Here is a 288,358-nt window from a genome sequence, read left to right as displayed (position 1 = left end):
TCAGTTCTGTGAAATTCATATTTTCATTTTTATTTAATAACTCTACCAGAACCATGAATACCAGTTAGAGTGTTCTAAAGAAACTGCATGTTGTGCAGAGTCTCCTATGGCTTGAATTTATTAATAAAAGAAAAGATCAAATGTATTTCAGGCCTTCCACTCAGCCATGATAATCCCTTGGATTATCACACAACTTTGGTCCTGTGTTCCTTTAGATTAAGTGTTGACTCTGTTCCCCACAGCATCCTAGGTTCCTTTCTTAGCATGACTGATACATATGAACAAACTTCTTGCAGTCTCATAGAGAAAAATTTTACAAATCAAAGTTGTAAAACCATCTTGTCTTTGGTGTTCTTCAGAGAGTGGTGGTGGCAAGAAGGGAGGAAAGAAGAAAGGTTCTTCTTTCCAGACTGTATCAGCTCTTTTCAGAGTAAGTACAGAAGTAATTATCTCTTTTTTTTTTTCTCTTTTTGTTTCATTGAAGATTGTGAAACCTCACACTAACTCCAAGGCCATTTCACTGCACTTGTTAACATTTTTCTGCATCAAGAAGATCTCTTTGCTTATTGATAAATGAGCTGACTGCAAGTCAGCTGAGGCCAGCTGAGGAAGATACATCTTGATCTAGCCTTTCTTTGAATGTTGGAAAAAGTACTTAGGCCAGGCTACAGTTTCATTTACTCACAAGTAGGCTGGTTGGTAGGATCAAGCCCTTCCCCCTCTCTGCCTGGGGAGGACAATGGTGGTTCTGGCTACCTGCCTCAGGGAACCTCAGGTCTGGACTGGCACATACAAATGTACGTGCATTTGCACATGATAATACATAACACATAATATACAACACACAATTTTTTGCACATGATTATACATATGAAGACAAGGCAATAGGGAAATGTCAATTTCCACCAATGGACAGAGCTTAAGGCAGATGGAAACACTCTTGTTTCAGCACCTGTGGCATCTAGCTACTATCTGGCATTCTGAACAGTTTTTCACACTGTGAAAGAGGTATTTGTCTGAGCAGCTTTGCCCCTGATCCAAACCAGGGCTAAACCGAGAACTGTTAGGACCTAGCTAGTAAAAGTGATTGCTAAAATCAGAGATGTGTTTGCTTTTAAAAACACTTCTAAAAAGGGGTGCTATAGGACCCACCACTCATGCCTTTTCTCTACGACTTGTGACCCCCATTCTCACTGAACAGGGAGTCTTTCTTGTCTTACCCCTGCTCTACCATCGTCGAATATATCTTCACAAGTAGCACCTAATGCCATTAAGCTTCCCTTTCTCATTCTTCTCTGCAAACTTGGTCCTTGCCTCTTTTGCCTTTTGTCGTATTTTTGGTTTTGTTTCTGTTCCCACCAATAGGAAGTTTCTTCCACAGAGTGAGAACTTGATGATTACAAAGAATCATCTTTCACTCAATATTATGCCTTTTCCATGAACTTCTGGTCACCATTCTCCATAGGTGTCCTGTCTGAGTGGATGTATCCCTCAGTCTCATGAAAGCACATTACACATTTTTGTGACTTTCTCTCATGCTCAAGACTGAAAGGCAGAAGAAAACTCAAATTAGCATGGCAATAATCGGGAATAATAAATCCATTATTGCTTTCCAACACTTTTCTCACATCTGACAGTATAACTGCAGAGGTACAATTTTTTAATGAAAAATCTTTGCTCATGAACCCACAGGAGAACCTAAACAAGCTGATGACCAATCTACGGAGCACTCACCCCCATTTTGTGCGCTGTATCATCCCCAATGAAACAAAAACACCTGGTAAGAAGCTCAAGTAGAGGGAAATCGTAGTGTGATGCAACCATTATTCTCTATGCTTTATCATGAAGTATCAAATAATTGTCTTATTTGCTTAGGTGCCATGGAGCATGAGCTCGTGCTACACCAGCTGCGCTGTAACGGTGTGCTGGAAGGGATCAGAATTTGTAGGAAGGGATTCCCCAGCAGAATCCTCTATGCAGACTTCAAACAGAGGTCAGTCTCCTTTCTGCTCTCCATTCTGTCTTTACTGAGTAAGTTGTACATCTTAACTATTTTAACATTCGTGTTTTTTTTTTAATGCCAACTCTATCTGATTATAACTGAAAGAAGGAGAAGATGCTGGAATGTATAACCAAAGGCAATATGTATGGCTAGCAAAAGAGAAATTGTTGAGAAATGAAGAGTTAAGTCAGGTGTCCCCACTGATCGCTGTTATCAAACAGCTGAACTTTGTCAGGGTCTCTGAATATGGAAGCACAATAGAGCTACATAAGCCCATGACTACAATATTAAAAAATGCAGCTTGGGATGTGGCTACAACACGACCTCAGACAAAAATTGCAAACTCAGATAGAGTGCTTTGGCCATTGTATCAGCTGCACGTTTCAGGGCAAGATGCTTTCTTCCTATACACATAGTGGCAATGTTCCTCTCTAGCAATTTTCTACAGCATAGTTCAAGTGAAAAAGATATTGGGCTGAAATGGCTGGAGACCAGTGTCCTCTTTTCATCTATGACTGATCACCTAAAGACAGTAGAAGTTTCCTTAATTTTGTTATCAGATTAGGACTTGATTATAACTGTATCTCTAAACAAGGGATGGAATGCCAACTTCCTCAGCCTCATTCTGCTACAAAGACTGCTGTTATTTTCAATAAACAGTATAACTTTATGACTTGAGATTGCCTTCATTCATATTTCTTCTCATTCCACAGATACAAGGTGCTTAATGCCAGTGCTATCCCAGAGGGACAGTTCATTGATAGCAAGAAGGCTTCTGAGAAGCTTCTTGGGTCAATTGATGTGGACCACACCCAGTACAAATTTGGCCACACCAAGGTACAAACCCTCCTTGGCTCACTCGCTGCAGGTCTGCACTTTGCTCTACCTGACAGTGATGTGCTGCAACATTCCCTTTCTCAAGGTGTTCTTCAAAGCTGGGCTGCTGGGACTCCTGGAGGAGATGAGGGATGAGAAGCTGGCACAGCTCATCACCCGCACACAGGCCAGGTGCAGGGGCTTCCTGATGAGAGTGGAATACCAGAGAATGGTGGAGAGGAGGTAGGCATTCCTCATCTTCAGTTAAAGTCACTGGACTTGGGGGAAAGTGTTGGCACTCATCACACTGAACATATTCCATGTACATTTTAATTATGCTTCAGGGAGTCCATCTTCTGCATCCAGTACAATGTTCGGTCCTTCATGAATGTCAAGCACTGGCCTTGGATGAAGCTGTTCTTCAAGATCAAGCCCTTGCTGAAGAGCGCAGAATCTGAGAAGGAGATGGCCAACATGAAGGAAGAGTTTGAGAAAACCAAGGAAGAGCTTGCAAAGTCTGAGGCAAAGAGGAAGGAGCTGGAGGAGAAAATGGTTTCTTTGCTGCAGGAAAAGAATGATCTGCAGCTCCAAGTGCAGGCTGTGAGTGTTATTAGTATATTTCTTCCAGTGGAAAATATGTAAGGTCTAAATCCTCTCTCATAGTACGGAGCTGTTACACTGCACACTAAATTGCCTTGGAAGACATTTTAATCTGAATCACTAAAAGTAAAATTCAGACCACTCAGTGTCAATATTATAACAGGAGATTCTAACTTGAGAATGACTTTTGAAGTCTCTATGACTACAAGTATATTTTTCCATGCAAGCTCACAATATAATGTCCAACTGTAGTCACTAGAGATTTAGTATATACAGTTAACAGAGTCTGGAGAGCAATTCAGTTGACTACTTACTCTGGTTTTAATCGGTTGCCTAAATAAAAGAGCCTTATGTCTTTTCTTACAATACATGGTATCTCACCTGTCGTCCTGCGGCTACTATTCCAGGAAGACACAAATACCCTCTACATCCTAACTGTCAGCCCTATGTATGTCTCGAATGCCCTTTGGAAGAACAAAATATTTAGCAATATTTACACAATGCTTATGTGTTTTAAGTGTCTACTTCATAGCTTCAAAATATAGTCAGGTTCAAATCGAAGCCATCAATTGTATCTACATTATGTACAAATTTATATGAAACAAAGAAGAGGAATTCTAAGTCAGTCTTGCCAGGAAAAGTTTACAGAGATGAAACAAAATGATCTGTGCACAATTCTATTCAGTTATTAACTTTCAGGGAAAATAATCAAAATCCTTAGTAAAAAAAGTATTTTTATATATTCAGACATGTTATCTGGAAATACAGAAAGAGAGAATACTTGATGAGAGTAAAACAATTAAATAGAATAAAAACCTTCTCTGATTTAAAAGAGGCTGTGAAGAATTATTTCCGAAATGATAATAAAAAATAATAGTTACATATTTCTTCTTTTTAGCAGGAAATATCCTTTTCTGTTTAGCTTTTGCTAAAACTTGAGATTAGCAAATAAAACTATGCTTCTCTAACAGGAAGCTGATGCTTTAGCTGATGCTGAGGAAAGATGTGACCAGCTCATCAAAACCAAAATTCAGCTGGAAGCCAAAGTTAAAGAGGTGACCGAAAGGGCTGAAGATGAGGAGGAAATTAATGCTGAGCTAACAGCCAAGAAGAGAAAACTGGAGGATGAATGTTCAGAGCTGAAGAAAGATATTGATGATCTTGAGTTAACACTGGCCAAGGTTGAGAAAGAAAAACATGCCACTGAAAACAAGGTATAAGGCAGAACCTGTCACTCACACTCCAGAAAAGAGCACTGTGCTATTACAGGACTTCTGTATCTACTTCCTTTATTTACACTTGCTCCCTTCTTCTCAAAGGTGAAAAACCTCACAGAGGAGATGGCAGCCCTGGATGAGACCATTGCCAAGCTGACAAAAGAGAAGAAAGCCCTCCAAGAGGCCCATCAGCAGACACTGGATGACCTGCAGGCGGAAGAGGACAAAGTCAATACTCTGACCAAAGCTAAAACCAAGCTGGAGCAGCAAGTGGACGATGTAAGTACAGATACATATGAGAAGATTAAAGCTGTTATGCGGTTAGACACTACCAGCAGAGCACTGATGGTCTTCTATTTAGCTGGAAGGATCCCTGGAGCAAGAGAAGAAACTGCGCATGGACCTTGAAAGAGCTAAGAGGAAACTCGAAGGAGACCTGAAACTGGCCCATGACAGCATAATGGATTTGGAAAATGATAAGCAGCAGCTGGATGAGAAACTGAAGAAGTAAGAGTGGCTGTGGGGCACCTGCGTGCTGGGCTGGTGCACTTGTCTGTTTTCTTTGAGCTCTAACACGGTTTGTTTGTGCAAAGGAAAGACTTTGAAATCAGCCAGATCCAGAGCAAAATCGAGGATGAGCAAGCCCTGGGCATCCAGTTACAGAAGAAGATCAAGGAGCTGCAGGCAAGTCTTTGTTCCTACCCCTCTCTCACCCAGACACAGGTCAGGTAGGAGGAGGGCATGGGTGTGAAGGGTCCCTAATGTTCTCCAGGCTCGTATTGAGGAACTGGAGGAGGAAATTGAGGCAGAGCGAACCTCTCGGGCAAAAGCAGAGAAGCATCGGGCTGACCTCTCGAGGGAGCTAGAGGAGATCAGCGAGCGCCTGGAAGAAGCAGGAGGGGCTACTGCATCTCAGATTGAGATGAACAAGAAGCGTGAGGCAGAATTTCAGAAGATGCGTCGCGACCTCGAAGAGGCCACGCTGCAGCACGAAGCCACAGCTGCCACCCTGCGGAAGAAGCACGCGGACAGCACGGCTGAGCTTGGGGAGCAGATCGACAACCTGCAACGAGTGAAGCAGAAGCTGGAGAAGGAGAAGAGTGAGCTGAAGATGGAGATTGATGACTTGGCCAGTAACATGGAGTCTGTCTCCAAAGCCAAGGTACTGAAATACCTTACAGGTATTTCTACCCCAATGGAATTCTATACAATGCAACTTCTTCCACTTGCTATTAAGAGTGTGAATGGTTAACCCCTCCCCTTCTGTATGTTGACACACAGGCAAACTTGGAGAAGATGTGTCGCACTCTTGAAGACCAGCTAAGTGAGATTAAGACTAAAGAAGAAGAGCATCAGCGCATGATCAATGACCTCAATGCTCAAAGAGCTCGTCTGCAGACAGAATCGGGTAAGACATACACATCTCTGATGTGCAAACAAATAATGTCAGAGAGTTAATGCAGAAATGATCCTTCTGGGCACATGGTCTGTCCAAAATGCTTTGTCTCCCCTGTAACGAGAAATGCATGAAATGGGATCATAAGCTTCTGCAAGGTCTTCTAATTGTCTGGTTTTACAGTCCTAAATACCCACAATAATACCCATCAATGGCAATAAAACGCTTGTGTATCTGCAAACTTTTCCAGGTGAATATTCACGCCAGGTGGAGGAAAAGGATGCTTTGGTTTCTCAGCTGTCAAGAGGCAAGCAAGCATTCACCCAACAGATTGAGGAACTCAAGAGGCACCTAGAGGAAGAGATAAAGGTGAGCAGGCTTCATCATAAATGTATGAAACCACAGAATCAACAAGATGAGAGGGGGAAAAATAACCACTTAGGTAATGCAGTGCAAGTCTTCCCACATTGGCTTTGCTCCCCCTTCCCAACTGTCTATCCATTAATGCTTTTCAAATTCCCAGCTCTTCCTTTCTCATTCAGTAGCTTGCCATCAATCACAGCAGAAAAATCCAGTGTCCATCAACATTTCAGTCAGGAGATTTCCCAGGATAATTCCATTCATTGCCACGTAACTATTCTTCCCCAGGCCAAGAACGCCCTGGCCCACGCCTTGCAGTCTGCTCGCCACGACTGTGACTTGCTCCGGGAACAATATGAGGAGGAGCAGGAAGCCAAGGGGGAGCTGCAGCGTGCCCTGTCCAAGGCCAACAGCGAAGTGGCCCAGTGGAGAACCAAATACGAGACGGATGCTATTCAGCGCACGGAGGAGCTGGAGGAGGCCAAGTATGTGAGGAATGTGAGGAAGGCTGGCAGAGACTAAGAATGAAAATTTGAGGAGACCGCTGTGATATTGTCGGGAAGAAGTCAATGTTCTGCTTGGGGGTGGGATGCCAAGAAGAGAGAAAATAGAACCAAGAGCAGCTATGCATTGCAGAAAAGCAGAAGCAGCAAAGCTCTTCAGACACAGAATAGCAGAGAGATGCTAGCGTGAATAGCAGAGTGAATAGCAGAGAGTGAACTGCTGCAGCCCAGGGTTCAGACATAGAAATACAGTGGCTGGCTGGGAGAGGTCCTACACCTCTGTGTAAATGGGGATCACGCACTGCCAAGTAGCTAAGTGTGCTCTTGTGAAAAACTTACTGACTTCACACCACAGGCTCCCATTTGCTTCCTCACCTGGACCTGTGCTTACCACCTTCCAGGAAGAAGCTGGCACAACGCTTGCAGGATGCAGAGGAACACGTTGAAGCCGTCAATGCCAAATGTGCTTCCTTGGAAAAAACAAAGCAGAGGCTGCAGAATGAAGTGGAGGACCTGATGATTGACGTGGAGCGATCGAATGCTGCCTGCACAGCTCTGGATAAGAAGCAGAAGAACTTTGACAAGGTCTTTTGGGCTCCAGCCCCAGGGGTTCCTGGGCAGAGCATCCCCTCCTGATTGACACATCCATACTGACACCCCGCTTCTCTTCAGATCCTGGCAGAATGGAAGCAGAAGTATGAGGAAACGCAGGCTGAGCTGGAAGCCTCCCAGAAGGAGTCTCGCTCTCTCAGCACGGAGCTGTTTAAGATGAAGAACGCCTATGAGGAGTCCTTGGACCACCTGGAAACGCTGAAGCGTGAGAACAAGAACTTGCAGCGTAAGTCTCTGGCCCTCTGCTCCTGGCAGGACTTTCTCACTATCCACCCCGACCCACCACTCCACATGGGTCTGTGCCTGCAGGTCAGCAAAGATGTCTGTCAGCTTGGTGTGTGTGACTATGCCGTTGGTCTTTGTTCCCACAGAGGAGATTTCTGACCTCTCGGAGCAGATTGCTGAGGGAGGAAAGGCGATTCATGAGCTGGAGAAAGTCAAGAAGCAGGTTGAGCAAGAGAAAACTGAACTCCAGGCCTCACTGGAGGAAGCTGAGGTACAGCCTTCTGTTCTTAATTGCTTACTTATGACAGAGTTTAGCAACCTCAGACACCATTTATGAAATTATATGCATTGAGAATAAACTCCAGGCAGAAGCAGCAGGGGATTTTGGACACCATTAAAGTCTTTGGATACAAAGGAATACTTTTTTTTCCTTTCCTGCAGTCTCAGACCTCATGCTCTACATTATTCTTCAAGAGAATAGTTCATGTAAATTTACTGACATTGTTATTTATATAATTTACTGATATTTATATTTTTTTAGGCTTCCCTTGAACATGAAGAGGGGAAGATCCTGCGCCTGCAGCTTGAGCTCAGCCAGGTGAAGTCTGAGATTGACAGGAAGATAGCAGAGAAAGATGAGGAGATAGACCAGATGAAGAGAAACCACCTCAGGATTGTGGAGTCCATGCAGAGCACCCTAGACGCTGAGATCAGGAGCAGGAATGAAGCCCTGCGGCTGAAGAAGAAGATGGAAGGAGACCTGAATGAAATGGAGATCCAGCTGAGCCATGCCAACCGTGTGGCCGCAGAGGCACAAAAGAACCTGAGAAACACACAGGCAGTGCTCAAGGTATGGCACCACTAAAATGTGCTGACTGGTTTCTGACACGGCTTAAAACTTTCCTGTGCTACACTTCTATCAGTTCTATACTGATGTGAAAATAGGAAATAGGAAATATATACTCACAATCTGTTTTGTCTCTCTTACCAGGATACCCAGATACAGTTGGATGATGCTCTCAGGGCACAAGAGGACCTGAAGGAGCAGGTGGCCATGGTGGAGCGCAGAGCAAACCTGTTGCAGGCTGAAGTTGAGGAGCTACGGGTGGCCCTGGAGCAGACGGAGCGATCGAGGAAAGTGGCTGAGCAGGAACTGATGGATGCAAGTGAGCGTGTGCAGCTCCTCCATACCCAGGTCAGCGTGCAAATATATGTAGTATTTATACTTTTGCTCCATACATATAAAATAACTGAAGACTGGCTGAACTGTAACAATATTTTGTAAAATGCATTGTAATGTTCACAATATGGATAACAAATATTAAAAACTGACTTTTCAGCTGCACATATAACATGAATTTCACTAGACTACAGTGCAGATACCTTAAAAGTAACAAATTCAGAGACGTGAGGTTCTTACTCTACGACTTGAGTTCAACAGCTTTCACATTTACATTTGAGACTGTAAAGTCAAACATAAGTTGATCATAACAAAACAGGAATACACTTATACTGTCATAAACATAATTTAACAACGTCATTATAAGTATTCTGTGGTGCCATTTAAAATTTTTACTGCCACTAGATTGAAAATGGTAAGGAAAGATTATGTCTTTTTTCTTTATAAGTCTAAATTCCTTCTCTGTTGACTGATAAACTGCGAGGAAAGACTTTATGGACGATGTTCTTGAAATACTGTTCATCATAGCTGAGAAACTAACAGCTACCACAGCAGCTCCTTTAGAACAGAATCCCATGTGACCTGATGGCACAATTTATATTCAAAAACAACATTTATGCAATGTTCTTCATATGATATTTCAAGCTAACAAAAACAATGTTGTGATGTTGATTCTTTTCAACAGAACACGAGCTTGATCAACACCAAGAAGAAGCTGGAAACAGACATTGCCCAAATTCAAGGTGAAATGGAGGAGACACTCCAAGAAGCCCGCAATGCTGAAGAGAAGGCCAAGAAGGCCATCACAGATGTGAGCTGGGGACTCGTTTCACTGCTGATGGTGGATGTATTCTCCCAGAAAATGTCTCCAGTCCTAAAATGGCTTTGATCTTTTCCTCTCCTCAGGCAGCCATGATGGCAGAAGAGCTGAAGAAGGAGCAGGACACCAGCGCCCACCTGGAGAGGATGAAGAAGAACCTGGACCAGACAGTGAAGGACCTGCAGCACCGTCTGGATGAAGCCGAGCAGTTGGCACTGAAGGGAGGCAAGAAGCAAATCCAGAAGCTGGAGGCCAGAGTGCGTAGGGCTGGTATTTGTGCACCTGCAAACATGTCACGTAAGCAGCCAACAGGGAAGCTCCAAAGATGGGCTTCTCATTGCAGGTGCGGGAGCTGGAAGGGGAGGTTGATGCTGAGCAGAAGCGCAGCGCTGAAGCTGTGAAAGGTGTGCGCAAGTACGAGAGGAGGGTGAAGGAGCTGACCTACCAGGTAACACAGGAGGCTTCTTTTTGTTGACACACTCTTTTTCCAGGTAGTCAAAATGTTGGCACATTGCCTGCTAGAGAGATTTCTTTCTATACCTGATTCAGTGACACAGTTAATAGGATTTTGACCTCTGTCCTGGACAGCAATGCTCCATAAGGAATGTTACTCCCTCTGTTTCACATTTCTGAAATTTAGAGAAAGTGGCAAACAAGGGTTTCTCTTACTTGTCATTCTCTGTAGTCTGAGGAAGACCGGAAGAATGTTCTCAGGCTGCAAGATCTAGTGGACAAGCTGCAAATGAAAGTAAAGTCTTACAAGAGGCAAGCAGAGGAGGCTGTAAGTACCACTCTGACCAAGGCCAGACTTCCTTCTGGTGGAGGTGGAATTGCGTGTTGGTGTTTTCTTCTGTCCAGCTTTTTGCAGCCTTGAGTATTTTGATGCATTTGCTGCTACAAGACAATGGGGAATGTAAGAGTAAGAATTGCTGGTTTTGGGAAGAACTATATTTCCCCAGCTCTATTTGTTTTGCTCTAAGCCTCACCTCCCACCTCTGTTTATTCCTTCCTACCCTAACCTGGGTGTCAGAAGCAGCTGCTAGTCTGTCTGTTCAGGGGTCTGTCGTGAACTCTGCCTAGACTGTGCTGTGTGTAATGTGACCACGGCATTTTTGACACTCCGATGTTCTTTTCTTTTCTGGCAGACTTAACACCCTGAGCAGCTTCTTACCTTTGTTTTGAATCTGTCCTGCTTGCCCTGCTATGGCCTTTAAATTTTTGTTTGCCCAGTTTTCAGATATTAAATGTCTACACACTCCCTGTTCTTTTCACAACTCCCTCTTCCCACGTAGGAGGAGCTGTCCAATGTCAACCTCTCCAAATTCCGCAAGATCCAGCACGAGCTGGAGGAAGCTGAGGAGCGGGCTGACATTGCAGAGTCACAGGTCAACAAGCTCCGAGTGAAGAGCCGTGAGTTTCGTAAGACAGAAGAGGAATGAGGACCCCAAGGCTAAAAAGTGACCTGAGGCATGCATAAAATGTAAATCTCTGTGTTGCTTTATTCTATAATTATCATTTATGTCTAGGTAATAAAGATAGTAGAGACCTTTGCATATGAACACTGATTATCATGCTTTATTTATTTATTCTATCTTTCGTTACTTTTGGAGCACATGTATACAGTTCATGTTCACATTTAAAAGTATATTAAACAGCAATACATTTTTTACATTTACATTTTTAAAAATGAATGAGAGATAATAACAATTATATGGATTCACTATTCATCTGAGAAGTATGCATTTCTTTGATAGACTAAGACTACATTTTTTCAAGTTATTTTGATGAATTCTTAGAAAAAAAAAAGAAAAGGAAAAGAGATTTCTGTAGCTTTTTTTTTTAAATTATATATTATTTTTATTAATTGAAAAATGTTGCTTATTTGATTAGGCTTAAGGGTATGAGAAACTCAATTTTCTACTGATTCAGGAGACTGAAGTTCACTCCAAGCATTGACAAACAGTCAAACCAACATGGTGAGAGAGTGGCATGAAGAGATATCCTCACTCTTTTTCTCTGAAGCTATTTTGTTTCATACATAGCACAAAATGATAGCCAGTTCACAGATGGGGTGAGTGACAAGAACCCACAGTTAAAAGACTACAGAAGAAAGAATAGGTAAGGCTGCAGATTCTTGGGCATAGGTAAAATCAAATATTTTATGAACAACTGAAAGATAATTGAACATATATTAAGACAGATAAATGTGATGGAGTGTTTTCTTTTTTTCATTATAGATACAATATAATGTAAAGAAGTAATGTCATAGATAAAAAGAACACGTTTAAGTGAAAAAAAAATTTCAAGAATAACAGTTTCTACTGAGGTATTAGTATGGTATCAGGAAAGTCTGCTACACTTACCAGAGATTGGATTTTAATACGGACAGTCATTTCTATAACATAAAAAAGAGAAATAATTCTGGAAATTGTGTTCTCATGTTGAGTTCCCTCATTCAGACTCAGATCAAACACAATTGTGGAGTTTTGTATTTCTCCAGCAAGCTGGAGACATCAGAGGACATCACAATCCACCATTGATTTTGCTAAGTAGCAGTATTAGAAGCAAATATTTAAGTGCAAGATAATAATCTCATAAGTGATACTGGGTTGATTTAGTTTAAAAGAAAGGAGACACAGAATTTACTTAAATCACTTTTTTAGACAGTAAGGAAATTTTTTAACACTGATAGACATAAAAGTTTGGAATGTAACAGGTGCAGCAACTATGAACAGTGGATGGAGATCTTTTACTTCTGTTGATGTACTCAAAAACTGCCTTCTATAGAAATCGATCATTGTTTCATAATGAAACACATGTTCTGGATGAGATTTACCTGTTATATTCTGATGCAGAGTAGACACCTATCAAAGCTTATCTCATCTCACTGCTTCATTTCACTATTCCCTGCATGTATGCTTGCTGTAGGGAGACCTGCAAAAGAGTTCCTGTGAAAATCAAACACAGTCTTCAGGTTTTTCTATATTCTCTGCATTCTGACATGCACAGACAATGTCTGTGTTGGACATCAAGAGGGATGAAAGAGTATCTCTCTCTCCTGGAGGAGCCGGACCAAGAGAAGTAAGTCCTGTATTAGAAGAAGGAGTCCCTGAAGAAAGATGCCCTGTGGAAATGAGAGAAGTTAGAACAGGTCTTCCCTGACAGGTCAAGCCCAGTCAGCCAGTGTTGCATGCACAGCCCTGGGAGAAGATGGACTATTAGGTACAGAATACTGCTTTCCTCATCTGGCAGTAAAGGAGAGAGATCAGTCATGCACCCACACTAATCTTTACAGGTCTAAATCTTGGGAAGCGCCTTATGGTCAAGACCACTACAAGAGATACCCCTCAACAATATCCCCAAATACATTGGACAATCCCCAAATACAGTGACATAAGGAAATGGAATGAAGCTGCGTCAGGGGAAGTTCAGATTGGACACAGGAAAGTGTTCTTCACTGAGGGGATGGTCGGTCACTGGAATAGGCTCCCCAGGGAAGTGGCCATGGAACCAAGCCTGTCAGAGTTCAAGGAGTACCTGGATGACACTCTTAGTCATATGGTTTAGGTTTAGGTAATTCTGCAAGGAGCAGGGATTTGGACTCTATGATCCTAATGGGTCCCTTCCAACTTGAGATATTCTGTGAATCTATGATTGACAATGTTGTGCACCTCATAGCTGAGGAATTGCACTGATCATCTTCAGAAATCTCACTGACCCCAAATCTGATGGTAAAGACATGGCAAAGATAGCCCAGTTGGGATACTGAAGAATATGATAAGGGAGAAGTAAGCTGGAAGACAACCAAAGCCAACACTGGCAGATTTCTGCATCACAGCAGAAAATTTCTAAGGTGGCAAAAAAATCTCTGTCCTCCCAGCTAAGAACACGTCCTTACCCCTCTTTCTCTATGCGCATGCCCTCCTGCTCCATGACCAGTTCTCAACATAGGCCAAGTTCTGGCCAACTCCACATATACTCCTAAGCAATTCTAGCCAAAGTTCAAGGAATCTCATGCAAAGGTCTAAGAAAAACAATCTTTTCTTCAAGATATTACATCACAGTAATGTCCTGTAATGTTGAACAGTAAAGTTAGACAGAAGCACAGCTGGATGGTCAGCTTACTGGGGCAACTGAGTGAGGACTATCAAATATACACAGTACATATCTCACATGTAGTAGTGTACCTGTACCACCAAAGCAGGGAAAAGGTGCTCAGTGGAAAACTGTCTTGTGCTGTTCAATTGTGAGAGGCAATGACCATGGCTCGTCATCCAAAAATCATAAAGTAAATCAGACAATCATCAGGGTGATAAGTTTTGGCAGCGAGCAATGATGTCTTAGAAAAATGTGTCAGAGGAAGAAAGTACCAAGGGGAAATCCTGGGAGCACATCTGTTCTCTGAATTGTTTCTACAAGCAGAATAGTCACTTTAAGGATATCCCTGCTCAGGTCAGTCTCCTAAAAGTCTCCTCTCACAAACCAATGTCTTTGCTCTGAAATATCCTATGTTGTCCAGAATTTAGGGGACCAGCAGAGCCTGGATTCTCTGAAGGAGAATATAAGGGACACTGTGACCATGGCTGGAGGCTTTTTTCTGCCATGCACTCTGTGGGAACACAGCAGAGCCAGGCTGGATAAAGAAGTGATACTTGCCACAGCCTCCGAGTTCAGAGCCCTTTCACCACAAGAAGGACTCACTGTGTAAATAAGGGGCAGAAACCACAGGGTGATTTTCCTCAAGCCCCTCATTTGTTTTTCACACTGCATTTCTATATATTTCACAAGCTCCTTAGAGGACTGAAGGGTGTCCTAGAATTGGTGGGTGTTCGGGTTAGCCATCAAAGTATATTTAATCTATTCATAATTTGAGTGAAGCCCTCCCCTCCATTTCTAGGAGTCTTTACTCTCTCTCTCTCTCTCCAGGGAAAGTCTGTTGCAGAGCCATCCAAAAACGGGCCTAGGAAACGGTGGTTTTACCAGTGTCCAGATCCACAGCAAAGGTATAGCTGCCTCCTCATAGAAGAGGAGTGACATGGCAGTGATGGTTGCTGTTGATCATTCACTTCTAGATGAATATGCCAGCCAAGCAAGCCGGTCCTCTCTGTCAGATGTCAGAAGATATTGTCTTATCACACAGGTCCACCACTATCTTCCTGCCTATACAACAAGCACCAGGGCAGGAAAGCCTCCAGTCTGGGTAGTTGCTTATAAAATTTAGTTCTTCTCCCTGAATGATTAAGGCAAAACCTTGACACCAGATGGAAGGAGTCTATGCTCATTACCACAACTTGACAGCTAAGGCTAGCACTGTGGCCAGACATGTCATGCTGTAAGAAATGTTAGGCTTCCAGCCCTCCACAAGAAATCATGTGGTGAGAAGAGGGTGATGCATTCATTACCCTCATAGAAGGTAGAGAAGGCTTCTGCACTATGCCAATATCCTCTATGAGCAAAATGAGCTGACCCTTTACTCAGCCCGTGGGCCTGCTTCAAGCCTTGGGACTAGTGGCTTTGCCTGTCCTACTCACGTCCACCAACTCTCCTGCCTTCTCTCTCCCCTCCTCTCCTCACCCTTTCTGCTTGCCTTTCTCTGTCCACAGGCTAACTCTCTTGCCTGTTTATTGTCATTCTTAACATACTGGGCCTCTTCGTTTTCCTAAGAACAGTTTGTTGTTTATTTAAAGCAAGCGCTAACCACCTTTGGCCATCCTGCTATAATTGTCAATCCCTAGCTCCTCTTCATGTGTCCTTTCTGGATATTTTTTCTAATCCTGTGGCACTGCTGCATGGCAGCCTGGACGCTGGTCACACTGCTGGAGCCCCACAGACCGCCCACACTGCAGCCCCTGCCACTGGGGTCTTCTGCTTAGATGTGGTGCCTGTCCAGGTTGGCTGTATCTTCTGATTCGGGGCAGTAGGATGAGGGAGGGGAGCATGGAGTGACCCCGTCAGAGGCAGGGGATGAAGAAAAATGTATTGTGGCATGACGCTTAGTTAGTCCTTTCTTCTACCAGCCAGAAATTGCGTTGCCTATGTAGTACTGGTGATAGGAAAGTATCAGTGACATCAATAGAGACCCAGACAACTTCTGGAGTATGCCTAAAATGGGAAATAATTTATTTTGTCCTCTATATGCATTTATCCTTTTATCTATTATCCATTTTTTCTGGATTATATCATATATAAGCTAGTCTTTATGAGCTTTCAGTTTGCAGTAATTTGTTCAGTGAACGTTCAACAGCGATCAGTTGCAATTGCTCTCTGGCTGACATTTATCAGGGATTACAATTTATCATTGTTGACTTCTTGGAAAGCTGCATTGTTAGCCCAAACTGAACATTGTATAAAGTTAAAGCATGATCTAGTTATAATACAAAGGAGAAATTTTTATTGGCATAGTTTTGCCATTATGTTCAATAAGCAGAACTTGTCTTTTATAAGTGCCTCAAACATTTTCCTTTTGAAGAAGCCATCACCTTTCAACAGGTTTGAGAGCTGGCTGAAGAGGCTGCTCAGGGTTCCCATTTCACTGCAGCCTCTCTAGAAGGATTTATAGGTTTCTCTGTGCTCAGACAACTGCTCCTTCCCCTTTCCCAAGCAGCAGTGTAGTAATTTTATCTTCAGTAACTGTTGCCAGCATGGACACCCTCAAAATGAATAAAGGGGCAAAATGAGCAAGAAATAGTCACAAGGGGAGAGCAATTTCAGTGATGGATAGATGTTCAGTACTAGGTTTGGATTTGTTACATGTGTGGGTGCAATTCAATTCCAAACTCAAATATCTACATTTAGTCATCCTCATGCCTGAATGTAGGTGAGTGAGCTGAGTGTCTAAACTCCCATTGTAGACACTACTATTAGAGTCAAGCAAATGTTTTGGTTCACCTTAGGTAGGCAACTAGATTAGGACAAGTGAATCATTCTCCAAACTCCATTAGCTCAAGCTCCATCAATGATAACGGAATCTCAGACACCTAGTTCACAGATATGAGAGCATGTCTGCATATAGTTTGTTGTGAAGGGTTGTTGTTGATGGAAGACTTGAGCAAATGGGGAGTGCATATATACTGTAGGAGGGCTATACTTGGGCAGGTAGTGGGGAGGGAATTGCAGTGGATTTGGTAAAGAAGGGGAAGCCCTGAGAGAATCTTATTGCTGGCAAAAAAATACTAAAATGCTTTTTGTGAAAGGCTGTGAAAACTTGTGGTTGTATTTGTTCTGCTTGATTGAAAAAAAAAAAACTGTTGTAGTAAAGCAAAAGTTTTCCTGACATTTCAGAGGAGGAAAAACCTGTATTTTTTATGAGCTGCCACAATTGATTTTTTTTAATTTTGACTTTTTCTTTTACTGTCAAATGTAGCAAAATAAATTATGTACAAGGCATTCTCCAGATGCACATACACATACATGCACACACACAAACACATTTTTTTCTTGAGCTACAGCTTTTACTTGTCTGTATTTTTTCCAAGTTTTTCCAATTCAGAAAGTCACAGTTTCAGTTTTTCTTTGCAGTTACAGAGTTTTTCCAAATTAAGAAAACTTTCCTCTTAAAATTAGGAGAAGGAAAAAGCAAAAGCAAGAATACATATAGATAGAAAATGAATACTCACATTGTATTCTGTTATACTGATTAGCAACATAAATGCAAACAAGAGCAAGGGAAAAAATGTAAGTGAAAACAGACCAAGCAAAATGCTACAGGTTGTGGAAATTTTCAATTTCAATGTAATTTTGAAAAATACTTTGAAAAATTATTTCTTATAAGTCCTTTTGAGTCTTCAAAAATTTATGGATTATTCTTTTTCTGTTTGAAAAAAATCTTACAAATAAAAGCTTTTAGCCAGTTGACAGATTTATGCCAGTATTACATATGACTGTGGGAAAACCATGAGTTTTTATCTTTTTTTGTAGCCAATTTTAATCCAGGTCAAAACTGCATGTATCAGCAAAATGAGACAACACACAGAATCATCGAAATACCTGAAGTTCAAAGCGAATCCCAGTTCTCAGACAATATAATTCCATTAAAGACATGAAAGAAATGCTAGTTTATACTCAGGTGAGGATCTAGCTGTTAGGGTTAAGCTGTAGGCCCCGGTCTTATTCTTCAGTGTGAATTTACTGCAAATGTGAAGCTGACCTCTGCCAATTTCCTCCCCACCCCCAGGATTACAGTGCCATCACAGAGACACAGTCAGCTGAGAGAAGAGGAGGAAGGAATTTCCTCCCTTTCTTATCCAGACCTCTGAGTAGGTGATGCTAAGAGGGAGTAGAGCACAACAGGTGCTGTAAATGGGGAAGCAGTATGCTATGAGAACAGGTGAAGCTCCTGAGATGTGATTCAGTTCAGATTGCCTTGTTTGTCATAGGAACTGTAATTTGGAAAGTGCAGATCAAAACATGAAAAAAAAAATAATAGATCTGTTGCATGGGGATGAAATTGTTTCTCAATAAAGTGAAGGTTCCACTGCCCTCTTCAATACACCCCTCCTTGTGCTGTAACCTCCTCCTTAATCTAAGTGGGGAACATCCCAGGGATCAGCACAGTAGATTGGCTTTTTTCACATACTAGCATGCGGTTCAGCTCCTTCTAATAACTGTCTCTCTTCCAGACTAGCGTAGGACATGAATGTTTCTCTTCTAGAGAATGTAAATTTATTAATCCTTCCATCTAGCACACTTATCCTGAAAAAGTAGTGCTGGACAACTCTCCAATGTTGAGGCAGCACCTATTTCTCCGGCTTCCAGTGGGCTACATGTCAGATTCGGTACAATGGTTCCATAGTCTTGTTATATGATCTTTGAAACCCTTCAGCCCCAGAAACAAGAGCTGGATTTCTATGCCTTTCCTCTGGGATCTGACTCAGTGACTTCAGTCTTAGAGGTTTCTATCTTCAACTCTAGACTTAACTTGTTTTGCCCTTTTATTGGTCCTTGCGTCCATGATGACTTGCTATTATCCACTTGGAATCACACCACTATTTACTTCCTCTTCCTTAATCATATATCCTTCCTTATCACTACCTTCAGACTCATCCTTCCCCCTTCTCTTGCTTTGCCTTTGGTCCATTTTAAGACTTGATCATTCGTATCATCCCTTAACTCTCACTCCTGCATCTTCTGTTCCTATTCAGATGCTTCTTCCTGCACTGGGATTTCCTTCCTCTAACAATGACCCTGCATCTCAGTAGGACACCTCATGCTTTTCCACATTATAGACTCAGAGCATTTGCAGCATGCAGGAGCCTGTGCCTTTACCTCTTCATTCCTACATGTTTCCTGCTACAACCACTGGCTCTTACCCTTCACTTTCTCTGCTCGAGTCAGCATCCAATGGATTACAGTACCAATGTAGCCCCTTTCATCTCCTTTAGCACACCCTCCTGCTTCCCCCCCTTCTCAGGCTCTCTTGTCAAATTATTTATAGGAGGTTGATTCACAGACTTGTTATGTCTAATTATATCCATTCACTTCTAATATGAATGGCAATTCTGCTCGGAATTAAGATTGCCAAAAATGTTTTGACCTAAGAAAGAGGAGGTGGTGGCTGCGTATGCAGATCAGACTCTATAAAAGTACCCTGGGATCAGTGTGTCTTGTCCTTCCTCAGAAATCTCTACGGTAAGAGGCTTTGGACTGGGGAGGTGGGGAGTGAAGGGAAACTGGCCCTGCATTCCACAGGCACCAGTGCATTCCTACAGACACTCACATTCACTCAATGGGGGACTGCTAGTGTCAGCTGGGATTTTCAGTCTGCTTTCAAGACATTTCTGTCTATAAATTTTCTCCGGAATTCTGTGCAGCAGTAAGAAGGAAGTTGCTAATTCTGTTTTACAGCACTGACCAGCTTCCAGTCTGCACGCCATTCATCTTGTCTCACAAAAAAAAAAAAAAAAAAGGTAAGATCTTGATTTATTCACTCTTTAGGGACAGATAGAGATGCTCTAAGGCAGGACTTCTATGCAGATGTGCTGGCAATCCCTGTATTCCTTATATTTATGTCCATTGTATAAATACAGTATGAGAAGTGGACTGGATTGCTGATATCTTTGCCAAAAGATCCTTGAAGACAGTGGTCTTAGAAGTACTGATTACTGCTGCATTGCTTACATTCTCCTCAGGATTCTTCTATAGAAAGCATTTTCCTACGTTAACTGACATCAGGTCCTAAGCTTAGGAGAAAATGTCCTAAGAAGAAAAACCCCATCAGGAAGTAGTTTCCAATTGCTTGTCCATAAATTAAATATGTTCTTGAAGAAAATAATTATCTTTTTCTTTTTTTTTTTTTTGCATTTACCTCAAACATCAAGAGTGACTGGCACTAGTTGTGAAGCAACAGGAAAAGACATACGTATTTAAATAATGTTAATATTTTCTTTTCTCGCAGGGAAGCTTGGGGAATGGGGTTAGAATGTGGTGTATCAAAACATCAAAGTGCTAAAAGAAAGCATTTCAGTCTGAGGTTCCCTATAAGCTTCTTTGTGCCCATGAAAATATAGCTCAGCTGTGACATAATTATATAAGCAAACATTATTAATCACCGGGAAATGGAGAAAAGATGATACCTACTTGGATAACTAGAAAAAGAGAACTGGAACAGCAAATAAATTAAAAGCTTTAAATATTTGCACCCAGGAAGACTAACTGTTCATATTTACTTTTTACATTAATTTTGTCAAATATTGTCACTGGAATATATCCCTGAAAATTATAAAATGTTAACAAGCTATCATCACGTGTAAAGACTATAACTAGCATGCTTTGAATGAGTGGAGGAGAGTTAGCATATCATTGATTTCAGGAAAAATCATATAAAACAGTAAAAAAAATTGTCAAGTACTTTAAAAAGGCAATCTACTGACATTATATGTATATTATATGCTAACATAATGTATACTAACCTACTATATATACTATATATTGTAATAATACCATAAAGATCGATTGTAATAATATCATACAATATATATATAAAATACAATATACAATATATATATGCAATATACATATGCAATATACATAATATGCATTAATATACTATAATATGTACTAACATAATATATAATAACATATACAATATGCTAGTATTATTCCTGTTAGGAATCTTATAATAAAATGTGAGATATTGTAGACAATGATAAAACTGATGGTGAAAGACTGGGTCCATTTTACAACCTTATGTATTTATTTTGTGAAATGGTCTCATTTGATTAATAACGCTTTAATGAAGTGGAAAATCATGCAGATTAGAAACAAAACCATCAGTGAGGAGATTGTACCCACACATTTGAATTGATAACACTAAGTTGTGTCATGAAGTCTGTCTTTTCTGGCTAAGAATGCAAAGCAAAGTTTTTCACATGTAAGCAGTGGAATGCTGAGTGGAATGAGTTTTATAATGTACAAAAATTCTGTGATCTTTATTAAAATATTATGTCTGTTAAGCTGGCCATACTGCAATAATAAGGTTGCTAAATGGTAAAGGGTTCAGAAAAGAGTTTAAAAAAATATTCTCTGTTCAGAATATCTTTCCTGCAATCAAAGGGAAACTGTTTCTCAAGGAAAAGTTAATTATTTGATTTTCACCTAGAGGTCTGCCATAGGTAAAAGTATTGATAGAGAAAAGAGCTGCTTAATTTATTCAGAAAAGCTATTCAAAATCCAAATTGTAGGTGATGAACCTAGATAAAACTAGGCTAAAAAAATGGATAAATTTGGAACAGTATTAATTTTGGAAGAAAATACCTAAATTCCAGCTTCACAATCAAATGAAACTTTTCAGTCAGGACAATTGTTTGGCAATAATAAACAAGGTTACTAACAATTTTTTTTAAAATAGTAGTGAATGAATGCAAGATTACTTAGTTTCTGTTACAGAAAAGATCAAAGCAGAGAATATCAGCTTTGTTAGCAGATGAATCTGTGAAATAATTGAAATATTTGACAACTTGGGCTACTTTATCCCGAGGGAATGTCTTTAATGAGAAGTGCTAATAGTATTAGCTCTCTGCATATGCAGTATACTGTGCCTCTTCCAGTGCTTTATTGTAAACAAATCTCATAGTCTGAAAGGTGCTAAACAAAAAAAAGACATGAGAGGGCTTTCACAATTCCAAAATTGGGAATATCTAGTGAGTACAGCATTTGGAACCTTGGAAAGGATCTATTTATCCTGTTAATATAACAAATAATGATGAAAAACACAACACAGAAACATTCCTCTGTAAATTCAGTCATCCAGTAGGCCTAGAGATCTGACTACATAAAACAGAAATAAAAGAAAATTATAGAACTGAGCTCTGAATTAGCAGAAAAATGAAAGAGCTCATTCAATCAGTAGATACATAGAGCAGAGCACCGTCTAATCCACTATGCTGTAGAAATGTTTATTCCATCATGCACTATTGTAATGTATTTTCTACCCTCACAGATACTTGCTGCATTACCCCTAGTAAACAGCAGCCATGTCGTCAGACGCTGAGATGGCAGTCTTTGGGGAGGCAGCTCCTTACCTCCGAAAGTCAGAGAAGGAGAGAATCGAGGCCCAGAACAAGCCTTTTGATGCCAAGACTTCAGTCTTTGTGGTACATGCAAAGGAATCCTATGTGAAAAGCACAGTCCAGAGCAGAGAAGCAGGAAAGGTCACAGTCAAGACTGAAGGTGGAGAAGTGAGTAAAAAAAAAATTCAAGGCTTGAGAATACCATTTAATCCTGCTGTGGACTTTTAGATGGCAAATATGTATCTTTCCTTTCTTTGGCAGACCCTGACCGTGAAGGAAGATCAAATCTTCTCCATGAACCCTCCCAAGTACGATAAAATTGAGGACATGGCCATGATGACCCACCTCCATGAACCTGCTGTGCTGTATAACCTCAAAGAGCGTTATGCAGCCTGGATGATCTACGTAAGTACCAGCAGGAGGCGATTCCTGTTTTTGAGGAGTTGAAGACACCTTTCAATCTCTCTGAAGAGCTTCCAGACTTCTTGCCTTCTTCTTTCCTCATTTTTCTATTTCTTCTTTCTTGCATGTGATTTCCCCTCGCTGTCTACATCTTCTCCCTCTTCTTCCTTCACGCTTTTACTTTTCCTTGTCCTATGCTATATCTCACCCGTTCTCTGACAAGTCATTCCTCCACTTTATTTTCTTTCACTGCCCTGGTCTCCCAGAATATCATTCACCTCTGCCTTTTCTGCAAATTTCTCCAAAAATCACCATCCTGTCCACCTTCCTTACAGACATACTCGGGCCTCTTCTGTGTCACTGTCAACCCCTACAAGTGGCTGCCAGTGTACAACCCGGAGGTGGTGTTGGCCTACCGAGGCAAGAAGCGCCAGGAGGCCCCTCCACACATCTTCTCCATCTCTGACAATGCCTATCAGTTCATGCTGACTGGTGAGTGCTTGAACTCCCTCACAGCAATCTAAACCAAAAAGCCCCACTGATCTCACTGGAGCATGTGACAAGTCAGCTAAAACCACCACGGAGCTGTATGACTGAGAACTTGATCGAGTTATTCAGGAATTAATTTCAAGTGAAATTGACCCAGAAGCATGCCCTGGTGAGGCCGCATCTGGAATATTGTGTCCAGTTCTGGGCCCCTCAGTTCAAGAAGGACAGGGAACTGCTAGAGAGAGTCCAGCACAGAGCCACGAAGATGATTAAGGGAGTGGAACATCTTCCTTATGAGGAGAGGCTGAGGGAGCTGGGTCTCTTTAGCTTAGAGAAGAGGAGACTGAGGGGTGACCTCATTAATGCTTATAAATATGTAAAGGGCAAGTGTCATGAGGATGGAGCCAGGCTCTTCTCAGTGACATCTATTGACAGGACAAGGGGCAATGGGTGCAAGCTGGAACACAGGAGGTTCCACATAAATATGAGGAAAAACTTCTTTACGGTGAGGGTGACCCAACACTGGCACAGGCTGCCCAGAGAGGTTGTGGAGTCTCTTTCTCTGGAGACATTCAAAACCCTCCTGGATACGTTCCTGTGTGGTATGATCTAGGTAATCCTGCTCCAGCAGGGGGATTGGACTAGATGATCTTTCGAGGTCCTTTCCATTCCCTAACATTCTGTGACTCAGCACCATGTATTATTTGCACTTTATTGTACAAAATTCTACGCTCTCCTACTGCAGAAATACTACTTGACTTTGCTGCTTTTTTCCACTGATGGGACAGAAAGAATCATTATTCCATATAATCCTCTATTTTGAATACAGATAGGCAGCTTGACTAGAGTTCTTGATGATCACTGTGTGAAAGGCAAGTGGGTACACAGCTTGTGTGAGGACCACATGCCTCTGACAGCTCCATGCAGCCATTTCGGTTTTACTTTCTACTGTTGGGACCTGGAAGGGAATTGGGTAGACTCGAACTGCTTGGACTACTACTCTTGGGCTTGGGAGAAGTCTCAACTTCCATTTACAGCTTTACTTCTCATTCAGTTTGGTGTTACTCAGGACAACTGCTAACACTATCTTTCACTCTGCCTCTTTCACAGATCGCGAGAACCAGTCGATCCTGATCACGTATGTACACTCCCTGCTTGGGTCCCTGCGGGGATGCCCAGTGCCAAGGGACCTCCTGCCTGACCACACGCTCTCTGCTTCTCTCTTTGGGTTGACAGCGGAGAATCCGGTGCAGGGAAGACTGTGAACACAAAGCGTGTCATCCAGTACTTTGCAACAATTGCAGCGAGTGGGGATAAGAAGAAGGAAGAGCAGCAGCCAGCAGGCAAAATGCAGGTGAGGTCCTATGGGTAGGAACCTGCAACTATCAAGTTTATTTATGAGCTACATCATGACAATAAGATTTCTATTTTAGGGGACGCTTGAGGATCAAATCATCAGTGCCAACCCACTGCTGGAGGCTTTTGGTAATGCCAAGACAGTGAGGAACGACAACTCCTCACGCTTTGTAAGTCATTGCCTGGGACAAAATTACGTTTTTCTTATCAGCACACTGACTTGAATATTCTTGCAGTCAGGATTGGTAAAACAGAGCTCGATTGACTTTTGTGCTTCTTTCAGGGTAAATTCATCAGAATCCATTTTGGTGCCACGGGGAAACTGGCTTCTGCTGACATTGAAACATGTAAGTGACCCTCCTGGCCTGATCCCTTTCCTTCCAGCCTTCCTCAGTTCTTCTGCTAACTCTGTCCTACCGTCCTTGCCAGATCTGCTGGAGAAGTCCAGAGTCACTTTCCAGCTCAAGGCAGAAAGAAGCTACCACATATTTTATCAGATCATGTCCAACAAGAAGCCGGAGCTAATTGGTAGGAAAGATCACTAACTTCTCCAGACAGAGGTCATGGCAAAACATTTAATTCCTTTATGTGACAATTGTATTTGATCTGTATGTGTTTTGTCCTTCTTTTCAGAGATGTTACTGATCACCACCAACCCCTATGACTATCAGTACGTGAGTCAAGGTGAGATCACGGTTCCCAGCATTAACGACCAGGAAGAGCTGATGGCCACGGATGTAAGTAATGCACAGAATTTTTCTTAGGTGGACTCTGACCTTTAACAGGCATGGTACTTACTCTAATAATTCTTCCGTTAGAGTGCCATTGACATCCTAGGCTTCACTCCTGATGAGAAGACAGCCATTTACAAGCTGACGGGGGCTGTCATGCACTATGGCAACCTGAAGTTTAAGCAGAAGCAGCGTGAGGAGCAGGCAGAGCCAGACGGCACAGAAGGTACTGGCACAATATATACAGGAGCACAGTATATACCAGAACATATGCTAATACAGGCAGTAATTCAGGGTCAGAATCACTGACTCAGCCTGTGCATTTGGCCAGATGCTAGCGTTGTAGAATATAAGCGTGTCCTAACCAGAGGACTTTGCTGGAAGAACACAGCTCAGGGGAAGATGCAGATGATTTTGAACAATGTAAAGTATAAGGTCCAGTGAATCCTAACGAACGCTTCCATTGGCGGACATAGTAGGAGTCAGGCAGAAGAGAAGCAAGCGTTGCTGTTACTCTGAATGTCAGCTTCCCAGACCTGGCACAGAACCAGAAGCCACTCTGCTCACTGGCTTAAGTTTATGTATCCAGGTAGCTACTATCATTGACCATCAGCTGTAGCCACCTCCTAATTGTATTGTTTCCAGGTGACAAGAAGCCAGAATCCTGAAGCTACTCTCCTTCAAAGCCCGTATTCTGGAGACAACTCACAATGCCTGAACGGAGAGCATTGTACTACTTGATTTTACATGGGGGGTTAAAAAGGAACATCAGTCAGTACTACAGCTGTGGCTCATATATTCTGCATTTTCTGTAGATTCTCAACATGTCTCGAGGACTTTGTTCAAAAAATAGACATCTAAGATACATCTATCATGTTTGCTTTGCCTAGAATTGTTCAAACATGCATTCTCTTAAAAGTTCATGGAAGTATTTCCATGAAACCAGAGTTATTTGTATATATCATAAACATGTACTATTAAGGTTCTTCTTTTTTTTCTTGAGTTGTTTTTTAGAGTGTGTGTTTTGGCTTTTTTCTAGAAAAGTTAAGACATAAATGAAAATGACTGCAAGGAATAAAACAGCACTGAATCTGATAATGATGAAGAATAATAGTGGAACACGCTACAGATAATAGCTGTAACTTTATTTAAGTGGTGGTATTTTGCTGACCAAATCTTGGAAACATTTGGAGCAGTGTACGTAACCCTGATTCCATTGAAATCGGTTCTGCTGCACAGGCACTGTAATCCTCTCCTGAGGATTACTCTGGACCTGTGGACAAATTTCTTAGTGTGGCAAAGTCATCTTTTATTTTGCTAACTTTATTTGCTAATAAAGCTGGGAGAGGACTGTGGCAGCTCATCTTCTCCACCTGCTGCAGATGCCATTGACTGGGCAATCTTGCTTCCTTTATCTGCTATTGAAAACATTGAGGAAAACATACAATCTATTCCAGTACTTCACTATCCTTACTCATTGGAAAATTTTCCCCAGTTTCCAGCCTAAATATCTCTTGACACAATTTCCGACTGTTAGATCATGTCCAATATTCATGCAGCAATCTCCTATACTTTTTTATCATGATTTTGTATGAATTATATAAGCAACAAATCATTTTACATACTGTGCCTGCTGGCAGAGTTTGAATTCAATAGTAAAAGCAATAGCAGAAGGTAAAATGACAACCTTTTTGTTTGAGGATGCACTTCTAAAAATTACCCTCCATCTCATACATTTAGCTGTAGATTCGTAAGGGCATAATTGACACTTGTGCATTGTGCTCTCTTGAGTATTATGTCTTTAAAGTTACTGCACCACAAGTCACTGAAACAAATTGCACTGTATTTGCTTCCGAGAGGAACTGTGATTATCTGCAACCTGGTCATCATCCCAGGCTTATCTTTCCTTTTTCTTTTTCAGCATTTATTATTGAGAAGTCTGTCTACCTAAATGTCTCTAAACAGATTTTTCATTCAAAATTCACAATAAGCTAAGAATAGGTGAGGAAAAAATAGCCAGCATAAATGGTCTATAATTACTGAGGAATGTTGTTAATGATGAACTACAAATACATTAGCTCTTTGTCTTACCTAATCTTTTTATCTTTACTAGAATTGCCTTTTAGTACTTGTTTTCAAGGAACACTAATGTCTTCTGGTACCTTAACAACTGACTTTTTTGGTCTTCAGTTGCTGACAAGGCTGCCTACCTGATGGGTCTGAACTCAGCAGATCTGCTCAAAGCCCTCTGCTACCCCCGAGTCAAGGTTGGGAATGAATATGTGACCAAGGGTCAAACTGTGCAGCAGGTAAGAAACAAGAGGTGATAGAAAACAAATGACATGAATTAAAAACTTTGAACTTCCTCTTTTGCCCTGGATGGTAACTTTTCTTTTACTTTTCTTTTACTTTTCTTTAGGTATACAATTCAGTAGGTGCCTTGGCAAAGGCTGTCTTTGAGAAGATGTTCTTGTGGATGGTTGTTCGCATCAACCAACAGCTGGATACCAAGCAACCAAGACAGTACTTCATTGGTGTCCTGGACATTGCTGGCTTTGAGATCTTTGATGTAAGAGGATGATCTTCATAGAAGTTTCCTAGAAGGGGCATTAAGAAACTAGAATAGCTTTGGGGTTGTCTTTTTTTTTAATTATGTATCGTTTTATTTATTGGATAATTCTGACATTCTGGTTCTAATAGTATGTATTATCCCACAAGGGCTGTAGGTTTTTATAGATGTCTGTTTTTTCATGTAGAAGTGAAAATTGCATTGTAAACTGATATGAAAATGTTGAGCAACTGATAGGTAATAGCAGAGAGAGATTTTGAGGAAGTTAATATATGCCGTCTTAAAGGAAGATTTTGTTAATGCTGAAGCCAGATTCCCTCTGAATACTTGGGAATAGAGTGGCAGTGTAGTCAAATTCAAGCAGATGAAAAGCTGGACTTGGACTAAGCTCTGCATCTTTTTTCAGAGGTCAGAAATACGTTGAGATAGTGCCAGGGCCTGAAAGGGTAGATATATTAGAGGATGGAATATGGCAGTCCCATGACTAGAAAATCAGGATCCCAATCATGGAGACCTTAATGGGTTGACAAGAAAACGTACTGGAAGATGGAAAGTGTTCCTGGAACTGAACTTCGCAAGAAAGTAAATCTTTTTCATTCTGCAGTTCAACAGCCTGGAACAGCTGTGCATCAACTTCACCAATGAGAAACTGCAACAGTTCTTCAACCACCACATGTTCGTGCTGGAGCAGGAGGAGTACAAGAAAGAAGGAATTGAATGGGAGTTCATTGACTTTGGGATGGACCTGGCTGCCTGCATTGAGCTCATTGAGAAGGTTCTTGGGCCCTACACACTAAATATTTTTCCAGATGTAAAATGTAAAAGGAATCTTCTATGCTCAAATTATACCACTCTAATGTGTGGCACTCACACTTAATGCAGCACACAACGTGATTTTTTCTGGGCTCCAGGCACTTCATATACATTTTCATTTCTCTGTTCATTGTCTGTGGGATTCTGTTGCATAGTAGATACAATTTACATGGGGCAAAAATTTCAGTCCTAGTCACTGTTCCTGGAGTTCATACTCAAATGTGTGTATTTTTTTAATGCATGCTGAGTGAGTAAATACACTGAGCAACCTCTATTTTGATATGTTTAAAGAAATTTTTTTTATCTGGTTTCCAAGAAAAAGCATTTAGGAAGTGTAAACTCTTCCTTATATCTGAATGCTAATAATTCCATTCATTTTGCTTTCCATCTTCAACTAGCATGCACTTAGTGAATTTCTACATGCTAGATCTTTATTACATCACAACCCTGAAACTTAAGAGTGGGCTTGTTTTCATATAACTGATGGCATATCCACTAACAAAATGGCCTTTCTGGAAAAAGATAAGATTACACATTCTGAAGAGGGTTTTTTGTATAATTTTTATCTTCCATTACTCTCTCGTATACATTCTCTCTGCTTCTTGCTTCCCTCATTTAGTTTCTTCATGTGTTGCTATTTCTTCCAGCCCATGGGCATCTTCTCCATCCTGGAAGAGGAGTGCATGTTCCCCAAGGCAACTGACACCTCTTTCAAGAACAAGCTCTATGACCAACATATGGGCAAGTCCAACAACTTCCAGAAGCCCAAGCCTGCCAAAGGCAAGGCTGAGGCCCACTTCTCCCTGGTGCACTATGCTGGCACGGTAGACTACAACATCTCTGGCTGGCTTGAGAAGAATAAGGATCCCTTGAATGAAACTGTTGTGGGGCTGTACCAGAAATCATCCATGAAGACACTGGCCTTACTCTTTGCCTCTGTTGGTGGGGCGGAAGCAGGTGATTTCTTTGAAATCAGTTCTATTATAATTTACAGGAAAAAAATCTTGCAATAATATTTTGCAATAATATTTACATTTCAAAAATTGAAAACCCAAAACTTCATCTACTTTTTGGAACTCAATCACTTAGACTAATAAAGGACATTTTATTAGTCTAAGTGATTAAACATTTCTCTAAAGATCTTAATATATCTGTAGGTTTTAAAACCAGACAGCTGTACCACAGCATTAACACAGGCTAGCTGGCAAACCAGATTTCTGCAATATGAGGCATTCCCAAATACTTCAGGGAACACAATCAAATGTATCAACATGCTGCTAAAGTTATGCATACCCTTAGATGTAAAGATACATAAAGACTGCATTTGGTGTATTCACCAGTGATTTATTTAATACCTTAAATATTTTATTATGCAAAACATTGCATTTTATTTCATTCTGCTATCATCTGAAAAAATCATATTTCTGTGACTTTAAACACTGTATGCATTTGCAAATTTTGATCATGTTATTACATTTTCTTTTTTTTAAGACGAACACACAAAGTTCTTCAGATTCTAACTGTGTGCTTTTGTTCATTTATTTTTTAAAAAAATATTATTGTTTAGAGAGTGGTGGCGGTGGCAAGAAAGGCGGCAAGAAGAAGGGTTCTTCTTTCCAGACTGTCTCAGCTCTTTTCCGGGTACTGTAGAATAATCATTATAAACTTTACTGCATTGTGAAAAAATATAGAAAATTCAGTTCAGAAAAGCTTGAGATTGATCTAATATACAAAATCTTTATGTTCAGAAAGAATAAAGGCACGTGCTTCTTAATAAAGAAGGATTCTCATTGAATCTTTGGAAGTATTCTTTCAGAACTGCCCAAAAGTTCTGTAAAGAAAAAATACTGATCATGGGTTTGTTGCAGTGTTTTTACTCCATCTAAGATTGAGATTGTGTAAGTGACATTTTTAAACCCAAGTCTTTGCTCTTGTTCTTAAGGAAAATTTAAACAAGCTGATGAGCAATCTGCGAAGCACACATCCCCATTTTGTGCGATGCCTTATTCCTAATGAAACAAAAACACCTGGTAAGTTGTTAAAGTTCAAAGAAGTGATAAATCTGTTCTTTTCTGTGCGGTACAATGAAATACCAATTCACTATGCCATTTATTAGGTGCCATGGAACATGAGTTGGTGCTGCATCAGCTGCGGTGTAACGGCGTACTGGAAGGGATTAGAATTTGCAGGAAAGGATTCCCCAGCAGAATACTCTATGCAGATTTTAAACAGAGGTCAGATTCCATATCATTCACCCTCTGCCATATCCACCAATGCTGAATAATTTGCATTTCCTAATTGTTTTAACTACTGTAGAAGTTATGGGAGGGGCTCATTGTACCTACCTTTAGGCATACAAAAGTAAATTGTCTAAGTTAGTCATCCAGTTTCTTTCTATAGCTAACTAGAAGAACAGGCGTTCTCAAAGGGCAATTATTTGTTCCTATCCTTTATTCATATTCTGGTATGGGTTAAAGCATTTTTTAATTAACTATGCAGAAATGAAGTTGACTAGCTTAGACTTAGTTAACTTCTGGTTAGCAAAGTAAGATGGCTTGCAGCCATCAGCACAGAAATGTGAACAAAGAAACTATAAGATACTCTAGACTAACTTGTTGGAAAAACAAATAAAATAAAGAGATCTTGCTGCTTGTTCTATATTAGCTAGAAAATACTCTGATAGTACCTACTGCCACTATTTTGGATGAAGAATTGTTTCTGCTCTCCACATATTTTGTTCTTTCATATAAAGTTCTCATTTGGAGACAAGACATTAGATAATATGGTATGTAAAATATGTCAGCAGTTAACCACGGAAATCAGTACCCGTTCTGTGTCAAGAATTTCTGGGCTAAGGAAAATGCAAGGTTTTTCTTAAAAACATATTTACCCATGAAAATGTGATTTCTAAACAATGGAACAAAGTTCAGGCTTATTCACCTCTTTTCCACTCTTGATCCCCTTTCAGAGAATCTTAACAATGGCATCAGTTGCTACAGGTGCTTTCAGGGATCTGACTTTCTTCATATTCTACTTCCTTCCACAGGTACAAGGTGCTTAATGCAAGTGCCATCCCAGAGGGACAGTTCATTGATAGCAAGAAGGCTTCTGAGAAGCTCCTTGGATCCATCGATGTGGACCACACCCAGTACAAATTTGGCCACACCAAGGTATAAATGCTGCTTGACTGATGTACTGTTCTTGCAATACCTGACAATTATGTACTGCAACATTCTCTTTCTCAAGGTGTTCTTCAAAGCTGGGCTGCTGGGACTCCTGGAGGAGATGAGAGATGACAAGCTGGCACAGCTCATCACCCGCACACAAGCCATGTGCAGGGGTTACCTGATGAGAGTGGAGTTCAAGAAAATGATGGAGAGGAGGTAGATACTTATACTTACTTGGCCTACTGGGCCAATCCTCATCAGATACCACCAATAACATGAACAAATCTGAAAATAAGCTGATTCTCACCAACTCTCATTCATTTCTCAGTTTATCAATATGGATATATTTGGGAGTATGCCCTGACAGTAGATAAAGCAATACAAAATCCTGATTAAGGAAAAAAATTACTGGGTTTTTTTTCCTAAATTCAGTAAATGGCTTCATTATATGTATATAATATTATATGGATAACATTCATGAAAGGGACCAAGTCAACTTCTGGAGGTGTTCCTTTTCTTTGGCCATGAAAGTGAGCCAAACATCTGAACTTCAAAAATGTCCATACAGGTTGACAATCTACATCAGACTAGGGAGTTTTCTTCAGACATATATATTTATATATATATTAAATATACTAAATATTATTAATAAATATATATTTAATAATATAGAATAAATATTTGTATACACACAGATATATAGAGTTATAATTATAAAGTATTCTATGTAGAACTTCATGTTATACACATCAATATATACAATTAGATATGTATTATAAATTTTAAAATATGCAACATTATATTTTTTATTACCTTTCAGGGAGTCCATCTTCTGTATCCAGTACAATGTTCGTGCATTCATGAATGTCAAGCACTGGCCTTGGATGAAGCTGTTCTTCAAGATCAAGCCCTTGCTGAAGAGTGCAGAATCTGAGAAAGAGATGGCCAACATGAAGGAAGAGTTTGAGAAAACCAAGGAAGAGCTTGCAAAGTCTGAAGCAAAGAGGAAAGAGCTGGAAGAAAAAATGGTTTCTTTGCTGCAGGAGAAAAATGACCTGCAGCTCCAAGTGCAGGCTGTGAGTATTGCTAATGTTTTTGGCTTGTAATGTCCTGTGTAAAATGATCCCAAATGTCTCAGTAACAGATACATTATCCCAAAACAGTATTTATTTTAAAAACACGTGGATATTTTATAAAACAGGAAGGAAAACCACATAGAAATGCTAAGCTGAAATCTACAAATACTAATAAATTTGCAATAAATTATTGCAGCTGGTTCCTTACACTTTTAAATCAAGAGCGAAGTAATACATTTCCAGTTAGTAAATACTACAGTTTAGAGTATGACATTTTAAAACATACATGGCAACTTTTAGCAGCAATTATCATGTCTTTATAAAACTTCATAATTTTGATATGTTATCATCTGATCAACGAAGGTAGTCTGGAGATCCAATTAACACCTTTTATTTGGAGAATCACAAGTGGATTCAGGTGGATGGAGTAGGAGGGGCTGAGAGTGTCAGGCATTTGTCTAGCATTTATGGTCCCTGTCTCCTCAGGAAAAACAGTGATGAAAGTGGAATCCTCCCCTTTCTCCCTGGAAATAAAAAGGTAGCGACAATAATCCCTTTAAAACTGTCTTTACCAGCAAGGATTAGGATTCATCTGGCCCCATTTTGATGTCTAGAGTCTCAAAGTCTACATCTGAGATAGTAGCCTCAGGTTCTCTTCATCTTCAGCAATGAGAAACTCATCCTTTTAGAGCATGATACAATTCGTCCAAAAAATGTAAATTTTTTTTTGTTGAATGAACTGCATCTTGATATCATGGCAGATATCTAAATCTACAGGAGACAAACCCCAACCTAGCTATCTTGCTGAGCTATAAAAAATCTTCTGCCTGGATGGTATCTTTGCTCTTCACTAGAACAAACGGGAAAAGAACAAGCTGTATGTAGAAAATAAAGATTACTTCTTAGTAACTTGTATCTTAGAATGCATGTAAATTAGGGTAATTGTTACCATTCGGGTAAACACAAGTCTTCCTTCCAAGCTGTTCTTCTTGACCACAAGAGCTAGAAACATGCCTGATTCAGCTACTGCCTTTGAAAGAGTGACCGTAACACAAAATTTTGCCAAATCTAAAAATTAAATTCATGCTCAGTAAATCTTTTTGGGAGAGTTGTAATAAGATTTTCTCAGCTGAATGTTGGATCTTTTAGCACTCAGGTTTTAAACAGTGTATGCTAAAAAATCTGCCTACATGATTCTCTTCAGTAGAACTCTAAGCCAGGTTCGAGTCCAGTCAAATGCAACATAAGTAAAATGATTAAAAGATACAAGGGAGATACTGCCATATCTGATTTCAGGCTCTGTCTTCAAATTAATGTTGGAGTTGCATGAGCAGTTAAAGAGTTTAAAAAAAATGCTCAGAGCCTATATTTATAGTGTGATAATACATTCCTTTATTTTCTGGGCAGGAGGCAGTTCAAAACAAATAGATAATCTTACAGTAATGAGTTTTAACTACAAAGGACATTGTAAAGCTTATTTGAAAATAATAGTTCCTTGTTTGAAAATCAGTGTGAAAAAATAATTATTTGAAAACTATTTTAATTAAATGAATCATATGTAGGAAGCTGATGGTTTGGCTGATGCTGAGGAAAGATGTGATCAGCTCATCAAAACCAAAATCCAGCTGGAAGCAAAAATTAAGGAGCTGACAGAGAGAGCAGAAGATGAAGAAGAGATGAATGCTGAGCTGACAGCTAAGAAAAGGAAACTGGAGGATGAATGTTCAGAGCTGAAGAAAGATATTGACGATCTTGAGTTAACACTGGCCAAGGTTGAGAAAGAAAAACATGCCACTGAAAACAAGGTATGAGGCAGAATCTGTCACTCACGCTCCAGAAAAGAGCACTGTGCTGTTACAGGACTTCTGTATCTACTTCCTACTTGCTCCCTTCTTCTCAAAGGTGAAAAACCTCACAGAGGAGATGGCAGCCCTGGACGAGACCATTGCCAAGCTGACAAAAGAGAAGAAAGCCCTCCAAGAGGCCCATCAGCAGACACTGGATGACCTGCAGGTAGAAGAGGACAAAGTCAATACGCTGACCAAAGCTAAAACCAAACTGGAGCAGCAAGTGGATGATGTAAGCACAGTTGTCCAGAATAACAGGGCAGATATGGAGTTAGACCTTACTGGTGGAGCACTGATGGTCTTGTTCTTTTAGCTGGAAGGGTCCCTGGAGCAAGAGAAGAAACTGCGCATGGACCTTGAAAGAGCTAAGAGGAAACTCGAAGGAGACCTGAAGCTGAACCAGGAATCCATAATGGATTTGGAAAATGATAAGCAGCAGCTGGATGAGAAACTGAAGAAGTAAGTGTGTCTGTGGGGCACTCGAGTGCTGGGCTGGTGCACTTGTCTGTTTTCTTTGAGCTCTAACACGGTTTGTTTGTGCAAAGGAAAGACTTTGAAATCAGCCAGATCCAGAGCAAAATCGAGGATGAGCAAGCCCTGGGCATCCAGTTACAGAAGAAGATCAAGGAGCTGCAGGCAAGTTTCTTTTCCTTCTCTTCTGCCTTTCCGAAAGACATCAGGTAGGAAGAGGGCATGGGTGTGAAGGGTCCCTAATGTTCTCCAGGCTCGTATTGAGGAACTGGAGGAGGAAATTGAGGCAGAGCGAACCTCTCGGGCAAAAGCAGAGAAGCATCGGGCTGACCTCTCAAGGGAGCTAGAGGAGATCAGCGAGCGCCTGGAAGAAGCAGGAGGGGCTACCGCAGCTCAGATTGAGATGAACAAGAAGCGTGAGGCAGAATTTCAGAAGATGCGTCGCGACCTCGAAGAGGCCACGCTGCAGCACGAAGCCACAGCTGCCGCCCTGCGGAAGAAGCACGCGGACAGCACGGCTGAGCTTGGGGAGCAGATCGACAACCTGCAACGAGTGAAGCAGAAGCTGGAGAAGGAGAAGAGTGAGCTGAAGATGGAGATTGATGACTTGGCCAGTAACATGGAGTCTGTCTCCAAAGCCAAGGTACTGAAATATTTCTTTGTGGGAATTCAATCATTATCAAGTATTTCTATTTTAACATAGAAATTTAATTTAGTCATACTTTAAAATTAAAAGCTACACTTTGCAACTTGAATTTGAGATTATATGTTTCAAAATTACTATAATAATATATTGTATCCTTTGGCTGAGAGCTAAAAAACTTCACCTGAAGCACCTAACCTAAGGATCTATAAGGTCTCGTTGCCTGGTTCAGAATATTATGATAGTGAATTGAAAGACACTGACCATATCAGTCTTTTTGTTTCTTCTAAAATAGAAATTAGTCCTACCTTACCCTTTCGTTTTGATTCCTATTTTTCTTTTCCTCCCTTAAAAGAGAAGGCTCCAGGGAGACCTTATAGCAGCCTTCTAATACCTGAAGGGAGCCTACAGAAAAGCAGTAGAGGGACTTTTTTACAAGGGTATGGATTGATAGGATGAGGGGTGACGGTTTTAAACTGAAAAAGGGTATATTTAGATTAGGTATCAGGAAGAAATTCTTTTCTCTGAAGGTGGTGAGTCACTGGCACAGGTTGCCCAGAGAAGATGTGGTTGCCCCCCCCCGGCAGTGTTCAAGGCCAGGCTGGATGGAGCTTTGAGCAAGCTGGTCTAGTGGAAAGGTGTCCCTGCTCATGGCAGGGGGTTGGAACTAGATGATCTTTAAGGTCCCTTCCAACACAAACCATTCTATGATTCTATGATTCTATGAAATACTTCAATGACATAATCACTAAGAGCCAAACAGAAATTTAAAATAATTTCTCATGTTACAGTGTCCCATCATCCTTTTTATCTATTGAAAAAATGGAGTACACATTAATAAATTACACAAATGTTGGAATTAGGGATTCAAACTTCATAGAAAGATGTATCAGTTAACTGAGACATTTTGACTTCTAAATCATTGGCTTCTTTTTTGCACTTGTAAGGCTTCAGATTCTCAGTAATTATGTGTTGAACCACCAATCATCTTTCATTCTGTTCTTCATGCAAACAGGCAAACCTGGAGAAGATGTGTCGCTCCCTAGAAGATCAGCTCAGTGAGATTAAGACAAAGGAGGAGGAACAACAGCGCACAATTAATGACATTAGTGCTCAGAGAGCTCGGCTACAAACAGAATCCGGTAAGAAAGACATTTGTGTCTTTTAAGAGAACATAGTATATAACCTTGGGCTTTAAAAATAAGGCTAAAAAAGACCTGAAGGCCTTGGTGGAAACCAAGCTGAACATGAGCCAGAAATGTGTTCTTGTGGCAAAGGCGGCCAACAGAATCCTGAGCTGCATTAGGAGAAGTGTTGCCAGCAGGTTAACAGAGGGTGATCCTTCCCCCTACTTAGCACAGGTGAGGCCACACCTGGAGTACTGTGTCCAGTGCTAGGCTCCCTAGTACCAGAGAGATACAGACATCCTGGAGCAGGTCCAATAACATGTTCAAATGACTGGAACAACCAATCACTGAAACATCCTCCCTAGGGGTGCGGTAGAGTCCCCATTACTGGAGGTTTTCAAAACATGACTGAACAGGTTGCTAGATAATCTCATCTACACTCCCTTTCCCATGAAAGTTTTGATGGGATGACTCTTCAAGGTCCCTTCCAACCTGAACTGTTCTATGATTCTATGACTGGAGTTTCAGAGAAGAATTCATCTATCTCATAACCTAGACTTCATCCTTCTTCTCAGGAGACATTCAGGAGAGGATAGTGATATATCTGAGCACATACACCATATAATACTCATTCTGTAAGCTCGACGCTTGAAGTGACCACTGGACATAGTGCAAACATACAGTAAGACTAGTCTGATGTTGGACAAGGGGGCACAATGTCTCTGATTTCTTGCCTCTGAAACAAACACTTTGGCATACTCAGAGATAGAGATAGGTATCAGTGATTAAGATTCCATGAAAGAAATAAAATTTTGTTTAACTCAAAATATTTTTAATGTGCATTTTATTATCAAGGTTAACACTTTTAAGTAAGTCATTAAAAGGTTCTTTTATTCATCTGAATGGTCCCAGGTGAATATTCACGCCAGGTGGAGGAGAAAGATGCTCTGATTTCTCAGCTGTCAAGAGGCAAGCAAGCATTCACCCAACAGATTGAGGAACTCAAGAGGCACCTAGAGGAAGAGATAAAGGTGAGAAGGCTTTCCAAATTCTGTGTTATACCTTGGATTCCTCCTGTCTAGGAGGACCTTCAGATACATATGAAATCATAGAATCAACAAGATGAGAGGGGGAAAAATAACCACTTAGGTAATGCAGGGCAAGTCTTCCCACATTGGCTTTGCTCCCCCTTCCCAACTGTCTATCCATTAATGCTTTTCAAATTCCCAGCTCTTCCTTTCTCATTCAGTAGCTTGCCATCAATCACAGCAGAAAAATCCAGTGTCCATCAACATTTCAGTCAGGAGATTTCCCAGGATAATTCCATTCATTGCCACGTAACTATTCTTCCCCAGGCCAAGAACGCCCTGGCCCACGCCTTGCAATCTGCTCGCCACGACTGTGACTTGCTCCGGGAACAATATGAGGAGGAGCAGGAAGCCAAGGGGGAGCTGCAGCGTGCCCTGTCCAAGGCCAACAGCGAAGTGGCCCAGTGGAGAACCAAATACGAGACGGATGCTATTCAGCGCACGGAGGAGCTGGAGGAGGCCAAGTATGTGAGGAATGTGAGGAAGGCTGGCAGAGACTAAGAATGAAAATTTGAGGAGACCGCTGTGATATTGTCGGGAAGAAGTCAATGTTCTGCTTGGGGGTGGGATGCCAAGAAGAGAGAAAATAGAACCAAGAGCAGCTATGCATTGCAGAAAAGCAGAAGCAGCAAAGCTCTTCAGACACAGAATAGCAGAGAGATGCTAGCGTGAATAGCAGAGTGAATAGCAGAGAGTGAACTGCTGCAGCCCAGGGTTCAGACATAGAAATACAGTGGCTGGCTGGGAGAGGTCCTACACCTCTGTGTAAATGGGGATCACGCACTGCCAAGTAGCTAAGTGTGCTCTTGTGAAAAACTTACTGACTTCACACCACAGGCTCCCATTTGCTTCCTCACCTGGACCTGTGCTTACCACCTTCCAGGAAGAAGCTGGCACAGCGCCTGCAGGATGCAGAGGAACATGTTGAAGCCGTGAATGCCAAATGTGCTTCCCTGGAAAAGACAAAGCAGAGGCTGCAGAATGAAGTGGAGGACTTGATGATTGACGTGGAGCGATCGAATGCTGCCTGTGCAGCTCTGGATAAGAAGCAGAAGAACTTTGACAAGGTCTTTTGGGCTCCAGCCCTGGGGTTCCTGGGCAGAGCATTCCCTCCTGATTGACACATCCATACTGAGGTCCTGTTTCTCTTCAGATCCTGATAGAATGGAAGCAGAAGTATGAGGAAACACAGACTGAGCTGGAAGCCTCCCAGAAGGAGTCTCGCTCTCTCAGCACGGAGCTGTTTAAGATGAAGAACGCCTATGAGGAGTCCTTGGACCACCTGGAAACGCTGAAGCGTGAGAACAAGAACTTGCAGCGTAAGTCTCTGGCCCTCTGCTCCTGGTAGGGCTTTCTCACTATCCACCCCGACCCACCACTCCACATGGATCTGTGCCTGAAGGTCAGCAAAGATGTCTGTCACCTTGGTGTGGCAGAATCCTTCCCATTCGTCTCTGTCCCTGACCATTGTGTTGGTCTTTGTTCCCACAGAGGAGATTTCTGACCTCACGGAGCAGATTGCTGAGGGAGGAAAGGCGATTCATGAGCTGGAGAAAGTCAAGAAGCAGATTGAGCAGGAGAAATCTGAACTCCAAGCCTCTCTTGAGGAAGCTGAGGTACACAGCATTATTTATTCCTCTCTTACACATCTTGGATGTCCGTCTCATTGAAAATGCTATGAAGTCATTCCGAGACACAAGAGAAAAATTGTGTTTGTATAAAACTGTAGAGATAATATCTAAAGCCGACACTCATTTTTACTCAGAGCTTCAGGTTCAACATTTGTCACATAAAAAGTATTCTAATTTATACTCTTGTTCAGGCCTCCCTGGAACATGAAGAAGGGAAGATCCTGCGCCTCCATCTTGAGCTCAACCAGGTAAAGTCTGAGATTGACAGGAAGATAGCAGAGAAAGATGAGGAGATCGACCAGCTGAAGAGAAACCACCTCCGAGTTGTGGAGTCCATGCAGAGCACCCTGGACGCTGAGGTCAGGAGCAGGAATGAAGCTTTGCGGCTGAAGAAGAAGATGGAAGGAGACCTGAATGAAATAGAGATCCAGCTGAGCCATGCCAACCGCCAGGCTGCAGAGGCACAAAAGAACCTGAGAAACACACAAGGAGTGCTCAAGGTCCACTGAACAAACATCGCCTACAGAGAAATGTCTTAGCTGATCTGTTTGTTGCCAAACAGCTTTGAATCTGCTTTTAATTTCTTTCAATGACTCTACAGGATACCCAGATACATTTGGACGATGCTCTCAGGACACAGGAGGACCTGAAGGAGCAGGTGGCCATGGTAGAGCGCAGAGCAAACCTGTTGCAGGCTGAAATTGAGGAGCTACGGGCAGCCCTTGAGCAGACAGAGAGGTGTAGAAAGGTGGCTGAGCAGGAACTGATGGATGCAAGTGAGCGTGTGCAGCTCCTCCATACCCAGGTGAGGTCACTTGGTGAGAAATAGCACTTTTGGTAAGTAAGAGAACACTTGTATGTTCCATTCCAGTCACCAATGGAGGCTCAACTTCAAAGAGGGGAGTTATCTTTTCTGAAGTAATCATTATGATACTAAAAGAGATCTTCACTGAAAAAGTGTGTACCCTGGCTGTGTTCCCAGGTTGCATTCAATGAAACACATGCTTCTACCTTTTTTGCATCCTGACTTAATCTCCAGAGGAAAGACACTTAGTCACAGGGACCAGGTTTTTTAGTCACACATGCCAAATGGTCTGCCATCTGAGCAGTCAGGGACTGAAACTCAGACTAAAACAAAATTATTTCCTTGCTCAGTTGAAATGTAGCACTAGGGAATCCTCATATTCCTTAAAAAATATGCTTGTCCACTCTAGCAAGGAAGTGGGGATGAAGTCCTGGCTCTGATGTAGCCCATGTCAAGCAGACTTTGACGTGAGCTATATGTCGTAGCAGTCATCCAGCAGTCAAGCGCTGAAATCGATGGAAAGTATCTGCTTTCAAATGCTGAAAAGATTCTGTAAGGAATTCATCCTATCTACATTGCAAATTTTTCTCTTTTCAGTTGATGAGAGTGGATTACTCTTCCGTAATTTTGTTGAAGAGAAGGCATTTCGCTGACTTCTCTCACTCTATATTATTATTACTTTCTTGTGCCAACCTTGGTGGTTGAGATGTGTCACAGATTATATTCCCAAATACTGATTTTCAAATTAGTAATAGTAATTGTTGGAGAAAAAAAAAAAAAAAAAGCATTGTTCCACAGTGATAAGAAATTTTACAGAAAAATCTGTGATATCAGCTTTTCACATAATTATGTCTGAAATGATTCAAAATCCTGTAATGTTCTTGATTTGAAATAATGAGCTAACGAAAACAAACCTCTGATGCTACTCAACAGAACACCAGCTTGATCAACACCAAGAAGAAGCTGGAAACAGACATTGCCCAAATTCAGGGTGAAGTGGAAGAAACAGTCCAGGAAGCCCGCAATGCTGAAGAGAAGGCCAAGAAGGCCATCACAGATGTGAGTTGGGGACTCGTTTCACTGCTGATGGTGGGTATATTCTCCAGCCCTAAAATGGCTTTGATCCTTTGCTCTCCTCAGGCAGCCATGATGGCAGAAGAGCTGAAGAAGGAGCAGGACACCAGCGCCCACCTGGAGAGGATGAAGAAGAACCTGGACCAGACAGTGAAGGACCTGCAGCACCGTCTGGATGAAGCCGAGCAGTTGGCACTGAAGGGAGGCAAGAAGCAAATCCAGAAGCTGGAGGCCAGAGTGCGTAGGGTTGATATTTCTACAGGAGTGAACATGCCCCTTGGAGAGATACCAGGGAAGCTCCAAAGATGGGCTTCTCATTGCAGGTGCGGGAGCTGGAAGGGGAGGTTGATGCTGAGCAGAAGCGCAGCGCTGAAGCCGTGAAGGGTGTGCGCAAGTATGAGAGGAGGGTGAAGGAGCTGACCTACCAGGTAAGGCAGGACACTTCCTTGGGCTCACACACCCTTCTTGCATGAAGCCAAAATATAGCCCTTAGGGATTTCTTTCTGTCCTGACTCACACAGTTAAAAAGAAGACTGAGAACATAAAAAGAAATTATCTTTCTGATCATGTTAGGAAGATCCAGTTTATCACCTCTGTCTTACTGGACAGCAATGGTCTATAAGGGATGTTGCTCTCTGTTTCATGTAGAGGGCTTTTAAAGAGGAGGGGCAAAGACGTGCTTCTGTTTCTTGTCCTTGTCTTTAGTCTGAAGAAGACAGGAAGAATGTTCTCAGGCTCCAGGATCTGGTGGACAAGCTTCAAATGAAAGTGAAATCCTACAAGAGACAAGCTGAGGAGGCTGTAAGTATTGTTGTGTGCAGAGTCAGTCTCCATCCAGGTGGAGGTGAAATACTGTGCTGGTGTTTTCCCCTGCATAGCTCTGTTCGAACCCTTAACTTTTTTGTCTTTTTCTCGCTGTGCACTCAGGAATAAACAGCTGAACAGCTGTTCTGGCTGAACAGCTCAGGGGTCTAGAGGGATGTAGAATACATTTTCTGTGAGCATCACTGCTTCAGTGGGAAGAGCAGTGAAGGCTCAGGTCAATTTTGTGGGAGGAGGTCTCTGCTTGTTTTCTCTTTATTTCATATTTCTGCCTAGCAGAGAAAAAAAATTACCTACAGAAGTTGTAATGCATACTCTTCTAACAGTAAGTAAATGGAAATTTATTTAATGGAAATAACTAATTATATATAATTATTCAAAAATTCCAAATGCATTAGGACCTCATATCCTGAGAGGGATTCCTGTTCTATCTTCTTCATCTAAACATTTAGCATTTAAGCTATGTCTTTGGATTCTCCCCAGAAGTATTAGAGAGAATTACATACTAGCTCACAGCCTTTTTTTTTTTCATTATATAAAGGCAAAATACCACAGCATGTCCAGTGCAGTGTTACAGCAGGAACATTATTAAACATTTTAAAACCTATTTTATTTCTCTTCCTATCCCCAGGAGGAGCTGTCCAATGTCAATCTCACAAAGTTTCGCAAGATCCAGCATGAGCTGGAGGAAGCTGAGGAGCGGGCTGACATTGCAGAGTCGCAGGTCAACAAGCTCCGAGCAAAAAGCCGTGAAATTGGCAAGAAGGCAGAAAGCGAAGAGTAAATGCCTCCAGTGGTGTGAAGGGAAAGAGAATTGCACAAAATGTGAAATTCTGTCACTTTGAATTTGTAATCACTGCTTAGTCCGTCATCAATCCCTAGATAATTAATGCCTAGATAATAAAAATTGTAGAGATTTTCCCATGGAAATAATGAGAAGTTCACTGTTGTATTTTAATAATTATTCTGAATTCTTGTAAGGTTTACCTTTTTCCTTACTTATTTAAATTCATTCAATTAAAAGTCTTGCTTCAGGTATTTTCAAAGTGTTTCAGCCACTGTTAAAGTGGTCTAATCACACATCTTGCTTCATTCTCACCATGGAATTTCATCTAAGATTTCCTTAAGGGAGAAAATAATTATTACTTTGCAACAGAATGTAATTATCCCTTATAACTTCTGCTTTAGGAATGCAATAGATTGTAACTCAAAGGTTCTGTCCAAAGAATAAGAATTTATTTCATCTTCCAGTAATCCAGTCTTAATCATTGATTATTCATTAAATCATGTGTCTTATTTGCAAGAAGATCTTTTTTCAGGTTAAAACTTTTCAATCCTTCAAGCCACTTTGAAACACAGTTTAGAGGACCTTCAAATCTAAAATGAGATCTACTTTTAACTTTCACTCATTCCTCATATAGTTGTTCATTCTCTATATTCTGTTCCCAAAAGTCCCCTGAATCTTCTAAGCTGGTCAGGCAGCCATTTAGCTCCTATGTAGTCTCCAGGGTAATCTAGACAGATAACTTTGCCTAGGTTGGCCTCACTCAAAATATGGGTTTTCATCCTTTGTAGATATCAGCATACATCATAGAATCCATGGTCACCTCTTTGAAGACAAAGAGAAATACATGTCACTTTCTCCATCATAATCTAATACTTACTTAAAGCACTTGTCCTTCCACAGTCTGAAGGGATTTGAACCACTGAGACCTTCTGAGTATTTTGTCAGATTCCACAGAGAAATAAGATAACTGGAGAAGCCAAATCAACCATTCCTGTTGAAGATGCACTGTTATGCCTTCAGGAAAAAAAAAATAATTATCTACAATTAAACATGTCAAAACAGTCCCTGTAGGATAATAAGAGAAAATACTAATCTGGGAAAAGAATGACTCCATTTGATAGACCCACCAGTGCTACTGAATGGCTGGCAATTCCCTAGTGTTACATGGGCCTGTCCAATTCCTTTTTTGATTGGTATGATGAACCTGATGACTTGTCAGAGTTTCCAAGCACCAAGGCTATGTTAAACAACACAGTGTAGTTGCTTTCCTCACAGTAGACTTGTGTGTGTAGTTTCTTCATTTGGCTTCTTCTGAGAGGAGTGATCTAGCCCACAATGAATCTGCCACGTGGCTTTGACATGCCACTGTCTCAGATCAATCTTACAGCCATTGTACTTCTTGGTGAACACAGGTTAGACTAAACAGTATTGCAGGTGTCAGAACTGATCATCATGCTAAATGGTTTGCCAGTCTTTCACAACCCTCCCATTTCCTCTCAAAAAAAAAAAAATGTTATTAAGCTTCCTAACCATGGAGTGGTTAGGAAAAGACAGAATTATAACCGGTGTTGTCTACCACAGTCACTTCTGATTATGTATTAGGTTATATAACCTTTAGTTTTTTTCCACAGGTCTGATTTGTAATTTAAGACACACAAAACACAGCATTCAGTGACTGAGAGTTATTCAGTACATTTTCCCCTTTGTTTTCTGTTTAATGAGTATTATTCAATCCATGCTTGAAGATGGAAATACTAAATTCCTCATAGGCTTTCCAAGGTTATAAGATACATGTGTGAAACATTGCATATTAATGTATTTAGTTTATGCATTTTATGCATACATATATATCTATGTGTGTATATATACACACATATACATATATACATGTATATATATATACCTACATACACATGCACATATATACAACGTTTCCTAAGCTATTTTTTCAGCAGCAATCCAGTAACATGAAGATGTATGTTACTGTTTCATCACTGATATGTAATCAAGGTCAAAAGCAGTCACTATATTTAGCATTAAATTTCAAGGCTTTGATAAGCATTTTACAGCTTTAAAGGACAGGTTCCCCCAACTGCAGTCCTAGTTGAGTGCCACCATATCTCCAAACTCGTTCTGAGAGTCACGTGTCAGACACCTGAGAAATTAAGTCTGTGGGATTGATTGCCACCTGTGAAAAGCATTGCTACCAGGCTCCTTTTGGAGGGAGAAAAAAGATGACAAAGCAGCATGCGGCCTTTATACTATGTAGATAGCCCTGTTTTCATGTATGCCACAGAAACAAAAGCAGTAGAAAGCCTCCTTGCTCAGAAACCCCCTTACCTGCCACAGAACTGTTCAGGCTTTTGGATGCCCCGCTTCCTACTTTCGTGATGTTTTTTTCCTGCCTCTGACTCAAGCAGATTATCTTTTTCTTTCAAGGAGTGTGTGTACTTCCAACTAGATTGTAGTCCAAACCATTACTGTCCACAGATACAAACTTTATAGATAGCAGCTACGTTGTTTGCAAATAGCTTTGCTTGCATTCCAGTGTAAAGACAGGGTTTTGCTTTTACACAGGCTCTTTCCTATCTGCTTTGCAGTGCATGCACAGGATGAAACCCTGGATTACAAAACGTGGTCTGCAAAAGCCCTCCAAACTCTGGGACCTATATCAGTTCAACACAGAAACCAAAGCTGACAAGTCCATTTGATCAATCTAACAGGGCAGCTCAGCCATGAGGGGGAGTTTTTAAGCCCACTGGCAGGAGCAGATAATATTATTCCTGTGGGACAGACACCACCTCATCATCCACAGACATCTGCTGGTGTGGTCAAAGGGCTGTGCAATGCTGTGGCAAGTACAGCAAACCTCCTCTGACTGTGGAGTGCTCCAGGTCATACGTACACCTCAGCTTTGTCTAACAGGCTGACTGTGAGCAGTCAAACCCTGAAGAAGAGGCTGGGCAACAGCTTCTCCCTCTGTTAGCCTGCCACACCTTGCAGACACTGTGCGAAGACACTGGTGAGCTATGCCAACCAGAATGGTTGCAACAGATCTGGTCTCTTCAGGTTCTGTACAGTATCGGGCCATTCAAGTGACACCACTGGCACCAGAAGAAAATGTGAAAGCTCTCACCTAGGCTATCTGGCATCACAACATTCACAAATGGCACAATACTCTGATGAGGCCTCAGACATTATGCTAACACCAGTAAAAACACCAAGTTTGACACTTTCTGCTTCTCCTCCAAATGCATCTGCAACTTACCCCACCCCTGTCTGCCCCAAATCCATGTGATCACACCATAGCTGTGTGTTACCAGCCCTGCCCTCATCCCTTTTTCCATGCTTGCTCACACTCCGTGTTCACAGAGCAGTGCTATCAAGCCTCTACACCCCTATCAGCCTGGTTCTGCCTTCTGTGCATCAGAGGTAGTCTGATAGGGGGATACTGTCTAATATCCCCTGAAGAGACTACTGCAATATCATACTATGCCCATTACAAAGCAGTGCCTTGCTGCAGCTGAGTCTTAAAACACAACAGCAATAAGGAAAAACATCTCTGGTCTGGGCAAACTTTTCCAACAACATTAAATAGCTAAAACTGTTCACTCACAACCATCATGCCTCAGCTAAGTCTGAAGGAAAGCAAAAGCAGTAAGTGGAAAAGGCTCAGTTCTATGCATGCTTTTACAGAAAGAAGAAAACAAGGCTTCAGTCTGGTTCAGCCATGACATTGTCTCTGCCTGGCTGACTTCTGCTGATGCTCTTCAGACATGAGGCTTCAGCTAGGGTTCTTCCCTGCCAGAATGGTATGATGCAGAGGCTGAGATTGACTGAGGAGCTGATCCCACCCCTAGAATAGCTGACACCAGCAGCTTCTTGGAGCACGGCAGTCACAGGAATGAATCCCAAAACATCATGAAAGACCTGTGTGTGCCTCTTAAGGTCCCTCTTCCACCTCCAATTGCAAAGGCCACGTCGTTCCCACAGAGTAGTTGCTAGTGTGCAGGTAACATCTGAGTGGCCTGTGTTAGGTTATGTGAGAAAAACTTGTCTGCACACCCACAAAACAGCACAGAGAGACAATGGCAGGAGGGGGGAGCCCAAATAACACAGTGCCCAGCTACTCCCAGGTCCATCACAGGAGCCATCAGTCCATCAAAGGCAATCCTCCTCCAGCCCAGAGGAGCACAGGGTGCAGTGGGGACCCCCGAGGAACAGGTACCTTTGCGGGGACCCTCCCAGGGCTGTCCTGATGCAACACAAGGCTCAGGATCCAAGTGTGAAACCCACCACCATGAGCCACAGGGAGCAGCCCTCACACAAATTGAGGAGGGTTGCTGCCGGCTGGTGTGGGGCACCTTGTGGGATGCAGGGGAAGAGCAGTCGTGAATGCACAAGCCTGGTGATGGGATGTTTAAAGGAGGAACAAAAGGTGTGGAAGAGAAGGGGGTTAGGTGATCTGGGCAGGAACAAACGTAGGAAAATAGAGGGGTAAGGAGATAAAAAGGGCCAATGGCATGTAAATAGTGACTTGTCAGTAAGCTTGTCTGGCCATGCCTGTGTCTGATCATTGCAGTCTGTCCTGTCATTAAACTCCTTTCTAGCTCTCTCCTGGATGAAGGCTCCTTACTCAAGTGTGTATGGGGTGTGAGTGCAGCACCTGAAATCAGACCATGAGCTGGAGGGCCTGCGCGTCCATGTTGCAACAACTGGACTGAGTGCGAGTGTGCAAGTGTGTGCATTTGCTAGTGAATATTAAGCCAGACCAGCAGGTGAGCAGGTGAGATGGCCTGGGAGCAAGTGGTGAGTGGGTCTCCAAGGGCCAGCCCTGGCTGTGAGAGTGCTTGTTTGTGTTGAGGGGCAAGATCTGTCAGATCCAGCATGGTGCATTTTCCTTCAACATCTGCCATAGCTGTCAGGATCCATTTGGGCTGTGAGTATTCCCAAAATAGCAGATTCAATATTCCCAAAATGGGGAGAGAACTTATCCTTTTGCAAATGTGTTCTATCTGTTAGAATTATTTACCAAACCTTTGGAATATTGTGAGGGAAACTCCTGGACTGATCAGGGTGATGGACTGAGAAATGCATACACAATATCGTGTATGTGAAGACTGGTGTTTAAATTGGCTTTGTGAGTAGAGTTGGTTTCTTTTGAAAAACTGTTAGCCACAATAAACTGAGTACTAACTATATTGACCATGACTGGAAAGCTAAGGTCAGGTTGTCTGCAAACCTCTTGTTGGAAGTTGAGTTATGAAGAGGTATTGACAGTTGCAAATGAGTGTCCTCAACTTACAGAAGAGTTTCTAATTTTATGAAGTCTGGTAATAGGGCTCCAGTTCATGCAGGAACATTATGGGCCTTTGAGAGGGATGAAAGGTGCAAATTTCAGCCTCACCTTCCTATTAAGAATTTTTGTGCTTTTTGCCCTTTTCCTACCTCCTTTGTCTTTACACCCCACCTTTTTAATTCTTTCTTTGAAATTAAACTTGTAGCTGTTAAGTATTGGAAATATGGGGATAGTGCATATGTGAACACTGTCAATACCGTGCAGAGTGTAGATGTGCAATTCCCCCATGGGGGTGTATACATGTGCTCTGTGTGCATGTGCCTGCTGGGAATACATCTGCAGCCTCGGTACTGGTTGGACCTGAGGGCATGGAGATGTGGCAGTCTTGCTGCTCTCAGGCTGTTGGATCCAGCATGTTACATTTTCCTCTCAAAGCCTGGACGTGCTGAATTGCTGTCACAAGAATATCCAGGAGTTCCTTCAAATGGCTTCAGCTGGGAAGAAGGGGAAGGGGGCTAAAAAGAGTTGGTGCAGAGTCTTCCCTGTTAAATATGGAAGAAATGGACAATACAGAGTTTTGTTTGTCTGTTTTCAAAACTAGAGAATTGCAGCACATTTCACAAATGCCACTGTTTCCTATATCCATCCTCACAGACATTTTCATAGCACAGAGTAGCAGTGCCTGAGGGAGATAGATTCAGCTTGGATCCAGGAAGATGCCTTGGAGAGCAGCTTTGGACTGGATGACTGGCTAGGTAGTGCTGAGTGGCCACCAGAAAAGCAGAGCCCTGGAGTCAGCCCAGTGACCTGTACAGCCCTGAAGCTGACGCTGTCAAGACTACAGGAGGAAGGTGAGGCAGGTATGGGCAACAGGAAGGCAATAGAGAAAAGCGATCTTGACTGTGTCAGAAGGTCACTACTCCACTCTGTCTTTACTGCCTACTTTGAATAGGAAACAGCTCAAGCAAGGCACATTGTTGATATCCCAGATGTAGAACATATTTTACAAAAAGCAGTGGAGTCCTTAGCACTAGGCAAGATCCTTCTGACACCCTGGTAATCATTACTCAGTATGTTAATGACTTAAAATAATTATAGCTGTTTCATAACCTCCTAGCAGGCTCTACAGAGAAGGATAGCAAGGGTATAGGGGACATTACTTAGGAGGGGTGTGAGGTTACATAAGGAGTGTGAGGACACAAGGCCCGTTGAGGCAGTACTGGAGGGTTGTGCTGGGCTCTAATGCAATTTATATATAAATAGAGCTGCTGGAGTGAGCTTTCCCCCAAGATGCTCCTGGGATTTGCTTTAGTTCAAGACACTTTGGACACTCAGAGACCATCCCCAGGGACACTCATATGTCTGCAGCAATGATTATCGGCCTGTCCTTGTCCAGGATCACTTCTCAGAACTCTCTCATATAACAACACAGACTCACACTTAGCTTCTGTAAGGAAGGTGATATACCTTCTCACATGGCTTTTAGATATTCATTAAGGCAATACCAGCTGGTTCTCCCACCTATCCAGCTATTTTTGATTCTCCACTAGGTTTGTGGAATATGACTTCCCTTTACAAACTCTTTTCTCAGTATTTTATATTTACCATTGTGTCCTCAAGTTCTACTCATTATTAGCTTCTACTCTTTTCCAAATACAGGCACCAGGTTTTCTGGGCCACAGTTCCTGAAACACTTTTTTAAAATTAGCATTCTACCAGACAACTTCCAGATCTCCAAAAGCAAGGCAGTTTTAGTAAGAGCTCACACACCACAGCCAATAGTGCAGCTGTTCCATCCCTGCTCCTTTTTGGAAGTCTTGTGTAAATCCCATCTGATCTTGGCCACTCGTTACTATTCATTTTGTCTATTTGTCAACAGGCAGAATGTACAATCATCATCATTTTATCAGCTGAACAATTCTGGCATGGAAGTTAAGCCGCTTTTTTCCCAACACCATTTTTTTTCTCTGCTGCTACTAGATAATATCCCAAATAAGCAATATAATTTGCTGTTGTACAAGGAGACAGTACAGGTATGAGACCAGCTTGAAGTGGGAGCAAACAATCTGTATTATTGCAATTGCTTCCGGCCTCTACTTCTGCTTTTGCTGCCAGAATTGCCTGGGAAGAAAGTGGTTTGTTGCTTTCACAATGCCAAGGTACAAATGATTGCCTGGTAATGAATTGCTTTCTAGTTTGGTTTCCTCAGGAAGGGCAGAAGGAAGTAGAAGACCTGTCATTTAAGGTTAAATAGCCCCACAGTCCACAGGGTAATAAATAGTTCCAGTCAGTAACTTAGACAGAATATGAATTGCTGCCAACATTACAACTGCTGAATCAACCTGAAGATATGATCATATCACTGCTTTATGCTGGGAAAAAAAAAAGATAGAACAATAAATTTAGGATAGAGATCACCTTTCCCACAAAATACACTATATCATTGACCATTTTGCAGTGATCAGTAGTTAGCTGAAAGACATCTTCAATGCCCATGTTCCAGTATTACAGCAGCAGCTCTTCTAGACTGGGGGTAGTTGACAGCTGTGAAAAAAGCTTGCAAAAATATTTTTAGAAAGGAATCCCTCAAAGATATCATTAATTCTATTTGGCCTTGGTGCAGTGTCAAACTCATGCTCAGTGATGCAGAAAATCAGCATGCAGTACCATACACTTTTGACAAGTTTAGGTTAACTTTTCCCTTTACATAAATTATCTTTCAACTTTCATTAGAAAAGACTGTCATTTAAAGTCAGGCTGAGAAGATGAACTTTTAGTACATATTTTCAAAGCTCAATGCATTTCTTTCTACTAAATGCAGGAACCCTTGCTGAGTTCAAAAACATATTTGAAGATATATCTTTCCATGAATATGCATTTATTCTGTCATCACTGATCATTTGAGCCTAAAAATTGTTCTGCCTAATCTGAGAAGAGCTATGGAGGAATTCTGGTTCTTCTGCCCATGGAATAGGAGACTGCATGCCAAAAAGCTTTCAATAAACAGAATGTTATCAAATGAAACTGTGGGGTTACCATGGCATTAAATTGCAGTGAGTCATGTCACAGTTCTGCGTCTTGTGGATGGTGTTTCTTTTCCTCGTTTTCTCCAGAACCAGTCCCACACAACTTTGCAAACACATAATTTAAAGCACAGGGAAGAGGTTTATCCCATAATGAATACTAATATGATAGAGATATGATAGAGTATCTCTGTGGCTTTCAGACGCCTGTGTGAACAGTTAAGAAAGTATAGAATTACTAGTACAGATTAATGATCTTAAAGACCAGGCAACTTTGCATCACTGAAGATGTAATGGAAGAATCCTACATAAAGGCTAAAGCCACAAAAAAAGTATAATTTCAAATGCTGTTTAAATTGATGGGGGACAACAAGAAGTTAGTTGCCTCTCTTCCCCTTTCATTCTTCCTGGTGTACTGCAATAACAACAATACAATAACCTGTTAAGATGCAGTGATAAAAAGCCTGAAAGGTGGACGGTATAAGGAACAAATCACGTATCCTAGGCCTAGGAAAAGGGGGTTGGGTATGAAACATGAGAATAGCTACACTAGTTCAGACCAAAATGTCCATCTGTCCCAACAGTGTCAGACAGTTGCAGACACAGCAACTTATCAGTCCGTGGTTTGGGGACTTAGTATAGGCAAGCTCACTTCACTGGCCACTTGTACTAGGAAAAATATCTCTTTACGAGCATCCAATGGAAAAGATAATGGGTAACTGTAACGGAGTCAAAGCTATTTAGTGCTATGAACAGGTGTGGTGTTGCACCCTGCACCAAATGCAAGGAACTGAAGAGTCCTGCCAGAAGCACAAGAACAGAGAAAACAAACGATCTTTTATCCACAAAGATCAAAGAATTTATAAGATTGTCAAATGCACAAATTTTGCAGGTTGTGCTTCGCATGGTATCTAACCTTTCAGTTACTAAGACAGGCTTACATTTACATTTTATGTAGTTTGACAATGCCAGAACTATGAGCACTCATGAAGATGCAGTTTGCGTGATGATGCCTTGATTGATCAACCCATGTAAACAGCAGAATTTACAGAATTCTGTGAATATCAGAATTTACAGAAACCATGCAGATGAAATCAGCTGGTACAACATGTGTTTAGAAACTGACACAATAAATGTGTGGCACTTTTCTTGACAGATAAATTGCTGTAAAAGACTCCAGCCATAATTATACTTTCAATAAATTCACATCTGTGTATATCATGTGAAAATAAGTGACACATCAGTCAAGATGGACAATAGATTCATCACATCGATATCATATCTATATCTGCATAGATATATACAGTATTTCTAGAACTTACCTAGTATATTTACCTGAATTGACTTAAATGTACTTTCAACAAATCTTCCTGGCACATGATGTTTTCTGAGTCTTCACATGCAACCCATTTGCTTGATTGTTTTTTCAACTTAAATAAACTTTGAAGGTTCAGTTTATCTAACTAGAAGTGGAAATTTTTACTTGGCCACAAGAGAAGGTGTGTTTTATATTTCATTTACCCAAAGGAGAGACCATTCCCTGACTCATACATTGGGAAGTAAGGTAGACATTGAGACCCCTGAGTCATTTAGCTCTTCAGTGCCTTACTGGGATGCCCAAGAAAGTCAGCATGCTCAAGGACACACATACAACCTTTCCTTGTCTTTGTATACTCTTGTTCTTTCAATGTAATGGCCCTGCAGTCGCAAGAAAGCAGGCCTATTGGATGGTTATCAACAGGGGACACTGTCCTTTGCGAATAACACTGATGTCCTCATATATCCAGGAAGTTGAGACCCCTCTTAAAGGACAACCATACGCTCTGGAAAACAAAAAGAGGCAGCAATTGTGGATCTGTCTGTCTTATCTACAAGATAATGTTCCTCCTCAGACTGCTCCTGAATTTTTTATTGCTTCGTAATGTCCTGTGTAAGGTGACTGCCCCTAAAACATACATTCCCTTCCCACATCCTCTCAAAATCACCAGATTAGAGTTCCTGCAGGACCTGAACAACTCTAACCTTGGGTCACAAGAGATATTGAGAAATGCTGGGAAACCCTGCTTATGCTCTGCAAATCAGTCCCATCCCAAGGTTCCTCGCAAGAAGAGTCACAAGAACAATGAGGCTGCCAGACATTTTCTGGGGCCACAACAGAGTGTACACTCCATGCTATTCTGTTGATGAACTTTGCAGTGCTACTCTTCAGCCTCTGTAGCCTACAATGCCTTCAGATCACAACTTACCCTCTTGTGGCCATTTTGGACACATGGCTCTGTGCTCTGCCTTCTTCTCTTTCTCCTTGAGGGACTATTCTGGTTTCCCTGCTCTTCATGCAGGTTTTCAGACAAGACTGTGCCCAAGACAAAGATAGAGAAGACACTATGTGCCCTGAAGATGGTATGGACCTGTCTCCACCATTCTAGTTTAGTGGAAGCAATGATATATTTTCAGTATTCCAGAGGCATAACAAATGGTGTACAGAGGTACAGGGCTGCTTTACTGATATTTGGGGTTTCCTGAGGGAGGTGGTGTCAGACATCATTACCTGTGAAGAAAACAGAATGAATTTTTGTCAAAATAAAAGAGAGGTTCTGGTTAGAAGTTCTTTGTTTCTGCTGGCAGCAATCACGAATCTGGGACTGTCATCACCTATAAGGGTAGTTCCTTTTGGCTGGTGGAGATATGCACAGTCTGGAGACAGTTTGCTAGCATTCCTGAAACTCATCATCTTTACCACCTGCAGTCTCTTGTTTCTCATGAGCCCAGGTCCTCCCCTAATAGCTTGTGAATTCCCAGCCATGCTGGAACATTATCCTTATTGCTTCTCCTTCATTCTAGAGGTCCTCCTTTGGGGTAGTCATTCTCATTGACCCTTGCAGTCAGATGTCCTGCATAGGTGCCATCCATTATGCCTTCTGGCAACAAATTACATCTTTTTTCATCTGTTTTGAACCACTGTCCTGCTATTTTCATTTGCTGTTGCATAGTTCTTACATAAGAGAGACATTGAATATGTCTATGACACTCAGGATTTTTTAGATAATATAGATATATTACCTTCTTCACTGAATCTTTTTCAAGCTGGAGAACCGAAGTCTACTTAGTCATTCCTCAGGTGGAGCATATTCCATACCAGTCATATTCTCCTTTCCTTCTACATGCCTCTTCTGCAGTAACTTGTTCTGACAATCTGGCAAGAAGACACAGTATTTCAAAAGCATCATTAATACCGATTCTCAATAAATCTTGAAATATTGGGGAACTCCCAAAAGGCAGGTTAGTAATTTAAAATTCTATAAAAATTATAAATGTTTGTAACACTTATAAAAGTGGTATAAATAACGGACCAGTCATATTGGTATCGATTTGAGGCAAACACTGGAATACTTGATATGCCAAACTAAATACAGTAATTTGTACTGTCTTTTTAAAGTAGCTTAAACTGTGTTGATATTTAGGAGTTTATATACTTTCTTGTTAAAAGTAATAATACTAATAGCACATAAATCTGTTACTGGTTTTCATTTGTATGCATTTTGGTAAGCTAGAACACCACAAAACCAGAGCAGTACACACTACACAGATTAAAAATTACTTAATTGACAGGTGTCAAAATGATTCTGTATGTGTACGGTCATCAGTGGGTAAGTGTGCCTTTGGAAAGGATTGGTTCTTCAACATATGCTGTTTTAATTAAGAAATTACCCATTAGAAAATGCAAAGTGATTTTTATTACAAAAAAATTAGATGAGTCAGATATAAAAGGCAAGATAGTCTCCGACAAAGAATAATCATGGTTCTGTTACCCCTATGGTTAAGCTAAAGATGCACATAATTAAAACATAAATGTAAGTGCATATAGCAAATAATGAAGAATGCAGCCTGTAATACAGATGGGGGGGGTGGTACCAAAACCAGGTCTTGAGACTGCTAAAATGTAAAAAGTGCATGTAAGTTCAGTTCTGCAACCAACACAGTTAATTTGAATCTTTGTTACATAGGAATTGGTCAAAGAAAAATACAGTAATAATATTAACTCCATATCTGAGTGGTTATCATTGGCATTCCATGTAGCGTCTGCGCTCACACTTCAGGCCAGCCTGTGACAGACTGGCAACGACTCTAATTTAAAAAAAAAAAACCAAACAATAGTGTAATAAAAGCATTGAAAAACATACTAAAAAAGACTCAAGAAGCAAAAGCAAAAGTCAAAATACGACATGCAACACTGCATGTTGCAATGCCAGACATGAAGGAGTCAATTTTCTCTAACAGAATCCAATATACTCTCTTAGATGCCTTTACTTCCTATACAGTGTACCTAAATAGCAGGCATCATGAACATAATCCAAAACAAACAGTCAGTGAGAACTGAATACACCAAGGACACTCCCTAGATTGAGCCAATATGAAGTGATGACAACAATGCATCTGAAAATCCATCTCTTTCCAGACAGGGACCTGGGTCAATTCTATAAAGAGGTGATAAGATTTCATGGCCTCTAAAGTTTAAATGATTTTCTGACAAATGTTTCTTCTGCCTTTAAGATAAAGATGAGGTAACGATGACAAATCTACTTTGTCACCTCATCTCCTATACAAAATAATCTAACGGTAAAAGCATCTACCCAAGCTGTGAGAGACCTGAAATCAACTCTTACTGTCGCTTGAGGAATTCAGATCCCAAGCTCTCATTCCTGTAGCTATATGGCTTTTAGCAAGCTCACAGCATGTGCATTGGCCCATGTGGGAATGGATTGACATTCTTAACATTCCTTCTGAAGTGCTGCTCTCCAAGAGAAAAAAGAAGAAGAAAAAAAATAGTCTACAGGAGTGCTGGGGACACAGGCAGAAAAGTGGGGATGACTTCCTAACCTACTGGTTAGGAAATCTATCTGTTTAGCTCTATATGTTAAACCTTATTCACATGTCTTTATGTATATTTTATAGCAAGCAACCACTGATTAAACAGCATAAATGGATACCTCCTTGCTGGTGATCCTACAGAGCTGTGGTTATCTCTGGTTCTCTCATGTTTTTTCTAACTCAAAACACTTTGAATTTTTTCTTCATATCAGAGCAGCTTCAAGAGAAAGGATGGAGAGTTTCATTCCTTGCTTTCCTCATTGTAACTATCTTGTAATTGACTGATAAAGCTGCAGATTAAATTAATAATAATAAATGTTAAATGATGGCCAGGAGAAAAAATTAATCCCATTTTTACACACAGAAATGGGTTCTAAAATTGGTTGCTCTTCATACATGTGTATGTCCCACCTACTTTGGTGTGTAAGGCAGTTTTGTGCTTTCTCTGATGAATAGCCCACACACTGAGACAAAGTAATAGAGAACAGAGATATGAGATACAATTCATATGATTAAACATAGCCAACTGACACCATTTTAGACAGCCCTGTATTCGACAACAATTACTCTCAACTACATCCCTCCCATCCCACAGTCAAAGCTCTTAGAAAATGCTGATCTTCATCCCTATGTGTCAACATTTATGGTCCAACATAACACCAGTTAGACATCTACACTTAGAAGACACTGTTACTTCTACTCACTACCACTTTCATAACTAATATCCAGTAGCTACCACCATTGCTAGTCCTGCTGGGTCAAATATGAGGCCAACGAGCACTGCCAGCAAGAGATCTTGAGAGAGTGATTAGGCTGTGCAGAAATGTCAAGCTCACACAGACTTGGGAGTTGATAGTTTAAGCAAAGAGAATAGGAGATAAAAAGCAAGCAAACTTTATGGTTGATTCCTAGGCTAATCTAGGGCAACAAACAGGCTAGATTAAGTAGGGACTACAGAATGGAAACTACATAGTGCTCAGCACTAAGAACCTGAGGAACATTAGGGGCAGCACATAGACATTGATGGTTTGGGTTAGAGATAGGTCAGGGTCAAGGACACAAAGACATTTAAGAACAGACTTGGGCTAGGGAGCATGGAAGGTCTGCAGGTGAACATGGGGAGGGATGTGAAATAGGAATCAGGCTGGAGATAGTTATGTGTAGCAAAATCCCAACATGTTTGGAGAAGGGTACACCCATGACTAGAGATGATAAAAAGAGGAGTGGAGAAGAACACTATCCTACCATAATGTGCTATCCCCACACAGCTTCTTCAAACAAATCAGTGTTGCGTTCATGATCAGGTACTGCCATGTAATACCTCTTCCCCTGTGACAGGCTCAGTTCATAGTATGCTGCCAGTGTTGCCATTTCCCTCAAATATGAGTTAGCTGTGCTGTCATGACATGGGTAACCACTTGTTTACCACATGGCTTACTAATGGCTGCCATAAACAGGGAGTTCAAAGGTGGACTGGCTTTAGAAGATGTGGTACGGATAGCTAGTCTGTGCAAAAGATGAAAAAGGGCTTTTATTCAATATATGAAACAAAACTTCAGAGACAACATATAAAACCAAACATTCATATGTTCATCTTCTATCTCAGTGAGACATTGTCACTGAGGGAGATGGCAGTGGTGATAACACTTGTCCAATGATGTGTGCTGCAGCGAAAAATGGTCATAGTGGTTCAAGAGGTCAAGGATGCAGTAGAAGCATACCACCACTCTCACTGGTGGTACCTTACTGGTACAGGTGGTGAAATGGGAAGTTCCCCCAGCAATGACAAAGTGTCAGTTGTGGACAGCCACCTCTGAGGGGCACGTAGTGCTTTTATGGGGACATTCCTCCATTCCTGACAGTGGAATTTCCTCCTCTACACTCATGACTTGGCAGGCAGTATATCCTCAACTCAAAAGCTGCCACCATGTCCAACTAGAGGTTTTTTTTGTGAATGAGGTCTCCACCTACACATTCCTAACACAGGGAGCTGGTATCCAGCAGGGCTCCAGTAAATGCTTGTGAAAAATTTAAGTCTCACACACCTCCTCACAAAACTATTTCTCCTCTGTGATAGAGCATGTTAAGTTACAACGCATGGCCACCTCCTCCAGCCACTCCAGCCCAGTATTCCTGCCTGGCCACTGGAGCCCAGCTTGGTGCCCAGGGACCCGGGTGTCTCTGCCCAGGCTGAGGGACACAGCTGTCGGTTTCCTATTTGGGGACTCAACTAGTAGCAAAGCTGAGTACATGTCCCAGAGACACACACAGACACAAAGAGAGACACACACTCAGAGGATACTGATACAGGTGGTCACAGAGACTGACACAGCCAAGGTGCTGCCATCAACAGCACCCATACAAGGCGCCATCAACAGGACCCACATCACACAAGCACAGACAGACACATCCCCTTCTCCTCTGGGACTGGCAGAGACAGGAGGTTGCTACTGCAGGCACACACACACACACACACACTCACCAGGTTCACAAGCACATGCACATTTGCAGCTCCCTTGAGTCCAGCACAGTCCCTCTGTCAGCACAGCACACCTGCTCAGACCCTGGCCCTCTGACCCACCCCACAGTTACCTACTTGCTGTCTGGTCCATCTTGATGCTCACAAATGTGCAGCACTCACACACTCATCCCTCAGGCACCCCACATTCACAAGTCCCTCTGGGCATACGAGCACAGACCCCTGCCTGCCTGATACCCCAGCCTGGACCCAAGGCCCCCGACTGACTGGCTGATCCAGCTTAAATTTTGCTGATGAATGTACACACATACCCCACACGCATCAAGACTGAGGAAGACACAGATGCTCATCTGCCCTCAGCAGCCAGCACCAGACACATGGATTGTTAGTTCTAGTCCCAGTCCAGCCATTGGCACTGAGCCCCTCACTCACCCCAGTGTCTGCCAGTAGCTGGTTTTGGGAACATGCACCATTCCCACCCAAGTGGCTGGAAGCTAAAGACCCCCACGCTCTCCAGTAGCTGATGCTGAGACCCCACTGGCTCCAGCAGCTGACATTGCAGGCCAGGGGTGCCCCCAGGCTGTATCCAGTAGCTGGCACCAATTTTTACTCACACACACACAAAGGCCTCACCAGTAGCCGGCACTTCGTCCGTGCATGCACAGGCATACACGGGATAGAGAGTGAGCTTACACAAAGAGATAGTCAAGAAAAGATTTAACAAGAAGATGTAAGAAGACAGGACAGACTGCGGTGATCAGGTGCAGGGCTCAGTCAAACAAGCACACTGACTGGCCCTGTTTTACATGCGACCGGCCCCTTATGCCCTTTCCTGTTTACCCCCTCTTTGTTCCTCCTTGCTCCCCCTTCCCCTGCACGTCTCTCATGGGTTTGTACAGCTCTGTCAGTCCCTCCACCCACCCCAACACTGTCTGGGATCTCCCCTGGTTCACAGTCTTATCAGTTGTGAAGTCCAGGTTGATCATCCTAGAAATGGTGCCTGTAGTTTCTTGGTAGCCAATCAATTAGTGTGACGGGCGAGGTTTGTTTCTTCTCAGTCTCCATGTTTGTTTTGTCAGGTCTGTGTCTCTGTATATGTTGTTTCTGGTTCACCCTTTTACCCTAGTTTCCCAACTGACAAGGTCCCTGATCTGGTAACCTTGCTGGAATAAACATTTTCACACTCTCACATGCCTTCATCAAGTAATGTGACTGACCTGGTTTGGTTACCATCACCTCCTCCCTTACCATTTGTCAGTCAGGTTCGTGTCCTGGTATGTTCTTGTTTATGGCTTCCTCCCTTTCTTACTGTCCCTTGTGGTGTCAAAAAGGGTCCTTAATCAGCTACTCTTAAAGGAGCAGACACTCTCCTTCCACATACCCTTGCAGAGCAAGTCAGTTATTCTGGTTCAATGTTCAGCCTGCTGCATGACATCCTCTGCAGGATAATGGAATGGCACAGATGCCAGGCTCCTTCCTGCAGGCTGAGACCTTCGGTATGCCTGCAGGCCTCAGGTACTGTAAACCTACAGGCCAGGACTGCAAATCTGCCTTGTGGTCCATAAGCTGGCAGTTGTCTTACTCTGTCCCAAGCTTGAGGCTGGTTTCAGGCTTGCCAGCACCCCATATAGTGGTATAAAGAAATTTAATGAGAGAAAAATTCTGCCTCACTAAGTCTTCCTCCTTCTCTACCAGCATGTGTAGGTAGACAGAGCAGATAGGATGGGATCCATTAAAATCATAGTCCGTAAAGAAATAATTGCACACAATTAGAAAAACACTCATCTTGTTGGTTTAGCAAGCTCTTGAAGTCAGGAGCCAAGTGTTGCCTTATTTGGCATTATCAGCGCTGTCTTTGGGTTCGTCCATCCTCCATCCCGGCACAGAGAAATGTGAAAAGAACAGGTCAGTGCAGCTGACTCCATACAACCTTAAACCAATCCTGTCTCTGAGTAATTAGCAGACAGATCAGAGCTTCAACACGTTTGCAACTAAAGAGTAAATTATTATTGACCAAAAATAGAGCACTTGAATGCTGTGTGGGCAGGAGGTTACATATAAAGAGCCACAGCTGAAGGCAACCTTATTCTTTGTTACCTCAGCATCTCAAGGTAAGTCCCATCTGCTTGCTTCATACTCTGACCATGGCATCTTCACAGCTCTGCAAAGAGGTGGAATTTGTAGGAGCATTTTCCTCTCATTCCCCACTTCTAATATTCCAGATCATGCTTTACATGCAATGTCAAGGTTATATGACCCAAACGACTTCATTGTGGTGGCACAACCAGAAGAGCCATGCCATGCCATTTCTTGAAAGGGCCTTCTACAAACTTTGCTATCTCAAAGCCTTATGAAAGACACAGGAAAACTAACTCTGAAGGCAGATGAAATCAATTGTGAAAATATATGTAATGTAGCTGATCTTTTCCTAGACATTAGATTTGTTTCCTGCAGATCATGGTACTGTGGGGAGGAACACAAGATTTTCTGTGGGATTTGTCTCTAGCTCAAGAGTTGTAAGGCTCTGTGCACAGTTAAACTGTTGGGAGAAACTACACAAGGTGTATAAATGTTTGATAGAGCATACGCTCAAGACAATAGACTGGTTTTGATTTAACTCTCTCTGTCCTTTCTTCAACCATTCCACACAGATACTGAAAGCAGATTTCCTCCTGGGCTCTCTGAAGGTAAGGATTTAACAAATAACATGTACTTTTGCTAATTGATCCTGAGCAATGAGTGAAGCTTACCCAGACAATGGCAAGAGCTGGTGGTAAAAGACTGTGTTGGAGAACCAGGTTCACTGAAAAGGATATATGCTACTTTAATCAATATGAGCATATTCACAGTTCTTGGTAGGAAATACTCCATTTGTCAGGAAAGAAAAGTCACAGATACTCAAGCTTAGCCAAGAGAACATGAGAGACAGCGACAGTAATGTCTTTTTGCGGTGTAACCTGGGATTCTAAGATTTATAGATGATTAAAATTCACCCCCTGCCATCTGCACAACTGCTGGAAGCCTGAAACTGAGGTCCAACTCAAGAAGGGTCTAAGCTTTAAGTTAGTTTCCTCTCCGCTAAGGTCTAGAACATTATATGCTGACTTTGGCTTATCACACAGGTCCTGAAACCAGAACAAAGCTCAGGACAATCTTGTCTCCTGTCTGGTAGACAGATCTGTTTATGTACAAAGAGTCACCTTCACAGAGAACTTAATATGTACCGTTCCCTTCTAGGTTTTCTGGGGAAGGTTAGTGATTGAGTGACTGGGAGAGTTCACCAGAGCAACAGAAGGAACCCTCCACACATGTGCCTTCCATCCTAATACCAAAAAAATGCTCACTGAAATTGGAGCTGAAAGGGATGGAAGTACAGGTTATTCTCCCAGAGAATGCCTTCTTCTCTGTTCATGAATGCATAAAAATCTAAATTTTACACTATTTCCTATCAAAGACATTCAGTAGTTCAACTGACTGTGCCCCTCAAGAAATTTTCTGATAACCTATCGGCGTTATCTGATGCTCTGCTTAACCTTTTCACTGACACTGTGAAATAATTTCTCTCTCTCTTTCATATTGCTTCCCTTGAGCCACTCAGAGGCAGGATCACATAAGCAAAATCCAGGGCTCTATATACATAGAATAATACTTTCAAAGTAAGTTAAGAGCTCTGGATTCTGTGCTTCGAAGTTCCTGGGTATTAAAGGCTCTTGAGAGATGCAGTCCCTCAAAGTCCTACAAGGTGCATACCTTATAGCAGAAAGGTTTTGCTGAGAGAGATCAGCACTCCTACAGCAATGTGTCCAAAAGCAGCTTTACAAATGTTTCAGACTCCTTTCATAATTTTCTTGCACGTAAAATCACTCCATGTTGATTGTTTCAGTACTGTGATACCTTGGAAGTATACTTCTGAGTTGTTCAATTCTGTACCTTTACCTTTTTTAGTACTACAGTGCATCAGACAGCCCATGAAGTAGTAGGAGTTCAGAATACTCTTTTTTTTTTTTTTTTGCTAGCCTCTATATTAGCTTGCCTGGGGAAGAGCATTCTGTTTATGCTCGTTCCTGCCCGCATTATTTCTGCCTGTGTTATTTCCAGATGCTTTTGAATTATCCACATCAGTCCTTCTGGCTGCAGCAACCAATAGAATCTATTTGTGTTGAAGAACTTTTGCTAGATATTGCTAAAAATGTAAAATAAAACTGAGCATAAAGCAGTTTTCTGAAATATTTCTACTACACAAATCCCTAACTGAATGACTGGTACATATTGGTACACATTAATTGTCTTTTAATGATTCATAACCAATATTACTATGTATAACATGTTAAAGCTAAAAGGTACTTTGTAATTTAAATTCTTTGAAATGTTATATTGAGTGCTTATTTACCTAGGTAATACTATGCTATTATTACCTTCAATATACATTACATTCCTTTACTAGCTAATTTTGCCACAGAAGTAAAAAGATATTTCATATTTGGTTAATAAGATAAACAGGTTTGGCTTTAGATAGGTGATGACTGACCCTCACAATTTGTTCCAGTGCTTGGTACAAACAGAAACTAGTTGAGCTTTCCCTGCTTGCTATTAAAACATAGAAAACAGAAGGGTGCCAAGAATACCTCTACTTAAAAATTATATGTGAAAGCCAATCTGCTTGACTTAAGGATCTTACTTGCATCTAAATTTTTAGATGTCTAATGAAACAATTTATCTAAGTGGCTATGTGTATGTGGCTTTGAGAAGTATGTGGCTTTGAGATGTATGTGGCTGTGCAGCTGCATTAATAGCAGGTGAAGATACAGCAGGAGAGGCTTTTGAAGCTTGATATGCTTGATATGCTCTCTGCCCTCACTTGGGCACACAGGCATCCCTTTTGAAGGGGATGTCTTCAAAGACAATACACCTCTTTCTACAAAAGGAACATTCTTTATTACGATTTCTTCAGTGGATACTTAAAATTGAGGCAGAAATTAAGTGTCTGAGATTGATTAGTCCTCTTCTTCCTTTTAGCCATTGTGTATGACCACTTTCTGTATAAACATAAATTGCAAACACACAGGCTCTCTGAAACTTTTCTGAATCCCTCCAGAGCAACTGCAGCCATGAGTTCAGATGCAGAGATGGCAATCTTTGGCGAAGCTGCTCCCTATTTACGGAAGCCTGAGAAGGAGAGAATTGAAGCCCAAAATCGCCCATTTGATGCTAAGGCAGCTTGTTTTGTAGTGGATGAAAAGCAAATGTATGTGAAAGGTACCATACAGAGTAGAGAAGGTGGTAAAGTCACAGTAAAAAAATATGATGATACAGTAAGTGATACCAACCGTTACTCATACATAATCATCCAGTTCAGGCAGTCCCCTGGCTTAGATCTCATCTCCTGTTGTTCCCTTCTGGTTTTGTCAGACTGTGACTGTAAAGGATGATGAAGTCTTTCCCATGAATCCTCCGAAGTATGATAAAATCGAGGATATGGCCATGATGACCCACCTCCACGAACCCGCTGTGCTGTACAACCTCAAAGAGCGTTATGCAGCCTGGATGATCTACGTAAGTACCAGCAGCAGTCTTCTTTTGGGGAGCTAGGAGGAACTGCTCTCCCAGGCTAAGAGGAAGCCAACGTGCTGTCTCCCTTCCTCACAGACCTACTCGGGTCTCTTCTGCGTCACTGTCAACCCCTACAAGTGGCTGCCAGTGTACAACCCGGAGGTTGTGGCTGGCTATCGAGGCAAGAAGCGCCAGGAGGCCCCTCCACACATCTTCTCCATCTCTGACAATGCCTATCAGTCCATGCTGACTGGTGAGTCATGTGGCAAGAATGGGAAACTCTAATATACACAGGACTGGCTGCTTGGTCAAGGAACACTTGACAGTTGAGGCATCTTAGGTGCTGTTCTACTCAGTGCCTGATGGCAACAGCTCCCATAGTCCTATGGCACAACTCAAGATTAGACTGCCTGAGGCATCTTAATGACCTCTGTGCTGCCAGATAATGAGGGAAAGGCAGTAGCTAGCTATATGGCTTTGTGCCCACTCTCCTAGTAAGGAATTTAAAGAAACAGTAAGGAAGGAACACAGCAGAGAATCTGATTCTGATTAAACAATATTTAAGCTAAGGTCTGTATATGAAAGAAAACCAACAGTAAGTTGGAAGCCTTATAAAGAACCACTGCTTGGAATTACATTTTGCGCTGCTCCATCCCTCTGTTCACAAAAAAATCCACACGCAGACTAATGCAGAATTTACTTTATCTGGTCACAAAGCGATAAATACAGGTACAATATAGCTCTTTCCCTTGAAGTCTGCTAGTTATGTCTGAGGAACAGAAGCCCTCCACATCTCATTTAAACATTGCTCTTTCTGTGACTTTGTTTTCAGATCGTAACAATCAGTCAATCCTCATCACGTGAGTATATTTTGGTATGTGTGACAAAGCTGAGAGAGAAGTAAAAATGTTTCCTGTCACAATTAATATTTTCATTTCAACAGTGGAGAATCCGGTGCAGGGAAGACTGTGAACACAAAGCGTGTCATCCAGTACTTTGCAACAATTGCAGTTACCGGTGAGAAGAAGAAAGAGCAACAGCCCAGCAAAATGCAGGTATATCATTGGCTCCCCCTTCTAGTGTTTGCCCAAGACCGTGCTTGCAGAGCAGAAACTACCAATGCATATTTTTGGGTTGCAGGACTATCAAAAGGCAGAAAGTGTAAAGCAACAGAGGGGACAGTCAGGATGCACAGTCTGAGCATACCTATGCTCATTTACCGCTGCTACTCGGCCTCTGCCCCTCTGAACACTAGTAGAACTCTACTTAAAGAAATATTTTCTTAATGTAGAAAAGGCCCAAGACTCAGTTTCTCTCCAGTCTCCATTTACAGGAGGGAAGTCTTCACCAGAGAGAGGAAGATAATGTAAGACAGCAGTTTTCCCTGAGCTGACTGTCTGTCTATGTATCTATCCATTGCTATTCTATGAGATCGGCCACATCCACAGCACCCGAGTGGCTGCAAGTGTAAAGAGAGCAGTCAGTTCCCACTGGCACGTGATTGTGCCATTCCCATTCCTTGTTTCATTCCTGTTGACAGGGGAAGTGCAGGAACTCTGAACTCCAGAGTGGCTGTGCTGAAGTTAAGAGTCATTTCAATTGCATCAAGTAGTAGTTTCCACTGGGTTGTTCTCCTGCCTGTGGTCAATGTAACAGCCCTGAGGGGCAGCATAAGAAAAGGGACACATTTGGGACAGCTGGGACCACTTGCTTGCCTGACAGTTAGCAAGTAACCTCAGAAGGGATCCTTCCAGGGAAAAAAGCACATGCTCTGATGCCCCTTTCTGCTGAGCAGCCCAGCTGCTGCAATCTGAGCCCACTGGTGCAGTTGCAAGGCGTGGGCTTCATTCCCTGGCACAGAGCAAGTAATAAACAACCTCGTGGCACAAGTGTTTGTCACCACAGTCTGCGAGATGGTATGTGCATCAAAGCAGGTGACACGTGTCAGCGTGTTATTTGAGTACCCACAGGCACAGCAGAACCTAAGGAGATTCCAAGGCTAAATATCCTTTTTGCACCCAGAGGCAGGTGTCTGTGATTGATGGGTTGTTATGGCCAAGGCAAGTTCATCACAAGCGCTCTTTCCATCAGCACCATTTCAGAACCTCCTGGGCTCAGCTTTCACCAGCTGCTCACTATGCCAGGACTGATACCAGAAAAGCTTTGAGACATCTCAGAAATGTACTGACCATATTTGATACAAGGAAAATCACCTGGCTCTCAGATCGACAGCAACCTGTTCTGCCCTCTTCTGAGTTTATTCACAGAATACTCTAATTTTTTAGTATTCGCAATCTCTGTAACAGTAGTATGTGCATTTTCATAAGAACATTAAATAAAACACTCAGGTAATAGTTCTGTCTAGCCCAGGATCCTATCTCATATGCAAGCTGAAATCAGATGCCAGGAAAGAGTATATGAATATGGGAAGCATGTAACAGCGTTTCCCCAGAATACTATCTCAGCCTCCAGCACTTTGTCACCCAGGCTGTAGACAGGACTCCAGAATGAACCTGTGTAAAGAATTGCCATGTCTTCTTCCGTGCTGTTCTCCATGCACCATGCTCCCTTGTGAGTTCCCTGGTCACAGCTGTGCACTAAAAAGAGGACTGGTGTTGGTGTAGTCAGCTGCACTGACACACACATCTCTTCTCTTAAACGAGGAAGTTCACTTAGAAAGCTGAAAGACACATGTGAGAGGGCATTACTCTAGGGATTTGGGATTTTTTATTAAAAAAATTATATAGATCTTCATATGCTACTGTGCTGCCTTAATTTTATAGGGTCCACCTTCACGGTGGACTAATAAAAACTAATTTAAGCCTGTTGTGCCATCTGCAGACAGTGTTGGGAATGGCACTCCCTCTCCACACTGAACACCACATTCAAAGATGCAGCAACTTGAGATGTGCTGCTATTCTTTCATCTGGATAAAAACTGATTTTTTTTTCCCTCTTTCTTTGTTTTCCATCTCTGTCTTGCATATTATCCCTGGCAACACTTTCATACCCTGACTATGTAGGGATCAGTCATGACTTTGCTGGAAGCCTTGAGAAAAGCTTTGCTCTATCATTCCAAAAAAGCACACGTTGACTCTGCTTCCTGGACCATATTGCACAGAAAAGGAGAGACATAATGTTACAGAAGCTTCTTTCCTCCCATATTTTTGCAGTTAACAAGAGTGACACAATACAATATCAAAACTTTATATGATGATCATTCCTTCTGCACTCATGCAGAAAGACCTCAAAGAGCTTCTCTTCTCTGCTTTTTTAAGTTTGGTATTTGAGTCTCAGGCTTTGCCCATGTCCCACTCTACTTTTTGAAGAATCTCTGGAGATGTATTTCTGCATTCTGAAAGGCTGCTGGTTGTTTGGATGCAATTGCAAGACTTTACATTCTTCCTTGCTAGGTGCTTCCTATTAAAGGCTGTACCTCTCTCTGTGTGTCCTGGGCTTGAGTAACCTCCCCAGAAAATCCCAGAATTTTCACATTTTCTTTAGCTGTCATGGCCTTTGTGAATGGGAATGTGGAAGCACATCTCTCATACAGATTTCAAACTCCCTGAGCTCCACTGTAGTGATTCTGTATATGATACCCAATATATGATAGCAGATACAAGAAGGGAAAAAAAAACAGATCTGTCTTTCAGCACTCTTCCCTTTGGAACCAAAGGCAATATTCGTGAGTAATGGCTGATGAGTGCTTAAAAACTGTGCTAAATTTTAGGTTAAAATCACATATGAAGTGTAAAAATGATCTGTTTGTAATATCCCCTTTGCAATATTTGTTATTAATCAGTAGCAAAGTTTGATAAGAAGCTTTTTCTCCTGTAACTAGGGAACTCTGGAGGATCAGATCATCCAGGCCAACCCACTGTTGGAGGCCTTTGGCAATGCCAAGACTGTGAGGAACGACAACTCCTCACGCTTTGTGAGTTCATTTCAGATTTGTTGGAATGCAGGCATCTAATACATGTCTCATTCATCGATCGCTATAACCAATGGCTTTATCTGTACTGCTTGATAGGGAAAATTCATCCGGATTCACTTTGGAACAACTGGCAAGCTCGCCTCTGCAGATATTGAAACCTGTGAGTTGGAACAAGTCAGTACATGCAGAATTTGTGCATTTATGACCTCAAGTTTACCAGGAGACTAACAGCATCTCTCTTTTGGTTAGATCTTCTGGAGAAATCCAGAGTGACTTTCCAGCTAGCCAGTGAAAGGAGCTATCATATTTTTTACCAGATAATGTCCAACAAGAAGCCGGAGCTCATTGGTGAGTGTCAGCAGCGCTGATCTTGGCTCAGTGAGTGCTTTCTCTTTCTGCTGTGACCTGCTCTGGTTCCACCAAAGGTGCCCTGTATACCTGCAGATCTCCTCCTTATCTCCACCAACCCCTACGACTTCCCCTACGTGAGCCAAGGAGAAGTCACTGTTGCCAGCATCGACGACAGCGAGGAGCTGCTGGCGACGGACGTGAGTACAGCGGAGCACCAGCGGGGTGGCCCCGCAGTCGGACCGGCTGCAGCCAGGGAGGCCCAGCTGGCCCATGGCAGCCAAGTGCCGGGCTCTGCCACCCCACATTGGCCGCGGGGCCGGGCCGGTGCTGCACATGCTCGGTACGGGCAGGGAGACAGGGAGGCAGACAGAGAAACCCCACCTTCCCACAGCAGCACACGTGCCTCTTGACAGCACCTTGTGCTTCAGCCCTTGTGCTTCTCTGACCTTCCCCGACTTGCCTGTTGCCTCTGCAGAGCGCAGTGGACATCCTGGGCTTCAGCCCTGATGAGAAGGTGGGGATATACAAGCTGACGGGGGCCGTCATGCACTATGGGAACATGAAGTTCAAGCAGAAGCAGCGGGAGGAGCAGGCGGAGCCGGACAGCACAGAAGGTAGTGTTGGCTGCAGAGTTTGCTTGTGAACTGCACCAGGAGACAAGGTAGCAACCCCGTCCCATAAAGTTCCCAACACTTTGAGAATGATTTCCCTTCCAGAAACTAAATATTTTTAAGTTCATTGCAAGTTCCACAAAGTCAATGATTTAATTTATCCTCCGCACTGAAACAGAGAAATACAAAGATGAATCATTGCTGCAGCCCTCCAGGCATGGAACAGGAGTGTGCTGCAGCTGAGACATGGCCTATGTTAGGGGGAAAACATTCTCCATGGGACTGGAGAGGAGCTTCCTTTGACAATAGGTGCATTTGAGTAGTCCCAAAGTAGGCTCCTTGTAACAGAAACATCCTAGAGGACCAGGACACCTTTCTTTGTCTCTTTTGAACTCGTTTGCTGTCTCTGATCCTAGTGGCTGACAAAGCTGGATACCTAATGGGTCTGAATTCTGCTGATTTGCTCAAGGCTTTATGCTATCCCAGGGTGAAAGTCGGGAATGAATATGTAACTAAAGGACAAAATGTCCAACAGGTACCTAGACAGCTGATCAGCTTTTCATTTTGTTCAGACAGTTCTTTCAACTTTAAAGCTAACTCAACTTTGATTACTGCCATGGCTGTGTTTCTTACAGGTATACAATTCAGTGGGTGCATTGGCTAAATCAGTGTATGAGAAGATGTTCCTATGGATGGTTACTCGAATCAACCAACAGCTGGATACAAAGCAGCCCAGACAGCATTTCATCGGTGTCCTGGACATTGCTGGCTTTGAAATTTTTGATGTGAGTTACAGTAGGTATGCTTGCCCATTGATGACTTTTCCATACAACTGGCATTTTTTTTGTATTTTGAATTTACAGTTCAACAGCCTGGAACAGCTGTGCATCAACTTCACCAATGAGAAACTGCAACAGTTTTTCAACCACCACATGTTCGTGCTGGAGCAGGAGGAGTACAAGAAGGAAGGAATTGAATGGGAGTTCATTGACTTTGGGATGGACCTGGCTGCCTGCATTGAGCTCATTGAGAAGGTAGAGGAAATCTTTTCACTTTAGGAGAGCACATTTCTTTCATGGTCATTTATTTTAGTTGAGTCATTTTCAATATATTGACACATTACTGTTGAATTACCCTCTCACATAAGAAGTGGCAGTTTATAAAACCAAAGCTTTTGGAATGACAGGCTGCCTCTGCACAAACAATGATTTCCTGAACAATATGGCTGTGGTGGAAGGGAGGGGGGTACACGATGTTAATTCGGTGCCTTTAACAAGACTGCCTTTAACAGTAAAGTAAACCTCAAGTCTTACTCCTTGCAGTAACGGATAGAATTAAGTTCTTCATTCTAGTAACACAACTCCTTCTTGGCCCCTCTGTCGCTGCCCAGTGCTACTGTATTGGGGATCTTAGTGGGAAGTAACGCCTCACTGCTACGTTACTAACCAGTGTCCAGTGGTTGTGCACAGCACTTACACATCATGTGCAAATCCAATATGCACATACCCAAACATCTTCCTTCTCAGGAGCATACATGTATCTGCTCCCAGTACTATCATTCATGCCCAGTGCCCAGTGACTCATTCAGCCATCCCACATGGATGTTCACTGCTTAATATTCATATTCATATCCTTTGCACACGAGCCTCACATTTCTTGCTAACCTCCCACACTTCCCACCACATAGCAGCATCTACAGCCAGCGCTACCATTCACAGCTAGTACCTGTTGCCTATTGCTATATTTAACACCCAAAGTCCACACTTACTGTTCAGTGTCCACACATTTTGTGTCCCATATCTATGCAATACAGAGTATTAGAGCCAGAGGAACCAGAACACCTATGCTGATCTAACACTGTAGTCTTTTCTGTAATGACAGGAAAGAAGTAGACACTTCTAGGATGAAAATCATCTCCTTATAAAGTATGTTCTATTAGTGATTCTGTGAAATGTCTTTATAATGCTTCCATTATAGAAGAGCAATCTGGACAGCTAACTCAGATCTAGATTCTGTTTTATAGACGCCTACATTTAGGCAAGATGAATGCTAACCCTCACACAGCAGCCACACCTAGAGGGCAAAATATTCATTCAAAACATGGCATTCCTGCCCAACATCCACCTCCTGTGGTTGCTGCTGCTCTGGAGGATCCCTGATTCTAGCTCTGGCAGCTATCTAGCTGAAATCAGATGTAAGCATCTAATGGCATCCTATCAAAATTAAAAAAAAAAAAAAGGTTCATACAAAGGAGGAACTCCTAGAATTCTCTCTAGGCAAGTGCTTATCTGCACTATCAGAAGATACCTAATGTAGCTCAGATGAAAGCTCTGATGTCGCTGAGAATGTGCCTACATCTCTGTATTGAAATACTTCTGATTTTACATAAAATTATGTGACAAATTAAAAGTCTATGGGTATTATAATGTGCCAGATTATTGCCATTTACACTGCATGTAAGGTGAGGAAAATCTGATCCATCATGCACATTCACTTGAGACAGAACAGGAGTTCTTAGATATTAGTTATCTATGCGCATTCCTGAGAAGCCATAAAATTAAATTCATGTTGACAATTGCAACCTGATGGCTTGTAACAGAGATACACAACAGCATCTGTCCCGCAAACAGGATGCTGAAACCTATTTCCTAATTACGTAAGGTAAAGATGAATAAAACGATTATAATATGTATAGTTACCCTTTCATTCAAAGATGTATGTAAACAAGTATTGTCGAGTTGCCATATTCATGGGTAGTAGCTTCAGCAACACAGACTAATTATAGTTTCCCTGGTTATTATAGTAACTAGTGATGTATTAAGAACTTGTACAATACAAATTACGATCACTGAAACAAGCCACAAATATGCCTTGTCATATGCAAGGTGACATTTTATTTACTTTTTCTCTCCCCACCACTTACTTTCTTCATGTATTCATATTTCTTCCAGCCAATGGGCATCTTCTCCATCCTGGAAGAGGAGTGCATGTTCCCCAAGGCAACTGACACCTCTTTCAAGAACAAGCTCTATGACCAACATCTGGGCAAGTCCAACAACTTCCAGAAGCCCAAGCCTGTCAAAGGCAAGGCTGAGGCACACTTTTCACTGATGCACTATGCTGGCACAGTGGACTACAACATCACTGGCTGGCTTGACAAGAACAAGGATCCTTTGAATGAAACTGTTGTGGGGCTGTACCAGAAATCATCCTTGAAGCTGCTGTCCTTCCTTTTCTCTAACTATGCTGGTGCAGAAACAAGTAAGTGTTTTTTCACTGATGATCAATAAGGCAAGAATCAACTAAAGTCTGCTTCTGTTTCTCCTGTCTCTGGTATACCCTAGACTCTCTATCATCCTCTAATGTGACCCTGCACTTGTGTGCACCCAGATGTGCCAAATCTAAGGTACCAACACGCATAACTGCTGAAAACACCATATTCATGCGGTGCAGAGAAGTAAAACTCAGCAAGTGCAAAATAAAGTGACAGGAGGTGTATGTATTCTGACTTACTGTGTTGTGAATCATGTGCATGCTTACTCATCCTCTAGACAGGTGCCAAATATACATGCAAAGTGCAAGCACTTTATAGTCTTTCAGGACAGAGTTTTATTTCTTGAGGTGAACTGGAAGAACAAAAAAGGAGACCATGGAACTATTTCATACCCAGCTGAGCAGCCTTGGTGTTGCAAGGGAAAATGAGGGAGACAGAGAATATAATTTAGAAGGCCTCCATGGGTATCAGAGACCAGTCCAATCTTTTGCCCTTTTTTGTGGCTGAAGACCGTCAAGTCAGACAGTCAATAGGTCTGCCTTACCAAAAATGGCCACACAGATTTCTACCAAAAAAAAACCCATATTCTGGTAGCCTGGATGCTGGACAAAAAGAAGAAGCAGTATAGATCAGTAGTCAACTCAGCCACCAGGTATATGGACAGCAAGGTCTGAGGCTCAAGAGAGTAGTGCATGGGGACTTTCCTGCAGTTCAGTTTGGCTGACATAACTATGTCTGAGCAAGCTCCTCAGAAATACTGGGGATGAGTCAGCTGTGGTCCTTGCAGGTATCATCAATATAAGGAAAGCAAGCAGAAAAGGTCTTGGGGATAAAATTTTGGATAAGGTGTGAAGTTTGGAGCACAAAGACTCCGTTAAAGTCTCAATTTAATTGGCTTCAACAGTGCAGCAAATATGAAAAGTCACTGAGCTGCTTGGACTTGTATTCCTGAGACTATAATTTGCTTCCTGCCCTGGGGCTGCCATAACTCAGAACAGATCCCTATCCTTCACCTGGAAAGTCAGATTAGGAGATTTTTCTAAAGAAGACTTCACTGCACTGATAAACTAATGTCCATTGCTGAGACACATTCTGGTGGCATTTCACCTAATTAAAAAAAAAATAAAAAATGGGGCTACATCTATAAGTAAAAGCAATGTGACTAGTAGCATAAAGTACACTGTTATGAAACTTATGTCAGGCTATAGTGTTCCATACCACCAAGGCCATACACCTTATGATGCAACCTAAATCATGCACCTGAGACCAAATATACCATACACTGATCAACAACCAGGTAGCAGCAGTTCACTACAACTCTCATGCAGCAGTGGGTCAGTATTTAAAATTAAAAACTAATTATTTTGTTGGCCCATGACCAAAAAAAAGAAGACAAGGCATACAAAACATACTGCTTACTCTAACCATTCACCTCCTATCTACTTCTTCCAAGGTGAAAGTGGTGGTGGCAAGAAAGGTGCTAAGAAGAAGGGGGGCTCTTTCCAGACTGTGTCTGCTGTGTTCAGGGTATGTGAATTTCCTTTTAAATGAGCCATGCTTTCAGAAAAATGATCCAATGGCTGGAACATCTCCCCTATGAAGAAACACTGAGAGAATTGGGGTTGTTCAGCCTGGGAAAGAGAAATCTCCAGAGACACCTTATTGCAGCCTTTCAGTATATAAAAGGGGCTTATCAGAAGACTTTTTACCAGCGCCTGTAGTGACAGGACAAGGGGCAACGGTTTTAAACTGAAAGAGGGTAGGTTTAGATTGGTCATAAGGAAGAAATTTTTTTACGATGAGGGTGGTCAGACACTGGAACAAGTTGCCCAGAGAAGTTGTGGATGTCCCATCATTGGAAGTGTTCAAGGTCAGATTGGATGGGAATTGGAGCAACCTGATCTAGTGAAAGATGTCCTTGCCCATGGCAAGGGTGTTGGACTCAATGATCTTCAAAGGCCCCTCCCAATCTAAACCATTCTGTGATTCTCTAACTCCTTGACATTTGAATAAAAATGCAAAAGATTTGTAGCTCAAAGCTCAAACCCATGTTTTGTTCTATCACAGGAAAATTTAAACAAGTTGATGACTAACCTGAGAAGTACCCACCCTCACTTTGTGCGTTGCCTGATTCCTAATGAGACCAAGACACCTGGTAAGTCTGTCATTATACTCTGAAGACATGGCACTGATGGGAATTGGCCTGCTTATCTTCCACATCAACTTCTTCCAGAACAGCTCCCTTTGCATGTTCAGTTCTCGCAGGAGTTGACCTGCAGGACAGTGCCCAAGTAAACCTTCCTGTATTGTTCATCATGACTGTAAAATTTTGAGCGTTACATGGTCCGTAACACTTGCCTAACTTTGCTTAATGTGTGTACAGAGCTGAAGATGATAAAGAAGGGGTTGATTACAGCTGATGAAATTGTCTGTTGTGGATAACAGAATTAGCAAATTCCTAACAAATGCCTAGTTTTAAGGACCACAATGTCATTCAGAACTGTTGGGTTCAGCCCGAGACCACTTACCAATTTCTAAATATTCAGTGTTAGGATCTGATTCACTGGGCTGGAGGACTGTCAAAGAAATCATGTATCGTTTGTAGAATTCCACGTACAAGCTGCTGGGTGCTGCTAGCACTTGGAAAGCATTTTGATATAAAGTTACTTTTTTCCTTAATTAATTATTAAACTCTCACAAAGAGTTTAGTCTCCGAGAGCAGTTAAGTTTGGGAGTATTTTCATGTGGCCATTAAATCAAGTCTCTACCTGGGTAGAGACTTGCATGTGTGGATTTTAGGAGTCTAATCATTATGAGGTCTGATACCGGTAGAATCATATGGTAGCTACTGGTAGAATGTAGTGGATGCAACAGGATTACTAGGAAACGGGAGCTTAACATCTGTTTAGTCTGCTCAGGACACAAAAGACCAATTTCAGAATATTTCTTACCTTACTTGTTTATGCCTCACTGAGTAACTGAAGACCACAAGCAGGATTTAAGCAACACACGTATGTATGACATTCACATTTCAGCTATTCATATAAACTCCTTTTATATTCAGTGGAGAGAAGCTGGCATTTTAAGGTATGAATCATCTGGTCCCTTTTATACATCTGTCTTAGGATGAGATGAATCACATTCTTGAAGAAACGGTTTCTCTCCACTGACTATAAATGAAGCCCAAATGGAAATGTCCACACTTCATATCCTAAAGTGAAGAAAGAGGAATCCCACTGGGGTCTTGACAGTCAAGAAAGTGTAAGGGGATTAAGGAAACCTACTAAAATAGAAAAGCATATCTGAATGAATGATTTTGCCAGATATGGTTGTCATTTTAATGTTCAATTAGCTGTTTTGACAGAGGTGACTCAGAGGGAATCTTGACTTTTGCCTTTCAAGAAAAAGAAAAGTAGTACCGTGTGAGCGAAATTAAGGATGGTGAAGTGAAGGAAAAGAAACTGGACATTTTCTGATTTTTAGGTGGTTTTAGGCTGCTTATGCTTGACTTTTCTAACAATTCCTTTGGGTACACCTTTATGGATTACACTGAAAAGATAAAGTTAAGGGTATGGACCATTCTGCACTAATTAATGTCTCTAGCAGCTGATGGAAATTTCTGCATGACAAAGTGATTCCAAGAGGGTTTTATTTTGCCAGTTGTACTTTGTAATACTTAGGAATGAGACTCAGTAATACAGTTGATTATCATATCCAATAGATATTTTAGGAGGAGAAAGATAATTCTTCCAATTTTAACCAACTGTCCTCTACAGGCAGATCAAGAGCTTTAAGCAACCTGCTTATCCACTCCTGTGTTGGAATCTACCTAGCTATCAAATCTAATCATGTTTAAGTATAGTCAATACTTGCATGGCAGATCCAAGGTAAAATCTTACATAACATCAAGAGCTGATTGTCTAGATGGTACTACACTCTACATTATGCCATCTCTACCTACATCCAATGAGGATTCTGATGCTGTTGAATATTTTTCAACTGATCTCCTAAAGCACTCTCCTACCATTTTTGAGTAATATGTGGCCTTATGCCTTGTGGCCATTGGTGATTCACAGGCACTGCCAGCCCTAGCATTCTTGGTAAAGCTCAGCTCACTGAAGCAGCTGTCTGCAACTTCTACACATCGAAGGCATGTTCTGTCTTCACTTCCTGCCTCTTTAATCAAGAACTGGTTGAATTTTATCAAAAAAACAGGGAGGTCATTCTGAAATACTAATACATATGGAGATTCTTTGGAAGAAAAGGAGAGTCATGATGAATGTATTTTGTTTAAGGTGAAATGGACCATTACTTGGTGATGCATCAGCTGCGGTGCAATGGGGTTCTAGAAGGCATCCGAATTTGCAGGAAGGGGTTTCCAAGCAGAATCCTTTATGCAGACTTTAAGCAACGGTAGGTCTTCAGTTATTACTGTCTGTTAAGGTAAGGCCTCAGTAAACCCACAATTCAGGTGACAAGTCTGGTGACATCATGGAGACACACCCTCTGAACCATTAGATTAGATTAGTGGCATTTGAGGGAACTAAGTCATTAACACTGTCTTAGGTCACTCCAGTCTTTTTCCTCTTTGATCAGACCAGAGATTTCTTAATTCATCAGAACCAGTATAATTTCTAAACTGTAGTCAATGCCCGATGATTCAAAGAGATGCAAAATGCTTGTAGTGTAATGAATTAAGTGGCATTATACACTGTTTTTTTAAGTCTCCCAGAGTATAGATAGAAAAACAATACATGTCAGCGCAGCCTTGGTACAGTGCACTGACTAAGCATTCCAAAATCCAAGGCTTGGCAGGTGCTCTGTCACTGGCCTGCAACCTGTGCCTTGTTTTCCTCGTCTTTAAAATGAAGACAATTAAACTGGTTCATGTGAGTTCAGTATAAAGTGCTGAATCAGAACTTGCTGCTGTTACAATTAAATGTAACAACAGAAGCATCTTCCATGCTGAACTGGTGTGAAAAGGACCCAAAACCTCTCTGAAAATGCCCTGCAACCCAATGTTCAGTAAGGCATTAGCTGGTCTCAATTGTCAAATCATAATTTATTGTGACAGGTGAAGGAATCTATCCATAATGGCCATGGTCCAGAACCAAAAAGTGCTTTATAGTTCAAAGGAAATGTGCTGAAGTTCAGGAGGAACTACAATGGAAGGAAGCCTAAAATAGAGAATAAATTCACTACACTATTGTCACTATCTTCATTTTACATGCTCTCTTTCAAGGTAGACTTGAGAATAAGAAGTGCTCCAGCTTACAGTCACACATCTTCATTGATGTTTCTGAAGAAACCCCTTCAGAAGGATTAGGTGGTCCTGTCCATGACACAGGATTACCTTTATTATTAAGTGACCTTGCAAAATGCTGGCTGCTGTTAGCATTTACAGCATAATACCATGCCATTTTTAGTCCAAATTCAAGGATTTGGTGGTACAACTTGTAGAGACTGTAAGCTGTGCAAGATCTGTATTCCCTTTGGAATATAGCCGATTTTTGTTAGTAGTTTTAATTAAACTACAACTTTAATTTCAGCAGCATTCCTCTGAGCAATGAAACAAGATGAGAATGTGTTGACATGTTCTCACTATGTTCTTCATAATTCCTGGACCTGCAGACACTCTTAAGTACGCACATTAATTTTGTATGTAACAATATACTGTGTTGTTACACAGCCAACAAATTCCTCTGAAGAGTAGACGTGTCCCCTTGTCATCAAGTTCTGTTCAGCCAAGACTGTCTAGATTTCAGGCGGCATATTCAGCTGCTTTCAGATAGCTCAGCTTCTGTATATTTTATGGTATACAATGGATCCTATTTTCCTCACCGTTTGAAACCAGTTCTTGCAACCTGTCTTACCACAGGTACAAGATTCTTAATGTCTCAGCCATTCCAGAAGGCCAATTCATTGACAGCAAAAAGGCTTCAGAAAAGCTTCTTTCCTCCATTGATGTTGACCACAACCAATACAGATTTGGCCACACCAAGGTAAAATCCTTGTGGAAGAGTGGGTATAATTAATGGCAAAAAATATTGTTCATTAAAAGTATTTCTTGCACATGAAATCAGCCTTCACGATGATTAGAAATAAAGTACACCACTAGCAAGGAGTACAGAAAACTTTTCTGGTTCTGGGGGTATGTGTTAGGGGTGCACTGTCAGCCTTGGGAAAACCACACTACCAGAATGATCCAGCATGACTCCAAGTAGAACTAGTACTGTCCCTGTCTCCTGCCAGTTGAACTCATTTATATTAGTGTATGTTGGGCAGGCTCAGACAAGTTTGGACAGTCAGACTTTTCAGGGGATTTAGGCACACACACAAGTCTATCTTCCATATCCAAAGCAGTGTTAGGCAGGGCACTGATTCTCTGATCAGCACAACCAAGGCAGTACCATCTCTGGACAAAAACCCAATCGCCTACACTACTGAACGGACATCACCATGTATGCTTCTCAAGCCATCTCTAAGTCAGTTTACAGAGCAAATCTCGAGCCTGACATAGAAGGGTAGGGTACAGCGAAGAGACAGAGTAGGATCTAGTTCTAAGTTGAAAGTTAACTCTTTGTTTTAATAACTACTGATGAGCTAGATCTTCCACAACCTACTCTGGAGCAGGCATCAAGTAACACGGCAATAACATGATTAGATCATACATAGAGTGACATGTCATGAATCACAGGAACACTGAGGATATGCATACTGACGCAAAATTTCTCTGTCTGTTAAACCTTTACTCTGCAGGCATTTTTCCAAAACTACATTGTACTACCCTGCATCAGCTGCCAATGGTTGTGTATCTGCCTAAGCCTCAAACTATTTGACCCTCTTTTATGTTCTAGGTGTTCTTCAAGGCAGGTCTCCTGGGACTTCTAGAAGAGATGAGAGATGAGAAGCTTGTGAGCCTCATCACTCATACACAAGCTATGTGCAGAGCATACCTCATGAGAATGGAATTCAAAAAGATGAATGAAAGAAGGTAATATAAGAAAATACTAACAATCATACTGTGTCAGACCAAAAGTCCAGCGATGCAGTATACTGTCTCAGACAAAAAAAACTGTCCTCAGGAAAGACCCTTAGAAAGACTAGGGGAAACAGAGCAAGCACAAGCTAATAGTTTCCTTGTTATAGCCTCCCAAATTCTGGTAACTGCTATTTAGCAATTGGGCCATGCAGCTGGACCATGATGTTTAGTATTTAACAGTGAACCTTTTCTCCAGGAATGCACTTACCATTTTCAGTCTTTAAAGAGCCCTGTGATGAAGATAGCCAACTGAATGAGTGCTAAGGTTTGTCTGTTTTGAACATCTTGTCTGATAATTTCATTGGATCACATTGGTTTTGTAAGGATTGGCGTATAATTACTCTCTGCTGCCCTTCTCTTTAATTTTCTTTTATGGCTCCATCATCTAAGATGAAAAATTCTAGCTTATACAGAGCAGGTACTCCATACTTTTGACATCCTCTTCCTATTTCAGCTCTCTCCCCTTGAGATGGGATGAATCATGCAAAATTTAGAGTGTAGGAGCAGCAGCACTGGGCGAGCCAAGCAAACTTTTTCAAATGTTGTTGACAAGTGAAAACTTTAGGGGGAGCAAGGATAGCATAAATGTATGAGATGATCTGCCATCCAGCTGCTTTTATTTGTAATACTCTGCAGTATATATTTAGCTCACGGGCTTCCTGAGCCAGGGATAGTTTCTAAGAATTCAGTAACTCTCACTGGATTTCTCTACAAGGAACTGTCTAACCTTCCCTTGAACTATGGGCATCAACAATATCCTTTTGCATCCAACACCATAAAAATATTTCATTTTTATTTTCAGTTTCTGTCTTAATTTCTCATATGGTATTTTCTATTTTGAGTGACCCAAAAAGCATCAAGCTGCTGTTTCCACAGTTGACAGTAGTAACTCCCAGATTTGTAATCTCAGCAGCAGTACAAGGATGTCTGTTTTCACTCTGGTATTCACCTGAGCACTTGCACTTTCTTTGAGACTGAGGAAAGAAATGCCAGATAAGTTTGTCTGTTTTGGAGTATGCCACCCTCTTATATCCAGTCATAGTTATTGTTCATGCTACTGAACCAGCCATACTGCAGTCAATGGCCTAGAAATGACTCTTTAATAAAAGCAAGGGAGGTAAGGAAAAAAGTCTCATGCAGAAGTTCCTTGAGGAAAATGCTGATGTCGTATGGCAAATAATCAGAGTCGGTTTTCAAACCAAGTCTCATCAGCCTCATAAACTGTGTTTTCATGTATTTTCAGAGAATCCATTTATATCATCCAATACAATGTTAGAGCATTCATGAACGTCAAGCACTGGCCCTGGATGAAGCTGTACTTCAAGATGAAGCCCTTGCTGAAGAGTGCAGAGTCGGAGAAGGAGATGGCCAACATGAAGGAGGAGTTTGAGAAAACTAAGGAAGAGCTTGCAAAGTCTGAAGCAAAAAGGAAAGACCTGGAGGAGAAAATGGTGACGCTGTTGCAAGAGAAAAATGACTTGCAGCTTCAGGTTCAATCTGTGAGTAATCTCCATTTTCAGATTCACCCCACTTCCTCTTATGCTGCTGCTCTTTCACTTCTCTTTTCCATTGTCCTTCATAAACAGACTTGTAGCAGGGCCAGATTCTCCCCTGCTTGTATCTGATCTTGTCATTTATTTACACCCAAGCAAAGTGAGTACAAAGCACATATAAAACATTACCACCAGTATGAATACAGGAAATTCTGACTGAGCTCACATGTAAACCCACTTCACTATTAAGCAATCACCAGTGGAAGAATCAGATGTTCCACAGTATACACAGTGTGCTCCTAACAATGGTATCTGATTCTGGATGAAATAGAGGCTGTTTCCACATCTGCTGACAGTTACAATATGGAGCCAGGGCAGGGATGCTTTTCTGTCAGAGACAGGACTGAGACTGTGGAACAAAGACTGATGATCTTCTCTGGAGTACTGCTGAGCAAAGACTGAAATTGCACAAGACAGCAATATTGTCAGGTATTAAAAGGTGATAAGATATTACGTGGCCAAGGGCAGTCTGGTGCAAGTGGACCTGTCACTTGTTTCCATGTGCTTTCAAACCAGTTGGGTTTGGACAAGAGGACTGTATTGTTTCAAGCACCAAGGCTGTAACTGTGCACGCTGAAGGTCAGATTCATTACCTGAATCCTTCTGCAGAATTTCAACTTAACCTCACCCAGTTTTCTGAGTTTCTTTGTACCCTTCTGGGTACTTAATGCTCTGTTCTCTAGAACCCACCTAGTTTACAAGCATTCAGGACTTTACTTTAACTGCTTCATGGATGGTAAGCCAAAAAAAAACCCAAGAAGCCCAGGTTTAACTAGGTTAACTAAATTCCAGGTTAAGATGCCTTTCAAAGTACTCAGATTTCAGACTTTAGAACATAAAAGAACTCCTAAGGTATGATCATTGCCCTCAACTGTGTTGTATGACTCTTTCAATTCCCAGTTTCTCACTGTTTCAGTACTGGAAGAGTCCTTCCTGTCTTCTCACAAAGTCCCATTTTCCTGAGGGAATTTCTATCAACCGTACTTGAAAGATTCTTCAAGCACCATCTTCTCCAAGTTTGTCCTAAAAGATGCACACTCACTAGCCATGATTTTCAGTGTGTTACAGGTTTCAGTCAGAATCTGAGAGAGAAACATATCATCTTCTGTTACTGCAGTGAAGGCTTTCAGCCATAACTCTACTAGGAGGAAACAGATACCTTTTCCGGCATTCTGCCTAGAATACATCATAGTAGCATTAATTTAGATAAAATTTTATCTGTTAATCATGTGTCTCAAAATGTTAGTTATAGTAAAACTTGCAGGCTAAAATTTAGGCCGAGCGTGACCCTGTCTTGGCTGAGAGAGAGGCTAGAGAATGATGGGAGCAAGGTTAGCCTCATGTGAATGATGTGGGAAAAGAACACAGTCTGACCTGTGTCATTAGATTTGGAGGAGCTTATTGAAGATAGAATTATCCAACGCTCTATGAAAGATGACTTTGAAATGCTGTATGTTCTTCAAATCCACATCTAAGCTTATGCTTCCATGAAATCCAGTTTGCTACCCACCTATTTATGTCTCTGATTTCTTGCAGGCTTCTTGTTATGACTAAACCCTGTGAGTCTATTGCATGGTACTGTAGTTAAACCATCTGACCAGCTGGAGGGAAGTGTCTCCACCATGGGATTATGGCCCACTTTCCTAAGCCATGACTGAGCAGGACAATTTCCTCATGATCGAATTGTGTGCATTACTGTGATTTGCACAGGAAATTCTGCCCTGAATTGTGCAATCGGTTTCCTGGAGATGGCGCTTGAACAACATATGTTGCTTTTTGTAATTTTTATGATAAATATAACATGCCTTTAATATGTTTTGACAGGAGAGTGAAAATCTAGCTGATGCTGAAGAGAGATGTGAAGGACTCATCAAAAGTAAAATCCAGCTGGAAGCTAGAATTAAAGAACTAAGCGAAAGAGTGGAGGATGAAGAGGAGACGAATGCTGAACTGACAGCAAAGAAGAGGAAACTTGAAGATGAGTGCTCTGAGCTGAAGAAAGATATTGATGATTTTGAACTGACTCTGGCCAAAGTGGAAAAGGAGAAACATGCAACAGAGAATAAGGTGACAGAGGAATCAGGCGATTATTCTTCCCCAGACAATTTTCCAGACAGTTTTCATTTTTGTGGAAAGTTGAAGTAATTCCTAAGTGCTCTGAATGGGAGTGATATGTGCTCAAGGCACAGGAGAGAGGTATTGCCACTTAATCACAGAATCACAGAATGTCAGGGATTGGAAGGGACCTCAAAAGACCTGTGACAGAAAATTTTTTGTTAAAATTATAACTTCCTCTTAGGAAAAATATTTTTTCTGTGACAGTTCAAAAAGTGTTAAGAGGTTGTTATGGTGCTTGACAGAGAATTTCCCTATTTGGCTATTTGCAGTCATAAGGAACCAGTATATTTGTGTCTCCTGTGGATAATGGAGGACTAGTATGCTTGTGAGTAGCTCAGCACAGAATGGCTATGCTGTCCTTTCTCACATGCATTGAGGACAACAGATTTTGCAGATGTCAAATGTTTTCTTATAATTTTCTTATATTTAAGAAGCCCAGGTCTCAGCTAGGATGGACATCCTTTCCTTCCATTGACTTGATGATATGATGAGAGTTCTTCCTGACTTCTAGGGTTCAGACTGTCAATGTAGCAAAGAGAGTCCATATCAGGTGGTGATTAACTGATTTATCTCCCAGTAAAAGCACAAGTCTCTTCACATACACCTCAACAACCAACGTGAAGAGATAGAATTGAGATATATATGTTAGAATTCAAAAGCCCACATCTGTGGTGACAGTGTTCAGTCCTGCTTTGGAAACAATACTAGCAGAGGTGTAATTACAGCCCTGAGGTTCCCTTCACTGCCATCACTGAGAACAATACTGGATCCTAAGTTTGCAATTACAGATATGTTGGACATTTCTATATTAATGCTTACAGGAAATCTATCTGGTGCTGGATATTAGGATTAGAGAGTGTCTTATCAGATATCAGGGCCATATAGCTAAAGCACTTAGCAGAGCAGACTTTCCCTATCCCTACTGTCAGGTTTTCCCGTCTGAATGAGACAAATGGGACGCAAGGGTCAGGCAGGCTAATGCACAGCGCCTGATGTGTTTGAGATAAAGTTGCTGGTGTGCAATGCTTCATTGAAGTACAAGGAATAAGTTTCAAGATAAAGCTAGCTGAGCTGGTATGTCCAGCAGACCAGTTAGAAGCTCCTGCCCTAAATTCGTGACCACCTGTTCGAAGGGCATAAGGTTCTTTGTCATGTTATTGTGTTTCTTTCATTTTTATGGAAAAATTAACCTATCTTTGGCTATGCTTGACACTTGATAATATCTTTTTAAAGAACCTCACTTGCTGAGAATTTATAGCTGTCTGCCTAGCAAATATATCACATACAGGAAAAACATTTTTTGAGCAAGAACAACTCAGAGGCCTTTTGTAGATCCCAGCAGGAAAAGCTTGCAGAGGCAAGTGAAAATCTAGCACATGTTCCACTATAGAATTCAGCAGCATAGGGCTGGTAGACAAAAACAACTAAAGCAAGAATTCCTACTGTTGCAGGACCAGAGAGGTGTGACTGCCAGGCATGACACTTGTTGCTACCCTCGTCATGAACGATATAGACCTTCTGTGGAGAGCATTTTGACTGCATCCATGCAAGATTTTGCAAGGGTGCACTCACTGTGCTCTCAATCTGTCATTTCTCAAGGCACCCCCTCATAGTATGTATGCTGGCTGTCTTACAGGTTAAGAATCTTACTGAAGAAATGGCAGCTCTGGATGAAAATATTTCTAAACTCGCTAAGGAGAAAAAGACCCTCCAGGAAGCCCACCAGCAGACACTGGATGACTTGCAAGTTGAGGAAGACAAAGTCAGCACGCTCACCAAAACCAAGACCAAACTGGAGCAGCAAGTAGATGATGTAAGGAAAAGTTTTGGTGTTATGTAGATGGATGCTCTGATGGGTTAAAAAGGACTAGAAATCTGTAGTTGGGAGTATAAGCAACACCTAAAGCAGACAAGCCAGCTCTGATAATTTCAGCTAATAAATCATTGCCAGTTGACAGGGTATTGTGGAATCTTTCATCTTTCCCTGCCCATTTAAACTACATTCACCACAGGGTATTTCAGCATTGTAGACTTGTGTGCCCCGCTTTAACCAATTAGCTGGAACAGTATATCTGTGGCAGTTTGAAGTTTGCTGCAGAGTTCATTTGTGGTCTCTTACTGTGCAGTGTGGATATACTCCAGGAAGTTATGAACATGGGGAATTTGTCAATATTTAACATTCTATATGCTCGGAACTGCAGCCATTGGAAAATTTTAATTCCTGTATTTTTAAAAAACTTGCATTTCAACTGTGCACAGCCAAGTTGTGGACAGCATAATATCTGAAACCAAATCATAATGGCAGCTCTGATCTTGCAGGGAGAGTGCAGCACAGGTGGAGATGAAAAGTATATATAGGATCTGATTGTTTTCTTCATTCACCAATTTCTAACTCTAGTTAGATTCTTAAATCAAGAATAGTTACTTTCAAAGTACAATTTATGTGTTTCAAAGTATGTTTTATGTGTTTTAGCTTGAAGGATCTCTGGAACAAGAGAAGAAACTGCGAATGGACCTTGAGAGAGCTAAAAGAAAACTAGAGGGAGATCTGAAAATGTCTCAGGAATCCATCATGGATCTGGAAAATTATAAGCAACAGATGGATGACAAGCTAAAAAAGTATTTCACTGACTTTTTATGCTCTGAATTCCAAAAATCATATTTTATCTTAACAGTGTTGAATTTGCATTCTTGTTCTTTAACAGAAAGGATTTTGAAATTAGCCAGTTGCAAAGTAAAATTGAAGATGAGCAGGCTCAAAGTTCTCAGCTGCAAAAGAAAATCAAGGAGGTTCAGGTAAAGTCTAAGAGTTATTGATATTTTTAGTAGCCAAGCATAAGTTCCTTAGAATTAATTGATATTTATTCTTAGACTGCTCTACAAAAATACTTTCCTACAGATGAATAAAACAATTAACATGGACTCTGGGTGCTGTTCCCATCTCAGAGCACTTCTACAGAACCTCTGGCCTCTAATCATGCATAACGATGTAAGAAATTTCTTAAGTGAAGCTTGTAGCAGGCTTTGAAAATGATCAGATACTGAGTTATAACAGTAGTGAAGCCACTGAGAATTACTCTTCTAAGAAAACAATAGAATGTGACATGATCTGTCATGATCAGGACAGAGGTCACCTCCTAAATGCAGAACCAGCAAGACAGTTCTCTTCAGTGCTGTTATCCCGTGGTTTCTCATCTCCAGGTTTCTTCCATCTTGTTTGCTGTTCGAGAGAGGACACTGCTTTGTTTTGGCCTGACCTTTGGGAAATTTCTAAGAAACTTTACATTTTCCAGTGACACATCCCCTATTTCCCCAGAAAAGTGTAATACTAGATCCTTAATGACATAATAAATCCATTCTGAGCTCTAATATGAAATGAAATATCAGAATTTACATTCACTCTTGTTCCAAAACAGAATATTGCATGTCCTAGGACACAATTCAGTGAAATTTCTAGTGGTGCTTCACTTTCTGTGCTGATACAAAGGAACGTGAATGTTTGCTCTTTATTCCTTAATGATAATTTCAGATCTGTCTATTCAGAAGTCCTCATTTAACCAATTAACTTTCACAGGCTCGAATAGAAGAATTGCAGGAAGAAATTGAGGCTGAACGTGCAATCCGTGCAAAGGCTGAAAAGCAGCGAGTTGAACTCTCCAGGGAGCTACAGGAGATCAGCGAGCACCTGGAAGAAGCAGGAGGGGCTACCGCAGCTCAGATTGAGATGAACAAGAAGCGTGAGGAAGAATTTCAGAAGATGCGTCGCGACCTCGAAGAGGCCACGCTGCAGCACGAAGCCACAGCTGCCTCCCTGCGGAAGAAGCACGCGGACAGCACAGCTGAGCTTGGGGAGCAGATCGACAACCTGCAACGAGTGAAGCAGAAGCTGGAGAAGGAGAAGAGTGAGCTGAAGATGGAGATTGACGACTTGGCCAGTAACATGGAGTCTGTCTCCAAAGCTAAGGTTGCTGTACAGGAAGAAATATTTCTCATCACTACCATTGTTCTTCTGAACAATTACATGAGCTGAAGGATATGCTTTCTGTCTTTTAACAGAGCAATCTGGAAAAGATGTGCCGAGCTCTTGAAGACCAGTTCAGTGAAGTCAGAACCAAAGATGATGAACATATGCGACTAATTAACGATTTGAATACACAGAAAACACGTCTACAGACTGAGAATGGTGTGTCCCTAGATCAAATGTAATTGCCCTGTGCCAAGTACTTAAATATGCTGTCTGACTTCCTGTGTATTTTGTAATATATTCATCACTGGATGATCTGAACAAAACTCAGACTGTAGAATTTCCTCCTGGTGACAGTCATGGCAACTTCACCCAAGGAAACATAAAACCAAACCAAAAGAAGCACTGTCAATCAAAATGAATGTATGGGTTTGTGGTCAGTTCATCTCCTTCCCTTTGATACCGGCACAACATTTATCTTTGATAGCTTTCTCCTACTGGTGGGAATGAAATTGCTACTCTCCCTTCCTTTTACCACATTATATCTTGTAGTCTCTTTCCATATGGCTAGCTCTTCTCATTTGTATGTTTTGTGTCTTATACCTCTGTCTAAAAAAATAAACATTTCCTTGTTAGGTGAACTTACTCGGCAACTGGAGGAGAAGGAGTCCTTGATTTCTCAGTTGACTCGAAGCAAATATGCCTTCACTCAGCAGACTGAAGAGCTGAAGAGGCAACTAGAGGAAGAAAATAAGGTGACTTGTTTTAATCTGGAACAACAAATTGTAAAATAAATCAATGACCTAAAACAACAAATGAGATTTCTCCTCAGAGAAAGGTGGAGATATCAGAACAGTGAAACTTTTGAACTTTGCCTTGGAGCATAACACACAGAAGAAACATTAGAAATTAAATAAGGAAGGCAGTTTAGACCCTTCTTATCATGCTTTCTGAAGTTCAAAATCATGAGATAAGTGAATGGAAATAGCTCTGTGTGCATACCTTACTGCTATGGGAAATCCCCGAGGCAAAGAATACAGCAGCAGCCAAAAAAAAAAAAAAAAAGAGAGCACGAGTGTAGGCATACCCAGGGTTAGATATGACAACACAGTTCAAAGTTTCTTGCACCTTCAGATAAACATGAAATTCTACCTGAAAAACTTACGGGGAAACTTCTTGAGAGACAATTACCACCTTGACTGTTGCTGGATTTCTTGTGTCTTTGCCTGAAGCACTTGGTGCAGATGTGTTTGAGAGGCAGCATCCCAGACAAGATGGACAAGTGCCTGATCTTGTTTAACAACGTCAATTCTGAATCACGAAGTCCCTAACGTTATTCACTTTGCTCCTTCTATTATTCTAGCAACTGTTGCACATGGGCAGTGAGATGTGGAGTTTTAATCAAAATACAGTAAAAAATCCAGTCATGAATTGTTAATGTTTTGACAATTTGTATAATTTTAACTACCTAGGCCAAGAACGCATTGGCACACGCCTTGCAGTCTGCTCGCCACGACTGTGACTTGCTCCGGGAACAATACGAGGAGGAACAGGAAGCCAAAGGGGAGCTGCAACGTGCCCTGTCCAAGGCCAACAGTGAAGTGGCCCAGTGGAGAACCAAATACGAGACGGATGCTATTCAGCGCACAGAGGAGCTGGAGGAGGCCAAGTACGTGGACTGATAATCTGGAGCAAGTAGAAGGATATCTAAGTATAAATGTGAGAAGGAACTGGACGAAACCAGAATACGCTTGTAGTGGGAGTATGCAGAGCAGTCTGATTTGTAATATGTTAAGAGTAAAAAGGGGAGTGTGTAGAGGTTTAAATGAGAAGGAGTAGAGGCTTGGGAGTGTCTGCAGAAAGGAGAATTGCAGTGCATTAACTATGGAGTTAGTCATAGTAGTTGAGAAATCACATTCTTCACACTGTCAATATTGAAAGAGTGTTTCTGGTTCCTCTCCACGTTGGTATAGTCTACCCCTTGGGTAAGTATTTCCCCAGCCTATACACCACTCCAGCATGCTGTGTCATCCCAAGCTCCTACTGATGCTCTCTGTTAACACCATCACAGCTTTCTACGTTGCTCTCTCTGCCCGTCTGTCCCATGCCAAACTCCTTTCCTGTCCATTTTCTGAGTACGTCAGAATGTTCCTTCTCTCAGTGCTGATTGTCTCACCCTGCAGAAAGAAGCTTGCTCAGCGCCTGCAGGAGTCAGAGGAGCAGATTGAGGCTCTCAACTCAAAGTGTGCTTCACTGGAGAAGACGAAGCAGAGGTTGCAGGGGGAAGTGGATGACCTCATGATTGACGTGGAGAGGTCAAATGCAGCCTGTGCAGCATTTGATAAAAAGCAGAAGAATTTTGACAAGGTTCATTCAAAGAGCCTGCCAGATCTGAATGTCATTAGACATTTGATAGGCCAGGCCAAATTCTGAAATTATGAAAGTTCTGCACTCACAGTAAGATAAATTACATTTTATCCAATGCAAAGCTAAGGTAAGGAACACATAACGGGACATACAGTAATGTCACAGTGCGAAGTAACTCCAGATGACCACAGCAAACAATAAAGTAGCTTTCTGATAGTTATAAAAACCATTAAGTCTTCACACGGGAGATTGGGAGGACACATATCTAGTTTTTGATCAAGCAGACTGACTTTTGCCTGCTGCTAGTCTGCCAGCCTTGTATTCAGGTTAGGCAGAGCCTCAGACTCCATTAGGCAGTTCCAGCCTTCACTGCCTTTAATAGCATTTAAAAGAATGAACACTGTTTGCCCAAGTGATGTTGCACAGCCCTGTACCTTGGCCCAGCCTTGTGTGAGCAAATTGGGTGAATGTGCTAAAAAAGATGTCCTACAGTGCTGTGGTATCAAACTTGGGAGACAAGCGGTAGAACATGATCTTTCTTGGTGGGCTAAGTGCAAGACCCCTGGCTCCTAGAATAATAAAAAGGCTCACACAGCCTCTTTCAGACTAACCACATTGTGTCCAGGCTGGTGTCAAACCAAACTCCTGCCTGAGAGCTTGGTGTATGCACTAGTGCTGGCTGAAGAGGATAATTTAAGTAGCTTCCACCAAAACAATCAGAGTATGTATCACAGTGAATTGATTGTCACAGGCAGAGAACAGTCCAAAGTAAAAGATTGTAGGACAGGTCATGACTCTTGGGTTCTTGTCCTGTAAACATGCAGAGACAGGAGTGGTGCAGAATGGATCATTCTTATGCTCTGATAGCTCCTGTCACTCCAGGTCCTGGCTGAATGGAAGCAGAAATACCAGGAGAGTCAGGCTGAGTTGGAAGCTGCCCAGAAGGAGTCTCGCTCTCTTAGCACCGAGATCTTCCGGATGAAGAATGCCTATGAAGAAATGCTTGACCAGGCTGAGACTGTCAGACGGGAGAACAAGAACCTCCAGCGTAAGTTCAGATCTCTATCAGCTCCACCATGATCTACCATGAGCTCCATCAGGATCCACCATGAGTCCTAAAATGCTTCCAGGTTTCTGGGCTACCAGAGCTCTGCCTTTTCCCAGGGTTTTGTTCTTTATGATTTTCCCACGAAGCTCAGTTTAGGTGACTTTTTTTCCTCTTCAGCTGATCACAAAGTCACCTGTAAGCACATGCCTACAGCTCATTACAGCATTATACTTCCTCATGGTATTCCCCTTCTTTCACACCATGATAATCCCATTATGATAGGGACTGAGTTAACTGAATGGACAGAAATGATGATGAAACCAGATACTCATTTTTTTCAGATTACTTCAGTCACGGCCATTAGAAAAAAATCTGGAGGGCTGTTGTCTATCTCCTGATTATTGGAGGACCATGCAGCTGTGGCATAATGGATTGGCATTTAATAAGCAAACTAACTGTATAAACGAAACACAAGTCAGTGCCTTTTTGTGAGCTGAATGATCCCTGGGGAGTATCTAAAGAGAGCAATCAAACAGGACCGTCTCTGGAGATGTAATTTCACTATCCAGAGGAAGTTGACATTATTCTCTGAGCTCACTCCAGTTGATCCCTCTCATTTTCACATTGCACACTGAACTGGAAATATGAGGTAATCAGAAATAAAGATTGCAGATGAGACAAGACCTAATATTTCTCTTCAGTGCTGCATCACATTACATCATTATCTCTTCCATCATTCCCATTGCCAAACAGTAATTGCAGGGGTCATTGACAACATCATCTAAGATGAGTTGAGTGTGTGTTTTCTGTGTTGCAGAGGAAATATCTGATCTTACTGAACAGATTGCTGAATCTGGAAAAGCTAATCGTGGACTGGAGAAAGCAAAGAAGCAAACTGAGCAAGAAAAGTGTGACCTTCAAGCAGCATTAGAAGAAGCAGAGGCAAGTGTCGTCAATAAGGGGGCTTTTTAGAAAGACTATGAAAGGAGAAAATTTGGAGATTATATATGCCTGTTTATCCTGATACTGTCACAAAGGTGCAGTATGAAAGCACAAGCAAACCAAATAGCATAGGGACTGCTCCTCTCCCATACCAGTATGGCATTCCTTGCTGTGTTATCATGCACAAAAAAAAACAGTCCCAGACTAAAACTGAGCTCATTTTGCACGACCTGAAAGGATCTCTGGAGGTCTTTAGTCCAACCTCCTGCTCAAAGCAGGGCTAACTTCAAAGTTACATTAGGTTCTCAAAGCCTTGTCTAATTGTTCCTTCTAATTTCCAAGGATGGAGATTTCATAGTATTGCTGGACAACTTTTTCCAGTGCAGCATCATTCTCATGGGAAAACATTTTTATCCTTATATGCAGTCAGGATTTGCCTTGTATCAACTTTTGACTGTTGCCTTTTGTCTTTTTGCTGTCCACCATCAAGAAGAGCCTCACCTTATTTTCTCTGTAACTCCCCTTAGGTAGAAAAATAAGTAAAAAACAACTGACATCATATCTCTAATCTGTAGATCTCACTAGATGGACAGGTAGTAGGAGCAAGAGTTATAGTGGCCATGCAAATCCATTTGCTCTAATTTATGCATCTAAATGTCATCAGTCTAATCCTGAATTAGTCACCAGACTCATTCTAGACTCAAAAAGGAAAAACAGGCATCTCTGGAGCATCTATTCTTAAAAGGGATGCCAAGGCTACAATAACTGTTTCATTCTCCGGACATGCTTATTTCTACCTGCTGGTTGTAAAGATCCAGCCTCAGGCTTCTTACTCCTAGACATCTGAAGCTAGATGATACGAGGTATCAGAGGGAAAAGGCTGTATGGAAGGGGAACATGCCCACATAGTCACTGGGGTGGGACTAAGTGCAGAGCCCCTAAGCAGAATTCAACATAGAGATGCAAGAGAAGGCAAGCTGCTTCTGAGCATGAGGCTTGGCTGTCCTATTTTATGTTTCCACATGTTTTGTTATCTCTGCAGTGTCAACATAGCCCTCAGTGCCCAGACCTTGTGGTATTGGAGGCATTTTCCTAAGCAGTCTTACTCCTAAATTAGTGATTAATACCCAGCTGAGGTATAACGACTCTTGTGTATGTGAATAGCAGTCAGCTTTTGCAATGCTAGGCCTTTTCTGAAGGTCCACAGCAAGGCAAATATATCTGCATTACTGGCTGCAAAGTGTCAAAATTCTGCATGGGCATTTCCCAGTAATGGACATTACAGGGACAAATATTATTTCAACCCTGCCAGGGCTCTTTAGAACATGAAGAGGGAAAAATCTTTCGTGTTCAGCTGGAGCTGAACCAGGTGAAGTCAGATGTTGATAGAAGGAATGCAGAGAAAGATGAGGAAATTCAACAGCTGAAGAGGAATCACCAGAGGGTATTAGAGTCTATGCAGACCACGCTGGATGCCGAGATCAGAAGCAGAAATGATGCTTTGAGGCTGAAAAAGAAGATGGAGGGAGATCTGAATGACATGGAAATACAGCTAAGCCGTGCCAACTGTCAGGTAGCAGAGACACAGAAGCACCTCAAAGCCGTGCAAGGGCGACTCAAGGTAGGGAACACAAAGGCCACTGTCCTACAGGTCTTTGCCACTCACTCTGCTTGCCTCTGAGACTCATAGTGCATTCACCTTCAAAGGATTCACAGCTCCATTTGGATGATGCTTTGAGAGAGAATCACGACCTGAAGGAGCAGCTTGCTATGGTAGAGCGTAGGAACAATCTGATGACAACAGAAATGGAGGAGATGCGAGCTGCTATGGAGCAGACAGAGCGAGCCCAGAAAGCTTCTGAGCAGGAGCTGACGGATGCCACTGAGCGAGTGCAGCTTCTCCACTCGCAGGTATTTTGTATCTCCTTTACAATAGGCATGTGGGAGTGGCATGAAATGGGGTGGGAATGACCTGTCTTCGGACTGTCCCAACAGAACACAAGCCTTCTCAACACCAAGAAGAGACTGGAAGTGGACATTACTCATTTACAGAATGAAGTTGAAGACAGCATTCAGGAAGCCAGAAATGCAGAGGAGAAAGCAAAGAAAGCGATCACAGATGTGAGTCCTCTTGCTTGTCTCTCTTCCATTTTATAATACTGCAGTCACTTTTACACTTTAGAAAAGCAGCAATCAGGTGGAGGAGAACCAATTCTTCAACATAGGAACAGAAAATATCGGTGACACACAATCCCTTCAACATGGGCCTCACACAGCCTCTGCTCTACTGCTTGCCACAGACCCCTTCAGTCTAGGTCTTCCACTCATGCTCTACTAGCCATCTGTGGTGAAGAGGCATCCTGTCTCCCCTTCCCCATACCCACATTCACTTTTGTTTCCAGGATAAATGTAATAGACAGGATAGAACAGATGGTGGCAAAACTGTAGTAGGAAAAGAGTAGTCTGAACCAAGTCCTGTTTAGACACAGCACAGAAAAGCAGAAATTAAGACTAAAATCATACATACTTCTATACAAATGCTAGACACGTAAGAAATAAAAAGAGAGAATAGAAATGTTTCATTGAAACAAGTCTATAGTTCCACAGCATCAGAAGAAACAAATCTTAGGACTGTCTAGGAAAGGTGTATGAAAATGAAACAGAAAATGGTCACGCTAGTGCATCAAGTCATGGTGCACCTGGGCCTGATGTGCTGTGCCTCGTTCTGGGTGCCTGCCAGCGGCAGTGCTGCAGGGTCCCCTCTGCCCTCTCTGCCCTGTCACATTGGTGACAGCTATCCATCCCGGGTTCTGAAGATCTCAGCAGGCACGAGCTTTACATTGTAGTTGGAGATACTCGGGGTCATTTCATTGGCAAAAACTGCTTAGGAGTCTGACTCTTCGGCAAATTTAGGCACCAAATGGCCAGATACACAAAATCATTTGGGAGCCCAGAAATGCAGAGTGCTAGCTGGTGATATTCAAGATGCTCCTAAATTCCACTGACTCTTAAAAAAATGACACTTTGGTACTGTGTCATTTGCATGCCTTAATTATTTTTTTTCTTGTCATCAACCCTCCTTGTTCTCCAAGGCAGAGTAGTTTTAGAAATACAGATACTGAGCAATGGTGATCCTCTTTATATGACAGATCCCTAGCACAGCCATGGGCACTGACTGAGAATGCAGAGCGCCATACACCAATGTGAAGCTGGGCATTGCTGCTAGGGAGAGTGCAGAACGGCCAGGGACAGGGAGGCATATTCGTAACATAACTGTGCACTACAACCAGGCAGCCATGATGGCAGAAGAGCTGAAGAAGGAGCAGGACACCAGCGCCCACCTGGAGAGGATGAAGAGGAATCTGGAACAGACGGTGAAGGACCTGCAGCTCCGTCTGGATGAAGCTGAGCAGCTGGCACTGAAGGGAGGAAAGAAGCAACTCCAGAAACTAGAGGCGAGGGTATGGTGAAGACTAGGGTCGGCTACGGTCAAGTTCCTGAGTGGGCCCTTGGTTGCTAGAACCTCTTGGGAAGGTTACAACAGGGACAACCCCAGGTATCTCCAGCAGGTTTGATGAGACCTACATTGAGTAGTTGAACGTTGCACTGTAGGCGAGGAACTTGAGAATGACCTCACAAAAACTGAGTGGACAAAAATGGTGGCCGATTAACATCAGAGTAGACATATATGGTAACTTATCTAGGGAAAAATAATTTAAAACACACTTACTTGGGGATGAATTTAGAACTGCCAATTACAGCTCAGCCAGGAGATCTCAGTCTCATCCATGTCAGGACTCAGAAACTGTTTGTTCAATGTGCAGTAGAAGCAAACACCCAAAAGAAAAAAATTTGAGCTTCATTAGAAAAGGCACTGAGAACAAGACAGAGAGCATCACTTGCCACTATATTAAATGCACCACGTGCAGTTCCAGTCTCTGCAACTCAAGAAGGACTTGACAGTTAGAGAAGCGCCCAGGGAACGACAGCTCAGTGGGTGGAGCCTTATGAGGAGAGACAAACAAGGCTAGGACTCTTCGTTTGGAGAGGAGAGAGCCGAGAGTGATGTGATCAGACTGTGCAGAATCATGACTGCAGTGACCAAGATGTATTCTGAATGGTAATTCATTAAAATGCACAATATGAGAAGTCAGGACACATGATGCAGATCAGGACATCTCCACCTGGAGATCAGTTTAAAAGAAATAAAAGGAAATACTTTACAGAGTGGGCAGTGAAATTCTCAAACCTGCTGCCACAGGAGGCTGTAGAGGCAGCTGGTAGAAGGTTCAAAAAGGGATTAGAAATCAGCAAGTTTACGGACATACGTACGGGAACAGGTGCAGATAAGCCATCTTACACCTCTAATCTAATTGCTGGACAAGTGTGAGGGCAGTAGGTAGCAGCCAGGTTTCCATGCTGTCCCTAAATAGTATATGCTGCGCCACTCCCAGAGGCAGAGCATTGGGCTAGATGGACCATTTGCCTGACCCACTTACTGCACTCCTCAGCTGTTGCTGTTCCAAAATGCAACTGACTGGCAATTAGGTGCTCTGGGCTTTGAAAGGAAATATCCACACAGAAATAAAAACATTGGTGTCCAGATTTGACTTATATACACTGCAGAAGAGGCATGGAGCTATGGGAGGTTGCTAAGGGCTATTCATGAGCATGAGCTGGACTCGAAGATCACAAATGAAACAGGTTTTCCCCATTAACCTGGTGAACATTGACAGAACCCTCTATTCCCTGTTTCAATTTCCTCTTCTCTGACAGATACAAGCCTAATTTTGGTTATAAATGCCCCAGGTATGCACAGCTAAGTTCCTTCTATAAATAACTATGGATTCACACACTATGTCACTACTAATATAGCATGGTGAGCAGTTTTTAGCTAGCCTAGCCCCAAGAAGCAGCTGCAGGAAGCTGCTCTGCACTGCCACTTTCTCTGCAGCCTTAGTCCACAGAACCCTGGTTCCCAGGATCCTACAGAAGGATCAAGAGCCATTCTTGGCAGCTTGCTGTCTTCACCATGATACTCTGTTTCAGATTAACGAGTTAGAAAATGAGCTCCGTGCTGAGCAGAAACGAGGAACAGAGTCACTGAAAGGTGCTCACAAGTATGAACGAAGGCTGAAGGAGCTCACTTACCAGGTATTTCAAATCTTCTGCCATCTTACATCACCTTGGTCCATCTTCCGAGGCTGACTTGATTTTCACTTCCCACAGTCTGAAGAGGATAAGAAAAATATTCTCCGGCTCCAGGACCTGGTGGACAAGCTGCAGTTAAAAGTGAAAGCATACAAGAAACAGGCTGAGGAAGCTGTGAGTGCAGGACTCTCTTTAAATCTTTGTGGGCTCTGGGTGGAGATTTCCAAAAGGTCTGGGCTCGCAAGTTCATTAAAATAATTTAATACTCAGTTTGATAGGGCAGCTATGGCCACTGCCTTTGAATATTCCTTATCTCATAAAGACTTATGGCTCACAACAGAGCAGGCACAGCTGTAATTATCCTGGAGCTGTTGCACTTTAGGAGCCACACCAGCCAATTTTCCCAGCTGGAACAGAGCAGGACTGATTGCTCTGCCCCAGCTGAGTGCTTGTGCTGCTGACAGTACTAGATAGAAATGCACAGAGTGCTGGCAATGCGGGGCGGTAGCTGTGAGGCTAACTGTAGTAGGTGATGTTACCGTGGCGCAGCTGTAGGGCGTTCAGGTAATGGTAACAGGGCAATGTCAGTTTGTGTCCATGTCACTGACGGCTCTGTGTGACTTTCAGGAAGAACAGGCAAACGTTAATCTCTCACGATGTCGCAAGACCCAGCACGAGCTGGAAGAGGCTGAGGAGCGAGCTGATATTGCTGAATGTCAGGTTAACAAGTTGCGAGCCAAAAGTCGTGATATTGGAGGACAGGTGAGTTGGAGGGCTGCAGAGAAGGACCCTTCCTATGCAGCAAGTGCCACAAAGGTCTCTGCCCAAACACCTGGCAGCCACAGATGTATTCCTCCCACTCTTGCACTGGAGTGTCCTCATAAAGGAAGGCCAGAAATTGGCACTTATTCAAAATCAGTGGGTTTTGAAAGCCCTTTTGGTGCCTCCCACGAGACAGACCAGGTATGACTGACTCCAAGAATCTTTCAGCAGAACTGGGAGGTATTGGTTCCTTGCCACTAATATGGCAGAACATTTGCACTAGCCACAGACCTGAAGCAACCCCACAAATAATTCAATTGCTCCGGTAACCTCTACATTATCTTCCTTTTTTAATGTTTAGAAACCAGAGGAGTGACATCCCTGACCAGAGCTGTGGCTGGCTCCATTACCATATAGACTTCTGTGCATCCAGCAGAGATATTCACTACTTGCTTCAAGTAACCAGGTGTGCATGTAACTGATCTTTGACCTGGTCATATTTAGCCAGCCCTAAGTAGAAGCTGTGAGAAATAAAAATAAACCTGGGTGACATTCTGGTGAGAGTAAGGACTATCAATTCGTTACGAGATTGATCTGCTCCATCCTGTGGTGGTGGGGTGGGTCTGCTCCATGCTGGTGGGGGGGTGGATCTGCTCCGTGCTGTGTGTGTGGGGTGGGTCTGCTCCATGCTGGGGGGCGGTGTCTGCTGCTCCCCGCAGGCCCCGGCGCGGCCTCGCCCGCCGCCCCCCGGCCCCCCCTTCCCGCGGTGCCGCCAAGGCGGGGGCGGGCTCCGGCGGGCTGCGCTCGGGGCGGGGCCGCCGCCAGGCCGCGCAGCCGTATTAGAGCGAGGCGTGCCTACGCCTGGCCGCGGCAGCAGGGGGCGCCCCTACGCCGCGCGGTGCGGTCTTGGCGGGGCGGGGCGGGGCGGGGCGGGGCGGGGCCCGTGGCGCGGGGGGTGCGCGGGGGCGGAGCGGGGCGGGGTCGGCCCGAGCGCGCGCCCGGGGCTTGGGGCCCCCAGCCCGCCGCAGCAGCCGCCTCCGGAGGCGGGGCCGGGAGCGGGGCCAGGCCCGAGCCCTCCGCCCGTCCCGGGAGCCCGCTGGGCGGCCCCGCTCTGGCGCTCTCCGCCAGCTCCAGGCTTCCCCCTCCAAGGCGCGGGGTCCGGGCTCTCGCCCCCACGTACCGCTCCCGGCCCCCGTGTTTCGGAGCCCTCCCTGGCGAGCAACGGCCTCGCTCGCAGAGGGAGGGGGTGCTCTGGGCGCGTTGCCCAGCGCAGGTCTCTGCTGAGGTGCTCAGTGAGGAAAGAGACCGTTTCTGAACAGCGAAAATGTTCTGGAGCACGTTAATGGCTTCAGACTTTTCATTTAAAATGTCCGGGTGTTCGCTGTCTGCAGGAGCTGGGCTTTGCCGAGTGGTCGTGTTCAGCCGGGTGGTCGTGTCCAAGTGGCAGCCAGCAGCTCTGGCCGTTTTCCTCGGTGTTATTTTTGTCTTCAGGCACCAGTGCCATCACCGCTCTGGTCACTGCTGTCAAGCTTCCTGCCTCCTCCTGCTTGCAGTCAGTGCTCTGGCCTGCTGTTCACGTCCCCTTGATGCTCCTTCCTTCCATGTCATTCCTTTCTCCGCCTGTGTATTCATCTGCATCAACTGTCATACTTGGTGTTCCGTTTGGGTTTCTGTCCTCCTTCTCCTGTGTTTTATACCCTGTCATCACTGCTGGCTGTAACCCATGTGCCTCCTGACTGGTCATCCCCCGTTCGCATTCAGGGTCCTTGGTGCCACTCACAGCCCTCTGATGTTTTGCCCCCTAATGCCCCGTCAGATGGTGATCTGCTATCGCTGCCTGTCAAGCTGACGAAAATCAACTCACTGTTTCTTTTCCCCTGCTCCGTGGCTATCTGCCATCGTTGGCTCTAACTTGAGTGTTCTTCAGCATAGCATTTTCTGTTGTCAGTGATGGCTATGGACAGCCTGGTCACAAACACATCAGTCTATGACTTGAACTATCATCATGTTCAACCCTCTCCCAAGCTGGCAGGTCCTGCCCACACTCTCACATGACATAACACAGTTTTCATTGCACAGCTGTGAACATTAGGACCACGTCTGCCCAAGCCAACAAATCATCCCGGAGCGGGGCCAGAGCCGAGCCCTCCGCCCTGTGATAAGCACAATGCTAGCAAACAAATCAGTAGCTTAGCAGAGTTCATCCTTCTGTTGAGTACAAACCTGTTCTCAATACTCGTGTTTGTACATAAAGGAAGAAAAATTGAAAGAATGAGAAACAGCTCCTGCATGGGAGCAAGAGTGGGTTTTAAGGCTATTTTGTCTTTAACATGATGATGGCTGCAAACATATTTATAAAGCTCAAAAAAGTGCCTTTGTCTGAAAATTTCTTTGCACTCCCAGAAGCTTCTGGATGTGCTTTGTAGTTGTCATGAGATCTGTACAGCCCTCTGAGTCCTTTGCTTGTGCCAGTATGCCAGGGGAGGTAATGGAATGACTAGGCACATGTGCATTACCCATGACCCAGCACTGGCTTATTCTTGGCATGCTGGCCAGCAGTAGGAAGGATCATTTTGTGTGATCGCCTGTCTCTCCGCAGGAGTATTTCAGTAAAGCAGCCTGTTAGGTGTTTAGGCCATACATTAGCATCACTGGCTTCCTTTTTTGACCAGAGAACATATCACCTTGTTCACTCGAAACAGCTCTGGGAGAGAGGCAGAAGAGACAGGGTGAAGGTTTAAAAACTCAGTCCAAATCTATACTACTTGCCACCTCTGTGCAGGGGCAGAATGCACTGTCCAAGATGATGGTTTGAACAATGCTCAGGCCAAAGGTTTGAATTGCTCTGAACCTGATGAAAAAAAAAAACAGGCCATGCCTTCAACTTAGCTGTAAATGTGAAAATTACAGCAAACATCCATGTCATCTGCTCTTCAAAAATTACTCACTGTTCAGCTAAGTATCTCCACACAGAGAGAGACTGAGAAGACAGGAATGAGGAACTGAACCTCCAGAGACTGGCAAGAACTTGAACACAGGTCTATGCTGAGCAGTTCCAGTGAGCAACTCTAGACTATGCCCTGCTCGGAGGTTTTTGTATTGCTGTATCTCTCTGCTTAGTTCTTGCCACTAAATTTATAAGCTATGCAGATGCATATCAGCCTTCTGGAGAGAAGAAGATGGTTTCTGGAAAACCGGAGAGGGACTGAGAATCCCCCCCCAAAATAAAGCTCAGAAAGCTGGAAGGAAATTGAAATAGGATAACTGCCTGGTTTTCAAAACAAATTTGATTTCATAGAATCATAGAATCATTTTGGTCAGAAAGGACCTTTAAGATCATCAAGTCCAACCGTTAACCTGGCAGTGCGAAGTCCACCACTAAACCATGTCCCTCAGCACCACATCTACTTGTCTTTTAAATCCCTCCAGGGATGGGGATTCCACCACTGCCCTGGGCAGCCTGTTCCAATGTTTGATAACCCTTTCAGTGAAGAAATTGTTCCTGATCTCCAATCTAAACCTCCCCTGCACAACTTGAGGCCATTTCCTCTCATCCTATCATTTGTTACCTGGGAGAAGAGACCAACACTCACCTCGCTACAATCTCCTTTCAGGTAGTTGTAGAGAGCAAAAAGGTCTCCCCCCAGCCTCCTTTTCTCCAGACTAAACACCCCCAGGTCCCTCAGCTGCTCTTCATCACACTTGTGCTCCAGACCCTTCACCAGCTTCGTTGCCCTTCTCTGGACTCACTCCAGCACCTCAGTGTCTTGCTTGTAGTGAGGGGCCCCAAACTGAACACAGGATTCGAGGTGCAGCCTCACCAGTGCTGAGTACAGGGGGAAGATCCCTGCCCTAGTCCTGCTGGCCAGACTAGTGCTGATACAAGCCAGGATGCTGTTGGCCTTCTTGGCCACCTGGGCACACTGCTGGCTCATATTCAGCTGGCCATCAACCAACACCCCCACGTCCTTTTCCACCAGGCAGCTCTCTATCCTCTCCCTTCCCTAAGCCTGTAGCGTTGCATGGGGTTGTTGTGCCCCAAGTGCAGGACCCGGCACTGAGCCTTGTTGAACCTCATACAGTGGCCTCGGCCCATTGATCCAACCTGTCCAGATCCCTCCGCAGAGCCTTCCTACCCTCCAGCACATCAACACTCCCGCCCAACTTGTGTCATCTGCAAACTTACTGAGGGTGCACTCCATCCCCTCGTCCAGTTCATTGATAAAGATATTAAAGAGAACTGGCCCCAATACTGAGCCCTGGGGAACACCACTTGTGACTGGCCGCCAACTGGATTTAACTCCATTCACCACAGCTCTTTGGGCGTGGCCATCCAGCCAGTTTTTTACCCAGTGAAGAGTACGCCCATCCAAGCCATGACCAGTCAGTTTTGCCAGGAGAATGCTGTGGGAAACGGTGTCAAAGGCTTTACTCCCTTTCTCCCTTAATTCCCCTTTGTCTTTGTGTAGCAACTTCCTCTCTGCCAACCTGAAAAATCAATAACGGATAATAATCTGAGGGCCTTACCATGGTAGGAAGCTTTCTCTTCACATCTTTAACCTGGGCCCCAGGGAGGCAGCAGGCTTCCCGAAGAATTAGGTCTGGTCTGTATATTGGGCCTTCAGTTCCCTTCAGAAGGGAGTCTCTCATGACAATGACCCGTTTTTTTTCTTTATGGCCTCTGTTTTAATGCAGGGCTTAGGTCGACTTAACCTTGTTGACACCTCTGAGCTAGCCAAACCATCACCCTCCTTACTGTTTTGGTCCCCTTGCAGAGCCTCATAACTATTATGCAGGAGCACCTGGGATGGTGGAGCAGTCACGGAGGAGACGTGCCTGCTGTGCCTGTTGCGCCGGGAAGGAATATGCTGCCATTGCCCCTTATCCCTTAAGTCACTATGTTCAGCCAGGCGGACAGAGGACAGGGAATCCCCCCTTATCTGCCTGTTGGGCCTGTCCCAGGGAAGGTGGGGTGCGATTCCCGTAGTCTCTCTTGCACTCCCTGATACTCCTCATCGTGCTCACCTCCTCCTGGAGCTCCATCACTAAGCGGAGGGGTTCCCCTACCTGGGCACACCTCCCACAGGTGTGCTCGCTGCTGCTGTCCGGTGCTGGTGTGAGACTAGGCAGATCCTGCAGCCAGACACCTGGGTATCTTGCTCTTTAAGAACAAGAAATGTACTATTTTTCATTTAGTTGAACCAGGGGTAGCATGAGATATACTTAGGAAATAAAAAAGGACAGACTCTTTATTTTAGAACAGTAACAAATAAGCTTATTAAGAGAGCTGGAGCTGTGTCATACCTCAATGTATACTAGGAATAACTCTTACTAGTCTGCCTATCTGTGAAGTCAGAAGGAGAATTAAAATACTGATTTAAAAACACACCATGCACACACAAACCTCATCCCTTCTAGGCATGGTGCCTGCTCCTCCTTTGAAGTCCTGGGGGAACGGGTGGAAGTGGGATTCATTCCAGTGGCCTACGAGATTCTCTTTCAAGCCTGCAGGGCCTTTTGCTAGGGAGAAGGTAAATTGTGCTGAGAGTTACAGCCCCTTTGCTTATGTCTGTGACCAACATCAGACCTTGTAGAGCTCTAAAAACATTTTGCAGAAAACTGAGATTTCTCAGGTATGAAACTGGGCTCCCATGTACCACTATTGCTCCTTACTTGTATTAGCAGACAGACTAAGCACATGAGGACTCAGGGTTTGACTCTTTTTAATCACGTGACAAATTTGGTCTAATTCACTTCATATGTTTGTTCTAATTTTGTGAAATAATAAATCCTCTTTATATTTTCAACCTGGGACAAACCAACTCTATGCATCAGTGCAGACTGGGGATTGACTGCTAGGGTGCAGCCCTGCAGAAAAGACCTTGGGATTCTAGTGGAAAACAAGTTGGACCTGTGTCAGCAGTGTGCCCCTGCAGTAATAACGCTAACCGATCATGGGATTGCATTCGTAAGCAGCCAGTAAGTAGGCGGCAGGGATGTGGTTATTCCCCTCTACTTAACACTGGTGAGGCGGCATCTGCGATACTGTGTTCAGTTTTGGGACACACCCCCCATTATATGGGAGATGTTGACATATGGGAGAGGATCCAACAAAAGCCCCTCATATCGGCCAGCGGGCGCACGTGCCTTATGAAGAGATACAAAGGGAATTAGGTTCATTTGGCCTAGAGAAGACAAGGCTAGTGGCTGAAAAGGGGGTTGTGAATTAAGATGCATCCAAGCTTTTCCTTCAAGTGCACAGTGAAAGGACAAGAGGCAATGGTTTTATGTTACAAACCAGGGAAATTCTTTTTCAACAAAAGGAATATATTATTTACCATGAGAGTGGTCCAGCCCTGGGACAGCTGCCTAGAGAGGTTGTGGAATCTCCATCCTCAGGGATTTCCAGGATACATGTGGACAAGACCCTGAGCAACTTCATGTAGCTTTGAAGTTAGCCCTGCTTTGGGTAGGAGATTGGACTAAGGAGCTCTGATATCCCTTCCAATCTACATTTTTCACTGATTCAGTTGAATTCACTAATCCAGCAGGAAGAAAGTTGCATTCTGCTGTTTGAAGACGGATCAATTCACTGAAAAGGCTGAGGAACACAGAACTGGTATCCGCCATAGGAAGGTCATGACCATGCAGCTAGCAGGAAGGATGGTGGTTGGGAAAGGATAGCATGAGAATGAGGCCTCCGTCTCAGGCACCATCCAAGTGAGCCATCAAATTACCTCCTTCACCCTGTGAGTCATCAAAGTGAGGATTCCAGGGATAAAGGCCCAACCTCTTTTTCCCGTGACATTTTTACAGCATAGATTTGAAATCTCTGCCCTTGGAGATATTCAAAAGCTGTCTGAACATGGCCCTGGGCAACCTGCTCTAGGTGCAGGGGGTTTGGACCAGATCACCTCCAGGGTTCCCTTCCAACCTCAACTACTCTGTGATTCTGTAATTCTGATTTTATTTGTTGATTTTAACATTCTGTCCATCTCCAGCCACCCAGGTCCACTCACAGGAGCATGTTTCCCTTCATGTATTAGCACCTCTGACCCTTGCTTATCACCTAACAGACGACTGAGGGGAGACCTCATTGCGGTCTACAACTTCCTCACAAAGGGAAGTGGAGGAGTAGGTGCTGACCTCTTCACCCTGATGATCAGTGACAGAACTCGAGGGAATGGCAGAAAGATATGCCAGGGGAGGTTTAGGTTGGATATTAGGAAAAGGTTCTTCACACAGAGGGTGGTGGAGCCCTGGAACCGGCTCCCCAGGGAAGCAGTCATGGCACCAAGCCTGACAGCATTCAAGAAGCATTTAGACAATGCCTTCAGACACATGGTGTGAACTCTGGGGCTGTCCTATGCTGGGACAGGAGTTGGACTTGATGATCCTTGTGGGTCCCTTCCAACTCAGGACATTCTATGATTCTAGGATTCTAAGATCCTAGAGAAATTTTAAAATCTGAGAATAAAAGTTCTAATTAAAATTCTAATCCAATTGAAAAATTGTATTTATTGTGTGCATGTTTGCTGGGTATGGTCTACATATCTGGACTTGTCTTATGGTTACATTATTAGGATATGTCACCATTTGTTTTAAACTTTCTTGATCATCTTAATCTGCATTCCCAGAGATTGTTACCTCTCTGGGGCAGTAGAGAACATGAAAACCCTGTAATCTTTTCTTTCCACAGTGTTGGACAAGGTGCCACAAAGCAGAACCTTCCCCATGATCCAGAAGAGCTCACTTGATTTTCGGAAACTCTTCTTTCTGCACTCATTCTGGCCACAGGAGACTTTCTGAAAAAATCTTCTGGATATTTCCTTTCTTTCTCCTGTTTCTTAAGTACCCAAACCTTGCTAGGTATATGAAGTGACGATAGTCATGATTTTTTTATACCAATATGGATCACTGCCCCAGATAGTCCCTACGGCCAACTTCACAGTCTTTGGGGCAGCTCCAAGTCCAGGTGTAGCTTGCAGGGTACCAGGAACAGTGACCCTACTTTTTCCCACTCTCCCACTGCAGTTGGCAGAGATGCAGAGTAGCCCGGAAATATAAGGGAAAGGGCTGGAGAGAGTCATCTGTGGGGGCTGAGAAGAATGTGGGAGGTGGAAGAGTCACTAGGTGGATCCTCGTTGGAAAATGGAGTGAGGAAAAGGTTGGCCACAGTGAGCAGTGCTGTGCTGGGTCTTTGTCAGAAGCAAGCAGTGGGCTTGCAGCGCCCATTTGCAGAGACAGTTTACTGCCAACCTGTTGTTTGTGTGTGTCAGCAACAGCAGATTTTTAAAGACTAAAGCTGTCAAGGGAAAACTAATGCTGAGTTTCCAAGAGTTTATGGGTTTGAATCCTCATCTTTAGTACTACTCAGGATGAACATAGTTCTTGCCTAATTCTTAGAGACTTTCCTGTATGAGTCATTGTTCACGAGAGAATAGCAGCTTTATACACAGATGGTTGCAGAACAGAGACACCATTCAGACGAAAACACTGAGACATCTATGTCCTGCAGATACAGGCACACACATATACACAGATCAACAACTTTATCCACAGAAAGCAGTCAGTCCTGCTTGGTGTGTTCGGGCAGAATCTCTGCTCTTTCATGACATACGAAATCCCTGATGGAATTCAAGTAATGAGCAATTCATGCTGAAGAGGGAAGTTTAGTGTCAGTGAAATATCAATGTCCAAACTAGCACACCCAGGGGGAGTTTGGCTGGAGGACTGCCTAGCCGGATTGCTCTTCTTAGCTGGCCAGAAGCCCAGTTCTCCATGGGATCAAAAGAAAAGATCAGATGCTCTGGGACCCAGCAAGCTGTTGTAGATGATCTGGCAAGTCCAGATCACAGCACTAAGACTGACATTAAGCCAGAGAGAAGGAGGTTTGAAAGAAAGTTTAGGTGCTTTCATCAGAGACCTCTTGGGAAGTTTTCCTGCTTTTCCAGTGCCCCTCCATGTGATCTTGGAGAAGTCCCTTAAAGTAGGTGATTCATGTAGGTTCATGCCCACATCTCCACATGCAGGTGACTTTCAGTTCAATGGTTCAGGTTTGGACATCAGTGCAAGTATAACAGTATAAAGGTCACTGTGGGCGGGTTGTGCCTATGATTGTGGGCCAGCACTGCCTTAGATGAAACAGGCAAGGGACAGGTTTCAAAATACACCGCCTGCACTGGAAACTCTTGCTACAGAATTTTATGGATGCCAAAAGTTTTCATGGGCTCAAAAAATAACTGCCCTAAATAATGGAAACAAGCTATTAAATACAAGATACTACCTCTAACTAGGGAAGACCTCAGCTATCATTTGCTGGAAATCAAGAGGATGTTCTGCAGAATTATCTCTCTGCACCTGTCCTTTTACCTAGACTTCTGCTATTAGATATTGCTGGAAACAGAATAGTAAACCAGGCAGACCTGTTGTCTGATCCAGAACTATTTGTCTTATATAATATAACGTATGTATGTAAAGTATAATACTTACAAGTTGAGACCCAAATGGTCACAACTTGCTTGTTACTGATACTGAAACTATATGATTTACAGATAATGCCTTTCTTCCTTTCAATGGCTTTTCCATTTAGCATGAAGTAGTTAAACATTCAATAAACAAAATTGTGTGACCTAGTGTTTATAGAGCTGGAAGAAGAGATGACAAGGCTACAGTATCTGCTCTAACGAATATAAATGCTTAGGAATCATTGAGGTGGTCTAGAGTCAGGCCTGTCCTCTTCTTTAGGAGCATCCTGACCACCATGAAATGCCCTGGACATGCCCTGCATATTCAGTTCGCAAACAAGAGGAATAGAAGCAAGATGCACTGTGGGAAGCTCTCTCGTGAAATATTGTAGCCAGCTGATTGGAGCACCTTGTTGTGACTTAGACTTTCCAGAGCCCCAGGAAGAGAGATGAACACTGAACTGCTGGAGAGAAGCCATGGCATCACCATTTCAAACAAAACTGGCTGCTGTTGACACCTAACTCTGAGGCGAAGAGTCAGTCATGAGTCACATTTATATGACCAAATATGTGCCTGTCATGTAACAGGGTGGGACCTGCCCTGCCTCTCAATAGGAAATATGTTGACTGGAAGTAGACTGATGTTATCAGAACAGTTTGTTATTCTCAGCCTGCTTCCAAGAAAGGAGGTGAATGGAAGCAGTCAGCTCTTCAGGTGAATTATCCTGGCAGGCAAATCCAGTTTAGTCTCAGGTGAATCACCACAAGCTGTTTGTTCATGTAATATCACTGTCCAGTTATAGACACAGACTACATTTGTTTACGTCTGACTCTAAAATAGTAGGTACAGCTCTGGGCACTGTTACAACAAAGATGACTAAACCTGCCCTGGAACATCACTAAGTTTTACAATGGCCACAGCCAGGCAGAGCACTGCACATCTGACCTTATTTTCAGAATTGACCTTGTACAAGGGGAGTTCCAAGGTCAGCAGAGCCACAAGAAACACTGCTAAAGGCAGAAATCAAAGGTAAAGCCATTCTGTATCATTAAGTGCATTTTTTTTAATTGTGTTTGAATCACATATTTGGTCATATGAACATGACTCATAACTCTGAGTCCTCTCCTTGGAACACTTGAGGTCCCGGATGCCTGAATTTTGAAGTGTGATACTCAAGGATATCTGGCTTAGGAAATCCCTAAACTGCAGTTTGGTGGACGATGGGAGAGTATTCAAGGGAAGCACTGCTATGTGTTGTCCTGCTCTTTCACTCCACCCTATGCTTTCTCTTTGAGTTGCTGTCAGAAAGAAGACTGTAGACTAGATTAAATTTTGTTCTGAGCTCCTGCATCTGTTCTGTCTTGGATGTTCAAAGCATTGAGAATGGTCCCTTCCATCAAAAGCTATAGCTTGTAAGCATTTTAACAACGGAAGTTATCTTTTGTGTACAGGCTCAGAGCATTTCCTCTCTAACAACAGGACTAATTTCTGCTAGTCATTTAGACTTCAAAGGTCATTTAAAGATCCAGTGCTACATGTAGTTTCTTTTCAGTTTCTTTCTTCCCTGGTTCTTGGCCTCAGGAGATCTCCTGATGTTGTGTCTTGCAAACAGGTATGGCCAATCAATTATTCATGTGAATCTCCAGTTCGTGATGACTAAAAAACTCTCCCATGCATCTATGCCAACCTGTTTTCATTTTGAGCTCTGCAGGATCTTTTCAGTGAAGACAGCAAGAGTAATTTAGCTCTTTTCAATGGGCTAAACATATTGTCAGATGTTGCTTTAAACAAACAGAACATTGACCACGCTGCTCCTACAGCTGTCAGATGTGAAGTTTCTTCTGTTACTCTCAACATGTTCTTAGGTTCCTCTTGAGGGAATCTGCCCATCTGTATAGGGCTTGTTTTAGTGGTGTCATTTTACACTCCAGGTACAATCTGTAAAATCACAGAATACTTTCTCTCTGGATAGATAACCATAATTGAGGCTCTCTGCAGTGTTACATGAAGTTGGCTCTTTCTCATTCACAGATAGCATTTCAGTGACAGTAAGGTTTGTTAAAAAGTTAGATGTCTAAGACTGAGGTCTTCACCCTAGACTCTTTGGTAGCAGACAGGGAGAAAAAGGTCCTTTCAAGATGCCTGGTACCCTTGAAGTTGCACACCTGCATGTTTCTGGGATGGCTTCTATATCTTCCATCTAGTGACTCTGACTCTGATATCTTACGCTAGATAAAAAAGCTTTCTATGCTCAGAAATAATTTTCCTCATAGACAGTAAACATGTCACCCTTTAACATCCTTCACAACAAAGACAACACATGATGCAGAAGCAAACGTAGGTCTAAGACTTTGGTGAGAACTGCTTTCTGTGCAAGAAGTAAAGTCATTTTCAAGTTGAGGAGAAGGACCAGGCATAAAATAAGAATTAAGTTAGTGTTTACATTTGGGCTTGCCTGCTGAAAAGCTGAAGTTTGTAATTGCTTCAGGAAGCGGACAGCCCTAGGACTAAAAGCCTGCCAGAGGCTTTCTCATCAAAAAAAGTTCACGCAAAGAAGGACAGAAACACACAAAAATATCAGAAAGGGAGACAAAGCAGAACAAGTTGGAAGTATAAAAATAGCAGAGGAATAAAATATCAGAGAATAAACTGAAGAAAAATATTTAAGTATTCTGGCAACACTAAACATAAAAGTAAACTTTAGACTAGAATTCATTGTTGTACATGAAAGTTCTAAACTATTTGGGTCTGTGTTCCAACATAGGCAAAGTTGGGTTTGTTTATGCTGAAGAAAAATATGGGGTTTTTGGTTTGATTTCAGTTCTTGCCATCTATAAATGGCATTGTTAGAGAATACTTCTGATAGATGCACCTGGATGTGTGCCATGGTATCAGTCAGGCCTGTTGTTTTTTGCCAAACAAGGCACAGCTGGTATGATAATAACACATAATGGATCATAGTTCAATAGCTATCAGCTTAAATGCTTATCAAAAGGGGATGATTTTAAGCAATTTACCACAAATTCAGACAATCAAAAATAGAACTGTGGAAAGTAGTCTGAAAGTCGTTGAAGGAATCCTAAGAAAAAACACTGAAGAGCTCAGCTCAGATTGCTGCTTAGCCTGTCTAAATGAAGCTACATTGAAAGTCACCTCCTGAAATGTTCAGGACAAAGGCTACAGTCAGACTACACAATTACTCACTTTAAAGAAAAAGGTATTGCAAGTTTGTAAAACAATAGGAAAAGAGAGAGAAAGAAATACTCAAAAGTGTCACATAAATAAAAAGCCTGTGCAACCCCAGGCCAGGGGACACACACATGATGGTACGTTATGGGCACAGAAGGTGGTAGTTGTTCTGAACTTGCTCCTCACTACTGATTGCAAAGCAAGAACAAATCAAAAGGAGAAATGGGAGGCTCTTCCTCTATGAAAAAAGGTGGAAGAGAAAGGAACCTGAATCGTAGAAACAGGACAGGCCATACAGGAGTTAGTGATCAGATGGGGTCTGTGAAAAGGACTGACCCCACAGCAAACACCACAAATTGTGCAAAACTTGGAGTGACTCACAGAAGCACCTCCATCCTTTCCACTGGAACAGAAGTTGATGCACGTGTCTTGAATTGCAGGACCCAGAGCAGCACCTGCTCCCTGAAACGAGTTGCACAAGCACGTGGCTGTGCATACACACAGAGGGCCACGGAGGCGCTGAACACCTGACTTGTGTGCACTTATGCTACTTTTATGTACACATGTAAGTCAGGGGAGTTACAAACGGGCAAGGAGCATCCCACACAGGTTGCAGTCCCATGAACATCTGCATGCCCAAATGTGCAGCATACACGCAGGCACCCTCACATAACAGAATGGGACACACAACTGACTCTTGCCTGCAGACTGACTCGTGCAAGAGGAATCATAAGCCCAGTGGAGTTAGTGACATACTGGAATATGGAGATAGTTTTGTAATGCACTCAGGGGGAATCACACGCACTGACACAGACCTCTTGCTCTCCGGAGCAGCGTGCATGAATACCCAGTGACTTATATACGTGCACACTATGTCTCAAGCCTCCCGGAGTGGAGGATCTCACCAAAGAGCAGAGAAATGCACTGTATGCCTGCTGCTGTTGAGACGTGCACACACTGGGCTGAGTCAAACCACACATCTCGAGTTTTGCACACATTGTGAGTTTTTGCCACGTTCAGTGGACTGTGTCACACACACATTGAAATGAACGATGCGTACACACACAGACAAGTGCAGTCTTACACGAGCACGTGTGTATTCTGGAGTCAGTCACGCACCTCTGTACTGCAGCAAACCTCTCCTGTGGATCAACAGGGTTCTCAAACACATGCACACTGAGTTCAGTACTCACACACTTGCACACACCTCAGGGTCTTACAAATACCCTGGAAGTAGACGTGTGGTTTCCTGCTCACCCGCAGACACACAGTGCCTGGGAAGCAATCAGCAGAGCGAGCATCAGAGGAGATGCGGACATGTCCCCTGGGCACATCTGGCTCCCATTGGTCAGTGGGGAGAAGGACACACTCATCTCACTGATGTGTGAATACAGCGGCAGGTTTGTGCCCTCCGTTCCCCTCTCCAACAAAAGGATGCTGGGTGGCAGGCTTGGATACGGCTGTGGGGCGCTTGTCGCGTAGATCCAACTCCTCTTGCCTCGTCCCTTCCACACGCATGCTGGTGTAAACCTTGCACACACACAGAAGAGAGCCTCTCCCTCTCCTCCACATGCCACACGTACTACAGATGGGTACCACACGTGCAGATCACCGTGCAGCACGTTGCACAAACACAGACGAGACCCCCGTACATGCCTGTGGTGCAGTGAGTCACACTGGTCACAGATTCTTACAGGCACTCTGGAGTGAGTCTCTCATGCACAAGTGTACACAGGCACACACACAGCCAACCAACACACAGTCACACACATGCAGTTGGGTCTCACACGGTTGTCCCATAGGCGCACATACAGGTCAGTCTCCTGTACGAGCGAGTCTTGCCCATGCAGGGGGAGCCGCACACACAAACACATGCGCGTGACTCACGCACAGCTCAGCCTCAAAGATGCGTGCTCACATGCACCCCGGTAAGTCACACTCACTGGCGAATCTCACACATGCACACAGGTGTCTCTGGCACAAGCAAACATACGTACATCTTCATGCAAGGTTGAGTTTCGTACAAGATTGAGTTTCTCACACACAGTTGTGGGACAGTCTCATACACGAACACACAGAGATGTATCCCGTAAACAACTCACAAGACATAGTACAGAGTCACTCAGGAATGCACACCCTGCCTTTCAGGTACACCCATGCACACGTGGAGATCTCATGCGCTATGTGGGTGAGTCTCATATGTGCACATCCTCTCACCCGCACACTTGCACGCACACACACACACACACATTGAGTGGGTCAGGCAGCCCATCCTGCAGCAAGTTGCACATACGTGTGTGCCTGGGCTTCATACACACACATCCACACCACTGCTCGTACACGTACAGGCACGTATATATTACATACGTGCAGTGAGTCAGGTGTGCATACCTGGACAGAGATACACACACACATTCATACACACTTGTGTGCACAAAGACAGGTGTATCTTACACACAGAGGAGTCACACACGTTCTGCAGAGTGAGTCAGGCGTGCACACCCCGAGCAGGTTGTGCACACAGAGTGGGTGTTGGTAAAGAAAACACACACACACGGTGCATCTCTTACACACAGGTGTCACACAGACCAGGGTGTCACATACACAGAGGTATCTCACACGTGCAAGTCAGACAGACATGACGTGCAGTCAGACATGCACACATGGAGTAAGTTGTGCACTCAGCTGAGTGTTGCACAGGTACATGCACTTGGGGATGTGTCACATACACTCGTATATTTCATACATGCTTGAGTGTGTCATGATGTCTTTCAGGCAAAATGGATTTCTGATACTTGGGTGTGTGTCACAAATACACACACGGCGTCTCAGACATACAGAGATGTCTCACACCATCTCACACAGTCATGAGTGTCTCCAAACGCACACACGGTGTCTCAGACTCACTGGGTCATACACACGGGTGTTACAGACACACACGGTGTGTCACACACTGCCTCTCACAGACACGCAGACGTTACGCACACACATGGGTGTCAGACACGCCGTGTCTCACATGCATCAGACATAGTGTCTCACGTGGCACCTTTCACAGAAACACACGGGTGTCTTGGTGTCACAGACGTAGTGACTGCCAGGCACATGGGTATCACTGACGCACACACGGGGTCACACATGTCTGTCCCCCACACGTGGTGTCTCACACACCCATACACACACAGGGGGTGTCGAGCACAGTGTCACACACAAGGTCTCTCGGACACGCAGTGTCTGTCACACACACACACACACACACACACGGTGTCCCGCCCGCCTTGTCCCTCACGCACACACACGCGATGCCTCCCGGGGTTGCACACGCACACGGTCTCTCGCTCTCTCTCACACACGCTGTCCCGGCGGCACGACTGTCACACGCGGGGCGGGCTGCGCACCTCCCCCTCTCCTCCCTCCTCCCTCCCCTCCTCCCCTCCCCTCCGCTCTCCCCGTCCCGCCTCCCCCCACCCCGCCCCGAGCCGGCGGTGCCCGTGGGCGCCCGGCGCCGGGGCTGCCCCGCTCCCGCCCCGCTCCCGCCGCCGCTGCCGCCGCCACCGCCCCCGGAGCGGAGCCGAGCGGAGCCGAGCGGGGCGGGCGAGGGGCGCGGCCAGCGCGAGCCCTCCCGCAGCCCTGCGGGGCCCCGGGCGGGCGCGGAGCGGAGCGGCGGCGAGGCCGGGGCGGCTGCGGGATGTCGGGCTCCCGCTGCCAGACGCTGTACCCCTTCTCCGGGGAGCGGCACCGGCAGGGGCTGCGCTTCGCCGCGGGGGAGCTGATCACGGTGCTGCAGGTGCCGGACGGCGGCTGGTGGGAAGGGCAGAAGGAGGACGGGCTGCGCGGGTGGTTCCCGGCCAGCTACGTGCAGCTCCTGGAGGTAGGAGCGGGGCCGGGGCCGCGCCGAGCGGGCGGCGGGGGCGGCGCGGGGGGGGGCGGGAGCCGCTCGGCGGCCGGGCCGGGCCGGGGGAAGGGGCCGTCCCGCAGTGCCCTGCGCTCGGCTCGCCCGGCACGGCCCGGGGCTGTCCCGCTGCCCGGCAGCGCGGGGTGCCCCAGCCGCCAGCTCTGCTGCGGGGAGGGGCAGCAGCGCTGGGGGGGCGGAACGCGCGGCGGCACAGCGGCGGTGCTGCCAGGGACCCACCTCGGCCCCTCACCTCGGCAGGTGCCCCGGCCGCCCCGGGGCTGGAGCGCGCTGAGCGCTGGTAGGAGCATGCGGCACTCGAAGGAGCAGCCGGCTCAGCCCTGCTCTGGCAGCCGGAGCCTTCGGTACCCTCAGTTGTAGCCATGGAGCGGCAGGGTTCAGCTGCGGGATGCTCTGGACACTTGTGTTTTCACAATTGCTAAGCAGCAGCAGAAGTCAGTGGCTGAGGTGATAGAGCCCCTGTCAGTCCTGCGTGTGGGCCAGATGCTGGGCAAGTTCCTCTCCCTCCTCTCCTTCTCACCTTCCCTCTCCCTCTCCCTCTCATTTCCTTTCACTGTGCATCTCTTGGCTTTATGTTGTGGAAGAGGTAATTCAGATACGTCCCTTCTGTTGCAAGAGTTCCCCAGCTGGCTGGAGATACCTTGCTGCCGTATATGTGGCATTGCTCCAGAGAGCCCCAGCGGAGTTAGAGTCGGTTGCCCAAACTCAAAGGTCATGGACTTTCCATCAGGATGCTGAGAAGCTCTGTTAGCTTCAGTTGTTTTCAGGGCCCTGACGGCTAGGGCAACGGTTGCATTCCCGCCTCAGGACTGCTTGTGTCTGAACTTGTTTATTATTTTCTCTCCTATGCAAACAAGACACAATGAGAGTGTAAAATATATGTCCACGAACAGCGACAATCTCTTCATTTCTGAAAGTGAAATCGGAAACATCTCATGCGCCAAAGCATGCCCATCAGTCCTTCCCTCACTGACCATGCCCTGTTGTCATTTGGAACTTAACCTAGGATGTGGGTATGGAAATGGTCTCCTGAAGCAGTGTCCATGCAGTGACTGGGCTGATGTGGTTAGTAGCGCAATGTTTCTCTGGTCAGCCTCTGTTTGTCCTCCAGGTTTCTAAGGGGAATCAGCCAGCCGGCTTTGCTTACATGCACTACTCGCCCCAGGGTTTCCATGCACACCCTCTGGGGAATCCAGAGTGGCAGGAAGCACAGCCCTGAGCAGAACCGGGCCCACCAGATGCATGCAGAGCAATGTCCTGTGAGCAGAAGGTTCTGTGCAAAAGGACATTTTGCCAATAGATCTGGTATTGCCTTTTGGTTTCTCTAGTCCAAATGAATTAAAAAATCTGTGATTTTTCCACTGAGTTTCTGTTTCTCGTTCTTACCTGGAAAGACAGGAAAGTAGAAGAAAAATTTCCCCACTCAGTGCTACAAGAGTGAGGCCAAGGACTTTTCTGTGCCACTGAAGCACTTGGGTTTTTTTTGTTAGTTCAGTTATGTGGGAGTCCTTTTGTTTGTCAGTTTTGCCACCTACAAGATCTTTTACTGAGATATGTGAATGTTTGTGGTTTCTCAAATTGCTAAATACTTACACATCTAACCAGGAATTTAGGAATTATTGAGGCAAAATGCATCATGAGATGAGACAAACTCTGCTCAGCAAAGGCAGTGGGAAACCACTTCTGTGTACACAATAACTTCGCTTTCTTATCATCTCCCTCTTGGAAACTCCTCTTTTCCTACTTAAGTCTGAGCAAATTCCACTGTGCTCAGTTCGGTGCCTGCAGCCCCCCCAGATGTGCCCTTCTGACCCTTGGCTCACGTACTACTGAAAAGTTTGCTGCAGACCAGTTGTCCATACAGCCCAGCCACCTTTCTCTTGAGCAAACCCTCAGAAAGAAGGTAAGAAAGACGGCAAGTCCCAAGTGATGTTCACTCTAGCACGTTTTCCTTTTCTCCAGAGGTGGTGTCTAATAAGGACTATGAGCTGGAGTTAATAAATATGTCAAATGAGAGCTAATTAACCAAATTAACCAAATTTGTGGGGCCACAGGTACTCAGCACACATTACAGTAGAGTAGATGTGTGAGAAGAAGAAAGATCTGTGTGTGTCTGTGTCTCATGTCTCTGTGCAGGTAGCCTTTCCCTTGTGCGCAGGTGTGCAGCTATCTTGCTCAAGGACCTGGTCTAACTGAAAGACACCGTGATAGAAGTACTGTCCTCTCTTCTCTGATCCAAGTCCCTGTCCAACCACATTGACACTGGAGCTGGTGTCAGGGAGGTGATGACAATGTGTAGCCAGAAGAGGCCATGAACACGACTCTCCTTTCAGCACCAACCAGCACTTATGTTGGCTTTGGGTGGCCCCGGCCCTGCAGCTTTCAGTAAGGTTCAGCATTATATTCTGAGCTGCACTTAACCACACACTGTTGCTGAAAGAGGAAGATGTTATTCCTGCCCTCTGTCCTGCCCTCACTTCCCCATGCCCAGTGCACTCCAGCAGGTAGCTGTGCTTCTTTCTCTGGAGCCCTTACGTTGTTGTCCCGAAGGACAGCGGGCTGCATTTTCTGCCACAGCAGTGAATGGACATGGCTTGTGGCATTGTCCAAGGCGTGCCAGGGCTGGGAGGGTTTGCCCTGCATGGCACACACCCCTTTTCCTCATAGCAAAGTCTGTCGGGTGACTGGGTGCTACCAAAAGGAGACAGCCGCCTTCTGAAGCCTTTGTAACTTCAAGCCTGCCACTGTGTACAGACAGGCAGACTGGATTTTTTCATTCTTATGACTTCACGTTTACCAACGCTGAAGTCTCCTCTGACAGTGCTGCTCTAAAGTCTGCACTGAGTTTTGTTCCTGAGATGAAGAGGGAAGCGAGAAAGTATGAAGCTGCTCAGATGGCAGCTGAGAGGGGAGTCTTTTCCACCTTGAGCAGTTAGTTTAGCAGCCATTCTGCAGCATGCTGGTTCCTGCTGGATGAAAGAGGAAAAATGACTGTTCCTGATGCTATCTCTGACTTGGGAGGAACCGTGCTGCACTAACAGCACCTGCGTCTCTTTGCAGGCAGCTGGGCTCTGTAGCTGCCAGCGCCGATCATCTGCATGCTGCCACATGGCTCTAGCTGACTTATCCAGGAGCTGAGGATAGGGCAGGCTCTTCCTCCTCGTGTGCACTCACACTGAGTGGTAGCTCTTGGCTCTTGCAAAGAAAAATAGGTATCTGTGGCTGGTGGTTAACCAGAATGGGGTTTACTGGCAAATGTGGAGTTGGACAGCTCTGAGAAAACCATGAAGGTGGCTTGTGGGAAACAAACTCCAGTGCTAGAGATGGGCTTTCCTGAGGGATTGCTGCCTTTGCCTCCCAAGTTCTCTTGCTAGCAAAAGTGTGTTTTCAATTCATTCATCACAGAAGATCAAGGAAAGAACCAAAACTGTAGTAAATGTGGGGCAAGAGAGGCATAGGGAGGTAAAGAGAGAAAGATGTTTGGCATCCTTTGGTTCCTGCTCCTGTGGTTGCTACAAGCCCACAGTGGTGGATTAGAAGAAAACAAAGATGGCTGCAGGTTCCTGCTCATGGCAATGATGGAAACAATGAGAGCTGGAGGAGGAGTGGAGGAGTGTGTGGTAGGGATAAGCCAGAAACAAGACGTCTCTGTGAGCTCTGGAGAGGATATAGTTGTCATAGAGCAGAAGGGATAGCATAAACCAAAAGATTATCAAAAGCAGAGAGCAAAGTGAGCAAGGGAAGGTATTAGCTCTGTGATGGGGTTCCAGATGGTTTCCCTGAGGCCAGGCTGGGGAGACAGGTGTGGTCTTGTTCACAGAATCACTGAATTGGAAGGGACCTCTGGAGATCAGCTAGTCCAGCTTCCCTGGCCATGTCTCATCAGGTTCTGAATACGTAGAAGGATGAAGACTCCACAACCTTTCTGGGCAATCTGTTCCAGTGTTTGACTAGCCTCACAGTTTTTTGGTTTTGTTTTTTCTAAAAGGGATTTCCTGTGTTTTAATTTGTGCCCATTGCATCTCATCCTTTCACTGGATGTGACTGAGAACAGTCTGTCTCTGCTTTTTTTTTACTGTTCCCCCAAAGGTTTTTATACACATTGATAACATCCCTCTCGAGCCTTCTTGTCTTGATGCTAAACAGTCCCGGTCCTTTCAGCCTTTCCTTGTATGACAGATGCTCCAATCCCTTAATCATCTTTATGGCCCATTGCTGGACTCTCTCCAGTATGTCCTTGTCTTCCTTGTGCTGGGAAGCCAAGTACTGTTTCTTATACTATTGTGCTCTGGGAGATAGTAGGTTAATGAAGAAACAATCCCCAACCAATATTTCCTGAACATGAGAATCCATTGACACCAGAGGAATCCAAGAGTGCTGTCAAAATCATATGGTTTTGCTTTGACTGATCTTGGTCTGTGAGCAAGCAACACCCTTCTGCAAACTCAAGGGCTTGGGGAAGGAGGGATGTTGTTGCATGTGATCCGTATCCCATTAACTAGATACGCCATCAGCTTCAACCTTCACCCCTCCATTGGTGACGTATACCTGTCAGCCACGAGACCTGAAAATCGGGGATTAGCAGCTGCATCTTCTGACCATTTCCACCAAAGTGCATGCTTTTATATTTTTGCCTGACCTTTTGACCATTTGAGCAGAGCCCTCTGTACAAGACTGTTGCAGTCCCAGGTTAAGCAATTGCCCTTCCCAGCCTGGTGCAAAGAGGAATCTGTGCAGATACAGGCGATGAGGAATCCTTCAAGCCAGCACTGCCATGGTGAACCCAGGTATAGAGCACAGGGAATGTGATGTGTGATACAGTGAGGGATTTCTTAACAGCTGAAGGCAACAAAATGTTTCCTACCCAGAGGCTGACTGCTTCCTCACCCCACCTGCATCAGAGATGCTTGGCATGATGATGTGTGTGGAATACGGCTCCAGACCTGAGAGCAACCTAGGACAAGTCTCGGGTGTGTCCCAGTTTGTCACAACCTTTATTGGTGCAGGACAGTTTAGATGTCAAGAGGGTGAGGTGGTGTTAGACCTCTGGGGTATGTACTCTGGGAGGTGCTTTGCACAGGACCCTCTGGGGAAACATTGGCTGTTGCATCTGCCTTTTGTAGAGAAGTGTTTTTCAGAGAGGTGGGGAGATGTGTCATTCAGTCACATTTGCAAACGGTTTGTTTTAAAATCTATTTTGGGCATTGCTTTTTGTATTTGTGGTTAGCTAGAAATCACTTACATAAGCAGCAGCAGTAGCAACATATGCAAATTTGCTGAAAACTGTCAGCACTTTTTATAGCTTCAGTCATCCCACAGATGTAAGTCTCTGTATGAAGCACAGCATGTGCTTCCAGCATGGATGGAGGTGGCTCTGGAATCTGACTGAGCGAGCTGGACTGAGTAGGACTGAGAGCTGCCACTGATCTTGTCTGCACTTTCACAGCTTCATTTTCCAGACCGTGAGGCACTTTGGAAGGAAAGAATCACGAGCTTCTCCCTGGTGCATGGTGCACGTGCGGGCATCAGACAGTACTATACATTACTTCCACTGCTGTGTAATATTCGGGGGGGCTAACTCCCCTCACCTAACCCAACCTGCAGCATCTGCCACGTGGACATTGAAATGTGCGAACAGTTGAGCCTGGAGGTTGCGGCACATTCGGCTGCAGGAGGCATGAACTGCTTCATTCTTTGTGCCCAGGTAGTCATAGAGAAAAAGGACGAAAGGAATTCATAGAAACGATAGTGCCTCTGATTTATTTTGCAATGGCAGAGAATGTGTAGAGGATTTCTGTGCCAAACTGTATCTTGTTGTAAGCTGATATGATCCAAGGAAATAGTGTGCTTAAGGAGAAACTAGAACCTGCCCGCTGATGAGCAAGGAGAATTCCATTTCATGACAAAATTCAACTTCTGAACATTTATGTGAAACAGTATTGTGACGAAACTCGTATTTTTAGCGAGAAAAAAATTACGGTTTATATCTCTCTTTCTTCACGTTAGTGATGGAGCATATTTTGACCAAGAAAAACGCCGAAACATTTTGTCAGAAAATATCCAGCCAGTCCTAGAAATGAGCATCGCTGTAGCCAGTGCTACGATGTGATGGCTGTGCTGTGCGCTGCCGCAGCGAGGGCTGGCACAACAGCTGCTGGAGCTGCTCTCTGCTATCATGGGAGCTATATAACGTGTACGATACACTTGGAAGAGAGGAGATGTTGGTGCCTATTGCAACAGAGCTTTTCCAGATGACCGTACAAAGAAGAATAAGGTGTACAGGAAGTACCTGGCTGGCTCTGAGTACCTGAGGCCTGGGCTCTTTGTATGTGGCGTCGGTACCTCCTGCATGCAGCAACGGTGCTTTTCTTTCTTAGCAGGTTCTTCTATGTCTTTTGAGTTTGTTGTCTCGCACTCTCTCATTCCTCCACCTCCCCACTCAAAAATCAGCTCAACATAAAAAGTCATGGAGAGCAACGAGGACTGAGGGGATGTGTGACAATCTCAGGTACAGATGCGGCTGCTACCACTGCTTTTTTACTAAGGGTACTCTGTGGAACAAGTAATGCTCCAATATGTAGTCTTGTGTGATGGGAGAGGAATCTTTAATCCAGTGTGATAAGGCTGTGGGTGCTGAACCCGTCTGTGGTTTTTAAGCATCTAGGGAGAGAGCATGGCACTGTGCTCAGGAAACCTGCACAGTGTTCAGCTTCTGATGCTACAAGCTTAGCTACTGCTACTTGGCTGAGCAACTGCCTGGCTGGAACTGGTACTCCTGTCTCCTGCCAGCCCTGCCCAGGAGGGGACGGCATCTCCTCCAGGCACAGAAGGATGATTTTGACTCTCCCGATGCAGGGATGGCTCCCTGTGGGGATGACCAAGGAAAGGCGAAGGGGGAGATTAGAAGGGCTGTAGATGAAGGCTGCTGTGGGTATTGTCTGAGGGGGAAGGCCAGAGTTTCTGAAAACTCAGTGCTCACAGCTGCTGTGGCTGGTCTGCTTTACGTGATTCAACAGCAACCCTTTGTCTAAAGAGCATTTGTGAGATAGGAGTGACAATGAGAACTGTGTGGTATTGCTTTGCATCTTAATTTCAAAGTGTAATTTTTTTATATCTGTGACTTTCTGTAACTGTATCTTCTCAGACTTGAAACTTCTGGTCATCTGACCATTGACATTACTGGAAAATGTGAACAAAATGAAATAATCTATTTTCTCGTGTTAAAAGGGTGAGAAAATTATGTTTTGCTGCCAGAAGATCACGTTTCAATCAAGGATTCTGAGGGATTTTAAAGCCCCGTGAGAATGTGAAGGAGGTGTGATAGTACAATTCGCAATCCCTCGCTTATAAGAGTGCCGTCTATCATGCATCTGGTGATAACTGGCTTGGACTATAGATAGAACTTAAAACCTGAATAGTACCATACATACCCAGCATTTGCAAAAGGAAGGGTCTTACTGATGGGTGTGGCATTTTTTTGTGAGCTCTTCTCTCCTCTGCACGAGCTGGGGTGTTGCAGAAGCTGGGCTCATGGATGCTGCACCTGCAGCAGGTGAGAACCATCACATTGGTGGCCTTGCAGAAATTGTACAGGATGGGATTTTTAAAGATGCTTTTCTTTGTCCTTAGCTAAAAGATGAAAAAATGTCACGGGAGGCTTAATTTGGAAGGACCTCTTCCTGCCCATGGATTACAAAGAGAGTCTAAAAACGGTCTCACTGCAGATGTCTGCCTTGTAGACGTTAAAGATTAAATGAGTTGCTACGTACCTGCAAATTAAGGGTGGATATATAGCGAAGATGAAAAATGTGGATCATTTAAAGACTCACTTGAAGATCGCTCAGGTCCCTAAAGAATTCCCTGTTCATTCTGTGCTCTGAATGAGGCACGCGTCTTGTAGACAAACATGGGAGTGATTTCTGCAGTGGTAGGCGTGGGGTACTCTAAATAGTCTCACTGTCCAACTCGGGTACAAAATGCACCTTCAATGTCTTGAGTGTTGTGCTGCAAACGTGTGCTGAATGTGTTACATGGTACTTTATACTGAATGTAGTTTAAAAAGACACAGTAAGAATAATAAGAAGATGCCAGATACTCAGTATGTTGTAAAAAACTGCTTTATTTTGGGTGTCCAAAATGGAAAATTTAGCTCTGAAACCAAGACCAGAAGATTCTGACAGATTTGGTGGGGTTTGGTTTTTCTCTACTTATTTCACTTTCACCTGTGTGATAATAAATGACCAGGTCGAATTAACTGGTCATTTAAATAACCAGATTAAACCTTTGTTTTATTCTCCATGATTCTTTATCTTCCACGGTTGCTTATGCCCCATGGAGCACATTATTATCAGTAATGCACCCTGGTTCTGCGTTACCAGAATCTTAAATGCCTGAGTATGTACTCGGGACTTGTTTTCATTATTTCACTGACTACTGACACCAAGTGCAATCCCAAAGACAGGACATTCTTCTATTTTGGAGAAGTCCCACAGTAATAGGAGCAAGTATGTGGTGCTGCAGCATTGCTGATAATATCTGTCTTTCGAAATTTGGGACCGTTGCAGTTGTTTTCACCGTGGCCACGCTACAACTCAGGGCAGCAAGACTGGTATTTCTCATGTTGCACGTGTTCATCCTGTTGGCACCATCGGCAGAGGACAGGGAGCCAGCCTGCTGAGCGTGGCAGGCAGCGCTGCTAACTCGTGTCTTGGGGTATTTGACATAACGCACCGATACTTCTGTCTTTGATTTCTGACACTTCCAGGGAGCACTTGTTCTGTGTAGCTCTTTCAGAATCCAGCACTTACAGGATGTGCCTCGCTTACTGTGCCCACACTGGAGGTTTGCTGGAAGCCTCCCATCAGCTTGGGCTGTGTTACGGTGGCCGCTCCCTGCTGTGCACATTTCCAGTAACCGTGCATGGCTCCGTGTTTGCAGACAGGGAAGGAGGACCTGGGGAGATCTGAAAGAAGCATAACGGACTTGATGGTGCCCAATCTGTGCTTTGCACGCTGTCATCAATTTACGTCAGTTTAAAGTGTCCTTGGCTGTATTTAATTGCATGCCACGCTCCCTTTTATTGGTATGATCCACTTAGAGTGCAGAGCAGTGTAAAATTAAGGCCAACAGTTTGCTCAGCCGCTGTTTTTCAAGAACAGGGTGCTTCCACAAGTGTTTGTCTTGAAAATGAATGCTTTAGTGTAGTTGGAATTTTTTATGTCACGCCACTGTGTAAAACATTACCTATTAAGAGGACCTCGTGTAAAGGGTTGGTATGTGGCAGGAAACCTGGGCCATCAGCTGTACAGATTTTCACTGTACCTGCAGTGCAGGCAGACAGACTGAGCCTGTGCAGCACGGGGGTTAGGCATGGGAGAGGGCTGGGCCAGCAAGAGCCCCTTGCATACCTGCCATACCAGCAGAAGTGCACTTGTTTGGGTTGAGGGGGGAGCAGGCTGTACTCCATGGGCTATAGACTTGCTGCTAATACTCTGCCTGCCCTGGTACTTTCTCTGTACACGCTGTGGTGACTGTGCTGGGAAGCACTCCTTTTACAGGTGTACATTTTTTGCTCATACTCGTAATCCAGTTTTCCACATCGTGCTATCAAAATAGCTTTTGTATTGGCCTAGTACATTTGTGGTTTCCTTTTTTGCTGGCAAATTCCAGAAAGGGGATGCTATGGGTTACCCAGGAGCTACCACTCTGCATTTTGTAGAACATATCTTGCAGTGGAACAGGCCAGTGTCTTTTAACATACGCTTTTTTCAGCATTTGTGAGCAGGCCCCTCAGTACTCAGTTGTTGGTATGGGACACTGGAGTGAATTTAGGCTGATTGACAGGTGACTTTAGCCAGTGGTCTTTGAACTCCTAGACAGATGCAGACCCAAAGGTCGAAAATCTTTCTTTGACATCATTTGAGATCAGTCTGGCACTTCTTCCTACATTCGTAGTTGGTAAGAGTAGACTGTGCAGACTGTTCTTGAGCCACAGATCTTCCCACTGTGATACTGGCAGCAAAAGCACCATGGTCTTCCAGTGTTGGTTGAGCACCAAGTTTATTTACTGCACAGATCTCCCAGGGCTTTCCCAGCTCTGCGGCAGCTTGTGATAGCCCTCTGCACCTCTGCTACTGCAGTCTCTAGGGTGTACGCTAGGAACAAAATAACTTCAACATTAATTGATTCATAGAATCATAGAATGGTTTGGGTTGGAAGGGACCTTAAAGATCATCTAGTTCCAACCCCCCTGCCCCAGGCAGGGACACCTTTCCACTAGACCAGGTTGCTCAAAGCCCCATCCAACCTGGCCTTGAACACTGCCAGGGAGGGGGCAGCCACAGCTTCTCTGGGCAACCTGTTCCAGTGTCTCACCACCCTCACAGCAAAGAATTTCTTCCTAACATCTAATCTAAATCTACCCTCTTTCAGTTTAAAACTGTTCCTCCGTCATCCTATCACTACACGCCCTTGTCAAAAGCCCCTCTCCCGCTTTCCTGTAGTCCCTTCGGGTACTGGAAGGTGCTAGAAGGTCTCCCCGGAGCCTTCTCTTCTCCAGGCTGAACAGCCCCAGCTCTCTCAGCCTGTCTCCATAGCAGAGGTGCTCCAGGCCTCTGATCATTTTCGTGGCCTCCTCTGGACTTGCTCCAACAGCTCCATGTCCTTCTTGTGTTGGGGGCCCCAGAGCTGGACGCAGCACTGCAGGGGGGGTCTCATGAGAGTGGAGTAGAGGGGCAGAATCCCCTCCCTCGACCTGCTGGCCACGCTGCTTGTGATGCAGCCCAGGATACGGTTGGCCTTCTGGGCTGCAAGCGCACATTGCCGGCTTGTGTTGAGCTTCTCCTCAACCATCACCCCCAAGTCCTTCTCCTCAGGACTGCTCTCAATCCATTCTCTGCCCAGCCTGGATTTGTGCTTGCGATTGCCCCGACCCACGTGCAGGACCTTGCACTTGGCCTTGTTGAACTTCATGCGGTTCGCACTGGCTCACCTCTCAAGCCTGTCAAGCCTTCATCTGCTATCACTTCATGTGCCCCTATTGTAAGTTCTGTGCCTCTCACTTCTGCCCTGTGAGCTGGTTTTTCATGGAGGAAGAAAAGCTCAGTAAAAGGTAATTAAAAATAAAAAGTCTTGTAAAGACCTGGGATGTTTGTATCCTAGAATAGATCAGGCCAAGGTCTGTAAGGAAGACGTATGAGTGAGTTTTCCGTGGCTGTCCTACAGAGAGCTCCAAAGCAAGGAAGGTTCGCAGCTGAGATGAAAGCTTTGGAGGGTCTGCCCAGCCCAGCTGTGACACCACTTGCCGCTGCAGCACCAGATCCAGAGCTGGGCAGCATTGCTGGTGGAGCTGCCAGAGCAGGGGCAACGCTGCAAGGCTTTGACACTTCACGTAGAGAGAAAGCAGGAACTCTCTCTGGGCTGGATACGTAGCCTGTAATTGTCAGGTTGTCCCATTAGCACTGGATGGTAATCTTTGAAATGCCCTCTCACACTCAGCAAGTCCAGGAATGGATGAAAGGGAGAGAGGCATGAGAGTGAGAAGGGAGCAGAGACACATCACAACATAATTAAAAGTCCCAAGCTGCTCATTTTATCTCCCCATATTTGCCCCTATCTTTTACTTGAAACCCCTGTAAAATCTTCCTCAACTTTCAGAGGCAGATCATCTGTTAGCTCAGCGTTCAGTCCGATCTCTTACTGAACCTGCAGCGTGCTTTCCGGCATTTCGGCATTGCTCGTGGCCTCTGTGAGCCTTCTCACACCCATTCAGTCAGTGACATGGGCAAGCAGCCCTGAGACTGTTGAGGAAAAATACAGCAGTTGAATGGGGAGCATGGAAGGGGTTAAAATGAAGCCTCTCCCCCTCCTGAGAGCTCCCCGGGCTGCCAAGGGACCAGCTTTTGTGGAAGAGAGAGGGAAGGAGCAAGGATCTTTGAGCCGGTGGACATTGTTTGGGACATGAAAGATACATGTAGGATTCCAATTATTACCTCCGTAGGTAATATTTTACATTTATCACTAGTATAATTTGTTTGTTGTGATGTTACCTGTTCATTGAAGACTTACTGAAGCTCTTCAGGCTTTTGCCTCATGTAAAAAGTCATGCATAACTTGCAAATATTTACAACACTCTTCTCATGCTCCTTTTCTTGAATTGCTCCTTGACTGCTTCTTTTCTTCTGAAAGTCTTCACAAAGGAGTTTATGTTTTCACAAGCATACTTGTGATAGTTGGTCTAACAGAAGATATCAGCACTCCCAAGAGTATTTAACACAAATGCTTATGCCATCGTGGGCTATAACATTGCTATTTGAGTGTATTTGTCATTCTGCTTTTTTTTCCTCTAATTGTAAGCGCTTTCAGAATGTTCTTTTAAATTGGCTGGCAGGATCTGCTTTGTCTTCCTGATCCTTTTGAATTCACTTATTTAGCACTTTCTTCATGTTTCCAAAACAAAACCCTGCAGCTGCTGCGTGCCCTCCTGCTCCGCCTTAAGCCGTGTGCCGCAAAGCTGGACCCACAGTGACAAGCTGATGGGTGACAAGAGCAGTTTCAGTTGCTGCAGAAGTGAGGCTGGGTCGTAGAAGAGGCAGCATCGAGAGCTGGCAAGGTTTTGGTAGTGGGGGAGAAGGAATAATTAGTATGGAGGAGTTTGGAGGAGGAAAATGGAGATTTGGAGTGACAGTTTGCAAGGGGTGGCAGAGAATGGAGAATTAATGCAGTTTGAATTTGATACTGATACAGCAAAGTGCCATGCAGAAATTGCACAGAAGAGGAATTATCTTTCCAAAGGGTGGGCAAATACTTAGGAAAGAATAGACGGAAACTGGATTGATGGATGTAGTGTATTTTGCAGTCCCAGAGAAATGTGTGTACTGTCTGCAGAGTTCAGTTTAAAAACCCTGCTGAAGGCTGTGTGTGTAGCACATGGCTGAGCAGTTCCAGCCCTGCCCATGTAATGAGCTGCCTGAGCAGCACATTTGCTTCTCCTGTGCCAGCTGCTGCATAATAGGACTAATTCATTACCCAAGGCCAACTAATCACTCTCAATAGCAAGATTTAGACGAGAGCCTATGCCTTGTCTCATTGCACTGTGAACTGCTGATTATCACAGTGAAAACTGGCACCAAATGAAGACTGGAATTGAACCTCAGTCTGTTATGGGATGAAGAATAGAACTTCAGGTATTTCCAAAAAGAAATCATGTTTAAATTATCTATGGATCCCTTTTAAATTATCTATGGATAATTTAACCTTTTGGAAAAGAATATTGAAATGAAACATAGTCAGTGAGCCCCTGTGCCCAGTTCCTCTCTCAGCTGCATTGCCCCAGGGCCTGCTGGACTCCCTCACTCCTGCTCCCTCCTCTGCTCTTGGCCAGCGCAATTTACCGAGTCAGAATGTGGATCTTTGGTGAGGGACAAAGCTCTCCCCCAGTGCCAGCCAGAGACGTGATTGTGGGCTCTAATTCAGCTCAGGGATGGGGCTTGAAATGGCAAAGTCTTCTGATGTGCATCTTGCTGGCTCTGCTGGAAGTGATGGGGAGGAGAGCTGATACAAATCACTGTTCCCAGCATATTGCGGTCACTGTGGCTGGTGCTCTGCACTGTCCAGTGTGCGCCAGGCAGGATGCTGCCCGCCTTGTCGCTGGAGGAGGTAGGAAAGAACAGGGCATCTTCCAGCATATTTCTGATTAATGATCCTCTGCTCTGGCATCTTGTCAGGTTTGAGGTGGGACCTACCACATCTGAGGTGGACTGACTGCTGGAGCAGGACAGGAGGTCTTCCAGCCACATTGAAGCCCCATGGACAGGGAACCCACAGATAAAGACCACCAGCCTCAAGCAGCACGTGAAAGGAGAAAGCTGAGGGCTGCTGCCCTCTCTGTGAGTCAGAGAAACTGAACTCTACAACTCCGGCTGCATTTTTCACTCAAGTAGGTTGGAGAACTTAACCACAGAGCTCCACCCAGTGATGCCCACCAAGTTCTTTATACCACAGCGTTATAGGCTTGCACCCATGCACTGCTCCTTTGGTGTGTCCAAGAGCGGACCACTCCAGTCTGATCTGGGAAGCATAGGAACTGCCACTGCCCTCATGACCATGACCCAATGGCACAGTGTTCCCTAGGTTCCCTTCTCCAGGCCAAGAACTGCTTCACCCCTATCTTCTGGGCTGAGAGGCCGCTAGTTTGTAACGAAGCACCGATCATTTCGGATACACATATCACCCCGTAGTATCATTTGCATGGATGTCACACAGGAAGCTGTCACTCCTGGGCTATCGGGCTGCTGGTTTGCTTGCAGAGGGGTTGTGTGGAGAGCCAGGCTGGTCCAGGCAGCTGCCGGCTGCTGCCACAGCCTCAGTTGCACAGAGCTCTTCTTGGGAAGGGCTCTTCTGCTTCTCTGTTTCTCTTTCACTCAGTTGACCTCAGTGGGCTTTGCATTAGGCTCAGAGTCTCTGCAGCCAATGGGTCTTATCTCTTCCTCTGAGTTGACTATTGTCTTCGTTTAGCCCACACCCGGGGCTAAACAATAGCAGTTTTTTCTCTCACCCAATGTCCCTTCGCCAACCAAGGAAGGAAATTGGGAAAAAGAGGGAGACTCGTGGGTTAAAATTAAACAGATTTAAGAAAATGAAGAAATCAATATAAATGCTAACACAAAACACACAAAAGTATACTTAGCTACAGGTTGCAGCAGGTTGTCCAGGAATAGCAATGAGGAGGAAAAAGAGAGGCCAGAAGAGAGGAGAGCAAAAACAGGCCCACCTCTCCCCAGCAAGCCCTCCCTTTTACAGTGACCTTGATTGTTAATGATATAGAATACACCTGTGGGCCAGCCTGGGTCAGCTGCCCTGCATTAACTGCTAAGGGCCTTGATCACCATGGCTGGCCACAAACTGAAACCAAATCCCAATGAAACCAGGACAACTATGAATAGGTTTGTTCTTACCATCTTCCAGCATTTCAGCAGGACAGGGGAGGTGCTGGTGCTGAGAAGACAGGCTGATCAGAGGAGGCCAGCTGAGTTCCACGCACTGGATCTTCAGCAAGCAGCAGCTTTTGGACCCTGCACTTCCATCTGAAAGACAGTGATTTTTGTCACACGAAGCTGGCTGCACTGAGTGGAGTGGCTTTTTATTGGACAAGGTGTGGATCTGTGGAAATGGCTCTGGTGTCTCTAGGATCAGAAATACGCAAGCGGGAATGCCTGTAGTCACTGGGTTCGCACTGATCAGTGCTCTGTGTGTGTGTGTGTCCCTGGTTTACGCAATGCTGTTAGAGCCACATGGCTGAGCCTCCTCCTCCCTTCCCCTCCCACTGCCTACTCCTGAGCTCAGATGCTGCTGCTGGGGTCAGGGCATGTGTCCTGGCAGCCACTGAGGAGCAGCTCAGGAATGCCAGTCTGTTTCCAGCCCCAGTGTCAGCCCCTGGAGCAAACGAATCTCAACATTCGTCTCTGTGGTACAGAATTCACTTTTGCTCTCAGTGCTGGGGGATCCAATGGTTGCCTGTGGTTAGAGGGAAGAGAGCCTGAAAGCCCCTTTTCCCCTCCTCATGGGAAGGAAGCATTTTGAGGAGGTGGGTTTGAATTGCTGTGCTCAGGTCTTTCCTTCCCTGTGCTGGGATGGGATGTTTCCTCCTCAGCAGCGAGAGCCTCATGGCAGTCTTCTGCTGTTTTTTTCTCATCTCAGCAGCCTCATACTCTAACCTCCGTGCACCTTCATCCTCTGTCTTCCACACCACGTATGGAAGAATCAAAATCAATCAGAGTCATTAGTCCTTTTTTGAAAATAATGATCATGCTGGCTAATAACCTTTGCCTTGCTCTGTATGATGGAGGCCTTGTGGGTTCTTGCGTTGCTTATTTTCACAGTGCAGCTCCCATCATCTCTTGGTGGTGCCTGCCTGAAGTGCCCACTCTATGGAGAAATGCAGCACTAGCATTGTCAGGACTATTCGGCTTGAATGCAACAGACAACTGTCATGGGTGCTTCTCCTATGCTATATGCCAGGTAGGGCATATAGCAAATGTTTTTAGGTCATGGTTTGTCATTGTCTCTTTGTTCAGGTGGCATGCAGATTGAAGGGCAGACGTTCTCCAGCTTCTTATGGCTTGAAATGCAGTGCAGATGAAATCCTTAAAAATATTTACTTTTATTTTAACAAATAAGGTTACAGCTTGGACTCTGATAAAGCTTGTACACCTCAGATGTCTTATTCTGCTCTGCAGGGAGCAGGAATTGTCTCTCTCTGTTATGTAATGTGTAACAGCTGCCTCAGTTGCCTTATCAGAATATTTCCAAGGAGTAGAACTGAATCACTGATCATTACAATGTAGGACACATTTTTTCCTCTGTTGTGTTTTCCTTTATTTATGATGTTGTTTTCCTTGACAGCTTCCACATTTTATTCTCAAGGTGAGAAATTTATTTATAAATATGTAAGCCCCCCTTTTCTTCAGTGTTGGCTCATTGTCTCTTCTCTCTGCTAGGCTTCAGCTCCAGCAGTAGGATGGCAATTTCTTCAGTTGAAGGAGTTAAATATATCACCCCAGAAAAGAGCAAGCCAGATCTGAAAGCTGTTCCTGTTAACACTAATTTTGATCTCAGCCCTGTTTCCTGTTTAAAGACTTTTCTCTTTCAGTGGAGATCATGAAATGTCACATTCATTCTTTTTGCTCAGAGCACGCTGAGCACACAGCTTTGAGCTCCAGAGATTCCCTCTCTGAGGAGCACGGTCTGAGGAACAACAACCACAAGTTGCAGCGAAGTTGCAGTTCTCTATGTTTTTAAACAATATTATTCTGAAGAACAATAATAAGTGTGTTGCTATGGTGTAGTAGGATATGATTAATTAGACACAGATTCAATACGTTTAAGCAAGATGACTACTAGAGTCTGGCCAAAACCAGGATAACCTCCCAGATTTCCCTCAAATAAAGCAGGTTTTGTTTTTCTTCACATGGTGAGATCCTGCAGCTGTGCGGGATTCACCAGGGAAATTCCTGCTGTAATCAGAACAACTTTTCTCCCTTAATCCACTCAATTACAGGAACTTGGGACGGACAGCACAGAGCTGCTGTGGCAGGAGCACTGCTGCACCACAGACGCCCTCTGAAGCACTGGTGAGGGTGGGGGAGACAGACACTTGTCTACAGGGGGCTGCACAGGAAGGTGGCACGTATACAGATGTCACAGGCACACAGATCCTGCTGATCCCGGGTTGTCGTAAGCTGTTTCAGTTCAGCAACAGGCACAGCAATATTTATGCCAATGTGAAGGATGTTTAGGCTATGATAGGTGAAGACCTATGGCGAAGGTGGAGAGCTGACCTGGCCTGGCCTCCCCCGCAATCCTACTCTGCCTCTTTAACCCCATCTGCGTTCAGCAGCACCCAGTGATGCCCCTGTTGAACCTTCCTCCAAGAACCAGTCCAGCTTTCAGCAGCAAGCGACTCGCTGTTTTCCTGGAGTGACTTCTCTGCCAGGTGAGCTCGCAGGGCCATTGAGCACCAGAGCCTATTCAAAGTGAACATCGAGAGTGGGGACGGGAGCAGGTCCCTGCTGTGAGACAGCTCAATGCCTCCCCTGGTATTTTACCCTGTGGTTGCACCAGCCAGGTCTCCAGGGATGCTGAACACGTCCCTTGCCTCTCTGGGACTGGGGTGGTGGTGGGGGTGAAGCAGTTTCAGCACACAGATGGCAAGGTGTTACAGATGGCACCAGAACCAGACCCCTGCCTGGTCACTAACATGTAGCTGTGCAGCTCAAGCAGGTTACCTCCCCTGTCTGAGGCAGGCGTCCAGCCCTTTTGTACAAACAACACAAGAGACACTGGTAGAGTGCAGAGAAGGGCAACAAAGCTGGTGAAGGGTCTGGAGCACAAGTGTGATGAGGAGTGGCTGAGGGAACTGGGGGTGTTTAGTCTGGAGAAAAGGAGGCTGAGGGGAGACCTTCTCGCTTTCTACAACTACCTGAAAGGAGGGTGTAGCCAGGCAAGTGTTAGTCTAATCTCCCAGGTAACAAGCAAAAGGACGAGAGGAAATGGCCTCAAGTTGTGCCGGGGGATGTTTAGATTGGATATCAGGAAAAATTTCTCCACTGAAAGGGTTGTCAAGCAGTGGAACAGGCTGCCCAGGGCAGCGGTGGAGTCACCATCCCTGGAGGGATTTAAAAGCCGTGTAGATGTGGTGCTGAGGGACATGAATTAGTGGTGGGCTTCGCAGTGCCGGGTTAACGATTGAACTCGATGATCTTAAAGGTCCTTTCCAAGCAAAACGATTCTGTGATTCTATGGTTTCTCCAAAGACGACTGAGTGTTGGTTTATGCTTAGCAGGAGGTGCCCAAAGCTCACCAGTGGGAAAGGCCAAGCCTGGGGAGTGGTGTGAGTGAGGGGTCCTCCTGGCAGCTGCAGTGCCTGAACACTGTGGGGTTGTGCAGAAGGGCTGTATGCGTTTGATGTCCACTGGCTCATTAAAAGCTGCGGGAAGAGGAGGCCATTAACCACCAACGTCCTGAGCAGGCAAGCAGCTCAAGCGCAGGAAGTGGGAGACATGGCCTCGGCTTCCTCTTACTCTGTGCGGAGTCAAGCGCGCGCTTCTCTGTTCCTCAGGGAGCACGTTAGCTGCCAGGCTGCGCAGTGAACATCCTCCTGCCCCTGGGGAGGATGCCTGTGGGCAATCAGTGGGCGGGAGAGCAAGCATGGGGAGTCCAGGGGGACAGCAGGTTTCTCATAAGCTTCAAGGACTGTCTCTGCTGTGATGGGTCAATGAGGACAGGTGAGCAGTCCTGGAGGAGAAACTTCTCAGTCCAGCATTCAGACAGCAAAGAACAAGTTCATCTTTACTTTAGAGAGGCAAAGCAGTCACTCAGATCCCTTTATAGCCAACTGAGGAAGAGGGACTTCTGAGGTCAAACTTTCATGATGCTTTTTCAGATGTCCAGGCTGAAGGAGCTGGGGCCTCTGTTTCTCCCTGGTGATCAGAGAGCACCAGCCCAACTGATTCGGCTGTGGGCACCTGTGTTTGCTCAGACAAAGTCTGCAGTGCTGAACAAAGGCAGGAGCGTTGACCAGCTCTGCATATTGATGTCCCTGCACTCAAAACAGGCTGTATGGCAGCCTCCATGAGGAGCTACGCTGAAATGTAGATTTCATGTCTTGCCAAACTGTTCTTATTGCTAACTCAGAGAGCAGGAGCCTGGGGGTGTTGTTATCAATCTGTAGTTTGAATTCAGCATCTGTTCTGTGTCATCCTCCTTCTTTCCTAGGCGTGAGGCCAAGGCTGGTGTTTGGTGTCCAGGAGGAGGTGGGACCTGCCTGCAAATGCAAGGCTGTGCTAGGGCTCCCGGTTCCTTCTTCCATAAACAAGGCTATTGCAGCAGAACAGGAAGGTGCAAATACGGTTTTTACAAGCCAGAAAGTGGCTCTTGGGTTTGAATTAAATAAATTTTCCCAGAACCTGAATGCTTTCTTTTCCCACCTGTGTCTCTCTGAGACCAACACAAGTATTCAGGCAGCTGGGTGCAGCCCCACAGATGTCATGGAGTGGTTGGCCTGTGGACTTCTTGGGAAGTTTCAGGAGGGAAGTGCTACAGCCGGTGAGGTACTCTGAGCAGGGCAAGCTTCTTACAGAGGGTACCTCTCAGAAGGTTGGGTTTTTGGATATTTTCAAGAGGCTGTTTCCATGACTCCTGGATTAGCTGTACCAAAAGTTGTGCTGCAATACTCATCTGTTTTTTCTGCTCTCCAAAGGGTAGCACCTTGTTACCAGGAAATTTCTGACCCTTTATTTTTATATCAAGACTAGATTAGAAATAGAATTCTACCTTTTTCACCAAAACACAGGAATTAAAAATCCCATTGTCTTAAAAATCCCATCTAAAACAGTGGGATATGATTGGCAGACTCATCAGAACTTCCTTGCTTTGTTTAGGTTCGGGTTTTTTTGCAGTCCCAGGCTTCAGAATACCTCAGCTGCAAATACTGCTGTGGTTCACATGCAAAAATTTGCAACCGTTCAAGTGAAGAGGTTTTACAGCCTAGGAATTATTTCTGTGTGCCTCTTCATGGTAATGATGTCCAGGTCATTATACATGAGACCAGAGGCAGTGCCACATGCTGAGAGAAGAGTAGGGTGATGCGAGAGCACAGGGCTGCAGGATGGCACCTTCACTGGGTTGCTGGGCTGGAGGGGGAAACAGGCAGCTCTGTATTTCAGCCTCTTGCAGAAACCCTCAGATGTTGCAAGCGTGTGTGTGCTGCAGTGCCCTAAGGCCTTTGGCAGAGACCACTCTGCCCAACGTACTTCGTGGAAATCCAAGGTCATTGATCTGCAGAATCCTTTGGATAGTACAGCACAGGCTTGATTCTGTGATCCTATCAACATCTATCTGAGTTTTTACCAGATCTTTTTTAAAAAAATGACCTTGTGTCTCTGTCATTCAAGCACATTCATTTTTTACTCACCTTTGTAAAGGCTTGATGGATCAGTCCAGAAGCTTGGCTGGCTTCATGATTCAGAGTGGGTTGGAAAAGCCCTTTTGCATTTGGCTTATGGATGGAGAATTGTCTGAATGCAAGGGGAACATGACTCATCTGAGACGTGATCGATGAATAAAACTGAACCTAGGCCTTCCACATCCCTTTGAAAATGGCCTGGTCTCTCTGGCTGCAGGGAGATATTACTGGTTGGCCGGTGGTAGTTAAATGACTCGTATTTGTTCTCAAGTATCAGAAACAAGGAGAGGTAAAGCCCACGCCATGGTGGTCTCCAGGGCCTTATTTCCAATTGCTGTCAGTCTAAAATGTTGCTCTTACAGCTGAGTCTATTACCCTTGTAATAAACTTCCCCCCAGAGGATGGAGATGAGGTAGAGTTAAGCAGTTTCTCAGTAATCATGTAACTCAAGCATCAGAGGCCTCTTGAAGAAAATGATTTACGATAACGTTATTAAAGATTGCATTGTGAATGCCATCAGAAAGATTACATAGTCCCCACCCCAGTTCTTCTTAATTTTCAGCTGTGTTGACCTTTTCTAAGTAGCATTTTCTTAGATTAGATTTTGTTTTCTTTTTAATATATGATGTCATACTTTAAATAATATTTCCATTTTCATATCAAATGTATCTATTCCAAGCCACTTCAGGGAATGTCAGCATAGTGTGATCTTTGAAAACAACTGCCCAGGGTACATACGAGTATCTCATACTATAAGTCATAGCCTCACTCCTCTGCTCCAAGAAAGGCTCAATAATACCTACATCATTTCTTATAAAGAGCTATCTGGTCTTTTCTTAAGGAAATCCAAGCTATACCGTGCCTTCAATATCACCTCCATCCTGAACCTTTCTTCCTGCAATTTAACGTCATTTTTATCCCACCTGTGATGGACAGGAAAATAAACCATCCTTTTTCTCTTTTCAGCAGCCTGATGACATATCTGAGACACTCCCCTCTCACTCATTCCTGCTCTGTATGAAACAACTTTTCCTCTTTCCTTTCAGGTAATTTTTTCTAGATCTCTTGTTTTCATTGTCTTCTGGACTAGCCAGTTTGTTCATGTCTTAAAGAGTAAATCTCCAAACTTGACACATAGTTCCAGCTGAGGTCTTACCAGGTCCATGTCTCAGGCTGCACTCTTGTTTTCCTTCCCAGTAAGGTGTTTGTCTCTCTAGGAGAGCGTACCACTGCTGACACCTCTGTGACCCCACTTCCACCTTGGGCATTTTGTCATCCATGACAAAATGGTGTAGGCTTTTAATTATATCCTTGTTGTCTGCTCAGGGTCCTTAAAAAAATTGCTAATTTATTCAATTATTTTTCTAGGAACTGTAGTTAAACTGGCTGTTCCATGACTCTGTCTCCTTCTTTTCTCATTTCTCCAAGCTAGATACTGTATTTTGCCTTTTCTGTGTTGCCAGAACTCTCCCTCCCCAATTTTTCATAAATTCTCAGAGATGATTAGCAATTGCTCTGAAATTTAGGAGCCAGTTCTTTAAAAGTCTTAGGATGAATCTATCAATCTCAGTGTTCTCCAACTTATTCCTTCCCTATTGCAGGCTGAGATCTTAACCCTTTGTTGCTAGTATTAACTGTGACAGCCACCTGGCCATGGATGACTTCTTTATTAACAGATAACTTTTTGTTGAAGATCCTGAACATGATCATCCATGGGCAGCTCTCCTTCTCTGCTGAGCTGCAGCTGGTTCCTTTACTTGGTCTTCCTCTTAATACTACTGCATTTATAGAACATTTCCTGTTACTGTTAACGCTTTTCTGCTGATTTTATCTACTTTTGCGCCTACACTTCTGTACTTGTCATAAGAGTAACTGGCAGCTTATTTTTCATTTAAAAGCAATCTAAAAGGTTCCCTTCCTTACATGCATAGTGCCAGGCACAAAGGGTTCCCAGTCCCAATGACTTCTGATGTTTCCATATTATGATTATTAAAATTCATTGCAGCAGTAAGAGGTAATTATATCCTGTGGACATAAGAGGAAGATGTATATTGAAATGCTGAATTTCCATAAACAAAATTAACTTGCTGGATGTAGAACAACAAGCAGATAGATTTTCTGTATCTACTTTGAGAGACAGCGTGGCTTGGTGATGAATCTTGAGTAAGCAGCAGGTCAGAGTGTCTGGACCGTTTTGGAAATGCATCCTTACTGCAAGATAGTCCCAGGGATTAGAGGGCCAGCCTTGATCAAGATGAGAACATTCAGTTCTCAGCTCTGCAATGAGCTTTATCTATAATGGCAATTAAGTCATGCAGGCTTGGTGCCTCTAGCTCCCTTTGTATAGCTGCAGTAACTCAAAGCCAAACATATTTAGACTTTGTTGTGGTAATAGGCAATTCCTGTGCTTGCTCATTCTGTAGGTAGCATGCTCAGGCTGAAGCTTACTTCTCTCGGAACAGCAGAAGTTGTGAATTGCACAGAAATAATGATATTTGGGGGTGAGTTCAGCTCTGAATGCTGTACTTCTGTGTCTCATCCCATGTCAAAGGGTAATAGTGTAGTCATGTATTTCATTAGTGGTGCATGTCACTTACTAGCAGTTCACCAACAGAATAGCTGGGCTTCAGAAAGAAAAGGAACTTCTGGTGATGTGTCAGCGTTGCAGTTTTTAACCTGCCCTGCTGGTCCCTGGGCACATGGAAGTCCTGCCAGGAGCAACCACCACCTCCTAGCAAAACTAGATTTCCTATGCACATTGCCCAAATACTGGTTGACCATTGGCATAAGCGTGCTTTAATGTTGGCCTTTTTTTCTAAGAACTTCCTCCGTGGTTTTGCTGCATAAACAAATTTGAGGTGAAGTGAAAACGAATCCTCATAGACATCCGTTTGGAAGCTTGAAGTCTGGTAAAGTCCCAAAGAGAATAGAGGGTCTAGAAGGGAAATGTGGCAGTTTTAAAATGAGCAGTTTATTCATTTCCTCTAAACCAGTGTTAGTGGGATGGGGGAGTGACCAGGAAAAGAGGGCAGAGGGAGGTGACGCACTGACACTCGCTGTGTTCTTCTGAGGATGCTCCAGTACAGGGTGGGGCTAATTAAAATTCATCAATAACTTTTTCCATGGATTTCCCTCCCACTGGCTGTTTTTTGGGCTGTTTTCTTGTACTTGCATTTTTCCCAAGCTGAATCTCATCTTGATATTTCCTGTCTGTGTTTCTGCCCGGCTCCGCTTTTCCACATGCGTCTATCCTGGCTGCAGCAGATCGCCTCTGACCGATGAGTCTCCCTGTTCTGGACCTGCTCGACTACACTGTTTCCCTGCACTTTTCTTCAGGTCTGCCATTGTCATCCCTGTTCTCTGAAGTCCTTCGCACCATCTGCAGTGTGCTGGCTTAAATGTTATTCTTGTATATGGGCCATCCCAGGACTAAATGAATTTCACTGCACAAATGTGGTGACCTGGATATTATTCTTCTCAGATGAAATGCTTGTGCTGTGGAGTTTCATTAAAAAGAGATAAACCGGGCAAAAGAGATCTGAGCTCCCTTTAGCATGCAGAGGGCTGCGGAAGCTCCCAGGACAAGAAACTGAGGTTTTTTCAATGCTCAAGGGTATCCCGCTAATTAGGAAGTAAACATGAATGGACCCTGTCATGTCAGTGGTGGTATGTCAGAGGTAAGAGGCATCCACATTACCAAGGACTGCCCAGTCTGTTGAAATGATGGCTCACTTTACAGGCCTGGGTAGGTGGCATGTGGGAGAGAGACAGGGGCGTCTTCTGTGGGTGTCCTCCTGCAAATCAGAAGGGCCGTAAAAAGGAGCGGAGCCTCTCTGTAGGAGCGCCAGAGATGCGACAGCAGCTACAGAGAGCACTTCGTGCTGCCAGGATCGCTGCAAGCCAGCTCGGTCCTTCCTGGGAGCAGCAGAAGCTGCAGCAGGGAGAGGGGAGCACACGGCTCTTGCACAGCATGGAGGTCCTCTGCTGCTCTGTCCACCAATGGTCATCTTCAGAGGCAGCTGATGGTGCTGCGCTACCCGTATGTCACATTTGCACTTTCTTCTGTTCCTGTGATGGGAAGAAGCTTGTAAACGAATATAGCATACTCTGGTGCCAGCAGGAAACTGCCATGCTCGTCCAGACCTTCCTGTGGGTGTGGGAGGGGGTCAAGGCAGCCAAGCAGAGATGCTTCTGGTCGTGCTCAGTATGTCCTGCCTGAGCAGCATCTAGAGTCATTGAGCCTGATGGAGAAGGAGGATTTTGCTTTAGTGACACCTCAGTCCTCTGTTGGGGTACAAAGGCAGTCCCACACTTAGCATTTTTAGAGAAGGGACCCCTGGATAAACGCTGCAAATGCAGCAAGCGCTCGTGTCAGCAGGTGACACACCCCCCCTGAGCCCAGCAGGAGACCTGTGTCCCAGCTGCAAGGGAGGGAGCAAGTACTTTGCACTGCACCATAGAGCCCCAAAGCCCCCTGTCCTCCCCTTGGCACCTTGTCCCCCCAGCAGCGATGGGCACATGGCCTCCCACTTGCCGTCCCACCAGCCCTGCTTCTGGACCAGCACCCACCCATGCTGTGGCGGTGGCCGTCTGTCCGTCTGTCTGGCCACAGTGGCAGGTGGGCAGGGGTCCAGGGCAACCCATGGCTCCATGTGGAGGCTCGGGCTGGGGCTCCGGCAGCCTCACTTGGCCTTGGCAAGTTGTGGGAATGGCCTTCTTCCCCTGCTTTTTTTTTCGTTTTCTCATTTATTAAGAATTGTAGCCGCAGCAAAAATAAAAACTAAATATCATGTGTCTGTCTGCGTGTGCTTTGCTGCGGAGTTACAGGCAACAACAGTTACATTCCCGCCTGAGAGAGATTATGAGGGAGGGCGCAGGAATGTGCATCTGGCAGCACTTTGTATCTTGGCCATTTCATTGTTTTCTCTGCATCTGAGGTTCCCAAAGTTTTGGTTGTGGAGGGCTGTTTAATCCAGGGAATATCAGGTCGGGGCTGCATAACAGATCTTCTCTCTAGGGAAACACCATTCAAGAAAAATTGAGGACGGTTGTAAATAACAAGTCCCCATCCAGGCTGCCTGCGAAAGTAGCTAGGAGCTTTATTTGGGGATCCTGACCTACCACAGCCACATGCAGGAAAATGTAGTTGCGATATGCCAAAACCTTAATAGCTTTGCTTAAGGCCTGGGGCCAGGAACAGACTCTGAATTAACTATTCCAATTTTATTTTAAATGGATATATTTTGAGATAATATTTATAATAAAAGTATCTTGTAAGAAATGCAGATCATTAACATAAGGCTCTCAGGGACCTCATCCCAACATTCTTCCTAAAAGAGAGAGCATATTTAAAGCCTTTAAAAAAGTAATTAAAGATTAATACAGACAACTAATCCGCATTGTTCTTTGGACAATCTTAGAATATCCATTCATTAACTTCTCTTGAGAAGGAGAATACACCAGCAATGGAGGTCTGACCAGAAACTCTTCTATTCTGCTTTTACTTGCTTTCCTAACATACAAGTGTGTTACTCACTTGCTCCAAAATGTTTTTGTAAATAGCCATTTTTGGCAGATGACTGCAGCAGAGGTGGATGTTGCCGTGCCTTAGCTTTGCTGTGCTTGCTTGTATGCACACATGGGAGAGAGTCTATATAATTTAAGGGAGAATCCCTTCCTTCCTAAAAGAACAGACACTGATTATTAGTTGTTATGAAGTGATTTTATTGTGTCTGGGAAACTGCAGAATACAGCACTGGAATTGTCCTTGTTAAAAAAAAACGTAGTGATGTATGAGAAATGAAGCAGGTAAGGCATGCCCTGGCACAGCCCCCTTGTGAGTGGGATATGTGTATGAAGGTGTGTTCCATAGGTACATTGTACCCTTGAGAGAAAAATTTTCTTTCATAGTGATTTGTATATTTTTCATTATTTTATTTTTACTCGTGACTTCTTTTTGCACCTTGTGCATTGCTGGAGTGGAAAAGTGTCCTAGTTCCACGTAAACCACAAAAGCAAGCGAGTCTGTCACTAATAGCTTCTGCCGCGGCACCACGCAGGTTCACGTTGTCCCCGGGTGAAATGCTGGACGCCTGCAATCCGACTTGGAGCGGGAGTATTTTGCTGCTGGGAGCAGTTCTTTTATTGTGTTACTGCCGGGGTTTGTTTACCTGGCTGCTGTGCTCTGGGTCAGGCGATGCTGCTGCAAGAGGATGCTTGTAATTCCTGGACCTGTGGAGCACACTTCAGGCAGACGGGCTGCCGGGTGCCGCAGGGCTGGTAGAGGGGTCAGCACATGGCCGGGCAGCTCGCGGGAGCCCACGGGGGCTGAGGGCTCCCCGTCAGCACCTCCAGGAGGGATTTGTTTGAGGACAATGCAGGAGGGCAATGCAGGAGGGCAATGCAAAGTGTGGTGCAACACAGAAAGTCCGTGCATGAGATCAAGAGCGGACCTGAAAGAGCCACACAGTGGGCAAGGGACAGGATTCTTTACCACCTCTTCTTATTTCTGCTAGGTTTCTGTTCAAGTTTTTTCCTTTTTAAGCAGTTGCTTAAAAAGGAAGACATTTATCTTCAGATAAAACCCTGTGGCACTGTTTGGGGATGGCCATGGCAGGAGGGGGTATGGCACATCCCCACAAAGACCAGAGTGACTTGGGGCTCCCTTCCAGTTCTTCATGCACACATTTTGCAGCTTGCTGCAACGTCTTGTGAAATATCAAACTCTGACACTGCATCTAATCCCACAAAGCCATCAGTGCTTCTTGGCCCCGGCCAGAGAGAGGGGACACGTTCCTGTGCATAGGCTTGGGGCGTCGTCCTGGGCTGGTAAGAGCGCGTTGTGTCAGCACGTATAGCAGAGAGTGCTTAGCCAGGCTGAGCTGTCCTGCAGCGTACAGGCTGGAGGCCCCATAGAGAAACATTTGGCATTATTCCCAGATGTTTCATTTCTCTAAAATCAGCTGCGCTCACAGGGCCCAGGAGCGCAGAAGACGGACGTGCTGCCCAGCTCTTTGCCTGCCCTCAAGCCTGCTGTGGGTGTCTTCTCTGCCCCCCTTTTCCATGCACCAGCCGAGGGAGGGGGGTCAGACCGTGAATTTAGGCGGCTGTGGGAAGTTTCTTTTTTTAACTGCTTCCCGTCACCTTTCCGGCCCAGAGCACCTGGAGCAAGCACCGTGGCCCCTGCTCCCTGGCTGCCTCTTCGGCCTCTGACCATTTTGCTGGTGTGCCACGCTCTGCAGTCACTCAGAAGGGGATCTGTCCCCACAGCGTGTCATTTCAAACTGGAGACAAGCAGTAACGCTGCAGCTGGCCTGACGTGGCCTTGTGACTCGCTGGGCGTATGGGGTGACTCCTACAGTACAAGGTTTGCTCAACAATAGCCTTGTTGTCCCTGGCTGCTCAGGACAACAAAGCCCTTCAGAGCGCTTGGCCCTGGTGCTCTGCCTTGTACCAGATGCTGATGTCAGAGATGGAGCAGGCAGATCCCTCCTGATCAGGGCGAGGGGAGGAGGGCTCCTGCCTCCTCACGGGCTGCCTTGGCACGAGGCACATCCAGCCCGGAGCTCTTGGAGTGCTGGTGCTGCCTCATCCCCAGCATTTTACCTTCTGCCCATTCCCACTCTACCAAGCCGTGGTGTGATGATAACTCTTGCCTAGGGAAGTCTTAGGATCCAGGAGAGCCCTCTCATGACAGCCTGTGGCAGAGCTCCGGGTCTCAATTCCTATTGAGGGGATGGGGCTGTGACTCAAGTAGCTCATGTCAAACTTTGTCATATCCTAGTGAGCCGAGTGTTTGCGGCAGCGTGCAGAGCTTGGACATAGAAACATGAAACTGTGCTACTATCAGCTCTGGATCTCTTGAGAAATCAGCTTTGTCCCAGCTGGCCACATCCTGTTACTTTGAGACATCGTGGTAGGAAGACACCATGGCTTCATTTCCTGATAACAGAAAGGCAGCAGGGCCGAGGACTCAGTGCCCTGCTTGTTGGTGACCCAAGCTGGCTGTATACTGGCAGATGAACCATTCCCAGACCTCCACAGCCTGTATGTGGAGATGGCAAATGTTAACTCTGAACAGCAAGAAACTGGCGCTGAAAGGAAAACAAGAGGAATGGGAAAGTACTAACTTCTTTATTTCTCTTTGGGAAGAAGAAAAAGGACTACGGATATTTCAAAGTCCTTGACTGCTACAGGAGAATGGACTGCTGGGAAGGATTGCTCCATGTTTGATGGAGGCAGTTGGACACAGCTGTGCTTGGGAATGGGTGAGGGGTATCAGCCTGGTCCTTCCTGGCATTCTTGCACTTGCCTTTTAACTTCTGTATGGTACATATCTGACTTCCCATGAGGGTCTCCAAGGCCATGTGTTGATGCTGAGATCTGCCTCTTTTCTCTTCAGTACCCCATGCCTTAGAGTTTAGGCAGGCATAGTGTGTGTTGTTAAATTGGTGCTGCAGAGCTGAGCTTCTGCATGAAGGCATGAACACAGAGACAGGCTGCAGTGCTCCCCCGTTCCCCCAGGGCTATGACAGAGGACAGGCACATGTGAGGTATCTCTCTTCATCATTGCTTAGCTTTGTTTTGGACTGGGATTATTCCACCTGAGCTAACTGTCCTCCACATCAGCACCTGGAAAGACAAATACCAAGGGCTGGGAAGTGCATGTGCACTGTGTTAGGGGCTGCTGGATTGGGTAGCCCACTAGAGTCAAAGCTGCCACATCTCCATACCCCCAGGTCCAGACAGCAGTGAGGCTAAGCATGTATTCCCATTAGGCATACAACACAGACTGACATGCATGGTTCTTCTATATGTATACACATGGCCAGCTGCACAGATCAACACAGACAGCAACACTCAGCGCTCTCACAAGCAACACCAAGAGCCTCATCCTCTTCCCCTTTCTGGCTGAAAAAGGATAAAGGCCTGTTAGTGGGGAATGCATACATATACACAACGTGGAGCCCTCCAGTAACTGGCCTGAGACAGTCTGTCCAGGAGGTGGCCCTGGGTCCCAGTCTCCCCAGTTCCTGGCACCTGGTCATGCAGCCCCTGAGACCACAGGCCCACTCCAGTTGCTGGTTCACAGACCTCCTTGTACACACCAGCGCATGCACAGACACATACTGAGGATCCTTCCAGGAACTGGACGTAGATACCACATCTACCTGGCAGCTGAGCCACGGATCCTTTCACCTGACATACACAGACACGCATAAGCAAATGGCTCTCAGGCAACAAGCAGAACTTATGGTGCCTACAGTAATTGGCTTGGATCCGCTGGTCCCTCCAGTAGCAGTTCAAAGACCCTGTGGTCTCTACAGTATCTGGCCAAGACTTATGGCTGTTTCAATACCTGGCTAGTCCAGCTTGATATGCACCCACATGATGCACCAGTACTCCAGTCTCTCCAGTTGCTGGCACTAATTAAATCTCCATGCACACACATGCATACTGAGTGGAGAGGCCCTTACCCAGTAAAATAGTTAGAAATAGATTTTAATAAGAAGACAGGATGGACTGAAGTGATCAGACTCAGGGCATGGACAGACAAACGTGATGACAGGCTGCCCATTTACATGTGACTAGCTTCTCTCAGCCCCTTACCCCCTCTGTTTTCCCACACTGGTTTCCTTCCTTCCCCCACCTTTGTTTCTTCTCCTAACCATCCCTTGTCTTGTATAATCCCGAGATGCTCTTTACCTGCATCCCATAATGAGTCCCATACCCCTAGAGGCAGTATCAATCTGTAGGATGATCTAGAGAGCCTTTCCCTTGACTTGTTGTGGTGGTTTTCACCCCAGACAATGGGGGCTGATTGCTCTCGTGCAGAGGGGAGGCTCCAGGCAGGGTGCTCTGTTTGGGGGATTAGGTTATCTTGGTTCACCACCCATCATTGTCCCTCTGTGTTGCTGTTACTGTTCCTCTGTGCTCCTTTGTGTGTGGAGCTGAGCCTTTCATCACAGCAGTCTGCCTGGTTGACCCCTCCTTGGCCAAGCGCAGTTTGGCCTCCCCAGGCCACACCAGAGAAGCTCCACGTAGCAATGCCAGCTCCTTGCTTCTGCCCGATGTGACTGCCCGCAGTTTCTTTCCCATCCAGTCTCACTCTGGCCATCACCTTTCCACGCATAGCTTGGCCAGATGATGCTAGCTGGGAGGAGCTGCTCAAAGGGAATGGGACAGATTTGTCCATTAATGACTTTTTATCCATTAGCACAGAAAGGAAAAACAACCATGTATTTTCCTAGGGGGCGATTCTTGAGCTCCCTGTGGGTATATATGCGTTATACTTGCAGGGATACACATGTGCGTGTAGCCATGGCCACCGTGTTCTGCACAGGCTTTCTCACTCAGAGCAGACACCACTCCCATCTGGCTGTTCAGGGTCTTCGCTGCCTGCGGTGAGGGTGGTACTTCCTTTCCCCTTTCTTGGTTGCTCATTCAGTGCCAGGACTCTGCGCCCTTGTCAGATAGTGCTAAATACTGTCACAGGGTAGCACTCACATGGGCTGTGAGCACACTTAACAGGGAGCATAGGAAAGCAATGAACTCGCTTGGGAGTGTGCCGAGAGCTCAGGCAGAGCAAGAGGCGAGAAAGCCAGCAGCTGGGCTGTCCTCCTCTGCAGGCTGCGCTCACCCGCCTGCCACACCTGCCGCTCCCCAAATGGGGAGCCATCACAGGCTTTTTATGCTCTTTCTTGCTAACCACCTTCCCCCAGTCAGGGCCCCGTTGCCATGCTCTTTTCCCACACTGAATCTCCCCCCCCACCCCATCTTTTTTATCCTTCCTACTTCTCACACCTGCCCAGCTTCTCCCTCCTCAGCCAAAAAAGTCTGTAGCCATCGCCAAGCACCTCCCCGAACTGCTTTGCCGGGCAGCGAGCATCATCTGCGTCAGGATCTGGCCCAGACCTGGTGCCATGGGTCCTGTGGCCCCACCACAGGGGACAGGCTCAGCTGCAGCTCAGTGCTGTGGCTTCTCCCAGCCTGGCCCCTTACGTGGCTTCGTGCACTGGGCACACGTTAAGAAGGAAGGGAGAGGACTGAGCTGCACTGGAGTTACTCGGATTTTTCACCTCTGGCTCGACAACCCCTGTTTTGAAGGGGTCTAGGCGGGATTCATGGATCAGAGCATTTATCTTCCCACCCATTTTGGTCTCTCACCACACTGAGCCAGAAAACACCACCCAGTCTGTTTCCCTGGGTCATGTATCCTGTATCCTTCAGAAAGTTTTTTTCCCTAGTTTGGGGTACTGGCAGAGAAAAGTGTATCAGTCCCAGAAGGCTAATTCTCTACAAACACAGTGCTGTTCATGGATATTACCTTAAAGCAAAGTCCTGGGCACATGCCTGCACTGCAGCCAAGGACCTGGGTGGGAGACGAGGGAGGATCTCGGCAGCTGTGGATCTGGCTGGGAGAGCAGGCACCCAGTGGGGAAGGTAGAGCTGGGTGGGAAGCATGCACACTGCATTTTGGGGCCGAATGGGAAATAAAAAGGTGCAGAGCTATAGGAGAGCTGGACACAGAGCAGAGCGCCATGCACAAAGGCCACCTGGTCCTCCTCCTGGTCACAGCTGCAGCGGGTTGGTTGGAAGGTGGCAGAGATGGCACCCAAGGAAACAGCAGCTGCACGGAGATGGTGAAGTTATTCAGGAGGAAGAAGGGGTGAAGAAGACTTTGGCGTGGCACAGAGGAGACTTATTACGGCAGAGACATTTTTTCAGACTGGGAAAAATGAGAGCGGTCATGCTAGACGGGCATGTGGGGCATGTGCTGGGCATAGCTCAGCCCACGGCTCCAGCCTAGCAGCGCAAGCAACGCCCTGAGACGCCCTAACACTTGGCACAGGCAAAGGGACTGTTTCTCTTCGAGGAGGAGGGCTGGTGCTACAGAAGGTAGCCAGAGACGAGGCATGGTGCCCAAGGAAGAGGAATGCCATGGTCAGGCTGTGGGGGCTGGAGCGGCAGTGGCCATGTCTGCGTTGGCAGCGTCTTGCTGTGTTTCTGCTGCAGAAGTCGTGCCTGCAGGGCCACCCAGGGAGGGCGACTTGTGCCCAGCAGCCGTGTGCCACCAGATTCAGCCAAACGGGAGCTGTGCTGGTTACCTTGACAACTAGGACAGATCATATGACCCGTTCCACTTTCTAAATATAAAATCTGTTTCACACAGTGTATGTGACTCCATGGAAACCAAATGTTGAGCAAGAAAGATTGCATAAAAATGAACAAAATAGAGAATAACTCGAAGTACTAGAGAGAGGCTGCGGGTAATACCGGAGGGGTTCAGAGGTGCACCGGGTGTTTCCTTTGCCAGGGCACACGTTGGTGTGGGCATGCCCATGCCCAGCCTGGGGAGGGTCTGCGGGGCACTTCTCAGTGCTGGGATCTTTGTGCCAAACTTGGGGTGGACACGAGCCTTGGTGTAGGCACCCCTGCCACCAAGGGTCTTCTGTGGACTTCTCTCACTAGCAAATCCTAGTTAGGTATTTATGAAAACTGCAGTTAGACAGAAACATAAGCTCAGTAATGTCCGTACAAGCTTTTCCCCACAGGATAGAGTGCTGTTCTGGTGCAGGTTCATGTTATGGTGGTTTTTCCCTGCTGTGTCCTTGCATTGCTTCTTGCAGGGAGTTCCCCCTGCACATTTTGCCCAGCTTTCTGTCACCAGTGATCCTCCAGCATGGGCAGAACACTGCAGGGGAGCTGCTTAGCTGGACTCTGTAGCCTTTCTTTGTGCTGTTGGGTCTGCAGAAGCACAGTGTGGCTCTGAGCAACTGGCAACAGCAGATGAGTGTCCTGACACAGCATTTAATCCAAACTTTTCCCACAGCTAGAGGCGTCCTCTTCATTTGCTCCAAGGCTGGATGCTCTGTTGAAATAGGATCATAAAATCATAGAAGAATTTAGATTGGAAGGGACTTTTGGAGGTCTCTGGTCCAACCCCCTGTTCAGAGTTAGATCAGGTTGCTCAGGGCCTGCATTTGTGGTTTTGGGATTGTTTTGCTTTACCTTGGGTTGTGTGTTTGGGAGAGCCCCTGGGCTGCACTTTGCTGGAGCGCAATGCGACCTAACACACCTTCAGGGAGCTCAGGCTTTTAAGTGCACAGATGTTTCCTCCCTAGGATCCCTCTCTGAAGGGGAACGGGGATTTCCTGCAGTTTGAAAATGGGAAGTGATTTTCCTCTATTGAGCAAGGCGGAACTTGCCTCGGGGGCAGTCAGCATGGGATGGACTGATGTGGGCAGGCCTTTCACTCCCTGTTGCCTCACTTTGCTGCGTAAAACCCCTTTCAGCTCCCTTTTTTTTTCCACCAGTGGGAGGTGATCACATTGCCAGGTGGTCTTCAAAGGAACAGGATGAGTTGGGCTGCTGCTAACTTGATCAAGAAGAGCGAGAAAGAAGAGAAAAACAAAACAGTCAGAAAGTCAGAAGAGGTGGAGTGGGAGAGGCACCCCCCACTGCCTCCCTGCGGGACATGCTGCCCTGTTCTGAGCTGGGCAGCAAGTGCTAGGGCTTCAACATGCAGGCCACAGCTGGTGCTCTTTTGCATGGAGCACCCAGGGTGTCTGACCCAGTTGTCATTCTCTTCAGACATGCTTCTAGTCAATCTGTGCTTAACAGCACACAGATGAAACACTGTTCCCTGGTCAAGAGCGTCGCCTCTGGGTAGCTTGTGATGCTGTGGGGTTGTGATGCTGTGGAGTGGCTGTCCTGCCCACACTGGTTGTCCTCCTCTCCCTGACATCCCTAACCCAATCCCTGTGGATGCGAGGGAAATGGACCACAGGTAATGGTCAGATTCATGTGCTCTGCCCTAAAAAGCACATCTTTCTGCCTCTTGTTAGCGCTGGTGTCCTGGACTAGGTGGGTTAACTCCTTTTGCTAGCTCTCTGGCGCACGATTTGGTGCTGAAGAGCTCCAGTGCCTTCTCTGCTTTTAGATCCTTTTGCATTTGCTGCTCACTTCTGGTTCCTTTCTGCTGTGCATCTATCAGGAGAATCCCGTCCCTGTGTTTCTGCAGACAGCAAATTAAAACCATTGCTTGTCATGGAGAGTGAGGCCTCTTGCGTGGCTGGCTCTTGTCTACCCCTGCATGTACCCCTGCTATATGGGCTTCTGATCCTAGGAAATCTAATAGGAGGGAAGTGCTTGACTTCTTGGTTTTGAATGTTTTGAGAGATGCTTTGGTCCCTTTTCCAGGCAGCAAATACAGATGCAGGAGGATTTCACTGGGGTCACACGTTTTCTGCGCTGCTCATATTGTTCAGATTTCCTGTTTCCTCAATGGTGTGTTGCAGACATCCTTTTCAGGTCCAAATCTGCCTGTCCACCACCATGTAGTGGCTGGTGACGCTCCCAGAAGTGACAGTGAGGGGAGTGGCGTAAGTGTTTCTCTCAGCACAAAGGCACTGCGGGAGCTGCAAGACTTGGAAGGCAGAAGGGATTGCTAGCCCACCCAGCCCGAGCTCCTGCACCGCCGGGGCAGGGGCTGCAGGGTCCCGTCTTTTTCTCTGAGTGGAGTAGAGCAGATCTTCCAGAAAAAGGCACTTAATCTTGATGGAGGAACTACAAGAAGTGCACAGCCCCCTGGTAAGCCACTGCAGTAGATACTTATCCTCACGATTGGCAGATTCTTTTCAACCTGAGCCTGTCTAGTTTCAACTTCCAGTCACCGTCTGCTGTTCTGTTTTTGCTGGTTCGTAATGCTCTCTGCTGATAGCGAAACCTCCTCTCCATGTAGACAGTCCTCTATTGTGCTTTACCGTTTTCATAAACTATCCTCGCAATAATTCTCCTAAAAATTACAATTTGAACAAGAGATCAAAGTAGTAGCACAGTCTTGCCGAGCCATCTAAGGAAGAGGTGTGCGAGCAGAAGTGCCTCACTTTTCTTGTGACGTGTGGCTGGGACACAGGGTGTGTCCCAGTAAGAACTGGGTTGGGGGAGAGGTTTGAAGCCTGTCTGGCTTTGCTGTGCCAATGGTGGAGCTGGGCTCTTGAACACCATCTGCCAGTCGCTTCCCGTCTCTGTGCCGTCTCCTGGCCCCCGTCTCTGTCTCGTCTCGGCAGCAGAATTGCCTATCATTACACACCAGGTTAGCCTGAACTTCTCCCATATGGGTGTGCAAACAGGGTTCCAGTCTAACTGTGCTGATGCTGGGAAGAAGGGACTGCAGAGGGTCTGGCTAGGACAGGGTTGTGTCTGCTGGGAAAAACAGAGCGAGAAGGTCTCTCCTGTTACTCAGAGCTCCTGTTTTGGCAGAGAAGGGGCAATGTGCTGCCACCATGGCCGCCACGGCACTCTCATTGCTGCTGAGTGTGCCAAAACTATGAGGTGCTTAATCTGTGACGCATTATAGAGCTCAGCCCCATGTGCTACTGCCCCACACCATCTGTCCCAGAGCCTCCTGGTATCAGCTTCAATGGGTGTAGGGAGGTGAGCAGTAGAGGATGAAGCCAAGTTTTGTTTCTTCTTCGATTCCTCTCCTGTGTCATTTTCAATTCCTCTCTCCCCCACAGAGTATCAGTGTGGCGCAGAGCTGATATAGGAGTGGGAGCTCAAATGTGTGTGGGAGGGGATTGCACTGGGACCTGTTAGGGGCTCTAACGCAGAAGTGGTCCCAGCATCCAGAGGATCTTCCTCTGCAGTCCCCATGGCGGGGATAAAGTCCTGCCCAATAGTGAGCTGTTGCTTAGGATCACATTCCTCTCTAAAACATCTACACATCCATACTCTGTGCACATCCAAGCAAACCATTGCCCTATTGTTTACAAGAACTTCTGCACTTGGCGGTGCTGGGGTTCCCCTTATATTCAGACCTCTTGACCGTCACAGTTAGGGACTACTGTGCTCACGACACTTCTTTATTGGTAAAATCAGAAGCAAAGCTAGAAATATTAGTAACTCAAAAATAGAATTAGCAACTGCGAAACATAATGCTTGTGTGCTTTTTTTGGTGATATGCATTTTGTCAGGGATTATAGCTAAAACATTGCTTAACTTCGGTCTCTATACTATTTCCATCCAACATTTGCTGGTGTCCACTCTATGCTGTCTGCACCCATCTCTTGACATAGCCTTTGTTTAAGAGTACAGCCATGACACCGGTCTGTAAAAGGCCTGTGCTTTTCCTGCAGTCCATCAGGGAGACCTGAAGCAACACTGAAAAAGTGACTCAAAGATGTTGGGGCAATCGCAGAGCTTCCCTTAAGCAAACCAACAGTATCTGTCTTTGCAGGGTACTGATGCTGACCATGTGAAATGAGTAATACCATGGGCCCCTAAAGTGAGCTGAACCTACTCTTGACCTACTTGTACACGGGATCACTATAGGACCTTATTAAGAAAGAGGGGCAGCAGGAATGGAGAGGGCTTCAGTTCCAGAAGGGAAAGAAGATGTTAAGGACAGAAACAGCAAGCGTGCAGTAAAAATGTGTGAAATTCTGTATCTTCTAGATTCTGCAACAAAACCCAGGGTTGGATTATCCCAAATTCCTCTTGCTGGAGTGATCACGCACAGCAGATAGTCTGGTGTAACTTTGTTGTCTTCAAGGCCAGAGATCTGTGCAGTGAATCTAAGGGACCCAACCTGCTGCCAAATTCTTCATGAGCTGGTATACTCCTACACTGCGGAACTTCTTTTTTCTTCAGTGTGCTTCTGCAAACAGCAATGGGAGGCCATTAACCCTGTGATGGAGAGAGTTCAGGAGCTGTCCCAGGATTTGTCCCAGCACTCTGTGCTATCCCTTGGAATATGCTGGGAGAGGGACTGGTTTTGTGGTTCAAAAAATAGCTTGGGGGCTGTCATGCTTTCCCTTCTGATCTGACCTTCTCTGCATATTTTACTTGATCCTGAACCTCTGAATGCTTTTTAACCCTATCTTTCTCACCAGACCTACTTGTGTTTTGGACAAGCACTGTGTATGGGTAAGGTGCAAGGACAGCCCCTCAGGACGTAGTCCTGGAGACAGAAATCAACCAGCCTTCTTCTTAGCTGTTATTGCAACTACTGGGGTGACTGCACTGGTCAGACATACTCTTTCCAAGACTTCTTTTTTTCTTCCCAGTGTTTCATTACATTAAGTGGAACTGTAGAGAGGGGTGTCTGAGAGAGATGTGAGATGGAGAAGCTCCCCTGCATGGCAGGTCACAGGAGCTGAGCAGGACCAAAAGGAAGCTTGCACAAAACAGCTTTCGTTTGTAAGGTCCATGTGATAAAAGTGTGTGTCAGTGCCATACACCTGTCCACTGGTCTGCATCATCTGCACAAGCAGTGCGATGCTTCCAGGGACGTCATGCCTGGGAAGCCTGCAGTGAGTTATTTTCAGTTTGACTGAGAGTAAAACTGAACAAAAGGATGATGCTGGAAATTAGGGCCATGCTGCAAGGTGTCAGGGCTGCATGAGCAACTTTCTAGTGGTGCCAGTACATGGCTGTAAAAAATTGGAAATAAGTTCGTAGTTGTTGGAGCCATGTTAGAAGTGGCATTGCACAGTGAAACAAGGCACTTCCATAAACATACATATCATGCTGGAGAAATCAAATAACCCAGAGGTAAAACTGTGATTTCTTAATTTTTCTGTCATATCCATGAGATTTAATGTTTTCATTAGTAGGATTCAGAGCTTTCACGGAAAGCTATATGAAACAAAGGGGTGTTTCAGTGGCATATATGGAGGGGTCCTGCCTCAGTGATCACAGAACGGGCATGGCTGTGGTAGCTTCACTGAGACAAGAATTTCATTTAGTGCATTTCTAGGCACTAGTATAACACTAACAGTAATGAGAACATGTGCCTTTGGGCAGGCTGATGTGTAAGAGAAATTTTCACTTGCATCCTAAGCTGAGATCAGAAAAAAAAAATCAAACAGTAACATAAACTGTGAAAGCTTCTGCTTTCTCACATGTACAGCAGGGTGAATGGAACTGTAAATTGATTTGATTAAACCTTAGAGAGCAGAAACACAGGGTATAGGAATGGATGGCGGAGATCCTGCTGATTAATTCTGCATACCACTCTGCTAGCCATCAGCACACAGAGCATGGAATTTGAGTCATACAACTGGTAAAGTCCCTTAGTATCTCCTGAGCTAACTTGTTAAATTCATGTTGGGCCAACTGAGTTTCCCAGGCTGTATCTCTGCTCAAGGAGAGGAGCTAAAATCTGAACCAGCATAGGCTCCATCTGTGCTGCAGTGGTGTGACAGTATTCATCTCACACAGGCCTTGGGTCCATGTGGCTGCCTTGCACCCTGTGACCTGTCGGTGCAAGTACGCTTGATGAGGCACGAACACAAGATCATTCTCGAGTTCAGTGCCTCTTGAGAGACATTGTAATCAGAGTTTTCTGAAACTGAAAAGAAACATAAAATAGACTTTTGGCTCAAAAATCATTAAATGTCCCTTTTATTCTGGGTTGGAACAGAGTTGGAATTTCACTCAGAGACTGAGTGTGTAGGAGAAGGACACATCACAGGTTTCTTTCTGACGGTACTGTTCATATGTCTGTCAATGTTTGAACATTGTATGCAGCTAGATGCTGAAACTCTGCCTGTCCCCTGGATGTGGCTGCTTGTGAATCAAGTGCAGTCACTTCAGACCTGTCCCACACTGTGTCAGAAGGCATCTCCCGGATAGAGATTAGTTTCCATGGGATAAATAATTTCATTTCACACAGTTTCCTTGTTATTTTGTATTTCTTCCTTTGAAGGCAATGCAAATAAACAAACAAAAAATGAGTACATCGCATGCCTGGTTTGCCTTAGGGAACGTGGAAAGGCAAAGTGGAGCTCTCTGGATGTGAGCCAGGAGGCTGCAGGTTCATAGCTGCAGCCCTGTAGGGCTGCAATTGGCAATCTTTGGCCATGCATCTTATCTCTCTACCTTTGCCTTGTTCAGTGTTCCCAGTTAAAGGGACCAGACGGGGTTCATGCCTCCTTTGGGATGAAGCCCTCTTTGCCAGTCTCACATCAAGCAGCTGCTGTAAATCCCAAGCTGCCAAGGAACCACCAGACCTACTTGGAAGAGGGGAATAGTCCAGGTGATGCAATGTAGTCCGGACAGTTACTTGCACTTCAGCATCACCTCTTTCTTTGCCTCGCACCCTCAACCTGCACTGAGGCAGTTGCACCTGAGTTGGTGAAGAGTTGTACAGCTGAGGTGGCACTTGAACCCTGATAGCAGTTGTGTGTGTGCCTGGAAAGCAGGTGACAGCATGATGCTCATCTCCTGCTGTTTCTAATGATCTGGATCCCTCCTAGTAATCTGGATCCTAATGGTCTTGTATCTAGATGAGATGGATCCAGATTACATTAAGATCAGTAATGTATGCATTGCTAATTACATGCATTACTAGTATATAACCAGCATACTGATAAATTTAGTTCAGCACACTGCTCCTATAGGCAGCATGGCTCTGTGGTTTTTCTTCTTGAAAATGTCTGAAGGTGATGGTGCCCCTGTAAATTAAATTGTGGCAGCACCTCCATGACCAGTGCTTTGACCCACCAGTATACCCACATGAAAGTAAATGAGTGCTAGATGCATGCCTTTCTTTCTTGGACACTTGGTTATTTTATGCTTTGCATTTTACTGCTTAACGAGAGTAATTTTCTTGGACAGGTCCAAGTGCTCATGGGACATCAAATACAGAGAGGTTTCATTTCTCTCCCAAAGGATGTTCGGTGTAGCCAGTGCTCCAAGGGAAGATTGCTTCATGTTCTGGATGAAGCTAGGACAGATGAGGGGAGAAATGGCCTGAAAGTCTTTGGGTGTATTGCAATCTCTAGAATGCCAAACCACATGGTCCCTTTCCAGATGTGTGTCTGGTTAGACTTTACATTATCTAGATATTGACTTAATAGGTTGGTTTTTTTTTCCTTTTCTCAGCAGAAACCCAGAAAGGCAACTCCTCAGACAGGAGAAGATACCTTGAATGGCCATCTTCCCCCTGGCTGGCATAGCTATATGTCTCCCCAGGGCCGAAGGTACTACGTGAACACCTTCACAAATGGTAAGTGGGAGTGGGGGCTCCAATAAATGTGTCACCCTAGCAGTACAGATCTGTTGCAGGAAATTGTCTCTCAAGTTGATTTTGATGACAAAGTAGGCCTAGAGTCAAAGGAATTAATATGACCCTGCCACCATATGAAAGAAAATAATTACAAGACAGATTTCATCTTCTGATCCTCTGTCATCTTAATTCTCTCCATTAGAAGACATCTGAAGCTTTTACAAAAGATAGAGAATGTAAAGTAGAAACACCCCTGCCACAAATGTTTTAAAATATAAACCACTGTTAAGGATAGAATTTTTACTACATTCCTTATTTCCTTTCCCTTTAGCTGGAGAAATTTAAGTCTATATATGTACATATATGAAAAGTAGTTTGATAGAATGTCAGGTATCACTGAAGCACTGTTAGGGGAAAACAGATATAGTTAATTGAAAAGTTGCTCAAGTCAGAGTCAGCTTGGCCATGGAGGCAAGGGAAGAAAACCACATGTAATGGGACATCAAAGACAGAATATTCAGTCTATATTTGTTTGTTCTATTCACTGTCATGCTAGTAGAGAAGCAGACTTAACTCACGATCTTATCAGCTGCTCAAGACCTGTCTAACTTGTACCACCTCTGGCTTACCTGAGACTCTGTGCTACCTGCTTTTCTCATCATGAGCTCAGAACAGCGTTGCAAAACAGGGACTTGTGACCAGCAAAACCAGATTTCTTTAGCAGAAAGAATGACAGAATGATAGGGGAGGAAAGGACAGCTGGAGTTCACCTTGTTCACAACGGAGTCAAAGCCATCAGTCATGACCACTGGCGTTCCTCTTTCTGACTCACTGTGGGTGCAAGGAGAGCCATGGGCTGTCACAACGCACCTCAAGGTCCGTTCAGGGACTGATGTGTTTTATTTCAGAAGAACCTAGAACTTGGTCAAGTCATTATTTACCTGAGTTCTATGCACTGACATCTCACAGGACCCTCCAGAAGGCACATTGCCATTAAAGACTGCCTTCATTTTCAAGCATAGTCTGCTCTGGCTCATGGGCAGCATCCCCTGCATGGCTGGGGAGATAAGTAGGAGTTAGATACCCTGTCCCCACTGCAATTCAGAGGTGGGTGAGAAGGTGATTAAACTCAGTCCTGAGCCGTCATCGTGATGGACCCTTACTCACATGCACTGGGTTGAGGTCAGATAAAACCAGTAAGAGGCAGAGCCTGTTTTTTATGTGATAAAAGCTATTGTCACGGGAATCCTACCCCAGAAAGGGAGATGGCCTGGACTCAGTTCCTGCATAATGTCAGGCAGCTTTTTACTTTCCTCACAAAAGTTACAGACAATATAACAAGGGCCAATAGCCACATCCTGCTTGGTAGGTCCAGGTCAGAAATCAGGAAAGCGATTTTTTCTAGGAAGGCAGGATAGCCCTGGCACAGGCTGACCAGGGAGGTGGTGTAATCACCATCCTTGGGAGATCTCAGAACTTGGCTAGGCAAAGCTGTGTCTGACCTGATCTGTTGTTAGCAGTGATCCTGCTCGGATTGAGTAGCTGGACTGGAGAATTCCAGAGCTCACTTCCACCCAGTCCTTCTCAGAAGAATGCCCAAACCACCTCTGGTTGCACTCTCAGCTACTGCAATGGGATTGTTATGCAGGAAGAAATATGGTTCTCAGAATAACAGAATAAAAGAGAGGGTAGAAGTTGGATTTCTGTGTTCTGGTCTGTGCTTTGGGGACTACTTCTTCAAGTTCTGCTTAAATGAGAGAGCTCCTCATCAGAGCAGCCCTAAGCCTAACTGGCTTTGAAGTTAGGCTTGCTCTTGTTTCCTGTGCTGGACTCAAGAATCATGCATTTCCGAGCCTCCCACACCTTCCATGAGGGCTGTAGCCTTTTGTGAAACAACAGGATACTCCTGCAGCATGTACAGGGGCGCCCTGGCCCCTCCACTCCTCCAGCTTAGCTACTGTTCCTGGCAAGCTCAGTTTCTCTCAGCCTGCTCAGTTAGAGTATGCTGCTGCCTGAAAGTCTTCAAGCTGTGTAGATACTGCTTTTTGCTAGTTTGTCAGTTTGACGATATTGCTTGGGAGTATTTTTGCTCTAGTTGGGCTATATTGCACGATCAGGTTCACATCCCAAATGCCTGTGCTTCCTCAAAGTGGATTATGTGCCAAAGAAGTGTCACCTGTGGTGTCATCTAGGCCTCAGACAAAGCAGAAGATGAATGCAACCTCCAGGCCTTCCTGTTGAAGTGTGTGATGAAGCCTCATCCAACCCTGGCATGAGCAGATGTCTGGATACTGTTTTGATTTAATCTGACGAGTTGGCTGTGACCTTTGTCCCTGCAAAACTGGTAGTGCAGGACTATCCATAGGCAGATTGTCCAGTCTCATGTTGGATATGCACTTTCTTCCTTGACTGTGCTGCAAAGTTGGACCTGCTGAGCCATGCAGTCACCGTAAAGTCACATTTGGCATGCAAGGCTTGCTGTCTAACAGTGGGATTGCACCTTGACACTCTGGAAGTATTCTTTGGCTTTGAGCCATGTGGTAAGTCAAAGACAATATGCTATAAAACTGCAGTCCCCACCTTTCCTATGGTAGATCTGCATTGGCATGGGTAATGTTTATCGCAGGTCTCATAGACTGGACAGATCATTGACTGCACCTGCTGACGTATCTTAACTGCTTATTTGTCCTGTCATTGCTGCAGCTGCTGCTGGGAGTAACAAGATAACACTGACAGCGTTTGTCATGGGGACATGGTGCCAGCATATATTTCTGTCACAGGGTTTCATGGGCCTCCTTCCTGCTTTGCCTGCGTAGCACCATTGTTTCAGCAGCAGGAGATAGGTCTCTTTTCCGTCAAGGTCTTATTTGTGTAGATGTACTCTTAGGTTGCTCTGTCTTTATCATAGCTATCACCAGACGACAAAAGTACGCTGGAGCGTTTGAGAGAGATATCACTGTTTAGTGCACAAGCACAGTAACTCAGAGGTCAGTGGAAGGTAGCTGGTTGGCCTTCAGTCTGATCCATGTAGTTAAAGGTCTTCTGCTCACCCTTACCCACCAATAGCAGTTGATACAAAACGCTTGGTTTGTAAGGTCATAACCCTTTCTCACATCTCCCAGGGACCAGTCATCTCTTTATTAAGATGGATGATCAGAAAGTGTTTCAAGACCTCCTCTGGAATCTTCAAAAATTCTCTCTTTTTTTTTTTCCTACCACAGGGAAGTCTGGGTGTTCAGCAGCTTTCACACAGTGACTCACAAAGTGGCTGGCTGACTGCATGTTGACTTGCTGTAAAACCATTGTAGGGGTGACAGCCATTGCTAGAAAGTACATCTGGTCTCAGCTGAAAGAGAAGGGACATTGCTAAGTCATCAGGAAATACTGTAGACCCTGTGCACATTGCTTTCCCGTTGTCTTTTCCCTCTGATTCCACAGCTCAGGCGGTCTGAAATGATGCTTTGTCTCATCCCACACACATGCAGCAGGAGACTGGGAGGGGTCAGGGAGTACTGCTTTGGGTGCTGATGGCAATAGTGCCTCCCAGGAAGGGCAGGAGCTCTTCTCTTGCTAGGACGTGCATGTACAGTGCACATCCTGACAAACCATATTGATAACTTCTTGCTGGACAGAGGTCCAGCTTCAGCAGGGTTCATGAAGGTTGGCTCTTTTAGAATATAGTATAGCATGGGAAGTAACAGCTCTGGGATCTGTCCATGCAGCCCAGTAGAGTGTGGATGTTGAGTCTGCCTACGAGAGAAAGATGTTAGAGATTACACACCTAGCTACTGTTGTGTCTGGTCTCAGCCAGATGCCAGCAAAGTTCTACATGTATTCACACAGGATGGTTTAGTTGGAAGGGACCTTTAAAGATCGTCTAGTCCAGCCCCCAAGGTTGCAAGGGGTTTCCACCACCCCATACTCCACACCCCTGGACTTCCACAGAGATTGTGAAAATAGCGATGTTAAATTACACAGAATCACAGAATCACAGAATCACAGAATGTTAGGGATTGGAAGGGACCTCGAAAGATCATCTAGTCCAATCCCCCTGCCGGAGCAGGATTACCTAGATCATGTCACACAGGAACGCGTCCAGGCGGGTTTTGAATGTCTCCAGAGAAGGAGACTCCACAACCTCTCTGGGCAGCCTGTTCCAGTGTTCGGTCACCCTCACCGTAAAGAAGTTTTTCCTCATATTTATGTGAAACCTCCTGTGTTCCAGCTTGCACCCATTGCCCCTTGTCCTGTCAAGAGATGTCACTGAGAAGAGCCTGGCTCCATCCTCATGACACTTGCCCTTTACATATTTATAAACAGTAATGAGGTCACCCCTCAGTCTCCTCTTCTCTAAGCTAAAGAGACCCAGCTCCCTCAGCCTCTCCTCATAAGGGAGATGTTCCACCCCCTTAATCATCTTTGTGGCTCTGCGCTGGACTCTCTCTAGCAGTTCCCTGTCCTTGAACTGAGGGGCCCAGAACTGGACACAATATTCCAGATGCGGCCTCACCAGGGCAGAGTAGAGGGGCAGGAGAACCTCTCGTGACCTGCTAACCACACCCCTTCTAATACACCCCAGGATGCCATTGACCTTCTTGTCCACAAGGGCACATTGCTGGCTCATCGTCATCCTGCTGTCCACTAGGACCCCCAGGTCCCTTTCCCCTACGCTGCTCTCCAACAGGTCTGTCCCCAAATTAATTCCATATAGATGGGTGCAACAAGTATACCTGATAATGTACAGACTATTACAAAATACAAGATTCTGTGTAGGATACATCTCATAGTTATACATGCCAGTGAGACACTAGAGAGAAGACAAGGGAACTTCTCGAGGCAACAAAGTGTTAACCAGTCAGTCAAACAGAGTAGGTTCCACCCATCTGAGGAAGAAATATTTGCATCTCCAAGAGAGTGAAGCAGTCCTTATTTAATGAAGACAAACTATCTCCTGGACAAGGAATAAGTACTGTGAGTTTCAGAGTGAGAGATTAAATTTGTCTGAATCCCCTTCAAAGGGCTTGGGAAGGAGCCTTCCCCAGTGAAGGAGCTTCCCAGAGCTGTCTAATGAGTGTACATTGTGATGCAGACTTTCTCATGGAAGATTCTCTTTAACAGATGCAACAAGGCGTAAGGTATACTTGGAGGAGGAAGCTCTGTGTAGCACCCTGTTAGGAGAACATAGCACTTCAGAGTGATAAGAGAATGAGAAGGAACTTTCTGGTTATTTTTAGACTAAGTGGTTTAATTGTGGTTTTCCTTTTTTTTTCCCCACTTCCGTCTTTCACAAACACCTGTAACTGCTTTGCTGAAACTAAATGTTTGGATAAAGTATTTTATTAGAATTGTACGTTAACGTAGCTGAACTGGAAGGTGAGTTTAAGGCAACTTGGATGACAGCAAGGCACTGTTCACTGAAGGTTACAGTAGATGTTTCAGCTGGGGGATCTCAGCCAGTACACTGTCTACTCAGCCCTACCAGGGCCTTCTTCTGCATGGACTAGGTGGAGAGCTGGCACCAGAGGGGTGGACCCCCTGACATGCAGCAAAACACTGGGACACGTACTTGGACTGCAAGGTTTTCCAGGGACCTTGTTACACTGGGCTAGACTGAAAAAAATGAGCGTTTGTTCCCCTCCATTTGGAGCGTTCTGTCAGAGAGAACTTCAGTTTTCAGTCCCAAAGTGGAAGGAGGCTCTGACTTTGGAGCAGTTTAGGCATGTCCGTGTGTGTGTCTCGTGTGTCCTGTTATCAGGATCTACAAAGCTTCCTATTCAACAGGAAGAAACATGAAATTGTCCTGGAAAGGCTCTGTGGTTGCTATCCGTGATTGACCAAAGGTAGGTTCCCTCCCAGGCTCCTCTGAAATGCTCTGTGGAGTTTCCTTCTGTTTCCAGGTGCGGAATCTGGACCTGGATCAGAATCACCGTGCCAAATCAAGGGTGTCTTCTCCTGGTGCTGAAGCACCAGATTGTCTAAAGGGACTGTACAGCTTCAGCTTTGTTATAGTGGCTTGTACTTTATGTAGTCTTTTTTTTTTTTTTCCTTGAAATTTTTGAATCCAAGCAGGGATTTCTGTATCTCAACCATGGTCTGAGCTCTGCTTGCTGAGAGAGCAAATTGTTTCAGACAGAATAAATATGACTGGTCATTCGTCTAGCTTACACCAGGTCTCTCTGGCTGCTGTGGAGACTGTTTTTTATGCCTTTTTTCTCTCTTATTTAAAATAACTTAGAATATCCCTCCTATCAAAGCTTTTCTGTATTATTTACTCTGTGCTTCTCCTACCCACTGGGGCTGAGCCAGGCAGTGGAGCTGGAGTAGAGGCAAGAGGCTACCTACTTCTGCTCAAGCATGCAGACATTTGAGAGGAGAAATTAGTAATAACTAGAAGAAGCACAGAGCTGTTCAGTGGGCAGAGTGGGAGATGCTAGAGCTGTTTCACAGGCAGTGATTTGGCAGAAAAAGTAGCCAGGAAGTGAGTGGAAGGAAAGAAGGGCTCCTCTCCATGATGCAGAGCACCTAGGGGCGTCCTCAGCTCTCCTCAGCTGGAGCCTGCTAGCAGTTCCTTTGAGCTCTGCCTTGCCCATGTGCTGTATGCACCCTGAGGACAGGGTGTACTGCTGCAGGAGCTGTCTCTGATCCCACCTTCTCCACAGCCCAGAGGTACCCAGACTTGGCCTGCCACTAAACTCAGCTAATTGCTGAAGTGCTACGTTGTGGTTTTTCCATCAGGGCTGACATTAGGTAGCAAATATAGCACCATGTTTTTGGTTGAACAGCACTCTGCCAGGTCTCTTGTAGCCTGAAGCCCACAAATCCATGATCTTGCTTTGTTTTTATACATGTAACACATCTCTTAAGCATTGCTATCATGCATACTCCTTTTGGTTGTCCCTTCCATCATGTCTCTCATGCGTGAGGTCAAAGGCAGTCACTTATCTCAGCTGTAAGCTCAGCATATGTGGGAACTCCAGGCACTGGGTTCACTGTTCTTTTAAATATTGTATTTGGACATCCTCTGAGTGGCCTGTCCTTCTCTTGCAGCACTCCAGCTGTCCCGCGTGCCCAACCAGTTGCCCTGTCAGGCAGTGGGAGGCACTGGTGAGGGTACTCACCAGGCTCAGGGCTGTGGCTAAGCTCTGGGTCAGGTAAGAGCACAACAGAGCATCCCCCCGCCCTGCTCTGGGGCCCTGCTAGCACCCACTGCCTTTCTGAAGGTGGATGCTAGCAAGAGAAGGCTTTCTTGGCAGGTTCGTGGCAGTATTAGCACTTCCATCATTGATAAGTAGTGGTGGGAGGAGGTACGTGCCCTCTCATGTGGTATAGAATCATAGAATGGTTTGAGTTGGAAGGGACCTTAAAGATCATCTAGTTCCAACCCCTCTGCCACGGGCAGGGACACCTTCCTCTAGACCAGGTTGCTCCAAGCCCCATCCAACCTGGCCTTAAACACTTCCAGGGAGGGGGCAGCCACAGCTTCTTTGGGCAACCTGTTCCAGTCTCTCACCACCCTCACAGTAAAGAATTTCTTCCTAATATCTCATCTAAATCTACCCTCTGTCAGTTTAAAACCGTTCCCCCTCATCCTGTCACTACCTGCCCTTGTAAAAAGTCCCTCTCCAGCTTTCCTGTAGCCCCTTCAGGTACTGGAAGGCTGCTAGAAGATCTCCCTGGAGCCTTCTCTTCTCCAGGCTGAACAGCCCCAGCTCTCTCAGCCTGTCTCCATAGCAGAGGTGCTCCAGCCCTCTGAGCATCTTCGTGGCCTCCTCTGGACTCCCTCCAACAGCTCCATGTCCATGTAGGACTGTGGCTAAACATTTATACAGCCTCTGGGAAGGGCAGGTCTGTGAGCATGCAGGAAAGGCAGCTCATTTACAGGAAGACAAGTCTTAAAAGCAGCAAAGGCAGTCTGAAAGCTGGCTAGAGGGAAAACAAGCCAAAGGGGAAGGGGACCGTAGTTAAATTACAATAAGATGGTGCAAAACTGTTTGGCGGATCATACTCAAAGCATGGTAATCAATGGTCCCTTGTCAAAGGGAAGTTTGCACTGAAGGAAATCCTGCAGGCATCTGCCCGAGGCTGCGTTCTAGTCAGTATTTCCAGTAATGAATGGCATGTTGACATTGAGAGTACTTATTCAAACACTGAAGCTGGGAGAGAACATGGTGTGCTGCACAGAACAGGCTCAGAATTCACAATCATCCTGCAGCTGAGGGCACACGCTGGAAGAGTAGGATTCTGTTCAGTAAAGATGCACTTAAGATTGGAGATTTCATCAGCAATAATAAAGTGACAAAGACAGGCAATGGAGCAGTTTACAGACAAAGACATAGGGGATCTGGAGGATCTAAAACTGAGTGCGAGCCAGCAGTGTTGTGCTAGTACAAAAACAGCCAGTATTTTCCATTGTATAAACAGGAATGTTGACTGTGAGGCATGCAGTGAGTCTCCAGTCTCCAACTTTACAAGGAAATTATGAAGCCTCAGCTGGAATATTTTATCTTGTTTGGGCTCTACACTTAAGGAAAAATGTGATCCAGTTGGAAGAAGCCCAGAAGACAGCAGCAAGAATGATGGGAGCTATGGAAAACATGGCTTGTGGGCAAATGTTAAGAGATTGGGGCTGTCTGCCCTAAGAAAGCAAAGACGGGGATGGGGACATGAAAGTGGGCTTCCAGCACATAAAATGCTGTTGCGGAGAAGACTGTTTGCAATGCATGCCATGACTAGAAGACACAGTAATACACTTCAGTTGCAACGAGGACAACTCTAACTCTTCCTAGCTCTCTATGATAGTAAAGTGTGGGAGTAGGGAGTTGCCTGGGAGTCTGTATCACTGGAGGTCTCTAAGAGCAGGTTGCGCAAAGCCGTGAAAAATCATGTTGGCCTGGCTTTGGGGCACAGCAGGGACAAAATGATTTCCTGAAATCCCTGTCAGGCCTGTTTTTTCAGCCTGTAAAGCCTACCCTATATGAAAAATATTTATCAGTGTAGAGGATGACAAATGCCTGGGACGTACATGGGAGTTGTTCTTTATTTGATATTTTTGTGTTTCCTCAGTTTTTACATATGTCACATCTAACTAGGCTGTTGTCACTCAGCTGCTGGTTTGCTTTTTCTGGTTGTCTAAGTCAAAGAATCTTAATATGAGTTCAAAGGAATATTTACTGTGCTTCATTTCATGTGTACCCACGTTCACCTGTGCTGAATATTCCCACTGTGCTTTGGGACGGATCCTGCTCCTCCCTGGACAGTCCTGCCCTCCTGATCCCCAGGGAAAGGCAGGATTAGCCAACAGTGCACAGGGCAGCAGCAGCTGCTGGGCTCTGCACCGTGCAGTCAGTCTGCTGGGATGAGTGGAGACGCAGCCTTTGAAGAAGGTCAGAAAGCAGAAGCTGTACAAGTCTTGGTGTGGTGGGGCTCTGTGCTGCTCCTCAGCTGAACCCTTTGTGTAGTTCTGCTCGCTCATCCTGAAAACAGGAGGTGTTGGGTGACTGGTCCATCCAACAAACTGCCTTTCTGAACGTACCTGGCACTGCACCATCTCTGCTTCACCAAGCAACTGTTACCATTTGCTTCCTTCCTCACATGGTGCAGAAGCCTTTTTTTTGGGTTAAATAGTTTTTTTGCTCTTGGAGCTTGACCTGTTCAGAGATGGGAACTCAAGTATGCATTCCCATTCCTGGGGAGGGGAAATGGGATTTTAGAGGCAAGTAACATCTCCATTCTTCTGAGCCTTCAAAATATACCAGAACCACCCCCGGCGCCTCCCCCCCCCCCACCCCCGCCGCCTTGTGAGGCATTAATGTTATTGTCAGCTGCTTCCAGTGGTTAGTGTCCTTCCACATCGTGATTTATCTGCCTGTGCTAGCCATACATCTTATCTGACCATGTTGTTGTGTGATCTAGTTTTTGTTGTCTTTATGTGAAAAACACAAGGAAATTGGTTCTTAGCTGGAAAGAAATAGACTTTATGAGACAGTGTTCTTAGGTGGAAAAAAGATGTTAGGAAAATCTGTAATGAAAGAATTGGGGTGGCTCTATATGGAACAAACAGATTTTCACGGGTAAATGAGACAGCACATTCCTATCTCCACTCGATGGCCCAACCAGATAAACACTCCACATTTATCATCCTTTGAACTGGTTGGACTCAATCCTGAAATGATTTTAAAGGCCTCTGACCTGTAAAATGTCTGCAGAATGAAGCCTAAGAGAACTGCAATATACCTAAAAATTGTTTTCACAGTATAGCCTGCTGTAGGAAGGTTGAGTCTGCATCAATGACATTACAGTCAGAATGCCTGGCATCTATCTTGTGCAACATCTAGAGACAGCCAAGCTTGTCATGCCAAAACATGAGAAAGAGGAGAGAGATGGCAAGCCACTCTAAAACGTCCAGAAGACCCTTCTCTGTAGCAGTCACAGTCCTTATTTTGCCTCATTAACTCTGCAAGGAGTCCTGTGCTGTCTGGAAGGACAGTCAGGATACCTCTCCTGGGATTTGGAGGGTTAAGTGCATGTTCACACTCTCTGTTTAGAATCAGGACACCAGCAAGCAAGGATGGTAAACTGGAAAAGGAGTGCATGGCTGCCAGGCTGCCACCCCTCAGAGTCCACGGCACTGACTGGCCTCTAGGGTGCTCACTCCTGTGTCCTTAGATAGGTTTCACCTATCTGAGCAGGGCAGAGTTTCATTCACCTGACAAGGTACCATCCACAGGGTGGACAACTCCATTTGGATGGGATCTTCCAGTATCACCATTAATCCATGAAAAGAAATAATTACCTTTACATCTCAATTGTCTCCCTGATGTAGGTGTCTAAAATAGCTACTGTGAGCTATACCCTCTAAGTGCCAGGCTCTCTTCATTGACTCTGGGAGCTTCGGTGACAATACCGACTCCACAGACAGGTCAGGCTGCTGTAGTGAATCTCACCGGGGACCTGAGCTTACAGCCTAGAACTGAAGGGGAACTTAAAAAATGTCCTCAGTTTCCTTGCATGGGATTACTGCCCCTTACTACTCCCGTAGCAGAATGCAGCCACGATGGTGTCAGCAGGCACAGAGAGGGCAGTGCAGTGCAACAGTCTCTTCCCATCAGGTCATGTGGTGAGCACACCTCCCTTCACACCCAAAATATCCGCCCTGGCTTTCTTCCCCAACAGCGCGTGGGATGCGTGGGATGCATAGAACATCTGCAAAATGCCGCACCCCATTTCTACACCTAGTTCCTACAGCTGTTGCAAATACCCAGGCATGTTCACACATGCACACAAACACACATCTGCATGGGTACTCACACCTCAGAGGGACAGCACTCTGGGGGAATTCAGTGTCTGAAAAGCTGCAGTGTTCCTGGGGATTACTTGAATAACGGGAGCTGGAAGGCCCAGCCAACAGCTCTGGAAATCTGATCAGGGCAAAAATATTTATCCAGGGGCAGGAAGCCATGACAGGTTTAGGAAACATCTGAAATATGATCTGTTGGCATAGCAGTGGTTGAGGAAAGAAATATGTCTTTAGATACCTTCATTACACAAGTACTAAGAAGAACCTAGGAGGCCATATGGGGCCTGGCAGGAAGGCAGCGGAAAGGAAAGACAAGCTCTGCAAGTACAGCTTCAGGGATGTCTCAGGGAGAAGAACACCTTCCCCATCACACACTTTGCCTCATTCAAGGTAGTCACAGCATCTGGCTTAGAGCTGGCCAGAGCTGCAGCTCAGTGACACAGAGCTGTAAGCCCCACAGAAAGCTTTTCTACATGCTAGAAGCTACTAGGTCTGAGCTGAAAAAACCTGCATTTGTGTGTGCAGTGCTCATAGGTTTAATTCAGCAGATGGAAGGGGAATACTTTTCTGCTGTTGGAGCAATGAATGGGAGTCCAGTGGTTACTCCAAGAAGTAACTCTCTGAGGGTGAGAAGGTCCTTCCCACACCTGCAGTATTTGCTGTTCCTCAGCAGTCTGTTGCTGTGCCCTTGAACAATACTACTCTGCCTTGGATTTTTTTACCCATCAAGTTTTAGACATTAAAATCTCTTCCTTGTCAGTGTTTGGCTGTGTCCATGCCCATGCTTCCCCAGTTTCTCCAGCCTCTACATTACTACCTACAGGCACCCAGCTCCTTGCACTAGCACAAGCCCTCTAGGATATGTGCTCAGACTGTGTTGTCCCACACCCACTGCATGTGCCAAGGGAAGAAGAATTGGCTGTTTGAAGTGTGTAAGCAGCCCAAACCCCTTGTCCCCAACTCCTGAAGCTCCTCCTGGTCTGCAGAGGAAGTCTGGGCTGTAGCAATGGTGCTTGTGACTCTGGATGAGGAGAGCATGGTATGCAACCCACCCTCTCTGGCCTAATCCTTCCCAGTGACCGAGAGGGGCTTGTATGCATGGCTCCTTCTGCTTCCCAAGGATAGGGGAGGACGTCGGCAGCTGGGGGTGATGGTAGCTGATGGACTGAGGGAGAAGGGGGTCTGTACATCCCAAGACGGATGGGTTTAGGGGTCCTGTTTGCCAGCAAGGGGAGAAAAAAGTGTAGGAGGACTGGAGAGAGTGTAAAATACCTTTCTGCACATCCCCCATGCTTCCTTTGAAACAACCTGTCTGCCCATCGAATTTCCTTATTTGCTTCAGAAGAAATACGAACACAAGCTTTTTGTTATTTCTTTGTCACCAGAACTGCGCTTCCCTTTTTGCTGGTTTTACCTCAGCAAACAGTGGTGGACTCCCTCCCTCGAGGCCAGCTGTCCATCAGCTCCAGCCTTGACCTGTTTGGAGAAACATGAAATGAGGCCTCCAGAAACCACCAGTTATCTTGTGGCCTTCATATTTCAAGCAAGATTGCCTGTACCTGGCTGAGTACAGGGATGTCCCTGTCCGTTCCCTTCCCAAGACGGGTACCATTGCAGCAAGTCAGCGAAAAGCTTTGTTGTTCTGCTGGAATTTCAAGAAATAAATGTCCCCAGGCTGGTCTGAGTTGCAAAATCACTGTGTGTGAAGCTTCCAAAACCTTTCATGTATATGAGCTGATAGGAAGACTGTGAATAGGAAGAAACCCTTCTGGGAGAGAGGGCAGAGTGCTGACATTTACATTCAACCCTGAGCACATCTGGACAACCTGTGGGTCATTTGGAGGCAGGTGTAGGTAAGATGAAATCATTTCACAGAATCATAGAATCACAGAATCGTTTTGGTTGGAAAGGCCCTTTAATATCATCAAGTCCAACCACTAACCTAGCACTGCCAAGCCCACCACTAACCATGTCCCTCAGCACCACATCTACTTGTCTTTTAAATCCCTCCAGGGATGGTGACTCCACCACTTCCCTGGGCAGCCTGTTCCAGTGCTTGACAACCCTTTCCGTGAATAAATTCTTCCTGATATCCAATCTAAACCTCCCCTGGTGCAACTTGAGGCTGTTTCCTCTCGTCCTATCACTTGTTACCTGGGAGAAGAGACCGACCCTCACCTCGCTACAACCTCCTTTCAGGGAGTTGTAGAGAGCGATATGGTCTCCCCTGAGACTGATTTCTGCCCTGGATATCTCCTACCTCACAATCCCTGTGAAATAACTATGTTTATTTACTTGCTGCTCTTTTGGGGGGTTGAGGCAGGCTTCTAGCTGGCATTTTCAGAGCCCAAAGCAAGGAAAATAGCAAGGAAAATAGCACTGCTCTCCTCTGCCTGCATATCTTTACAATGCTTCGTATTTGGTTCAGACAGTGCTGGCAACTTCATGCAGCTTACTAGGGAGGGCTGAGCCTCTCCCCTTTCCCAGGACTACACTGACATCATCTGAAACAAATGTATATTTCTGAAGTAATTCCCTAGTATGACATTTTCTTATCAATAATAATCATGTTGTGGTTGCATGTGAGAGGAGACATGAGTCTGGGCACAAGTGATGGAGAAGGATGTAAAGACATAGGGTAGGATGGGTAAATGAAGGGGCAGAGAAGGTGAAAAGCAGTCAGAGTGGGAGGGTGGAGATGCTATGAGTCTGTGAAAGATGTAAAGAGTTGTGTGCATCACAGCCTCTTAAAACCGTCTGTGCATGGACAATACTTATCCATCTTTAAGAAAACTGGGGTGAGCAATTTCCTCTGCCTTGACATCCTGTTAATCCTCTTTTCAGATGTGAGACTGTTGTAAGCCATTGACTGAATGGTGCCGACAGAGCAGATGATACTGCACATAACCTGGACTGTAAGAGAACGTGGAAAGGTTTCTGGGCTGCTTGGCAGGGGTGGCCTTGGTGTGTTTTCTGAAAGAGGAGCCCTAGGATCACACTGCCACGCTGAGTTTGAAAGTACCTTGTGCCCAGAATGCACAGTTACTATGTGGTTAACCATAAGGTTGCTCAGTGTCTTTGGGAGTGGTTTACAACTGTGCGGGGGTGGTAGATTCAGCAGGAAAATATTTGATTATGCTGAAGAAATTCTCTGATGTGCTGCAGCTGTAATACCTCTTGCATTAGTCAAACAATAGCACTCCAGCTACCTTGTCCATCACATCATTGAAGATGACTTATATATTTATGACACAAGTGTGCATGTGGCTTGCTGCCATGTTGCATTCTCAGCTGAAGTCAGCCTTACGTGGTGTGTCCTTATTTCCAGGCTTTTCTCGTCTGTGGTGTTATGTCCTTCCCATTTACTAAACAGCTTTCTGTCTCCTGGAAAGCAGAAATTCCGCTTCCATGTTATCTTGATCCTAATTAAGGTCCATATATCCTCATGGTCATAAACATCATTAGTTAAATGCCACCTGCAATACCAAGTTCTGGGGCATGGACTTTCAGGCAGTCCTGACATGTGTAGCTGCAAGCAGTTGTTTCCTTGAAAGGAATCTCAAGTCCAGCACTTCAGAGTATTAGGAAAATCTTCTTAATCTGCCTGAAAAAAAATGTATTACTTAGTATCCTCCTGGTACCACCAGCCAGCTTTTCTGTTTCTGTCCTCCTGGGTACCCTTCCTGCTTATCTTGATTCACCCTTCATCTTTCTTCCACTGAAGTTCCTAACTCCAAGCAAGTCTCTGATCCAGCTGTGTCACCACTGCAACCTGCAGCCTGCCCCAGGACGAGCAGAAACAATAGGTTGTGCTTTTCTAGACAGCACCCAAACAATAGCTGAAACTCAGTGCCATAAATGCATTGCATTTCCCTTGTAAACTTAGTGCTTAGGGACCTTAAACATCCTATGGCTAGTGAGCAGCTGGGTTCCTTCCATCCAGCATGGTCTGTCTTTGTCTTGCAAGTAAATTTCCCAGAGGACCAAACCAGTATCTGCTAAAACATCCCGGTCTGAGTGGTTAAGCACTGACATGTCTAAGGCCCGTTGGAATCCACAGCTGGAAACTCCACCAATCTTTGTCCTCCTTGTGCCTTGTCTGTAGGCTGTTGTCATGGTCAGTGCCTGGCACAACACAGGCAGATAAGAGATGATAACAGTGGTTGTGGTCATCTTGTATGTGACACCTTTGTCATTAGGACAGTCAGTGAGTCAGAGAATACCCACGGAAACTCAAAGGGACTTCTGTGTGTTTTGAGGTTCTCCATCCTAAAATATATCTTTCACTGCGTTTGTGTCTTACCAAGCTCAACTATTCTTTCCTAAGACACATAATTTTTAAGCATTGTAAGCACATAAAAAGGATTAAATTAAGAAGCACCAAGTGCAAAGGAAACCTCCCTACTGCACCATCATAAGCTAGACCTTAATAAAGAGTAGGAAAGCAATTTTATTAATGCTGCATTTCACTGGGTAATTGGAGGATGACAACAGACTAAATAGGAGAATTTTCTACCCTGTGATCACACAGTGATATCTGCATTTTCACTGATGCTGTTGTGAGTGGGGAAAGGAACTGGGTGAACACAGAGAGTGGCTAGTTCTCCAGAGGAAATGCATACAAGATCTATGCTGGCAGCCCAAGCACAGCCTGGAATGAATCTGGCTAAGGGTGGTACTAAGGCTATTAATCACAGTTGGTCATTTTCTAACTTTACCTTCAACCTTCACCAAATCTTGAACTCTTTATTTTCAGAGAATAAACAAGACTTATTTTATCTTTACTTGGTTAGAAAGCAACCTCAAAGTGAGCTGAAAGCATGCCATTTCTTTGAGAGAGATGACCCAGTAGTTTGGCTAGAGTGGCATGTTCCTGGAGCTCCTGCCCAGCACGCCTTGTTGTGTCCCTGAGAGCCAGGGTGCACATGTCAGCCTGGGGCTCAACAAAGCCAGATGCATTAAAGGGGGTTTCTCCTTGAAGACAACCAGTACTGTGATGCTGGAAAGCAGTGAGGAAGTTCACCACTCGCAGACAATTCTTGCCTCTTCTACTTGCTAGACCTGAAGTGAGAGATCAGTGGATGGAAGGAATATAACCATGACCTACTGTAGTACTTCTTCTGCCTAATATTTTTCCATCTCTCTGAGTCAGTTAAGGCACTTGGAAGGATTTAGTCTGTGGGTTGAGGTTTTTCTTTCATATCTCAACAGCTACAGTCAACACCTACTCCAACTAAACTTACGAACTGCAGCTGAAATAGTAAGTCATCTGTGGAGACACCTAAGGGATGTCAAGCATTTTTATTACATGTTTTTTCTTGTACAAATAAAACTTTTTAGTGGCAGTTTCCCTCTGATACAGGATGTGCTAATTAAAGGGTGGTATAGAAACCTGCCCTGGTAAAGTGGCCTAAAACCTAGAGAAACAGCATGTCTCAGAAAGTGCTGGAAATAGCATTATTATCGCTGCTAAGCCTGCAATGAAGGGCTCGCTTTTGTTGCGTGGTGTTTGCAAAACGAGGGGCATGGTACAGGTCCCAGTGCTCATTTTGAAAGGTCAAGTAAGGACTATTGTCAACAGCTTTCCCCATGCTGTTTAGGTAGTGACAAACACCTCTACCCTCAACAGATGGACAGAAGATTTCAAGAGCTCTTGGATGGTGACTGTCTCCATGGCACTGTTTTGGGACCAAGGATAAAAGCTGTGTGGCAACCTCAGTCTCTTTTTTATTGAACTGTCTGTGGGATGGAGCTGGATTCTAGTTCTGACACTGCAACTCATGCTGAACTAGTTCATGCACTACCTGGTGCTCTGCTTTCGTCACTTGCGAGATTGAGTCTCATTTCATGCAGGTGCAGAGAGATTTGCATCTGTCACTTCTGCCTGCTTTTTGTGTCTCTTTTCATTAGGTATGAGGATGGAAGTAAAGGTCAGGACCCTGGGAGGCCCGTGGAGGAGTGTGACCTCCCAATGCAATGAGAAGAAACCGTGTAGAGGACCATGTTGCAGTTCAGAGGCTCGTGCATGAGCTGGTTGTTTGGGCCTTTTGCACTGATGTTGCTATAGGTGACCCATATCGGGTTAAGTACTGCAGGGCTCACTGGACCAAGACATTGGAGCACAAAGATGAAAGAGCTGTTGTGCTGAATCAGGAGAGTCCTCAGACTCTGGTCTGCAGGAGGTCAGGAGGGGAGAGCCAGGACAGTTCTCCCTGGCCTGGAGTCAGCTCTGTGAACTGATGCAGAGGTGAGACTCTCTCATTCCAGTGAAACAAAATCTCCTTGTGCTACACATCCTCTACAGAATAGGAGGAAAACATTTTAATTGTACTCTCATTCACCCACTCTTTCTGTTTCTAAAGTTTTGAATAGCTTACTCCAGTCTCAGGGCATTGCAAGTGGTTTCCTCTCCTTACGTGCACAAACCCACGCACTCCTCCTGCCCTTCCTTTGGGCTGTTTTCTCCCACACACAATATCAAGAAATGAAGCGCCATGAAACCCTTTCCAATTCATCACAAATGTGGGGAAGATCTTAGTAAGAAATGGGAGATAAGGTGCGAAAGCACTGACAGCACTTTGTTTTCAGCCGGCGAGGTGAGGTTTGCTTCCAGCAGAGCCAGCTGGAGTGTGGTGGCTTCAAGCAGCCTGGAGGTTTGGACTGGGGAGAGCAGTATTGTGCTGTTAAAGGAAGCCTGTTTCCAAAGCAGGGCTGTTTGCACTCCCTTTGGTTGGACTCACAGGTCCAACCAATCTTTGCACTTTGGGGAGCCACGGACAGGCAGCAAACCTTGCTGAACGCCTGTGGAAATGCCATGGAGCAGCAAAGGAAGGCTAAGAGGTTTGCAAGCTGTCTGCACGTACAGGTGATTCCTACATGCCATTGGCAAGAGCAAAGTGAATCCAAAAAAGATGAGGTAAGACTGTGGGGCCTGTTCTACCCTACTGTGAATATCACTTCTAATTCTGCATGTTTTCAGGAACAGTTTGGGAGAAGCTTGCAGGGTTTCTTCTTGTGTCATTGAGGAGGAACCTATTCCGTTGCTGTTCGTCATCCATGTCAGAGTGACCTATGCAGCCTGCACAGCTTCATGTTATTCAGGGCAGAAACTGGCTGCTCAGCATTACAGATGTGTTGCTGTTAAAACCAAAACAAACTCAAAACCTATTTATAAAGATGTGAGATAGCACCAGCAGCTGGGTGACACATTGTAGCTTCTACAGATCCTTAAGACCAGGGAAAGTTTCTGCAGAGTAAGCAGACCCAGAGGTCCTCTGGCTTGCTGTGCCCTGTTCTTGTAGTTTGGCCAATGAAACTACGGAGCATTTAGCTCCTAAAATAGCACTACACATAACAGCATGCAGAGGTAGTAAGTCCATTCCTGAAAGCAGTATAAGCACACCCAGGAGGGATTATGATAGACCTTAAAGCCCTGATGTTTGGCAGATGTATGTTCAGATTGAAAAGCAGCTGCTTTGACCTCGAAGCACTACTGGATTCATGGAGAAGGGACGCAAAATTCCTCCTTCGGCTGCTACACTTTGATCACAAAAATTATCTGCATCGAGACCTCCTCCAAAGCGGTGTTTCCTGACTAACATGAGGTGCCAGAGTGTGCGGCTTTCTGAAGGGCTGACACATCGTGTCATTTCTCGTTCTGCCAAACAGATGCAAAGTGAACTTTCTCCCCGCAAACACCACAGGTTTCTGCTTTCCTTTGGGAGGAAATGTGTAACCACATCTGTGAAAACCCTCTTTGGTTCTGTTGGCACGTATCACTTGGGTCATGTAGCTGTTTTTCCTCTCACTATGTCATTTCAGTTTGAACAAGTGGCTTTCTACTGCCTTGCTGTTTAGTAACTAATTTCCAGCTGTCTCCCAGGGCTGCAGGACTTCTTTCTGTTCACAGACCACCTTCGCAGTCCAGAGAGTGGCAAGGGAAATACTGATTATTCCTTTCCCTCATTGGCTAAGTAGAATAATTAATATCTGGCTGATAAGGGAGGACAGAACTTGTCAGTGTTGGTCTGCCAGTGCCAAATCACACTCACAGAGTGAGAGGTTTTAGCTTGTCTCCAACATCCTCTCTGGAGAACTGGGTGGGAATAAAAGCTTGTCCAATATTGAATCTGTTCCTAATAGCAGTGATCATTGTTTTACCACAGGGTTACAAGTAGTCTTCAGATTTTCCAAGCATGACGATCAAAGGCTGCATTTGGTACTCCAAGATGAGATTCTGTCTGGGCTGTATCAAACAGGGCGTTATCTCTCATCAAGCCTTTTCTAGTTTTTTCTAGTTGTGGAAAAAATCACACCTTCCCCCATTCATTTCTAATCATGACTAAACTGCAGAGAAATCATAATGTTACAGGATTATCTTGGTAAATTTAGTTGCTTCCAGTAGATGGCATTACGGCAGTGCAGTCCTGATACAGGTTAGTTCCTGTCCCTGCTTGGGCTGCCAGAACAATTCTTCTGTTACACTGTGCACAGAAGTGGATTTTTTTTTTCTCCTAGCACTCAAAATAAATGGGGTTAAAAATATTCTTCTTCTCTTCATTTCTTGTCCAATGAATGATATTATTTCTATTTTATGAATTTTTATAGCACTTTTTTGTTTTATTTTTCAGTGTGCGTAACTTCATACAATCATTTTATTTTAGAAAATTTGTCAAGACACTGAGTGTTTTGGATTGTATGCACAAATGTGCTAGCTACTGGGCACTGCTCTTTCATGCATAAAATTTCTGCCCTCAAGTTATGCATCTGGGCTTTCTGTCTGGCAGAGGGGAAGAATTAGGTACTTCATACCAGCTCCGCAGCAGCAAGCAGGCAAAGTAGAGACCAGTTACAAGAAGCAGCTGGTAATTTTAACTGATTAATTACATTTCAAATATATTTATTAGGTTTTTAGGTACATTCCTCTGTACAGTCTCCAAAATGCAAAAATATTGTAGACAGATATGCTTCCGTGAAAAAACCCAAGCAAAATATGAAGGTAACTGTTTTTACTGCTAATGTCAAAAGTCAGTTCTGACAAAAATGTTACTTCAGTGATTGCGCTTGGGCATAGCGAGAGTGGACATCACAGCCCCTCCACACAGATCTCCAAAAGCCGTTCTTTAAGATGCTTCAAGTCAACTCACATTATTCATTAATCAATAATTTACATTAGGAAAAAAAAAATCTACCAGCAATGTGGGTAGCATATTCTATTGTTTACCTTTGCATTGCAATAAATGTAAATTAGAATTTGTCTTTATTTAACCATGCACTTGTATATTTGAAGCCAAGACAAGCTGACTCATAAAAGACAACTCAGCATTTGATTTTCCTTCTGTTTAGTTAAAACACATTCCAATTCTTCCTCATTGACCTAGCATGGAATTTATTAACTTACTACCCAATTCACAAAAAGCTGAGTAAAATTTAAATATTTCCCCATGATTCATCAAAGCTTCTAGTCCACCAGGTTTCACACTTACAGGGAAAAAAAGCTCAAAGTCTTTTCCTTTGCAAGCAAAAGCGTGCTGTGGCCTGAGGAGAAGGGGCGAGAAGCAGAAGCAGCGGACAGGGCATGTGTCTCAAGGATCTGGGCATCACAGGTGTGGGGGACAGCACCTTCCCCCGTTTGGGATCCGTGATCCTGAGTCCTTTCCTGAAATAAGGAACCTGTATTGAGGACACCTGTATGTGCTCCGTGTCCACAGTGGGCTGCAGGTACCCCACGCCAGGCTTGATTTAACTACACGTGGAATTGCTGTGTGCACAGATTGTGGCAGCAGCTCACAGGCAGTGATCTGTGCGTAAAGCTGTGTCCCTGCGTGCTCGTTGAGCACGGCCCAGGGGCAGATCTGCGCTGGAAGAACCAGAGACGCAGCTCCCAGTCTGCTGTGTTTCCACCCATCCCAGCTGGGTGCCGAGGGAGCGGGGACTGGGAAGCCATAGGAGGAAGAACTGGGAGGAGATGGGGAGTGCAGGGAGGTGCAGGCATCTTCCTCGCAGGGCTGGTTCAGAGAACGCTGAGGGTCAGACCAATTTGTACGTGTGTAATAGACGTAACTCTGATGTGTGTGCAAGGCCTCCTGCACCCTTACATTGATGTTTCCCTTCAACAGAAACAACCTGGGAGCGGCCAAGCAGTGTGCCTGGGACTCCAAAGAGCTCCGTATCACAGAAGAGTTCTGCAGGTACTGTTTGATGCTGTGCCTGACCACTGCACGGGGTGAATCTGCTTCTCTACCACCCAGCAGAGCAAAGGAAAATGCTGCGATTACGTGGGATGTATATTTAATGTATATGGTCATGGGAGTGTAGCAGAGTAAACGTGGTGGGGCTTTCCCTTCTCATACATCTTCTCGCCTGCTGTTTCCCTACTGATGCATCTTCTGTCTGGTTGTCTGAAGTGTCTGCTCAGAGCTGAGATGGCTCCTTCCTCGGAGCATGGAGGCAGATGGTGGCCAGCGAGCCAGCAGGGCTGCCGGCTCCGGGAGGGAAGGACACGCTGCCTTTCCTGGTTCTGCTTTTTGCCAAGGCAGGGGACGCAAAAAGCTGCAGAGGAACGTGGGCTGGCTGTAGCTCTTCCACGCAGAGCACATGTGCACCATGAAATGTTTTTGCAGAGCACATGTACACAATGTAGCGTTTTAGCTACTGGGTTGACCGCTTCACCTCTGTCTGGACTTGAAGTTGCAGGGAATCAAGTGGCAGAGAATCAGCTGTGTAACTATACTGAAAAGCTTCAGGTGCTGCAGAAAGACAAAGTAAAGCTCAAATTACTCTAGAATAAAAATCATTAAATGTAAAGGCCATTGCTGCCAGCTGACTGTAAATAATGCTGTCTAGAGGCTGTTTTTAATAGAATTTTTTTCAAATTGATGCCCCTCTATCAGCAGAGCTGAGTGGGAAGTATGCTTGAAGATTGCACATTTGTTGTGACCAAAGGATTTGTGATGTAGCTGTGTATCTTGTTTTAACCCTACTTTGAGCATTATTCTTTGCTCAGTATATTCCAAAAATAAAGCACCCTACAGCTGTATACACGAACCATAAACATCGTACAAGGCTTGCTTTCTTGACATGAAACATTTCTTTCACTCCATTAAACCAGTGCTTCTTACATACCCTACTTCTTCAAACACATCATTTTACCAAACAGCGCTATGGGAACTGTTTTGAGTTTGGGGGTCGCTTTTTCTTGGCTCTTTCCAGCTCAGTAACTCCTGTCGTAACTCCTGATAAGATCCTGCCGCAGAACCCTGAGGGCGGAGTGGCCCATGGACTGAGCTTCTGTAGAGTCGTTTCTGGGGTCTTTCTGGGTTGGAGCATTGCCAGCCTGTTGGGATGGGGAAAAACATCTGTAGTTTCTTAGAATGGAGGCACTGGACACTGGTGACTCAAAAAAGGCACTGTGATTTATATTGTGTATTCAATTATGTGATTAGTTTTTAAAATGTGCAATTATGCATTTGCTACCAGTAGCAAGCCTGCTAACTCTCTGTCTGTTCTTACAGTGAATGGCTACCACATCTCTGGGACACCGGTACACCAGCTCGACTCTGGTCATATGAGCCTCCGAAAAGCCAGTGGGGACCCCCAGGTAAGTTCTGGGGAAAAAGCCAAACAGTGGTATCCAAGAATAAATGGGTCTCCACTTAAGCAATTTAGGAATCTGCCCGAAGCAGGAGATCAAGAGGCATTTTCTTTTAGAAAATGTCAGATCAGAGAGATTTGTTGCATCTAGAATAGTCTTTGTGTCCAACTGGTAAAACTGTACAAAATGCCAAGATACTTGGGATTTTTTTTTTGTCCTGTCACTCCTTTCTGAAAAATCCACCAGGCCACTTCAGTCACTGTTAACAACCCTACAAATTTTCCTGCCACTCCAGCCTGAAGCCTGGGCCTGTCTCCAGCACAGTCCTCTCTCTTGACTTGCACATCTGCCATGTCTGTATCTCATTGTGTTTTCTTGCAGCTCCAGCCTTCCGTCCCAAAGACAGTATTCACAAAGAATTTGTCCGAAGCTTTTTTCTCAATTACTTCATCCAATCCTGCCTGTCCTTTTACAGGCCCTCCTCTATACCTTACATAGCCCATGCCTGGCCCATCTCATCACCCCAGGGTAGTGTTCAAGACGCTGACTCGTGGACAGCCGTTCTCTCCTGCCTGTTTGTACAAATTTTGAATAAATATCCCTGCACTACTTCTTGCACCACTTCATGTCCCTGTGAGAGTCTTCCCTGCAGGTCTGCAGATGCAGCACAGGGCCCTCTTCCAGCTCCTCCCATGAAACTCTTCACTCCCTGCCAAAACAGCAACAGTTGAATAGCAGGAGGGTTGCACTCCCGTTGGATTGTGCTTCCCTGCCCGCTGGCGTTTTTCCCCCCAGTGGTACCGGACCTGAGTTCTCTGTTTCATTTCTGTATCAACTGGTCGGTTCTTCTGCAGTGCAACTGCTTAAATACTCCCAGTGAAAGGCATGTTTGATTTGTGTGCTGCTGCCACGCTGACCTGGGTTGCCTGTTGCTCTCAGCATCCCTCTGACGTTCCCCATTTCTTGGTCTAAATTCTATGTTGTCTGCCAATTGTCCCTCTTTGCCTCAGACCACTTTCTTGCCCACTGCCTCCTAGGTAGTAGCCTTCAGCCTTGCCCTCATGTGTGCTGTTTCAGCTAAGTCAGCATTTCTGGTTTTGCTTGCCCACCAATGGATTCATGGCATCTCCCATTACACAGTCCAGCACTTTGGATTCCCTGTTCCTTCCACACCCACATCAAACATCCTGCACTTTACTGTCCCGTGCTGCTGCTTCTCTGAGCTGTTTGCACAGGCTGGAGACAGAGCATGTGGGTGCCTAAAGTAGGTCAAAATCATTTTAGAAACTGATGTAGTGCATTACCAGAGACCCCTGTCCACACGTCTGCTGAGTTCCTCAGAGAACCTGAATAAACTTGCAAGCTGTGACTTCCTTTTATAAAAACTATGTTAATCCTTGTGCAACAAGTCTCATTTCTCAAGGTATCTGATTCACAATGTTCTTGCTGTTGGCTTGGTACACAAGTCAGATTAACTGACTCCCCCAGAACTTCCTTTGTAACACTTGCCACTTTACATTTTCACGGTGCTGAGTCTGACTGAAGTTTATAACCACCTTTTTGGTCAAATTCACGTCTGAGAAACATGGGGAGTCCATTGCTGTGCACTGGTTTGGTCCGCTGACTCAACCATCAGACTGACAAAAATCCCTTTCATGACTTTTCTCATTCACTTCAATAGCCTCCATGACACTTTCTTTCCATTGCTCCTTTATAACGAGTTTTTCCCAGTTGAAGTCCTGGCTTCATTCCTGCTTTGAACCTGTAACTAGTTTTGAATCTATAACTAGCTGCTGGTGCCATTAATTCTAGGAGCAGCTTGTGTCCACGCCTTCTCGTGAGCCTGCTTTTCCTGGGAACTGTGGCTGCTTTTGCAGAAGAGTCTTTAGTAAGGAAAACATCTGACTATAAACTGTTGGTTGCAAGAAGCTGTTCTCCACACCCTCAGAGTCTCATACACTTTGGCCAGTCCCTCTCCTACTTGCCTGTGTTGGGCCATCCCAAGCTGCTTTGCCTTGACTGCCTCCTTGTCTGTTTTTGGCACAGGCTGCCTCTTGCTGCAGAGCAGTTTCCAGGCATTCTCCAGGACGCTTTCTTAGGCCTGGGTAGCAGCCATCACGCAAACAAACGCTGGCAAGATCCCTCGGGCAAGCTCAGCCACATTTCTTGGAAACAGGTCAAGGGGGAAAAAGCCACAACTGAGAACAACAGGGAGCTGTACTGTGCTGGGCGCAGGGCCAGGCCTTGTTTATGGCTTCCTAGAGAGCAGCTAAATGCTGCCCGTTCAGGTTGTCACAAGTGCCACAAAGGGAGCAGCAGCACAGCCCAGCCGGCATCCCGCGGGCCAGCAGCGGGCCCGGGGGAACCGCACGCGTTCGGCCCCGGGCACTTCGCTGCTGAGGTGACCTCAGCGGGACGCCCAGTTTTAGGGTGTAGCCCGAAGGCAGCGCGCTGCTGTGGGGGGCTGCGCGGGCACTGCTGTGGGGCTGCGCGGCCGCTGCTGCTGGAGGCCGCGGCACAGCCCAGCCACTGCTGCAGGACCGGACTCGCACGCCGAGAATCCGCTCCCGCTGCCTCCGAGACGGCGGCCCGCGGGCGGCCGCAGCCGCACCGCACCTCCCCGGCGGCGCGGCTCGGCCCCGGCAACCCCCCGCAGCCCGGCGCGGCGGAGGCGAGAGGCGGAGCGCCGGGCCGGTGCCGTCCCGAGGGCTCGGCCGGCGGGCGGTGGGGCAGGCGGCCCGCCTCGCCCGGCTGGCCGCGGGCTGCGCCGCCCGGCCCGGCCCGCCATTGGCCGCGCGGGCTGGCGGCGGCGAGGGGAGGTGGCCCTGCGGGAGCGCGGCGCCGCCTCCAGCTCCCCCGGAGCCGCGCCGCGCTGAGCCGAGCTCAGCCAGGCCGAGCCGAGCTGAGCCGAGCTGAGCCGCGCCGCCGGGCGATGGGGCCCGCCTAGCGCCCGGCCTGCGCCCGCCATGCTGGGCTCCGAGAGCGGCCGTGACGGTGCGCCCCGCTTGTCTCCACAGAGCCCGGGGTCCCCGGCGGCGCCGCGGCGGCAGAGCAAGGAGAGCAGCCTGACGGTGAGTGCGGGGGGCCGGGCCGGGGGTGCCCGCCGGGGGCTGGGGGAGGCGGGCGGGCAGAGCCCCCGCCGGCAGTCATGCTGGTGTTTAACAAGTCAGGGGCCCAGGGCGGCCTCGGGATCTCCGTCGTGGGCAGAATTCCGGTGTCACTTTCCCTTTGATTCTGGTGGTTCTGGGATGAGCAAGAGGTGGGGACAGACGGAGGATGCGCGTGCTCCAGAGGTGCTGGCTGTGAACCAGGTGGCCTGAAAAAACTTCCTCGTCTGGGAACGACCCTGCCGACAGCGCCTGTGTTTGGAGAAGCACTGAAAGGCTGAAGAGATACAAACTGAGAACATGGGTCATTGCCCTGCCAGGGCACAATCTTTATTTTTTTTCTCAAAGAGGTGTCAGAAGGTATTTTTTGTGCCAGAGTGTCCAAGTGAAGATTTCTGATGGGAAATATAGGCAAACATTTTAGGTTTCAGTATGCAGTTACTCTTACATTTGCTTTTAATATTAGTAATTACATATAGCTGACTCAATTAAGATGTTCTCAGTGTCATGTTTACAGACATTAATATCTTTTGTATGCCCAGTGACCTCATCTGGAACACAGTTTGCATCTCTGGACTCAGTGCAGGACAGATGTTTAAAAACAGGAAGGACATAAAAATAGATTAATGAAAGTGTCTGGGAATAGAAAGGTTTATTTAAAAGGAAGTAATAAAGAAGATAAATAAGCAGATAAATGAATTGCAGTGATAAAGGAGAGGCAATAAACGTGCTTACAGCTGCAAGCATTGGCAAGGTATAAAATCCATGAGAACAAAAGGAATAATTTAATGTTATCATCATTGTTGACTGTTACTATGAGGATGAGGTTGTTGTCTACATTATCACACGGAGCCTGTCGATTTATCTCGAAAGGAGCACGTACAGGTGTCTGACTGCAGTGCAGGTCAGTCATTGCCATGTAGGTACAGTTTTCTGGGAAAAAAAAATTAAAATATCTTCAAGAGTTTACTTGGTTATCCAAATCAGTTGTTACGAATAAAAAATGTGTTGTTACTGTTAATTAGTGTATTGAGAGAGTGGCGTGTCATGAAGTAAGTACAAATCTGTTGGTTTGGGCAGATTTGCAAATGTCCTGGGGAATCAGCTGCAGAGCCTCCCAGGGCTGCCGTGGCTGGGGCTGGAAATGTACCTGAGCCACCTAATGCAGCCCCCTGCCCACCTGGGCCGGAGGATCCAAGCAAACCATGGGCTGAACATCGTGTCTGGAGGGACTACACGTGGTCCGGAGTGGGTTGCACTGGGTTGGAGGGCACAGCACCAGAGTGACAGCACTTGTGTTTCTGAAATACTCGCTGCTTACAGGGGTGAGCACTCAGGCTGTTCACTGAGGGTGGTTTTCACTGTCATATTTGCTGGCCCACGTGCCATCTGGTAGCATCTGCAAAGCAAGAAAGTTGTGTGTGGTGTGTCAGGGTCACTGGGTGTGTGTTTCTCCAACAGAAGTCTGAAGCTTTCAAGAACGATGCATCAGACAGACAAAAACAAGCTAATTTTAACAGCTGTTTGCCCCAAGCCATTGCTTGCATCAAGGAAGCATTGTGAAAAACAACATTCGCATATGGAGTGTAAACTGGAAAGCAATGTAATTTTTTTCCCATCTCCTAGGAGGTTGTATTTGTTCGGTGCCACTCAAGCTGACATTGGGATGTTCTGGTTAACAGAGCTGCAGGGCATGTCCTTAGCTTGCTCTCAGATGGTTTTCCTTGGTCTGTAGGAGTGCTCAGGCAGAACCTCTTCTTGCAGAAGGGAATGTTGTGATGAACTTTGGGGGTCTCAGTCCAGCAACCCCCCCCCCCAAACTGAAATCCGGTGATAAGCAAACTGCAGACATCAGGTGGTGTCCAACCTGACCAGTGGCTGCAGCCCAGCTGTCTCTGTTTCACCACTTTCAGCAGAGGGGTGCGGGTTTGTTCCCATCTTCCTAGGAATGCATCTGCTTCCTCTACATCCACACAGCCATTTGGGAGCACAGCTTCTGGAAATCCTGAAGGCAGGTGGGAGCTGGAGTGTTTCTCATCTATATCCACCCAACAAGACGACGACCGTGGTGTTTTCTCTTTGGTAAAATGAATGTTACCAACCCTGTGTTGTCTGTTTTCTTTGGAAAGGAAACCCCTGCTGGGTTATATCAGAGGCCGTTATGAAACTGCCACTTGGACAGATTATTGATGCTCACTTAGCAAGCAGCAGTGCAGGTCTGTGGTCCGTGGTCTATGTTGATTTTGCAGTGAGTTTCAAGGTGCACTCATTAGTTTTAGGCTGGATGGTTTGCTGTCTGATTCCTGAAGAGCTGTTTCTCTGGCTGTGAGTTCCTGTGGAAGCTGAAGCTCCTTTAGCATAGGTGAGGGAGAGGTAAGTGGAGAAGGTACAGGGGGATATCAGCTCAGGGACAGAGCTATGTCTCACTTGAAGAGTACGAAGCTTATCTGATTATATGGTATTTCTGAGTGTAGGTTTCTTTCTGAAGAATGCTCTAGTGCCTTGTCAAGATACAGCAGGACTTGGAAAATACTGGCATTTGTATTGCGTATGTTGGACGCATAAATGAACACGTGATGGGAAGAGGGGCAGCCTGCATGCAGTAACTTGGTGTTTGCTGCTGCTGTGCTCTGTGCCTGACACAATGTGATGGACACAGTATGAGGCTGCACGTTCAGCATGGTTCTCCCTTCTGCCCTGGGGCTGACTGCATGGCAGGAACTATCAGCAATCCCCTGCTTTGGCAGGCACTCACCGAATCGTCTCTGGACCTCTCTACAGATAGACCAAATAAAGAGGGTTCCTAAACACTTTTGGCAGATTCTTCCCTTTGAAATAGGAAGGCTGTCAATTGATTTTGTTAACAGTCATGACTTCAGTTGTCTGTTCTCCCCTTCTGTTGGACCGTAGCTGCAACATCACCCTGCCAGTGCTAAAACCACATGCAAACTCATGGTGTTGAAGCTGCCTAGACACAGTCTAGGCATTCCTGGGCTTCCCTGTCTGGGTAGAGTTAAAACTGCCCAAGCCTTTGTCTGTGCCTAAGCTTTTCTGAGATCTCCTCCAGCCTTTGCATTTGGCTGTTTTGCCCAAACGGTCCCATTTGGCAGGTGAACTCATTACATCTAGTGGAGTTGGCCATTGTACTTTTCGGGTCTCAGCTGAGATTGTAAAGCAGACACTGAAGTCAGGCAATCTGGCACAGCTGTGCTGTGTTTAAGGTGCTATGGATGTGCAGAAATTGGGAAAAATAATCTGCATTTTTAAGTTGAAGAAATGAGCAAGAATGTTGCCCTGCTTTAGTCACTTAAGCACGGCACAGTAAGCTCACCCCCTGTCTGCTCATTTATTTGTATAGTGGCTTATGTAATAAACATGTAGTTGATTATCTAAGCCTTGATCAAATTATTCTTGTTTTATTCATGTTGCTTGGCAATGTCTCATTTACTGGTGGGTGCTGGTAGCAACTTCAAAGCCTCCAGAGGACTTTGAAATCCATGAAATGGATGTGCACATCCAGCCCAACAGTTTCTTGCTCTTGTGCAAATACTGTGTGCTCGATTCCCTCCCTGTGACTTTTCTTCTACTGTGACCCTTTTGCATCTCAGACATAATCAAGAGTCACCTACAACGTAAACAGCTCATTTTGCCATCACTGCTGATATACTCATGTGAAATATAAGCTGAAGTATTTAGCTGCTAAGAGTATAGTTGCTTTTGCTCGTGATCAGTATACAGGCAAAAGTATTTTAATCTGTTTATTGAGTTTGGTGCACAGCAGGCTTGTCAGGAGAATTTGTGTTGCTTGTTTGGTTTTCTTCGCCCCCCTCCTTGAGCTTTGTTGTCACCATGTTTTTCACAGCATGTCTTCTCGGACTGTGTACCTTTAGCCTCAGCAATCTGGTGGCTCTCTCACACAAGTTTTATGGTGCCACTCGTGTCCGGTAGCAGCTGGCAGGACAGGCTGCTGTCCCGTGGCGTGTTTGCTGAGCTTGTACTTGGAGTACGCCTTGCTGGTGTCTTGTCATTAATTTTGCTTTGTTGCAAGCTGACAACAGCCATTATTTTTTCTAGTAAAGAGGCTGAATGAGGGCTTAATACCATGGTGAGGCTGATGATCACCTCGGCTGTCCCAGCAGAGCCTGTGCGAATGTAATGCAGGTCATAACGCCTTGTTTTCTCTTAAAGTTATGTGACCATCATTAGCTATGTGTTTTAATTTGTTTTGTTTCTTACTGGCAATTACAGCTGTAGTAGTCAGCTTCTGCATGCTTTTGTTCAGGCCTTGTTGGCTAGTCAGTGTTGTGGAAAGAGATTAGTGCTGCCGTCATCTCTCCTGTTGTTTGAATTTTGACCTTGCACGTAGCCTGGCCGGCTGTCAGGGGTGCAATTAGTGAGAGCAGTGGTCCCTCTTAATTAATAAGAGCAGTGGTCCCTCTTAATTAATGAGAGCAGTGGTCCTTTGCAGTTAGGGAAAGCAGTGGTCCCTGGCGTGGGGATGTCCGTGTCTGTGGGGCTGATAGAGCTATTTAATGCTGTTAAACATCAGGAGTCATTGCGAGATGCTTTGGCTCCCTTTAGCGGCTGTCAAAAAGCTCATTAGTGGGACTAAGCTGGTGAACCAGAGTGCTTTTTTTTCAGCTATCTTTGATTTTAGAAACAAGAAAAAGAGAATTTCAGAAGGAGGATTGTGGGGGGAGTGAGATGTGGTCACTGCACTACTAGCGTGCAGCCATGTCCTGCTCAGTACCAACCCAGTGTTCCCCTCCCTGCTGGGAAACCCTGAGAGGTTTTAGAAATGTTCAGAAATACACATCCAAGAACTCTTGTTTAACTATAAGAAATCTGTGGTGACGAAAGGAGAGAAATAGTCACAGGATTTCCTACACAGTCATATATAATTTTTAGTAATATTTCTAGAATTTTGAAAATTTTCATGCCCCCTCTGGGAATTTGTGTAGAAAAGTGTAAGTTCTGTTAAGTTCTGTTTACCACACAAATAATCCTGGTTTTTTTTTTAACATTGCGAAAGCTTGTGCATTTTATTCTTTTAGTTCTGACACCAGTTTCCTTTTAAATGTGATACTAGACCCAAATGGCCTCATGACTTTTTCCAGACAATTCAGCATTGTTTCTAGACAATTAAGTATAAGCTTCTGAGAGTGAAGAATGTTTGATTTATTCCTAAAACCTTGAGTCTGATGATGGTCTTTGAGAAGCACGTGAATTAACCCTACTCTCATCGCCTGCTGACATATGTGCTCACTGTTCCCCTTCCTGCTGTGTGCGTGGACCCGGTGCAGCGCGTTCGTTCCATCGCAGTGGGATACCTTCACCAGTCTGAGCACGGGCATTTCCAGTGACTCTGTGTTTATTTCTTCAGGACATTAATGATGTAACAGAGAGTCTTAATAAGCAACCAACACAGATTTAGTTTTTGTGAAGCAGGTGCTTTTCTTTTAGCAGGGAATATGAATTTCCCTTGCAGTTTCAACAAAGCTGAAAAGTTTCAAATTCAACAAAGGCAAGTGTAGGGTCCTGCACCTTGGGAGGAATAACCCCATGCACAGGTACAGGTTGGGGGTTGACCTGCTGGAAAGCAGCTCTGCGGAGAAGAACCTGGGAGTTCTGGTGGACAAGAAGTTCCCCATGAGCCAACAATGTGCCCTTGGGGCCAAGAAGGCCAGTGGTGTGCTGGGGTGCATGAGGAAGAGTGTGGCCGGCAGGTCGAGGGAGGTTGTCTTCCCTCTCTACACTGCCCTGGTGAGGCCACACCTGCAGTAACTGTGTGCAGTTCTGGGCCCCCCCAGTTCAAGAGAGACGAGGAACTACTGGAGAGAGTCCAGCGGAGGGGTATGGAGATGGTCAGAGGAGTGGAGCATCTCTCTTACGAGGAGAGGCTGAGGGAGCTGGGGCTGTTGGAGAAGAGAAAACTGAGGGGGGATCTTATCAATGCTTACAAATACCTTAGGGGTGGGCATCAAGAGGATGAGGCCAGACTCTTCTCAGTGGTGCCCAGCGACAGGACAAGGGGCAATGGGCACAAACTGAAACATGGGAAGTTCCATCTGAAAACTAGGAAAAACTCCTTTCCTTTGAGGGTGCGAGAACCCTGACACAGGCTGCCCAGGGAGTGGGGGGAGTCTCCTTCTCTGGAGATTTAAAGACCCGCCTGGATGCGACCCTGTGCAACGTGCTCTGGGTGACCCTGCTTTGGCAGGGGGTTGGATTAGATGCTCTCCAGAGGTCCCTTCCAACCCCAACCATGCTGTGATTCTGTGATTTTGTGAAGGGAAGGTAACCCAACCTACCTAATCAAAAAAACAGGGCAAGATGGACTTGCGGTGCTGTCCTGAGATAACTGACAGGGAAGAAGCAGGAGAGGGAAACGTTTGCAGAGACAGAAGTTGTCCCCAGCGAAACGTCCCTGGAGCAGCTTTATGCTGGAGGCTGTGGTGGTGACAGAGGTCAGCCTGGGGTAACTCAGGGTCCCATTGCTGCAGCACGGGCAAGTCCAGCTGAGTGTGACTAGAGTGGCACGTCCCCTGGCATGTCCCCTGACACCACAGGGGTGTGAGGGGCTCAGGTGAGGGTGGGCACTGGCACCTCTGTTGTGCAGCCATCCCGCTCTGAACTGAGCTGATGTTTCATAACTCCTGATGCGTGGCACTTCTGATGGGGAGCGTGAAGGAACAGGGAGGTGTTTTCAGCCTTTGGTGAAGGCTGGCTCTGGCTGGAGATGGAGGCTCACCAGTGCACGGCTGCTGCCTGCAAAGTGATGGTGAAGTGAAAGCCCTCATCTCTGACCTCCTGCAGATCAGGTTGAAGCCCGATGGGAGCTGGAAGGAAGCTGGAGGGGAGGACGCATGGTTTAGGATCTAGCTGAGGTGATAGCCAAAGGCACCGTAGGTACAGGGTCCTCAGCCTGCTTTGAAATGGCAAGCTCTGGACAGAGTGATTTTTGTGGAGAAAGCTGTTGCATTGCATTGCATACAGGTCAGGCACTGAAACTTCAGCAAGGGCAGACAGCGACAGAGTCGATGTGTGTTTGTAGGAGCAGCACTGTATCAGCTAAAGGCTTTGTCTGCATTGCTCTGCCGTGGTGGGTTTGCGCTGTCAGCACTTTGCAGCATGTTGCCGTGTCCTTTTTGATCCTCTCTGAATAGCCCAAAGGCAGATTCGCTGCGTGTAAGCACTACCTTTAGGTCTGCCCGTGCAGCTGTGCTAACCCTGCACACGGCTTTGTTTTTGGATTTCCTGTGAAGGTTAATGATCCAAAAAAAACCCCAAACCCATACAGTTACATTTGTGAGTCTCTCACCCCCAATTTCTATTGGTTCCTTGATTAATACACAGGTACTCTTAGTGTCCAGTGAACCTGTGGGTGTGATAAGGGACTGCTTTTGGTGTGCCTGCCCAGCAGAAATTTTAGGCGAGCGTTACGTACTGGCAGTGAGCTCTGACTCTTGCCGATGCTTCCCCTGAAGGGCTTAACTGCGCCCAGAGTTATTCTGCAGCACGTTTTGCAGTAGCTGTCATGCTCTTCGCTTCTATTGTGCTTTTATCAGGCTACATTTTCTACTGCGATAACTTAATGAGCACTTGTACTTTTTATGCCTTTGTTTAATGACTGTGTGGTGAGTCCTGTCTCACAAATTGCTGTGTTTTTTGTGCACTGAAGGCTAGCAGACTTTAGAGAGCCCCTGTTCCCTTTTGCAGAGAGCATCACTTTCGTCTGAAAAGGTCTCTGGGATATGCAGAAGGGCTGTGCACTGAAAAAATAACACCTTTTTTTGTAATCCTTTAAGAGACTAATATAGCCAAGATTTTTTGATGAGATACGCCGATAGTGCCTTTAGTACTCCCTGCTGCTAACGGTATTTCTTGTATTCAGAGCATGCTCAGGGTGTTTCGTGTCAGGATTTTTCCTGCAGTTTGTTAGGAATCTAGGAGAACTCCCTGTATGGCGCTTTCCAAATCAGGCAGGTTTTCCTCATGTGAAGTGGGTAGCTTATTTTCCTCTGAGCTGACACTGCTGCTTGCTCAGAGGAGCTTTCTGGGAATACTTAGCTGCTGTTTCCATGCAACAACCGATTTTTCTTCACTGATATGCATTCACTCTGGATTTTCTGATTGGAAGCATGTGTATATAACCTTTCATTTGCATATTTCTCATCAACAGCTAAATTTCATTACCTTCTAACTCTCTTTCGCTTTTTTTACAGATAAACTGTGTGACTTTCCCCCACCCTGACGTAATGCCAGAGCAGCAGTTGCTGAAACCTTCAGAGTGGAGCTACTGTGATTATTTCTGGGTAAGTAGGCAGCCAGCCACATGCCATATTGCATCTCCTGAGCTTCTGAAGAAGTGGAACAAACAGCTTGATTTGTGGTACAAGGAAAAGGAGAATCTGGGCTGAAATGCAGCACATTAGGGCAGCACCAGGGAGACTGAGGATGCCAGTGAAGATCATAGAATCATCATAGAATGGTTTGGGTTGGAAGGGACCTTAAAGATCATCTAGTTCCAACCCCCCTGCCATGGGCAGGGACACCTTCCACTAGACCAGGTTGCTCCAAGCCTCATTCAATGTGGCCTTGAACACTGCCAGGGAGGGGGCAGCCAGCTTCTCTGGGCAACCTGGGCCAGGGTCTCACCACCCTCACAGTAAAGAATTTCTTTTAATATCTAATCTAAATCTACCCTCTTTCAGTTTAAAACCATTACTCCTCGTCCTATCACTACGTGCCCTTGTAAAAAGCCCCTCTCCAGCTTTCCTGTAGCCCCTTCAGGCACTGGAAGGTGCTAGAAGGTCTCCCCGGAGCCTTCTCTTCTCCAGGCTGAAGAGCCCCAAGTCTCTCAGCCTGTCTCCATAGCAGAGGTGCTCCAGCCCTCTGATGATCTTCATGGCCTCCTCTGGACTCGTTCCAACAGCTCCATGTCCTTCTTGGAGGAAAGGTGATCAGGTGGAAACCAGCTAACCAGTCTCAGATGTGGGCGATTATCAGAATAGTGTCCAGAAAGGCAAGGTCAGCTGTCAGGAGATGGTTTTGGTCAGGAAATGGGGAGGATGGAGGACAAACTACACATCTCAAAATAACTCAGCCAAAAGAGCTGTTGCAGCAGGAGGAGGGATAGCGAGGTGGCTGACAGGGAATATTATTTCAGTGTTTCCCAGAACATGAGAGCTAGGGATGCACAAGGAAGCTGGTGGGTATCACATTTAAAACAAGTAGATAGTTACAAACTTTGTGTTAAATTGTAAAACTCACTCCCATGGGATATTCTGGAGGACTATTGGTAAATGACTTTTTTAAAGGATGAGGTGTGTCAAGGACAGGCCCATTAGTAGGTCTTAAATTGAGTAGTTTTAATGCAGCCTTCAGCACAGGAAGTCTCCGGTGGCTGTGTTTCTGTGTATGTCCTCTTGTGCTTAGCTCTGCTTTCAGGATCCTGAATCAGATTAAAATGATACAGTAGTCCTTCAAGTGTGAAGCTGAGAGAAAAAGTCTTCCACTGGAAAACTGTTTTTTGGGGGGTGGGGGGAATACTATTTCAACAATGAAGACGTCACATGTGTTTTCGGTTATCAGTTATTGAAGCATTTCCATTTTAAAAAAAAAAAGAGTTTCACTTACAAGAAGACATAGCTGTTGGAGGCACAGCAGCACTTCCCCTCATGTGTGCTCAGCATTGGTGTGAGGCCTAATGGCAATAAATTGATAAAATACACTGACATACTTGCAAATGGTCGCGTTACTAAACCACTGAAGTTTCTTCAGTTTCTTCAAGTCTTCTGATCCCAACGAGCAATAAATCAGAGATGGTGTATAGGCTTATTTTTTAGAATCACAGAATCGTTTTGGTTCAGAAGGACCTTTAAGATCATCAAGTCCAACCATTAACCTAACACTGCCATGTCCACCACTAAACCATGTCCCTAAGCACTACATCTACTTGTCTTTTAAATACCTCCCATTTCCCTGGGCAGCCTGTTCCAATGCTGGATAACCCTTTTGGTGAAGAAATTTTTCCTGATATCCAATCTAAACCTCCCCTGGTGCAACTTGAGGCCGTTTCCTCTCATCCTATCGCTTGTTACCTGGGAGAAGAGACTAACACCCACCTCGCTACACCCTCCTTTCAGGGAGTTGTAGAGAGCGATAAGGTCTCCCCTCAGCCTCCTTTTCTCCAGGCTAAACACCCCCAGGTCCCTCAGCTGCTCCTCACAGGACTTGTGCTCCAGACCCTTCACCAGCTTCGTTGCCCTTCTCTGGACTTGCTCCAGCACCTCAATGTCTTGCTTGTAGTAAGGCGCCCAAAACTGAACACAGGATTCGAGGTGTGGCCTCACCAGTGCCTAGTCCTAGGGCCTAGTCCTGCTGGCCACACTATTGCTGATACAAGCCAGGATGCTGTTGGCCTTCTTGGCCACCTGGGCACACTGCTGGCTCATTTTCAGCTGACCATTGACCTGGTCCTTTTCCACCAGGCAGCTTTCTAGCCACTCTTCCCCCAGCCTGTAGCGGTGCGTGGGGTTGTTGTGCCCAAGTGCAGGACCCAAGACTTAGCTTTTGCATGTGTCTTACAGAAGTCGCTGCCCTGCTTGGTTCTTTCCATTTGGGCTCGGCCACTGCTTGGCTCCTTTTGTTTAGTCACATCTTGCTCTCAGTGAAACTCCACTTAAAGCTGCCTTTCTTCTGCAAACTTTTATCCTCCCATAGCTCTGCTCCCAGGACTTTCTTCTTGTTCAGCATTGTAATCCATGGTGTGCCCATGGCTCGCCTCCTTCCTCAGTCAACTCCACTCCTCCCATTGTCTCAGGCTGGTGGTGCCCAGCTGTCGAGTGCCTGGCATGGCATCCTACAAGTCTCCTGCTTTGATTAATGTGATATTTTTCTCTGTGCAAATGTGCAGCACCCAGGGTACTGGAGCAAAACCTGTAGTCCTTATGGAAGTGTTCTCCAGGCCTGTTTGTTGGAAGAGGGTGGGAAATGAAATTCTGAAATAAGGGAAAACAGAGAGAGGTGAGATAGAAGAGAGACGGCAGAGAGAAGGCTGTGTTGGTCCTTGTAGCAACCCTGAAGTCAGTGGAGCAAGGGATGGAAAGAGCTGTGTAGGAAACAGTGGAAGGTGAGATGTGTGGCGGTTATCTATTGAACAAGTTGCTGTTTTACCCTGCTTTGCAGCAGATCTGTGCAGACTGGCTGTATTTTTCTGAGTGCGAATCAGGGTTGAACTTCACAGTCTATTAAAGGTTGTTTAGGGCTACGTTACCCCTGGAAAGATCAGCAGTGTCCTCACCTCTCCCCTAGCAGTTTCCCTTGTGCTGGCTCTGGGATCCCTTCTTCTCTTTGCAAGGCTGAGCTGTCAAGGCCATGCTTGCCGGAGCCAGCCCAGGGGCATTACCGGGTGTGAAAAGCCATGGGCAGAAGGGAAGGCAAGACTGCTGCTTTGGACCCAACATACTCTTACACTAGCTAAAGATAACCGTAAAACTTCTTTTTTTTTTTTTAATTTAAAAAAAAAAAGAAATAAGAGGAAGGGGAAAGAGAAAGTGTTGGACTTTTCCTCTGAGACGGGCTGACATGCTGCGAGTGTCAGCTGTTATCAGAGGAGGGCTCTTTGGACACCATCACTGCCTGTTGCTCGGACTGCTTGGGCAGTTGCCGCTGTGAACTGCGTGTCTGTGGTTTTGATCCCCATATCTTTTTCTTGAACTTCCTTTTTTCTTCCAGGCTGATAAGAAGGATTCGCAAGGGAACAATACAGTGTCGGGATTTGAAATTCTTCTTCAAAAGCAACTTAAAGGGAAACAAATGCAGAAAGAAATGGCAGAGTTCGTTCGAGAAAGGTAATTAGCACTTTGCTATCAAATGAACTATTTATGGCAATTTTTTTTTTTCCTGATTTAGATATTCCTTCAGTACATTAATGTTGTAGCATAAACTACATAAAAGATATGCTACCAATTCTTAAAGAATGTTTAATATTTCTTTAATGTCCATGCACGTTCTCCAGTCTTCCCCAGCTCTCACTCATCTCTCCTCCTGTGCCTGTCTCAGTCATATTGCACACAGGCTGTCCCTCTAGATAGAGGGAACCAATAAAGTTTTAAGCTGCAGATTCAAGGGAAAAACATGGACATGGAAAAAACAGAGTATAGATGATATTTAGAAAGGAAATATTTTGTCTGAAAAATAGAGAAGCAATTTGTTGACATCCTTGTCTCTAAATTGGAGAGACATGGACTTGACGGATGGAGCACTCGGTGGATAAACAATTGGCTGGATGGTCACACTCAAAGAGTTACAGTCAACGGCTCAGTGTCCAAGTGGACACCAGTGACGAGTGGCGTTCCTCAGGGGTCAGTATTGGGACCGGTCCTGTTTAACATCTTTGTCGGCGACACGGACAGTGGGATTGAGTGCGCCCTCAGCAAGTTTGTCAATGACACCAAGCTGTGCGGTGTGGTCGCCATGCTGGAGGGAAGGGATGCCATCCAGAGGGACCTTAACAGGCTTGAGAGCTGGGCCTGTGCGAACTGCATGAAATTCAACAAGGCCAAGTGCAAGGTCCTGCACGTGGGTCAGGGCAATCCCAAGCACAAATCCAGGCTGGGCGGAGAATGGATTGAGAGCAGCCCTGAGGAGAAGGACTTGGGGTGATGGCTGATGAGAAGCTCAGCATGAGCCGGCAATGTGCACTTGCAGCCCAGAAGGCCAACCGCATCCTGGGCTGCATCACAAGCAGCGTGTCCAGCAGGTTGAGGGAGGTGATTGTGCCCCTCTGCTCCACTCTCATGAGACCCCCCCCGCAGTGCTGTGTCCAGCTCTGGGGCCCCCAACATAAGAAGGACATGGAGCTGTTGGAGCGAGTCCAGAGGAGGCCACAAAGATGCTCAGAGGTCTGGAGCACCTCTGCTATGGAGACAGGCTGAGAGAGCTGGGGCTGTTCAGCCAGGAAAAGAGAAGGCTCCGGGGAGACCTTGTAGCAGCCTTCCCGTACCTGAAGGGGCTACAGGAAAGCTGGAGAGGGACTTTTTACAAGGGCAGGTAGTGACAGGATGAGGAGTAATGGTTTTAAATTGAAAGAGGGTAGATTTAGATTAGATGTTAGTAAGAAATTCTTTACTGTGAGGGTGGTGAGACACCAGCCCAGGTTGCCCAAAGAAGTTGTGGCTGCCCCCTCCCTGGCAGCGTTTAAGGCCAGATTGGATGAGGCTTTGAGCAACCTGGTCTAGTGGAAGGTGCCCTTGCCCATGGCAGGGGAGTTGGAACTAGATGATCTTTAAGGTCCCTTCCAACCCAAACCATTCTGTGATTCTATACTTCTATGACATGGAGCATAGGCACAGTTTCCTGGGGGAAGATGTAAAAAGACGTCACTAGGGAGTTAAGCTGGTTATGGAGCTAAATTACACATACAGATATTGAGAGTGAGCCCCAAGCCATAAAAGCAGATGTCACTACCAGAAAACACAAGAATGCTGTTAATGGTCTGTTGATCTGCTGATGTGGAAGGTGCACTGAGCACCAAACAAACAGTTGATAGATGCTCAGTTCAAGCATGTACAAGAGATGATGTGACATCATTACTTGTAAGTAGTGTCACTGTTATTTGAAATCGCTTGTCATGTGTCCAAGCCAGTGTAAATCGTCTTGAAGATGACTCTCAAAACTTGAGAACAGCCCATAGGGAACAAGCAGTGTTTACTCCCAGGAGGAAGGCAGAGCGTGCTACTGGATGTTCTCTCCTGGAGGCAATTGCACCAGTTGAAGGAGCTGCTGTCCTCTGTTATTGCGCCTGTGTTGGTGCTTGCTGCTGAGTTGGTATTGTCTTCCTGCTCCACTGCTGTGGACGCAGTGTGGCTGTGCTGATGTAAATCAGTAGTGGTGGAAGCAATGAATGGGGCAATAAACAGGCACCTGTGTTGTTGTTTGGGGAGCAGTTCGATTGGGTAGAAGTTGCAGATAGTTGCTTTCATTTGTGGTTTGTTTTCTTTCTCCCTCTTGTCTCTTGTTTAGTATTAGGGATATGGCAGCAGTGGAGAAATACAAAGTATAGCACAGGCAATAAAAGTGGTCTGATAGAGAAGGTGCAGAGTGCTCAGCATCCACATGTGGTTCCTAATGCCTTTGATGTAAGACAGTCCGAGAGACAGGTGCCTCTTATGATCCATGAAAACGTGTGAGCAGAGGATGCAGGTAGAAGAAAGAACCAGCTGGCAAGGAAGAATACAATTGAGAAATAGTCTTGCTAAGCTAGAAGATGAGAAGGCCCGCAGAATTGTGGTAGCTGTGGCCAAGGAAAGGAGGAAGAAAGCTGCTCCCAAGAAAGTAATATATAATGAAATTGGACAGAAACAAAAGAAAGCAGGATTCAGGAGGGAGGGAAAGTTGGCATGAAATGAAAGAGAGCAAGGAGGGAACAGATCTGACACTGGGAAGAGGCATGTTCATGTCCTCAGTAGAGGAAGAAGTAGGTATGTTATAGAAGAAAAGACAGGAAAAAATCACTATGTGCTGGAAACAAAGAAGGTTTGGAATTGAGTGTGAAGAGGATCTAGATCTGAGTTACAAAAAGTTGAATGTATTTTTCTTCTGTTTGGACAAATGATTCAGGATTGCTCTGTGTGGAAAAGGAGGACGGTGTTGAGCTGAAGAGATTACTCACAGAAATGAGAGCTCAGGCCATCAGGGGAACCTTTACATTCCCAGTAAGAGGAAGGAAGTACTGATAAGATTTTCATGATGATCATCAAGTGGCTCAAGGAATACAAGACTATGTTTAACTAGGGGTTTTCATGTCCAGAAAAATTCTCTCCATCTGTACAACCGGCCTTCTGGAAATGAGGTTCAGGCAGCTAATAAAAATAGCTTTAAATAGGAAGCTGGGATGAAACAGGATAACCAGATTTCTTCATCAAATGACCAACAACTAACTGAAATTTAGTTTGTCAAGTAGATGCTTCTAGAGGAGCTACTTATAAATAGCAATCTTAGACTGAGCAATTATGTATTCATTCAGTTCTTGTTGACAAAGGTAGGGTTATAATACAGACTTTGAATTTTAATAAGACAGACCTCAAGAAAGAGATGAAAATAATTAGTAAATTGACTGAACTGAAAGATCAAGTATGTGGGTGTGAAACAAGGAAAGAATTACTTTAAGTCAGCAGTGAAAATATGGTCCAGCATTTGCATTCAAGTAAGCGCTCCAAAACAGCCAAGAAAATCTGCAGACTGCCCTGAATAGCATCAGTCTCTCCAAGTATAAAAAGTAGTGTTTTTACTAGCAAAAGAACACGGTCTTAGGCTTTTGGCCACTCATTTTTTAATTGAGCTGGGCTATGCTTAGAAAATTTAAAATAAATAGCAGATTATTTAGCTACATGAAAAGAAACACAAGCGGGAGAATGGCTGTAGTGAGTCTGATGAAGGTCTGTGTAGCCCACTGTCTTTAATCTGACCATGGCAGTACTGAGTGCACAAGAGGAAATGATGCACAAGAGCATGAGAGTCTTTGTCCTCCCAGCTTCCAATAACCAGAAGTTTGGGGATTTCTAGAGCCAGAGTTTGCCTTAGTTTTGCCATATTCAGCAGACACTTGTAAACTGTTTGTCTGATCTTTTTGAGTCTTTTTATATTTTTGACCACTGCAACAATTTGTAGCAGACTTCAGCAGTTCATGCACTATAGGAAAAGTAATTATGTTTCTGTTGTCTGATAATTTCATTGTTGCCTCCTGATCTGGAGAAACAGTGTAAAAAGACTCATAGTCACTGTCTTCACGCACTGACAGTTGTGTAGATGTCTGTCAGATATCCTCTATCACCTTTTCTCCGTGTTCCCTGTGTTGTCTTAATCTATTTAGTTTCTTCTTGCATGGTAGTCACATCAGATCATCTTTGCCTCCCTTTGTAGCTCTCTAGTTTTTCTTCATCCATGATAACATGGTGTGACTGAAACTATTTGAGTGTGGGCACACGAAGTACAGTCACAACAATGCAGAGTTTGCAGGGTGTTTATATCAGCCAGGGCCAGGAGGCCTATTTTTTTCCCTTTTTGAGGTACGTCTTGTTTTTTTAGCCTCTTTTGAGATGTTCAAGATGTTTTGGCCACAGATGATGACAGGATGCCAGGCTGGGGTGGAACAATTTATGCCTTAGAACTGGGGCTCTTAAGCAATAACCAGTTCACCTTTTTGTTGTTATTTTTCATTGTTATTCCTCCTCGCCAAGGCAGTCTGCCCTATTAGTAGTGCCATCCACCTGCAGTACAAGTAACACTTGAAATCCCAGAGCCTGGGCCAATGCTGGGACCAGTGAGGACTGCTTCCAGCGAAGCCAATGGCTTTGCATTTAGGGTGCTGCGCTTAGGACAGGCACTGATGGCAGCAGACATAGTGTGTCTTATGTGTGATTGTGAAAATCATGAGGCTTCCTCTTGTCTTGTTCTGTTCAATACTTCCCCAGCTACAGCACTATCAAGGAAGAACTTCACAGGGTTTTCAATTAATGATTTTCACAGCAAACCTTTATGATGGAAGACGGTTATTCCTCTGTTCATGAGACGAAGGACTGAGACACAGATTCTGTGTGGGTCTGTGTGTATGGGCAGCTCAGGCCAGTCAGCAGACCAGCTAGCACCTTTGCACACCTACCATCCTCAAGTGAATCACTCAAAGGCATCCTTAAGCCAAAATCCATCAGGAATAAAGTTGCATGGTGAAGGATGTAGACTAGAGCTTTGGTTGGGAACTCCTGATAACTGACACAAAAGCAGTGAGCCCTGGCTTTGGGCTAGACACTTAGGTATTTATCTCAGCTACATTTAGACATTTGCATCTTCATTATAGTTGACCTATGCTCCCTTTTCAGTCCATAGAAAGTGTAACTTCTGAGACAAGATTAGTCTCATCCTAAAGTAGGTATTTAAAGTAGGTCTCTCTTGGAGATGCTCTGTTGAGCAAGCTGGTTTGAAAACCAGCCAGTTGTTTGCACTAGTTGGGATCATGTATACCTTGCAAATGTTTCACCAGGAGAAGAACTCAGGGGAGCCAGAGATGGGTTTCAGGCATGATGCACATCACCTCTGAACCAGCAGCTGCTCCTTCCCTCCCTGCTGTGCCATCAGCATTTACCTTTGTCCCCTCGCTCAACAGCTACACTTGTTCTTCTCCCTGCAGCCATTTCCACAGTGGTTTTGTGCCAACAACTTCCCTCTTCTGCACCCCCACCGCTGGCAAGCTCAGATCCTGCTCCTGGTGTGGTGCTGCTGAGTGAATGGAGAGAAGGACAGGGCAGTGGGTGGGATGGGTGAAGGGCAGGGGCTGCACAACCATGTGTTGGTGACAGAAGCCCCTGCCACATCTTCACTAGCTTTGTTTTCTCTAATGGGGAGCAGGAGGCATTCAGGGTCCCCAGGAAAGGTGCAGTCCAGCACCCCAAACCTCATTTGAATTTCTCCTGTACGCTGCATTCCTTCATCTTCACTTCAAGGATGTGTGACCTCACGTTTAGCAGCAAACTGAAACACATGCTTCTCAAGTGAGCCCGGTTTTGCAGACAGTCCATGTTGCACAGTAGAAACACTTTGTCCTTGTTATTTGCTCTCCAGAACTGTAGCTTTTTCTCTAATTTTATCACACATGCTGTCCTGCATATATCCCTGCTCTTGTCATTGCGTTTTTAGCATATGAAGGGGAGAGATGGATCCTGAAACTGGTGCTGCCAAGCCCTGGAGACTGAAAGGAAAATTCCTGTGGCAAGATCTGTTAAAATGCAGAGAATTTTTTTAAATTATGTGTGAGGGTTTCTGCCTTAAAGCTTACTTACTGCTGTCTTTATTTTCTCTCTCTGTGTGTGTAGGATAAAGATTGAGGAGGAATATGCTAAGAACCTGTCCAAACTGTCTCAGAATTCCTTGGCTGCTCAGGAAGAAGGGTAAGTGTGTCTGTGACTTCTGCAGAAGATGAGAATTTTAACATAAAAGGCATTCCTCCCACACAGGTACATGTATTTTTCCTGAGCTCTCCCATCGAGTAGAGTTTTATTTGGCATCCTGGGTGTGTTGAGGAAGATAGAATGGCTTTGGAATATTTTTCTTTTGCAGATGTTCATGGTAAATTTTTAGGAATATCTGTATAAAACATTGCATTTGCAATAACGTGTTTGTGCTATCCTTGTTCTAGCCAGCACTAGTTGCTTTAGGGATTAGCATGTATAAGGACTAAATTACTTTTGAATATGGAAGAATATATGGAATATGTGTACTGCTGATAGTACATCCATAAGGTCAGCACAGTAGAATTGAAGCAGAACAGGCAGAGGGAGGAAGAAGTCTCTTCTCATCTTGGGTCTGGCCTTCCAAGACAAGCAGCAGGTTGTCCCTTATTTACAGTATGTTCACACTTTGGAAGTTATTAAGAAGGTATTAGGCAATGCACTTCAGTCTAGGTTGTAATTATTCAGTAATAATGAAAAGACACCACTCCTGAAGGATTAGAAGGTGTTAGCTCTATCTGTTCTAACACAAACCCTCTAAGCACTGAAAGACAAGGTTGGAAATGACTGTCCTCACCCTAGTTCTGAAACAGTGTGTTTCTACTGGCAGTGAAGCTCCACGAGGTGTTTGTTCAGCTTCCAGTAGGCAAGGACAGAGATTGCAAGAGGCTAACTAGACTGTTAGTTCTCCAGGCACCTACATTGATGATGGTTTCTGTTCTTCTTTCCTGTTTAGAAGTGGGTGTTAACCTGCTCCTAGCAAAGCTAAAATTGCTTTCGTCCACATCCTTCTCCCACTTTTTTCTACTCCCAATAGGAGAAAAGGGGAACGCCTGAAAAAATGAAGGGGAAGGAAACTAGAGGAGAGAAAAGAGAGGGAATGAGGACTGAAGCACAAAAAATGTTGAACTAGGCAACTGAAGGGGACACAGAGCAGAGTGCAGGGAGCTAGGAACACTGCCTGGTGCTGCTCTGCCTGGAGAGGTGGCAAGATGAGGGACTGGAAGGTGCTGTGGTGGCCAAATTGGCTAGGACCAGGAAGAGGCTAGTGAGAAGATCCTGGTTATTGGTGAGGCCAAGGAAAGGGAGAAATTCCATTTAAAGAAGTGAGAGTGAGTACTTGAATACTGTGCTCAGTTTTGGGCCCCTTACTACAAGAAAGACATTGAGGTGCTGTAGAGAGTCCAGAGAAGGGCAACGAAGCTGGTGAAGGGTCTGGAGCACAAGTGTGATGAGCGGCTGAAGGAACTGGGGTTGTTTAGTCTGGAGAAAAGGAGGCTGAGGGGAGACCTTATCGCTCTCTACAAGTACCTGAAAGGAGGTTGTAGTGAGGCGGGTGTTAGTCTCTTCTCCCAGGTAACAAGCAATAGGACAAGAGGAAACAGCCTCAAGTTGCACCAGGGGATGTTTAGATTGGATGTCAGGAAAAATTTATTCACGGAAAGGGTTATCAAGCAGTGGAACCGGCTGCCCAGGGAAGTGGTGGAGTCACCATCCCTGGAGGTATTTAAAAGCCATGTAGATGTGGTGCTGAGGGACATGGGTTAGGGATATTGTTTAGTGGTTGACTTGGTAGTGTTAGGTTAATAGTTGGACTCGATGATCTTAAAGGTCCTTTCCAACCAAGATGATTCTGTGATTCTGAGAGAGGAAGAGCAGCCAACAGGAGGATTTGAAGGAGCCAAAAGTGGGAGTGCAGCCTAGCACCCTCAAAGTAAACATTCACCAGGGTCGTCTTCTCATTTCTGGTCAGGTGTGAGTCAGGGGACCATGTGAACTGCTCTGTGAACACACCAGTTACAACTGCTGGTTTCATACTCCACAGAGCATTTTCCAGCTTTGCTGTCCAGCAGTCTATGGAATTGATGCAAAGTATGGGCTGTCCCTCTAGGGTCCTCTGCCCTCCTCTGGTGGTAAGAAGACCTACCATCATGTATGTGAGTGGAACACGAGAGTGATGAGATAGGACCGATTTGTGGTATCAGGATGGTTCTGTCCAGGTTTCTGTGAGTACAGTTCTGCTGCACGTACACAGAAGGTGATACAATCCATGATCATTTAAGTCATTGTGGTTGGGTAAGACATACAGAAGATGCTTAACAGGCTGAAATGTCTTCTTTACTTAAATAGATCAGATAAAATAGTAGCAGTGAGAACTGCTACTGGACAGTGGGAGGGGACCTCAGGGTGGGACTAGGGAAGGAGAAGAGTTGGGAGCACTTCTGTAGGTGAAACAGTCTCAGGTTGTTTAGCTGTGATAACACCATACTTGAGAACTCAACTCATTGGAGCAACTTCAGAGATTACAGATCATTATTGAAATTGCAGATGACAGGCAATTTTTCAGGCTACCAGGAAGGGACAAATATGGCTATCTCTGAAAAGGAGGTGGAGGAGAGAGAGAAGGAGCTGGAAAACTGTAGATCAGTCAGCTTTATATAACCTGTGCAAAGTGGTAGAATAAACCATCAAGCTTTCTAGAAGCACTCAGCGGAAAACTAAGGTGAATGCATATAGAACAAACAATGTCAAACCAACCTAAATTCCTCCAGTGATGGAATAACAGAAGAAGTCAGCATCATAGCTCTTAATTTAGTACAGCTTTTTGCAATGGGAGATTCTTGTAGGCAGGCAAGAGAAGTTCTTGGCCTGAATAAAGCCTAAGGTGCAAAACTAAGTAAGAAATCATACCCGCTACTTATAAAAAGTGCAGAAAGTAGCTATGCAGTGAGATCCCATAAGGTTCATCCCAAGTCCAGAATTTTTCAATGTTTTTGTTAATGACTTATGATAGAATAAATAATGGGTTTACTGTAAGCAGAGATGAAACAAAGCTAGGAGGGATGTAGTGTACAATTTGAAGAAAAGATTGCAGTTCAGAATTATTTTGTTAAACTAGAGAAGTGAACTTTAAAAAAATTAAGATGCATTTCAATGAGGACAAAGTACCATGTTTTATACTTTCACAGGATATGAAAGATAGATACACTTACATAACAGTTTGTGGGAGAAGGATCTGGCTGTAGTGAATCACAAGCTTATTCATCAACAGCTTCACGCTGTTGTCTAAAAAAGCAATCATACTGAGATATGTAAAAGAAAGGGTGTCTGATACGAAATAATCTGTTACCAGTTTAGCAACTAGAAGACCTATGCTGAAAGACGATGTAGTTTTGGTTATGATGCGTAAAGTGGAATCTAGGCTGTTGGAGAGGGTCTAGAGGGGCGTACCTAAACTGCCGTTCTCTAGAAAATAATTTGTCTGAAGGAAAAAGGAGGTGGAAAAAAGACCTGGTAATTTTCAAATACTGAAAGGCTTCTCTGAGGAGAAGTCATCTGTCTACCAGAGGGATGATGTAATGTAGAAGAGGCAATGGGAAAACTGCATTGGTGAAGTTTTATTTTAAGGATTAGAGAAGAAAAATTTTGTTATGGTAAGGATAAAATACTGAAGTATCTTGCTTATGGAGACCGTGGTGTCTCTGTAACTGGAGATCATTATGAACAGTATTTTCGAAGATCTGCTACATACAACGCCAGTATAATTCTACCTTGGTCACAGAAATTGGTTTTCTTCTTAGATTTCTATCACTTTTCCGTGATTTTGCTGAGCATGATACGGTACAAAGCGTTGTGTCATATCCATCTGACACTATCTGACAATTCTCTCTGGGAGGATGTGCAGAAGACAGAGCATTGATAATTGTCGCTCTGTGTTCTTTCAGCACACTAGGAGAGGCTTGGGCTCAGCTAAAGAAGAGTCTAGCTGATGAAGCAGAAGTTCATCTCAAATTTTCTTCTAAGGTAAATAGTTCTTCTTTTGCAAAGATTTTTGCCTTGTAATTGATGTGGATCTTCCTGCAGTGCTTGTTAATGGGGAAAATACACATGCATATGGTACAAATTTAGAAAAAATAAAGTTGGTGAACAAACTTATTGAAACTCTATCCATTCTTCCTGCCAAAATCATAGTTTATTTAATCTACCTGATGAGTATGTTAAAACACATACAGCCTTAATTTTTCATAAAAAAAAAAGAAGGAAAACTGATTCTAGAGGTTATTCACCTAGGGCTCTAAGTTCCAGCCTGTTCAAGTAAATTTACCTAGAGCTCACACAGATTACTTCTGTAGAGGAAGAAATAAAAAATAATATTTGACTTCCCAACAAGAACCTACCGTATCTGTCTGGAAGGAGGAGAACCAGGACTCTGACTTCTTCATATTGTTAGCCTTTCTGAAAAGTGCACTGGGAACTTACTTCGTGTTATATTTGGATCTTCTCTCAAGTGATGCCCAAGGAGATTTCTTGTACAAATTATGGTATTTATCTGTTTTTTTTCCACCATGTGACATACTCTCGCGTCCTGTTAACATTATGTTAACCTCTGTGGGTGATCAAGTTCAATACAGTGGCAGATATCTCAGCATAACAGCCATGTTCTGGAGGAAAATTATAGCTCTGCACTCTTTGTAAGCGATTATGCAGAGGTTACTCAGGCAACCAGCTGCTGCCTTGGTAACCCACTTCTCTGCTTCAAACTTCTGCTTCAGCGCTGTAATTAGTGAAAAACTTTTTGCTCCCCGTTGTCCTCTCATATTGTTTTCGAAGAGGAAGAAATGCGCCCTGGAGTGGTGTGTGCGTGTAGGCAGGCAACGTATAGAACTCTTTCATTATTTTACCTTTTCTTAAACCCTTCACAGAAACTCCTGTAGCATCCTCTGAACTCTCCCCACTGTTCCCATACCTGCTTTGGGAGTTCCTAGTTCCAACTTTCTTTTATTAACAGAGTGTGTTTTTAAACATGTTGTAGTAATTATATTTCTCATTGACAGTCAAACGAAACCAGTCAGTGCTGGCACAAAGCAGTCAGTACAGTGCAGAGCACACCAAGAATATTCAAACATGAACACCAGCCATGAAGACATTGAACAACTTCTATGACAGTCCTTCACAGCACTGTTACACTGGGGGTCACAAACAGATCTGAGAAGGGTGACAACACTCTTTTGGCACTTGTAACATAAAATATTACACTACTAATGCCTTTACAGACTGGCATGGTAGCTGTAGATACATGCACATGAGAAATCCTTCAAGAAGGCCATCATGGCACTGAACCTCTTCTCCAGCTATCCAATTATCCCTCACTGAGCTCCAGGAGGTGAGTTCTGCTGGAAGAGAAGATGCGTACATGTTGTACTAGTTGAAGTCATGGACTGGCCTGGATATGATGGTGTGTTACCAGCCATTCTGGAAATGGTGCTGATGGAGCAAAGGAAAAAATAAGTACTTGTGAAATCAGAGGAATTTTTGAAGTGTGGTTTCTGATAATTCAGCTGTGTAGTTTCTCCAACATATAATACTATAATTAACCCTGTGCCTCTGTCTTTCTGCCCAAGTCTTTACCATACCGGTACAGAGATACAGGGCCTCTGTCCTATACCTGGTAACTTCTTTTAGCAAACTTTTTGAGATTTCAAGTCCTTTGTTACATCTCACCCATTCAGTGATGAGTATACAGGTACAGAGATACAGGGCCTCTGTCCTATACCTGGTAACTTCTTTTAGCAAACTTTTTGAGATTTCAAGTCCTTTGTTACATCTCACCCATTCAGTGATGAGTAAGGGTCAGAGTTGTCCATATACACTGGTGCTTTAAATCTCTTCATCTTGGGAAAGTAGTTTATATTTTTTTCATCTATTGCATGCTTTTGAAAGTCTTTTAGCAAGATCTTCTAGCACAAAAAATAGAAAAAAGAATATATATGGCCAACTATAATGCAGCATTTAAAAGCCTGGGTCATTCACATGTGAGTCTATTTTGATAGCTTATGTTTCCTCTTGCAAGATGGAAGTTCAAGTAGGATAATGATGCTAGAGGAAAGATGACTGCCTTCACTGAGCAGTCTGCCTCTTTGATTCCCAGAACACAAAACTGGAGAACGCAGTTGCCTTGTTTGCATTTTGAGGCTCCTGGTGATGGCGTTTCCCATCTTTGTGAGGATCTCAGAATTGCCCATCCCATTATAAACCACGTGAAATAAATAAATATCTTTACTTTCTATTTGGCAAGTAGAACTACCAGTGAAATGCCCTCCTGTTTGGTGTGTCCCTGGCCCTGGGGATTTTTATAGGGGTTTTCACAGCAATGCCTACTTATGTTAGACGAGTCAGGTTGCCACTTCTTCCACTGAGGATGATTGACTCATGTTGGGTTGGATACCCAGGTTAATCCATTTATTAATGGAGCAGTCTGAAGGGCATGCAGACTATTTAGCTATTTCAAACTCAGTTGCACGCAGATGTCTCTATCAATTGTAATATATTGCCTCTGGAGTTCACTGAAGCCATCCTGAACTTCTCTCTGTTACAGTTCTTGTTTCGTTGAGCATTGCCAATGCTCCTGGCACAGCTATTGGTTTGTACCTCTGTTCTTGAGAGAGCTTGTGTGACCATGCTGGACCCCAGAGTTGTGAACAGGTCTTTATTAGCTTGCATGAGGCCATCCTGATGAGACTGTCATAAAAACATTGTCCAGAATTTTCTAGCTCAATTACCCCAATCAGAGCAGGACTATCACCCACAGTGGATCAAGTCAGCTACATCTTTGTCTAGCAGAGTCTTGAATACCTCTAAGGACAGAGGTTTCACGACCTCTCTGGTCAACCTGTTCCATTGTCCACCTATCATTCTGTGATTGTTTTTTAAAATTGCATTCAACCTGAACCTCCCAAAGCTCAAGTGTCTGTTGTGACATTGCCTGGCCTTACGAAGAAGGGTTTGGCTCTGTTACCCTTGCATCTGACCTTCAGATAGCTGTAGGCCGTATTAGATCACCATGGTGCCAGTCTTCATCTGCCTAAACAAGCTCTGCTTTAGGCTTGTTTAACCTCTCTAGGATGTGCGCTGTAAGGCCTTGGCTGTCTTTGTAGCCTCCATTAAAAGGCTCTACTGAACTTGAATGAAGTCTCCTTCTCCATTAAAATAGCACTGGAGAAAGGCCAAAAATACTTGCTTTCAGGGACTGTTTGATACTGCTCCACTGTGGGCCATGTCAGGTGATAACAGACCTAACTTGCCTGTGTTGATGGAGTCCGGCATCCCCACAGGAGGGACAATAGAAAAGAAGTATTAGGTTGCTTCCGGGGAGGTGAAATATCTGTATCTCTTCAGAGCACATTTCCTAGATGTCATAACTGTATATCAGAAGGCCAAAGAGCAATATGATACAAACTCTTATCAGAGTTGAGTATTACTGACTATCAGGTCCTGCTTGTGAGAGATAAGTGACATGTGCGGTCTTGATGGATCTCTCCTGAGTTCATTTCAGTGGTTTCTTGCCACTGCTTAAGAGTTTCAACTAAACACTCAGGCTTCTCTTTAGGCTCCCTTATACTTGACAGAAATAAATAAAATGTGCCCTTATTGGATCTCTTTTCACTATACAAGAAACACAGACATGTTACCGCGGTCCACTGGCTCACCTTCTTGCAGTCAGGGTTAGCGGCTTTAGTTTGTGTACTTTGTTTTTTTTAAGCAACTTGCATCAGTTAGGCCAGAATCAGAGCACCTCAAGTAGGCTCTGGATGTTGCTTGCAGTTTGATCTTATGTGCAAGAAGAGAGAGAGAATTTAATGGGGAGAGGAAGACAAGATTTCTGTCCTTTTGCTCCCTTCAGTAAATATTCCCTTGAGCTGTCCTGCTAAGTGCTGCGTTTTGCAGTAGCTTCACTCAGAGCTCTCTTGGGGAAGAGAAGTGTTGCTGTGTGACATTGCCTTTGGCTGCGGTGTGTGTATTGTTTCCTCTCCATCCTGAGCTCTGCTCAGCAGAAGAGCTGTGAATTCCTGCCTGGCTCCTCATTACTGCCGTTTCTTCCTTTGTTTTCATTACCAGCTTCAGAGCGAGGTAGAGAAACCCCTGCTCAACTTCAGAGAGAACTTTAAGAAAGACATGAAGAAGTGTGACCACCATATTGCAGACTTACGGAAGCATCTGGCCAGCCGCTACGCAGCAGTTGAAAAGGTGGGAGCAGAGAACAAACTGGAGGGTTTATGGGATGCTGCTGGTTTGGACAGAAAAGCAACTGCCCAGTGAAAAGTTTCTGTTCTGCCACCAAGAACCACAGAGGTTTCTGCTGAGTGCTTTCTGGTGTTAGTTACGCTTTGCCAGGCCCCAGACATCATTTGCTGCTTAGATGAGATTTGGGAAACTGGAGGCTACAGGCAGGGCTGAACTGGCTTTTTGTTTCATCCTCCCCTTCCCAGTTTGGGACAATATATTTCTAACGTATTTGATGAAAATACTCCTTGCTCGCGTGCATCTGGATGTCACATCTATTGCCCTCAAAATTTAAAAAACCTTGCCTTAGAATAGCAGCAGGGTCAGGCCAAAGGCTCGCCTGGCTCAGTATCCTCTCATGCAGTGGCCAAAAGCAGATGGCCGAGGAAGGCAGCTCAAACCTGGCATGGCAAGTCATAAGCCCTCTCCCAGTTCCCATTTTCTGTGCCTCACAGCAAACATCCTCACCTGAAAAACCCAAACAGCAGCAGCACCCTAGTATCAGGGGCTGTTTTAACATGAACATCCAGTAGGTAGCTGAGGTTGTGATTTAGGGAGAGTTATACCCACAAAAAGTACTCTCTTACCAGCAGCTGGCAGGAAATGGGATACCCATGCCTCAGCTTATACCAAATGGTATCCTCACTCGGTTTGCTCTTGGCTGTGAGTTGGAAAGGAAAATACCATGCTCAGTCAACCCAGAAGGTTGTTTGGGCTTTCATTAAAGATCAGAGTGCACATGAGAAAGTTCGCCCTGGGCTAGAATTTTTGCAGGATACACAAGGTTATCAGGCTGTACATATGCAGGGAAGGCATTTTTCTGCAAAACAAGAAGTTCTTCACGGTCATATCTGCAAAGAAACACAGTCCTCAGTAGGGATATTGAAAAGAATGAATTAGAATAGCCTTGAGAAGAAGGAATAAAAAAAGGGAAAAGCCGCATCTGTAGTGTGCCTGATGAAGCACGCAGCTTGTCACCAGATTGCTTTTCTGCAGCTCCCTCTTGTGACTTGCCGAGCCAAGCACAGGGTCTTCGAAGCTGCAAATTGAAAAAATTCAAGTAATGCCTTAAGAGCATTGTAACTTGCAGGCTGGTGTGACTGTAGAAAACTGCAAGGTGCTAACAAAATATAATCATCCAAATTTCGTTTTAAACACTATAACTGGATAAAGAACAAATGTGACCTATTTTATAACAAGTCCGTGTAAAACAAGTTATTTTTATTTTATGTATTTAGGCAACCTCAGCAAATGAGGTGACAGCATGCATATGCAGTAATGATGTTTATTTGTTAAGACACTTCACTAATTTGCCTGTATAAATTCAGTAATGATACTGATAAATCAGGTTTTAAAAGCCTGAAGAAATTTAAAGTAAAGTAATTTAAATAATCAGTTGTAACCAGGTGTCATGTTCTTGATTTCTACAGTACAAACTGCTGTTGTCATGAATCTGAATTAGTTTTTCTGAAATAAGTCTCAAAGTTCCTATTGTTAGACTTTCTGATATGTGTATATTGAATCCAGAAGATGCTTAAAAATAAATTTGTAATATACTTTAAATTCTTTCAACAGTTTAGATCTTAAGAAAAGCAAATGGAAGAGGTGTATTTCTTCCAGAAATAGGGAGAAAGTTACTAAGAAACATGAAAGTCTGATGATGCCTTTTGTACAGTGCCTTTCTAAGAACCTATGAAGAGTTCAGATGCTTTTGTGATGTGTTGACAACTTCTGTAGGGTGATAGGACACTTCTTTGAACACTACATGGTGCCCTAAGAACTTGAATCCCAGTTAGGACCCAGTTTTATGCAGAGTCCCTGACTTCTTACTGACAAATACTTGTGTGAGGGAGTCATAGGTGGCTGAAAGCAGCTGGCAGCTCTTTTCCTCTAAAACATGTGACTCTTCTTTAATTACTCCAAGGCCCGGAAAGCCTTGACAGAGAGACAGAAGGATCTGGAAATGAAAACGCAGCAGCTAGAGGTGAAGCTCAGCAACAAGACAGAAGAGGAGATTAAGAAGGCGAGACGAAAGTCCACCCAGGCAGGTGAGTACCCGTGTCTGTCAGCGGCCAGAGGCAAGCGCAGCCCCACAGATGGCAGGAACAAGATGGGATGCAACTGCTCATCCACCCATGTGTTTCTTGTTTTTTAATATTGTAGCTACAAAGTCAGAGTGAACCGTGCTACAAATCTGTTTGGGATTAAATCCTCTGAAGAAACAAGCCCATTTTTTCCATGTCAGACGTCACAAAATGATGATCTTGATAATTGGGGTGACAACAGTAAAAGGAGGGTGAATTGTCCTTTTGTTTTGTGAAAGTGTGCTGAGATAACAGTGTTTGTGAAACTTTCAAAATCAGATTCAAAGAAGCTCAGCTGAGGATGTTTCATCCTTAAATCATAGTTCCTTCCTTGGTTCTTTCCTAAATCACAGTCATCCACAACTATGTGGGTGCCTGTTATGCTTCCTATTACTGTCTTTTTCCTTGAAAGTGAACTTTTTGTCTTTTTTCCACTGCTACTCAGAGATTAAAATGATTTCTTTTCAAGGGATACTGAGGATGTAGTAGTGTGTGCTATACTGTACTGAGGACAGCGGTACTTGATGTCACCTATGCATGTTTTACAGAGGCTCAAACCACTTCTACAGGATCCATCAGGAACTGTTGTGAGATGTACAAGGCTGATATGTGCAGCTCTGTTAGTGCCTTTGCTGAAAATATGTTTTAACTAGGGCTTCCATATTTCATCCTTTCACAGGTCCATTCCTTGGCAGAGTGGTCCTTCATAGTTCTGAGGCTTTCAAAACTTCAGGATAGCCTGTCTGGGTTTTGAGGAGACTGAGAAGAGTCATTCGCAGTGTGACCATGTGTATAGACAACCATTTTAGGAGAAACAGAAGTTACATGCGTGTAGTGATCTGGCTTTGAAATGACGCCTGCTGCAAGTGGACGATAGGACTAGAGAGCTCTTAGACCAGAGCCCTTCTGTGATCTCACCAGTTACTGACACGTGGCGTTGATTTCTTCTCCGAGGGACTGTTCATGTGTTTCATGACTTTCATGTTCCTGGCTGTACAGTGGCTCAGATTCACTCGTGTGGGTGGAGGATAACCCCAAGTCAGATAGCTCCCAAGGAACCTCTGGAGTGTAGGGGCCATTAGTTTGGACTTGCCATGTCAGGCTAGGCATCCCCCATCTGAGTGGATAAGCTTATTGCCGAGCTTTAAGCACTGAACCCTGGTTTCTTCGTAGAATTTGGTTGCCACCCCAAGTTCTAAGTCCATGTGAGACTTCCAGATGTGTTTACTTCTTTGACACTTGTTTGATCTATGGAGTCCTGTTCTTAAAGCTTGATTTGTCCCCAGACCTTTTTGGACCTAAAAGAACAGGATGAATTTGAGCCCTGGACCTAGGCATCAAACCATTAGGGAAAGTAGCTGAGCCCCATTTAAAGAAGAAAATTTACTAGCTGGAAAGCAGTAGTCTCAGAGACGTGCCTTCCAGATTTTCCACCCACCTTTCCCTCTCTGTCAGAGCAGAGTCCTGCAGCAAAGAAAAAATTGAAATAATTGCAGCTTATTGTGTTTGCCCAGAACACAGGAGGAAGCCGGAGCTCAACTGAAATTGTGCATCTTCAGAGGCTGGGCAATGCATGAGTGTGCAACTGGGTTGAGGTTGCAAATAAGTATCCCTCGATCTCAGACAGCTTGAGCCTGATGCTTCACTCCGGTTTTAGACAAATCTGACTTAGAATGCAGTCTCACCTACAGTGTGCTACCCTGCAGCTCGATAACTCGTTATTATTGATTTCCCATTTTAATTATTTTATTTTTTGGATATAGCTTTCTGTCTATGACCATTTTGGTTTTTAACTTGAAGTAACTTGCTTTCATAGTTCTGGGCATTTTGTAAAATATTGCTTAATGTTCATATTTTCCTTTTAAAATCTTGTCTTTCCTCCTCGTTCTTTCTCACCCCAGTCACCTGATGTTTTACCACCAATCAAGTGCATGCATTTTCTTGAAATTTTGTTGCACCTGACAAATACCGTGTAACAGAACTGCCTTCAGCTCCACCAGGACTGACCTTCAAACCGTCTGGGTCTGCCTACAAAGCCTGAACTGCCCTTTCGTTCTAAGCTCAGAAGACCAATGTGTTGCTGTCTTGAACTTTTCAGGAGATGACCTGATGCGCTGCGTGGATCTTTACAATCAAGCCCAGTCCAAGTGGTTTGAGGAAATGGTGACCACCACTCTGGTATGTAACTCTGTGTAGTATCTTACATGTGTAACATTGCAAAATTGTAATAGCGTACAACATTCATCACTCACAGCTAGTTACAGTGCAAAGTGGTGGGGAAAACTGTATTTCCTGTTCTCAGTTCTAAGAAAAACTCATCATTAGGGGAAGGAAGGAATAACTGTTGCTTTGCAGAAGGCATTGAATCAGTTCAGGGCTGCTTAGGGGCCAGAATGCTGGAATTGTCCTCAGGAAGGATGAAGTAATGCACAAGGAAGACAGGGAAAAATGTGATAAATCACTGAATGCATTTCTACATTAATGAATTTTTGTATTCCATGATTTTACAATTTCTTCACGAGTATTGCCAACTCAGAAAAGGCATGCTTTAATTGCCTATTGTTGTGTTTCTCTGAAGATAACGCAGCTCACAGTATTCACCCTAAGGGCATATACCTTTGGAGTTAGTTGCCAAGATACAGCTTTGATATGCTGTATTCCTTGAAATACCTGTACTTTGGCTTTAGGGCCCCTCCTTCATGTCATTCCTTAGACCCCTTCTGGATAACAGCCAATTGCTTTCAAAAGTGGGAAATAAAATGCCTTTTGCATGTATTTTTCTCATTGGACAAACACAAAACTGTAAACTCCTCTTAATAAGAAGCAGGGTAATAAATTGCTCGGCATTTGAAAGTGTGTCATTGCAATATTTAAACTGCGGCAAATAAATAAAGGCAGGTGGGTGGATGGAAAACCAGAGGCAGAGGTCTTCCCAAAAGCAGAACAAGAGAGAAAAGGTTGGCTGTTCCTATACATAAAAGATCTGATTCTCCTCTCACCTTCACTGGTGGTTTCTCACTGATGCAAATGACACTGACCATCAGTGCCACTGTGTCCAGGTATATGTTAGCTGCATGTTTGCTCCCAGAGAATTACGACTCAAAGTGCCCTAGTAGATAGCTCAAGAGGGATGTCATAGCCTGTAGGCTGCACAGCAGGTTTGTCAGTTGTGAAACTCAGGCTGAGAACCATTTGAAGGTAAGTCCTGGTGTACATGAGCATAAAATCTGAACTGAAAACCACTGTGCATCCGACCAGCTCAGACAAAGATCAGTTCACATGCAATACAAAGTCAAGAGAGTCAAGGTCTGAAGATTTGTGTTTCCTTGCGTACCTTCCTCCCTGAAGTTTCTGGTGCAGATACAATGCACGTCTGTGTATGGCGTGATAACGAGCACTAGCACACTGGGTTCTGCGTTCTGATCCTGCACATCTGTGCCCTAAATAAGGGAGTCTGAGTTCCAAGTGGGCCATTTTTTCCTCAAAGGCAGTACATCAACTGGCAACAGCAATAGGAGCTCAGTCTATTTCAGTCCTGTCCATACCTTAAGCTCCTGTGCTCTTCTTCCTCCCCAGGCAGATAGTCTGCCACCTGAGATTTTTGTGCTGTATGAAGAATCTGTTTCCCAAATGACATTTAACAAATTGAAGATAGCACAGGGAAGGCAGTGTAGCGGCCTGCCTGCTTGTATATACTCAGTTTGCACTCCACCACAATGCCCAGTAAGTGGGCACCAGAAATGCCCTCTGAAGGCAAGTTTTTTAAGATTTGGCCCCATTGATGTCCCTGTGAATATAGAGCTTTCTAGTGATACAGCAAAGTCCATTACAGTATATGCCTTCAAAGGCAGACTTCCCTGGCATGCTGCTTCTACTACTGCCACTCAAATGGACAGGGAGAGACTAAATGCAGATTTTGGGGTATAATATCAGAACCCAGGAGAAGAGAGAGGCAGAAAAAAACAAGAGGAAAGTTAGAAATCACCTTCCTTTTCAACTAAAGTGTTGCTGGGGTCTGCTTACTGCCAGTTGAGCGAGGTGGAGGCTTGTCCCAGCTCATCATCTGGTGAACAGATAAAACTGCTCTTACAGGTGTTTGGTTAGACCGAGAGCACTCAGGCCCTCTGAGCCATACATCCCAACGCGGTCTCCTGCTCCCCCAAGGAATCACTGTAGCTTCTGGAGCTAGCAACGAAGCATGCAAAGCTTCTTGCAGGAAACAGATTCCCTCTTGCTTACAGCATCCCTGAAGACAGTAGTTTCTCTCTCTCCCTTGGCTTTCTCAGTTTTGGAAAGGTTTTGACCTTCTTTTCCATCATTAGGCTCAGGCTGAAGTGATTTCTGTTGCTTGCTGTCTCTGAATCTCTGCAAAGCAGAGGGATGTGCCACCACAGAGTTCAGCTCCAAAGCCTGACCCTGGAGTAGTATCGCACTGACTGGCAACTGTTTGTGTGTCATTCTTTCTCTGGGCCTTCAGGCTCAGCTTCCAAGAAAAATATGGACTTGTATTTCTTCGTGTCCAGGAGCTCGAGAGACTAGAAGTTGAAAGGGTGGAGATGATTCGGCAGCATCTTTGCCAGTATACGCAGCTGCGGCATGAGACAGACATGTTCAACCAAAGTGTAAGTCTGCTTTTTGTTCGGTCCCTTTGGTCTTTACTGCACTTCAGCTGAGCAGAACGGCCCTTATCCTGATCTGACTGACCTGTGTCAAAAGGAGATGTGAAAAGTGTTTGTAGTCAGCTTGTTTGCAGCCGTACTGTCCTGCCACCCTACAGCCCTGCTCCTCCAAGACTCTCTGATCCTGGTTACATTTCATACTGCTGGATTACAGCTTTTTGCTGGGGGAGACACAATGACTTGAATTATATTTGGCCATCATGAGCCATTATTAGCTCTCCCAGCCTGATGCACTCCTCCTTTAGGTCTTCTGTTCTTGCAAGGAAGATGGTAAATAGTTTCACTGTTGCGGGAGGGGGTATGTATTTTTTTCTTATTTAAAAACTGGCTAGGGGTTTTTTTAAATTTATTAAAATATGGGGGATGTATGCCGACCTCAGTACATGGTTGTATTTGGTGTAAGGTACAGATTGCAGGACAGGAGTCAGCGACAAACTGGCCAATGCTTGACATTAAAAGTCTGCTGCTTCTCTGCTTCCCGCTACAAGGCTTCACATTCAGATCTGGCTGTTGTCCACCAAGTCTCGCATACGTGCAGTTCTCACTTGTCTGCAAATGCAATGTGAGCGTGCCCATAGCTGCTCTACGCTTCAGAGCAATGACTGTCTCTGCCTGAAATGCGCCCTTGACATTTTGATTCTTGTTCTGTTTGTTTTAGACAGTAGAGCTCGTGGATCAGTTGCTTCGGAAAGTGGATCCTGCCAAAGACAGGGAACTGTGGGTAAAAGAACACAAAACTGGAGATATCCGACCTGTGGACATGGAAATATAGACTGATCTATGGTTGTATGTGATGAGTCCACTGAATTAACCAGGCTGATGTTTGTTTTTTAAGGGTCAGAAATGCACAGGGAAAAGGTTGTTCCACTACCAGATACCTTGTAATTTATGCCTGTACAGGCTATCTCTGTTACATTTAGTCATTAAAATGATCCTCATTGTGCTAAGCCTTAAACACCAGACGTTCCAGGGTGAAGAAACCAGATGTGTGCTTCCCACCAGAGGTTCCCAATTGCACGCAGCTTCCAGAAGAAATCTGCTTTCTGGTACAGAGAGAGCTCTGTTCTTCAGTGACTTTGTGCTACATCCCTTGCATGACTATCTTTATACAGTATGTTAGAACAACCATGCAGTGAGCCTCTGGCCAGCAAGTAGATAACTCTTTGAACATGATGCAGGAGGCAAGGAAGTCCTGATCATGAATCCTAGGTCTGTCACTGACTGCTTTCATGGCCATAGATAAATCAATTAACTTTTCTGGCTCCCCCATCTATAAAACACACATCTCACAGCAATGTTGTGCAAATACATTTATTTCATATAACAAAGTGTCCCACCATGGCAGTGAAGTGATGGCCCTTCTCCCAAAATCTATGGAGAAGACTCCTGTTCTTCATGTTTTATACTCCCTCTCAGGGATACATAAACCCCTTATCATCATGAGTTCTGTTCTAGGCCAATCAATAAGGTTGAAAGTGTTGCCATCACCGTTATTTATCAGGAAAGACTCGGTTGTGCTATACCTACCTCATTAGCTGTCTGAGTGCCCTCAATGACAGAAGGAGGTTATATACCAAGGAATAAATGAGATATTCAAAACTTTTCCTGCTTATGCAAGATGTTTTCTTCCAGAATCTCCTTAAAGACAGTCCTCTAACATTTTATTTGGGATCCAGCTTTAAATTGCCCTTTGTTGGTTCCTTCAGGTGAATATCACAGCCTTTAGGTACTTTAATAACCAAGTTTGTCCAGATAAATTGTGGGGTTTATCTTTTTAGAGCCTGATTTTCAAAGGTGTGATGAATCTGTGATGCTAGATTGCATTAAATGTGGATGCAGGTGCCCAGCACTTCTGCATCATCAGATTCTTAACCTTAGGTTTTTCCTTTGTTACCGTTACCGCAAACTGCCAAAAATTCAACACTGCTCTTGGCACAGTGTTATGTAGTTTGGAGACTGGTTTTGAAAAGGTATTAATTTTCTTCTCCTCCTGTTATTTCTGATTGATTATTCCGTGTTGCTGTTAATGTATTTTTCAGCATTTCATACAATACCAAGATTCTTAAGATTCTTGCTTTAGATCCAGCAGAAACCTTTATTCTCACCACTGTGGCCTTTACTTGGTGTTTACTGTGTTATCTACAATTTCCCAAACCATACTATTTCATTTAATCCACAGTTATGCTCCACTTTATCTCATTGTTACCATCATTTTTTTCCCAGCACCAAAGTTGCATCCTTCTTTTGTTCTACAACTGTTCTAGGGTTTTGATCACCAGCCTCAAAGTCCTGTGATGAGATCATTGAGAATTAATATTCATAGCATCATAAAACTGTTTTGGTTGGAAAAGACCTTTAAGATCATCGAGTCCAACCCTTAACCCAGCACTGCCAAGTCCACCACTAAACCATGTTCAAAGCACCACATCTACACATCTTTTAAATACCTCCAGGGATGGTGACTCCACCGCTTCCCTGGGCAGCCTGTTCCAATGCTGGATAAAACTTTTGGTGAAGAAATTTTTCCTGATATCCAATCTAAACATCCCCTGGCACTACTTGAGACCGTATCCTCTCATACTATCACTTGTTAATTGGGAGAAGAGACCAACACTCACCTTGCTACAACCTCCTTTCAGGTAGTTGTAGAGAGTGGTAAGGTCTCCCCTCAGCCTCCTTTTCTCCAGACTAAACACCCCCAGTTCCCTCAGCCGTTCCTCCCAGGACTTGTGCTCCAGACCCTTCACCAGCTTCGTTGCCCTTCTCTGGACTCGCTCCAGCACCTCAAGGTCTTTCTTGTAGTGAGGGGCCCCAAACTGAACACAGGATTTGAGGTGCAGCCTCACCAGTGCCGAGTACAGGGGGACGATCCCTGCCCTAGTCCTGCTGGCCAGACTAGTGCTGATACAAGCCAGGATGCTGTTGGCCTTCTTGGCCACCTGGGCACACTGCTGGCTCATATTCAGCCGGCCATTGACCAACACCCCCAGGTCCTTTTCCACCAGGCAGCTTTCTAGCCACTCTTCCCCCAGCCTGTGGCGTTGCATGGGGTTGTTGTGACCCAGGTGCAGGACCCTGCACTGAGCCTTGTTGAACCTCATACAGTGGCCTCGGCCCATTGATCCAGCCTGTCCAGATCCCTCCGCAGAGCCTTCCTACCCTCCAGCACATCAACACTCCCGCCCAACTTGTGTCATCTGCGAACTTACTGAGGGTGCACTCGATCCTCTCATCCAGATCATTGATAATTCCCCTTTACAAATACAAACTGAGCCACAGAGAAGTCTTATCTGAAACACATTTTTAATATTGCTGCAGTAATTATTTTTCTGGTTTGTTATTTTTAACTGAATTCTGTTGCATTTTCCTGTTCTCTTTTTCTCAACCATCTCTTTACCAGTATAGATTTGTTCCTGTCCTGCAAATGCCTCCACAACCCACTTCTCTGCTGCGCAGTTAAGCTTTATAAACCTTTGCACGTTGGCAGTTGCAATGCCATGACCACTGCATGCTCAGGGTCACTGTTCCTGGCGAGACACGTCCCATACTGCACTTCATTACACGCTTCCGAATTTGCGACTACTATTTTATTCTTGGTGTTGGAAGCATCAGCACACTGCTGTGTGAGTCTCTCCTAAGTTCCTTCAAAGACTATTGCAATAAAACTGAAACATGGTTTGCCTAAGCGTTGTGTAACTCAGTTAGAGTACATACAATTCCTTAGACTCCTCTTCTGCTGTTCAAGCAGGGAAGTTTCATGATGATCTCTCTTTTTCAGTCTTCCTATTGATTTTTTCGCTGTCCTATTAATTTTTTTGGCATACCCATGTATGCTTTTCCAATCTCTACCGTGGACTTTGAAGGACACGTGCAGGGTGAACTTTCAAAACTTCAATGACCAAAAATAACTGGAGTACTTAAGAGCTGCATCTCAGGTTGACCCCTGTATTCTAAGCTGTATTGTAAATTAAAATGAGCAATCTTGAAGACACCTCGTCACATTCTTGGTTTTTTGATTGCAAAACCAAGTTATTTGTGCACTTTATACAGTATTCTTCGTAATAAATACCTGAAACAATCTATTATCAATTACACTTTATTTTTCCTCTTTCTTTAAAGATGTTTGTTATTTTATCTATTTTGGACTAGGAATACTGTCCATTAGCACAGGTTTCTCTGAGGACTGGAATGTATTTTGGTTCCTCTGTTAAGGTATATTTAAGCTGCTCTCAATTCTCAGTTGTATTTTCTGGCAAATTTTTTTTTCCTTTTGTTTCGTTTCCAGACAGTTTTCCTACTTCTAGTGTTTGGTGCATTTGAAATGTTGCAGGAATGTGTGTGCTGCACAGAAAGAGAATTCTTTTGATGGAGTCTGTATCTCTTTCACTTTGATAACCTGAGGAGAGCACTTGTGCCTGGCTGTTAATCTTTAGCAGGCCCAGAAGACTTCGCGTGGTGCTACTCTGCAATTGGTGACATGCTTCCTTTACAAGACTTTCATCTGTAATTAGTGGAAGTGTTAGGGAAGTTTTGATGTTGCTTTTAGACAGTTACCATCTTATTTCCTGCAAAAGATGATATTCCCTTGTGATATGACACTGCAGACAGCGGGATCAGTGTCACCTGGCTCATTCACTTCTCTGGCTGTTGGATCCTGGATAGTGTGATGCCTTACAAGTCAGGGAGTGCTGGAGCCCTTGTGCTTCTGAATGGACAACATCTTCAAAGAAGGTAGTGGCATGTTTGAAGGGAAGCATGGACGCCTGCCCTCGTGTTCATTCCTAACAAGGTCACTTTGGGAGTTTCAGCATTGCTCTATTCATCTTCCATTGAGTTGCAAAAATGCAGCTGAACGCAGTCTTGGCTCATGCAATAGCTCATCCTAAACAGCTTCTTCTCTGGACCAAGATCAAGCTTTGTGTTATGTTAAAATACCTAGCATGTGAAAAGCATGATTATGTTGCAATGTAACTGATTAATAGGAAGAGCAAAGTAAGTCTCTTGCCTCCATAGGTACTGAGCTTAAGGATTATCTCATTTTGCCTCGCAGATGGCCTCACATACTTGATGCAGCTTTTTACTATTTTAGTCACTAGAGGTATCAGTCTTTTTTTGGTGAGTAACAAGGCTGTTTTACATCTTCATACGGCTCTGTGATCACAGAGCAGAAGGTGAACTTTTGATTAGTACTGTTTGCTTTCACCTGAAGAGCTACAGTTAGTGGGAATTTGCCTTTTACCCAGGTCTGTTGAAGCTGCCTGTGTTTCAGGAGTCCTGCCACTCCTGCAGAGCTCCCTCTTTGTCTAAGCGATGCTGTCACGTACTTGTCTCATGCTGTCAAGCATCTGGCTCCCAGGTGATCTCTGCTTCAGCCAGAGCCTTTTCGTCCTTGTCTCAGCTCAAGGGCTTCATTAATTCCTGCAGCTTTGAATCTTCTGGGTGTCCTGACTCCAGTGCCAGAGCTGGTGAGGTGCTTACCAACTGTAACCTCAGCTACCATACAGAATGAGAGCATTTTATTCATCATCCACACCAGCCCGCCTATATCTTCAAAGCCATCTTTTGGCACAGTTTACTCAATAGAGAGTCCTTGTAGGAAGTCTTTCTCTAAGGTATTCTCTCAGCTTATTTCCTAACAGAACGCATTCTGGATCCAGTGCTGTTGGCTGATTCCTGGTGGAGTTAATGAGCTGAAAGCAATGAGTCCTTTACCACGTGGGCCAAGTGACTCTTCTCCCATCACTGGCAAGATTCCAGTTGCTTTCATAGAGCAACATCCAAAAAAGTCTAATTCTCAGTTTTCTGATCTGCGCCAGTTTCACTCATGTCTGTAACTCACATTTGTTCATCACTTCTATGTGTTGAACAAGTTCTGAAAGACTTCATTTGTTCCCTTATAGGAATGTTATTTCATTATTTGACACTGGGATCTCTAGAGATAGCTTTGATTTTTTTTTTAATGTTAAAATATCGTCACAGCAGTGAAAGTCATATGGAAATCCCTGTTATATTTCTAGAATACTTTTCTGCCTCTGCAGCCCTGCCTGAGCTGCTGTGGGGTAGCTATGCTCCCCCTCGTGTTCCCCAGTTACAGTAAACGCTGAAATAATTCTTTTGTGCGTAACAGGCAGCACACAAACTTGTGCTCTGGTTCTCTTTACCCTTTATGCATCCACGCAGTTTCATGTTGCTGAATTAGCTGCTTTTTATTTAACTGACAGCCCCATGCTGTAGTGTTAGTGTGTGTAGCTCTCTTTTGACAGTGAACTGCACTCAAATCACCTCTTTTTTTTTTTTTTTTCCTAACAGGAATTTTCTGTAAAACATTCACAGGAGACTTTAACATGCTCAGTAGCAGTCATAATTTCTGAGACCTTCTTAGAACCTCTTTAAATTTGTCCCTGTTTTTAATGTCATTATTTAAATATTTGCTGCAAGTTAGACTATTTATGTAGAAATGTGCCCTCTTCTTTTCACCTGCTCTTTGGAAGTGCTCGGCACTCAGAGATTTCTTGGAACACAACAGGGAGAATGTAGATGATAAGAGACTTTGAAAATCAGGCTAAAAAATGCACAAGCCTCTTCTCTCCTTTGGCATTGAGTACACGTATAAGGTAAACGTTAAGAAATGAGAACCTCAAATACTTAATGTATAAGACCTAGCTGCTAGACGTGCAGTTCCCAGCAGCTCCACAAGTGACCCTGTGTCGGTCTGTGGTAGGAGCGCAGCTCTAGAGCATGGGCTTACAGCTCATCTTCTGATGTAGCTGTAAAAACCCAAATCCAAAATCAAGTGAAAAAGTAGCTCTGCCCATCTATTTCATCAGTCACACACAGGGAGAAAAAGAGCACTGCTTACCCAGGTGGGTCCTTCACTATCAAGCACCTTAAGAAATCCAGACCAGCACCTTGAAGGTCCCCCTGGAATGAGTAGATGTGACTTCTTGATGTGATCAATTGATTGTTTCCTTATGAATTGAAAACATATTTGCTATTTTATAGTAGCTAGTGTGCTAGTGTGTTCTTTTGCAGTAGTGCAGCCTGCTGGGTCTGTTCCCAGAGGTGGCAGTCAGAGTCTAGTGTCCTGGAGGCAGTCCTGATCACCCTTACATTTCTGCTTGGTGAGAACTAGGTTTTCAAAAGACAGTGTCAAAAAGGCAGTTTTCAAAATAATGAGTCTTCCTGATCACAGACCTTTCTGGAAAGTCCATAGGTTTTTGCTACGCAGCATGTGTTGAAATAGGAGAATGAGGTCCCAGAGGTTGCCAAAGCGTTGCTGTGAATGGTTTCTGCTGTGTGGGCATTCCTCCTGTACTCTTGCAGTGGTAGGGAACAGCTGACAGTCGTCCTTTGCACAGCAGAGGTGTCTGACAGTTTACCAGAGAAGCCTGCTGGTCACATTTAACTTAACCAGATGGACAATAGTCACAGGCAGATTCAAATGAAAAACAGGCACCTAGGGCAGGAAAAGATTTAGCTGTGCCAGTGACATTTGAGCTTCTTGATACGAGGCACTCGTCTCCCTCAGATGCTGATGGGTCTAGTAACAGGCCCATCACTCTCCGAATTCTGCTTAGCACATGAAAATCAACAACGAAACATTCCCTTGTATCTATTGCTTGATACAGGACTCTCCAACTAGCACCTGGTTGTGCCAGCGGGAGACCTGGTATGTGGCAACACCACACTGGTGACTACAGAATGTTTTTTGGCATTTGGCAGTACTGTGATGTCCTGCGCCCTTGCACTGAACTGACATGAGCTTGGAGCACACAGTCTTTCTGTTGCATAATGGTGATGAAGTCTTTCCCATCAGCAAATCCTTGTCTTTTCCTGAGAAGCACTATTGTATAAGTAATATTCATTACTTTGTCTTATAGTTGATCTTATTCATACAAATGTGCATCTTTCAGTTCTTACTTTTTCCTCCTCATTGTTACTGTAGCCAACCCTCATCACTGAGATACACCCATTTTCAGGATCTTTAATTTTGAATTTTCATAGAACGTCTCTGTTGCTTTAATGTGCTGACCGAACTTCATGCTTTTGGATATTTTCTGAGAGTGGTAAGTGCATGCTTTTTGGAGGGGTTATTTTGGGTTTTGTTTTGGATTTTTCTTATCAACCACTGGGTTTGGAAGTGCAATGACTCCTTTCTGTGCTAGTCACTTTTTTTTTTTCTTCCTGGACTTTTTTTTCTGAAGGGACCAACACATAGCACAATTTGACTTAAATTTCTAATCCCATGCATTCCTCAAGGCAGAAGCCTTTCGTGCCTAATGATGCATCTGATTCTAAGAATTGCACGTGGATAAAATCTTTCATAGACCAATAAATAACAAGTCTGAGGTTAACTGCATAATAATTACAGAAAAAATATATAAATTTGAAACATTCAAATTTAATTCCCTCAACTTACATTAAGTTGATCTATTTCAGGTGCATCAAAAGAGACAAACTCAGTGGATATTCAGAACAAAAGCTTTTCAGCTGCTGCATTCAGGCTTAATGAGTGGACAGGACTATGATTTTAAATATATGCAGTCTTTCAGGGCTACTGATTTAACTGAGTAATGGCTTGTATCACAACCCTACTAAAATTCTGCTAGTAGTTCCCTTTGAAGTGCCTCTTTAAATTGTATCTGCTACAAGCATGTAAAATACACAGATTCACCCTACAAATTTCCGACACTCAGGAGCAGCCAGTATGCACAGATCTGTGCAGGATTCTGAACCCTCCTTCCTGCTCTGCACTGTGCACTCTTTTAGCACATCGACATAGCCGGTAGACCTGCCTTTCACTGATTGTTTACTGTCCAGCACAGTCATCCTAAATTCTCAATGCTGAAAACAGAGTAGGAAATGTTAGACTTAAAAGCAGCTGCATTGAAGGAGCGTTGCTAACCTCATCTCCTGACACATCCTTCAGTATCGTGGTGTCAGTAGAATAAGCAGGGAATTCTGCATAAAAATAGTTGAGTAAATGTCATTTCTTAAAGTAGTTACTGAGAAGAAATTTTCTGCTACTGGGAGTCTAAAGCTGAATGGTGATTTCGGGGATCTCACATCTGTATGACGTGACAATCTTAGTCATTTGAATTTGGGAACGCTTGACCTGAAATCCCTTGTTCCTTTGGAGTTTTTTGATGTGATGGCTGAGATTTTCAGAATAGTCTAAGGAATTTGGATGTCCATTTACCACTCTCTTACTCTAGCAGTTCAAAAACACTCTTTAGGGAGAGCAGCTTCTATCCATTATGAAAAAGCAGGTACTACTATTGAACAAATATTTTCTTCTCCTCCTTAGATGATTTCCTTTCTTTCAGCAGCCCAAGACAGTGTGAAAAATCCACCAAACAGTTCTGCAGACATTCTAACAGCAGGGATTCAAAGGCAGGCCAGATCACCAGTCATACACTATAACAGAGTTTTCTACTAAAATAAAGTTGCTTACTTGGTCCTTTTTGTGTAACTTTTGCTAATACTTCTAAATTTCTAGGAAGGTTGTCTTTTGCCAGTACTAATGACTTATTTTTAAAGGTATTTAACCAAAATTTTATAACTTTCCATAAGTTTTGACTGAATAGACCCCTTGAGTAGTTCATGTATCATGCAGCCTCTGTCTGGGTAACTAGTAAATCTTGGATCATTGTGCAAATTATAGAATGGCTTTTGTTCCATAAGGGTACATGAAGGAATCACTTACTGAACTTAAGAAGTTGAATGCAGGAAAGATTTAAGGGGCAGTTCTTCAGCTCGGGTAAACTGGCAGAGTTCGGTGAAAGCTACTTTATGTCAGCTGTGGATCTTGTCCTTCAGCATTGAAGGCATTTCCTATACATAATTTTTCTGTCTTACTGTAAAACAATTTCATATGGTTAAACTGTATTTTCCTATATTGTTCTGTAAGTTTATATGCACCACAGTGCTCATCTCATCTTCTGTAAAATAAACTGTACAGAGACACATTGAGCATGGAATTGTCTTTACCTGTTGCTTTTTCTTCTACCAAAGCCACACACCTTTTGAATGCAGTATCATCAAAGAACACTTGGGGTGCCATGTACTGCTTTGTTGATACCAGCTTAATGCAGCTTGCATTTGCTGCTGCAAATCACATCACTCGGGTGTAATCTACTTGTACTTACCCTTTTCAGGTCTTTGCATGATATTCAGATTAGTATAGTCCCTAAAATTTAATTTTATTAGGAAATCAATTTAAGAAGCACCTGTGGTTAAGTGGTTTTGTTTCTTAAACACTCAGGCAAGCTGACTGTGATCAGTCTGAAAGCAGCTGCCGTGAAATGGGCGTGCTTTAAATGATCTGTAAGTCTTCTACACCCAGTCAGTCCTTTACCTGCAAGTTCCACATCTTGAAGCTTAGTTGAAGAGAAAACACTGTTGTAAAATGTAGTTGTTAATAAATTGTTCTACTTTGAATATTTGAGTTAACGTGCATGCTGGCAGGTTTTCTGACGAAGTCAAAATCAGCCTTGCCAAAATCCTGACTAATCCAACGACTGTGTTCAAAAGTGACCGGCACGGGATACTGCTATAGAGGCAGAGCTCAGAGCAAGTGGGTGTTGCAGTTCTGCAGAACACGAGCCCACCTTCCTAGCAATGTGTGAGTCCGGGACCTTGGAGGTAATGGCATTATCCACACATCTCATAAACCTCAGTGGAGCTTTCTTCTAAGAATTTGTCTGGTTTTGAACTCACGTAAAAATTTGGTTTCTGCAACCACTTGCAGAATGGCATCCCACGTAGCTCCGCGGTGTGTTTGTACACTGATGTAAGTAGTGGCAGAAGTGTGCACGCTTTTCTCAGAAAAGGAGAAGAAAGGTAAGACACTGCAAAAGTTCCATGTGAAAGCTTGGTTTTCACAGCAGAGTCTTTGCACCTTGCCCAAAGTAGCCTAAATCTGTTAAAAAATCTCAGAATGCTGTTTCAGATGTTGGTGCATGGTATAGACTGGCTTGGTGAATACTGTACAATTCTCCATGTACTGTGGTACATTTAACTGCAGCTTACCAGCAAAAAGCATTTTCAATTGTAAAGGACTTTGATACAACTTTGAAACCCAAGATGGGGAGTTACTGTACAAGCCATGACACTTATTTGCTATGCTGGTGTAATGCCAGTGCTCAGAAAAACTAACAGTGAAAGGACCAGAGCGGACGGTGGAAGTCGCAGGGTGGCAGCCTCGCAGTCTGCGACATTTAGATGTAAAGGGCAGGACGTTTTACTCCATTCTGCACAGGAATACCTGTGCTAGACTTGCTACCAAAATTATTACAAAATCAGCTTGGATTCCACCATGCTATTAAGCCTTTGACTGTCTCACGTTCCTCGGAAGTGGAAAGAAAGCTGCAAGGGCATCACAGAATCACAGAATGGTTAAGGGTTGGAAGGGACCTCTGGAGATCATCTATTCCAACCCCCTGCCAAAGCAGGTTCACCCAGAGCACGTTGCACAGGGTCGTGTCCAGGTGGGGTTTGAATATCTCCAGAGAAGGAGACTCCCCACCCTCCCTGGGCAGCCTGTGCCAGGGCTCTGGCACCCTCAAAGGAAAGAAGTTCCTCCTCATATTCAGATGGAACTTCCCATGTTTCAGCTTGTGCTCATTGCCCCTTGTCCTGTCGCTGGGCACCACTGAGAAGGGTCTGGTCCCCTCCTCTTGACACCCACCCCTAAGGTATTTGTAAGTGTTGATAAGATCCCCTCTCAGTCTTCTCCAAGCTGAACAGACCCAGTTCTCTCAGCCTCTCCTCATAACAGAGATGCTCCAGTCCTTTGATCATCCTTGTAGCCCTTTGCTGGACTCTCTCCGGTAATTCCTTATCTTTCTTGAACTGGGGGGCCCAGAACTGCACACAGTTACTCCAGATGTGGCCTCACCAGGGCCGTGTAGAGGGGCAGGATAACCTCCCTTGACCTGTTGGCCACACTCTTCCTAATGCACCCCAGGACACCATTGGCCTTCCTGGCCACAAGGGCACATTTGCTGGCTCATGGTGAACTTGTTGTCCACCAGAACACCCAGGTCCTTCTCTGCAGAGCTGCTCTCCAGTAGATTAGCCCCCAACCTGTACCGGTGCATGGGATTATTCCTCCCAAGGTGCAGGACTCTACACTTGCCTTTGTTGACCTTCATGAGGTTCCTCTCTGCCCAGCTCTCCAGCCTGTCCAGGTCTCACTAATGGCAGCACAGCCTTCTGCTGTATTGGCCACCCCTCCTAGTTTTGTGTCATCAGCAAATTTGCTGAGTGTACACTCTGTTCCTTCATCCAGGTCATTGATGAACAAGTTAAACAGGACAGGGCCCAGTACTGACCCCTGGGGAACACCACTAGCCACAGGCCTCCAACTCAAATCAGTGAGGAGATTTGATTTCAGACCACTTTTGGGACTAAAAAGTAGTAGCACTACTTTGTGCCTCAAGCTGTTATCTGATACTTCAGAAGTTCCTGTTAATTATAAATAAAATTTTGTCAATGCGGTCTGCATTTTCTGCTGTTTCCCTGATCAGCAATATGATCCTGAAATCTCCTGATAAATAAAAGTTTTCTATATGGTGAAGTGGACAGTATGTTAGGAGTATCCTAACTTCTACTTTATTGCAAATACTAAGTGGAAATCAGAGGCTGTGTGCACACCATCGGATTGGATCAGATCCCATTTTGCTCTGGCTGCCATTCCTCACAGCACCGGCACTGCATTTGTGCTGGGTCCCCCCTGCCTTCAGGGGTGGAATAACTCGGTCATGGAAGGCAGAATTTGGGAGTGGTTCAGTGGTTACAGTGACCAGAGAACTGCTGTGAGAGGCATGCTCTTCCCCTGCCCCTGAGTGCACTGATGCAGCTCCAGCTTCAGCAGAGAGGTGCAGTAGACTGCTGAGGAGTGTTGCAAAGACATAGTAAATCCCCAAGAGGCAGAACAAACTGTTAAAATTCCTCCCGCTTGAGGAGGGAGTGGGACATGTTGGGGTGGATTTGCATGAGTGCAGTCCTGAGCAGCATTTTCAAAAGTAAAGAGCTGGATTGCTGTGATAAATTACTGCTTTGCTTGTCAATGCTGAGTATTGAAAACCCTGGCAGGGTGCAGCCCTGCCTGCTGTCAGGGTGGGTGGGAGGTGGTCTGGATTCCTTGTCTGTTTTGAAAAGCTGGGCTTCTCTGAGAAGGGCACTGGTGACTGGTAACCCTGCTTTCAGACTATTCAGAGCTGGGAGAGGTGCAGCTCTGGAAATGCTTTGGATGAGGTGGAGCTGTGAATCACAGAATCACAGAATGTCAGGGATTGGAAGGGGCCTCGAAAGATCATCTAGTCCAATCCCCTGCCAGAGCAGGATTACTTAGATCATATCACACAGGAACGCATCCAGGCGGGTTTTGAATGTCTCCAGAGAAGGAGACTCCACAAGCTCTCTGGGCAGCCTGTTCCAGTGTTCGGTCACCCTCACCGTAAAGAAGTTTTTCCTCATATTTATGTGAAACCTCCTGTGTTCCAGCTTGCGCCCATTGCCCCTTGTCCTGTCAAGGGATGTCACTGAGAAGAGCCTGGCTCCATCCTCATGACACTTGCCCTTTACATATTTATAAACATTAATGAGGTCACCCCTCACTCTCCTCTTCTCCAAGCTAAAGAGACCCAGCTCCCTCAGCCTCTCCTCATAAGGGAGATGTTCCACCGCCTTAATCATCTTCGTGGCTCTGCGCTGGACTCTCTCTAGGAGTTCCCTGTCCTTCTTGAACTGATCTGAAGAGTGGTTCGGGCATACACAAAGCACCCTCTCGCCTGTGTTGCTGTTCCTGGGCATGTGCCATGGGTAGGATGCGTATAGCCCTTTCGCAAGTCCCTTTACAGGCAGATTCTGAACTGATGGCTCTGTCAACAGGAAGAAGACCCATCAGAAGCCTGGGGAAAACATGACCTGACCTCTGCAACTCAAAGAAAATCCTTTAACCAGCATAGGTTTTGTTTGTGACAGTCCTGAAAACTGCAGTGAATGCAGACTGCACTGTGTCAAACGGCAACTGCCCAGGCTTGGCCAGATCCTCTCTTATTCTGGCTGTTGTGCAAGGGGACTTCTGCTACAGGGGCATCCCATTTCAGTGGTCAAATTATATAGGCAACGTAATCGATCGGTGATGGCTGAATGAGGGTTTTATACAGAGTATTTCAGGACTCGGCATCTGCTTTGTTGGCTGCAGGTACCACCATGTATATGCCTTACGCTGTTGAAGCAAGTGTTGAGTTTTGATACTGTAGACTATATTTCGATTATTGATTTTGGACTGTCGTGCAGTTTGCGGAAAAATGCAGCACTTCAGGCATAGCTGTTTTAGGGGTAAGACTGTGTACTCTGCAGCGACCTCCTATACAACAAAAGCCCCATCAATGAGGAAAATATTTTTTTTTTTTAATTTCAGACAGGGGCTTCCTGCAACCAGCATACTTTTTAGGTGGATGTTTAATATAACCCGTGATCCTGGAAAGCCTTGCAACCTGTTAGAACCATTTAGAACCGACCCTTTTGGCACAAAACCAATAGTTTGTCACCTAAGATGAAATGTTTGTGTAGATCTACCTTACCAAATGGCATTTCTGGAAGTTTTTCTCATATGCCCATTCATACTGTGCCACAGTTCCCAAACAGAAAAGTCTTGGGAGCATCTAGAGCCCCAACACTGCTCCTGCTGTGATAAAAGCAAAGTTAGTCTTCTGTCAACAGTAGCCTGCTGTACCTAACAGAGCATATCGCCCTATGGTGCTTATATAGGTCTGGACTCTGGAGAGTGTCTTCCATTGCAGTGCCCAGGAATTATTTCCTCCTTTGAAGGAAGTGCCCTCCAGTTACGAGGTTGTACCTCTTTTCTTAACTCATGTCTGATAAAAACCCAGTAGTCAGTAGGTTAGTAACACTTAACAGAGTCCAAGGAACATATAATTAACTGTTTCCTATTTGTAAGAGAAAACCTTCTATCAGTCTTGTGTTTGGCGAACGAACACCTTTTTCCATGTTCACAGTTCGGGGTTTTGCATGGGGGCTTACGTCCAGAGCTAATGGCTCATTTTAAATGGCCACTCCTAGCTCATCTGAAGTCCAGGGGTGTGAAGCCTTCCTCTCAACAGCCTTCTACATCTCTTCCCAGCCTGTATTAGGTTTTGAGTGTACCTGCCTGTATTTCTCCTTTTTTTTTTGTACCCTGCACTTGTGGGTCCCCCTCCCTCACCCAAAGTTGAAACAAGCCAGGAAAGCTCTTTTCATCACAAATCTCTCCTGCTAGAAGCATTTAAATTCACAACAAAAACAAGCAAAAGATGGTAATTTCTCTCAGGCTGCACAGTCAAGCTGCAAATTCTTATGCTGAGGATGTCAGAAGTTTGTGTAACTCTAAAACAGGTTTAGGCTGTTGGGAGAAAGATTTTACTCCAAGCACTGCTGGAGCCAGAGATTCAGCCTCTGGTGGCAGAAGGTCCTGCAGCTGTATGGACTATGGCAGGAGTTTGAGGGAAGAAGCACCAGGCGTGTGCCTGTCTGTGCACTCTTCCCTGGCTGTATGGGGATTTCCACCACTGAAGATAGAACACAAAGCAGTAAAAAACATCAGTTTCAAGAACATCTTAAAGGTTCTTATAGGCTCAGATTCTCTCAGGTTTTGTGGTTAAAACAGAACATGCCCCAGCAAGCCCCTACACTCTTCCTGCTTCTGCCCAAGGGGTGAACTCAGCAGTCGTCTTGTGAGTACATGCATTTATACCTGATTCATGCTGGCTTGGTTTACACTGGAGATCCGAACAGTTCAGATTGAGAGGCTCCAGTTCTATTCTGGTTACAGACAAGAAACACACCAGGTGCTTGACAAAAGCATAGTTAAAAGACCAGTCATTGAGACAAACAGAGAAACAAGCAATCTAATCAGTAGCATGACTGAATCTATATATAACAAAAATATCTGCTGAAAATAGCACTGAAAATGAATCTACACGTTCTCCTGAACATAGGGTAAACTGCTTCTAGGTGTTTATTTTAAAATATAGGAGATGATGTTATGTCAGGCATGGCTTTTCCATGTATTTTTCTCTTTAAGCAACTTGATGCCTGAGGAGAAACCCTAGGATTATTTGCCAGTGCCCTTTTGCCCTCCTGCAGTTCAAAGCTATTTCTGCATCTTATAATGCAGTTTTTGGAGTGCACATTTCAATCTTTTACACCAGATGTCAGTGTGCCTCCCTTTTTGCCTTAGAGGGCTTCAGATTAGGTTATCTTTAGAGAACTGCAGCTGCGTCAGTTGAAAATTGCAAGGTGTGTTACCAGGACTGGTGATGGACCATGTGCAGGCACAGACCCAACAGCACAGAAATCCATCACTTTGGCTACAAATGTGAAAGCCGCCTGCCTTTAAAAACCTGGCTATGTCGCCATGATTGACTCAGTCTTGCTCATTGTCAGTCTACAGTCCTTCAACGTATCCCAATTTGGAACAGTACAAGGAAAGAGGAGATGACAGGCCATGTGCTGTGATGTGCCATGTGACATATTTCTAAAACTGCATCATTTTCTTTGTATACGACCTTGATGTATGGTCAGCAGAGGACAACACCACATCTGTAGCCACTTACATACCTTACTTCAAGCATTACTGCTTAACCCTAATCTGAAACCTGTGATGATATTCCATGGAAAAACCTTGCACTTAAAGCATTCTTCTAGGGCAGAGCAGTGATGGTGCAGCACAAAATGCCTTCCTCAAGGAGTAGGGCATAACTTGCAGCTAGAAAGAAGTGATGCTGAACCTTTATAGCATGGGGAGCTACAATCCTGGAAGCACCAAAGCACCCAGCATCTCCACCTGCCAGGTAGGTGACAGGGTGCCAAGTTTGGAAAGGGACCACATAATCTTCTACTGGACAGTTCTTTTCCCCGATATCACCCTCGTGGAGTTACTTCTTGTATCTTCTAATATTTCACATATAAGCATCACAAATAGTCATGTTTCCTGATGAAGAACGTGCTGAGCAATGGTGTCAGGAAGCAGCAAAAGGCAGGGTTACTCCATGAGGGTGGAACAAACCAGGAGCTAAGTGACCACAGCACAGGCAGAGCCCTCACTGACCAGGGGCACAGGTCTGAAAAGTGTGGAAAAAGCAGGGTGCTGGTAATGAGGTGCATTGACATCGTAAGACAAGGTGAGGTCATGAACCAGGTTCATCCATGGAGTTTTGTCAGGAGCAATAGGAGATGAGACAGACACAGGAAGAGGAGACAAGGCTACAACAAAGGTCTGAAGTCCATCCAAGAGGCAAAGCTGGAGATAGCTGCATCTACAACATAGCTTAGACACCTGCAACATAGCTCAGGCCTGAACTTAAATGGTGCTCCTGGAATCATGGGCAGAGGTTGTGGGTGGAAGCCCCAGGTCAGGCTGGTGAAGGCAGTTAAGTCCTGTTGGTGCACTTAGGGGCCTGACAGACAGTGGTCTGTTGGACCTGTCTGCAACCGTGTTGGCCACTGTACAAACACAAGAAGAGACAATTCTACTTTGTCAGGCTTAGGATGGGCAGAAAACCAGATTGCAGAAGGTCAGAGATGCTCATGGTTATTCGCACTGCTCATGGAAGGATTCACACAAGACCATTGAATAGGAGGAGTCATAACTACTGCTGTGAGCCAAATGAAGAGCTTAAACTTATTCTACAAGCTGAATGGGCTGAAAGTGTTTCTGAACCCTCACAGGTCTTTGTGACATATGTCCTTCATGAGGCCCTTAAGAGCAAAGCTATGTGCAAAGTTGAAGCCATTGGTTTAACTTAGCTCTTGTAAGCTTTCCTGGTTTGCTACATAGGTGCCAACTACTATTTGTCTCACGTGGTTTCATTGAATACAATGGCAATTTCTGAACTGATGGTCAAGACAAAATGGCCCAAGGAATGCTGTTTGCACACCTCACATGGAACTAACCTCACCCACAAGTGAAGTTTTGGCAGTCAGGATCTTCTATCTTGACTCAAACCACAGAAATACTGATGTTACATTTCTTACTCAAAGAATCTTGCTTGTATAAATTACTGTCTCGGTCCTTATACAAATGAAAAAAAAATTACAAACATGCACTAGTAAAGTATTTATTGTAGGAACAAACAGTCCAGCCTCACTGGTTAATGCTGCATGCTGTTTGGACTGTTTTTTTCACAAGTCCCTGAAAGCAGAGGATGAGAACATCTAGCTCCAATTTTATTTTGACTTCCTGTTTTATAAAGTAGAAAACCAAACAGTCACTGGAGCTTCAGCATAAGTTTTAGTCTTTTTATTTACAGAGCTATGATATTTTTTTGTAGACTTGGCGAATGCTTTAAGACTGTACCATTTGTCTCTGCTTGTTTGCTCAAAGAGACTAGGACTCAGCTGCTTAGATGTCTTTAAGCTGACTTCTCCAACATGGTGACAATCATGGCTCTCTGCTCACAGGTCCAGGCTTCAGGAGCACTTCTCACTGCCCTTTCACTTTCTGGCAAGTCTATTTAAAAGGGAGAAAAGTTGCTGGATGGCTCTCTGGTTAACGTGGAAACATGGGAGTCAAGTCAGGACACCCTCTTAGTGCTGCTTACAGTTCTCAGGATTCTTTCTAATCTTTCATATTGGCTCACATTATCATGAAAATGCCTGCAAATGTGTTACAGTTGTATGCTTCAGAGTATAATTAACTGCCTGGTTGCCGTGGTGCTTACATGCATTGAAGGAAGATGTGTAGTCAATGCCTTTTTTGTCCTTTGTTACTTTATGCTTTTCCTCCATCTTCTCTATTGCTGAAACAAATTCATTTCTTACCTCTCAAGCCTATGAAAAGTAAAAATTTGGGTTAGGCCAAAGGTCCATCTAGTCCAGTATCTTGGCATGGACAGTGACCAGTAAGTACTAGTTTCTTAGGGAAGGGTGGGAGAATAAAGCTTCGTAATGAAACACATTGTGATTCTTCGCTAGATTGCACTTGGAGCCTGTGGTGATCCCTGCTTAGGGACTCTCTTCCCCAACAGTGGCAGTGTTGTATTTAAACAGCACTTGACAGATTTTTTTTTTCCCCATGAGCTGATTTTGGAACTCATATAAACTTCCCATAACATGATGTAGAAAACAGCTACACAGCACGGTGATGTACGGGATGAAGCATCTCCTTCTGCTTCCTACTAATCTACACCTCTCCATGTTAATTTGTTGTCTTAGTTCTTGCATGGGAAGAGACAGCTACTGGCCTTCTGCAGTCCACCCACAATCTGACAGCTCACTATCGTGTTCCTTCCCTCCTGCCCCAATCATTTGTTGTTCAGGCTGAGCAGTTCTGATCCCCAAAATCCCCCTGCTATGTGCCTGACCTAGCTCTGCTCTGTCCTCTCCAGGTAGGACGAACAGAACTACACAAGCTATTTAATATGTAGGCCCACTGAGGATATCGTAATGCTGAATGGCGTTCAGATAACACAGGCCTGTGATAAGACTCAGGGGCACCTAATCGTTCATGGCTGAGATTCCTGCCCTGCTGTGAGGAGATCAAAGCAGTCTATCTATAGATATATAGATAGACAGATCAGACAATGATTGATCAGTTGATCTCCTGGGATACCTTTTTCAAATAAAGTTCAATAAAATCCACCTGTCTCCTTCCCTGATCTCCTGTCTTCCCTGTTTCCTTCCTCTGCCACATTGAACTCTTCTCTCTCCAAAAAGGTGGAGATTTTTCTTTTGCTTGTTTTTCATTTGTTCTCTTCCACTCTCCCTGGCATTGGCACAACTCAACTCCATTCTTCCTTCCTCCTCTTCGTTACTTTGGCTTTTTGCTTTCTTCTGCTCTTTAACGCTTCCAAATGTTACATGCCTGAAAAAATAAAAAGAAAAAAGAACCCCACACCCCAAAGCTGCCTCACTCAAGAAAGTACATTCTCCTTCACGTGAAGCTCCAGCCTCTTTCTTCCAGCCATAAACTAAAACATAATGATGGTCACCAATACCAGAATCTTATCTCCTGCTCACCCCCAGACCTCTGTCTCTCCCACGGATTTTACCTGGACATCATTCTTGCTCTGTACTGCTTTTCTCTTCTATCTGGAAGCTGCTGACTGCCTGTTTCTTGATCAGAACTGGTCCTGGTATCTTGTGGCTCTTTGCTCTCTCCGTTCACTGCCTTACCTTTACTCTCATCTACTGTGTCTCTGTTTTCCTCTGTCAGCCTTCACAGGTTCCTCTCCCCGTTATCTCCCTCTTTCTATTTCTTCTGCTCAGACTGTTTCAGCTCTGTATTTTATTGGTGGCTCTTTCCTATCTCTTTCCTCAGTTGGTTTGTCATTAGGCAACCTCTTGCATGATTCAACATCACATTAATACATAAAAGTCTCGACAATGTAGCTGTCCCTTTTCCTAACACTGTTCTTGCACACCTCTCATTCCTCATACCATTCACTCAAAACCTTCATCTGTTCTCTATTTGTACAGCTCAACAGGTTGCTCTCTGGTTTGCATGGGCAGTGGACTGCATCTGAGCTTCTCACTGCCTGCCCCATACACCTGACTGTCCCAGGAGTATAATCAAGAGATGCTTTCAGGTTTCAAAGCTGCCTGTTCTGCAAAAGGTGAGAAGAAGGGCCCTCCTACAGGTTACAAAGACTGCCTCAATACTGAGGGGTCGATATGCTGTAGCACATCCCAAGGTCCTTGGCATTCAAGCCTGTCCAGACAGGAGTCTCTGGGCCTCTCCAGACCCCAAGACTCGGGTCATGGCTGGAGGACACCATGATGCCCTTCCAACTCAGAGACCAAGGCTTCTTTCTGCTTAAGCAAGTGTATGGGGAGTTGAGAAGACTAGATGTATGGCCAGATGTCTCCTTAGAATCATAGAATCACTTAGGTAGGAAAAGACCCTTAAGATCATGGAGTCCAACCATAAACCTAACACCACCAAGTCCACCACTAAACCATGTCCCTAAGTGTCGTGTCTACACGTCTTTTAAATACCTCCAAGGATGGTGACTCAACCACTGCCCTGGGCAGCCTGTTCCAATGTTTGATAACCCTTTTGGTGAAGAAATTTTTCCTGATATCCCATCTAAACCTCCCCTGGAACAAATTGAGGCCATTTAGTCTCGTGCTATCACTTGTTACTTGGGGAAAGAGATTGACACCCACCTCCTTTCAGGTGGTTGTAGAGAACGATAAGGTCTCCCCTCAGCCTCCTTTTCTCCAAACTAAACAACCCCCAGTTCCCTCAGCCGTTCCTCACAGGACTTGTGCTCCAGACCCTTCACCGGCTTCGTTGCCCTTCTCTGGTCTCGCTCCAGCACCTCAAGGTCTTTCTTGTAGTGAGGGGCCCAAAGCTGAACACAGGATTTGAGGTGCAGCCTCACCAGTGCTGAGTACAGGGGGACGATCCCTGCCCTAGTCCTGCTGGCCACACTATTTCTGAATGAAGCCAGGATGCTGTTGGCCTTCTTGGCCACCTGGGCACACTGCTGGCTCATATTCAGCCGGCCATCAACCAACACCCCCAGGTCCTTTTCCACCAGGCAGCTTTCCAGCCACTCTTCCCCAAGCCTGTAGTATTGCATGAGGTTGTTGTGCCCCAAGTGCAGGACCCGACACTGAGCCTTGTTGAACCTCATACAATTGCCTTGGCCCATCAATCCAGCCTGTCCAGATCCCTTTGTAGAGCCTTTCTACCCTCCAGCAGATCAACAGTCCCACCCAACTTGATGTCGACTGCAAACTTACTGAGGATGCACTCGATCCCCTCGTCCAGATCAGTGATAAAGATACTGAACAGAACTGGCCACAATACTGAGCTCTGGGGAACACCACTTGTGACCAGCCACCAGCTGGATTTGACTCCATTCACCACCACTCTTTGGGTCCAGCCATCCAGCCAGTTTTTTACCCAGCAAAGAGTACACCCGTCCAAGCCATGACCAGTCAGTTTCTCCAGGAGAATGCTGTGGGAAACAGTGCCAAAGGCTTTACCAAATACCAGTTAAACAACATCCACGGCTTTTCCCTCATCCACTAAGTTGGTCACCTCATCATAGAAGGAGATCAGATTAGTCAAGCAGGACCTGCCTTTCATAAACCCATGCTGACTGTGCCTGATCACCTGATTGTCCTTTACGTGCTGCTTGATAGCACTTAAGATGATCTGCTCCATAACCTTCCCTGGCACTGAGGTCAGACTGACAGGCCTGTAGTACCCCAGATCCTCCTTCTGGCCCTTCTTGTAGATGGGCATCACGTTTGCTAAACTGGGACCTCCCCGGTTAGCCAGGACTGCTGATAAATGATGGAAAGTGGCTTGGTGAGCACTTCTGCCAGCTCCCCCAGTACCCTTAGGTGGATCTCATCCTTAATACACCTAGCGCTCTGCAGACTCTTCAGGAGTCTGCACACCTCTGCAGGTTCATGCACTGCTTCCAAACATTGGCCTAGGTATCCTGGAGCCAGCCAACAGAATTCTGGCACTAGGCACAGGAATGTGCCTGAGCAGTTCTTAACTCACAGCATGGCGTAGGAGGTGCCTTCACCCAACTGAGCTTCAAAGCACAGAGTACCCTTCCAGTGCACAAGTTTGCCCTCAGACTGTAGAGAGGAGGTGATAGGAAGCAACATCTCTGACTGAGTTTCAAAGCAACTGCAATGCAACTTCATGTGTTGACTGAGAATTAAGGCAGTTACTCTTTGTGATTTTTTTCTGTTGTGGAGTTTTGAGTTCAGTGATACTCAAATGTCTGAAAATGGGGGAAAATAATTTAGGCTACACAAGTCCTTGGTACTCCTTCCCATCCTAGACAGCTATTCTAGGGATCAGAGCTAAAGCTCCTGCTTTGCAGTGTTCAGAGCATGCAGCTGCCTGTAGATCTTCAGAGATATCACTCAGATTTTTGTCCGTCTCCCCAAAAATCTCAAAGCTTAAGGCTTTAGGTACATTATTTATTCCTTATAAGGTACAAATAAAAAGACTTGTGCTATGCTGTCCTGGTTTCACTGGGATAAAATCATAGAATCAATTTTATGTTACACTCTGGTTTAGTTCGTGGTTAGGCATAGTACTCAGGTTTCCATGGTGATCAAGGCCATTAGCAGTTTTGAGTTAGCCAGGTGCTTAAGCTATGAGGAGTGAAAGCCAGGGCAGCTGACCCAGGCTGGCCCACAGGTGTATTCTATACCACAAACATCACGTTCACTATAAATTGGAAAGCTTGCTGGGTGTGTGTGGCTCTTTCATCTTTGTGCTCTTCTTCCTCTATTCTCTTTTCAATGGTTGCTATCCCTGGAGGGTCTTGCTGCTGCTATATGGGCTAAGTATAACTTTGGGTTTTTTTTGTATTAGTATTGATATTGGTTTTCTTATTTTATTAAATCTGTTTCAATTTCAGCCCATGAATATCCCTGCTTTTCTCAGTTCCCATTCTTGTCTGGGGAGGGGTTACTGGGTGATAGAACAACTGGTTATTGTTTAGCCCTGGATGTGGTCTAAAGGGAGACATATGCCTTTTCTGCTGCCTTACTGCTCCCTGTAGCTTTAACCCTGAGCCATTACCAACCCACCTCCCCTTTCCTGCCTTTAAGGATGCTACTGGAAGAATGCTAATACAAATGCATTAAACCACCTGAAGTAGAGGATTGGTCTGGAAATAACAAGATTTAGAAAAAAAAATTAAAAAATCAAAGTATTCTATTTTAGCCTGTCTTTGGACTTCTATATTTATTGTCTGAATCTTTGACATTTTGGATTTAAATAACAATGATGTCCACATTACTCTCTTGCTTTGAACAAGCAGTTGTTAGTGACCTTTGTTTCACAAAGGGGAAATTGAAGTACATGGAGCTGACATGACTTTTCCAAAGGTAGAAGTCATCTTGTGTAAAAATTTAAACATCCTGAGTCCCAGTTCTCTGTTCATTGTGTCTATGAAATTCAAATGTAAGTGTGCTTCAACCCCATGCTGGAGGCTTAAAGTGGAAATGCCGTTTGTCTCCTCTCACCCTCTGGCTACCTGCCAGAGATGGCTTTGTGAGACAAAGGAGGCAGGAAAAGCTGAAGAATTAGACAGTTTTTTTGTTGCTTTCTTTAGTTCTTTTAAGTGGTGGTTAGCACTTTCTTTGCTAAGCCTCACTGCCTCCCTGAACAAAGGACTCTGCAGTAGGACAGGCTGCAATCCCAAAGCATTACACAGAGCCAGACCTAAGCACCAGCCCTTAAACACAAAGCAGGAGAAGAAGCAGCCAGGAGCACTTGGTCAGCCTCATCATCTCTGCTGTTGAAGTGGCCCATGTGGTGTCTGTGGTTAGGGGTACACATCACGTGGAGTCAGCTCTCCACATTCAAGCAGGTCCAAACTCCCTGCAGATCTTGCCATTTTCTGGCAATAGTATTGTCCTCCAGGCAGGGAAACTGTGACACTGTGAGGAAAGAACCCATGTGGGACATGGTGAAATCAAACAGGATTTTGTCACCTGAGTAGACAGACATGGCATCCTGGGTAGCTGGGACTCGGATACATGCGTGGAAGAGGGCAGCCTCTGGGAGAGGGTGAACAGCCCAGGATAGCTGCTTGGCAGTGTCTGCAGAGATGCTGCTGAGTTTAAAATCAGAGCTGACTCCAGAGAAGGCAAAGAAACAAGCTGAACAGCAAACAGGGAGAGCAGTGAGAATTTGGCTGTGATGGGAGAAAATAATCATTACAATGTGATGAACATGATACACAAGGAAACTGAACCTTCAAGCCTTTGAGGCCTGGTTTTGTGGCAGCTCCAATTTAATTTCCTGGAGCTAATTGCAATGACACAGTTTACAAGCAGCTGCTTCTCACTGTGTGGCTCCAGGAATGACTGCAAAGATACCTAAATACAACATGATATTTAGCACAGTAGATGGTTTGTGAGATTTAGGATGGCAGGCTGAAAAGAAATAATCAAAATTCCAGAACTGTGGCTCCTATGAAAGCTGAAAAAGATGATGTCAGTAAATTATTCTTGAAGAAAAAAGAAAAAAGTACTAATGTCAGGAAGAATTTCAAAGATCACAGAGTTCCTCTTACTGGGAGCTGAGACTGATTGGAAAAAGAAAATTCCTGGAGCAACTAAAAGGAAGAAGCTGTATCATGAAAGGAAGGACAGTTCCTACAAAGTTGAGGCATGTATGCAGCCTGCCTAACAAGCTGGTACCCTGGCCAAATAATAAGCCAGTGTAGCAATGGCAGATGGGAATTCTGGGGTAGCTAGGAAAGTGAGAAGTGCTATGGGAGATCCAAAGATGGTGAAGGCTGGTGAAATGAGGACACCACAAGTCCCTAAATGCAGCTTCTGCCATCAGACTGTTGTGGAAGTGCCAGTAGAGAAGCTCTGACTGTTGCACTGGGAACAGCCAGCAACAACAGATGCTGGTGCTAGAGGTATATCAGAGGAATGGACCAAGAGACAACAGGCTGCAAAACACAGATGTAGTCAAGTGGAAGTTGTTTGCTCTGCTGTGCAAGTGGAGAAGCTCACATCAGCCTGGGGTGAGGACATTGTGCCCAGGAAGTTGTGGCATACAGCCTCCTGAAGGGGTATGTCATGGTTCGGTGTTTCTCATCCTGCTGCTGTCCCACACACTTAAGGTTGTCTTCAATTCCCACTGAAGACTGAGCACTCACAAAGATCAAGACTGCTGAAGAAGGTACATGCCTGCTGGTAGGACTTCCATTCCTCCAGTTCTGCTGTCAGGCACAGGGGTATGGGACATCCAAATAGACTCAGAGGTGCAGCATCACCTTTTTTTTATCTATCTCCTGTACTTGAGGCTGGAGGTCAGTAGCTAAGACAGACCTCCTCCCATCCCAACCTCAACATCCTAGAGGGAAGATGACTGTAGTTTAAGAACAAGTTGTCATAGGAGACTGTTTATTTTATTAAAGTTGTCTTTTCTGTCTTTAAAAAAAAAAGTTGTTGTTATATTAATTCATGTTTGCACTGGACCAAAACGGAACATTAGCGCTGGAGTGTCTCCCAGACATCCAACCTTCCCAAACTTGTCTTTTTCATAGGATTCAATGAGGTGGCAAGTGTGTGACTCTTTGCCTTAATTCACTTTTATTTGGTGCCTTGGGAAGTGAGCACATCAAACATGACAGAACTGGCACATCTCTCTTAATCTACTGGATTTATTCCATATTTTAAAAAATACAAACCAGTGTTATTGATTCCAAGGCATAACTGACAGAGAGCTCTCCAGGCTGGAATGTTTGTGCTTTACTATTTGAGCCTTTGAGGCACACACTCCAGTATGTAGAAGCAATATATTTAAACAAAGAATGTAAGTACACATTTATAATTAGCATATAATTGACATCTCTGGCCATAGAAGGAGCCATAGTGTGGAAGGTTGTGCTTTATATGTAGTAAAACATAAAAATTTATAGCATGTCTCACAGCAGATTATTAAGATTGCATAAACCTTATTTGTACAAATCAGATCAGTTATCACACTAAATCTAGTGGGAAAGCTCTGTTACACCCCACAAGCTATTTTGGTCTTGAAATTCAATTTTTTTTATCATACGAGTTTTGACAGAAAGCAAAATCCTTGGCAAAGACAACTTCAAAGCTGTGGGAGTCAGGTTTTAGTGTGGGTTGTCTCTGATGTCCTGAGCATGAATATCCCACCTTGTCTTACTTAATGGACTGACTGAGCAGAGACCAAACTCGCCAGGACCACGTGAGAGTGAGAATGGGAAGAGGGAAGACTTCTTTCCTTGTCAAGAGGGAAGAAGTCTTTAGCTCACACCAGTCTTTCTCATAAGGTGAAGGCAGTGGAAACCTGGGGAGTAAAGGTGAGCGATTGATTGATAATGAGAAAAATCCTGCTACTAGGTCTACACAAGCATAATACCCTGGGCTAATGTTAAATTTTTTATTTTCTGATAATTAGTCTATGTGCAAATTGGATAAGTAACTTACACAAAGTATCACTTGCAAACAAACACCAATTTGGGTCCATCTGTCTCCTCCACCTCTTTTTTCGTCAGAGCAAGTTCGTATTTCTTGTCCTTTAGCCCCACTGTCTCTCCAGCCTGTGCACTTGTAGGAACCCTGGCAAGTCGTCTGGCTTCTGTCTCACAACCCAGGGACCTGCTGCAGCTTTTCTTATCAGCTCTTCTGGCTGCAGTGTCCCTCCTGCGGCCCTGGGGCTCCGCAAAGGGTGGAGGAAAAATCCAGGGAGGATACCTACATGCAGACCTTCACCTTCCTAGGAGGAGAGTCAGCTATTTTCGCGGACTCTGCTAACATGTTTAAGTTGTTGAGCCTGCTGCTGTCTTCTAGACTGCTTAATATTTTGTTTAGAACTGAGGAGCTTGTAATATTTCTGTAAAGCTACATCGTGTGTGTGGCCATACAGATTTAAAAACTTCTGTACTTTAGTGATATAATAAATAATGCTATATTTTTATGATGAAACTTGCTGATTTATCTACTTACAAACATGCTTTCTGAAGGCATCCATGTGATGATTGTTTTTATCAGGCCTCCAGGGTCTGCTTATATGAAAAAAGTTGATTTTTATAAACTGAAAGAGGTGAAAAGACCATACACATAGTAGAGAGGGGGAAATGCACTCAGCAGGGACTGCTGTTGAGATCACAGAAAACTGGTTTCTTGAGCATTTGCAATACTTTACAATGCAATTAAAAAGTAAACTATTTTACTGAGATACAGTAAAATCTTACAATTTTCACATTTTTAACACCCAAGTAAAATGCATTCTAAACCACTTCAAGCTTTTTAATATCTTAAACAGCAGCTCTAGAAGCAATCAGTCTTTTTTAAATGGGAGAAGACACGGTCAACAGAAATTTAGTGTCTGGTGCTTGTAATGGATGGTGGAGAAATCCACTGCAGTAAAATGCTATATAAGCAGAGTGCACATTCTGGTAAAAAGCCTTTTAAAACTGCAGATATATTTTAAAATGGATCAAATATTTACATTTTATTAATATTTTACCAAAATATACAACCTTGTATTGATTAAATAGGTTAAATTCTTAACACTGATAGAACTGTAAAATAAATGCTTTTTGAAAAGTACCAGAAATGTGATCGTTCAAACGCCTTCTTGACCTAGTGCTAGTCAATGAATTTATCTGTTCTTTGCAAGAAACCAGTATATCATAACTGGTAAAGTTTACATGTCTAAACATTTGTAGACTGATAAATAATTTTTAAAAGCATTGATAAGTTATGTAAGCTGCATAAACTTAGTCTGTCAAACACATTGAAGATATAGGCAACCTATCTCAAAAAAGTGCATTCTGCAATTGTAAAGTTGGCAGCAGGTGTCTAAGGACAAAGCCAACCCCATGGTGAGATGTAGAAGCAGGGAAAGCCAGAAGGGCAGCCACAGTGTTGGCACCTGGTGGAGAGAAGATGTGTGAATAGAGCCCATGAGCAGTCTTGAAAATTATTTATTTGACATACAGTGTTTTCACAGAATCACAAAGTGGTTGAGGTTGGAAGGGACCTACAGAGGTCACCTAGTCCAACCCCTCTGCTCAAGCATGGCCACCTAGAGCCAGTTGCCCAGGATATGTTTTATTACATTTGCAGGTATTTCGGTTACAGTAGAGTGCTTGCTAGTAAAGTACAGGAAAACAATCATGACAAATGCTATGTAACCAGCTGCAGGCTAGATAGTTATGCATTTTTGGGCCTGGGTTATACACTTATATTGTAGATAAATATTGCTTGCTAATCTTTCTATTGCCTTTTTCTTTTTTCCTTTCAGTATGCCAATTGGCTTGTGTTCGCAACTTTTGAAACTGGCTCCTAGAATATTAACAAACTTAGTTGAATTTCTTAGGTTTCTGAGTGAGCCGTACGTGACAATTAAAATTTCATTATGGTTCTTGGTAAATGCTGGAAGAAGGATTTCACAATATTCTTCTGGTGCTGTCACAATCCCATGACATTATCCATTTTGGGTCCCCTGGGAGGAAGGTGGAAGCAGTGCTTACCACTGATCTATGTTATCATTAGGGCCACAGGTAGGACAAACCTGCAGGTGTATCAAAATGTGTGGCCTGTATCAAAAAAGTAGTGAAAACAAAAAATGAGCAAACAAAAATTGTATCAAAACATTTAATTTGGGCACTTTCAAAATAAAACCTTTTGGTCTTTTATTTCATAATGACATTTCCAGCACTGAACCAGTGAAGGTGCTCAAAAATGCAAGCAAAAGTTTGTTTCTTCCCAAGCTCCTTTTTTTTTTTTTTGATATATATAAACCTGTTCATTTTGCTTAAACAAAACTTGTCAGGCTTGGTCTGAAACTGTTTTTTTTTAGATGGGGGATGAATTCAGTCTGTGGAGAGAAGAGTCTTCTACACACATATCTCTATTTATGAAACATACTCATGAAAGAGAAAACCAAACAGCTTCTCTATTATGTGAGTAGAATGGCAGTCAAGCGTGGATGAAGCTGCAAGGACACAATGTGTGTGTCCACAGTCTACTGATTTCCAGAGTGCATCCTGCTCCCCTGTGTACATCTCTTTCAGCATCAGTTATCTTCCAGACTGGTCAACTCAAAGCATTTTTTGATCCAGCAAACCCAGCCATACAGGTTAGCAACATCCAGATCAACATTTTTCTCAGATTAAGAAAACTTGGGACAATGGGCACATTAACTGCTTTCTCCTTGCATTGCACACCGCAGAGATCTGTACAGTCTGGAGGTGAGAGAAGATCTTTAAAAATACTGTGGCTGTTGGAAGATGCTGTCCTACTGGGCAAGTTTCTAAATCTCGCTTTCTTCGAAGACTTCCTCAGTTGTCTCTCCAGTGGTGACTTCTTCACTACTGTCTGACATGCTTGTCCGTGGACAAGATGGGAGAGCACAGCCTGGCTCTGGGCTGAGATCTGTCCTCTGCTTCACTAGCACCTGCTGGAGCTGCATGCCCCAGGGCTCGCTTGCCTCCAGACATAAGTGGTGTTTACTGCCGAGGTGCTGTTTTTTTCGTTTCTGTGAACATTTCCTGAGGTATTTTATGTTTTCCCCAAGAAAGCAGAGTTTACAGCCAAAGGGGTCTGCCAGCAGGAAACGGGACCACTGCTTCTGGAGCTCTGCTTTCACCTGGGGGGAGAAGAAAACAGTCTGTCCACTGTGATGGCTTGTGACCACCCTGCAGTCCACTAACCCAAATGCTAGTTGTAAAATGAGAGGGACTGTGGAAGTGCTGAGCTTCCTGCCCTTTTGGGGTGCACCTTACACCTGGCAAGGTCCTTGTAGAGTAGAAACAGACTTGTTTTGTTTGCTAAGTCAATCTTAAGAGTCCACCCTCTTCACTCTAACTTAGGAAAGCTTTTCCTAGCTCCTGAATCTCTGATACACTGTGATCCTAATGCATGTGTGTGGGATGGCTCAGGGGACTTTCCTGTTTACAGCCTGATGAAGTGCGGAGGAGGAAAGCCCAAGGGCTGTGGAAATGAGGACGACGCAGCTTTGCTGGAGTGTTGTGCTTAGATATCTGATTTGTTTTGTTAAAGCTTTTTATCTGGCAGCCTTTCTTAAATCCTCAGCACTGAGTGTCCCACTGCAGGCATCACCCGAGCCAGTGCTGCAGATGGAGGGCAGGCTTGACGCCTGTGCAGAGAAGCGGGACATGCCCTTGCTCTAACCAGCAGGCCATTTGGCTTGAGAGCTCAGCTGGACCAGGAGGTAGAAGGCCAAAAGAGCAACTGTTAACTGCTGATGAGAGATGCTAGCAGTTCTGTGCCCTTCACAAATGTTAGACAAGTACTCTTGTATTGCAGGCAAGTGCCAGCTCTCTTTTTTTTATTTAAGTAGTTCTGAAATTGCTTCAGATTTCCTTGTTAAGTATTAGGAACATATGGCCTACCTTTTCTAGGAGAGATGGAGCCAGGCACTCTACAGAGGTGTTCGGTAGGGGCACAAGAAGCAGTGATCATAAATTGAAAAATTATTCCTTCTGAGTACAGTGAAGCACTGGAACAGAGGACCAGAGAGGTGGTGGAACCTCTGTCCTTAGGGAGGTTTCAAAGCTCAGCTGCACAAAACCCTGAGTAACTTAATCTCAATTCAGTCTTCACCCTATTGGGCAGGAGTTTACCTTGCGTAAAAGCCACCACTGAGCTGCCTAAATCCTGGCATGGAGCCAATTGAACCCTCAGCTGTCCCTTGAGGTGTAGCAGGAGACAACTTCCAGACAAGGAATCCCATCACATCAAGTTTAGGGATGTCATGAGCAGTGCATGCATGAAAGTATTTTTTCAACATGCTGCTGTCTATGATATTAAAGCACCCCAAATTTGGTCACTTCACGTGGACTTTAGGGGTAAACTAAGAGAGGATTTAGCCTGACCAAACATTAGCTCTGGGATTCCAGCTGATTAAAGGAGAGGGGTTTAGGTGGCTGACCGTAAGCCTCTACTGGTATTTCAGACACCCTAGGTTATCCATACCTCCACAGTGCTATAGCCACTCAGGCTTCAGTGGAAATACTTTGCATTTGAATTCCAAACCTGTGAGAGGTCTTGCTGTTCTCTTCATACAACACAATCATTTCAATTCAAAACAATGTACTCATGCTCTCAAATAAGCAGAGCTAGTCAGTGTGTACATCCTTCTTGGTGTCATTAATATACTTTACTAATCAACTAAAAACTTTTTTCATAGCATTGTCTCTTACCTCTCCATTAGCAAAGCAATACAAAACTGCTACAAAAAAACCCTGTAAGAGAAAGACAGTAAAATTTAGAGTGTACAGGAAATACCTGAAGTTTTAGTTTAAAGATGACATTAGTGTTAAAGCCAAAAGTACAAACAATGCTTCTTAATTTTCAAAAAGGAAACTAGTTGCCTGTATTATTATTGAAGTACATATTAACTTGTTTTCATATGGTGCCTTAGCAAATGTAGGGCACATTGCGTGCAGATGCTGAAAAGCAGAGACTATACAACCCAGTTTGATCTTCCATGTTGTCTTCATTTTGCTACCACACAATTTTTTTTTTCAAACTACTGCTGTTATACTGTGACTGCTGCTATTTCTAAACATGGTAAAACAAAAAAAAAAATGCAGCTTGGAATCTTCATACTATCCATGTGCTTGTTTCAATTTGTGAATGAGACTACTGAAAGGGTGTGAGAGAGATTACATTTGGGTGCTTTTAAAACTTAGTGATATATTAAGTTCTTAGTACTAGTTTAAGGCTCATCTGTATTAAGTGTTATGGCTATTTTGAATTGCTGTTTTTCCTTTGAAATTGATTTAAAGAAACACCTTTAAAAAACCCCTAAATCCTACCAACACAACCTTTTTTAAACCAACCCCAAAATTACTCTTTCAATTTTCCTCCTCTCTGTCTGTATTTGATCTCCGATCAAAACCGCTATATGCATGCATCTCTCAACCTAACTGTCTGGCACAGATATACAGATTTATTACCATTCAGGAAAAATGTGCTGCTTTTGGTATGTCTAAAGACATCTATGACACAAGTTTTGATGAAGAGAATAAATACTATTGACTATCTGTCCCAAGGCAATGTTCATATCCCAAAGTAAAAAGGTCTCATAACCATATATAATACAACTGACATCATTCAATTGTTTTCACACTCATACTTTTCCAGAAATGTTTCTGTTTTTCTCAGACAAAAGCTTATAAAGAACTTCACGCAAACAGCAGCTTCAATATTTTTTGTTATATCTAGCATAAAACAACTGTTAATTTTCTAGCAATCCTGAAAGGTTTGGAGCTGTTAATTCCTTAAGCATATGTGCAGTAAGTATGAAAAAGAACAGTTTATCTGCCACACCAGTGGAAATAGGGGCAGGAGAAACAGCAATCAATCACAATTGTTTTTGCCATGTATTTTATTTCTACTATATTTCATGCTTCACCTGGGTTATGGTAGCAAGATATAGGTAATTTTGACATGTCATTTATCAATGTAACTTTTGAACAATTGTCTGCATCTGAATTATTTCACAGAAATATTCAAAACAAACAAACAAACAAACAAATAAATTATTGTGGTCATTAGAGTTTATAATAGATGATATTTTACTATGGGGATAAATTTTAGAATATTAGTTATAGAAGACTCCATGGAGAGAGGTTCTGATGGATAAATAAAAATTTAATAGCTTAAAAAGCAGCTTTTTATGCAGAACTGCTTCTGCACCTGGAGTTAGTTCTCTTTTTTTTGGGTAGAAAGTCCATGAAAATGTCTCTACTGGATGGGTTTTTCTGTCTTCTGAGCATGAGCTCTAAATTTGGCCTCACAGGCATCACAAGCAGAAACAGGATCTAAACTACATGGTGCTGTGAAGTCCTGTGGCTGCTAAGCCTGATGATACCCACTGCCAGAAATGTAGAAACTCACCAGCTTAGGAGAGGACTTTGTGAATACTAGTGGCACCTCTGTGTTGAATGTAAGTTTGTAAATCCCTATGTGAATTTAGTTCATTGCTGTTGCAAGATCAGAACATGCAGTGACAGGCAGAAACACTGTAAAATTATACCAGAAGGTGGAAAATTCAGTTGATTACTCATGTTTGATGTTCATTTTATATTCCGAGTTCTTTAATACTTCCTCATACTCATTTTTTTTGCAATACATGGAACTTCATACTTAGAAATCTTTCCCATATGCCATGACTTCTAAGGCATACATTTTTAAAATGATCACAGTGTGAGGGAAAAAGAAGAATCAGAAATTCAGAAGGAATGTTCCTTAGCATAATAACCAACAGGAAAAGATAGATGCATGTGTAAGCCTCACAGTTGTTCTTCAGTTATATTGACAATGGCAACATGATAAATTACTCATTAAATAACTGGGTTTTATCTACCAGAAATCAGTATTTTTTCCTGTGGCTAACAGTTCACATGTACCAGTGAGCCAAGATGTTTAGATTGCTCCACTTTCTAAAGCAAAGCAGCATCACATTTACAGCAGAACTTGTATTTAGAATTTAATATTGTGCTCCTTGAAAATGTTTGAGTTAAAACCTCCAGATGAGATCCCAGAGGTAATTGTTTTTCTTTAACAAAACAGTTTAACTGCTTTTTAAAACTACTGAGAAGATTTACAGACTAAACAAGTGTAATTGTGTACAGTTTATGTGCTTTTTTGCTAATCCCTTCACAAATAATGCTGTAGCTAAAAAGAGAATCTGCAATAAACACTGTCTAAGATCTTTGGGTATTTTGAAAATAAGTTTTACTTCTAAAGCATGCCGTGTAGCTGAGTATGTGCATGTTCCTCTAAAAGGAATGAAGTTTGTGTTTCCTAGCCAGGATGAGTAAGCTATCTTCTATATCAGATTTCTTTGTACAAGCCAGGAAATAAAATTTTCACTTAAAATGATTCTGTTTCTTAAAATAATATCTAGTCACTGCAACCTCTCCAAGTAAGGATATGCATAACTGAGGAACATGTACTTCAACACCATGTCAGCAGGCTGCCTTAGGGTGGTGGCCCTGCATGAACTCCTGCCTGCCTGGACATTTTTCCCCTCAAGCTGTAGTGGAAATTTTTCATTAGACCCTCAATAACAGTGTCAAAGCACTGACGTATACATACGCCAGAGCACTAGTGCATATATACAGGTTAAAGAAAAGGATCACCATAAATTGTGGGAAAAGTGCAATAATGCTTTGATGACTTTATGTCTCAGACTGTAGAAGAGGGCAGACGTATGTCAAAGTAGTGAGCTAGTGAGTAGTAAGGACTTCTAGCCTGAGATATTGCTGGCTAGCTCTTTAAAGAAAGGAGACCTGGAAACTTCTGTCCTGTCTCACCAAGAAGTCAGGGCAGGAAGATAAAGGACACCTTTGCTAAGCAGGTAGTTTAACAGGAGTAGTATCTGAAAAAGCTGTTACTCGGTAACTCTGCAGAACACATATTGAAGCAGACAGCAGTGCTTTGTGCCTGTAGAGTGACTGGCGTGTCCAGTTCTTAGCCTTTATAAACCCGAGAGTAAATAGTTACAGTGAAACACATGCATACTTGTGCATAAGCAGCTATCTGAGAATAACCATTTAGTTTCAGTAACAGTTTGCTGTGGAATTTGGGCTATTTAGGACTGACCATTGTAATGGAGTGTGGCTCCTTCACACCTTCATGCTTGCAGCCAAGATACAAGGGTGCAGAGCTGCCAGAGCTACACTCATTCCTTTGCTACCTCAAGTTTCTGCTACTTACATGCTACCAAGGCAGGGTGAGTGAAGGGGAGTCAAGTACATAAACATGTATTTGACCCTCTAAAACACTCTACTGACTGTATAGGTGAGAAACTTCTTTTCCACCTGCAGATGTTAGTCCGTCTATCTGTTCCACCCATGTGAGTGCTCTAATAAATGTTCTCTTAGCTCTAGAAATTTGTTCATGAGTACAGTACTCTTTGTGAGTGTACATATAGAAGGCCATAGTGACACTTTGCATATATGGTGAATGAACATGTCCTTTAGGGAAATGGAGAACAAACTTTGGATGAGGACAGACATTCTCATCATTATGATTTTTTGGGGGTAGAAAATCTAGATACACAGACATTTCAAACGGATTCTTGAAGGAACGAACCTAATTTGTTATTCTTTCACCTGAAGAATTGTTGGTACTTCCTGAACTGCCTAGTTCTTTCAGAAGACAGCAAGGAAGTTCTTTCTCTACTCATAAAAGTTAAAGTGCTACCTGATTTACCTTGTATACCTTCTGAGAGATCTGAATATATAGCAACTCCAGAAAAAACAAACTGTCTTAAAATCTTAGTTAGAATTTATTTGTGGCATGCATTAAGGACATGAACTTTATGTAGTCTCCTTTTATAGCTTTTTGTAACTAAAATGGGAAGAGTTCTCTTGTTGGTCGAGCTCAATCAAGGTGATTACCAGGAGGAAAAACAGCTCCCTGTAGAGATATGGGAGTAGATATGAGACACAGGTTTACAGGTGTTGATCTTGCCAGACTTAAATCTCAGGAAACATGGGAGGAAAATGTAAAGGTGATCTTTTTATTGCTGGAAGAAAATACCACGAGTCCTTTAACCAGTAGGAACACAGCAAATATAATCATTTCACAGAATCGCACTGAAAAAATGAGTCCAGAACCAACTCTCTCCTCAGTGTGACTGCAAAGTCAACAGACCACATGAAACTCGCTTTAAAAAAAAAGCTGTCCAGTGATTTTTAGGAATCAACTTATGTGAAACATGTATTTTAAATAGACCACTTTACTCCTGTTTTTCAGAATAGGGGTCTGTGATGAACTGCCACCCATTACCAGAGAACACAGGACACACTGTTTCTGAATATGTCAGACTCCTTTTTTGGTCTTTGGGACTACCATATTTTGAATATGCAGCTTGTGAAATTTTTTTTCTTGTCACTGTAATAGTGTGTTTAGAGACATAATAGGTTAGAGCATAATATTAAATAAGAATACTGTATATCTGTGGTATCTATAGGTGAGCAACATATATATATGGATCTATGACCCCTAAAAACTGTACTTGCAAGACAGTACTTACGTGAAATGAGCTCATTGTCAGCTGAATGAAAAGTCTTATATGTCTTGAAAGTCCTTCTACCTGTTCATCAGTGATGAAGGTAAATACAAATTCATGGATCCCCAACAATGGAATCAGCACAAGTGTAGATCTTGCCAATCTTGAAAAGAAAATGTTTGATTATAGCATTTTTTCAACATCCTTGGTGCAAAAATAAAAAATTCAGCTACAGAGAAATGATTCCAGAAATATTCCCTCAATATTCTGACTCTGGAATGGTATTAGTAATTTTGTGATTTTGAGGACAAATTCCCAGATACGAATTTTGGCACACGCTATCAGAAAAGTCTGTACAGGAGGGAATCTTGGCTTTGGGTTTAAGGAGAAAAGTGAGGGACAAGAAATCGAACAGGAAGGCCACTATCACCACACTTATGCTGCTAGGTAACAGAAAAATATTTACATAGCTAAATACGAGTGATTTCTTAACAGGGTTCTTAAACCTTCCTATCATTGCTGAAAACTCTATGTAGCTGCATAGAAAGTTTCTGTGGTGCTGTCGGCAGTTTTCTACTTTTTAAAAAATGCAACCAGAATAATTTTTATGGAAGAGGATATTTTTTAACAAGTCTGGGAACATGTTTGCATGGATGAAAGAAGAGATCTCGAAAGAAAGTGAGTTCTGAGGAAGACATACAATGTAAGGAATAGCTTGAATCTTTGAAGGTTTAGCAAAATTATAAGCAGTAGGAAAGAGAATATAACACAAAACATTAGGCAATGTTAAATACAGGCACTGCTGTCTGTGACTGTCATCACAACAATCTTCCTGTAGCAATCTGGAGAATATAGCTGAGATCTTTTGGATCTTGAATGTTGAAGGAAAATGGAAATATGCTTCTTGTTAGGGATTTAATACTGGAATTTAATAGAAGTTAGTAGTGGAATTTCCATTTTCTGTCCCCCTTCCCAGTCCTGTTAGACAATAAAATAACTCATCTTAGTAACGCAGGACTGTAGTAGCAGACAGATTCACAACGCTTTGATTAAAGACACTAAGAACTGGAAAGAACTGGGATGTGGAAAGCAGCTAACAAATCCTCAGGTTTCCATTGATTTAAGTGCAGTTTTCACTGCACCCTTAGTTCCTTGCAGAGCAGCCTGCCCTTGCTGTTTCCACAAAGTGGGAAGATGTTTGTGCAAAGGCCAACTCCAGGACTTTATGCAAGACATGATGTCCCCTTGAGACTCTGGCCAAGAGAGCCCACACCAGGGCCTGCAAGAGCGCAGGCAAAGGATAATGTTCTCATTTGAGTTTACAAGAAGACCCGTGTCTGTGTCTGTGAAAAAAAGGTAGATCAGAAATGCTAATGTCACTTAGGAACGTGCCACAAATCTTCTACATCCCCTTTTCTTTTGAGGACCTTTTGTCACACTCAAGGAAAAAATGTGTCACAGCAGTAGAGGCCACGGGTGTACAGTGTGGATACCTGAGAGCAGAGATCTTACTGCATTGTAAATTCCTTGAGAAAATGCCCATAACACTCAGCACACAGGTGCTGACCTGCCTTTACCTCTGAGATAAGAAAATGTGGAGCTGTTGCCCCAGATGTCTTTCCTGTGTCATACTCTGAATATCTGTTACACTTGGTGGTGGTAGGTAAATGTATAATCTGCAAGGGTAAACTGGCAACCTTCTGATGTTTTGAGAAAAAAAAAAGAGGGCTAGGACATCTTCATTATTTATTACATACCTGTATTTGTAGTCATGAAAGCTCATTTGCTGAGCTTTTAGTTTGGCAATCAGCATCCTGAGAATTTTTAAGAAGATGCCAAAGTTAACCTTGAAAGAAAATACATATGGGTTACTTACAACAAATGCTATAACACCACTCATATAGCAATTAAAGAAATGTAAAATTGATATTAAGCACTTGTAAAACCTATCACCAAATAACCAAAATACAGTTGTGATCAGACTGGAACAGAAGACGGTTATTACGGCAGTTGCAGCAGAGAGCACAGAGCAGCAGTGACAGACTCTGCTGGTATCGGCTCTCTCCAAATGAGGCAGTTAACAGCGTTTATATACCTTTAGGTCATACATCAAACCATGACAGGTAAGCAGGATGTGGTAAAAAAACAGCAGTGCTTGCAATTCTTCAGATAAAGAAGCTCTAGACAGCCAGACAAGGAAGCCCTGGGCATTCTTTTAGGAATAATTCACTCCTTTGTTAATTAAATTGTGCTCACTTGGCCAAGACCACTCTGCAAATATTTCTTTTCTAATGAGGCCTGCAAATGTCTATGAGGTGTTAACTATTTAATTTCCACAGACCAAAAGCCCTATGCAAAAAAGTTATTAAGGTTGCAAAGTTGAGAAATTTAGCATTGCCTTATTCAGCCTGGTTTATGTATATGTTATGATACATGATTTTCCAGTACAAAATTACATTTTAATTTTAACACAGAACCCTGCTTCCTCATTTTGGGGATGGAAAATGATTCAGGACTACTTTTCTTGTCTTCTTTTGATGTGTAAGTATTACTGCTGGAACCCTAGTTCTTATTCTGTGTAAAGAATCGAACACTTTTCATGCTGTTCTCCCCAAATGTGCACAGATGTATCTTTAAAACAGCACAAGGTGATAAGTGGATATTATTCCCTCTAAAAAAAAACCTGAACAACTAAAGCATAAATAGATGGAGGTCCAAAGTGTAAGATCTCGTCAGTTAGAGGTGCTTTGGTTTGATTTTGCAGAGCAATTAGCACCAACATTATGTTACTGAGAGTATCATACTTGTTACTTTAGCTGCAACTGGAAGTGCTCAACCCTTACCTCATTGGCATTAAAAAGCAAAAACCAGAAATTAGTAACCAGTTGTGATATTTTGCCTAGCATTGTGTATGAATTTGGGGACAGAGACAGAGTTTGAAAGCAATTTTCTGAGGCAGCATTGAACTACCTTAAGCTCAGGATTATCCTTTTTCCTCATCCTTTTCCTCTTGTCATTCACACATCTCTGTTACTCAAGTGCAAGTCTTGCAGACTGTCCTCTCCTGTTCTGTTCTGCAGCAATAATTAATCTTGTGGACATCTCTTTGGACAAGTTAAGGGAGATATAGCTATGGACATGTACAAGAGGGGGTGAGTTACCTTTAAATGGATGACTACTTCTGGTCTTGCCTAACTTTTAGAATTTGACTTCTCCTTTTATTATATTTTTTTGTTTTTTACAAATACAAAGAATTAATCATAGTCAACACTGCAAGGTTCTTCAAAAGTAAAGCTAGGAAGCATTTTCTATCCAAAATTACTTCTGTCTGAAAAATGTTATTTATTCTAAAAATGGTTTTCCATTATGAACTTCTGCTTTTCACAGAACACATTAAAATTTAATTGAAAATGACTGCCATAAGATTGAAATATTTTTACTCTCAATGTTTCATAGAAAAGAGAGAATTTACACCACAACATGGAAGCAAAATCACAAAATCACAGAATGGTTAAAGTTGGAAGGACCTTTGGTGGTCACCTTGTCAAACTCTCCTGCTCAAGCAGGGCCACCTAGAGTAGGTTTCCCAGGACCATGTCCAGATGGCTTTTGAATATCTCCAAGGATGGACACTCCACAACCTCTCCAGACAACCTGTGCCAGTGCTCGGTTACTCTCATAGTGAAAAAGCATTTCCTGATATTCAGAGGAAACCTCTTCTTTCAGTTTGTGCCCATTGTCTCTGGTCCTGTCACTGGGCACCACTGAGAAGAGCCTGATTCTGTCCTCTTTGCACTCTCCCTTCAAGTATTTATATACATTGATGAGATCCCCCTGAGCCTTCTCCAGGCTGAATACTCCCGGCTCTCTCAGCCCTTTGCTGGTCTCTCCACAGTACATCCATGTCTCTCTTGTACTGTGAAGAGACCAGAACTGGTCACAGCACTCTAAGTGTGGCCTAACCAGTGCTGAACAGAAGGGAAGGATCACCTTCCTTGACCTGCTGGCAATGCTTTACATAAGGCAACCCAGGATATCATTCACCTTCTTTGCCCCACAAGGGCATGTTGCTGGTTCATGGCCAGCTTGGTGTCTGCCAGGACCCTCCAGGTCCTTTTCTGAAAAGAAGCTTTCCAGCTGGGCAGACCTCAGCATATACTGGTGCCTGGGGTTGTACCTCCTCAGCTGCAGGACATTGCACTGCTCCATGTTGAACTTCATGAGGTTTCTGTGAGCACATTTCTCCAGCCTGGAAAGGTCCCTCCGGATGGCAGCACAGTCCTCTGGCATCTCAGAAACTCCTTCCAGTTTGGTGTCATCTGCAAACTTGCTGAGGGTGCACTCTGCCCCATTGTCTGGATCATCAATGAAGATGTTAAATAGGATTGGACCCAGTACTGAGTAAACTGTTAGTTACTAGCCTCCAGTTAGACTTCGTGCCACCTTCTGGGCCTGGCCATTCAGCCAGTTTTCAATCCACCTCACTGTCTGCTCATCCAACCCATACATTGAATTGGTCGTTACAATGGATATGTCATGATCCCTATATCAGAGCTTTTGAAGGTCTAAGCAGGGTGATCCTATCACAAGTATTGATATTATGAAAATTATTTACCACCCCACATTAAAAATATAAAACTATTTAGTAGCAATGTGGGACTACAGCTAAAAACAGTCATTTCAATGTAAAATCTAAAATGCAAGCTATGTGCAAGAATGATAATACTTTATTTATTACCTAATGTGGGACAAAGAAACAAAAATGGCACATGGTGTTTTTAAGATCAGTGTTAAGAACTACACCCATCATAGTCTCTTCCAGTTCTCCACCACTAAACTCAGATAATTACTTTCTTTTTGATGTACTCTGAAATTTCTGGATGGCAGTAATATGTATATAGAATCACAGAATGGTTAGGATTGGAAGGGACCTCTGGAGATCATCTATTCCAATCCCCTGCCAAAGCCGGTTCCCCTAGAGTGCATTGCACAGAGTCGCATCCAGGAGGGTCTTTAATATCTCCAGAGAAGGAGACTCCCCACCCTCCCTGGGCAGCCTGTTCCAGGGCTCTGGCACCCTCAAAGGAAAGAATATTTTCTCATATTTAGATGAAACTTCCCATGTTTCAGTTTGTGCCCATTGCCTCTTGTCCTGTCACTGGATACCACTGAGAATAGTCTAGCCTCATCCTCTTGACACCCACCCCTAAGGTATTTGTAAGTATTGATAAGATCCCCCCTCAGTCTTCTCCAGGCTAAAAAGACCCAGCTCCCTTAGCCTCTTCTCGTAAGAGAGATGCTCCAGTCCTTTGATCATCTTTGTAGCCCTCCAAAGGACTCTTTCCAGTAGTTCCTTATCTTTCTTGAACTGGAGGGCCCAGAACTGGACACAGTGCTCCACATGTGGCCTCACTAGGGTAGTGTAGAGAGGGAGGATAACTTCCTTTGACCTGCTGGCCACACTCTTCCTAATACATCGCAGGACACCATTGGCCTTCCTGGCCCCAAGGGCTGGCTCATGGGGAACCTGTTGTCCACCAGAACTCCCAGGTCCTTCTCTGCAGAGCTGCTTTCCAGCAGGTCAACCCCCAACCTGTACTGGTGCATGGGATTATTCCTCCTTAGGTGCAGGACCCTACACTTGCCTTTGTTGAGCTTCATTAGGTTCCTCTCTGCCCAACTCTCCAGCCTGACCACGTCTCGCTGAATGGCAGCACAGCCTTCTGGTGTATTGGCCACTCCTCAAAGTTTTGTGTCATCAGCGAGGTACCACCATTCTTTTCCAGGCTGACTATACATAAATAGAGCTGCTCAGGAAATAGCAACATATGAGCTATCATGGTGCTTTCCCCAAGATTCTTTAGATTTTATTTTAAACAAAACAGGACTGTGGAATAAGGTCCAGGAAGAAGAAAAAAAAAAAGGAAATACGAACTTTGCATTTCTGACATTTCACAAGAAAAAGGTTAGGAGCTTTTGTCCTGTACAGCAGTTTATGCCCTATGAGGACAAGGTCCATCTGCAGTACCTGGCTGTTATAATTCATGCACAACCATCATTAGGTTGTGCTGACACTCATGTTGCCAGTGGATTTTAGATAAGTTTACTGAATTATATTCAAGAACAGAATATTGCGAACATCCTGTCTGGTTATTACATGATCTGGCTCTGGGTTTCTAACCCCTTCATTTCTGACCACTATTTATTTCTCTTGCCTCCACGCTGTGTCTGTTCCTGTATCCAATTTATCTTGCTGACCATCCTCTTAGTTCCTCTTCACCACTCTTTACTCCTTCTTCTTCCCCACTTCTAGTCACATTTGACGTTCTGTTTTCCTGCAATCTGATATCATCCCTTTTGCTTAACCTTTCAGTTTTAGTTCTCATTGATTCCTTCCCTGCCTCTCCCATGGTATCAGCAGTGGAGTGATGCCAATGCTGATCAAGCCACAGAAGGAATCTCACCATGTTCAGCTCCACTGCTGGCCACCACCATGTACACTGGCAAATTGGATTCTGTGATATCAGGTCTGCACATATAATTTCTGTTTACCTTAGAAGTACTTTCCAAGTAAAGGTCACTTAGTGATTCTGAGAAACAATCACAGACAGAATGTCTTGCAACCTAAGAGCAACAGGATGTCTTAGTGACATTTTTTCAGAAAGTGTATGGTTCCTTCTAAAATGAGCACTGGTATCAAAATACACAGGTAAGAAGCAATGGGTGAGGATATGTGAGTTCCTTCAACACTTCAAGGACTCAATACTACAAGACTCAACAGACAGGCTATTAGGTTTAAGAACGTAATCCCAGGAAGAATCTGAGCCTGGTCCTCTATACATATTGCTGGGAGGTGAAACAGCTCCAACTGTCCTCTAGATGCTTCTTGTTATTCTGTGGAAAGAAGTCCATAAAGTCTAACAGATAATGCTGTATCTTTCACACTTTTTCTGTATTCTCTAATACTTAGTGGCTATAAGCTCTGGTAATGATCACTGGCTACATGCTCAGAGTAAATTAAACTGCTGGGGCTACCTGAATCTCTGAAAGAGCACCAAGGCAGAAGATCCCAAAATGTAATACAAAAAAGCAGGGATTAAAAATTATGATAGAGGAATAACATATATGTGTATCTATTTACATATAAATCTAAGATGACCTCTCTTTTTGCCAACTTTAGTTAGAGGGATTTTTGAACAAAAGTTTATCCCTCCTGTCACTTTATGTCTTGATATTTCTGTATTGGTCTGTAGTAGGAAACTATATCGCATTTGTTCCAAAATAACAAAGGACAAAAGTGGCACTAATTACAATAGAAAATGAAGGAAAAAAAACCCAGGAAAAAGTATTTTCCCCTAGTTTTGGGTGATGATGACAGGAGCTATCTTTAGAAACTTCTTTGCATCTACTCCAAACTTTATATATTGTAGCTCTGGTCTATTTTGTACCATCCTTTTGCAGTACTCTCCTGGCCCCGTATGCCCCCATTGTTATTGCTACTGGAGACACCAATTGGATTGCTTCTTAGCTTTCTCTTCTTAAGTCTGAATAAACCCAGTTCTCTCATCCTCTTCTTGTGCATCATGTGCTACAGGCTCCAATAGCCTTCATGGCCTTTGCTGGACTGTTTCCAGTATGTTAATGTCATATATAGTATTCCAGATGGGCTCTCACAAAGGCTGAACAGAGAGGAATAATCACTTCCTCCAACGTGCTCTGTTCTTGATGCAACATGCAATCTTGACATTACTTCTGTTGCTAAAAACAGTGGTTCACACCCTTAGTTCTTTGCACTGATTTACAACAGCAAAGATAATGCCTTGTTGGGTCACTGGCTAAAAGGAAATTGTGCAGAAACAGATGAATTAAAAGGTATTTTTAAATTACTGATTGTCTCCATCCAAGTACTAGTCTTCAAATTACTTTGGAATGCATTCCTGCCTCTTAGGTCTGTTTAATTTCCTGTTATTCAGGGGACTTGCTCTGGGTTGAGCATACTAACATCAGTGAACTTAATATTCTTACAACAAAAGCAAAACACTTGATGTCTTTGATGTAACAAAAATGCTATTATTTGTTTCTGCTGGTTGTGTTCTACTGGCTGTGTATTTTCTGCTCAGGCTCTCAAAAAGTAAACTGATGATTGAGTCTTCTTTCAAAATTAGACATATCCAGGAAGAACTTAGTTCAGATTCCCTCAGGTCTGGACTTTGTCCATCTTGACCTTTCCTTCAGTTTTGGGACAGTTTCAGTCTTTCTTAATGCTCTCCTTTGGCTTTTGCCTCCTCTTACCTCTCAAACTTTTTTGCTTTCTTTTCTGGCTCTTCTCTCCACTGCAATTTTTTTTTTTTGATACAGAGTCCTCCATTGTCCTTCTAATTATTTACTTCTTTTGATGGCTACTAAGCGTGTTTCTCTGGTTGTCACGGTTTAAAGCTGGGCCAGCTATTAAACCTGTGGCAGATGCCCTCTGTTATCCCCCCCCCTCCCCCCAAAGGGAAAGGGAAAGGGAAAAGGGAGAGAGACTTCTGGGTTGGAAAGTTAAAACAGTTTTAATAAACTATAATAATGAAAAAGAATATAATAATAATAATAGAGATAATCAAATATATACAAATATATATACAAAACCAAGATTGAGCTCCCCTGAAGTCAGCCACGTCACCACCGGCACTGCAGGGCAGGCTCCGGGAAGGCCCAGGCTGGGCCTAGCAACAGTTGAGAGCTGGATTCAGGGATGCACAGATCGGGATCGGGGGCAGCAGGAAAACAGACGGAGTCCTCCTTGGACACCGGCCATGGCAGAAAGAGAGCGAGACCCTCGTGATCCCCCCCCTTTATACCGAGAATGACATGTGTGGGATGGAATACCCTCGTTGGTCAATTTTGGGTCACCTGCCCTGTCTGCTCCCCCCTGCAGCTGCAACCCCCCTTCGGCTCTTCACTTGTAAGCAGTGAGGAATTCAGCAGTGACCTTGGTTTCTCTAAGAATAAGTACAGCAAGAGCCTTACTGCACAACATCCCTACCGGTGCCTCAGCGATAACTACAAACTTCGGGCGTTAACAGTCCTGGAGGCAGACACTGTCTGCAAACATGCAGTTAGTTTCAGAAAGTGCAGTTACTTAGAGGAGACTTAGCTGAAAGCAAAAATCACTGAAAGGAAAATCAGCCTGGTTTAGGCCAAACCAGGACACTGGTTCACAGCTCAGTCACAGCTATGCCCACTTTCTCTCTCACACAGTTCTCTCCAACTCAGCAGCAGGAAAACAAAGTCCATTATTTCTTCTCTAAAGTTTTAATTTCCACATCTTTTCTCCAGTGTGACAGAAACCAATACCCTCCTTTCCAGCTGATGCATTGAATGCATCAGTTCCTCAATATTACACTTTGAGCAGTCCTTCTTTTACTCCCTGTACACATTTGCATGAGTAAAGTACATCTCTTCCCTGCAATATTTGCTATCTGTCTAGCTAACCAAATCACCAATTCCTCTAATCCTTTTATGCTTCACTGACTGTGTGAGACTATAAGGTATTCTGGACACATGCCATAGTCCCACCTATCAAAATTCTGTGTTCATAATCATGTCCTCATGAGTTGTTTTGATCATGCTATTTCCATCTCTTCATTATCACCACATTTCAGGTGTACACTTTTTTGCATTTGTTTAAGAAAAAAATTAATAACTCAGTCTTGTCATGATATGCTGCTTTTTTTTTTTTCATGAGGTGAATGCTTTGTCCCCATGACCATCAGTACTTCTGTTGCTACTTCTCTGCATCCTTATTATCATAAGATCTTCCTCTACAGAGAATTTGGAGCTTTCTAGTGGTGCTCACCACATAGTATCACTCTCCTAAGTAACCTGCTCACTGAGAAAATGAGGGTAAAAATACGAGAAGTAAAAAAGATGAGAGACAAAAGGCTCCATCTTTGATACAGAAGGAGCTATGCAGCATTCACTGCACAGATAAACAGCAGTGTTTTGAGAGTTTGACATTGAAATCTTTGTTGTTTGTAGATAGACAGAAAAGAAGCTGTGCCCATCCAGCCGCAGTAAGAAACCTCCTTTACAATTTTTTCTGTCTCATCTTTTCTAATCCAAGAATTGGATTATACTTGGAGAAAGGCTCACAAAAGATAGTCATGCTTGTACATGATATTAGGAGCAGATGAAATAATTCTTACTGCAATGGAAAACAACATTGGTCCTCGGATGATCCACCAGATTCCCATGTGTTCATTTGTTCCCCAACACCTGAAGAATAATTTAAAGAATAATTAGATTATTTTTATAGAAAAAAATTAGAAAGCTTACATAACCTATGTATATATTTCAAAAGGAAGTTGACAAAGTTCAACTTTTTCAGGTGGCATTCCAGAGAAATGGAATAAAACTAGGAAGAGTCTCCCAACAGTTGTATTTATTTTGAAGATCTTTCCACCAGAATGTTGAGAGAGGTTTCCCTAGACTACAAACTTCAGAACTATCTAGCAAAATCAGTCTTTGGATCCATATAACAACTGTACATGGCACCAAACCTTCATAATGGAATTCATCATACTCAAATTTATCCATCTGAAACTGGAAACTGTAAATGGGTAAACTATGAATTGTGACCATGGTTCTCAACCTGCTAAAAAGTATGCATACTGTTTCCTTGAAGCTGTCTCCTTTTCTCCTGCTCCAACCTTCTAATTCCTATGCACGTGTTCCCTCTTGCTAATTAGCCTGAAAATCTGTAGGATCTTGGCTTGTCATTTACAGTCTGTATAATGTCAGACTCTATGACACTGCAATTGTGATTTGGTTCCTGATGTTGTTACTTAATAACTATATTGGTGTTCCAAACAAAACTCTCTAGGAACCATGTGCAAAAAAGGGGAACAAAAGAAATCATACATGAACCCCAAAGTCTATGTGTTGCCATTATCAGCATCATTGAAGACCAGAAGACTGGAAAACTGATGCTTACTAGTGCAAGTTATTCTTACTGGTTCATTCACTGAATACTGAACACATTCATGTAATATCAGCTTTTACTGAGTATCAGTTTTTGTCATTATCCTCCATAACAAATATTGTTTTTCAAAATGGCAGTGAACACTGATTAAACTCAAAGTGTAGATAGTCTCCAAGGAAAACAATGGTCTCCTTTTCTTACTAACAAGATGCTCTCCATGAAGATGTTTGTGCTGACGATATGCTTCATGTAAGTGGGTGAACACTGGATGCTAGAGAGAGTCCAGCGCAGAGCCACGAAGATGATTAAGGGGGTGGAACATCTCCCTTATGAGGAAAGGCTGAGGGAGCTGGGTCTCTTTAGCTTAGAGAAGAGGAGAGTGAGGGGTGACCTCATTAATGTTTATAAATATGTAAAGGGCAAGTGTCAAGAGGATGGAGCCAGGCTCTTCTCAGTGACATCTCTTGACAGGACAAGGGGCAATGGGTGCAAGCTGGAACACAGGAGGTTTCACATAAATATGAGGAAAAACTTCTTTACGGTGAGGGTGACCGAACACTGGAACAGGCTGCCCAGAGAGGTTGTGGAGTCTCCTTCTCTGGAGACATTCAAAACCCGCCTGGATGCGTTCCTGTGTGATATGGTCTAGGCAATCGTGCTCCGGCAGGGGGATTGGACTAGATGATCTTTCGAGGTCCCTTCCAATCCCTAACATTCTGTGATTCTGTGATTCTGTGAACAGCTTTCATTTCAGGAACAGTGAATGTTCATTCTACTTCTTGATTTATGCATAGATAAATCTGAGAATTCCTAGAAGTAGTTTAATGTAATAGCACTAAAATGAACCTAGAACATGTTTCAAATATTAATAGGTGCTGTATAATCTTAATATAATCTAATAGTCAACACTTGTGTCAATTACTGTCAAGGGCTTCCAGAAACAGAAAGACAGTATTCTAAGGCACATTTTATTTAGTAACCTACCCTGTGTTCTCCAGTTTTGATCTGCTTATTCCCCAAGGGCCCACAAACAGGATAGGAACAACTGAAAAGAAAAGGAGTCAATTACAGCCAAGATTGCAGAATGGTTCATACAAAACACAGATATGTTACAGTAGTGCATGGTACAAAGACGTATGCTTTTCAGTCTTCTATGTAGAATTGTACAAAAATCAACCTGATCCTGGCTTTTCCCATTTGTAGATCAAGTACAAAATGAAATTTCACTGTATAGTTGAATCTTGCATTTTCAGACTGATATATGTACATACATATTTATACACACACATACACTGCTCCCCTGTCCAAATCTTCTAAATTCCGGACCCTGAGAATTCAGAATAATTGGTACGTGAGGCCTCACAGACTACCTAAGGCACCCATTGTTAACATTTTTATTTGTTGAACCTTAAAGAGTTTTCAGTGGAGTTACGGAACTCTGTCTAGTTAATTAAAACAACTGACAAAGGTTTGTTTTCCTGGCTTACCTTTCCTGGACCCCTTAATGATAATCTGTGGTCCCCATTCCCCTATTGTTGCTCCCCTCCTGGAGATCACAGACTGCAGACTGAAAAAAGCCCCTGAAATAAAGGGTTACCTCACTATTCCATTGGTCTACAAATGTGTGGGCACAAGCTTCAATACAAGCACAATGCACGTGAGCTACAAAAGGCAGGTGTTCGACTGGATTCTCAGCCCAATAACACACAGATTTTCTGGTGGGTGTGGCAGAAAGGAAAGGAAATGTGGGTCACTGGCACCAGAAAAGGATCTATTCAGGGTTCTCGGACACTAGCTAAGGTCATGAGGAGAGTTGGAGTGTGGCAATAGGGGGAAAGGGCCAGAAGCAAAATACTCTCAGAGATAATAGACTTCTGAGTGGGTAAAAAGGGTCTCACTTGGGTAGGAGATGGCATTGATGCAACAAGTAGGTCTGAGAGAACAATCAGAGCATGGACCACTTGGGAAGGGATCTACACATTCAGGGGAATATGAGGTTGTCACGTGGGGAAAGAGGATACCCAAGAAGATGAGGTGATGTTATTATGTATATTATTCATACTTTTATAGTAGTGAGCAAATTTCTTAACAGACTTGTCCTATTGCAGTTTGAACAAGGAATAAAATTATTAGTCCCTGTTCCAACAAGCTGGTGATCAAAGCAACAAATAGATTTGGAGAGGTAGGAAGAGTGACGAAGCAATGAGACAACACTAACTAGCATGAAAGACGGTGGTCTTGGTGTGTCAGCAGCCTGTATGGTAATACAGCCATATTAATATAGCACAAGGGATCTTTAAAGAGGAATGTGAGAGGGAACAGAGAAATCAAGGCATGGATGGTGAGGAGGACCCTCTAAAGTATACAGTGCAGCAGAGGAGAAAGCCCAGAGGCTTGGCAATGGACAAAGAAGTGTGGTATTATGCTTTGACAGAAACTTTTAATAGATGAGGAAGGATGAGAATGAGCGTGAAAGTGAAGGAAAGTAGTTAATGTCTGATGAGAAAGAAGCAAAAGAGGAAAAGTAGGAATGCCAAAAATGGGATATCATGTTGAAAACTGCAAGCCTGAAAAATAATCCTCACAGCAGCATAGTGGAAGAGTACAGGTAAGGCCAGAGAAAGGATGCTGTAGGAAATAAGACAAGTTCCAATGTGACTAGAGATGCATGAAAAGATTAAGGTAATATCCCACTTCTCTTAAAAGTTGAAATGATTCACTCTTCAAAGGTACTTGTCTTCTTCCTTTGGTTCTGGGGAGAGTCTCCATATTAGTTACCTAAATTTAACCTTGTTAGATAAAATGAATCCTCTCCTCCATCAGGTAGACTAAACTAAAGATTTAAGCACTGTCTGATTCTAAGAACCCACAGGAAGTCTGATATAAAAACACCACTCAGAGCACTGAATGAACACAGCATAAATCATACTGGAGGAGCAGAGGTCAGGAGATGGCATGAGGATGAAAAAAAATAAGAATTCTGTTTTAATCATATGGAGCTTGACTTCATAGATAGATAATAAGGAAAGTTAAAATTTTTTTAATATTAACAACTTGATTTCCCTGTAAGCATAAGGAAGTTTCTCTGGAATACTTGGGACTCATCATTGACTGTGCAGAGAAGATTATAGGAATGTATTTTATCTTTTTAAAAATCAATATGTACCTAGATTTAGTCACCAAATCTGAGCTGTAATATACTGGCATATATGTACATGTGGATTTGATGAAAAAATATTTCATATGTGGAATTTCATGTCTGCCTTGGAACCTGGAAGAACTGCATTTGAGTATCTAGTATTGACTTTGAGGGACCATGTTCCAAGTGATTGATGACTAGTTTGTTTAAGCTTTCCTTATCTCTTCATCATAGGTATTAAATACTGATTTCCATCAAATTGTTTACTACGTTAACTTGATAAAGTTAAACTTCAATATAACTTGAAGATCAATACTTCTGTTTCAGATGTGAAAAAAATAACTTTTTTTCCAAGTATGCAATAAAACATGACTTTCCCCATTCTACATGCTTCCTCAATTAAAAGCAATGATTTTTCCTTTCTGTTCTGATGTAAAAATGTCAGGTTATGCTATAAAATGAAACAGTTCTGATTTAAACAATAGATCAACCTTTTTGTTTTAAACATGAGAAACTAAATTATCCCAAGGTTACAGCACTTGCTTTATATGCATAGACTGCCATTTCTGAAAACATGTGTGTTCCCATTACAAACACCTCTGTTTAATCCTTGTTCTGTACTCTTAGCTCTTTCCGCGTTAATTGTTGTCATGTTGATCAGTAGTGAAGGCTCTGCATTTATCATCAGGGCCTCAGAACTCCTCAGTTTCTCATGAGCCTAGACCAAAACAACCTGAATTTCTTAACTGCTGGACATATGCTAGCTTTTATCTGGTCTTTAAAGACCTAAGAGGTGTGAGGTGCTGAACAGTCTGATAGAGCTTTTCTATTGTTACAGGAAGCTAAATAAAATCTTATTTTGGATTTCAAACTGTAAAACAAGAAAAAAGCATAGGTGTTCTTATTGTTAACAAAAGGAAAAAAATTGACACAACATCAACTACGAGTTTTATATTCACTTGTAACTAACTGATTTAATATTCCAAAATTAAATCTGCCACTGTCAAAATTACTAGGTCTGAGTACTTTTTTATTGATCTTTAATAACAAGATTACACAATGCATGAAGTGAAGCAATCTGTTGTATTGAGATCTTCAGAACAATGCATACAATACTATCATCTCATGCGTATTCGAAACTATGAACATATTCAAATGCTATGAGAAACAAAAGTCAGATATCTTTTAATCTTGTCCAGTAGTAGTAAACACAAGCCATTTCTATAAAAGAGAGTTAAGGTTTCTGAGTTCTTTAATGGATCTTTATTCTTTCAGACCAGATAGTTTTGCCCTAAATTAAGTTATATCTCATGTACTTCAACAGGGTTTTATATCGTGCTTTTGAAACTTTTTTGCTCAGGTTTCCCTCTGTGTGGTATTTTAGATGCTTAAGTCCTGTTCCAGTTCTTGCTTTACGCATTGGCATTTTTCTACAACAATGGTTCTTTGTTAATAAATTAATACAGTCATATTAGAAAAACATGAAAAATGGACTTTTCTGAAATTCACTTAATTCTAGAAATTTCTCCAGTAGGCTATTTTTTTAGATGCTATCCAATTCCCATTTCAAAATTCAAGAGGTAAGGTAGATGTCAAAGAGTAGTAAAGTGAACTGTCTTCATTCCCTGTGATTGTTACAGAGAGAGCCTAGTACAACTTTTAGACAACTAAAACTGAATGACATGAATTACTGTCAAACTGACGGGGAGTTTGCCACAGGCTGGATAAAAATAACCAAAAATTTCCTTTAAACATGTAAATGCTGTAGCATTCCAACTGTAATGATTATGATTTCAATCTTGGCTGCCATTTGCTTAAGCTATTTATGTTTGAGTTTAAACACCTCTTTAAAATCATACCTCTTTATCCTCAGCAGATAATTTTAGCAAGCAGTACAGCACAGCAAATATGGAATAATTTATTTACAACTACATAATTGTCCACCACAATCAAATTTTCTAAAAATAAGTTTTCCTTTGTTTTTAAGTGGGCTATACACCGTAGTGTCACAGTCTTGGATACACAATTTTACATTTAACAAGATAGTTCAATAGACATAGACATGGTGATAGTGAACCAGCTTGCAAAACCATATATTGATAAAAGTTTTACAGTCAGAAGTTCTTATGACCATCCATCCTATCGTCCTCCATAACTCAGACCACTGGTTTTGAATCAATAACTCTTGCAACAAACCTACATATTGTCTAAGAGTACATTTTTTATCTTCATTTAAAACCTTCAAAGGCCTTCAAGTTGAACAGGTAGATTTCAGATGATTATTGGGAATTGGGAAACCTTAATTTTCTCCTTTGTCCAGGCAAGATACAGAATTATGCTCTTTGAGTAAGCAACAAACATAACTGTCAGATTACACGACATAATTTACACAAAATTGTTCAAATGCTTGTAACTAACTTTACATTGTCTTTATTCCATGAAAAATGTCTGAAATATAAAATCTGAATCATGCAGTGTTTCAGATTGTCCTCTAACTCAAAGCACATTTTAGAACTTTAAGGTGAGCTAGGAAGGTGAACTTATAAAAGAAAATTGTTAATATTTAGACATATTTGCCCTGTAGATGCTCTATTACCAAGGTAGAAAATTAAGTTGCTGATAGCACCATAATATTCAGCAATGAGAGAAAATACAGCCAAATATAATCAAATTTCTTCTTGTTATGTCCACTAGGCTACTGTTTTCTTATGAAACAATTCATCCATTTCCTGTATCTGCAGGTCAAACTGAACTGCGACGAATGTATCACTGCTCGTATACCTTTCTTGACAATTGCTGACTTCAAGACAAACAAACAAACAAGAGTTCAGACTTTTTCTTTCTTCATTACAAAGTATCCACCACTGACTCAAAAAAGTACCACAGAATCAAGAACTTGGAAATTGTTATGTACTTACCCCATCCTATCACAATATATGTCTGTAGCAGTCGTCTTTCAGAGAGTACAACAGTTATCAATAATGTATGCAGATAAATTCCTTCTACTAATAGCCAAAAATAATTTGCCCCAACAAAGTAATGCATGAAAAACTGGGCAGTCCTGCAAATGATTACAATCTGTAGAAATGAGAGACCAGAAATCACTGTTAATATAAAAAAGCTCTGAAAAAATCCTCATTTTTCTCTTGTTACTTTAGCAACCGTTTTAGAACTAGCACATGGTTATGATATAACTGTGGTTCGGTCATGTATCTCACAAGACTCTCCTTGCTCCTTGGGAGAGGTTGGAGTGGAGTGTAATGATTTAAAGGCTTCTACATTGCCAGAGAGTTTGAGTGGAGGTGACAAGTAGGAAAAGACAGTGACAGCGTAGGCTGGAGCATGTGTTCTTTGTCATGATCTGCATATCAGAATTTTTACTGATGAGCTATTAAAATAGTAGTCACCATTAACATCTTGCAGGTAATTTTGCTTGTTGACATGGGCAAACTATATTCATACATCATACATCATACAAGTATAATTTATCCAAAGTTGTCACAAATGAGAGATGTCGCTATTCCATTATCTAAACAAGTGCAAGAAAATTAGCACATTTTCCTAGTACAGAAAAGCCTTTAAACTATTTTTTTCTCTCTTAGTGTTCTTTCACAGCAAATATATTGTTTGATAACAGTGTCTTAAAAGCAAGATTTATGTGCGTTGCATTGTGCTATGCATACGAATAGTGAATAAATATAATTGTTATGTAAGTGCCAAATAAATGTGTAGATTTCTTCCTAAGAACTACAGGTGTGAGTTGTTTTGCTTAATTGGATGTTTCTAAATATAACTGTTGATTAATTTGTTGTTTCTATACAAGGCTTCATATAAAATCAATTCTATTACAATTTATCAAATTAGATTTTTTCTTCATTACTCCAAGCTTTATCAGCAAAATTTCAGCATTCAAAGCTCAACTAACAAACACCTCAAAACTTGCTGCCATAAGGCAAACTTCCAAAACTATAATTGTTATGGTCCCAAGCAACACATATTTACTATTAGCAATGAACTAACAAGTTACCTCAGGACTGAGGTATAATATCCATCCAGTTTCATCATTTGGTCTTTTGGAGTAAATATTGTAGTATACAGTGTCTTTTATAAGAACTGCTGTAGCGCGCAAGATAAAAGATGCAAATAAATTCATATGGATGTAGTTTCTTGTGCAGTGAAGTTTTCTGTGGGAGAAAAAATAATGCATGAATCCTCTGGAATATGTTTAATTTGTAGAAATAAAAAAAATATTGTTGTATTCCTATTGTTGCCATCAACGGATTTTGCTTAGGAATTGCTTTTATAATGCTTATTAGGAAAATACAAGTTATTTACATCGGGAGATAAGCAATAAATTCAATTACATGAAAGGAAGAATGTGCATATTGGGGTCTGTACTTTTAAAATGTGTGTAAATTTGTACTAACCTGAGTAAAGAAAGTATAAGGAGAGCTAATACAAGTGAGATGAGAGAAAAATAATATCCTATAGTGTACAACAGCTGTAATGTGGTAAGTAATTTATGTTCTTCTTCCTAGGAACAAAGAAGAAAAATCTGTTATACATGCAGGCAGGTGGGCAGAGCACGAACACAGCTCAGAAACTCTGAGTCTATCTTCTTTGTGTTGCAAGGAAGCCAGGGGAGGTTTCTGATGACTGCTCCCTTCTGATGCCAGAGACACTTGCAGACAGCCTTAGTTTCTTTTTAAATTCGAAGGCACTCATGGTCTCATTTCCAGATTGCTCCTGCACAAACACTGTTCACAGTCTGATTTACGGCTAATCTTTGCCATGATTACATGCCCCAAATGGATCCTAGTGGTTTAATAACTGCAGAGATCAATTCACTCAACCTGTACACACAAATGCAATTACTATGTGTGTGGCCTGGGGACACAGCTACAGATGGGTTGTGTCTGTAGAATTTTGAGAGTCAGCTCTGTCTAGAGTCATTGAAATAGACTGACTGCTGCCATGAGTTCAAAGAAAAAAATCAAAATTATTAGAGTTATCTAGAATGTCTTTGAATGATGAATAAGACCTCAGAGGAGGAAGGGGGGCACTCACACTTTCTTTCCACTTTGCTTCATTTAACATTTCTTCTTGCTAAATTTTTCCATTTATCTGCTTATGTCTACCTCTCATCTGTTCATATCGCTTCTCTAGCGCAAGAAAAGCTTCTCTGCAGAGGGGACACAGAGATACCGGATACGTGACTTTCATAATCCATATTTAGCCTGCAAAGATTTTCTTGGAGCCTGTGTCTTTTCCTCAGTGATTTTGCTCTTTTCTTTGTGAACTGTCTTATTGCTCAGCGCCAGGGATTTTAGTACTGTCTTTCTGCCAGTAGATGTCTTATCAATTTATGCTAATGAGTACTATCTGGATAGTACGGGTGAGCTGTGCCTGCTGGTAGAACTCTCTCGGAGAAGGTGAAAGTGCCCAGGGAGAGCAGTGTGGGTGCAGGAGATTCCCATAGCACAGCCATTGGTCACTCTGCTCCATGAAAACATTCTGAAGGTTTGGGGCCCCAAAAGCAAGGAGGATGCTGTAAATACCTTAATTACTCAACTATCTTGGGTGCTCAACTAAACAAAGGACAGCCTTTGAATTTGGAGAGCGGTAATGGCTGTAAAATAAGCAGGCTCCCGGATGTTCTCACCTCAGATGGCTGGGCCTTGGGATGGGCGGATGCACGGGAACGTAGAGATAAGGGAGTTGCAACAGCTGCCTCGAAGGATGTGACCTACGTGATTCCAGGACTGACTTTGCCAGAAGCAAAGGCCAGTCAGAAGACACAGCGAAGAAGACTACAAGCCTTCATCTGAAGAACCCCTGACGACCACCAGGGAAGATGACTGCACATGCGGAGCGGATATTTGCATATTCATGTTTATGTAAATGAGCTCTCGGAAATCCTATGACTATGTATAACTTTATGGTATATGGTCTCTGAAAGTTTGCCAAGTTGGTGGAGCACTTGTGGAGTAATCCCCAGTGTTGCCCGGTGCCGCTAATAAAGAATGCCTGCTTAACAGTATGTCAAAGTGCTGTTGAGTCTCGTTTATTTGTTTCAATTCAAACAGGCATGAACTGAATAAAAAGCATGTTATCATCTTGGCTGTGGCAGTTTTGTAACACCAAAGCAAAAGAAGTCAAGCTGATTCTTCCAATCTGTGTGGATACTAGCTCTGGGTTATTCTTAATACCTTGGGGCTTTCCACTAAACGTAACAAACAGGTACAAACCCACATTTAGTGTTGGTGGGAAAGCTGGCTAAAGCTTTTAGAGAAATCGTCTGCTTTAGAGATGAATTAATCGTCTTCTTTAGAGATGAATTAATATGTTTCCCACCCACAAGGTTGCGATCCAGTATGGTCAACAAACCGTGGAAAACTCTCAGTACTTATGAATATTTATCACACTTGTATAAATAAACTGTAAGTTTGGAAGTTTGTGTTCTCACTATACAAAGAGTTTAGTAAAAACTTAGTAGTACATGAGGATCCTGAACTAATAGTGTTTAATAAAGTAATCAATAATGTTACTCAATAAAGTAATAAACAGTAACAGTGCTCACACAATAAAGTAGTAAAACCTAAAAAATAATCAACAGTAATAGCACTTACCTGAGACACAATTTTGACATCAGCTAAGCTGAACTTTATGGCAAAAGAAGTTACAAGAAGCTGCAACCAGATAAGCTGCACGCTTTATTGTTATCTGAAATTCTGCTGCCTTCATTGCGAGTCATTGCTCAGTTGTGCAAGCAGGCAACAGGATCAGATCCCTCTTTCATTGCCCGAACTGTCCTTTACCTTAAACCTAGCTCAGGGGGTGGAAGTGAGCTTGCTCGGTTGCAAACTGCCTTCTTGCAGAGAACACGAGCCAGGCTTCTTTGCAGATACAGAGCAAGAGTGTGATTCCCAGCTTCACAAACCAGAGCTTTCATTTCACCTTCAGTGCAAACAGCTGAGCGCTGTCGAGGTGAGAGTACCCGGTTTACTCTTTATTCATCTCGGGAGAGCCATTCCCCCTGCTGAGGAAGCCCAGGGCTTGTTCTGCATGCTGTATCAGACCGGGAAGGATGGCATTTGCTCTATGATGCATCCCCCAGGTCCGTCACTAGCTATATTTGAAAGGACCCGTTAACGGCTCATTAAATGCTAAAAGGCTCAGGAAGTGGCAGGGAATCAAGTTGCCTGGCCTTGACAGACTGCAGCGATTTGGGGCTTTGAATTTAATCTATTTGCTTGTCAAGTTGCAGTCTTTTTCAATGTTATTAAGAGAAATTCAGCACATGTGTGCACTGGACTCTGATTAGAAAATAATTTGTGGCATCTAAAGCAGGAATCTCCCTCCTTAATCTTTCCTCCTCTTTTTCTTCTAAATAAAATAACATGTTTCCATTTGGTAATCTAAATGAAATCTGAACAATTTTTGCAGGTATTCAATGGAAATGTTTTATCAGTTACTCAAGAAGGGATTAAGAAGATTAAAGTATTAAACCATAATATAAAACATACTTACATTTTTTTTGAAATGATTTTTCTCAGAACATTCTGAACTATCACGCCAAATGTCTGTGGAGTTTTCCTTTGTTTGCCAAATCCCTTCATCCAGGCAGACTCTGTATACTTTTCCTACACTTCCTGAAAGTAAACAGAGGTTTAGTCTGAAAGGTCAAAATAAAGATTTCATTTGTCATACATGTTTTAAATATTTCTCCCTTACACCACAGCAATAGACACCACTCCACCCCCACTCAAAAAAGGAATAAAAACACTTTTCTTTTGTCTTTGACAATATATTTTTCATATGTACATAGGACAAAGTAGGAATGTAATCTAGCAGAAATAAATTCCCAGAATGACTTGGTATTTAAAAAAAATATATAGTTACTACATCCAAAAGAAAAGCCTACATCTCACTTTATTCCTTTTTCCTCATTAAGCTCATAAGTTCCATCAAGTATAAGAAGCACACTGCCCAGACTGCGCAGTCAAAATTGTAGGAGGAAGAGTATGGTTTGATTAGGGAATGATAGTTCTCTGAAACACCTGTGGCTGGTGTTTTATTTATGTGCTTTGGGACCTGATCAGCAGGTGGTGTGAACTGATGAAACTTTCTTGGCTTTCACTGTATTGTCCTAGTTTATACTAATTAAGAATTTGCCCATAACATCAGAAGAATGGCATGGGGACCTTGGTTGATGTTTGTTTGATGTGGTCCTCAACGGCTGCCTTCCAATTATTTCTAATCAGACCTGAGGTTTTTTATTCCTTTTTTTTAATTAGAAAGTGTTTAAGGGTTGCAGCAACAAACAGAATATCTCGTTTCACTCAGGATAACTGGAACTGAGAGAACAGCTTTGAGAGCATAGTTCGCTGTGATGGAGCAGGAGCTCTGTGTGGAGACTAGACAATGAAAAAAATCTCAAGGCATCTATGAAGTGTGATCAGAAATCTAATTTCTAGACTATTCTAATTTTTCAGTGCTAAGGCTTGGCAATAGTGACAAACCACGATAAATTTACCTCAAGCTTCCAAGCATTTCTGGTCCAAGTCCATTGGTGTCCCAGAAAAGACACAGCTATGCCTTGGAAATGGGACGAGCAATGGAAATGGGGACCACAAGCAACCCTAACCCCAGTCCTGCAAGATCTCTAGGACAAACAGACAGCTGGGCTGTCTCTAATGCCTCTTCTCCTAAGGTGCTGTGGCGTGGATGTTCCCATTGATGTAGGATCTTCCCACTGACTGGAAAAGGGGAAACATAACCCCCATCTTCAAGAAGGGAAAAAAGGAAGGCCCGGGGAACTGCAGGACAGTCAGTCTCACCTCTGTGCCTGGCAAGATCATAGAGAAGATCCTCCTGGAAACTCTACTGAGGCACATGGAAATCAAGGAGGTGACTGGTGACAGCCAACATGGCTACACTAAGGGCAAATCATGCCTGACAAATTTGTTGGCCTTCTATGACGGGGTTACAGCGCTGGTGGATAGGGGAAGAGCAACTGATGTCATCTACCTGGACTTGTGGAAAGCATTTGACACTGTCCCGTAGAGATCCTTGTTTCTAAATTGGAAAGTCAAGGACTTGACAGATGGGCCACTCGGTGGATAAGGAATTGTCTGGATGGTCGCACTCAAAGAGTTACAGAGAACGGCTGGATGTCCAAGTGGATACCAGTGACGAGTGGCGTTCCTCAGGGGTCGGTATTGGGACCGGTCCTGTTTAACATCTTTGTCGGCGACATGGACAGTAAGAGTGAGTGCGCTCTCAGCAAGTTTGTCAATGACACCAAGATGTGCGGTGCGGTCGACACGCTGGAGGGAAGGGATGCCATCCAGAGGGACCTTGACAGGCTTGAGAGCTGGGCCTGTGCGAACCACATGAAATTCAACAAGGCCAAGTGCAAGGTCCTGCGCGTGAGTCAGGGTGATCCCAAGCACAAACACAGGCTGGGCAGAGAATGGATTGAGAGCAGCCCTGAGGAGAAGGCCTTGGGGGTGATGGGTGACGAGAAGCTCACCATGAGCTGACAATGTGCACTTGCAGCCCAGAAAGCCAACCGTATCCTGGGCTGTATCAAAAGAAGCGTGTCCAGCAGGTTGAGGGAGGTGATTGTGCCCCTCTGCTCCACTCTCGTGAGACACCCCCTGCAGTGCTGTGTCCAACTCTGAGGTCCCCAACATAAGAAGGACATGGAGCTGTTGGAACGAGTCCAGAGGAGGGCCACAAAGATGCTCAGAGGGCTGAAGCACCTCTCCTATGGAGACAGGCTGAGAGACTTGGGGCTGTTCAGCCTGGAGAAGTGAAGGCTCCAGGGAGACCTTCTAGCAGTCTTCCAGTACCTGAAGGGGCTACAGGAAAGCTGGAGATGGACTTTTACAAGGGCATGTAGTGACAGGACGAGGGGGAATGGTTTTAAACTGAAAGAGGGCAGATTTAGATTAGATATTAGGAAGAAATTCTTTCCTGTGAGAGTGGTGAGACCCTGGAACAGGTTGCCCAGAGAAGTTGTGGCTGCCCCCTCCCTGGCAGTGTTTAAGGCCAGGTTGGATGGGGCTTTGAGCAACCTGGTCTGGTGGAAGGTGTCCCTGCCCATGGCAGGGGGGTTGGAACGAGATGATCTTTAAGGTGACTTCCAACTCAAACCATTCTATGATTTTATGAATGAGAATGCCAGATGATGCTGTAACACAGCAGCCCCACTGTGAACACAAATAAAAGCTTCATAACCTGGTGCAATGTTTTACATCTTGCTTTTGTAGACATTTAGGCAGAAAAAAAGAGAAAAAAAGTCTCATGGAGGGAAGGAAGATGCTTTTATGTTTATTATGAAAACTGAATTTGTTCTAAATGGTTGGCAGAAGCAGTTGTTTGGGAGACTAGATAGAGGCTGGGACTCTTTAGCAGCACAAAAAAGGACAAATGATGACATTACAGAACAAACCATGTGCGGGGTGGGCTGGAGAAAGCTAGGATAAGGAGCCTGTAGTAGTCTCCCATAAACTAAAGGACTCAGACACAATTGGTCCTTCCAAGTGGTATTAGAAATGCAGCTAAGAAAGCCACATGTACCTAAGATAGGCTGTGTAGCAGGATTCAGAAATGCTAGGCTGCGGTGGTAGGAATGTCCTTTCATTTCTTTAGGAGAAAGGGAATATTTTTTGCTTTTAGACAGTTTTGCTCCTGAAGATGTTATTCTTTTTGCCTTCCTGAGAGCCTCCCTGCTCCACTCCCTCCAGGAAAAGGCTGCTTGGAAAGCTTGTTTGTTCACCACACCACTTGCTGGTGGTGCAGTATGTCCTACTGGAGGGCTGACTGCTTGGACTGCTGCTTGGTTTGGCTAGTGGGGACCCCAGAAGTTGAGCCTCAGAAGCTGAATCCCAAATCTGTTACTGACAATAAAGACCTGGCAGTATAGTTATACAATCTTGGAAACGTTGCTTTATAGCAGACAACATGGAGCTGTAACAAGCACAGATGGAAAAAAAGGGTAAATAATTAAACATTGACGATAATTTTGTGCCTCAATTCAGAAAAGAGGTGAAAAGAGGTGAGACAAGAAAGCCCTCAGGCACTTCAAAAGACACTGGGACAAGAGAGACCAGCACCATCTGTCCTTTAGCTGGATTCCCAGCATAAACTCAAAGAGAAGTTACCACTTTCACATTACCATTTTCCAACCATGGCAAATATGAAGGACAAGGAACAGAGACATTTCCTGGGGGTGAGTAAGGCCAGCAAACAAATTGATCAAATGTCCCATTACAATGTATTCCTGTGGAGAGAAGCAAATAGAAGTTTTACAAAACGTTGTTCGGACAATGGACAATCACGAAAGCCATTGTATACTGTTCCAGGTAACCTGCAAGCTACTTCAGAGTATTTACAAGACGTAGCAGATGAACTTTGTGCATTCACTGTGCAATGCTCAGTGCACATTGCAGAAACGGCTGCTACCCTTCTTCCTTGGATCTACACAAAAAGCAGCAAGTTTTATGTGCTTCATTGTGAGATAAGGGTGTTGCTCAAAATCATCCTGAAACCTCTGTTGTCCAAACATAACAGACAGATTCCAGCTGTGCTCTCACTTGCTATTTTTGGTACATGCCTCAGACTTTTTGCTGATAAATGGAAGACGTTCCACCTTTCATGACCGCTGTGACACCGGTTCTCAGCTCAGACGACTGCCAGCTTTTCAGATAGTGACTCCTCATAGTCTTTGGGAAGCAGAGGTTAGGGAGCTGGTAATATCTCAGACTAACTTAGTTTTAAGCTTCACACGTATCACAACACTCACAGGACTCAAGGTTAAGATATAGCATTTGAAAATGTAGAATTGAAATAGTGCAATCAGATTGCAGTAACATAAAATAAAATGCATTAATGGCTTCCCTAGTCTCTTGGTTAGTTTCTGTCTTTCTCCTAGGATAAGTTGAAGTTTTCCTCTCTTAACTTAATGCTTTTGCCCATGCAAAGCTAGAAGAGTATATCCTCTTTGTTTTCTGTAATACTTAGCAATACTTTTAGAAACTTGCATGGGAAGATGAATACAGGAAGCAACAAAGATAGCTGTGTGCTATCTCACCAGCATCTTTTTGGGGCGCTTCTGCTAAAATGCAGAGCACAATATGTGCATTCTTAGTAATTCCCTTGCACCTTTGAGGCTGAACATCTGTGGCCACATCTACCTTATGACCTGTGTAGTTGTTAACATTTGTAGCTGCATTTTTATTGTTTCTTTTCTTGATCTGATCAAGGTTTTTAGTGTGAATTGTGTAGACTGCCAGGAGAAAAATAGTTTTTTCTCCAATTCCTGAAAACTAGAGGTCTGAGTCCCTGTGGTTCTCCTGATCACCTGCTGCAAACTACTGACTTCTGTTATCTTGCCATGTGTCACTGCTTTTGGCCTCCTGGGTGATCTGGCTTAGTTTTAATTGCCACCAAAAGCCACCATTCTCTGCCTTCCCACCATAATACGCTCTTCTTTTGCATCGTGCTAAGGGTTTCTGCACACCAGGTTTTCACCACAGATCATTGATCTCTAGCTTCTCACTACTGTTTCTCTTTCTTTCATGACAGATTTAGTTGTAAGCTATCCTGCAGGTGTACTGGCTGGGCTGATCTGTGCCTTGCTTCCTTTGCTTTCCAGAAAAACTTTTGTCCTCTCTGCAGTTCTCATCACTTTGCCTACTTGTCCCTCTGAGTGTAGTCATATAGTCTGTAATTTATGGCAGCTTCTTTGTCTGACCTTTCTGTGTTTTCTCCTTTCTTATTTCCCACAGACAAAGTAAGCAGAAAAAGACAAGACAAGAAAAAAAAGACAAGAAAAGACAAGAGAAGAAAGACCAAAAAAAATCATAGAATAATTTGGGTTGGAAGGGGCCTTAAAGATCATCCAGTTCCAACCCCCCTGCCATGAGCAGGGACATCTTCCACCAGACCAGGTTGCTCCAAGCCCCATCCAACCTGGCCTTGAACACTGCCAGGGAGGGGGCAGCCACAACTTCTCTGGGCAACCTGTTCCAGGGTCTCACCACTCTCACAGGAAAGAATTTCTTCCTAATATCTAATCTAAATCTGCCCTCTTTCAGTTTAAAACCGTTCCCCCCTTGTCCTGTCACTACATGCCCTTGTAAAAGTCCATCTCCAGCTTTCCTGTAGCCCCTTCAGGTACTGGAAGACTGCTAGAAGGTCTCCCCGGAGCCTTCACTTCTCCAGGCTGAACAGCCCCAACTCTCTCAGCCTCTCTCTTCACAGGAGAGGTGCTCCAGCCCTCTGATCATCTTTGTGGCCTTCCTCTGGACTCGTTCCAACAGCTCCATGTCCTTCTTATGTTGGGGACCTCAGAGTTGGACACAGCACTGCAGGGGGTGTCTCATGAGAACAGAGCAGAGGGGGGGAATCACCTCTCTTGACCTGCTGGTCATGTTTTTTTTTGATGCAGCCCAGGATATGGTTGGCTTTCTGGGCTGCGAGCACACATTGTCGGCTCCTGTTGAGCTTCTTGTCAACTATCACCCCCAGGTCCTTTTCCTCAGCGCTGCTCTCAATCCATTCTCCACCCAGCCTGTATTTGTGCTTGGAATCACCCCAACTCACGTGCAGATCCTTGCACTTGGCCTTGTTGCAAACTTATTGCCTTCATGCAGTTTGCACAGGCCCACCTCTCAAGCCTGTCAAGGTCTCTTTGGATGGAGGAAAAAGGGGAAGGGGAAGAAGAAGGTGAAGGGAAAAGGGAAGGGGAAGGGGAAGAGGAAGGGAAGGCAACATAGCGGGTCCACTTAAACAAGGGCTATCCTATCTTCTTCAGAACCACAACTGACCCAGTGTTTCCAGCACGCTCTCCTGAAATACCATAGAATAGCCCAGGTTGGAAGGGAACTCAAAAAATCATCTTGTCCAACCTTTTGTGGGAAAGGAAGCTTAGATGAGATTATCTAGCACCCTGCTCAATCACATCTTGAAAATCTCCAGTAATGGGGACTCTACCACATTCCTGGGGAGGTTGTTGCAGTGAATGATTGTTCTCACTGTAAAAAATGTCTTTCTTATAGCAAGGTGAAACCTCTCCTGGTATAACTTGTACTCGGTGCCCCTTGTCCTCTCCATGTAGCTCTTTGTGAAAAGAGAGCCTCCATCCTCTTTGTAGCCACCCTTTACTTTGATGAGGTTCCCCCTGCACCTTCTGTTCTCCAGGGTGAAAAGATCTAACTCCTTCAGTCTTTCCTCATAGGTTAGGTTCTCCAGCCCTTCAGTCATCTCCATGGCCCTCCTTTGGACCCTCTCCAGTCTGTCCGCATCTTTCTTGAATTGTGGGGACCAGAACTGGACACAGTACTCCACATGTGGCCTGAAAAGCGCTAAGTGGAGTGGGATGAGCACTTCTCTGTCTCTGCTAGTAATGCCCCTGCAGATATAGTTCAGGATCCGATTTGCTTTTGCTGTGACAGCAGTGCACTGCTGACTTATGTTCAACTTCTTGTCCACCAGGACTCTCAGGTCCCTTTCAGCAAGGCTGCCCAGCCACACAGATCCTAGCTTGTACTGGACTGTTCTATTATCACAGAATCACAGAATCACAGAATCACAGAATGGTAGGGGTTGGAAGTGACCTCTGGAAATCATCTAGTCCAACCCCGTGCAGGGTCACCCAAAGCACGTTGTACAGGGTTGCATCCAGGCAGGTTTTGAATATCTCCAGAGAAGGAGACTGCATACCTTCCCTGGGCAGCCTGTTCCAGTGCTCTCTCATCCTCAAAGTAAAGAAGTTTTTTCTCATATTGAGGTGGAACTTCCCATGTTTCAGCTTGTGCCTGTTGCTCCTTGTCCTGTTGCTGGGCACCGCTGAGAATAGTCTGGCCCCATCGTCTTCACATCCACCCCTAAGGTATTTGTATGTATTGATAAGATCCCCCCTCAGTTTTCTCTTCTCCAGGCTAAACAGCCCCAGCTCCCTCAGCCTCTTCTTGTAAGAGAGATGCTCCAGTCCTCTGATCATCTTTGTAGCCCTCCAAAGGACTCTCTCCAGTAGTTCCTTACCTGTCTTGAACTGGAGGGCCCAGACCTGGACACAGTGCTCCAGGTGTGCCCTCACTAGGGCAGTGTAGAGAGGGAGGACAACCTCCCTCGACCTGCTGGCCACACTCCTCCTCATGCACACCGGGACACCATTGGCCTTCCTAGCCACAAGGGCACATTTGCTGGCTCATGGTGAACTTGTCCACCAGAACTCCCAGGTCCTTAACTGCAGAGCTGCTTTCCAGCAGGTCAACCCCCAACCTGTACTGGTGCATGGGAGTTATTCCTCCCTAGGAGTCTCTCTGTGCAGTTGAGGGGGTGAGGTAACAACCAAGCAATATGACCATGAGTGTATCGGCTGCACACAGGAGCAGAGACCTGCCTATAGCCAGTGAGTTCAAAACACAAAGCACAGTTTCTCTCTTAATCTTTCCTTGGTGAATGCAGTCACCTTTGTCCCAGCTACTTCCTGAACTTCTCCAACTACTCAAACCAAGGGCGTGTCACCCTCTCCTAAAGACAGACATCTAGCTGAGCAGACTTTATACTTTTAAGAGTGAAACAATTAGAGATTATAAGATTCCCTGTTGCCAAACAGCATAAAACTTAGAGCACTTAACCAGAGATAGGAGGTGTGGACTCAGTTCCTCCCTCTGCCAGTTTTCAGGAGAAGACACTGTCCTCTGAACCTATGCTGCTCTTCAACCAAGAATCCAAAAGCCATGGAAGCAGGAAAATAAATAAGGGACTTTAAACTAATGGTTATAAGTGTCAGGTGAACATGTGTTTTAGCTTATTAACCTAATGACTGTATCATAAAATGCATAAGCAGTCCTGTGAGAAGAAAGCAGCTCCCCAGCTGCCTTGACTAGGCAGAAACCAGTCTCTGTCTTGCCTCATGTGTTTTGTGTTCTTTTCTGCCATGGCTCAGTTTCTAACATATAGAAATGGGAGACATCACCTTTTCCCTGGATGGTCTGTTGCCTTGCGGTTAGCATAATTTCCAGGAACATGGGTTTGACTTCCTTCAGGCTGAAAAGGGAAGTGTAAACTGGACCTCTCCATCCAAAGGACATTGTTCTTGCCACAGCTGCTAATGAGTAGCAGCTACCTCTTGACCACGCACTCAGTGCCGTACCATAGTGGTAGCCCAGCACCAGCTGTTCAATGGATCATTTCTGTGTACGGTCTTGTTTTACATATAGGAACATAATATGTTTCAGGACAAAGGGACCCATTAACTTCATGATTGCATGTTTGCATGTCTAGTTACAGCTGAATGTTCTACGTTTAGAACTTAAGAACAGATACACAGTTCTGCAAAGTAAGTAAAAGAATATTTACATATTCATCAGTGTTACTTAACATGTTGCTTTATGGTGCTGTTTGTTTCCTTACCAGTATCTACAGTTGATTCCTGCAGCATGTTCAAGCATTCTTGTTTATATTTGTTCCATCCAGTAGTGGTTTTTTCCAGCAGAGATCCTTTGGCCTCTGAGTGAAAATACTGGACATGAGGAAAGTCAGTTAGAATCTTGTGGTATTTTAGTGGCAAGTTTCCTTCCACTATAATAAATTTAAGAGGAAAGGAGAGAAAAGGAGAGAGGAGAGGAGAATGGAGGAACAGTAGGTAAGCAGGGAAGTAGAGACAGACCTCTTCCTTCTCCAGGAAACTACTAGTGAAATTTCTTCAGTTGCTGTCTTTGCCTGAAAAAGAAATGTATTGCCATGGTGCTATATTACCACAGAAATCTATTCAACTTGTATAAAGTCCCTGTTAAAAGATCCACACAGATATTTAATTGCTAGGACCTGTGGGCATGCACCAAAAACATTGGCATTTTGTTCCTCCACTATAGAAAATGGATGCTTATCTTCACAAGTTTTACAATCTTTCCAGGCTTTTTACCGTCAATTTATGCCAAGATAATCTAATACTCTCATGTATTTATGTTTCTGCTAGATTTATTTATGAATCTGATTGATGACAATTTTGAGGGCTGTTTATTTTTAGAGTATTTTTAAAGATAATATGACACATCTGGTTGAGTAGTACAGTAAAAAAATTGAATAAAAGATTAATGAATAAGCAATGCTATTTAGCTACTAACACCTTTTCTCCGGTGCATTCTGTACTCCTGCCCAGCACTTCACAGACCACTTCTTTCTCCAACAGCAGCAAATATGCCATAACATCTTTCTTTTCCTCATTTTTTTTGAGAAAACACAACTGTTTTCTTAGTTTTACTTACCCATCTGAACCAACTATGTTCAGCCTTTTTTGCCTGGATAGGGCACAGTTTTGCTGTCCTCTTGTGTCCATAAGGGAGAAGAGTCTTTGCCCTCAAGACTTCTCACGTAGTGAAATAGAGCTTTATTTTTTTCCCTGCCATGGAGCATTTCTTTTTCCCGTGTCAAAGTTTTCTCCGTGTAAAACATCTCACACAAATGGATTTTTATATCCTGAGCATTTGTAGGTATTTTTGTTTGTTTGTTTGTTGTTTTAGGTATTTTCAAAGCTAGTTTTGCCTAGGTCTTCCTGTTATAGTGACGACCCCAGAGGAGGTCAAGAATTTCTTTAAATTCTGAAAAGCTAGATTTCTGGAAATAATATGATCTGGAAAAATTGCGTTGATGGGATCTGTTTAGAGAGAATAGAAATAAAAACACTTCAAGAACAATCTCCCTTTTACTAATGTAGTCTTGAAGACAGGCTCGACTTTGGATTTAGTCAGTTAATGACAGCAGATTTTGAGGAGTTCCCTCTGGAAATCAACTATCCTATGATTACAAGAGCTGCCTGCTTTTCTTGGCTGCTCCAAAATTGGTGTCTCCTGGCTCCTTGCTCTGGCTCTTTCTCTTTACCTGCTGCATTCTGGAAGCTTCTGTGCCCAAATGCGTTTAGCTGCTTCCAAAAGCAAGAACAATCCACCCTCAATCCACAGGGTCCTACCCAACCTATCACCCGCTCTCTTTTCCGGGTGAAGATAGGCTGAGAACACAAATGAAGTGAAAAAGTTGTGTCAGTGTCTAAATGGGCATTTGCTCTGATGGACAAATTCTAGCAGGTTGTATGGGAGAGGATGGCTGCATTTATAAGACATGGATGGCACTGCGGCCACAGAAACACACAGAAGAAACACAGAGGTTGAGGGGATTGTCAGTGGTGTTTGAAAAGGGAATGAGAGAAGAGGCTTAGGAGCCCTGCTTGGGCATGCTGACCTTAAGTCACTCCCTTGGCATTGGGAAGCAGATAAGCAGAAAGGAAAGAGACCTAGATGTTAGCATGAAAGGGTGAGATCACGGATGTAGATCAACAGTTGCTAGCACAGAGAATTAAATTTTTCTCCACTGATAAAATTACTCGTAATATAAAACCTGCTCTGCTGTTAAAGAAAAAATAAAAAATTCCAGCTATAGACAGATTTTAATAATGATTTTATATGTAGTGACTGATGTGTTTAGGATGTGGTGGACATCTGTGGCATGCACCTTATCAATGTAAGGGTTGCAGTTGTCCTGAGGGCACTGTCATATTTTAACTTGCTTTCTGTAAATATCCATCTTTCTGAAACATCTTCATCACACAACACTGACTGCAGAGGTCATAGCTCATAATTACTGTTTAGGAAAGGAATGGCTAAAAACAGAAGAGTTAAATGCAAAATTGCTTGGTGATGTGTTAGATTTGGACTGTTGAAGAAATGCCCAATTAGGAGCAAGGCAGTAGAGAAAGGATAATGCTAGATACTGTTTACAGTTCAGTATCAGCCTGATGACTCGATCATTATTTATCCAGGGAAAAGAACATCAGCCTAAGCAGTCTCTGTGTAATATGCCAGCTGGTCTCCTGAAACTAGGGCTTTGACAGGCCAGAGCCAGCAAGTCGTCAAAGAACACTGTCACTATAAGTCACCAAAAATGGAAAATTCACTACTGATTGAAAATATCACCAATTGTAGTGACCAAATTTTGGAGAGCAGACTAAATATAAGTTTTCTGAAAAGCAACAATCCTTATACCAAAGGATGCTTTTCAGCTCTCCAGGGAAGATCAATTTCCTTTTGTCTGGACTAGATCCTTTTTGGAAACTGCCTTTCACACGTGTGGTTGTCCTGAGCTTGTCTGAGCTTGGTGATGTGCCAAGGGCTGAGATAAATAACCAGGACAATATATGGCTGTGAACTTCACCTGTATCTTTTTCTTCAAACCTCTGTTTGCTGGAAAAATAAAGAAAATCATATTTATTTACTTTCAAAACAAGAACAGTAGAGAAATTTAGTTACCTGTTATATGAGACCACTCTTTCCTGCGTGTTTTTGCTGTGTAAAATGTTGCCTGCCCAATACTCTGCTTTTAGTCTCTCAGCTAATTTCCAGACACCCTACTTTAAATTCCAGGGAGTAGAAAAACCATAATTATTCTTCCTCTGATGGGCTTACAAGATAAGGAGAGAATATTTACAGCAGCCATGAGAAAAGAATGCATGTTTCCAAAATAAAAAGCATCTTGACATTCCCCTCATGTAGGCCTCAAAATGCTGGGAGCCAGGGAAGATTCTTCAGACACTCCTGGGTCAGTGAACCTCACTTGAAGAGGCAAAGACGTGGAGATGACGCATTTGTGGAAAAGACTGCTTGATTTGAAGGGTAACACTTCAGTTTCTAACAAACAAGTGCATTAGCCAAGGAAATAAAAGGAAAACTTAACAGCTGCTACCTGGCTGCTTGTTTGGTTCCATTTCTGGAGACAAAGTTGACATATAGTCATGAAAAAGCTCACTCAACAAGACTGAGGAGCTGTTTAGGCATAAACGACAGTTTTACATCACTTCCTTATGTAATTGTCAGTCTCTGCAAAGCTGCAGGCAGAGTCAGATAGCCAATATCTGGTCACTATTGATGTAAATATCTGTAAGATGCTTGGTTTTCTACCATAAGACTTTCTGATAAAAAAAACAAATGAAGTCGATATAAAATCAGAGCTGAACCTGACAAAGAGCTGTCAGCTGCCCTCAAAAGTTAATTTGAAATATTGTTAGAACAACATACAAAATACTTTAAATTATTAATCAGAAAATGTGCAGATGATTGAAATTTAACAGAGGAGCAGGCAATGACCAGTTAATAAGGGCCATTTAGATCACAGAGAAACATAAACCCCTCTGCAGAGCATGCACTGTGATAGACCTAATGCAAGATTTTCCTCCTAGAAGCCACAGCTGGGGGATGTATGTCAGGATTTTTTGACAATTTATATTTAGTTGTAGAAATGAAGTGACATGAGCCACCTGTAGAAAATGTTGCAGTACAGGAGAGTATTGACATTTCTGGAGTTGTACATACAAGGGAGGATATTGAAAAGGAGTACAAGATAGTATTAATGAGTAGTATTTGTCCCTGGTGCAACTCTGCCTGGATAATATGACTAACTCTGATGGTCATACCTCAAAAGAGATGGCGATAAATTTGCAAGTTGTAAGGAAAGTGCTGAAGTGGCCTTAATCATTAAGATAAAAGACTAAGAAATCCCCATAGATTTATCTTATCAAAGATGAGCAAACCATGATGGCAGCAACTTGTGAACTGATCATCAGCTACTTATACAGGGACTGCCAAAAGTAGATTAAAAAAAGCAAGCTTGCTGTTCATACATGACTATTCAGTCTGCAGTGGTCTCCATTCTCTCTGGAGAAAATCTATAATGACATAAGTATAGAGAAAGGCTGAAGAATTCTGGCAGTGCCTTGCAATGAGGAAATCAGCTTGCTTTCCCTTCTTGGCTTGAAAGGGATTGATGCAGGTGCCCCAGACAGAAGAATTCAGTGTTTTCTGCAGCAGGACATCCTGTTATGGCTTTTCTGCATTAAGTGCACTAGAGAGCTATTCACTGTCCAGTGAGAAGACAAACTGTGTGGGCTGAGAATAGGGCACTAGCCTTAAGAGGGAAGGGGAAAGTAAGGAACTGGGACACCTTGATGTCGTATGTCTGTTTAGCTAAGTGAAAATGATTAAAAAAAAAAATCAGAGAGACAGGCTTGCCTCTGCATCTTACACCTATGTCATTATTATTCTTCAGAGAGGGGTGCAGTTTCTCTCAGAAAGAGAAGGGTCTGCAGTCTCGGTCAATGTGAAGAGCACAGCCATCACTGCTGAGGTCTTGGAGGCCTTTCCTGCTTTTTCCACGTGTGGGAGAAGGCCCAGTCCTGTGGGTATGTTCTGAGAAGAACCAACAAATTGCTCTCTGTATCTGACACGGGTCTGTGATTACAGGCGCTAGTGAAGTTTTATTATGATCTAAGTTTTGGGCTACCCACTGCTATCAAAATTTAGATACAATGCATTCTCAGCAGTAGAATTACAAGCTTTCAGGTAAATTTACCATGATCTCAAGCAGTGGCAACATGCAGCTCAGTGTGGCTTTTGATCTCAGTTTTATGTTTCAGTTGACATTCAGCCACTAGCATTTAAACATGAGTTCCGACTCAGAAGAAATTAAACTCCAACGTCCAAGACAAGCTCAGAATGTCCATGACCTTTTGCCCTACACTGGACATCAATTCAGGCTATCTAAAGTTTCACTGGTAGCAAATGAACTGCCTCAGCCTGCAAGCCTGGCACCCCACTCACACCGAAGTTCACCTGTACTGAAATTTAATCGGACTTCCGTTTGGTTTGCTTAGCACCCACAAACTGCACCAAGATGACACCACTGTTTAAAAATATGTTGGATGCAGCAGATAATACTGCCTGAAGCTCTTGCTTAGGAAAAGGATTATAATAATAAACCTGCAAGGTTGCAAATAGACTGGTTTAAATATATTATTTTCATAACTGACCATGGTATAATTAGGATTTCACCCTTTTAATTTCTTATACTAAGCTAATGGTAAAAAAAAATGTTCTGTTTATTCAAACTATGCTATTATGGACAGAAAAAAACTTTAATTTAGGTATAAACTAGAAATAAGAGCTTAAATATTTACTTAGTCTTTTAGCCATGATCCTGGTTTATTCTAACTGATATTTTTCCTATCTATATTCCTGTTTGCTAGAAAATATGGATATAGTGATTTATGATTGTTACTTTAAATTTTTCTTTCTTATTAAATAAAATTTAAAGAAATACAACATGTTTATTTAAACAAGTTACAGGAATCACTATGACAAAGTAATTCACTGTGATTTATAGTCTTGTAAAGTTTTGATCTCACAGAAGTAATTCAGAGATTTTTCTGTTAGCATTGATGGAACCAGTGCTCTGGCTGAGGTGTCCTACAGATTTAAGGTTTCTCACAAACCTGAGAGTTGTTTCAGTTCTATATTCATTTATGTGAGAGAAGCTCTAGAGTTGAATTATACTATGATTCTATAGAAAAACAGTAGGAATATTTTCTATTCAAAAAACCCAGAATATGTGTCTCCTGGTAACTTTTTCTTCATAAAAATGCTAGGAACACAATTACGGTCTCTACAGCAAATACACATGCAAACCTACTTCCTTAGTAACCCAGCTAAAGGGAGGACGGTTGGATAGAAATACCTTATTACTTTCAGTTTAAAGTAAGCCTGTCAATTACACTTCTTTATTTCATAGAAATGTACCCTAAATCTATATCTTAATTTTATTCAGATTAATTGAAATTTACTACATCTTAGTAATTTTTTTAAATTTATTGAAATTAAGGTTGATAGTAATAAATAAATAATGATTAAAAACATATGTGAAAATTTCCTTGAGCTGAATTACACAGAGATATTTTGTCATTAAATACCTAAAACTCTTCTAAATTATAAGAAAATATAGACAAAGAAGTAAGCTTTCAGGGTTTTTTTATAGATTTAGAAAGAAAAGAATTGAATGGTTTAGTAGATCTCTACAAGAAATAAAAGTAGAAATTGCATACAGATTTACCAGCCTTCTTTAAGAATGAAACCAGTAACATCAGATTTCACAAATGTGAGATTCAGTGCTCAGCCCTCATACAAGTCTAAAAGGCTAAAACATAGTGCTAGAAACAAAGCAAAGCTGTTTTTAGAACAGGGGAAAAGCAGTAGAAAAGAACATGATTCACATAGTATTGACACCTGGTATGAAAAATGAAAAATAAATATAATTCAATGCTGATCAATATTGGTATGACAAGAGATTGTAGAAACAGATGTAAACACAATTTATTCACTGTACGAATGAGCATTAAGAGAAGAAAATTGTAATAAATGACCTAGAGTGAGTTCTAATACAAAACTCTACAGCTTCTCAGTCAACATTTCTCATAACTAATTTTTAATAAACAAATTGTTATGTCAGAACTATTTTTGAAACAAACATGATGCCTGTGAAAGTTAAAATGTTGTGTGATAAGAATACACTTTTATATGGTCCATTATTAATTACTGAATTAACTTACCTGTTTCACTAGAAACAATATCATGACAGAGCTGGCAGGTGTGGGAGATATTCTGGACCAGAGTCCCATGATGGAACAGAGAACAAAAAGTGTCACCATGCCCATTCTACTAAATTGGTCTCCAATATGCTGCTATTTCACTCTACTACAGATCAGTTGTATCACTCTGTCCTGTGAAAAAAAAGTAAGAATATCTTCTTTTATGAGTGCAGCTGTTTCATGAATCTTCTTACAAATAGATGAGGAAGTCTACTTAAGGTGTCTAGGCTTGCTAGACTCTAACTATGTTTTGTTTTTCTCATTAAAGGCAGAGAGAATTTACTCTAAACTTCACAGAAAGTCTGCTTACTGTAGTTTGTCCTTTAGCCAATAAGAAGTCAGAAAACTATTAAGACATTAAAGGGCTGACCCTGCTCCCTTGAAACTCCATGGGAATTTTGCCAGTGGTTTTGCAAGAATGGAATCCAGCTCCATAAATACATACATATATTTATGCACACCTCATAAAACCACTAAAATACGCCCTAGAACACAGAAAAACTTTGTTTAGGAAGCTTACTGAATCTAGTTGACTGTTAGGAAACAGCTCAGTAGCAGCTGTTTTTATCCTTTCTGATTATATTTGTCAAATATGTACAGTGAGTGCAGGATCAGGCAGAATCTAAATGTACAAAAAAATGATGTTACAAGCAGTTAAAGTTTTACTACAATTCTTGTGATATTAAGTGTTTTTTTCACTGTTTCAGCTGTGAGGTTGGAGAATCTACCAATGATTTTCAGCTTTTATTTTGAAAAAATTGTTTGCAACTTTTCTAGTTGTAGAGAAAAGCCTGAAAACATTAATAAATCTAGGTGTTATACAGGCTCGGGAAATAAAACCATTTATAATATAATAATGTTAGGGTCTAGCTTATGATTGTCA

At 43.9% G+C, this 288,358-nt stretch overlaps 5 protein-coding genes across 5 annotated transcripts in view; 4 read left to right on the top strand and 1 right to left on the bottom strand.

Annotated features, from left to right (window-relative positions):
- Positions 1-11,170, top strand: part of LOC137670445 (myosin-1B-like) — an 18,726-nt gene extending 7,556 nt beyond the window's left edge. Inside the window, exons 15-38 of the mRNA XM_068413298.1 lie at positions 360-430; positions 1,693-1,780; positions 1,876-1,993; positions 2,716-2,839; positions 2,925-3,061; positions 3,163-3,418; positions 4,390-4,632; positions 4,738-4,914; positions 4,997-5,142; positions 5,229-5,319; positions 5,408-5,797; positions 5,917-6,043; positions 6,282-6,400; positions 6,680-6,876; positions 7,296-7,479; positions 7,567-7,732; positions 7,878-8,002; positions 8,273-8,581; positions 8,723-8,926; positions 9,597-9,722; positions 9,818-9,988; positions 10,075-10,179; positions 10,417-10,512; positions 11,024-11,170. Of these exons, the coding sequence (XP_068269399.1) occupies positions 360-430; positions 1,693-1,780; positions 1,876-1,993; positions 2,716-2,839; positions 2,925-3,061; positions 3,163-3,418; positions 4,390-4,632; positions 4,738-4,914; positions 4,997-5,142; positions 5,229-5,319; positions 5,408-5,797; positions 5,917-6,043; positions 6,282-6,400; positions 6,680-6,876; positions 7,296-7,479; positions 7,567-7,732; positions 7,878-8,002; positions 8,273-8,581; positions 8,723-8,926; positions 9,597-9,722; positions 9,818-9,988; positions 10,075-10,179; positions 10,417-10,512; positions 11,024-11,170 (3,917 nt within the window). The remainder of the gene's footprint in view (positions 1-359; positions 431-1,692; positions 1,781-1,875; positions 1,994-2,715; positions 2,840-2,924; positions 3,062-3,162; positions 3,419-4,389; positions 4,633-4,737; positions 4,915-4,996; positions 5,143-5,228; positions 5,320-5,407; positions 5,798-5,916; positions 6,044-6,281; positions 6,401-6,679; positions 6,877-7,295; positions 7,480-7,566; positions 7,733-7,877; positions 8,003-8,272; positions 8,582-8,722; positions 8,927-9,596; positions 9,723-9,817; positions 9,989-10,074; positions 10,180-10,416; positions 10,513-11,023) is intronic.
- An 11,031-nt stretch (positions 11,171-22,201) lies between these two features.
- Positions 22,202-43,132, top strand: LOC137670446 (myosin-1B). The gene is made up of 38 exons (XM_068413299.1): positions 22,202-22,405; positions 22,499-22,642; positions 22,975-23,131; positions 24,239-24,266; positions 24,365-24,482; positions 24,562-24,654; positions 24,768-24,831; positions 24,914-25,012; positions 25,118-25,221; positions 25,303-25,441; positions 27,406-27,524; positions 27,635-27,784; positions 28,389-28,559; positions 29,245-29,554; positions 30,165-30,238; positions 30,540-30,627; positions 30,714-30,831; positions 31,644-31,767; positions 31,844-31,980; positions 32,585-32,840; positions 34,403-34,645; positions 34,743-34,919; positions 35,001-35,146; positions 35,233-35,323; positions 35,412-35,801; positions 36,817-36,943; positions 37,841-37,959; positions 38,284-38,480; positions 38,900-39,083; positions 39,170-39,335; positions 39,508-39,632; positions 39,839-40,147; positions 40,249-40,452; positions 41,386-41,511; positions 41,593-41,763; positions 41,850-41,954; positions 42,232-42,327; positions 42,980-43,132. Exons 1-38 carry the CDS (start codon positions 22,202-22,204, stop codon positions 43,130-43,132), a joined length of 5,826 nt encoding a protein of 1,941 aa, XP_068269400.1.
- Positions 43,133-63,913: 20,781 nt separating this feature from the next.
- On the top strand, positions 63,914-98,314 carry LOC137670614 (myosin-13). The gene is made up of 40 exons (XM_068413543.1): positions 63,914-64,117; positions 64,215-64,358; positions 64,452-64,608; positions 65,188-65,215; positions 65,299-65,410; positions 68,196-68,288; positions 68,385-68,448; positions 68,538-68,636; positions 68,733-68,836; positions 69,115-69,253; positions 69,667-69,785; positions 69,886-70,035; positions 70,114-70,284; positions 72,202-72,511; positions 73,978-74,051; positions 74,592-74,679; positions 76,820-76,937; positions 78,403-78,526; positions 79,382-79,518; positions 80,810-81,065; positions 82,944-83,186; positions 84,874-85,050; positions 85,711-85,856; positions 85,943-86,033; positions 86,812-87,201; positions 87,294-87,420; positions 87,838-87,956; positions 88,674-88,870; positions 89,385-89,568; positions 90,451-90,616; positions 91,434-91,558; positions 92,871-93,179; positions 93,266-93,469; positions 93,554-93,679; positions 94,849-95,019; positions 96,608-96,712; positions 96,788-96,883; positions 97,337-97,471; positions 97,668-97,672; positions 98,191-98,314. Exons 1-40 carry the CDS (start codon positions 63,914-63,916, stop codon positions 98,312-98,314), a joined length of 5,931 nt encoding a protein of 1,976 aa, XP_068269644.1.
- A 15,495-nt stretch (positions 98,315-113,809) lies between these two features.
- Positions 113,810-215,329, top strand: GAS7 (growth arrest specific 7). The gene is made up of 14 exons (XM_068413346.1): positions 113,810-113,996; positions 154,390-154,513; positions 175,928-175,999; positions 177,323-177,408; positions 180,420-180,473; positions 188,735-188,824; positions 192,249-192,364; positions 198,383-198,457; positions 202,243-202,321; positions 206,414-206,542; positions 208,503-208,626; positions 210,761-210,840; positions 213,186-213,284; positions 214,000-215,329. The coding sequence occupies exons 1-14, from the start codon at positions 113,814-113,816 to the stop codon at positions 214,111-214,113; spliced, it is 1,425 nt and encodes a 474-aa protein (XP_068269447.1). The 5' UTR covers positions 113,810-113,813; the 3' UTR covers positions 214,114-215,329.
- A 27,821-nt stretch (positions 215,330-243,150) lies between these two features.
- Positions 243,151-287,541, bottom strand: GLP2R (glucagon like peptide 2 receptor). Its single transcript, XM_068413416.1, has 13 exons — positions 287,437-287,541; positions 280,425-280,518; positions 275,179-275,283; positions 271,520-271,645; positions 268,421-268,523; positions 268,021-268,177; positions 266,912-267,071; positions 261,839-261,899; positions 260,079-260,148; positions 251,646-251,734; positions 249,913-250,051; positions 245,063-245,104; positions 243,151-243,486 (listed from the first exon to the last, which is right to left on the bottom strand). Exons 1-13 carry the CDS (start codon positions 287,539-287,541, stop codon positions 243,151-243,153), a joined length of 1,587 nt encoding a protein of 528 aa, XP_068269517.1.
- Positions 287,542-288,358: the final 817 nt, after the last annotated feature.

The sequence above is a fragment of the Nyctibius grandis genome, chromosome 15 (genome assembly GCF_013368605.1).
Source record: "Nyctibius grandis isolate bNycGra1 chromosome 15, bNycGra1.pri, whole genome shotgun sequence".
Classification (NCBI taxonomy): Eukaryota; Metazoa; Chordata; class Aves; order Nyctibiiformes; family Nyctibiidae; genus Nyctibius; species Nyctibius grandis.
This window is presented reverse-complemented; position numbering and strand designations above follow the sequence as displayed.

What these genes read in the sequence shown, in the direction of transcription:
- LOC137670446 (XM_068413299.1), top strand. Translation starts at nt 22,202, where the DNA reads ATGTCGTCAGACGCTGAGATGGCAGTCTTTGGGGAGGCAGCTCCTTAC. An exon ending in GAGGAGCTGGAGGAGGCCAA is followed by an intron (nt 38,481 to 38,899) that starts GTATGTGAGGAA and finishes ACCACCTTCCAG; the next exon opens with GAAGAAGCTGGCACAGCGCC. An exon ending in TGAAGGAGCTGACCTACCAG is followed by an intron (nt 41,955 to 42,231) that starts GTAAGGCAGGAC and finishes CCTTGTCTTTAG; the next exon opens with TCTGAAGAAGACAGGAAGAA.
- LOC137670614 (XM_068413543.1), top strand. Translation starts at nt 63,914, where the DNA reads ATGAGTTCAGATGCAGAGATGGCAATCTTTGGCGAAGCTGCTCCCTAT. An exon ending in AGGAGCTGCTGGCGACGGAC is followed by an intron (nt 68,837 to 69,114) that starts GTGAGTACAGCG and finishes TTGCCTCTGCAG; the next exon opens with AGCGCAGTGGACATCCTGGG. An exon ending in ATGGATGACAAGCTAAAAAA is followed by an intron (nt 85,857 to 85,942) that starts GTATTTCACTGA and finishes GTTCTTTAACAG; the next exon opens with AAAGGATTTTGAAATTAGCC.
- GAS7 (XM_068413346.1), top strand. Translation starts at nt 113,814, where the DNA reads ATGTCGGGCTCCCGCTGCCAGACGCTGTACCCCTTCTCCGGGGAGCGG. An exon ending in GCAGAGTTCGTTCGAGAAAG is followed by an intron (nt 192,365 to 198,382) that starts GTAATTAGCACT and finishes CTGTGTGTGTAG; the next exon opens with GATAAAGATTGAGGAGGAAT. An exon ending in GCTACGCAGCAGTTGAAAAG is followed by an intron (nt 206,543 to 208,502) that starts GTGGGAGCAGAG and finishes AATTACTCCAAG; the next exon opens with GCCCGGAAAGCCTTGACAGA.
- GLP2R (XM_068413416.1), bottom strand. Translation starts at nt 287,541, where the DNA reads ATGGGCATGGTGACACTTTTTGTTCTCTGTTCCATCATGGGACTCTGG. An exon ending in CTTATACTTTCTTTACTCAG is followed by an intron (nt 268,178 to 268,420) that starts GTTAGTACAAAT and finishes TTTCTCCCACAG; the next exon opens with AAAACTTCACTGCACAAGAA. An exon ending in TCAAAACTGGAGAACACAGG is followed by an intron (nt 260,149 to 261,838) that starts GTAGGTTACTAA and finishes ATTATTCTTCAG; the next exon opens with GTGTTGGGGAACAAATGAAC.